Below are 239,246 nucleotides of genomic sequence, written 5' to 3'. Positions count from 1 at the left end.
ACATTGTAGAGACAAAAGTTTGAAACTAACAATAAGTCCTTTTATTTTCATAAGCACTTCCCTGACATAGTGGTCAGTGTTTAATTGGCTTGAGGAGGCTGAAGAGGCTTTAGACCTCTAGTTCAAATTCAGGTCGTTCACTTTATGTTTTATAAATGCATTTAAAAAGAGATCACCTAGATACTGCCTTCTTCCCCCCCCCCCCTTTTTTTTTCAACTGGTCCAGACAATTTTAAGTGATAGGATCATATGGTATTGAGAAAGCTAAAAGCAAGAAATTGCGCTAAACAAAAAAAAGGGTAAAAGTATTTCTAATTGCACAGATTTATTATCTTTAGTCAAGATCTATTACAAATGAAATTACATGACTGATCCAAACTAATTTAACTACGCTTAATAGGGTTTGTTGCTGAACATAAAATTTATATATGTGTCAGACGCGAATAGCCCAATTTTCAGTAAAAGAAATTACAAAAAGTCATTTCTCTATAGAAGAAGTTACGAAGGCTATATAAAATACAACCACAGACCTATATATACTACAATAAATATAGGTTTTTGATTGCTAGTTACGATTTATTTAGGTAGGTGCTGTTTTACTATTACATACCAAGTATTAGAGTTTAGAAAAACCCAGGTTTATTTCTTGAGCAACGCTATTAGCTAACACCATAGTCTACACCACATATCATCTCTCCCTTAGTATATTTAGATCTATAATCTAATTCTAGTCTAGATCTATAGGGCCTATATAAAAATCGAATAGATCTAGTAATAGTATAGATTCTATCTTGAGACTAGATTGCCGCGTCTAGCCTATGCTATGCCTATAGTCAGTTTTTATAAGAAAAAAGTCTAGATATTAATAAAGACTAAAGTTTTTTAATTATTAGATTATTAGAATTAATTAGATATAGACATAAGACATAGATCTAAAAATACTGTATTACGTTTACTATACTCTATACTTAATCTACTAAACTAGAGATCTATCTATAGATCTATCTATAATATAGTCAATCTAGATCTATAGGGCCTACAATATTCATTAGGCCTATAATACTTCTACTTATAATGACTTATTTAATAAGTTAGTACTTAGACTTAGATCGATTTTAGTTTATTAATAGATTTACTTTTCAATGCCTAGACCTAAAAATAAAATTGCGAATGATGTCTATAATGACTGATTATTATTTTTTTATAATAATAGGCCTATTAAATCTAGGTCTAGACTCTACTTAAATCTAGTCTAAAATATTGACTGTCTAAGACTCTAGATGATTGGGAAGTTCACATAGAAATGTTTTTAATAATTCGGCATGTAGGCTGAAAGTATATAAAGTTCTTTTTATTTTGTAAAAATAAAAAAGAGGCTCCTGTACTCAGTGATAGATTGCCTAACTTTCAACTAATAATAAATTAACAATTAACGTTGAATTACAAGAAAAAGAATCAATTTTCCCGACATTGAAAAAAGGTGCCGGTACCCCGTACCGGTGCGTACCGTCACAAAAATATATGTATATCTCAATCTTCTTTCATTTAATTTTTTTTTTGCGGGGTTATTGCTACTTAATACATTGATACCGGGTCGATTTAAATAGGGCCTAAGTATACAAGCAGGATTTCGAGCATTGGATAAATTTATTTTTTAAGTACAAAGTTTTATGGAAGAGGCAATATATTAGTTGTTTGAAGATTGTAACTTCTTAAATTCAGGCTAAAAATATCGAAGCCTACATTTTTACTCTCATTTCTAAATAGTCAGAAGAGATGGACTGACTCATAGTGTAGCTTGTGTACATCTGCAAAAACACAAACTCGGTTAGACTTTCAAAACTATTAAAAGAAAAACTTAGTGATTATTTTTACTGTATAATTCTATTATTATTCCTTTTTAGAATTAGGATATAAACAAAAATTTGCCATATGACTTTATCTAACAGAAAAAGAAATTAAACTTACATCTATTTATGCGGTTATTTATAGTTACCTAGTAATATAAAATATATTGAACTAACACGTACATTCATCATAATGCAGCCATTCGATTTTTCGTTTATAAACATAGCATTATTTAAGACCAATATTTTACAAAGGCTGCTTGGAGAAATCAGGTAAACCCATTAGGAGAAAAACAACCCCTTTACTCAAGAAAAATTCAAGAAACTAGAACAGACACAAAATAAACAGTGACATTCATAACAAAATAATATTCAAATTGATTAGAGTAACACCTTTTTAAGTAATCATTTAAAGATTAAAATCACTACAATTTTTTTCAACAATTACTTTGTGTATTAAATTGTGTATCGGAAAATGCCGGGTACATGAAATAAGCCAGTCATAAAAAAACAACACAGATCTTGGGTAAAATACTCATAAAATAAATAAATAAAAAAAAAGCGACTTCCGGCCCAATACTTTTTAATCAAAGAAACGAAACGGACTAGTCCAACAAACCCTATTATATAAGCTTTTTATTTTTTTTTGGTAAATGTTTTTCTTCTTCCTTATGAAGACTCAACATTAAGCCTAGATTAGATCTGGATCTGGATCTAATTCCAGAAGACCAGAAACACGGCAGATGGAAACAACTGATAAGGCGATTAGCCAGTGGCATAGCTAGCAATGTGCGGGTGGTGTGGGCCGCACGGGGCATCAAACTAAGGATAAACTTTCTCAGTAAAAGAAAAACACATTGTACAAATATGAAAGAACTCATGTATTTGAAATGTTAACTCCAAATTTAATTATTTGCTACTCTGTTTATCTCCTATGTTCTTTCTTCATTTAAATGTAAGCTGTAGACTAGGTTGTATCAAGTTTACTAGATCTTAATATCTTAAGGCGACACACATTTCCTTGCCCATTTTCTTCTTGGATACATGGTACATGTTGTTACTTTATTGCTCAGTACTCTGCTTTCATCTTGATTTAGAGCTTAAACCTCTAGACTCTAGATCTAGACTAAGTGCCGTTGTTTATTTTCATTTCAAAGTGATTCTTGTTAATTTCTTGTAAAGTTTAATGTACATTGAGCAATAACAGTGATATCAATATTTTTGATGCTAATTATCTTTTTTTTATGTCTTTTTTTTTTCATCACCAACTAGTTAATTGTAATACTGTAATGTTAGCAATATGGTCGTTGCTCAAGACTGAAAAATTCTGTTGGCGCGCGTAGTGCTAGCTCAGACGGAGTGATTGTTACCTCTGGTTGAAATGGTAGACGGCAGGGATCAAACGGTACAAAGGGGAAAAAATCTGATAATGCTACCTGAAAAGAATCTTGGATATCATTTCTTTTCTCTCAAAGCAGAGTCTGATACTCAATGGGCATCGCAAACAAGTTGAAGAAGAACTGCAAAGACAAAATCTAGGTAATTTCTAGGAGTTTGTGAAATTACTTTCCAAGTAAGATCCACTCCTAAGACAACATGTAATCCGAATAAAGCTGTTTCCACACCGAATAAGTAAATGTCCCAACAAATGCTAAATGAACTTATTGTATGTGTGAGCTTGAGCTCCTAGAGCTATATTTTTATATATTTTATTTTTATAGGCTAGTGCCAAACTTGTTATTTGTACTTCCGCTTTTTGTGTATAAAAAGTGATGCGCTGTTTTAAAAGGAGTTCAGTGTACAGTTGACCATTGGTCAGTATAGTATGTCTGTGTGACAGCTGAAGATCTTTGTGGTTTGTCGTCTAATTATATTTTTATTCCTGTACCTGGGACGGCCTGCTATTGTTACTGCTTTTAGCTGCTGAATATTACTGCTTTTAGCTGCTGCAATTACTCTGCTGAAATATTGTTGTTATAACTGCTGTTGTAGATCTATTCTAATTCTAGGGAATCTAGATCTAGTGTTATTTTGTTTCTGCTATTGATAGTTTTGTTATTGTTTCTGTAGTGTTCTAGATCTAATTCTAGGGAAGCTAGTGTTATTTTGTTTCTTTATTATCGCCTTAGTAAACTTAGTTATATTTATAGTCTGTTTCTCAGTTCTGTTCTTAGTGAATAATAAGGTACTGAGCCTAAGGATAAGATATTCTTGTTTTAGTGTTAGTGTTATGAGTGTAGTAGTAGGATATTGTAGATCTAGATTAGTTATTTATTGTAGTGTGTTTGTGAAGATCTAGGTCTAGTATAGTAGTTGTCTTGTAGTGATTTAGTTCTCTTTAGTTAGATAGTTGGTTTGGTTAGTTTGTTAGTGTTTGTAGTGGTGTAGATTTAGAGGGTTTTAGTTAGTTGCTGAGTTCAGTTGTAGTGTTAGTGTATATATTATATTTTATTATTGATTTATTTTTGTATGTAAATAAAGTTTCTTTTTGTTTTATTTATCGTAAACTAAAGTTTGTTATCTTGTTTTCATTTAGTTAGGTTTGTATAGTTAGTTGTCTGGTTACTTAGGTGACTCTAGCCCCTTGGTCACCATACCGAGGTGCACAGATTGAGCCCACCCAGTAGCGCAAACATCTGCCTACTGTTGGTAAATTTTAATGTTGAGCAGCAGAGAATAGGTCCTCTCCCACTCGTGCTTGCCTGACCTGCGCACAATTTTGGTGTCAGAATTGGGATCTGTGCTTGAGTGACCAGACTTGTATTTTTTATTGGGATAGATTAGGTTTTTGTACGAGTTTAGGCAGTGATAGGAAGTAGTGATAGTGTATAGTTCAGTTTTTCTTTGGGTGTTTGTTAGAGAGTGTAGTGTAACTGAGTTGATTTTCTGCGTGCGTCCAGCGTGTCTGAAGGTCATGGCCATTGTGTGTGTTTCATGTACAGTGTGTGTGTGTGTATAGACTGCATCAGTGGTATGCTAGACGTGTTGGTTTCATTCACTGTTTACTGTAGTCTAATTTTGTCGAATAAGGCCATGTTATTGGTATTCTAGTCGTTATCATTTCATAACAATTTATTCGACAAAATTATGTATCTGGATTAGTGTTGGATTCCAATTAATTTACAATGGATAAATTACTCAGACCGAAAGAGTTGGACATTGATCCTAATGCTCCTCCGGCCTCAGAAAAATGGACTCACTGGTATGACACATTTCAGAATTTTCTTTCATCCATCAAGGATATAAACGAAGACTTTAAACTAAAGTTGTTGAAGAATCACGTATCTGCTACGGTTTATATGCTCATCAGTGATGTATCGTCCTATTCGATGGCCATAGACACACTCAAGACTACTTATATTAAGGTAAAGAATGACATTTTTGCTAGACATTTGGTTGCTACATGTAAACAGCAGCCGGGCCAAACGGTAGAGTCCTTTATGCTAAAGTTGCGAAGCCTGGCCCGGGACTGTGACTTTAAAGAAGTAACTGCTGAACAGCACAGAGACATTTGTATTAGAGACGCCTTCATAACTGGTCTGGCATCCAACACTATTAGACAGCGGTTACTGGAAAAGACATCTCTTACTCTACAAAGCGCTTTTGACGAAGCTAGAGTGTTAGAAACAGCCACAATGCATGCTCAGGCTTACAATTCAACGAACGAAATCTCCTGTAGGGCAATGAAAACACCAACTAGCTCCCATCTAGAAACATACATTTCTAACGAAGACCAGAAACTAAATGCCATAGTCTTGTTACTCCCGGATGACACAGAGAGTCATGGAGCAGTTTCAATTCATTTCGACTCATAGCTGACACACACCCGTTTCTAGACGCTTCGGATGTTGCAATAGCTGCCACCCTCAACCAGGATGGCCGCCCCGTGGCGTTCTTTTCAAGAACACTCTCTAAACGTGAAAGGCGGCACTCAGCTATAGAAAAAGAAGCTTATGCCATTGTAGAATCTTTAAGGAAATGGCACCACTACTTAGTAGGAAATCGCTTTACCCTTGTCACGGATCAACGCTCTGTGGCCTTCATGTATGACAAACAGAGCAAAGGGAAAATAAAGAATGAGAAAATTCAAAGATGGAGACTGGAACTGAGCTGTTTCCACTACGATGTCTTGTATAGACCAGGCAAACACAATGTAGCGGCTGATACGTTTTCTAGAAACGGGTGTGTGTCAGCTATGAGTCGAAATGAATTGAAACTGCTCCATTACTCTCTGTGTCATCCGGGAGTAACAAGACTATGGCATTTAGTGCGAGCGAAAAACTTACCTTTCTCTTGTGAAGATGTTAGGCTGGTTGTCAACCAGTGCAGAATCTGTGCCGAAGTGAAACCCAGATATTTCAGTAATTCTAATGGAACTCTAATTAAGGCGATGCAGCCTTTCCAGAGACTAAGTATGGACTTCAAAGGACCGCTCCCTTCTACATCTCGGAACACATACCTGCTAACCATAGTTGACGAATTTTCAAGATTCCCGTTTGCATACGCCTGTTCTGATATGTCAGCTTCAACAGTAATCAGATGTCTAGAGAATTTGTTTGGACTATTCGGAATGCCTGACTATGTACACTCTGATAGAGGTACCTCATTCATGTCAAGAGAGGTGCAGGAATTTTTACACGAGAGAGGGGTGGCCACAAGCAGGACGACCCCTTATAATCCCAGAGGGAACTCTCAAGTAGAAAGGCTAAACGGGTCATTATGGAAAGCTATAACTCTGGCCTTAAAAAGGACTCCCGGTTTCCAAATGGGAGCAGGCGTTAAACCAAGCCCTGCACTCTCTTCGTTCTCTGCTGTGTACCGCTACAAACGAGACACCTCACGAGAGAATATTCAAGTTCTATCGCAGGTCCACCTTCGGCAAATCACTCCCGACATGGTTAGCTCAACCAGGAAAAGTGTTGTTAAAAAAGGGAGTCCGTGCATCAAAATATGACGATGGTACAATAGCTGTGGACTTAATTACATGCAACCCACAGTATGCCATTGTAAGACTTCCTGATGGAAGAGAAGAAACAGTGTCATTGCGACATTTGGCCCCAGCTCCAAGAGAGGGACAATCAGAGGTGTATCAAAATATGGAACATGAAGACTTTGAGCCGGAGACAAACCCTATAACACAGATGAAGGTGCCTACTGACCATGTGACTATAGAACCAATGGCTGCTCCTAACACACATGTACAACAAGGGGAAAATGGACATCAAGAAGAAGTAAATACAGGGGCTGAGTCTTCAGTTAGAGAGCCGCCGATGTCACCAACTCCAAGCGACGGCAGTATTGGTCCTGGTAGATATAAACTAAGACCAAGAACGAGAAGACCTAATTATAAGGTCTAACATTTATTTAATTATTTTTCCATATCACAAATTGTAACTTAGTCTCTGTAGGCTTAATATGACACACTTAGAACTGATCATTTATAGTGTAAAGCTTTTCTAGTTAGACTTTTGTATTGTATTACTTATTACATTATTATTCAAGACAACTGCTCTTAATATTTGTATGCATAATATGACACTTAGGGACTGATAATGTATAGTGTATAACGTGTTTGTTTATAGTTATACAATGCTTTTCAATAGAGTAACTCTGTAAGTATTCTGTAGGGATACTAAGGCCTCTTATATCGCTGTCCTTCACTATTATTTACATGTTTATGTTCCTATAACTTTTAGGCGGGGTGATTGTAGTGTAACTGAGTTGATTTTCTGCGTGCGTCCAGCGTGTCTGAAAGTCATAGCCATTGTGTGTGTTTCATGTACAGTGTCTGTGTGTGTATAGACTGCATCAGTGGTATGCTAGACGTGTTGGTTTCATTCACTGTTTACTGTAGTCTAATTTTGTCGAATAAAGCCATGTTATTGGTATTCTAGTCGTTATCATTTCATTACAGAGAGGTTATTAGGCTTTAGTTTTGTTGAGTAGTTACGTAGATGAACAGCGAGGCAGCAGCAGCAGCAAGAATGCAGTCTTCTCAGACAGTGATTGTGGTACCAAGGACAGAGATGAGTATCCGGCGCTTCCATGGTGATGGTCCTGCCAGGGAAGTTGAAGAGTTCCTTCAAAATGTGGAGAGTATGGAAGTCTCAACACATGGTACATCCAGAGGAAAAATGTGACTTCCTCTTTGCACATCTAGGTGAGGCAGTGAAGGCCGAACTTAGGTGTCACCCTCAGACGACAAGGGCATGTCCAGATGCCCTAGTACAAATCCTACGCTCCACTTATGGAGAAAGGCGGAGCATCAACTGCCTCATTGGGGAGCTGTTCCGAATAAGCCAGCACCAGTATGAGTCTGTCCGCACTTACTCACACCGTCTCATTCAGGCATTTGAAGCACTCACAGACAGACAGAGAGCTCTATCTGAAACTCCCTTCAGCGAGTCTATCCTGAGGGACCAGTTTGTAGAAAAACTCAGTGACAGGACCCTAAGGAAAGACCTGCGAGAGAGACTACTTGACAGGCCAGAAACTGAATTCCTGGCGTTAAGAGACATGGCCATCAGGTGGGCCCAGGACGAGGATGTCGCACCGCAAGTCAACGTCACATGCAGTGAGATAAAGATTGAAGGCCAGCTAGCTGCGCTCTCCAAGCAAGTGGAGGAGCTTGCAGCCCAGATTGTGCTCCTACAACTTTCGGGACCACAGAACTCTAACTGTCCCCACTGCAACCACCATCAACCTGATCACATTAGCGGCAATGTGAGACAGATTACCTCACAACAGCGCGTGGAGACAAATCGCACTCTTTACCATAAGAGGCTAGCTACGAAGAACAGGAAATGCTACACATGTGGCAAACCTGGCCATCTTGCAAGAAATTGCAGGCTGCAGAACAGGTTCCAAGGTCAGCGAAAGAAGCCAGGGAACCGGGCTCACCAGCAACACCCTTCTAGAAGCAACTGCTTGAATTGTGGAAGCCGGGACCATTTCACCCGAGCTTGCCTGATGTCACTGCAGCAGTGAATCACGTTTAGGTTGCCTCAGTGGAACAACCACAGGCAGTACAACTACAACCTGCCCCCAAGCCAACAGAATTGTCGGTTGAGGTGCCACAGAATCCTAGGCGATCCAACACTGCTCCTGATTCAATTGTTCGCAGAAGCCAACCCGCAGCGGCAGAAATGATGTCGATTCATACAGAAGTTGCCTCACCTGACACTTCCAGTAATCATGCAGAAGGTGGTAGGGAAACAAATCCTTTCCTACAGTTTCATCCGGTCCAACCAGAATCCACCTTGCTTTCCCATGAGGTTCCTGAGTTGCAGAAGAAAAGGAACGACCTTCTGAACATTGGGTGCAGAGTTCTTGTGGAACACAGAGTCAGAGGCCAGGGAAGAATGTTCATGCAGTATGAACCCTCGTGTTTTGTAATTACTGCAGTACCCAAGTATGCTTCTGGCTGGTACATGGTAGAAGCAGAAGATGGGAGTACATACAGATATGTACGAGAGGAGGAAATGAAGTTTGTTTCCTCCCCTTACTAGCATAATTCTTGCATTTGTATTTGTAATTATTTTTGCTATTTGATATGTTGGTTGCATTCCAATGTATCAAGATGTATTAGTTTATAATAACTCTATGAGTACATGTTATCTACATGTGTATTTAAAAGCTTTTTTTTAAAGCTTAGTAGTTGCTGTACCTATTTGAGAATGTACAGAATCAAGAGTATTTTCTTGTGTTTTTAGCTGATGAAGTGTATATTTTTTTTTTTGCTTTTGTCCTTGTAAAGCAATGTAATCTAATCCATGTCATGGAGATGAATATTTGTGTGTGAAATAGATTTTAGTGTGTATTTTCTTTGATGGTATAATATGTCAGCAGTATGTATGTAATGCATTTTAAGTAGTTTGTTAGTATTTTGTTTTGCGAGGACGCAAAAATTTAAGGCGGGATGAATGTGAGCTTGCGCTCCAGAGCTATATTTTTATATATTTTATTTTTATAGGCTAGTGCCAAACTTGTTATTTGTACTTCCGCTTTTTGTGTATAAAAAGTGATGCCACGCTGTTTTAAAAGGAGTTCAGTGTACAGTTGACCAGTGGTCAGTATAGTATGTCTGTGTGACAGCTGAAGATCTTTGTGGTCTGTCGTCTAATTATATTTTTATTCCTGTACCTGGGACGGCCTGCTATTGTTACTGCTTTTAGCTGCTGAATATTACTGCTTTTAGGTGCTGCAATTACTCTGCTGAAATATTGTTGTTATAACTGCTGTTGTAGATCTATTCTAATTCTAGGGAATCTAGATCTAGTGTTATTTTGTTTCTGCTATTGATAGTTTTGTTATTGTTTCTGTAGTGTTCTAGATCTAATTCTAGGGAAGCTAGTGTTATTTTGTTTCTTTATTATCGCCTTAGTAAACTTAGTTATATTTATAGTCTGTTTCTCAGTTCTGTTCTTAGTGAATAATAAGGTACTGAGCCTAAGGATAAGATATTCTTGTTTTAGTGTTAGTGTTATGAGTGTAGTAGTAGGATATTGTAGATCTAGATTAGTTATTTATTGTAGTGTGTTTGTGTAGATCTAGGTCTAGTATAGTAGTTGTCTTGTAGTGATTTAGTTCTCTTTAGTTAGATAGTTGGTTTGGTTAGTTTGTTAGTGTTTGTAGTGGTGTAGATTTAGAGGGTTTTAGTTAGTTGCTGAGTTCAGTTGTAGTGTTAGTGTATATATTATATTTTATTATTGATTTATTTTTGTATGTAAATAAAGTTTCTTTTTGTTTTATTTATCGTAAACTAAAGTTTGTTATCTTGTTTTCATTTAGTTAAGTTCGTATAGTTAGTTGTCTGGTTACTTAGGTGACTCTAGCCCCTTGGTCACCATACCGAGGTGCACAGATTGAGCCCACCCAGTAGCGCAAACATCTGCCTACTGTTGGTAAATTTTAATGTTGAGCAGCAGAGAATAGGTCCTCTCCCACTCGTGCCTGCCTGACCTGCTCACATATGTAATATTGGGTGATTACGATTCAGATATTTCTAAATAGTTTCCAAAATGTTAAGGCTGCGTTGTCTTGGATAATGAATGTGTACTAATTCTTTCATTGACATGATCTTAATTCCTTGTCTGCTATAAGCATTCTCTGAGTTTGGCAGTAATTTGGGTGGCTGAATCTGAAATCATTTCAGTATCATTTTTACGTACACTGGACTGTTTACACACCTTTTTATCAACTTCAGCACACTCCAGGACGCCCTCATCAAAATAACTGAAACTAGCCTTAAGCGCTAAGTTAAAACCCACTGGAGAAGCCGTCGAGGTAGTTATAGTTTAATTTTCAAAAATTATAGAAACTCTAGAGACATTGACTATTACAGATGAAAAATCCTCTACTAGATCTGAAGCAGGCGGTTTGTTAGTAACTATGTAGCTTACATTTATTTTCTAGCATTGGGGCTTTGGTCGCTGTATGAACTAAAAAATGGACGCGTAAGTCTATCTTCAAAAACAAGAGATTGTCAATTCGAGACTGCGCACTTAAAGGGAAAACATTAAACACATTCTTAACTTATAGTCGGGTCGACATCGATGAAGCCAGTGTTACCTTGCCGAAAGCATGTGCACAGATTTGGAGATTAGCAGACCTCAAAGACGTATTGGCCATAGGAAAAAGAATGACTGACGAAAAAGGTGAAGACTCTGTAGTAACACACAAGAAAGATCTACGGATGGAAAAGTATTCTTCCTTGGACTGGATAATTCAAGAAATCACCCGGTATGAGCAATATAGCATGATGTAAGTAGGCATGAAATCATGAATGTTTGTCGCCATCCCAACTATTGAATCCTCAGATCGATTTAATTACGGTCAACGCTGAAAAATTTGCGACTCCGTAAATTGGCGATTGATGTTAAAAAAAAATAGATTTCGATAAAATTATGGATATAAGGGCCTATTTTTGCGAGCAAGAAAGCACGTAAGATTTATTTGTAGTATCTTTTTTGTTAAATTGATTTTTTTTAGTGAAGTAACAATACTTTAACATTGAATACACATTAGTTCGGGGGGAAAAAAAGAATTTTATGTTTTAATTCGTTTTATTTATTTTTTTTGGGGGGGGGGCATCATCACGAGCTGCCGCACTGGACATCATATACCCTAGCTACGCCACTGAGATTAGCAATAGACTACTTTAGCTGTCATATATTTTGTTCCAGGTGAGTGACTCTGAACTTCCATAAGGTATAGTCCTATAGCTATCCGATTTTATCGGGACGTATAGATCTAGTTGCATAAATAAAGGTATAGGCTTATAAATATAGACCTCATTGGAGAAAATGCAGACCAGATACAAGATTTTACCTCAAAATGGGATGCTGCAGCCAGCAGAGCAGTTGGCTTGGAAATCAGTGCCAAAAGAAAGAAATAAAAAAGAGCCTTTACTTATATAGTTTGTGGTGGAGATAGTATGAAATTTAACGAAACATTGCATACAGTTGAATGGTCAAACATTAAAAGAACCTAACTCTTTTAAATAATTAGAGTCAAACATCACAATTAAGAGATGGAGGATCAAAAAATTTTGAAAAATCCGTTTAAGCTTGACATCTATTCCCATGACCAAACTGTGGAAAATCTGGAAGAGTAAAATCAACTTCCCAGTAGAATTAAAATTGTATTTTTCGCTAGTATTATATAGTCCATACAATTAACTAATATTATATATGGTTGTGAAAGTTGGATATTGAATTATAGGCTAAAAGAATCCAAGATTTCTGGTGTATAAATGCTGGGCATCAAATACCAGGTAAATAAGACAAATGACTTTGTCCTACTTGAGTTCGTCCTACTTTTACAAGTCCACTCTCATCTGGCTGTCAAAAATTCCAGAGGAAATTCAATCTATATCTATATAATCTAGATCAGTGTTTCTCAAACTGTGTACCGCGGCACACTAGTGTGCCGCCGAAGATTTGCTGGTGTGCCGCGAGAGTTTTCAGAACGCCACCTGTGCAGCGTTACACAGGTCTGTCTACTATTAAATTGTTATTTTACGTTGCGATGACATCATCACTTGCAACGACCAGTAATAGTAGTTGGTCGCTCCATAGTGACGCAAAGGGGTTTTAGCTATTCAGGTTATGGAATTGTCCACCATACATATATTATTATAATGACTAAAATGTAGGCCGCCTTATCGGATGCACAGCAGTTCTTGAATTGGTAACGATAACAATAAGCGATGTGTTTCATGTAAATTTTTTAGGTGTATGCTAATAATAACAAATTATCAATAGCATTATTCATTGTTATCCATGGAGAAATACGTTAGCAAGAATGAAACTGTGAAAGCGTTAAATGAAAAGCAAGGAGCCGAACGAAGGTACACAGAAGATTACATCGGATATGGTTTCATATCTTCGGGACCTGAAGATGCTCCATTGTCATTCTGTCTGATCTGCAATGCAACTCTGTCGAATGAGGCGCTTGTTCCAAGCAAATTGAAGAGACACTTGGAAACAAAACATCCAGCTGTAAAAACGCAACCGAAGGAATACTTTGAAAACATCAGGGCTAAACAAAATAAACAAGCTAAAAACTTACGAACTACCTAAAGCTGCCAGAAAAGGGACTGATTGCAAGTATAAGGTTGCTCAGTTATTAGCAAAACCCAAAAAAGCACACACAGAGGCTGAATCAGTCATTGCACCAGCTTTAGCAATAGTTGTTGAAACTATCCTTGGACCCGATGCCGCCGAAAAAGTTAAAAAAGTTCCTTTGTCAAATGATACTATCTCGCGCACAATTGAAGACTTATCATCAGATTTACTAGATCAAATCTGCGAACACTTCGACGTGACTGACGATGAAGTGTCTCTGCTGTGGTCTCTTCAAGTTGATGAATCCACTAACGTTAGCGGTAAAGCCCAGCTGCTAGCTTTTATTCGGTTCATAAAGGATGAAAAATGTGTCAACGAATTCTTATTTTGCAAAGATTACGACCAAAGACGAAGATGTTTTCAAAGTGGTGAACGAAAACATTTTGCTATTCAAACTACAGTGGAAAAACTGTGTCAGCGTTTGCACCGATGGCTGTCCTTCCATGCAGGGAAATAGAAAGGGATTCGTCACTCTTGTGCGTCAAGAAAATCCAAATGTATTAGTTGTTCAATGCATAATCCACAGAGAAGCTCTTGCCTTCAAATCTTTGCCGAAAGATTTGATGTCTGTTCTGAATCAAGTGATTGAAGTTGTAAACTTCATCAAATCTCGACCACTTGCATCACGACTTTTCTCAGAGCTTTGTGAATTCAGACTACAAATGTCTCTTGTATCAGGGGAAAAGTGTTAAAGCGTGTCGTCCAACTCAGGTCTGAGCTGAAAAAAAAAAGACTTTGGATTTTCTATTAATGACGAGATCTGGTGGGTTAATGTGATATCTCTCTCTGATTTATTTAACAAATTAAATTCATTGAATTTAAGTCTTCAAGGACCATCGAAAACCATCATCACTGCATCCTCAAAACTGAAAGTCATTTGGTGAAAAAAATTATCTTTGTGGCAAAGTAAGATGAGTCTTCGCTTCTCCTACTTACAATGAATTTGCTTCAAGTAATGAAATCACCCTCACATTTTGCACACTTTGACACACTTGCAGTCAGTATTGCAGCATTACTTTCCAACAGTTGGAAGTAATGAGTATGGATGGGTCAGCTATCCATTGGAAACAATAAAGCTACAAATCTTACAACTGAAGAAGAAGAGCAGCTCATTGATTTAAAAAACGATGCAGTTCTTAAGTCATGTTTTGCCGAGAAAAGCCTGGATGTGTTTTGGATTTCAATCAACATATGTTATATCCTGCAATCAGTTTAAAAAGCAATCAAAATAATTCTTCCATTTGAATCTTCATGGTTTTGTGAGTTTGGATTTTCAGCACTGACTGAAATCAAGTCTAAGAAAAGAGAAAGACTTCTTACAATAGACGATGAAATGCGAGTTTGTTAGTCGACTTTGGAGCCTCGATTAGATCGCATTTGCTCTCAAAAACATTTCACATTAAATGTGATACTTAAAAACAGGTCAAAATCTTGTTTTCTTTTTATTATAAAACAACTATTGCCCTTCGTGGTGTGCCTCGAAATTTTTATAGTTTTTTTAGTGTGCCAGCAGACAAAAAAAGTTTGAGAAACACTGATCTAGATAATCTAGATTTAGTTCACGCATACTGCAATGGGTAAATCCGCTAGCATCGTGATTATCTCTAGATCTATTTCTGAACTAATTTAACTTTTCAAAGTAAAATATTTAGATCTAAATTAATTATTAATATGCCTATAATTATTATAATATAGATCTATGCCTATTCTGCAAACCAGATTTAAACTTACTATCAAGTCAATTTAAATTTAAAGCCCTGTCCTAATTAAACTTTTGATATGTAATGAATTACAACTCTGCTCTGGGATTTTTTTTTCGGAAATTTCCAAACCAGATTCTAAATAGATTATTACTTTCATTTTCATTAATAATAAATCATTAAAATTTAAAACAGCACCTTAGGTTACAATTTACGTATTTTAATATTATAAAAGCTGGATTTTCTTTGAAAATAGAGACTTTACTTGATTCTGCCGAATAACGACTATGTTATTCCAGATGTCCAGGCCAGGAACAAATTTGAAATTGATCTAGATTCAGATTAGAATTAATATTAAATTCATATAATATAGATCATCTAGTAGATCTAGAATCTAGCATCTGTAGTACTAGAGTCTAGTAGTAGTACTACTCTACTTAGTTAGTACTAGCCTAGTCACTGACTGAGTACTAGAATCTAGATCTAGTAGTAAGTACTAGATTTAATCTACATCCACTGATCTAGATCTATTAAATTAATTAATCTATTATTATATAGATCTATATAGTATAATTATAATATTAAATATAGATATGACGTCTGTGCTATCTATGACTAGATGTAGATCTATACTATTCTATACTAGATCTATATACTTTATTATAAAGTTTATATAATATAGATTATAATATAATAATAAGTGTCAAATGTGTTGTAGTGTTTCATGTCAGTATGATACAAGTTACAACCTAGACTCTAGTTCTATATAAATAATATAATGGTCAAGAAGCACAAACTGATTTCGAAACCTAGTCTTATACCTACCTAGTCGAGACAAGAAGTAAGCGATAAGGTGAAATCTTAATTACTTGAATTTGATTTTAAAATAATCTAGAAGTAGATTTATTAGATCTATATATTAATTTAAAATTTAATTTATATTTTTATGAATATATATAAAATCTAGATCTATATTTTAACATTTTATTTTAATATACAGGGTTGCTGCGGGGATTGTATGCCACTTGCATGCAAACTTTTTTCTAAATAAAAAAAAAATTACCTTTTATTTTGGAGTTTCTTACATTTGCTTCTCTAGATCTAGACTTAGATGCAGTATGTATGTATATAAAAGTTGAATTCTAAATCAAGTAATTCACTTTCTGAATTTTGATTGATGTCACGTTGGTGTTAATTCTTTAAAAAGTTTTCTTCCATTTATATCTGAATGGTTTTCCATAGAGTCAGTTACTTTTGACTGTGCAATTTTAAAAAACCTTTGTATATTCTTTCAACATATTAAATCTATCATTTAATACATTTATTATTGTTTCAAGAATGGCATAGAAAAATAAAACATGAGAATGATATTAGGACAACAAACCCATTACATTACAAATGTTGATGATCTACCTCAACTTTCCTCACGCTGTTGGATGCACTCCATAGATTGGTGCGACATTCATTAATGTGGGGAGTGATGACTTGATCATTAGGGAAGGGGTGAAGCCATTCAAATTATTTTGCAAGTGTAAAATTTAAAGTTTGTTTTTTCATTATAATTATTAATCAAAGTTTGAATATTAACCCAGCAAAATGACTAATATTATTATCAATGTTTAAAAAGTTCAAATATCGGTTCTAAACTTTTAGCAGTAGATATTTCAAAACAGTTTATCTATTTTTGCATAATTAGAATGGTAAAAATTCTCTGAAGTGTTAAACGTCATTAAATGTAAAGTTCCACTTTCAGACCTTGCAATCTATAGGGTAGATGTTTTAAGGTCATCTGTTTCTGCGGCCCACGGTTAATGAGGATGTCATGTGGCCAGCACAATTACCAACCTCAACAATGCCAGGTACCCATTAGAGCTAGGTGGACTTAGAGGTGCCCTAAGATCCCAAAATTAAAAATCCCAGCCTTAAAGATAATTATGTTGATGAATTTTTGTGACAAAAACTATACATTTTGAGGCAAGGCTTCTTACTTAACATGAAGATGATCTTAAGACAAATGTGTACTATAAGTATCTTGAACATCCCTTGCATAATAGTATTGGCCAATGCTGCCTCCTTCTATATAAGACTTAATTTGAGCGTCTTTTTATATACTAGGATGATTAATGCATTCATATTGCAAGAAAATACTTCATTATCAGAACACCCCACCCAATTATACATTAAATTTGAAATGGGCTCTTCTTACTCTAGAAAAAAAATGTGTTGTAGACTTCAAAGAAAGCTAAGGCGGAGCTAAAGGTGCTTCCTTGCTGGATGGATAGGAAATCTGATGACTCTCTAATACTCCAGAAAGAACTTTCCCGGTTATACAAAACACTTTAAGTTTATCTACAAAATGCTATTTCTGACAAAAAAAACAACTAAATGTCTAGCAGGAGTAAAACTTTGAGAAACACCTCTTAGATACAGCCAATCCCACCCTTAATTAAATTTGATTTAATATGCAATATTCTTACTATTAGAAATTGTAGATCTAGACTGAAGGAGAATAAGTTTCTGAAGCTAAGAAATGTTTGTAAAATGTTTTACATATTTCGGATGTTCCTTCAGAGTTGAAGATAGTTTACTTCCTAGTCCAAACCTCCCGCAGGACGACGGGGGATGGGAGCGGGCAGGGTTTGAACCCTCGACCGTCAATAAATCCGAACGACAGTCCAGTGCGCAAACCGCACGACCAGGCAGCCATCCTGCTGAAAAACGCTTGGCCCTCCCCCAGCCTAATGAATAACACAGCATAATGTTGGTTTCTGTCTAAAATTCTAACAAAGGAAACATGTTCAGGTGATGTCTGTTTCTAATTTTAATAAACTTCCAATACAAAATAAGCAAAACTATTGAAAAAAAAATGTCATAATGAATTGGATTTTAAAATAAAAGGGACAGTCATTTTACATTTGTGTACTGATTGATGAAAGTAGCTAATCAGCTTACTGTATGGTTCAAGCTAATGATAATTGTTTGCAGAAAGTTGATGAAGTGGAGGTGACACTTAGCTAACTTGATCTAAGAAAAGACTTCTTCCAGAGGCCAGGATCAAGAAATAGGCCATTTCTCACTCTGTTGGAAGGACCTTCAAGTATATGATCATTTTATCACCACACAGCTCCTTTAGTTATTGCACAGTTGCCCCTGCCATAGAGACGTGTCTTACGTTTTCTTACAATATAACACCACTAATCATTAAAAGGCTAACACTGCATGAGATGCCAGTGAGAAACAGCTTTGCTGATTGAACATGGGCTAGAGAGCCCTTCTTTTTCCTTTGAACATTCAGCTCACTGGAGTTTGTGGTTCCTTTTGTTTGTTTGCATGATGAGGACTACGTAGACCAGATTTTGCCATCTATTTGTACATCACTATGTTTACATCTAGAAATTCATACAATATTTATGCTGACTGTATTCAGGCAGTGAACAAGCTGGAACTCATTCATTGTATATGTGATCGCAGTGTAAAGTAAAGTACTAATGCCGCAAAACAATTAAAATTAAGTATACTTATACATGGACCTTTTTTGGCCGCCCCCGAAAGGGAAATAGACACTTTTAATTTTGTGTGGTCTGTCTGTCAGTTCGTCTGTCCGTCCCATTTAGATCTTGTAAACTTGTAAACATATTGAAAATCCGACATCATAATATTTTAGACCATTTCAATTGAAACCTGCCTTTTTACCTGCCTGGGTGGACCACTTCGTGGGCCGATTTTGAGTTTGTGTTTCCACACAAACTGTCTTTGTAACCTTGTTTTATATGCTCTTGGTATAAACTACGAGAAGGTGAATAAGACAGTTTGTGTTATTTATGAGGTGTTGTTTGAAACCTAGATTGTCTTGGGTCAATAGTACTTTTCTTTAGTTCTCATCATATAGCTGATGGCATAAACTGCTTGACGCCATTGAAAATAATTGGTCAGTCATATAGCTCTGGTCTTTAAGTGGATCTCTCATTAAGTGAGGACTATCTGTATATGTGTGGGATTGTACATATTTTATTTTGAGATCAATTTATTTTGATATGAATGAAAATATTAAGAGACTGTAGATGCAACTGACTGCTCAGCCCTGTTTGCATTTTTACTATGAATTTTTTAAAATACATTAAGACTGATATTGGTTGTAATGCATAAAAATAAGTGTCTAAATGTATATTATGTTATTAAACATTAAATTATAGAATGAAAGCCAATCATTTTCCTTTTTTTTTTAAATAGCCTAGAGTTCCAAGCATTTGCTTCCAGACAGTTTAGATTTAGATCTAAATAAAATGGAGAGACTTCTCTTCATAAGCAGATTTCAACAAGAAATTGAAATAAAGAAGTTAAAAGAACTTGCAGATAAATATTTTGAAGGCAATGAAGTACTAATGAATTGGAGAGACCCCTACAATAAATCAAGAATTGTGCTAAAGTTTCAGGAACCTTTAGGTATATAATATGCTTTACCTATAAAAAAAAAAAAGATTTTGTTATACCTGGGTTAAGTTGGGTAAAATAGTTTCTTTTGTGCACTACCTTATCTTTTTTTCAACTACATTAGTAAAAGCTCATGTTTCTTTTGTTTTGCTATTAAGAAATATTGCAACTCATCCAGTAATGTTCAAATAAAAGGCTTTGTAATTAAGTAATAGTTAAGTATTCAATAATAACTCCATAATCGTCTCTGTTTCTTGTTTGAAATTATTTTTTTTTAATTTAAGAGATTATGTTTTGATAGTACTTTTAAATCTATTTTTCTTAAACAGACCTAGAAGCATCAATAAAAATCCATTATGAAGCTTTGAGAAATGAAAGTTTAGTTTTCTGTGTTGAGAAACCAACCCCATACCTTTTTATCCAGTCATATAGTGCCAGCATTTTTGGTCTGATTGACAAGCTCACACTTTTATTCATGAAAAGGTTGAGAACAACTATAGTTCGCAAAATTCCATTAGAAGACAGCTGCTTTAAATTTGAATTCAAAGATGGCTGGGGTAAGTATAATAAGTTATAAATAATTAAACAAATTTTTTATATCATATTTTATTTTTCATAATCTAATTCTATTTTTTGTGTACTTCTGAAGATGTTCATGCTTTTCTATTCTTTTTAAAGCTTCCAAATGACATAAATTTGTAAAAATAATTGACTTTTGACATAAAAAGAGGTTCAACAAGATATGATAAAATTAATTAGCATGAAATTTAGGGTATTGTATTGAAATCTCAGATGATTTGTAGAGGTTATTGAGCAAAACCTTATATCATCTTCTAGTTACTATATAAAGATAATCCTTTTTTTTCCTCTTGATATTGTAATTTTAAGTAAAAAAGATATTTTTAAAATCTATTTATTCACCATGCATTTTTTAAAGCTTTTTAATGTGGAAGACAGGTTAAGTACGCTTGAGCTTGGCTTGGCTACGTATTAAAGGGACTCCAAGTTTGACACATGGCTCAAACAGAGTTGTGTTTTTCTAACCACCCAAAGGCTGCATGGAAAACCTTCTCCAGATACCTCTCCCCCACACACTGGTCCACAAATGAGCAAATGAGATTAGACCATAGCGCTGTGAGCAAGCTATAAGTATGAAAGTTATGCTATGTAAAAGATAATCAGATAAAAAAGATATTTTAAATATTCCTAAGTTAACTATGTTATACATTATTTGAATGTATTTTTTCTCTTTTTTTCTATTTTTTCAACCATAAATTTAGATGTAGTACTGAAAGCATGTGAAAAACAATGGAAAGTAAATGAAACAGAAATATCAGTCTGCCCTTTTTTTGAAAGTTTTCAAGAGCCTTATGATCATCAGTGGCACAGGCTTGAATTGGAAATGATCAATTTAAGTGAACCCTTGATGAAAAGATCAACTTCCAGTGATACTAAATTGGAGGAAGGAGCAAGCATTGAAAAAGATGTTACCTTACAAAATACAAATGTATTCATTTTCTTTACAAATTGTTTGATATCTGAAATCCTTGTTAGATTGAATATCAAAGGGGCTTTAGATCATAACTGTCAACTTATTAATATCAATGAAAAAGGAGCAGAAATTTTTGGTCCAAAAACTGCAGTTAGAAACATTTGTAAAGTCATTGAAGATGAGGATAAACAGGTAATGTGGTTCTAAAATGTCAACCATGATAACATTTTTATGATACATTAATGTCCTTTTTTAACAAAGCTTATATCAACTCACTCTGTCTGGTAAAAATTTTGTGCACATTATTTCTCCCAAGCCCATACTCGGATCAAGTTGAAACTTAAATTAGTCCACCAAATAATAATACAATCACATAGAGGGAGGTTGTTGATAGTTTGTAGCCCATAGCTTCTGATATTCTTGCTGTATCTGCCATTATACTTGGATTGCTTACCAAACAGATCTCATGGGTGGGCCCTTTGAAGGCACCTTTAAGCTTCTGTGAAGATACAAAATCTCTCTCTTAAATCGTTTGTTTTTGGTGAAAGTATGTAATAAATTTTTGCTATTTTCAAACATTTTGTTTAATTATATTGTTATAATCTTCTAATGTTTATTCAGCAATGTATTTGACGGTCAGATTGGTGTTTGAAATTAGACAGCAATGTTATTTATAATTTAGATTTGTTAAATTTATATTTCAAGTGTATTTATTTAATTACGGGTTTATGGATTGTTTATATAGTATCATCTTAATTAGCACTTGTTATATTTTTTGTTTACTTGCTTTTTTTTTTTTTTGCAGATTAATTTAAAAGATGAGGAAAACAAATTTTTGAGCCAAACAACAGTCCAAGATGAGATTGAAAAGCAAAACCATCAAATAAAATTTTGTGAATCTAGCATGCTTGTGGAAAAGGGGTCTCAGTGTACAGTAAGAATATTTTTTTTTTTTAAATTTGATTTAATTAATTCTGCATTCCTTCAATGGGCATCGGCTGACCTACTGTTTGTGATATGAAAAATCGGGAGAAAAAAAATTAGTGAAAGTTGAGTGACTATCCCCAAGTTGAGGAAGTTTTTCATTTATTGTTTATTTTATCCCATTTAAAGTATCTTGTTACTGTACTTATAAATATAATTTATAAAAAGGTATATTATGGCTAAATTCATTGAAGTACACCTAACCTATGGTAATCCATTGTTTTTTATCATTGTACACCACTCCGATCTGTTAACCATCAGACAATTAAAGGTCAACTGTATTAATGTAGCAAAAATACATAAAACACTAAACTATAATTTATCAAGTTTACAAAGACAGTATAGCTTATAGTTCTTTGCATTTCCTCTGACACCTCCATTTAAGTACATTTCCTGCACCCAGTAATCATGAAGCTCTGTGCCCCATATTAACAAAATGTTGAAAAGTAGCAAAAAGAATTTAAAGTACATTTCATAAATTTAAATATTCTAATGTTTATAAATGATTAGGTTGTAATTTATTATGATCGGAAGTGGATCTTAAAAAAAAAAATGACACCTTTTTACAAAAACATGTCCAGATTTTTACTGCATGTTTAAAATATATTTTTATTTTCAATTATGTAGATCTAGCAATGACCTAGTTCCACATTGCTTGTTGTATAATGTGGTTAGGCTTAATCACTTTGTGGGATTATGTTGATAAGAATTCGGAATACTTCTTATCAAGCTTTGAAAATTATGGATGGGTGCAACCAATAACTAGCCGCACCCTGTGATACCATTCCTAGAAATGCTCTGAGCTTTCCACATTGCAAAGTCTGTTGACATTGTTTATATAAGTATCTGGAATGATTCCCCTTGACTAAGAGAGTGAATGTTGGATTGTTATTTGTTATATATGTGTTAACGAAGTATGTAAATAAATTCACTCATGAATCTGATGTGAGAGTGTTGGCGTTGTTTATGGTTATTTCTAGTTAACAAGTGGTAGCAGAGCGTGTAAGTAAAAGTATTTACTTTATTGATCCTATTTGGAGTATTAAAGCTACTAGGAATAAGATCTCATCATTTGTTAAAGAAAAGCCATACAAATTGTGTAAACAAGCGTTACTCGCATGGAATGAAATAACTGACCTAAAAGAAAAGAGCGATAGCCATAGCCCTTTCACTACCACAAAACAGTGAATCAGGGATAAGAGAGAAAGTGTTCGAACAATTAGACCTATCAGAGCTCAAATGTCGGGAAGGCTTCGAGAAATTGTTGAAGTTTCTTGACAAGAATTTGGCCATAGACGACCTGGCAGATGGTATTCTCAAATTTGACGAGTTAGAAAATTTTTTAAAGGGAAAACCAGTCCATACAGGATTTCATTGCAGAATTTGACACAAAATATAGAAGAAAAGATAAAGGTGTTACCTGAGATTATGACCTTCAAGTTACTCAGAAAGGCAAGAATAACAAGAAACAAAAAGATGCTTGTTTTGACAGGAATGAAATATGGAAATCAGGAGACGTTGTATGAAGAAGCCAAGTTAAAATTGTACATTTTTAAGGGAGGATTTGTTAAGAGCACAAGCTGATGGCTACTATAACCATTACTCACTTGCAAAGAGTTTTTAGCCATAATTGCGCAGAATAAGAGAGTTTCCAGATCAACATTTTTTACAGCCTCGAGTTTCATTAGCATGTGATCCGTAATAGCGTGGACTCCTTCACACAATCCATTCTGATATGGACTGAAAGCTGCTATTTCTACACGTTGGGTTATAACGATGACAAATGGTTCACCAAAAGCACATTTTGTTGTAAGAGGATTTGAAGAGCAAGACTTAATACCAAAAGATAGTCCAGCTGTAGCCAAAGGTTCTATGAGAATTTTTGTTGGCAATTGTGGCTAGTAAACAGTGGCAGATTAAAACAACAGACATCAAGTCTGCGTTTTTACAAGAAAAGCCCCTGGGCAGAGATGTACATATTATACCTCCAAAAGAGAGTAACACTCCAAGGAAAGTTATCTGGAAACGGAAGTATGGGCCATATGGATTCAAGGATGGTGCAAGACAGTTCTATTTAAGTGTCAAAGAAGAGCTTATTGAACTTGATTGCAAACAGTCAAACTTTGATCCAGCACTATTCACATTATTTGTTGCCACATCGACGATTTTCTTCATGCTGGCAAGACATTTTTGAGAAGGCAATGTGTGATTTGTGGCAGGGAAAATAGAAGAGCGGAAATTTTATTATATCGAATTCAACATCAGACAATTACAGATGGAATCATCCTGGACCACATGAGTACATAGAAAAACTTGATCGCCCAAAATTAGACCCCTGCAAAATGTTTGCAAAAGGACTTGCAGTTGAATGATGCAGATCAGTCATTGTTCTTCTTTTTCTTCTTCTTCTTCTAGCCAGCTTTATTGCTGCTGAGCTGTGAGCTCTTTTGCAGACTGTGCCAAGGAAAAAAAGTGTGCTTTTTTCTTCAGTTGTTCAGCACTGCCGTACAGGGTGTTGGTTATGTTGGGCTGTAGTGGAAGTAGGGTCTGCCTAAGGTGGATTAGGGAGGGGCATTCAAAGAGGATATGGTTTATTGGGTAGGTGGTGTTTTAGGGCTAGTTCGTCAATAAGTTGGATCAGAGTCCTTTGCTTTTTTTTGGTTGTTTTTCCTATTTCTCTGTGTTAGTAATTTATTTGGATGATCGTCCCCCAACCTTCTGTATCTCTCAATAGCTTCTAATGCTGCTCTGTTGCGCCTTAACATAAGAGGTTCAATATTGGAGTCTATTTCACAGGCTGCTGTGGGAGTAGTTCTCATACCTCCACTAATTAGCCGCAAGGCTTGGTTTTGGATTGTATCTAATGATGATTGATAGGTTTTGTTGGCAGCTACTTGTATGGAGAAACAGTTATCAATTACAGATCTGACATATCCAGTGTATAACTGTCTTAAGGTTTTCTTTTCAGCTCCTCAGGATGTTCCTGCTAGGTGTTTTATTATGTTTAATCTTTGTGATGCCTTTTCTTTTAAATCTGCCATAAAGTGTTTTAGAGACAGTCTTTGGTCTAGTTTTACACCAAGATATGTTGGATTTTCTTTTTTATTTATTGGCTGAGAGTCTATTTTAGGATGTAGTTTCTTTTTGCTGTTTTGTTGCTGTGGCTAAAGATTGAATAAACTGACTTTTCTTTGTTTATTTCCATTTTCCATAATTTTGAATATGTGGGGATAGTTGTGAAGGCTCAATTTAGTTTGGATCTAGTCAGCACTGGATATTTCTCTGTAGTCCAAATTAAAAGTTCGTCTGCATAAAGTGCCTTATTGACCGAAATGAGGTCCGGGAGGTCATTCATGAAGATTAGAAAGAGAGTGCAGCTAAGGGCTGAACCTTGTGGTAGTCCTTCTTCCAAACTTTTTTTTTACTAGAGATGGCACCTTCGAATCGGGTTTGGATGGTTCTGTTTTTTAAGAATGCCCTGATCCAGCTGTACATTTTTCCATGGATGCCCATTTTTTTCATCTTCAAAAATAGACCTTTTCTCCACACTCTATCATAGGCTTGCTGCAAATCTATAAATACTGCTGTAGTGTGCTTGTTTTCATGAAACCCTTCTACTGTGTCCTGGATAAAACGAAAGAGGTGGTCTTCTGTTCTACTTGCTTTCCTGAAGCCAGCTTGTGCATTGTGGAGTGAGCAAGTACTTTCTAGCCACCAATAAAGTCGGTTATTGATCATTTTTTTCAGCCATTTACCCAATGTTGGATGTTAGAGATATTGGTCTATAACTTTTTGGGTCTCCAGGTGGTTTATTTTTCTTTAAAATGGGTATTATGTTTGCGGTTCTCCATTCCTGTGGTATATCTCCAGTTTTCCATGTATGGTTGATAAAGTTAGGTGTACAGTTTTTGGGCCTGTGGTCCTAGTCCCCGAATCATTTCGTTTGTTATTTTATCGGTTCCAGGGGATTTTCTTGACTTGAGGCTTTTTAGGGCAGTATTGAGCTCATGTAGAGTGAAGGGAGTGTCAAAGATCTGACAGTTGACTGTTGGAGCTTTTTCTTCTTTCTTTAAGATATTACTGAAAGCCTGGTCCAGTTGTTTTCTTGGCTTTGACTTGTTAATGCTGGCAAAATATTTATTGAAGGTTTCATCCTTTTTAAGGTTTTCTGTTATTATGTCGTCAGTGCCTTGTATAGGTTGGGGGTTTGTTATTTGTTTCTTTCCTGCTAGCCGGTGCAGAAGGGTCCAGGCCTTTCGACCATCCTTGTTTAGATCTAGTTGTTCGCATGTTGTGGTCCACTTTTTCTTTTTTTCTGTTTTAATTTTGTATCTTATAAGCCCTGTCAATTTATTGTACGTTGTCTTGTTCTCTCTAGTAGGGTTTTTTTCTATAGTCTTCCTGGCCATGTTTCTTTCTTTTACTAATTTATCTAATTCAGGTGTCCAAAAAGGTTTGTATTTCTTAACTTGGCCTCGAGGGATGTGTTGTTTTTTTTTTTGCTGCTTGTAAGATGTTGGAGACTATAGTTGTGTAGGTTGAATTGACGTCTGTCTCAATTATGCTTGATAGTCTTGTGTCTGTTTCTTGTGAAAAAGCTGCCCAGTTAGCTTTTTTATAGTTCCATCTAGTTGTTTTGCTGGATTGGTATCTACCTGGCGTTCCAATACTGAGGAGTATAGGCCTGTGGTCACTACCTATGTCTTCAAGTACTGTTATTTTAGAAGAGTCGGTAATGTCTGTAGAGATAAAAGATAGGTCAGGTCTGCTAGTTGTGTTGTGTGCTCTGTGGAGGAAAGTTGGAGGTGAAGTTTTGTTTTGCAGAAGTTGTAGGTTAGAGGCATTTGTTACATCCTCTATTTCTTTGCCACGCTTGTTGTAGTGTGGGTAGCCTAGGGAAGGTGTGTGTGCATTGAAGTCGCCAGCTATTATTGTCTTTGTGTAGTGTGGTAGTTGTATGTCTATTTCTGCTGTTTATGATGGTGGGCAATAGTAGTTTTTGATGGTGTACTTTGTTCCTCCTCTCCAAAGAAGTATTTCCTGCGTGTCGATGTCTGTATTGTTCTGTATTTGTTTTACTGTGGCTTGTGTGTCGTTTCTTATGAGGGTCATAATTCTCTGGCATTTGGTGCAAAGGCATCTGTACTGTGTGTAGCCTGTGATGTTTATTTTTTTCTTGGGCAGTAGTGTTTCTTGCAATAGCGCTATGTGTATATCATGCTTCTTGAGTATGTGTTGGAGTTCTGTTGTCTTGTTTTGTAGGCCTAAGATGTTGAGTTGCAAAAGGTTTAGGTGTTTGCTGCTAGTCTGTTTTTTTATTTCCAGTAGCTGACTTATCAGTCATTGTTCAGAAAACTCATTGGCCTGTTAAATTGGATCGTTCAAGGCTCCAGACTTGATATGGTTTTTGATTTAGTTGATCTAAGCACAAAGTTAAATAAAACTTTGGTTACAGACCTAATCTGCAAGCAATAAAAGTCATTGGAGAGCTAAAAGATTTAGGACCCATACAACTATATAGAGGTCCAAATGGAAAACTCGAAGAAGACTGGGAGCTGCTTCTGTTCTGCGATGTGGCCTTGGATAATCTGAGTGGTAGTACAGGAAGTACAAGCGCCAATATTGTATGGATTAAAGACAGCGACGGGCATTGTTTTTCAATTTTTTGGAAAGCCTCAAAGATCAAAAGGGTAGTGAGATCTACACAAGCTACTGAGGCATTAGGGTTGCAAGAAGGCCTAGAGTCTGCCATATTTTACAGAACTGTAATCGAAGAAATCTATCGTATTAAGAAAGTCTTTGTCTATCACAGTTTTCATTGACAACAGAAGTGTCATTGAAGCACTACAGACCACTGAGCTAGTTGAAGGCAAAAAGTGTCATTGAAGCACTACAGACCACTGAACTAGTTGAAGGCAACAAGTGTCATTGAAGCACTACAGACCACTGAGCTAGTTGAAGGCAAAAAATGTCATTGAAGCACTACAGACCACTGAGCTAGTTGAAGGCAAAAAGTGTCATTGAAGCACTACAGACCACTGAGCTAGTTGAGGGCAGAAAGTGTCATTGAAGCACTACAGACCACTGAGCTAGTTGAAGGCAGAAAGTGTCATTGAAGCACTACAGACCACTGAGCTAGTTGAAGGCTAAAAGTGTCATTGAAGCACTACAGACCACTGAGCTAGTTGAAGGCAAAAAGTGTCATTGAAGCACTACAGACCACTACTCTAGTTGAAGACAAAAGACTGCGTATTGACATCGCTTCGATCAATGAGATGCACAGGACAGGTGTCCTGGAAGAGAACAACTAGCTAATGTGATGACCAAACGGGCACATCGGGACTACTACTTCTGACCATACTGCAAGAAGGAAGACTCGCTGAGTTTGTCTAAATAGCACTATTATTTTTTTTCTATTCATCATATCTTTATTTCTGTGCAAAATCCGATCCGAGATAGGGTGTAGGAGAAATAACGTGTACAAGCTTTTGGCCAGACAGACAGAGTGAGTTGATATAAACTTTGTGATAAAAATAGCATCTGTGAATTTCATCGTCATTTTCCCCCTCACCTTCTACCAACTATTAATTTGGACCTGGCCAATTTTAGATCACTTCTGGTCATCAATTTTACATACACCATCTTAGCACCTATTGTTTCTAAGTTTATAATAATATCTAAATCTGATCACAATTTTTTTGTTTATTTGTCAGTTTAGCACACTTGTATATTTCTTATACTTCAAGGTATGATAACATTTTCCTATTGCTCTGTGTAAGTCACTCGTTTGTGTACAGCTTTATACATCTGACATAACTCTTTCTTGTTTAAATCTAATAATGGGCTGTCTATGTTAAAGTATTCTTTGACATGAATAATTATCTTTTTCTAGTCCTGTGATATCAAACTGTCACAGATAAAACTGTGAACTTATTGTTATTGAACTTATTTAGGTGAATTTAGATGAACATAGAGCATGAACTTTAATTTTGAATGACTGGAAGTACGGGCATATGAGAGAGTGAGAGTTTAGTCAGTTAGTTAATCAAGTAGTCATGTAACAGAACGGCAATCAAATTTAAGAAGTAAGCTAACAAAGTAACCATGTAGGAAGAGAGACAATAGTCAGTCATGTACCGAGTGAATATATATATTGTCAGTTATGTTCATACAGATTGGATTTATCTTGTATCATTCTTCTTTTAACTGTATATTTTATGTAAATATGGCACATTTTACATTGAAGAATTCAAATATCCTGTGATTGTTGTTGTCTAGTCTCTGGACTTCAATACTGGCCACAAATGCTATGCCTACAATTATCCTACAAATGAATCAATGTGTCAATATTAAAATAACAGTATTCTGAAGTCTTGGAATTTTTCTTTTACCTTTACCTATCCCTTAGTCTGTTGGACCGTTGGGGCACCATGCAAGATTCGTCGACCATCTTTCTCCATTCCTATCTGTCTTATGCCTTAGAACCTCTTTCAATGGCAGGCCCGTCCATTCTCTTATGTTGTCCTCCCATCGCTTTCTCTGTCTGCCTCTTCTTCTTTTTCCTGGTACTTTTACTTAACTGTATTTTTTTTATCTCTTCACACACATTGCAATGCATAGATATTTCTGATATTCTAATAATATTACATGTAAAAAGATACTACCTATTTAAAACTTAAAACAAGGGAAGGCATGTTAATTTTTGTAATGCTACTGCCTATGCTCCCTTATGTTTAAATTGTTGATGGAAAATTAGGTAAGTAACTTGCAGTATGCATTTCATCCACACTTTGCAAGTCCTCTCACATAATTGAGGCAAAATGAAATAGCTTAACTGTGTAAACAATTTTTCTTTCACTCTTAACTGGAGTCTGAACTTGTTGATTTATTAAATTGAGACTCTCACATTTGAATCTGTATGGATAAGTTGTAGTGTGACATTGCAATTAATTTTAAGGGTCTCTAATTTGTTTTTCTCACTTATGTTCAATATTTGCTTCTAGACATGTTTCTCAACTTACCGATTAAATTGAAATGGCATATATCAAACAAATTAAGCTGATTATTTGAAGTTTGGAATTGAGGTTGAAATAACTTAATATAGAAAAATTTTCTTCTTCATTTAGCTTCTGTACTTAAGTAGTCAACACATTTTAACTTTATTATGTCTATATTTTTTAGCCACATCAAGTTATTTGCAAAAATTTTTGTTTTTTTTTCAGGAAAGATTTGCAGACTATGTGAACAATTTAGTCATCACAAAAATGTTTGATTGTGGAGAAATAGATCACGAACTCATTAATTACAGAGATTCCTTTAATAAAGAGCATTCCTTTTGTCAAATTGTATTTCTGGAAGGAAAATTAATCTTTATGTGTTTAAATTATCATTCAAGTGATGTAGACATTTTGGATTACCAAATAAAAGAGATATTGAAAAATCCTTTAGTTAAGGACACTACAAATCAACCTGATGAAAAAGTCATCCGTCATAAATCAACAGAAAAAATGGTTGATGAGATTTTGATATTAGAATATTCAATTAATACATACCAGTATGAATATTGCACAATGTTTATGCAAGAATTGAAAAAAGGAAAAGATGTGACAGATATAAAATTACTACCTAATAAGTTAATAGTCAGTTTTAAACCCTTCACCTCCGATTATTCCATAACAAGCTTTCAAAAGTACCTTGATAGTATTCAGCATCAAGAGAAAATATTAGAATATCAAGGCTTATCACAATTTGCCAAATTGAATCAAGGTAGAGAAATCATTTCTGAAATATCCAAATCAACCCAATGTTGCATACTTGTTTCTGATAAATTAAATCTGTTAAGAGAAGCAGAGGTAATAGAAACAGAAGACTATGATTACAAAGCTATTCTTTTGTTTACTGCCCATTGTGGAAGCTTAAAAATACATCTACTGCAAGGTCATATTGAGGATATCAAGACACAAATGTCAGTAGGAATACTTCCTGCTCAAAATGGTTTGTTTTTTTATTTACTGGCAATAGTCTTTATTTATTATTTATTAGTAGATATATTAATTGTCTATCTTTATAAGTAGATATATTTATCTTCTTATTAAAGAAAAGGAGACTACTTTTAAACAGGTTGTAATATTGTTTAGAAAAATTCAATTTAATTTTTTAAAATGTCTAAGATATTTAAAAATTAGTTTGAGTAAATAATTTAGAAACACTTGACTCTTTTAGATGAATACTTTTGCAAGAAAATAATAATAATTTTATGTTTCAAGATCATAAGTTCTGAAAGGTTAGGTTTCAAGATGGTGTATTCATTAATCTAAGAGGAAATTCAATTGTCCTCCTATTTATTCTGCCCTTTTAGTGCTTCAATGTGCCCAGTTTCTTTCCTGTCACTGTGCCTTCTTTACTGCATAGTCTTCCTTATTGATTTTTTTAAAAAAATCTCCTTTGTTGAAAGATTAGCCTGTGATCAGTGACTGGTTATTAATGAGGAAAAAGGGATCTTAGCACACTCTTGCATGAGGGCTATCTTCCAGAGACCCACATAATCCATTTAGGGTCAACTGTCAAGCTACCATCTTCAGTCATATCATGATGCTGGGGATGATAGTAGAGTCAATAAGACAGTGGCTTTTTCTGGATATTCTGACACTAGTGTATCAGCAGTCTAACACCAGATAATCCATTTAGGGCAAATCATCAAGCTATGTCAAGCTACCATCATCAGTCATATCATGATGCTGGTGATAACAGTAGAGTCAATGACAGTTTCTTTTCCTACATGTTTGGACAGTATCAGCAGTCTAATACTGTTGTAGTCTTAACAAGCACAATTTAGATATCTTAAGTAGCTTACAGAGAAGAAATAAAAAAAAAATTAGATGTTTGTCTCTGGGCAAATGAAATCTACAAAGACAGGAAAATGGAGGAGGCCACTCAGAAATCTGCCACCTAATTATCATTTTTTGGTAGTCATGTTCACTAAGGAGTGCAGTTATGACTAAGGCTGCCTGGTCATCTGATATGTGCTCTGGTCTCAGGTTCAAAACTTGCATTCCACTATCATAGGACTAGGATCTAATTATCTTCAAATCTGAAGGAATATCCAAAACATGACAGTAGAATGAAATCCACATTGTAAAACAACCAATCTTTGTCATACCATAGATTGAAAATGTCCTTTTTCAATAGTCTACAAATGATGTCAGAATTTTGCTGATGTGACAAAAGCTAAAACAAAATAAAACTATTCAATCATTTTCTCTTAACCGACACCACATTTGACAGTTTATATTACTATATTTAAAATATCTAGGCTATTTCATTTTATTGTTTGTATTTCTTATAGTAAGACATTTTTCTATATCTATATTTTTATTTTTGGCAGGCATTTTGCCATTAACATTTGAGTAAAAATGTATAGTTTAAACTATAAAAATATTGGTTGTCTTAGTGAAGATATTTATGTTCTGGTTAACTTTAATTTGAGACTGACACATTTTGGAGAAAATTACAAAGAATGTGTAAAACTTATTTTTTTCTTAGGAAAGAATATTTTACTTTTTTTTGTAAATTTGTGTGTTCTATATTCACGGTTACACACATATTTAGAAATACGTTTCCTTTTGGACTCAAGTCTCAATCCTCTTTTAATACTATTTGATCATTCCATGATTTATGCAATTTTGTTGTTAAGTCAAAATTTTTGTTGTTGTTGAAAAAGTTATAATTACATGCTTAGGCCTAAAATATAAAAATTAAATACTTAGGCCTATTTCTAACTTCATAATTTGTTTAACATTGGCCTGTTTAAAGTGTCGTTTTTAACATTGGCCTCTTTAAAGTGTCATGTCTCTTCATCTCTTTACTCTCATTTTTATTTATTTATTGTATTGTATTTTTTTCTTGTGAAAAGCGAGTATATTTTGTATTACTGATCCTTTTTTTTTTTCTTCAGGTGAGATAAGTCTCAAAAGATCTATTTCACAGCATTACAATCTTTTATTGCCTGCTTGGTCTTTGAGAGAGGAGGATCCTGATTTTCTGGATAAGCTAAGAAGCAGTTTTCAAAAAAGTGTTAATATTATTTTTAAGCAAGCTGTACACTTGGGATATTCTAACATTGCACTATCACTGGAAAACATACATGATGATCGTTGCTCATTTCCTCTTGATTTAGTAGCCAAAACAATATATGAACAATTGTTTGAAGCACTTTACAGCGACATGGGAGCTACAAGCACTGGACAGGAGTTAGATGTTTACATTTGTGACTCTGACCATGAGTCTGTGTTTAATGCATTTAAATATTACATAAAAAATTTTAGTTACCAGTTTGGACTACCCGATCAAGAAAAATGGGATCAAATAAGCCTTAAAAGTAAGTAATAGTTTATTAGCAGGAAACCCCACTGTTTTTTCTTTTTTTTTAACATACCTGGATTATGAATGCTCTTTTGGGTGGCACTTTAGGGACAATCATGCTTATAAATCAAACATGGAACATAGGGCCTCAGTAAAAGCACGCCACTCCCCACGGTCTCTTGCTAGTTTTTTTAATAGCTTCCCAGCTCTTTCATGTCCTCTCAGCTTCATCAAGTATACTGCATTGCCACGTTAAATTTTGGTCTTCCTCTACGTCTTGTTCCCTAGGGGTTCCTCTCTAAGGCCTGTCTAGCTCAGTTATTGGTATTTTTTCTAAGGGTGTGACCAATCCATTTTCACTTCCTACTTCCTAAGATCTGCACCTCTATATTTTTCTGTTCATTCATCTCCCACAGTTTGATGTTTTCTATTTTGTCAAACAAATAATATAAGTATATAATCCCAACCAATGCTATTTGAATGTAAGATGAATAAGTAAATTTTTTTAGAACACTTTTTCAGTAGCTTACAGATGATTAATCTACTATACTTGTTGGATTCTTTTACATTTTCTGGATGTTCCTTCAGATTCTGAAGATAATTGCATCCTAGCCCAATCCTCATCAGGATTATGGGGGCCGGATGTCAGCAGGCAAAGTTCAAACCCATTATTAGTAAAGATTTCACAGTAATGATTTATACTATGCCTTTTAAAATATTTTTCTATAACAGATACTTCAAAGTATGTTGAATATTCATCCAATATGGTGCAAATTACATCAACCACCCCATCTTGGGTACCGGTATGTTGTAATAATTACTCATTATTATTATTGAAATTTAGACGTTTTAAAAATATTTTCAAACAGAAAGTTTGAGTTAACTTTAAGATGGCTGTTAAAACACTACAGAATGGAATATTTATAAAGCATAAGGTCTATAGATTAAAATCCACTGGCTTATTTGTAGAGTGGGAAAAAAATCATGAAATGTGGTAATCAATATGAAATAAAACTTAAAAATAAGAAAAAAAATTAGACCACTTATTACATCAAAAAATATGTCCATTAAATTTTTTTTTTTAAAGTATTCGCTCCTAACAAAAACATCATAAGTATAAGTAAACTAAGCACAACTTAGTGTTCTATGGAAAATTGATAAGATAAGCGGGAAAAAAAGGTACATTGATGTAAAAGTTTTAAATATATATATATATATATATATTAGAAGCTTACACTCTGACATTTCATTCACCTATTGCTAATTCATAGGGTATGGTGGACAAAAATGTTAGAAAAAATGTTTAAAACTGTAACGACAAGTGCTATATTTGTACATATTTTACTTAAGGTTTCTTCCAATATTGTTGCAAATTTTCATAGAATTTATTTTTAGTTTTGATTTTGCTTCATCACAATCAGTTATATTTAAAGTAATGCAGAAAAAATGTAACTTTTTTTTTCTTTTTTAAAAGCTATGTATGACTGCTAAGATTGCAGATAACTTCACACATTACTCAGAATGTGAATGCCATCTTATGCAACTAACAAGATAAACATTAGGAAATACTTTTTTTAAAAAGACAATACCTCCCTTTAAACAACTTATAGAGCAATGAGTTTTCTCTTAATAACTACTGAATGTTAGAAAAAACAACATTCTTTACACTGCTTCATTGTATAAATCTACTAGACTTTATACTATTCCAATGATAGGCATTTAGAAGAGGATGAAGGTAATATTCCTGAACATTAATTTATTAAGCTCGAATGAATGTGGAAATACCCGAAGATGTATAGTCCGTTCAAGATAAATATTTTCTAGTTCTCTAGCCAAATGCTTTCTTTTTTTTTTTTCCTTTGAAAAATTATAACTGTCAAACTAGAGTTTTCCCAGTGTGGCCAACAAGCTTTTCCCAACAATAGATCAACTGTCAAATTTCTATGAAAATGGTTAGAGCCGCTTTCGAGATCTGTGTCCAACCAGGTTTTTGAGCCTATCCATAATTTTCCATGAAGGTTCGAGTTATATATATAGGGATTGCAAAAAAGAAGGAGGCCATAGATAAGTTAAATATTGCATCTCTCTATTGATTTAGAGTGGCAAATTTGCATAATGAGTAACTAGAGAAGATGACTGGCAAATGAATCTAAATTTCTTTTACATTTATTCTCCGTACTGCAGCAAATGATGGGGGAGGTATGTTCAAGCAAACTACCAAGCAAGCCTCTTTGACAATGCAGACCACAGAGAAACTTTTCTGCTTTTGCTTATGATATTTATATTTTGATACTTTTCTTGTCCAACACTGCCAGCATGAGTCTGTCTATCATTTACTTTATTGTATGTAGCATGAAATCGGAATTCAGTAACTGATTTTTTTGCTTTGATTTTGTTTATTTTAGGTGAGATTTTTTATGCTAAACCGTCACTTGCCCCAGCGTAGCCAAGGGGGTTTTGAGTTTAAAACCCCTACCAGGGTATTTTGCAGTTAATTCCCCCTCTTCTATAAAACGAAAAAAACTGCAAATGACAATCCCCGAATTTCAAGAGCAAAGCTAAGGAAGATTTTGATTTTAAAATCCCTCCGAAATTTAAGATAAAAAAACCCTCTTCAATATAAAACAAAGCAAATTACACACTCAAAATTCTATGAGAGTAGCTAAAGGGGTTTTGAGTTTAAACCCCCTTTCAACGGGTTTGAAGCTAAAAAATACCTCTTCAATATAAAAAAGCAAATAAAAATAATGCACTCAAAATGCTATGAGCATAGCCAAAGGGGTTTTAAGTTTAAACTCCTCTTCAGCTGCGGGTTTGAAGCTAAAAAATACCTCTTCGATATAAAAAAATGTAAATTACACACCAAAATTCTTTGAGTCTTTTTATAGCCAAGCCAAAGTTTAAACCCTCCTCCTCCAGATGGCTTTTTTTAAAAGTTTAAAACCCCTCCAGATGGTTTTGAGTTTAAAATCCCCCTACAGAGAGTTTTGAGGTTGAAAACTCCCTCTTCAATATTATTCTTAAGCAAACTACACTCACCAAATTCTGTGAGCGTAGCTAAATTGGGTTTTGAATTTGTTAAAAAAAACTCCAGATATTTTTTAGTTTAAATAGAGATTGGGTCTCAATCAAGGAAATCCTATGCCGTACTGGGATTTGACTCCTTAGTAAGGTTGTGACAGAGCATCGCATGAGATTTGTGGGGCATGTTCTCAGACAAAATGAATTACACATACCCAGAGTTGAAAAAAAAAACAGGTCTTGGTAGTTTGTTTTCAAATGTAACAACTGATATTTTGATAGGTTTATCTAATACAACCTAAAAGTGAGTGTATCTTTTATGATGCACTTTGTGGACTAAAAACCCGTCCATATTGTTTTATTTATTCTTCTCAAATTAAATGCGGGTATTAACACACACACAAATCATAAAGCTTAAATATTAAGAAAAATGATTTCCAAGCTTCTCAATTCTTTTATTTTTATTGCAGGTCTTTCAAAATAATTTATTTTGCTATCCTATATTACCAACTCTGGAACTATTCACTAGCCCAATAGTAAGTCAATCTGATGTTTCTCACGACCATTTAAAGAGAGAGATTCAAAACTTTGAAGATAGCAATCCTGATGGCATACCAGAGAATGGGTACTTTCCAGTAAGATACTTGCCTTATAAAGATGTTATTATTTATTGCTGTCCTGACTGGGGTCCCAATGCAGATGAGGTACATAATTTTGATTTCACTTATGATTTATTAAGTAAAAAAGTTTGATTATTTTTTTTAGGACTTTAAGATTTTACAAAATTGTTAATAAATGTATATTTTTATACAAAAATATATAGTTTAATAAGTTTAATATTTTTTAAATAAGTAGTAGTCACAAACAAAGTAGTGAAGGTGGTTCTTGTGTGTGTGTCAGACAAAAAGAATTGTGTTTCTGAATGACTAATTTATTTAGTGCTATTTTGTTTTAAAAATGGGTTATGCATTTTAAATTTTAAAATTGTGATAAAGATTTGACAAGTGATTATTGTTTTCTATTTGGTACAATCTGCATAAAAGATAAGATCATATGAAAGACAAACTGGCCTTGTTTTATAAATGGTTTATATCAGGGGAGGAAAACCTAAGGCAGCAGAAGTGGCGCATTGCACAATTAAAAGTGGCGCATTTCACCCAAAAAAAAAAATCAAGAAAAAGCATGCCTATTCGCAAAAAAATAATAATAATCCATTTTTATAGAACATTTCTATGGAACTTAATTTACTAGATATTATGACGCCGAATTGACTGAAATGTTTATAAAACTAATCAGACCAAAAAACAAAGAACATGTTGGTTTAATGTAATTGTTAGCTTTGGATTTTTTGTGTGAATATTTATGCTCTTTCTTTTAGTTAGCCTTGGACATTTTTTGTTACCTATTTAAGCTTTTCCTTATTGGAAAAACAATCATGACAATTTCAACATTTTTAAAGACCTTATTGTCCTTAAATTCTAAGTAAAAACCAGATGGTCAGACATATTTGAGGAAGCAAAGTCATGTCTAGGAAATCATCCATTAAATAAAGTTAACTAGAGTAAAATAAGCCGTTAATGACTGGTAGAATTACTGGAACTGTAATATTGCTTATGCATACCTAGATACTGATGTGAGCAAGAATTTTCATTCATAAAAAGGATCAAAAACAAACTGAGGTCACAAAAACCAACTCTTCACATTACAGATTTGGTGAAAGCAAAGCATTAAAAAAATCTGCTAATATATATACATTGCCTGTATGTTTATTTATTTTTTTAAAATTTAAAACTGCTATAAGTGTTCACAAATTATAATTAGTCTATAGGTCATATGGAGGCGTGGTGGCTGAGTGGTAAAGCGCTTGGCATCGAACGGGGTCTCAGGTTCAAATCCTGGTGAAGACTGGGATTTTTAATTTCGGGATCTTTGGGCACCTCTAAAGTTCTAAATGGGTACCTGACATTAGTTGGGAAAAGTAAAGGTGGTTGGTCATTGTTTTGGCCACTTGACACCTTCATTAATGGTAGGCCACAGAAACAGATGACCTTTACATCATCTAGCTGCCCTATAGACCACAATGTCTGACAGGGAAACTTTACTTTTTTTCTTATAGGGCATACTGAAGTAATAAATAAATAATTATAAAATAAAAATGTTAAAGACAGACTTAATAAGTTAAGTTGTTAATTCTTCTTAAATCCCCTACTTTACTATACAATAGTGTATAACGAACCAAATATGTACAAATAACCATACTTTAAAAGTCTGAAACTTGTAAAAATTTAACTGGCACATCTTAAGTAGAAGTGAAGAAAATTGGTGCATGGAACCAAAAGGTTGGCTACCCCTGGTTTATATGATTGTCCATACAATAGGCATATACAATTTTTTCAAACAAAATATTATGTTTTGGGAAATTCAAAAGTAACTGTTGAATCTATGTCATTTACCCCTTTTCTTGCATTTACAGGCTATTTATAGGTCACTGAAAATATGCTTGTATGTAGCTACCAACAAATCAGCTGTTTACATTGTGCCTCCTGGCATGGAAAGAACATCAAAGTATCCTGCTAAATACCTGGCACAAGCAATGTTCAAAGCATTAGACAAGCTTTACAACAAAATTTCTAAACGCCTAAAAATAGTTTTTGTGGTTGATAAGAAGGAGTATGAAAAGGTCAGAAGTCATTATTAATATATTATTCATCTTAAAATAAACAGAAAAACATTATGTAGTGAAAACTAATTACTATTTTTACTAAAATAGTTTTGTTTACTATATTTGCTCAATCTAAAGATAGCTCATTCAAAAGCATATTTTCCCCCATCAAATATTTAACAAATAAATTACTCTATAGAAATTTTAGTGATGAACCACTAAGTAAGCAATAATTGTGACTGTAAGTGAAAGGAGAATCTGTTCAATTAGGGGGTAACTAGGGGTGCACCGGATAGTCGCGCCAGCTTCGGCAGAATATTCTGCAATTTTTCACTAAAACTACAACCTAGTACCTATATTTCTATTAATATTGGGTTGGTGCTTCCGTGCTAAGTCTTTTCCAGATACGTCAAACAATAATGAAACAATGCAGGTGAAACGTCAACAATATAAGGGTAGTCGACACTGATAAACGATGTCGAACAAGAAGTTTAATACTTAATGTAGGGAACAGTTGAATGTCGTCAAACTAAATCTCTATGTCATTAAAAACCTGCCAATATTCATAAAGTGGACATGATTCAATAATGTCAGTTCTAAAATACATTTAACGTATAAATGTTTCTTATAAAAGAATATGTTTTTAAAAATATGATTATGCACCATCTTTTAGTACAAAGACAAGGCGTGTTCATCTAAATAGAAATAAAACTTAACATTTTAAATTCACATTGCAGCAGGGGCGTAACTAGGGATTTGTGGGCCCGGGGGGATTGACCTCTTTGGGGGCCCCTTGCATTTTGACATTCGACATATGACATGCGATAATGTACGCAAAAATATATAAGCCCCAAATCAAATTGGTTCAGTATATCAGTAAACTTAACAAAAAGTAATCATCAAGACTCTTATAATGAATAATACCGTTGTTTATTAGTTAAATAATGCACGAGTCACAAATCTCAATTGATATCGCTTCACGTCGTGCATTCTGTGCAGCAAAGACATCTATAACATCAACTACATTGATACTTTGAGCACACGTAATTACCATTTGAAGCCTTTTTACCTAAATATGTCTATTGGTGATTGTATTACTGGTTTGTTGATGAGAAGTGTTCGTGCTTCAATGACATCATTGAAAAAGCGATTTGCCATTTATTTCATCATACAAACAGGAAAAATAGCACAGTTTGTCATAAGCGTGTCTTCATCTAACAGGTGTCTTGGTTCAAGAAGAAACCCAAAGGTATTCATTTTCTTTCCAGCCTTTGGAATCTGCCCTTCATCTCCATATGAAATCTGTCCAGCACTTCTGTCGCAACACGTTTGAATTGCAGTTCTATTGACAGTCCTACATTAGAACTCAACTTCCCATCAAGTCTTTTCTTTCTTCTGATTGTTTTGATTACAGTGAATCCATAGTATTCACTACCTTCTTTTGCTTTTTCGATGGATTGGGTTTATTGTCAGTTTCTCATCATGAAAGGGTAGGCCTACTAATTTCTTTAGCAGCTTCCCGTATATGCAGTCCAGAATTTTGTAGTTTCTTCTGAACTATATTAATTGGGCGCAGGAGCTTTGACCAGAATTCCAGATAGGCAAAACATTCTTAATTTTCCACTGCATGAAGAAGATTCTGTGCTAATATTATAATGGTATTACGTCATTGTTGGTTGTTTATGTTTTGTGCGAAAGCAAAAGGATTCAGAGCATACAAAAGTGGGAAAGATCCATATCTCGTTATGCTCGAGTATAGAAATACTCCGATAAGTGGACTGCCGTATTCACCATTACAACTGCTGGCGAGTAGAAGACTCAGGGAATCATTCCAACTGATCCCAAACTATTGAAACCATCGGTAGCTGAAAATGCAGAGACATTACTCAACGAACGACAGATGAAAAGCAAAGTGAAATACAATGCAAAAGCAAGACTACCTAAAGATTATTCTGTCGGAGAGTTCGTCTATGTCAAACATGGCAGAAAGCAGTTGTCATAAAAAAACATTCAGCACCCAGATCTTACATCATAAAGACAAACGGAAAAACATACAGAAGAAATCAACGCTTTTTACATAAGAGTTTCGATGAAGACATCTCTGGGTACTATGATACCGATGAAGACAATGAACTGCAAACTGTTGCAACAAACGAAACAGACAGTTATAGACCAACGTCTAGAGAACTTGTTGTGCCAGTCAAGACAACCAGAAGTGGACGAATTGTTAAAGTTCCTAGTAGACAGGGCCGGCCTTAGGCCACTGCAGCCTATGCGGTCGCAGTGGGCCCCGCGCTTTCATAGGACCCGCGCTAATTCTAAGTGTACATTATTAAATTAAACCATTATAACGTATATAAAATAACAGGGTTTTCGCGACCTCCTGATTTTCCAGGGCCTCCAGGAAATCTCATGAAAAGGCAAAATATAAGATAAAGTCCTGAACTTTTTTTGAATTTATTCAAATCTCCTGAAGAATAGACGAAATAGACATTTAGGGGTGCCAATAAATAAAAAGTGGCATGGCATTGCGAGCTTTCATTTCATAAAAATTTATTGCAAAGACGAAAGTAGGCCTATTTTCTAATTAAAAAGAATATAATATTGACATTATGTTCATTCCTACCCAGACTTAGGCCCCGCGCGATCAGTTTCGCATTAGGCCCCGCAAATGTTAGGGCCGGCCCTGCTAGTAGATATCACTCTTAAGAACTTTAAAAGGAAGGATGTGCTAATATTATATGATATTACGACATTGTTTTTTGTTTATGTTTTGTGCGAAAGCAAAAGGATTAGATGGAAATAAAAAGAGAGTTTCCATTGGATTGGGGAAAGATAAATAGAGGGGTAATAACTCGAGGGCGAAGTTTAATTCTGAAATTATAGACTCCACACCCGAAAAATGGACTATTCTAGCATTATTAAGAATAACTTTTAGATCTTTTATACTAGATTATGTAAATTTTGCTTCAAAGTTAATTAGTGTAGCCATAAAATACTCGCCATTTAGATCTATTATTAGTAAAGGTAACAAGATACCTGGAATTCGCTGCATATCATGCAGTTTTATTCGTGGCAACAAAGTTTAAAATGTAAAACAAACTTTAAAAAAAAACTTTGATCTCTGTGGGAAAAAAATATTTTAAAAATGTCAACAAAGTCAACGTACTGATAGACCTAGATCTAGGTTTAGTCTTTGTGACAAATCTAATCCATAAATGTTGAGAAATAAAAGACACCCGTTGACACTATTTTTCAATCAAATATATTAATTTATGTACTTACAAATAAATTTCGGACACCCATTTGGGGGCCCCCTCCAGGTGGGGGCCCGGGGGGATTTTAAAATTATCCCCCCCTTAGTTACGCCACTGCATTGCAGTGATGGCTGGCACATTTTAAAATTTTGTCTTGACCTTTGAATCTGCTAGTTAACGTTTAATATTCCTTAACTATGTCATGCTGACAAGACATATTGTTATAAACCTGGTGGTGGCACAGAGGGGGGTAGTGGTGTGAGTTTTGTCAGCCAATGCAAATCGCCCCAGGCCAGCGCTAGACGAGCGTTCAACCGTGACGAGTAACGACGGTCAGCCGAGACGAGTGTCAACATGATGGTTCGGGAAGGATCGACATCGTGAACAGAGCTCAGAAGTGTCACGAGAGTTGCAGTAATCTGACAACCTAGAAACGTCGAGCGGCGTTCTGTCCGGTTCGAGGAGGCCAGTAGGGACCCTATATAAGAGCGGAGGTGCCGCAGTCAAGACGGTTCAGAAAAGGCTTTCACGACAGAAGGTTCACTACAGCACAGTTCAACGGTGTGGTTCTGTACGGAGCATTACGACGGTTCAGTGCGGAGTACTGTCAAGTACAGTCAAGACGACTGGCGTCTTGATCTTGGTCTGCGATTGAGTCCGACACAACGAACCTAGTGTGTAAAGTCAGTCCTGAACTGTTGAACCCAGTGTAAGCCCGGAACGAGACGGAGGGGCCAGTGCAAGAGTTGATACGGCGGAATGGTGTTATCGGAGAGATATTTGTACAGTGTACGTGTTGCAAATTGTACAGTATTGGCTGTTATTTATTCACCTATTAAAGTGTTACGTTGCTTTGGAGCCCTGAGTTGTCAAGTTCTTTAAGTTGGTGGTGTATGGTGCAGTTTGCAGAGAGCCTGGATAGTGAGATTCGTAACAATATGTCTAGAGGTGCGGGTATATCAGAGGTAGAGATGAACAACCCCCACCTTCTTTTGTTTGTTTCGTCCATAACATTGAGTTCATAGATAGACAGGGGACCACATTATGCCAGATGTCAACATGTTGACACTGTCTAGAGATCACACCTTATGAGGGAACTGAGTTTGTTTACATTGAGAAGAATTTTATTAGAGGGTGGGGGCTTCAAGCCACACCTCTACGCAGGTAACAAGGGTAGAGATGAACAACTCCCACCCCCTTTTATTTGTTTAACCCATCACATTGAGTTCTTTGATAGACAGGTGACCACCAAGCACTAGCCTATCCAGATATTGGACTGAGGGGGTATTTTTTCCAAACCCTAACTCTAACGCCCAGTAAATCTTAACCCTAAGCATAAACGTGCGTACAGCATATATACAAGCTTGGAGGTCTGGGGGAGCGCTCTAAGCTTCCCCAGTGTTATTCGGGCTAAGCCCCGATGCAAAAAGCGTTTTTTTTTTTTGCATTCTTCAATGCAGTAACGCATTCTCCTAACATCTACAGCTCATGATGTATAAGTGGGGTTCGGGGCAAAGCCCCGACGCCAAAAGTGTTTTCTTGCATTCTCCTGACATCTACAGCTTATCATTCATCAGTTAGGTTCGGGGCAAAGCCCCGACGCAAAAAGCGTTTTTTGCATTCTTCATTGCAGTAACGCATTCTTCTGACATCTACAGCTTATCATTCATCAGTGAGGTTCAGGGCGAAGCCCCGACGCCGAAAGCGTTTTCTTGCATTCATCACTGAAGAAGCGCATTCTCCTGACCTAAAGCTCATTATTCATCGTATTATAAAGGACCTTTTGAATAATGTTGAAAAATATTCTAATATGAATTTATAAGCCCTTAATACATTGCAAATAAAACCGATTTGTTCCTTTAAAAGATAAGATGCCCCACATATTTCGATTAAGGATTTAAGGATCGCCCCCCAAAAAAAATTTATTCGAAAAAAAAAATTCAATAAAATTCAATCATACATTGTGAGTTATAGTCCCAAATTTATTTAACTTGAAAAAAAAAATCAGATTGAGTAAAAGTTGGAAAAAGGCGACTAGGAAAATATCTGGGTTTAGAACTCATCTCAATCGTGACTCTTTTACTGAAAATTTTGTTTGAATTATAACTTTTCCAAAGCAAAGACTTTCTTAAAATAATTATGATAAATTCATGTGACATTACATAAACTGTCTGGAAAGAGGAGGGGTGGTAGAGTGAAAATGATTAATCCTCGCTCCTTTTTATAATTTCTGCTAATGATTGCATTTGGCATTAAAGAATAGGGGTGGGGCGACTCGATAAAAGAATTTAACTTATAGCAAATATGAATTATATTAGTGACAGATTTTTTAAATTTTGTAATTTCTAACTAAAATACAAAAAGAAAAAAGTATTGGTTTGTCCGATGGGGGGAAGGTGATTGCATGTATTGCCCCTTCCACCTGGTACAACCTTTTTTCATTTTATATTTATATTTGAGATTAGAGTCAGGTGCGACATAATATACAATGGGTTCACATATCAATACGTAGTTTATATTATATAGATATTCTACTAATTTTGTTATCATACTATGATTTCTCCATAAAAATAGGACCGCCCCCCCCCCCACCCATTCAGAGGGCTAGTGTGGGAAGGGCAGCAGAAGCAATCATCCCCCTATCTCACCGTATCGGCTAAGATAGCAGAAGTATAGCAACATTATAAAAATTATATTGTAATTCAACTAATTTTGTTCACAAACTATGATTTCTAATTAAAAGTAGGACGCCCCCCCCCCCCACTAAAGGGTTTAGGTTGGATGGGCAGTAGGTATATTCGCCCCCCCCCCACCCCACCCAATCGGCTAACAGAGGAGCGACATAATGACATAATATAAAGATTGGTTAAAATATCAATAACAAGTTTTAATCATATAGATATTTAATTGATTCTGTTAGAAAGCTGTGATTTCTATAATAAATTGGACCGCCCTCCACTCAAAAGTTTATGGGGGTGGTGGGATTGATGTCATCGCCCCCTCCCGACCCACCATATTGGCCAACATACTAAGGGGGGGGGGCGAAATAATCTAAAAATAGGTTGAAATATAAATAATTAGTATATATTATTTTTTTTTTAATTCGTATACAAATTGTGTGAATTCTATACTTAAATTCGTCCGCCCCCCCCCGGGGGTGATCGGCCAAGTGGGGGGGGGGGCGATCGCCACTATCACCCCCCCCCCCCCAGGATCCGCCAGTGCCACCAAGTCAAATACGATGGACATAGGTACTCTCTAGAGGTCAGGCAAGAGAACTGAATTTGTTTACTTTGTAGTTGATCTTAATTAGGGGCTGGATTTCAAGCCATATCTCTACAGGGGTAACCGGACAATCTTCTTCTTCTTCTTCATCGTTCTCATTGTTATGTTGGAGTGATTCATATGACTAGACCAATACATGAGATGAACTGCGCAGTGGTTTCCAAATCAGGGAGCTCTCCATATAGTTTTCTTTCTATTGGGGTGTTTTGGGGCCAATGTCTTATACGGGCCACTTGGTAAAGAGAGCAGTTTTGGAGGACGTGGTCGGCATTCTCTGGTGATACTCCACATGGGCAGATTTCACTGGTTCCAATTTTGAGCTTCCGGTACATGTGTTGTCGCATTCTGTTGTGTCCGGTCCTGAGTCGAAAGATTATACGTTGGTCTTGTCGGCATAGCTTATAGTAAGCGTCATCTTTCTTGTGATTTTGATGAGATCTCGTCCATTTCTCATTTATTTTATTTACAATTTATTTCTTCATTTCTTCTGGATAGAGTGCAGAGTTTATTTGAGTGTTAGTTTTCCCACTCTTGGCGAGTGTGTCAGCCTTCTCATTTCCTTCTAGTTGTATATGAGCTGGTATCCATTGAATAACAGTTTTTTTGCTGTTGTTGTTGAGCTTTGTAAGTGCTGTTCTGAGGTTTTTAATATAAGAGGAATCAGAGTTTTGCAAGCTTTGGAGGGTTGTTTTTGCATCGGTTAGCAAGACAATCTGACTGTGAGGGGAACTTGGATGATTTGCTAGCATGGTAGCATCTAGTGCTAGTGCTTCCCTATCTGCTCTGTGACTGTCAGAGAGCTCTCCAGTTGCAATGGATTTTTCTAGTTTTCCTCCATCTGGCCATTCGATAAGTATTCCAGCTTCTCCATTTGTGGTGGCTTTATGGGATGAGCCATCTGTATAAACTCTGATCCACTGATTGCTAGGGTAATTGGTATGTAGAAAACAGTTCACTATTTCCTTGAGCTCTGTTGGTCTGTAATCAGATGAGGACAATGAGTTTGCTTATTTGGAGAAAAATCTCAATCACATGGCTAAACCAAAGACCACACCTCTTCAGGAATGTCTAGTTTGCTTACTTAGATAGAAATCTCTTTTCCTAACGTGTTAACTTGAATATTACTCCCGCCTTGAGTGTGTGGAAACATAAACTCAAAATCTCTGATGTGGGCCCCTCAGGCAGGTAAAAAGGCAGGTTTCAAAATTTTCAGAAAGAATATCAGAAACTATGAACTATAAACTATCCTAAACTACAAACCTAAAGAAGAGACATGCTTTTGTATTGTTAGTTCGAATAGTGACTTGACACCTCAAGATATGGAGATTTATCAATGGTATTATTACTTTATTAATATTCATATATATTCAATGATCTGATTAGCTGAAAAAAGATATATAGTTAAATCCTAGGTGTTACTTTCAAAGACCGAATCACGAATGAAGAGATTTGAAGCAGTATTAATACAGCAATTGGACCCAACAATAACCATTTGTAAAAAAAAACGTAAACTCACACTCTTTGGCCACATCACAAGGTCTGCAGGGCTCGCAAAGACCTTTCTTAAGGGAACAGTACCAGGAAGAAGTACTAGAATAGGAAGACAGAGAAAGTGATAAGAAGACTGTGAATGAAACTCTATCAAAGGCAAAGGACATGGAGAAAGATGGTAGATAGTGGTGCCCCATTGGTCCAACAGACTAAGGGATAGGTGACGGTGAAGCTTGATGTGAACCTGGCCTAACTGATGTTATTGAATGATTATCTAATAAATCTAATTGTTTTTTTAAAGGGGGAATCTGTAGATCAAAGTCTAAGCAAAGAAAACTTTTCCCTTAAAAAAAACAACTGTTCCTTTTTTTTTTTTTAGTTTAGAGTCTGGATTGTGATTAACACATTTGCTGTTCACGTGTATTATATAAAACACTACTTATTAATTTTTGTTTCAAATTATATTCCACTTGTATGCATGCTAAAAAGATTTTTTCTCTTTGAAAATAAAAGTAAACATTTTGGGATACGCAGTTTGTAGGACCAAGATTACTTAACTTAGTAATACACTTTTGAAGAAAAAAAAATTTTGACAAAAAATCTAAAACTGTTTGCATAAATTTATTAAAAATATAGCAAATAGTCATCTCCTTTCTAAATAGTCTTCATTGTTTGTTACTTTTAATAGTGAATAGTTGTAAAAATTGAGTATTTTTATGAAACAACTACTTCCATAGTTGATTTTAAAAATAAAATTTTGTATTTTCACTTTTCACTTTCATAAAAGTAGCCATTGCATCAGAACTTCGAATGGTCTAAAATATCATGATGTTGAATTTATTTTCAATATCTTTTCTAGTTTACGAGATCTGAACTGGATGGACGGACGAACAGACAGACCACACAAACTAATATCATCTATTTCCCTTTCGGGCCGCAAAAAATGTTAAGGACTGAGCTTTACTTGTTCGAGTGGCATTAGTTACTCTATATTAAAAAAAAAAAAAAGTTTATCCATCATTATGTCCTAAAGAAATTTTTTTCTCTTGCTTCATTCTGCCCTATGATGTCATTAGTTATAGAGAAAATGTAAGTAAAACTATACTTCACGTTCACATGCGGCAGACAGCTCTTCCTCCTTGGACTTGGTTATAAAAAAAACATATTCTGGAATTAATCAGTCAACATTAAGCCTTGTTGCTAATAGAAACTCTGTATACCATTATCTCTAATATTACCTTTGTGACTTAAATACATCAATTTTACTTTTTATTGCAAGATAAACAGTATAAACATGTTTGAAAGTATTATAAATGTTTTATGTAAATTGCTCGTCTCAACATTTTAATTTTTACCTTTACCTTTACCTATCCCTTAGTCTGTTGGACCGTTGGGGCACCAGGCAAGATTTGTCGACCGTCTTTCTCCATTCCTCCCTTTTTTTTGCCTTGTTCAGAACCTCTCTCAATGGCAGGCCTGTCCATTCTTTAATGTTGTCCTCCCATCGCTTTTTCTGTCTGCCTCTTCTTCTTTTTCCTGGCACTGTTCCCTGAAGAAAGGTCTTTGCGAGCCCCGTAGATCTCGTAATGTGGCCAAAGGTTTTAAGCTTTCGTTTTTTCACAATAGTAAGCAGGTCGTCATGAGCTCCGATCGCTACAGTAACCCTGTCTCTGATTTCTTGGTTTGTGATGCGGTCTTTGAATGTGATGCCTAGGATCCTTCTGTAGCATCTCAATTCCATTGCTAGGATCCTCCTCTCAAGCTCTGCATTCAACGTCCACGACTCACAAGCATATAAAAATGTGGCCATGACCAGAGAGCGCATCAGTCTAATTTTGGTGCCGAGGGCTAAGCCCTTATCTTTCGATATTATTTTAAGTTTTGAAAGGGCTGCTGTGGACTGTGCTATTCGGGCCAATAATTCGGGTTTTGTTCCCTCATCTGAGACAATAGCTCCGAGGTATTTGAAGCTGTTAACACTAGTTAGCTTTTCACCTCCAGTACTGATGCCTCTTTTAAAGCCCTGATGGCTATTGGTCATAATTTGAGTTTTTTCGGCATTTATTTGCATGCCATATGCTGCGGAAGTCTTGTCAATGCGCATCACCAGGTCAGCTAGTTCTTCTTCTGTCCCTGCTAGGCCGTCAATGTCATCTGCGAAGCGCGAGTTAGTAATTCTTCTTCCTCCAATGCTAACAGTACCTTCATAGCCCTCGAGGGCATCTTCCATTATCCTTTCAAGGAAGATATTGAAGAGTGTTTGTGACAGTAGGCAGCCTTGTCTTACTCCAACTGTGGTTTTGAACCAGTCCCCAATATTATTGTTGAAGTACACCGCACTGGTGGCCTCCTTGTAGAGGTTCTGGATAACTTTGATTATGTTTTTTTTTTTAATGTTGTACTTTTCCATTGTCGCCCAGAGTGCTCCGTGCCATACTCGATCGAAAGCTTTCTTGAAATCAATAAAGACATGGAAAAGATTCTCTTGGTGTTGGAGATATTTCTCACAGAGTATTCTGAGGTTTAGGATTTGCTCTGTTGTGCTGCGACCTTGTCTAAAACCTGCTTGTTCTTCTGATATGATGTTGTCTGCTATCGGTTTTAGCCGGTTTAATATGATTTTTAACAGAACTTTGCTGGGATGACTTATGAGGCTGATGTTGCGATAGTTTTGACAGAGTTGTAAGTTGCCTTTCTTTGGAAGGGTTATTATGAGTGATTGGGTCCAGGGTTTGGGCCAATCTCCTGATTGCCAGATCTTGTTGCAAATCATATAGAGTGCGTTTATCATAGTTTCTCCTCCCGCCTGAAGAAGTTCGCCAGGAATGTTGTCAACTCCGGCCGATTTTCCCTTTTTCAGGGCTTTTACTGCTGCTGCTACTTCCGAGCGAAGAATCGGATAGTCGTCAATGTTGGAAACTGTCGGGACATTTAGTATCTCTGGATCTCCTGAGATTTCAAAGTTATACAACTCTGAACAGTATTCCGTCCATCTTTTCAACACATCTTTGTCCTCGGTTAAGCATTTGTTGTTTTTGTCTTGTATTGTGTTGGTTCTTCCATGCTTTGAAGTAGTGAGGTCCTTTACTAATTGGTACGCTTTTTTGCTGTTGTTTCTATTAAGTCCCTGTTCAATTTCTTGACACTTATTCTCTATCGACTTTTTCTTCGCTTCTTTCATTCCCTTTCTAATCCGTTTGTTGACGCTTTTGTATTCTTGGACATATTTTGGGTCGGACAGCTTTTTCCCTTTAAGCTCCCGTCGCTTGTCACAGAGTTGGAGTATATCCTCTGTTACCCAGGGTTTTTTTGGGCGGAGCTTCCCTAATATTTCCAGGGCTGTATCTGTGACTGCTGTGTTTAGCATATTGACTTGCGTATCGATATCCTGGTCATTGGAGTCCAAGATGTTGAGGGCTGCAAAGCGTCCGCCTACTTGTGCCTCGAATATGGCAGCTACTTGGGGGTCTTTCAGCTTGTCCAGGTCAAATTTTATCCTGGTAGGTCCTTGTTTTGTTACCTTTTTTAGGTGTACTTTAAGGGTCGTCATAACAAGGTCATGGTCGCTTCCAATGTCAGCTCCAGGAAAACTTCTTGTTTTAGCTGTATGGATGCTTGTCTTAAAACGCTGTTGCACCATGATATAGTCGATCTGGTTGTGGTGCTCTCCGTTCGGACTGTGCCATGTGGTTATACGCGATTTTTTGTGGCATCCTAGTGTGTTAGCCAGTAAGAGATTGTTGTATTTCGCAAATTCTAACAGTCTTCGACCTCGTTCATTGGTTGAGAGGTTACTGTATTTTCCACAAGTGCCTTTCCAGGTTTGATAGGAGTCACTTCCTACTTTGGCATTCCAGTCTCCTTGTACAACAAGGATGTCCTTTTTCGGGACCTTATTGACCACTTCTACTGCCTCATCGTCATATGTTGATGTAGGAGCGTAGGCTTGAATGATGGTGATATTGAAGGGTGATGCCTTTAAACGTATGGAGATGAGTCGGCTGGATATAGGGTAACAATTCACAACGCAGTTGTTGTAGTTCCTGTGTACAAGAAATCCTACTCCTTGTTCGTGAACATCTGGTAGTCCACTGTAGTACAGTTTATGGCCATCTTCTGTTGTTGTTTCACCTATGTTTTTCCATCGCATTTCAGAGAGTCCTATGATGTTGAAACGGAGTCGGTTAAGTTCATGTGTGAGCTCTTCAACTTTTCCTTCGTCTCTTAGTGATCTCACATTCCATGTTCCTATGGTGATTTTATTTCTGGTATTTATTTTAGTTTTGCATGGACCAGTAGTATACTTCTCACCCCCGCCCTGGTCTGTAACGGTAGGCGCGGCCCTTGGTAACCCGGGCGACGGCCGAGCCGGTATGGGTTTATTAACGGTCATCATCTCATTTGGTGTAACAAGGGCTATTTACTTGCATGGCGGCGCCCATCCCTCTCCATGCTGACCACAGCCGAATGCCTCCAATTAGGTGGATCGCCTTGGTCCTGAACACGTGGCCGTTGTAGTCCATCCTGGGACTCTTTTATATTTTTATATTTTCCTGTACATTTCATATATCTTTTTAATACCTTCATTTATCTTGTATTTCTTATGTAGAAAATTATTGTAAGTTTACATTTAAATTATTGGTAACTTATTAATCAGAGGCACGGTGGCTGAGCGGTAAAGCCCCTGGTTCAAATCCTGTTGAAGAGTGGGATTTTTAATTTCAGGATGTTTGGGCGCCTCTGAGTCCACCCAACTCTAATCGGTATATGACATTACTTGGGGAAAAGTAAAGGCAGTTGGTCATTGTGCTGGCCACATGACACCCTTGTTAACTTTGGGCCACAGAAACAGATGACCTTTACATCATCTGCCCCATAGATCGCAAAGTCGGAAATGGGTACTTTACTTTACTTGTTAATCACTTGAGCTGACTAAAAAGCCCATTCAGAATTGCCATGGATTTGGCAGTTTCTATTGATCTTTTAACATCAAATAAATAATAGCTGTTTTTGCAAAGTTTATATCAACTCACTCTTGTCTTCTGTCTTTTACAAATTTTGTACACATTCTTTTTCCACTTTCCTATCTCAGAGCAAGTTAAAAATGTGCACAATCGTTCATTGTCTTTAGGAACAAATGAATCAATGAAAAATTGACCAATTATCTGATCAATTAGTCAATAGTGGAGATAAGTGTTATTAGAATATAGTTCTTTGCCTAAGAATTCAAAACTAACTATAGATAACTCAAAAACCTTCTATTTTCTGAAGAACAAGCATAGCTCAGTGGCCAGTGATTGGGCCTTTGTCAAAGAGGCTTGAGCCCTCAAATTATATTTGCTTTTGAATAGCCAGCATGGAAACCATCTCGCAGATAACCCCTACTCCTCCCACCAACTGGTCCATTCAACTGATTGGACCATAGTCAGTGAGCAAGCTGTAAGCATGAAATTGCGCTAATTAAAACAATTAGTAAAAATAATTTCAATCTTAATTAATTAATTGGGGAAATGACCAGGGGATGAAATGACCAGAAGATGAAGTGACCGGGGATGAAATGACCGAGAACCAAGTAGCCTAGACTACTGACTTTTATGTTAGTTAAAAGGTATGAAGTCTGTAATAAAAAAAAGAAATTGAAAAACTAATAAACATGATTTAACAAATCTTGTATTTTTCTTACTGCTTGAGAAAGAAAAAGATGAAAGATCAAAAGCAGCCTAAAAGATAAATTGTATGGAATTCCTTCACTATTTCCAGCTACAATAGGATCAGAGTAATACCAAATTTATTTTTGGTGCATTTTAAGTGTTTTGTTCAAATGGGAAGGTAACATAGTAGAAAATTAGAGATATAAATGGGAATGTGTTTTGTTCAAATGGGAAGGTAACATAGTAGAAAATTAGAGATATAAATGGGAATGATAAACGATACATTTTAGTTATAATTAGAGTTTGAATGAAAATTAAAGTGGCTCAGTAGGGTAAAGTTAATAAAGGTGAGGCATTAAAGGGCTGAATAATAATTAAATCTTGAGTTCCTCAAATACCTGCCCGAATACCTCTGATTCAATTTTGTTAACAAGCTTTCATTACTTGTGACACCAACATAGTACATTCTGAATATTTTGAAGAAATTAAAAACTAAAATGTCTTTATTATATTATTTCATGATCAGGCATTTAATGATGAATTGAAAAAACGTACACCTTCAACTGCTAAAAGTTACACCCAACGCTTGAGTAGTAGTGTCCAATCAAGTAAGCTTAATTTTATTTTTTAGCCTTTCATCATTTAATTTATAATATTTAAGTAGTTAATAAATATATTACAATTTCGCAAGTCTCATGTTTTCATATGGAAATAGTTCAGAGTAATTGAATAGTTATAGTGTGATTTTTTTATAAGATAGTTGGCATTAACAATTGTAAATTTAAAAGAGTATAAAAAGGTCAAACTAATTTTGATTTATTTATAATATATACAATAAATTAAGCATTTTTTTCTTCTTTCAGTATGGAAATATTTTGGTCAAGACAAAAAAACAGGTAATTTAACAATAATTAATTTTAATAATACATTAAAATACATCAGCATTTTTTAGCAGTTCTCCATAGAGAAAGTCATTATTGTTTTGTGATTATCTGTTTTTAAAACTCTCAAGAAGCCAAAAGTACTTTTGAAAATCTAATTTCATCATTGCTTTTATCATGCTCAAAATAATTATACCTTTTTTTTTAGTATGCACATTTTCATATAAACCAGGGGTGGGCAACCTTTTACTATGGAGAGACACATTAAATTTTTTTGAATGGTGGAGGGGGGGGGGCATATATACATAATATATACTTACAACATAGTAAAAAGCTAACTAACTGCGTATACTGACTTTAAATTCACATTTGTACTGTATTATACGTTTACATTTAATTTTTTTACACTCCCCATTGAGGAATTACAACAATAGTTAGTAATTTCTGAAACTAACTTTACAAATATATTTTGTAGTTGTCATTTTACATCACAACATTGCACCACAAATGTAGGCTACAGTTATATGTAATGGAAAGTATTTAAAACTTGTGCATAAAGTTTAATAACTGTGGAACTAGCAGCTTGCTAGTTGTTATTCTTGTGACTGCTGTCAAATTACAGTCAGTCAGCATCGACCTGTTCTTACGCTTATTTATTTTCAAACAAAACAAAATGCATGTTCACGGTGAATGTGTACCCAAATGTTGTGAAATTTTAGCAGCAAATTTTTTAAAGTGTGGAAATACAGCTTCGGCACCCATAAAACTCCCCCCAAAAGAAATTACTGGAGCTTCACTTTCAGGTCATAATTTGCTTTGAGGTATGTCCTCTCGAGGTGAATAAGCTTCTGTACTAAATGATGAGCTGAGAGCATTGAAAACTGAAAGCTCTTGATGTCTTAAATTAAAAATTTGCTTTCAAATTCCACAATCAAGGAATCAAAATAAATATTGTATTTTTTTTTTTACCATTTCACCTTTCAGCAAAGGATAATGATAAAAGCTGTTTTCACTTGCCAGGAGAAATGGGATAGCCTTGTTTGAAAAGATTTAACATACTTTTCATATGCAAACAATGCATTGCAACTTGAAAAACATGAATTCTGTCTTCCACTTTCATTAGAAATATTAGTTACAAAGTCAGAGTCAATGTTCTTCAGTTTGAATATAGCAATTTCTTCCTTGAGATGCCACATTCTTCTCTATACCTTACCCATAGTAACTAATCCATCGGATACTATTTTGCTTAAGATCCCTGAGATATTGGATCAATAATGTTTGATATTCAATGCATTTCCAGTTTAGAGTTTATGGTTGGAATATCTTACTTTATTGATAAAAAAAAACAACTTGTCAATATTAGGCTCCATCCGTAGTTACACTTGCCATCTTGTTCCAAGCCAACCCAACACTTTGAAATTCTGGCCTTAGTTTGTGTCTTTGAATGTTTTGAAATATTACCCAATAAGATTATGTTTCTTTAGCCTCTTTATTATAGGCCTAATTGATAAGAATCAGAAGTTTCAACAATATATATATGCATATTTAAAATTACTTTATTTTTCGTATATTTGCATTTTTTATATGTATAAGCTGTGGGCACATCTGATTTCTGTAGATGTCCACGGGCCACATAAAACACTCTGGTGGGCTGCATGCATATATATATATATATATATATATATATATATATATATATATATATATATATATATATATATATATCTATCTTTCTCTCGCCATGTGTGTATTTTTTACACATGTCAAATCTGGTGTCATTAAAATAGTTGCATGTTTTTTCTGTAGCTTTGATTTGATTTTACCCCTTCGTATTGCCTTTCGTTTACTAACCATGGTCGCTACTTCACACATATTTCGTGAAGTCAACAGGTCTTTTAATTTAGTCGAAATTCCTGCATCGGGTAACTGTTTATTTCTATCAGTCGCATATTTCTGGAAAAATGTCATCAACGAAACTGTTGCTCTCGAACTTCGCAAGGTGGCTGTAAAGTTTGTTTGCGAACATTGGGATAACTGTGTCCGTTGTTCTTACGGAAGCACAGACATACACTCTGAATAACTGTGTCCGTTGTTCTTTCGGAAGCACAGACGTACACTCTGTTCGACAATACGCTGCCTACATGAATGCTTTCAGTGTTTATCGTGGCAAGAGGTCGTTTTGTGATTTTCAAGATCCTTAGGAGGCAGCGCAAGTGGAATAAATTAAGTTTTCTCTTTTGCTTTGCATAAGTGGTCCACGCTCACTGCCGTACAGTAGCATGCTTAAAACGCATGCCTTTTTGACCTCATTTTTGGTTGCTCTATTCAGCTTCTGTTTTTTTTGGTCTTAGTCTAGCAAAGGTCGATGAAGCCTTCGCTATGCATTTTTTTTTTGTCTCCTCTCTAGGTCATCTTAAATTGTGGATACAAGGTAGCAGAATGAATTTAAGACATCCAGCTTGCTATCATCAATGAGGATGTAGGGTGTTACTGTAGCATGTGGTCCCATAACATTTTTTTCCTTCGTGCTAATGGTTCGGCCATACTCTTTACATGCCTGAGAGAAGTGCATTGAAGCAAAGACTGAACTTGTTGTTCAATAGAGTTCGTAGTAGTGTTCGACCCATCTGTGCATTGTTTGCTCTTTGATAGTTTTCCCAGCGGTTGATTTAAGAGGAGCTGACTTTTATTGGGGGGGGGGGGGGTTGAGAGCCTTTTTGATTCAATAAGTGTAAAAGTTGTTTATGGTGCTTCAAAAGGATACATTTTTGTTATGATGTAACAGTCAGTTTGTGTTTTGCTTGGTATTATCTTGCTTTCAACATTTACATAAACCAGGATTGGCCAGTCTTTTGCTTTATTTAATACGCCAATTTGTTTAAATTTCTTATTCAGATGCCCAGAGAAACGTATACTCCCTTTTAGTCCTTAATTTTATTTTATTATTTCTAAATGAACTACCGGTACTCATAATATTTAAATACTGTTAGCAGTTGTTTTTTTTTAATTTGAAAATATCTTATATTGGCAAGATAACATCATTAGACTTGACTTGACTTTCTTTCCCCAAATCTGTAATATCAGGAGTTAGATTCGTGTGTGAATGCCACAGCCTGTTCTTCAAACTGGAATTGATTGTTACGACTTATTTTCATGAATAGAAATGCTTTCTTGCATCTGAGATGAACTCCTATTGAAAAATCATTGCTGGCAGGACAATCCTCCCGTAGTGCTCTGGCATGAAAATGGGCCGTTCAGGCGTAATGCCTCGTAGCTACCATACAAGTCGAGTGACTGCTCAGACACGCCCCCCCCCCTTTAGCTCTCGGAGCTGGGGACACTCGTACAAGATATGCGACACTGTTTCGACGCTCTCTCCACGGTGCCGGCATCGGGAGTCATAGTTCGGGCGGAACCGGGCAAAGTATGCCCCAACAGAACAATGTTCCGTCCTACACTGTGCAATGATTGCTTGTTCTGACCTCCTTAACCGCCACCATGGATCTTCGCAATCTGGGTGACGCATATGCTGCCAGACACTACGTGCTCTGTCGGATTCCTCCCAGGACTTTAACCACTTCTCATGAATGAGTGCTCGGATTTCTGCCGTTGCTTGTAAAAAAATGCTTGGTGCTTCGAGGTGTGTGGCTGCCAAAGCTCCCTCTCGTGCAAGGGTGTCTGCCGTTTTATTGTCCCTCACGCCGCAATGTGAGGGCGCCCACTGCATAAAAACGACAGCTCTAATGGCTCGGTGGATGTTATCTGCGGCGCCGACTGCCTCTTCTTTTACGGCCGACCCTCCTCCGCCGCCAACCATAGCTAGGAGACTAAGAGCGAGAGTCGGTAACTAGCACTACAGTAGTGGCACTAATTACATGTTGGGTCATTTGGGCTCTAATAGCCTCGAATGCCAGAGTTATCCCTGTTAATTCAGCGTCCATGGAGCATGCAGCGAAGCCGCATAGACCAGAGAGCCGATCTGGTTCTGTCCGGCGGAGGATATTCCAGCTACCATCGCCTCAGCGTGGCGCCTCCGTGGAAACGTCCGCCCGGGAAAGTGGATAGGCTAATAATGGTAGCTAACACTCAGTGGGCTACATGACACGTGGTAGGGATGTAAAAAAAAGGCTAGCTAAACCAGTCCGAAACCCCCAACAGCCCATTTCCCAAAGGGGCCAATACGTGTGGTGATGGTGATGGTCCCCCCCCCCAGGGGTACGATGGGACAGCATAGGCATAATAATAGCCCCCACGTGGGGCTTGAGCTTCCGGCCACACATGAAAGGAGGAATTCATGCAGGGGTTCGGAAGAACGTGCAACATGCCAATACGGGTGTGAATAAATGATCACTTAGTCGACGGGGGCTCACTGACAGAGAGATCGGTGAAGATCCAATTTCTCATCCTGGCCACGAGATAAAAGCCTTTCTCGGGTCACATGGTTCATAAAAGGAGCGTGCTTGCCTCGAACCATTTGGACATCTGAATCAGGTTCTGTCCGGTCTGGGTAGACTATAAGGGTTCCATACCCAGATCTACCGGGGTCCCTCAATACCGACCCAGAAAATGGCATCTGATGGATAGGACTTTAATGTAGCTAATGCCAAATTTTGGAGTATGGCAGGTGTTAATCGCCCTATGAGGGACAGGTTAATTTGTGGGGCTGGCAATCTCCTCCACGGAGGGCAAGTACTTATCTTTCTAATGGGAATTCTATCAGTGGAGAGCCCAGCTGTTTTAGTCAAATTGGCCGTAATATGTAGGAACGAACGCATTTTGATACGGTTTCTCTCTCTCCACTGGTTTATTAATAATGTGGTAAGTAGCTTAGAGTCGCCCCGTTTATAGCGCTCATAAGCCGTAAGTACCGCCCTCTCCCTCCTTATGTTTAATGGGGCCACGTTAGTTAAAATTTCAGCAGCGTTTGTTGAGAACACGCGCTTCTGCCTGACACAGGATAAGTCCGCGGGACAAATCTCTTAGCCGCACCCAACATTGCTGCTGTTATTTCGCCGTAGATAGTGTCAACGTCTTTCTCCTCCACCGCTAAGTTCATTAGGACAGTGTCGACTGCTGCCTCGTATGCTGGCCAGTTCGCTTTGGTATAGATCCACTTCCGTGGGACTTTTGATCGCTCCCTATATCGTCCAGGACCTGAAATTGAGTATTGGATTCTAAATTTGCAGTTATAAGAGTAAGGTCAGGTCTGGATTGGCTGCCATTACCAGTATGGAATAATGTTGGGGGAGTATGTTTATTTTGTAAGCAAAAGAGATTTGTGCTATTGGGCAGATCATGACGAGTCAGTTACGTCATAGCCCCACTATGGAATTACCATTTATCGCGGCTTATTCCTCCACTAGCGCACCAGGGAACGGGCTAGTTAGAGCCTAGCTCATGGACGCCAACCAGACCGCCCGAGCCAGTCTGTCCAGTCTTTCCCCAAAAAGAGACTCGCGAATCAGCCAGGACCCAGAAGATCCCAGCCAACCCTCGAGTTGGTGTCCAGCGCTATCCGCTTTTCGGAGAACCCATAAGTCTCTTACTCACCGTTGCCCCGGGGCCCACGGGAGGGGGGCTGGACATAACCTCTTTGATTGCACTTTTACACTTGCTGACTGCTCATTCATCAGCGGCAAGCAATCAGTACCCTTGGCCACCCCTCTGAAGAGCGGGGTGTTCAACACCCCGGCGACCACGATGAGGTGGTACTGGAACGCTAGGCTTGTTTGCATCTGTATGTTGATCGGAAGTTGCAGGCATAACTTGAAACAAATTTTCTTAGTTCTACTAAATGTTTACATGATCGCAAAATTTAAGCATGCATTGTGGCATTGGAATATTTTGTTCAGTACGTGAAAATGGATTTATAAATGCAAGCATGTAGCTTTCTTATTCAGCTAAGTCATTAAATTATTATTAAAGGCCTCTTGTAATACTTTGATTTTTTAAATAGGTTCTTTAAATTTGGAAATTGACTCAAATCTTTTTTAATTTTAAAAGTTTTATTGTCACTTTTAATCCACTGATATCATTTACTAAGCTAAGAAACAATTTGTCCTTGTCCCACAGTTTTAAATTTAGGTTTCTGAGATGGCTTGTAACATCATCTAAAATAAATCAAATATAATTTTTTTATCACATAAACTGCTCTTTCCTCCTAAAGCTCATCTTTCTTTCTAGACAAATTATGTTTAACATTTTTCAGTTGCCAAAGTTTTCTTAGCACTTGTTATCTAGTCAACTCATGCACCTCGCATTGAGATCACTATATTACATATCTAACAGTTGACTATATTATTTTTATTCTCTACTGTTTAATCCTCTTACGCTAATTTTATTCACACTGGTATCATAACATGCTTCAAATCCCACATTTTTTGTAACTGATTGTGTATAATGCAATGGTATTTCAGAAGACAAAGACTGCTTTATTGATCCTTATTGAATATTTGTTGTGATTACAATTATAAACAACATTCAACAAAAGAGAACAGATGCAACACAGTTTATTGAGTGACTTTGCCTAGACGTCCAGATCTTATTAACATTCCCAAATAAACTTTCTAGCAAGGTTACAGTTCCTGTAACTCAGTCATTGACATGTTTGATTAAAACAGATACTTTAGAGTTAACTAAAAAATAATTGCTGATTTTCTAGACGGGATATCGCTTTCTGAAATATGTTTGACCTTCTGGTTTTTTCATGGACTGACTCGAGGCCAATAAATTCTCCAAATATGTTAACATTATCATCAATTACAAAATGTTAGTACAATCGTCCAAGACTAATGTAAAGAAAGAGCATTCATGGACTGAGATAAAATCTAGTGAGTTAAATTCCTGATGTATTTTTTTTTCTGAAAATCGCTTATTAATATTTTTTAAAGAACTGGCATGCATTTCTTAATTTTTTCTTGGGAACATAGTGCACCACTTATAATTGTGTGATGCACCACTTTTGGCCACCCCTGGCAAATATACAATTTAACTATGGTCATCATAAGGTTAAAAATGTTCATAGATGCATGGCCATTTAGAGTCTTCTGAAAGTGTGCTCACTTGTTTTAAGATCAATTATGCATGATATGAAAATGTAACATATATACCATTTCAGTATAAGTTTAAAATTAGTATTTTATCTTATTCAATAGTCAGCATAAATTCTTTATTTTCTTCTACAATATGGGGTATGATAATTTTGATCGCAGTTTGTTTCATTTGAGGTCACTGCAATTTAGGCTTGAATACTGGTGTAACACAAAATGTGAGTGTGACTAACTGGCAGGAGGAGCCACAGGTTTATGTGTGTGACAAACACTTATTATTCATTTTGTTTGTAATATGTTTCAGCTCTAAAATGTTTTGTACAATTCTGAATTTTTCTTTCTTTCTAGAATTAAAAGGCCAAATGCCATTGATTGAAAAAACTCCAGTAGTTTTTGTGTCTGTATGTGCCTCAAAGATATCAAATGGGTATTACAAATTTCAAGCCAAGCTTAATGAACTGTTGTCTAGAAATGAATTTGAAATTGAACTTATTGGTGATGAGATCAATTCTTTTGAGGTAATATTTTTTGGACTAGCCTTCTGGTCAAATTTACTAGATCTAGTCCCTTGCACAACCATCTTTTGTCTACCTTATCCTTTGTGAATCCCTATATTTTCTAAAAGGTGTAGCTTTTGATTTTAGGCCACTCAATTACGGTATTTGTTTTCCTTATTGCCACCTGGCAATGTTTGAGAAACACTGCCTTAATGTGTTTTATTTCAAGTTATTAATTTCCTTGTACTTAGGAATTATTATTTAATAGTAGGCCTAATTTAAGGAAAAAATTTTGAGTTGCTTCATTTTGATCTAGTGGTGCGTTGGATACATTTTTAGGCACATCCAAATTCGTACATGTTTAAGGGGGGTGGGGGCGGCATTTTAAAAATTTGCATGCAGGCGGAAACAACCCTCGCGGCTGCCCTGCGACCAGTGCTCGGTGCTGATTTTGTCTTCATTTGTTTGACTTTACCTGGGTCAAGGTGAGATGTGTCACCCAAATCACCCCTAACCTTAACCCAATTTCTCAAACTATATCTTTTAAGAGTATCTTATTTAAACAGACGGATTGGCTTTCAAAGCCACCATCAATGCTGGTCTTGGTGCCTTCCTGGTCTTCTCTAAAAATAAACACTTTGAGATAAGCGCACCCTGTGGCAATTACTGCTCAAACTTCCAAGCCGAAATTGAGGCAATTACCATAGCACTACTGACAGTGGAAAACAAATTATATGAAGGACATCAGATATTGTTGTCGTTACAGACTCCCAATCTACTCTGCAAGCACTTAACCGCAGCACCTCAAACAGCCCAAGAGAGTTGACAACACTCATTGTGATAATCCATCAGATGATATCAAAATTAAATATCAATATCACACTACAGTGGATCCCTGGACACATTGGCATCATGGGAAATGAAAAGGCAGATAAGCTATCAAAGGCAGGTTCATCTATGGAACAACCAGATAGACCTGTTAACTACCTCACCATAAGGTCAATGTTAGTCAACAATCACAAAGAGGAGTGGCTCAACCAATGGACATCAGGAAACACAGGCAGAGCCATGTACAAAGAAATGACTACGCCTAACAAACTGGACAGTATTAACTTCCTCCCCCGCAAAGAACAATCTACAATTTTCCAACTAAGAACAGGACACACACCACTATTAAATTACCACCTGAACAAAATAAACTCCACACAACTCCCCCTTTGCAGACACTGCGCCCACCCCTTTGAAACCGTAAACCATATCCTCTTTGAATGCCCCTCCCTAATCCACCTTAGGCAGACCCTACTTCCACTACAGCCCAACATAACCAACACCCTGTACGACAGTGCTGAACAACTGAAGAAAACAGCACACTTTTTTTCCTTGGCACAGTCTGCAAAAGAGCTCACAGCTCAGCAGCAATAAAGCTGGCTAGAAGAAGAAGAGTATCTTAGCTTGATTGGATATAAAACTCATGTCAATACTTTTTAAAAAATGTCTTTTGAAAAGAAATCGAAGAATGTCATCCAGTGCGCTTAGCAGGTTTCACATATAATTAATCATTATCATTCAATCATTAACATTCAGAAATCTGACTTATTATATATTCATGAAATTAGCAAAAACTTTATTTTAAAAATTCTCTGGACAGTGTTAGAATTCATACTATACATACAATATTATAGTTGAGTGAAAAAAAAAATTGTTATAAAAGCTACGTGCTTATTAAATTATCATCAAATTGTATCTCGCGCCAAAACGTCCCCTGCATGAAAACGGCTTGCGCCAAAACGTCTTGTACCAAAACGGCCACGCCATAATGGCTGCGCCAAAACGTCACGTACCGAAATCTTGCACTTGTTTCGGAGCACCTCATGTTTTTTCTTTCATCTCTGGTTTCTTTTTTGTAACCAACATCCCCCCTACCATCTTGGCTCCCAGCGCCCCCCATTTTCATGAAATCGCCCCCGTTGAAGACCCTGCTATTGTGTGTTATTTAAAACATTATGTTTAAAATTAAACATTATTACAGAAACAAAAATATTGTTCACATTGAATACTCATTCAACTGTAGACTCCTCTGTACTATTTTTAGCAGCTCCCGAAAGGGGAAAAGATGCTATTAATTTTATGTCCGTCCCATTTAGATAAACTAGAAAAGATAGTGAAAATCTGACATCATAATATTTTAGACCATTCAAAGTTCTGATGCAACGGCTACTTTATTCTGAAAGCAAAAAATCTAATTTTTTAAATCACTTATACAAGCAGTTTTTTCATAAAAATACACCACTTTTACAACTACTCACTATTTAATAGTAACAAACACGGGAAGCTCTTTAATAGGGGAGATCACTATTTACTATATTTCGAAGTAAAGATAGCTATTTACCATTTTTCTAACACATTTATACAAATAGTTTTAGATTTTTTGTCAAAGACTATACTTTAACATAAAAAACTTTAATTAGAGAATAAGAGGGAAATTCCGTCAGTGTTAATGTTGTTGCCACTTGTACAGTTTGGCTGTGATGTATTTGAAATTAAACTTTAACTGTTACTTTGGAGCCTTGAGTTATCACGTTCTTTATTTTATTTTTTTTTACAAAGAAAATATGTAAATGTATATAAGGAGATAGATGTGCTATTTCTTTAGCATAAAATACTGTAAAGAGACTAAAACAGAAGATTGGACATAAAAATTACAAAAAAACATATGTAAATAGTCATAAACAAGGAACTCCAATGGTATTATCACATTAAGGCTCAGAAAAAGACCCAAAAACTACATAAGGAGATCTTCATTCTTGTCGACCTTGAGGATTTGGCACTGAGTGCAGTGCTTCCTGCTCTGTACTACCAATGTTGTTAACTTATTGACAATTCATTCCAGTATTATACCAAAGTTTATTGATTCTATAATTATGTTTTGTAAGAAAATGCTATTACATCTTGTTCCTAGCTTCATGTTGTTACACAATCCTTATATTTATATTTAATGCAACTAAGATATTGCCACTTTACATTACATATGTCAAATTAATCAGTTTCAGTTGGATTTCCTCTCGTAAAAAAAAAAAAGAGTATTATCAGTATGACTCTAATAGACCCCTGTGTCTAAAAGTCAGTCAAAGAGAAGTTGTCACGGCAGAGACTCCCTGAATTCTGACTCTACCAGACATGATTGCCACCGTGACGATGAGGAAGTGGTGTTCCAGGTCTCAAGGCAGGCAATCAAAAATTGTCAAAGGAGGGGAAAAAATTACTATGATATCAACCTTGTTCTTTTTTTAGGAACCCTTGCTGCAGTCTACTCTGCAAACATGCCGGGAGTCCTGGAATATATGTCCTTGAAATATTTTTTTTTCTTCATGAGAAGGTGTTTTACATATATTCAATCTATATTATTATCAGTATCCAATAATATACATTATTTTATAGAAATAAAATTGATTTAAAAGAGAAGGAAAAAAAAGAGGCCCACAAAAGAGGCAAAGAAAAGAGGCCCAAGGATTCCTCTGATGATAAAGCTAAAATTGAATAGCGCAAACGCTGAGATGTCCTAAAAAAAAAGAAAGAACTTGATAACTCAGGGCTCTAAAGTAACAGTTAAAGTTTAATTTCAAATACACCACAGCCAAACTGTACAATTGGCAACAACATTAACACTGACTGTACAAAAACCTTGCATCTGTTCCGGATTGACTTCACAGACCGTGCTGGTTCTGACTTCGCCCCATACTGGTCACATTGCGAGGTAACGTGAAGGGACTTGACTCTGTGTCACACTTGCCCTTATATAGGGTTCCTACAGGGTTTCTAGAACCGGATGGAATGTTGCTTGACCACTTTTGGTTGATAACATTCGCCGTGACATGCGTGCGTAATATTTACAACACAGGTCTTTGCTGAACTGGCGTGTACTGTCACTCGTCACGGTTGACCACTCATCTAGCGCTGGCCTGGGACGATTTGCGTTGTCTAAAGCACACACAGCACTACCCCAATCTGTGTCACAACCAGGTTTATAACAATATTATTGGGCATACTATAGGTATAGAACACTTAACTAAAGGAAAATTTTTTTTAAGCTATCGGTTAGGCTAGGTTCACATGTAACTTCACATTCACTTTCACCTATCCTTTTGGTCTGCTGGACCGCTGATGCACCACACAAGATCTGTCAACCTTCTTTCTCCATTCTTCTCTGTCATTTGTCTTTGATAGAATTTTATTCTTATGTTCTTTCTGAAACTATTGAAATCTGCCCTTTTACCTGCCTGGGTGGACCACTTCGGGGGCCGATTATGAGTTTGTGTTTCCACACAAACTGTCTTTGTAACCTTGTTAACATTTACTTTTTCAAAGTTCTCCTTTCAAAATTAATAAGTTAATTCTTTAATGTTGTATTCATTATTCCTAATTGCATTAATAATATTATTCTTAATATTTTCTGCCATCCATTATCATTTTCAAATTGTTAAATTTTTACAGCAACTGATTAGTTATGAGTATCTTCATCCTGTTATTTGGAGCACAGAAAAACATGACAAACCTCAAGTAGTAAAACTTCATGTACACGCACTTTACATGAATTGGGTAATGGAATTTGAGAAACAAATTAAAAGCCATTCAAGAAAAACTAGCCATGTTGGCTCATCAGTTGACTTGAGTTCCAGACCTGATCAGAAAAAAAAACTAAATCAGGAAACAAACAAAGATAAAAAGTCTAAAAGCCAATCATTTAAAGATAAAAAGTCAAAACCTAAAGAGGACTATCCTTCATTAGCACCAAAAGAAGCTTGCAAGAACAACCAAAAGAAAGAAGAGCAAACTAAAAAGAAAAGCACTAAAAAAACTAAAAATCCACAAACGAAAGCTAAATTTACATGGAAGTATGAAAATGAAAAAATGCATAGCTTTGAGGATTTTGAGAAGCCAATTGTTGACAAACTGGAAAAGTACTTTGCAATGGATACAACACCCCAGAAGGTCTTAGAAGGTCAAATTTTCCATCAATATAAAAGTGTTGACTTTTTGAAAATGAAGCTCATTGAAAAAAAAGAGGATGCTCCCACAACAATAATAAGATGTGAAATTCTTAAAGGCAAGTAATTTTTTTAATCCATTTAGTACTTCATCATCACTTTCAAATTCATATTAACTCAAAAAAACAAATGTTTCTAAATTTACAGTAAACATTACAAACAATTTTAATTGTTTTACATTGTGATCGTAATGTATATGACTTTAGAATGGTTTGTTATAAATAGTGGAATGTATGTTCAGACTCGGATATAGAAATGTATTGACAAGCCAAGTAAATTTTTCTTTGCTTATTCTGTTTTACTATATTGTTTTAGTTCTATAAATTTGAGATGTTCCATCATAGAAATTATTATTTCCTATCCCAAATCTCCTGCTAGACATGATTTGAAATGGAAACCATCGTGATGGCAGTTTAAAGCATAAACAATAGAAGGTTCTGTGTTAAAAAGTGACTGTGATTATATATGTTTCTTAAGTTCTGTAAATAAACACCTTTCCTCATTAAGTAGCCTGTTTGAGATTTACTTTATGTGTTTGTAGTTTTGGCAATTAACTGCTTTTATATATATATATATATATATATATATATATATATATATATATATATATATATATATATATATATATATATATATGTACTTTTCCAGAGGCTGCAATGGGCCACAAAAATCCAAATATAGATAGGCATCTGGAATAATTTATATTTTTTACTGTAGCTAGAGAAATATATAAAATTAAATCTTAAATAATTATCAAAGTGACGATGTAAACAAATTTCTGCTATTTTGTAAACATGGCCTAATACCTTTTTTTTTTCAGAAAATAACAATATTCTTTTTCCTAATGATTGGCAAGTTACAAAAAATGAAGAATATATTTTGCACCAAGTTGATGATAAATTACCTGAGCTAAAAGAACCTTTGGAAGATCTCAAAAATGCTTTGATGCATAATTTTGAAATTATTAGTGTGAGTTGTTTAAAATTGTTTTCTAGGCTTGACTTGTTAATAAATACAATTACTTTAAGCATTGTCAAAATCAAGTTAATCGTAGCAGCTATTTTTTTTTTTTTTTTTGCTTTTTTATTTCAAGATGCAGTTAACTCTTAACATCATTATCATAAAACATCATTAATTTAAATAAAATATAGTAAAAGTGAAAAGGAGTTGAAGAATTATTAAGCACATATAACGGGACCTAAAGAAAACAAAATAAAAAAAAGAAAGATTATGAGAGAGATGTCAAACAAAACATGGCTATTTGTAAGATAGCTACAAGTACAGGTACTTTAGATACAAGTATTCAAGGAGCCTTAGATGCCTTTTATTGAGCACTCAGATCTCAGAACCATACAAAATTGCTGTGAGAAACATTGCTTATTAGACATAGATATTTGTCATTAGGAGACAACAGAAACACTGCTTGACTTTGAATTGCTCTAGACAATAATAAGTCAGAAGATGCTTTGCTGCCCAGATACTCGTAAGTGGTCTACAGTGACCATTCACGGTGTTATGTGAAGTTAAGTAAGTTAATTGTGGAGCTGAGTAAGTTCAATGGGATGCTTCAGTTTTTTCTGGGGTTAATATTTAGTCCAAACGAGGCAACAGCCTAAGCAAATTTATTGACATTAATGATTAAATGAAGTGGTGTGGGCAAGAAAGCCGCAATCATCTATAGAGATACACTGCAATAATAATCTGTGATTTTAGAATGGGGAGAGAAGGCTCAGTAAATTCTTAGAAATTACCAGTAAAGATAAATTAAGGTAGTGTCAACTGTGGACGTTTGATGCATTCACTAAAGATAATTTTCTTAAAGTAAGACAAAAATAAAACACTTTTGCGCTAACAGTTAGAAATATGAAGAAACAGAAATATAAAGAAAGAGCTCTTTGCAGTAAGAGGTAGGATTAAGAATGTTGCTATAATGGCCCCTTAGTTCGAAGTCTTCTCCTATGGGAGGTTTAGGCTTTGATAAAATAATCTTCAATTCTGAAGGAATTTTAACTGCAACCTGGTTTGGTAATTGCACCAAATTATTAGACCAATCAACATCGGCATTGTTTAGATTTAGATGAATTACAGAAATGGGAGTCAAATTGGAGCATGTCTTTCCACCCAGAAAAATGTCAGTTGTTAAGAGTAACAAAAAAAAAACTAAAACAAATTAGGCTACATGCACTTATCTTAATTATGGAAAACCAGTAACACAGACTAAAAACGCAAAATAACTAGGTGTTATAATAAATAAAAAACTGTCATGGAATCCCCATATTGACGAAACTATCAAAAAATCAAACAAAGCATTAGGGTTTCTTAAAAGAAATTTCTATAAATCAAAAAGAACATAAAACTAAAATGTTATTTGACCTTGGTTAGGCCAATAATAGAATATGCATCCTCTGTTTGGGACCCCTCAACTCATGAAAACATTAAGAAACTGGAACAGACACAAAATAGAGCAGTGAGATTCATAACAAGCGAATATTCGCATTTGTCTAGAGTATCACTAAAATCACCAAATTTAGAAAGCCATCAGGATATAAAACACTGAACCATAATCTTCAAATACAAAATTTAATAAAATACTCAGAAAGACACAAAGAAAAAGGCCCATTCCTCGTTCCATATGCTAGGACAAATTTGTTCAAATGCTCCTTCTTCTCTAGCTCTATTAGAGCATGGAATTAGTTGCCTGAGCTATCCAGGAAAACCAGTGACTTGGCAGAATTTAGGTCATTGGTTAATATACATGACTAGATGCATGACGCGTAGGACTTTATCATCTCCCTTTTTGAAGTAACGTCTGTATTATATAAGATAAATTTACTTTTAGATTGAAAATTGTAAAATTTTAATAAAAATCCTATCTCATCATTGCCTTTATCATACATGAAAGTGTGATTATAAACATATAAACCTATATTTTTATGTATAAATATACCTTCGTTTTATTTACTTCAATATAGATTGAGCAAGTGCAGAACCTTACTCTTTTTAGAAGATTCAAGACAAAATGTAACTTATTATCAGCAGCTGAAACTAAATTTTTATGGTACAGAGTGCAAGAAGAAAATGTTTCAAAGGTGTGTCAAGTTGGATTTCATAAAAGCTTTTCTTTTCCAATAGGTAGGGTTTTTTTCTATTTCTATTCAATTTTTTTTTTATATCTGCATATCTTCATTTTCTTGCAATGAATTTTTTCCCTAATAACCATATTTTTTTGCTTAATATTTGTCATCTTTATAAATAGCAATAAAAGGTCTCTGATGCCCTTTTTTAAAAATCCTTTTTTTTTTTTGTTACTTCCACTTCTCTAGTAAAAATAGTTGTTAATGCTTGTCCTTTCTGCTTTTACGTTTGGTTAAGCTATAGTTAACAGAAATTTTCTGCAAAAGGTAGGTCACCTTCACCTGTACCTATCCCTTAGTCTGTTGGGGAACCACAAGAACTGTCAACAATCTTTCTTCATTCCTCTCTGTCCTTTGCCTTGGATAGAATAGCATTCACCGACAGTCCTGTCCATTCTTTGATGCTGTCTTCCCATCGCTTTCTTTGTCTTCCTCTTCTTCTTCTTGGCACTGTTCCCTGAAGGAAGGTCTTTGCTAGCCTTGAGGACCTTGTGATGTGGCTATAGAGTCCGAGTTTATATCTTTTGACAGTGGTTAGCAGGTCATTGTAGAGTCCAATAGCTGTATTAATCCTGTGTCTTATCTCTTTATTTGTCTTTGTAAGTGACACTTAGGATCTTTCTGTAGCTAGCATCTTAGTTCCATTGATAGGATCCTCTTCTCGAGGTCAGTGTCCAAGATTCACAAGCATATAAGAATGTGGCTGTGACCAGGAAGCGCAACTGTCTGATTTTAGTGTCGAGGAATATGCCTTTTTGGATCCAGATTATTTTGAGTTTCGCAAGTGCTGATGTAAACTGTGCAATTATGGCCTGTAGTTCAAATTTGGTTCCTTCATCTGAAATAACAGCCCAAAGATAAAGCTACTGCCACTTGTCAGCTTTTCGCCACCAATGCTGATTCTCTTTTTAAAGTCCTGTTGGCTATTAGTCAATTTGTGTTTTTGTTTTGCATTGTTTTGCATACCATATGCTGCGAAAGTTTTGTCTATGTGAATCACCAAGTCAGCTAATTCTTTTCTGTCCCTGCCAGACCATCTATGTCCTCCAATAATTAGTAATTTTTCTTCCTCTGACAACCTTTATAGCCCTTGAGTGCATCTTCCATAAACCTGCTAAGGAATATATTGATAAGAGTTAGTGAGAGTTTTAAACCAGTCTTCAATGTTGTTGAAGTACATTGAAATAGTGGTCTGCTTAGAGATGTTTTGGGTAACTTTTATTATGTTTTTAGATTTATATTGTATTTTTCCATTGCTGCCCCAAGTGCCTTATGCCATATTCTGTTGAAAGCTTTATTGAAATCAATGAAGACATGGAAAAGGTTCAGTTGGTATTGGTGGTATTTCTCGCAAAGTATCCTTAGGTTTCTGCATTGACATTGGCAGGAATTCATATATTTTGGAACAACATTAGCCAGCAACCTAGATTTAGACACTGAGCTGACAAAAAGAATAGGAAGGGCTTCTGCAGCAAAGGCAAAACTCTCCAAGCGCGTGTGTGAAAATACCAAATCGACTACGGCAACAAAAATTCTGGTCTACAATACCTGCGTTCTGAGCACACTTTTTTTTATGGCAATGAGAGCTGGGCAACTTACATGCGTCAAGAACACAGATTAAATAGCTTCTACCTATGCTGCCTACGACTCATAATGGAGGGATCGTGTCACCAACCAGAAAGTTTTGAAACTGCCCAATATGCACAGCATCTATGCTCTCCTTCAACAGAGAAGACTACGCTGGCTTGGTCATATCACTCACATGCCAGATGGAAAAATTCCTAAAGACATCCTATACGCTGAGCTTGCAGAGGGAGTCAGATCCAAGGGCCGCCCTAAGACTAACCTACAGAGATGTCTGCAAGCGAGACATGAGAGCTACGGGCATCGACCAAAGTATGTGGGAGGAGATAGTTCAAGACCGGAGAGCATGGAGACAGACTGTACGTGCTGGTATGAATTTCGCCGAATGCAAAAGAAATGAAGCTGCGTCAGCCAAGAGAAAGAAAAAGAAAGCTGCCCTGTCAGCTAGCCCTAGCACAGATGCATATGCATGCACAAACTGTGGCAAAGTCTGCTGCTCCAGAATTGGCTTGATCAGTCACTCCAGATTCTGCCCCATCTCAAGACGTAACCAAAGCCAGTGACTCATCTGGGCCCATCCATTGTCTTCCAAGACAGAAACAGCCATATATCCTTAGGTTTAGGATGTGTTCTGTTGTGCTGCAACCTTGTTTAAAACCAGCTTGTTCTTCTAATATAATGTCGTCAGCTATTGGTTTTAGCCGGCTTAGTATAATTTTTAACAGGTCTTTGCTGGCCTGGCTTATGAGTCTGATAGTCCAGTAGTTTTGGCAGAGTTTTAAATTGCCTTTCTTTGGAAGAGTGATTGAGTCCAAGATTTGGGCCATTTTCCTTATAGCCAGATCTTGCTGCTAATCTTTAAAAGTGCACTCATAGTTTCTCCTCCAGCCTTTAGAAGTTCACCACTAAATACACTTTTTAGGAGTGGATCTTTTGCTATCTGAGCACTTCTATGCCTTGCAACAGGAGACTTGCTCAACCATGGTGTCATTGTCAAGTAGCACATTTCCTCAATAAGACACCAGGAATTTTACCACCTTGTAAATTAAAAGTTATTGATTAACATTAGCAAAAAATATTTTAAAATAGTACAATGAACAAAAAAAATGCATATGTTGAAAAGTTGTTTTGTATTTTCAACAGATTTTTCAGATGTTGGAGATGGGATTGCCTTTACCTCTGATGTTAAAAGCTACTTTCAAACTGATGATTCACAGTGTGAAGCCAATACTTACTTCATATATTCTGAAGTTCTCATAGGTAATGAGTACATCATAAATTCTGAAGTTGTCACTGGTAATGAGTCACAGGAAACTGGAAAAAAATTGATACGATCACCACCAGTTGATAAAAAAACTCATCAGTTATTTCATTGTATTAACAAGGATAAAATATATATGGTTTTTAGTGATGCACAGGCCTATCCATTGTTTTTAATAAAACTGAGAAACAAAAATAGAAAAGAGACTAATTTCTGAAAATACATTATTATTTCATGTCCTCTTTGCCTTGTCATCATTTTTCAGGTTTTTTTTTTAAAGATGTTTAAGTTAATAAAATGGTTTCTTGGAATGTTTTTATTGAAAACTGATTTCACTAGAAGACTTTCAAAACCATATGTTTGCTTTTAAATTTCTTATAACTTACTTTATGCAAGTGGCACTAATTAATTAGGGAGTATTGATGATCTTGATATGTGTTCACAATGCATAAGTAGTACACATTTTCAGTTGAAGTTGCTTTGAAGTTTGCTGACCCCATCTTATGTAAGGCCACTCAATATTCAGTGTTTACATTCAATTGATGCTATGTGCTTCTTTATATGATATGTTTTAAAATTTGACTTACTTAATAACATTTTTACATTTTGTGTTACTTTTAAAAACTCATTCAAAGTATCTATATAACAAAGAGTAATGTTTAAAAGTGACATGGCTAATTTTTTAATGTTTCTAAATAGGTTGCTAAAAATGTATATATGTAGTAAACTAAGTTGTTATATTTTACAGTAGTCCTAAACTATGAAATAAGTATATTTAATCCAGTTCTACAGGCTACTAAATCTTGCATCAAGTTTTTTAACTAAAATATTTTTCTTACTAAGGGGTCATCATCTTATTATCAATTATTATTTGAATATCACTGCAAGATTAAACAGTGTTATAATATAGTATGGTCGAATGGCATATATATTTATATATATTTGAATGAATTTGTAAAAAAAAAAATGCCCACTGTAATCCCATTTTCATTTTTTTAATTACTTTCTTTTATTAGTTATCCTAATGGAGGCAGTGTGCCTGCGTAGCTTTTAAAATAAAATATGTATAACCACGTTAAACTAACAGAATCTGAAAAATTTTCTATTTTAATTTGCCTGAATTTTGTTTACAATTTCATGATCCTGTTATATGTTCGCAAAATCATCTACTGTTCATTTGTCTTATTATTGTATACCTGTATTTTGATACACTCTTAATATTTTCTCAGATGTTGAATCTTTGATCTTTTATTGAGCCTTTGTTATGGGCTAAAATGATACAAAATTTTTTCATGTTTTTTAAGCAGCAAAGAAATTTTAATGAAATGGTTTAATGGGCATCTCTTTTATATTAGTGAACTTGCTCTTATAATATAATATTAAAATCTGATAATATTGATTAGCTACATTGGATAAGATAAAAAAAAAAAATTTCTTTACATGCTAGTTGAGTGAAATTTTTTAAAAGTCATCTTTTTCAATCTGAACTTACTTCAGGTTCTTTTTTTTTTTTAATTTAATGTTAGAGAAATTATTCCTAGCTGATTCAGTAGCCTGAATTATGTGTGAAAACCAAAGACTTAGCAGAGTTTGAGTTTCTAATTAACATGCAAAACAAGGAAACCATTGCGAAAGGATATAATAACTTTTAAGGAACCTCAGTAACTTATATAAATCAGATTGTCTGTGGTGAAGGATCTGTTCTGGGGTGAACTATTTGTCAGCAACTAATTGTCAATGAACCTTTATTCTGTGAATATCTTGTCAGGACATCATTTGTTTTCACATGTATTCTGGAAAACTCAGTTATTGTGACATTCATCTCATTCATTACACTAATTTGCATTGTTCATTATATGCTAATTAGATCTACTCTGTTATAAAGGTTGTTGTTTTTTTTTTCAAATATTTATAATGTAAAAATTTGATTTTAATTATATGGGACTTGGATTATATACATTTCACACGAATGAATTTATCTTGCAATACAAAGTTGGATTGGTCACTTGGAGAAATAAACATTTTGTAAAGAAAAAAATGTTATATGGAATTCATATTATGAAAAGATGATCTGATAGAACCTTCTAACACCAAAAAGACCTCCACAGTAATTAATGTTGTTAGCGGCCAATTTAACATTTCTTCTAAATGTAAAAAAAAATGTTTCAAAGAATTGCTTAATCTTCAGGGTTAGGCATAGGTCCCATGTTGATACTCCTATTTATATAAACAAAATGAATAATAATATACTTTTGATCATAAGGACCTAAATCAGTTGGTCTTTACATTGCGCATGTAGGCCTACGTCACAGTTTAATAAAAGTATGGTCTGTTGGCTAATTGCCGGTGAGACCAACGAATGGGCCAATTTGAAAGTTCCGTTAAAGTGATTGTCCCTCGCCTTAACTTTAATTAAATATTTTAACATGCTTTACTGTGCAATGCTAGCCGCATTTTCTGTAAAAATCGTTTAGCCTGTACTCATATAGTTGATGACCTTCAAGCCTTTATACAGTTATTAAGAAACAACATAGGGTTTTTTTTTTATAGACGTCGCTATAGTACGAACCTACTCGGGGAAAACTAACGGGGCCCTAAACTTATGAGTTCGTATCGTATACAGTAGTCTAAAGTCCCACTGGTAACGAAATTGTCTCAGATGGCGTGCTTAATTACATATTTACATGTGCATTAGTGTCTTTAATTCGTCAACATGGATCGAAAAGACGAAAAAAAAAAATAGGATAATAAAAATTGCTGGAATGGAATAAAATTAGGCCTTCTGATAGGGCCTATGTTTTCTAGCCTGTAGGTAAAAATTATTCAAGAACCTTCTTGAACCTCATGAAGCAACATTGTCATGCCAAGAAATTTAAAAAAAAACAACTGATTAACACATTTGCGAAGATACAGTTTTACTCTCGAATTCCTGAATATAGGTCTACATGTGCACAACCTATCTCCGATGGCTTTGAACAAATAAGTGACTACGTTCGACCCCGAATTAGTAGTGTCTGGCAACAATGCAGTTGACTAAAAGACTATAACTAGAATTGTAAAGCATAACGTACGTACACTTGATGGTAGCCTTTACGTGTGTTATGCGCTATGGAGTGTCGTTGGCTCCCTCCCGCCGTCCTGTGGGATGTTAGGGCTATTTTGAAGTAAGAACCAAAACATTTAAAACAAAACAAAGCAAAAATCTGAAAAGGAAGTGACGTGAAATATTATTGCAACAGATAAATGTCTCCACATTCCAGGGATAACAAGGACTCTTTATCAACAAACTACTCGCTTTCCGTTGTGTTTGTGAACGTCTTTATCACCAGTCTTCAACATAACATCTGTAAACGTATGTGTGTGTGAGTTGGTCACTAAGACGTAGAAACATGGAATGGGTTGCCTGAGCTAGCCAGGAAAACCAGTGACTTGGCAGAGTTTAAGTCATTGGTTAATATGCATGACTAAATGCATGACGCGTAGGACGTAATCATCTTTTTTGAAGTAACGTCTGTATTATATAAGATAAGAAGATAAACGTGTATTGCTATCAATGTGGCGAATGCTGGGCTCGTGCGTCCTGGAGCTACGCTTGACACGTAACTAGCATAAATAGTATAGATTGACTTCATTTTGAATCCAACTTTAGCAGACAAATATGACTTTTATTCAATAATAACTATATAATGCAACTTCTTGTTAGTTACACAAAGATGAACCAAAGTACTGACATATGATTACATCCGCATCACAGCGGTATCAAATATACTAAGTCCTCTAGAATACTAATAACGTCCGCATAACAGCGGGTAACAAAATAACTTCAATAATATGTATCCAGCTCTAAGTACAAAAATCAACAACCAAAAATATGTGTACAGTCTCTACTGACTTCAAGTGACTACTGACTAAAAGTGAATTTAGTCATTCTTACTTTCTCTTTCTATGTTCGAGGTTTCTCTTGCTTTTCACCTTCTTAACCCAAGGTGAACGAATAACAGTTAATGTCAAGCGAGACTGTGACAAAATCTTGCAAGTGTTCTTGTGCCATAATGCTTTTCGTCTTATTCTTTACCTGCAGAAACCTTATTTCACAAGTTAAGCCTACTAACAAATACATAACAGCATTAGATATAGCTCAAAAGCCTAGCTGATGATTTCAAAATACCCTGCCACTTAACAAACGGTACCCTCAATTCATTAATACCCATTGGGACAGTTACTGCAAGCCAGAAATCTTTACTATCATCTCCATAAACCATCTCCACAATAGCCATCGTCCTTATATTCCTAGTGTCGTATTTCTATTTATCAATTCGTTACGCAAATTATTAATGCCTACTCGGGTAAGTCAAAGTCAAATAACATTATAGTTTCGCGGACACTACTCTACAGTTTCGTGATCGCATTTAGAGATTCTAAATTATTAAAAGTGGCATGATCTTCAGGAGTAAATAGAGTGGTGAATGTTCCATCGTGAAATTTATCGATATTCAACAAGGTTCCTGAAATGTTTGCGCCAAACTAGCGAGGAAATCTGTAATTTTTACCGCATCTCTTGGCGAAGAATTTCAGATTTTTTTTTCATTGCCTTTTCCTTTCGATTTATTATTTATATTTGGTTACATCTTTGATCAAATAATAATTGTGATTTGTGATGTGAATGAATTCGTAGCAGAGAGAATCATTGGATATTGAGACAAAACAACCAACCCAATTATATATGTGAGCAGGTCAGGCAGGCGCAAGTGGATAGAGAGAGGACCTATTCTCTGCTGCTCAACATTAAAATTTACCAACAGTAGGCAGATGTTTGCGCTACTGGGTGGGCTCATCTGTGACACCTCAGTCTACGACCAAGGGGCTAGAGCCACCTAAGTAACCAGACATACTAAACTAAACTAAATGGAAACAAGATAACAAACTTTAGTTTAGTATAAATAAACAAAATGAAACTTTATTTACATGGAATCAAATAATAATAAAATATAATATATACACTACCCACTATAAACTACCCTCTAAATCTACACCACTACAAACACTACCAAACTAACTATCTGACACAAACTGATCAAAACAACTATCTAACTAAATCACCAAAACTACTACACTAGACCTAGATCTACAATAAACACACTACAATAAACTAGCCTAGATCTACAATATCCTACTATTTCACTCATAACACTAACACTAAAACAAGAATATCTTATCCTTAGGCTCAGTACCTTACTATTCACTAAGAACAGAACTGAGAAACAGACTATAAATATAACTATAGTTTACTAAGGCGATAATAAAGAAAAATAACACTAGATCCTAGATTCCCTAGAATTAGAATAGATCTAACAACAGCAGTTATAAACAACAGCTAGATCTATAAGCAGTAATATTCAGCAGCTAAAAGGCAGCAGTTAAAAGCAGTAACACAGCAGTAACAATAGCCTGCAATACATAAATGCAAAACTATATTAGATCTATATTCTATTAGGACTGATGGACGCCGCCATCTTCCGTACAGCATGTTGCCAACTATTATGACAAATAGTCCAAGTAGAAAATAAAATAACTACCTTACACATAGTATAGATCTAGTAAAAAATAAAATATTTCTACACTTACAGGCCGTCCCAGGTACAGAAATAAAAATATAATTAGACGACAGACCACAACGATATTCAGCTGTCACACAGACAGATATGGTACTGACCACTGGTCAACTGTACACTGAACTGTTTTAAAACAGTGTGGCATCACTTTTTATACACAAAAAGCGGAAGTACAAATAAGTTTGGCACTAGCCTATAAAAATAAAATATATAAAAATATAGCTCTGGGAGCGCAAGCTCACATTCATCCCGCCTTAAATTTTTGCGTCCTCGCAAAACAAAATACTAACAAACTACTTAAAATGCATTACATACATACTGCTGACATATTATACCATCAAAGAAAATACACACTAAAATCGATTTCACACAAAAATATACATCTCCATGACATGACTTAAATTATATTTCTTTACAAGGACAAAAGCAAAAAAAAATATACACTTCATCAGCTAAAAACACAAGAAAATACTCTTGATTCTGTACATTCTGAAATAGGTTTAGCAACTACTAAGCTTTTGAAAAAAAGCTTTCAAATACACATGTAGATAACATGTACTCATAGAGTTATTACAAACTAATACATCTTGATACATTGGAATGCAACCAACATATTAAATAAAAATTACAAATATACAAATGAAGAATTGTGCTAGTATGGTGAGGAAACAAACTTCATTTCCTCCTCTCGTACATATCTGTATGTACTCCCATCTTCTGCTTCTACCATGTACCAGCCAGAAGCATACTTGGGTACTGCAGTAATTACAAAACACGAGGGTTCATACTGCATGAACATTCTTCCCTGGCCTCTGACTCTGTGTTCCACAAGAACTCTGCACCCAATGTTCAGAAGGTCGTTCCTTTTCTTCTGCAACTCAGGAACCTCATGGGAAAGCAAGGTGGATTCTGGTTGGACCGGATGAAACTGTAGGAAAGGATTTGTTTCCCTACCACCTTCTGCATGATTACTGGAAGTGTCAGGTGAGGCAACTTCTGTATGAATCGACATCATTTCTGCCGCTGCGGGTTGGCTTCTGCGAACAATTGAATCAGGAGCAGTGTTGGATCGCCTAGGATTCTGTGGCACCTCAACCGACAATTCTGTTGGCTTGGGGGCAGGTTGTAGTTGTACTGCCTGTGGTTGTTCCACTGAGGCAACCTAAACGTGATTCACTGCTGCAGTGACATCAGGCAAGCTCGGGTGAAATGGTCCCGGCTTCCACAATTCAAGCAGTTGCTTCTAGAAGGGTGTTGCTGGTGAGCCCGGTTCCCTGGCTTCTTTCGCTGACCTTGGAACCTGTTCTGCAGCCTGCAATTTCTTGCAAGATGGCCAGGTTTGCCACATGTGTAGCATTTCCTGTTCTTCGTAGCTAGCCTCTTATGGTAAAGAGTGCGATTTGTCTCCACGCGCTGTTGTGAGGTAACCTGTCTCACATTGCCGCTAATGTGATCAGGTTGATGGTGGTTGCAGTGGGGACAGTTAGAGTTCTGTGGTCCCGAAAGTTGTAGGAGCACAATCTGGGCTGCAAGCTCCTCCACTTGCTTGGAGAGCGCAGCTAGCTGGCCTTCAATCTTTATCTCACTGCATGTGACGTTGACTTGCGGTGCGACATTCTCGTCCTGGGCCCACCTGATGGCCATGTCTCTTAACGCCAAGAATTCAGTTTCTGGCCTGTCAAGTAGTCTCTCTCGCAGGTCTCTCCTTAGGGTCCTGTCACTGAGGTTTTCTACAAACTGGTCCCTCAGGATAGACTCGCTGAAGGGAGTTTCAGATAGAGCTCTCTGCCTGTCTGTGAGTGCTTCAAATGCCTGAAGGAGACGGTGTGAGTAAGTGCGGACAGACTCATACTGGTGCTGGCTTATTCGGAACAGCTGCCCAATCAGACAGTTGACGCTCCGCCTTTCTCCATAGGTGGAGCGTAGAACTTGTACAAGGGCATCTGGGCATGCCCTTGTCGTCTGAGGGTGACACCTAAGTTCGGCCTTCACTGCCTCACCTAGATGTGCAAAGAGGAAGTCACATTTTTCCTCTGGATGCACCATGTGTTGAGACTTCCAAGCTCTCTCAACATTTTGAAGGAACTCTTCAATTTCCCTGGCAGGACCATCACCATGGAAGCGCCGGATACTCATCTCTGTCCTAGGCACCAAGATCATTGTCTGAGACGGCTGCATTCTTGCTGCTGCTGCTGCCTCGCTGTTCATCTACGTAACTACTCAACAAAACTAAAGCCTAATAACCTCTCAATAACAATACCAAAAAAACAACTAAACTAACACTATCTATACCGCCTATCAATGCCTAAACTCCTACGCAAACCTAATCTATCTACCAATAAAAAATACAAGTCTGGTCACTCAAGCACAGATCCCACTTCTGACACCAAAAATGTGAGCAGATCAGGCAGGCGCAAGTGGATAGAGAAAGGACCTATTCTCTGCTGCTCAACATTAAAATTTACCAACAGTAGGCAGATGTTTGCGCTACTGGGTGGGCTCATCTGTGACACCTCAGTCTACGACCAAGGGGCTAGAGTCACCTAAGTAACCAGACATACTAAACTAAACTAAATGGAAACAAGATAACAAACTTTAGTTTAGTATAAATAAACAAAATGAAACTTTATTTACATGGAATCAAATAATAATAAAATATAATATATACACTAACCACTATAAACTACCCTCTAAATCTACACCACTACAAACACTACCAAACTAACTATCTGACACAAACTGATCAAAACAACTATCTAACTTAATCACCAAAACTACTACACTAGTCACTAGACCTAGATCTACAATAAACACACTACAATAAACTAGCCTAGATCTACAATATCCTACTATTTCACTCATAACACTAACACTAAAACAAGAATATCTTATCCTTAGGCTCAGTACCTTACTATTCACTAAGAACAGAACTGAGAAACAGACTATAAATATAACTAAGTTTACTAAGGCGATAATAAAGAAAAATAACACTAGATCCTAGATTCCCTAGAATTAGAATAGATCTAACAACAGCAGTTATAAACAACAGCTAGATCTATAAGCAGTAATATTCAGCAGCTAAAAGGCAGCAGTTAAAAGCAGTAACACAGCAGTAACAATAGCCTGCAATACATAAATGCAAAACTATATTAGATCTATATTCTATTAGGACTGATGGACGCCGCCATCTTCCGTACAGCATGTTGCCAACTATTATGACAAATAGTCCAAGTAGAAAATAAAATAACTACCTTACACATAGTATAGATCTAGTAAAAAATATAAAATATTTCTACACTTACAGGCCGTCCCAGGTACAGAAATAAAAATATAATTAGACGACAGACCACAACGATATTCAGCTGTCACACAGACAGATATGGTGCTGACCACTGGTCAACTGTACACTGAACTGTTTTAAAACAGCGTGGCATCACTTTTTATACACAAAAAGCGGAAGTACAAATAAGTTTGGCACTAGCCTATAAAAATAAAATATATAAAAATATAGCTCTGGGAGCGCAAGCTCACATATAATTCACTTTAGACTTGCAATTGCAATCCATCTGTGAATCAATTTTGGTAACAGTGGATCTAATTCTAAAAACTGTTGTAAACATAACTAAATCAAAACATCAAGGCTACTTTCTAACTTTTAAGTACAGAGTCCCATTTCAGATTCACAAGAGTATGTTCACTGACAGTGACATTTAAAGTGACCTTTGTCCAATCCGCCCTTGCATGGGTTTTACCTTCACGTTTAGGGCCACTTGTTACGAGCAGTTGAGACTCTTTAATAATGCACCAACACAGATCTACAAGTGGTAGATTATGAGAAATTTAATCCTGATTCAACGAACAATAATATCAATAAAATCCACGTTCACAGTAGGCCTACTCCTTTTGCGCACCATTCCATATTCTCACTACATAATGCTTCGCACGTAATAACCTACTTGCTGAAATACACGAAGGCGTAGGTCTGTTCAAGGGAAACTCCGATAGTTTTTCAAATTTTAGTTATTGACTTATTTAAATTCTGCGTAAAAAGTTGTAATAGTAAACATTATATCATTTTTTTATTTAAATGCTCAGAAAATTTTATATTAATAAATTAGACAGAAAATTCTTCACGCCCCCCCCCCCCCAAAAAAAACGGGGTTCTGCGAGATTTTGTTTTAAGTTATTTCATGCGTCACTTCCCTAAACAATACTGAAAGAGAAACTAGATTTAACCAATCGTATCGCTTCATTCTTACAGTAGCTGTTAGGCTGTTAGGCTTAGTGACGGCCTAGTCCATAGCTATGATACAGTTATATATATAAACATGTATAGATAGATCCAAAAGCATTAGGATAACCAACTCGAGAAAAAAAAAGTAACATTTTCATCTAAGCCTCTCCCTATCCCAAGAAGTAAATAGATCGTGTGTCTGAATGATTCGAACAAGCTGGTCAGTGTAAGGCTAGTCGAGACTACGTGTAGTCAGTCATGACAAGAAAACCAAGCGATAGTGTTTGTTGTGTGTTGAGTGGTCTGGCGAGAAAATACACACTGCCGTGATTAGTCAAGCATGTAAATCTACTTTTAATACGCATTTTTTCTTTGCTTACAAGATCCTAGATCTAACTGCAAAGACAAAGATATATTTCTTTTACGAGAATGTAGACTTTGCTGTATGGTCTCCTGTTATACAATGTCAATAGATTAAAACACCTTTGTGACGTCACATAGAAACCCGGTGAAAGTCTGACTGTTTTGGATGCGCAGGAAAATTACGTCGGAAAAACATCAATTACTAAGTTATTATTGCAAATTTTAAAAAAAAGAAGAATATATTCATTATCTGTAAATCAAAACACATATTATATCAAAAATTGTCAAAACCATCGGAGTTTCCCTTTAAATATAAAGATTTCTAATTTTCTAGCCATATACTTAATCTGTGGCATTTTACGTCTCGAGAGACGATCTTTTCCCTTTGCAACTTCTTGTGTGACTAAAGAGGCCAATCCTTGATCCCCCATCATCAATATCATCATCATCATCATTGGCCTCCTTCAGTCGTAGAACGACTATGATTCATCTCGAACACTTTTTCATATGGCTGTGAAGCCCTATTTTGGAGAGTCACTCCCGTCCACATATATTGCAGGTCAAGGTGGCGTTCGCTTTGGTGGTAGAAGAGCTGGCCATTTTCCGTGTGGCACGTTTTTCTTCAAGAGCTGAGGCCCATGTTTTCTCGCTGTCCATAGCTTTCTTGGTCACAGTCTCTCTTCAACTAGTGCGGTCTAAGGCTATGTCTTCCCAATGGTCGATATCAATGTTCACTGATTTTAAATCCCGTTTTATCACATCCAAGTTGCCCGTACACAATGATTTTCGGGATACGATTGTCCTTCATCCGAACATGTCCAAGCCAGCGCAGGCGGCGTTGCCTGAGAAATGTAAAGATGCTGGGAAAGCCCGTTCTTGTGAGGATCTCGGTATTACACACTCTTTCTATCCATGTTTTTTAGGATCCTTCGAGTCAGCGCAAGTGGAATGAGTTTTTTTTTTCTCTCTTGCTTTGTGTAGGTAGTCCACGGCTCACTGCCGTACAGTAGCGTGCTAAGAACGCATGCATTGTAGATCTCCATTTTGGTCGCTGTGGTGAGCTTCTGGTTTTCCAAAACTCTTGTTCAGAGTCTAGCGAAGGTTTATGCGGCTTTCCCTATGCCTTTTTTTTATCCCCTCTTCTAGAGACAGGTCATCTTGAATTGAAGATCCAAGATAGCAGAATTCGTTTACGGCATCTAGCTTGTTATCGTCAATGACGATGGATGGTGGTGCTGTAGCAAGTGGTCCCAAAACATTCGTTTTCTTTGTGCTGATTGTTAGGCCATACTCTTTGCATGTCTTAGAGAAGCGGGACATTAATGCCTGAAGTTCCTCTTAAAAGTGTGCCACTACCGCTGCGTCGTCCGCAAAGAGCCTATCTCTTACGAGGGTGGTTCTGATTTTTGTTTTGGCCCTCAGTCTAGCAATATTTATAAGTTTGCCATCAAATCTGGAATGAAGATAGAAGCCTTCGGTGGATTTGTCGAACGCAATGTGGATTAGCACTGAAAAGAGTATTCCAAAGAGGGTTGGGGCCAGGTCACATCCTTGTTTGACTCCGCTGTTTATACTAAAACTTTCGGAGCAGTCGCCGTTGAACTACACAGTACCCATCATATTTTGGTGGAAAGAGACAATAATATTTAGCAGCTTGTGTGGATAGCCTGTTATCTGTACGATTTTAAAGAGGCTTTCTCTGCTGACTAGATCAAATGCCTTTGTCAGGTCAATGAATGCGATGTACAAAGGCATTCTTTTTTCTCTGCACTTTTCCTGAAGTTGACGGACGGAGAAAATCATGTCAATTGTGGATCTCCCTGAACGAAAGCCGTAGGGCCTACTGTGATTCTGGATAGACTCGATCAGCAAGTTTTTGTAGCTTGGGAAGTATCACTCGAGCAAAGACTTTGCCTACGATGCTTAGGAGAGAGATTCCCCTGTAGTTGTTGCAGTCGCTTCTGTCCCCTTTGCAATAAACCTACCTTTAACTATATCACTTAAGGCTTTAAGCTCCAGTACTTTCATTACCTTAGTTCACTCTAGATCAACTTCTAAAATTGAACTAAGTTATGACATTGCTGAATTTTTTTTAAATTATACCTTTAATTCATAAGTCGAATTAGTTTAAAATTGATTATCTAACTATATCTTACATGACGTTTCTTCTTAACAGAAGACCTGATTGAGAGGCTTAGAAGATATTTAGATCTTTCATTAAAAATAAAACTATTTTTCTTTAATAAAAAAATAGGGGGGTCATCAATTTTTCTTTAAAAATGTACTTGTTATCGGCCAATAGGCCTACCTAACAAAATGTGTCCATCACCACGACACTCCCCAAGACGGCCAGACTGTAATCGAGTAATAGATAAGTTAGTAATTATGATGGTGATGAATATGGGACCACCTTGCAAAGACCTGTTCAAAGAGTTTTCCATCCTCCTAGAGGAATATATAGATATTTATTTTCCTTTGGAGAAATTTGCGCGAATGACTACTGATGGCGCCAGAAGAATGGTTGGATGCCACGGCGTACTGGCAGCAAGAGTTAATATAAAAGTGGTTTGAGTTCTGGGACAAGTCCCAAAAAGCCCGTGGAGTCTGGGATCGCATGAGGCGCCCTGACCGCACTTCCCCGAAGCTGTCGAGGCCTGAGCAAGCTATTATAGCACTGTGCAGGACAGGCCACTGTCCAGTTGGCTCATATTTCTTACGGCTATGGCTAAATTTCGATTCACGGTGCCCCCGCTGCGGGGAAGAAGAGGAAACCGTGCCTCATATTCTGTTTGACTGCCCCAGACTTGCTGATCTCCGCCTCGACAGGTCTGGGAAACCAAAAATTCTCGACCTGTCCATGCCAGGGCTTTTGCAAGAGAGGATTTAAGCTTCTCAAGCCCTCATTCAAATGGAGTTTGATGATGATGAATATAAAAGTTGTCGAGTCAAATGGGACAGAACATCTGCGGTTTCACTGCATTATACCTACACCAACAAAATCTCTGTGGCAAGATATTGAATCTGGACCATGTAATGACTCAGTAATGAGCAGTACTTAAATTGTTTTCTGATTTGAAACATGAAATGTAAACTTTTAAGACAGAGAAACAATATTAGAATGTATCTAAAAAAAAAAAATAACTTTTCAGTTTCTGAAAGAAACATCTAAAATAATATGACATCGGATTTTTAACTTTTATAGTTTATGAGATCTAAACGGCAATTCGGTGGACGCTAAAAATAAGCATGCAATTAGGAAATTCCCGGTAAGATTCCTTGAAAAGAATAATTTTCTTTACCAGTCCTGGTTTTCTGGGGTTTCATGCAATGTTAAATCTATATCTACATCAACGACAACGTAGCGAAGAGCCTTTTTTTTTCTTTGTTTTTTTTTAACTTTATACATTTTACCCAAACTTCTAGATCTAGATTTATATATAAGAGACTAGACTTCTAGGCATAGGACTAGGAATACTAGGATCTGTATATATTTAATTTTAATATCAGACATTGGCCTATCATCTAATGTTAGAGTCTAGATCTAGTCATCTATCATCTAGAGATAGAGTCTAGTTATAAATCTTTGAAAACTATTTTAAACATTTATTCTAGATCTAGATCTATTTTAGAAATATAGACAGAGATTCTCGTTTATGTTTGATTTAGAATAAATGTGGTTTCAGAGCCGGTAGATATACATCTGACTAATCTGACATGATATTTGTATTGTTCTGCGACAATTACAAGAAAAATGCAAAGAGCAAAACTTAAACCTATACGCTGCCTTTGTGGACCTCACCAAGATTTTCGACGCGGTTAGTCGCGATGTTTTGTGGAGGATTTTGGCCAGGCTGGTATGCCCATCTACGTTCCTATCCATTCTCAAGCAGTTTCATGTGGGACAAAGAAGCCAGATCAGACACAATGGTGCCCTTTCTGATCACTTCCCAATTGCAAATGACGTGAAGCTGGGCTATGTACTTGCTCCTACTCTATTCGCTTTCTTCTTTGGCGTAATGCTGGGTCAAATGAGGAAGTGATTGCGCGATGGTATCTATATCTGGTTTCGTTCTGACGGCAGTGTGTTCAATCTTCGACGTCTACTATCCCATACAAAAACAAAGGACATGGTCATAACGGAGCTTCTCTATGCCGATGATTGCACCCTGCACCCTTGGGATAACAGAAGTCATGTTCCAGAAGTCGCCCAATAAAACATACTCAGCCCCAATGATCACCGTAAACAGACAGCCCCTTAATGTGGTAGACCACTTCACATATCTAGATAGCATAGTGTCAAATGACGCCTCACTTTCAAGGGAATTCGCTAACCGTCTGGACAGGGCCAGTAGCGCTTTTGGACGCCTTCAGGCGAGAGTTTTGCGGAACAGATCACTCCGCCTGCCTACAAAATTCAGTGTCTACCAGGCAGTGGTTCTCTCAACCCTTCTATATGGCTCTGAGACATGGACACCATACAGGAAACATCTAATACTTCTTGAGCGCTTCCACCAAAGATGCTTGCGCTCCATCATGGACATACGGTGACAAGACCGCACTACAAACAGCGATGTCCTTGCGAATGCTGGTATGGACAGTATAGAGGGACTTCTTTTGGTCCGACAGTTGCGCTGGTGGGGCACGTATCCCGTATGGGAGACGAACGTATGCCAAAGGCAGTCTTTTTGGTGAGTTAAAAGGGGGTCAATGTAACAGAGGCGCCCCATAGAAACGCTTCATAGACCAGCTTAGGCGTCAACTTTCCTTGGCTGACATAGAGGAGAGCACCTGGTTGCATGCGGTCTCAGAACAAGACAGCTGGAGGTCACTCACGAAGGCCGCGGGATACACATTAGAGACCAAAAGAAAATCCGCTGCCGTGGACAAATGCAGACGGCGAAAAGAAAATCTAAATCGACCGCCTGCGGACAAAGGTTATGCTTGCCCTGGATGTGGCAAAATATGTAGGTCACAACTGGGACTGCGCAGCCATGGGAAATACTGCATTCCTCACTAATCTTCGGACTCGAAGACTAGCCTTATTATTATTATATTCTATTCCTATTTGTAAATTATGATATTATAATATAGATTAGATTAGATTTATTATGGTTCCATGTTTTATGTATTACTATCTATTATACTTAACTTATAGCTACTTTAGTAAGACTTTACATTTTTTTTCTTCTATCCTGAAGTGTCTTTAAGTTTAGTGTTTTTACTTATGTTGTTATTCTAATGAAATTTGAATATTCATTTGTTATATAGAGATCTAAATTTCGCTGCTCTATTTTCATTTTTGTATTTATTCTTTTTTCTTTATGTTTTCTTGAGGTGAGCATAGTTGAGGGATGCCAAATAGAGGATGCATATTCTAATATTTTCCAAACTAATGTAAAATAGCATTTTAGTTTTATGTTCTTGTTTGATTTTTTAAAATTTGTTATAATAAACCCTCATATATATGCCTTATATGCTTTGCTTTTTTTAGTAATTTTATTTAGATCTATATTGGGATTCCTCAATAACTTAAATTTTTATTTATTATTACCCTTAAATATTTTGAGTTTTTAGTCTGTGTAACTGGTTTACTCCTATATAACATCCTATCTTATTCCTATATTTGCAGAACTATTTATGGTAAAATATGACTAAGCCAAAAAACCTGTTATTGATAAATGGTTTCCCTGAAGGGATCAAAGTTTTACAGTTGGTTAAATTTTTGCAGACTTCTTTTAGTGACAAAAATGTTTGTAAAGTTTGGATGGATCCATACAAAGAACCAAGAGCTGTGGCAATGTTTGAGTCATCTCTTGGTTAGTTTTCATTGTTTAATTCTCATTTATGTGAAGTCATCAGTAGCCTACTTGTTTTAATATATTGGGGTCTAAGACTATAGATCAATATAGTGTGAAGATAGTCAACAGTCTGACTCATGAGAAAAAGATGGGGGGGGGGGGGGTATAAATAGGAAATAGGACTTCACATAAATAGGAAGGTTTTTTTTCAAGTAATTCTTTCTTTTTTTTTGGCACTATTATGGTATTTATGACAGTAAATGACTTAGGTTAGTTACTTAATGAAATTGATTTCATTTTAAGTAAATAGTGTCACAGTGGCATCATTAGTACTCAACATTCACCACCTATAATATTATGATTAAGATCTTTTTATTATATTTATTTAAACAGATGGAGAAAAGATTCATCTTTTGAATGGAAACCTTCTATGGGACAATCATCCTATCACTTTTGATGTCATTGACCCAACAGAGCATGTATTTGTAAGAACATATGGTACAATGAACAATAAAGCTGAAATTGAGCTAAAATCACTTTTTACTGCATCATATAATTGTGTTGGCATAAAAAGGTTGGATGAAGATTGCTATTGCATATCATTTCAAAAAGATTGGGGTATGTTCACAAATGTTTAGATATTTTATATAGTATATGTAAATGTGGTATTATTAAGTTGTAGGCTACTAAAATATTGTGATAAGTATTCGTTATGCTATTTTTTTTTTTTACTATTCGAGAAGTATATATATAATGAATTATGAATTTTTCTTTTATTTTAGATGCAGTACAAGAGCTTTGTGAACTACCATGGATATATCATGATCAAGCTCTCTCATTATTTCCTTTCTTTGATTGCTTCAATGAATCATTAGAAGTTCAGTATGACAATCTTCTAATGAAAAGTGAAAAAGGATGCAAGCCTACTATTTATAACAGTAAACAAGATTCGGTTTCTAGAAATACAAGTCCGAAAATCCAAAGTGTTGAAAGCGAGCAGAGCAAAGAAAGGTTAGAGCAGAGCAAAGAAAAGTCAACATTAACTAGAACTCCCTCAGGCTATAGCAATGTTACAAATGATAAGTTACAGGAAATCATGCCAAGTGAAAGCTGTTTTGAAAAATTTACTATTGTTTTTGCTCATCCTTTTTTGCCAAAGTTACTTTTTCTATTAAATATTCAGAAAGGGATGGAAGAACATAACTGTTTTAGTACTCATGACTGTACTGACAGCTTGGACTTTGAAATTCAAGTGGATAAAATATTCTTTAAAAAGCTGAATGGGTTATTTAACAAAGAGTTTCAAAAGGTAAGTTTGTTCCTAAAGGTTATTTTTTGTTTTCCTAATAAAACCATTAAATTAATATAAATATCCAAGAATAAGATATCAGAAAAATATTTTTGAAGCAATACCTAAAATATTTTACTAATAAAATAAAAGAAAAAAATCCAAAACCAGACTTTTCTTATTTCCTCTTTATAAATCTAGTAATCATCACAATTCTTATATAATACAGACGTTACTTCAAAAAAGAAGATGATTATGTCCTATGTGTCATGCATTCAGTCATGCATATTAACCAATTACTTAAATTCTGCCAAGTCACTGGTTTTCCTGGCTAGCTCAGGCAACCCATTCCATGCTCCAATAGCACTAGGGAAGAAGGAGTATTTGTACAAATTTGTCCTAGCATATGGGATGAGGAATGTGCCTTTATCTTTGTGTCTTTCAGAGTATTTTATTAAATTTTGTTTTTGTATTTGAAGATTATGGTTCAGTGTTTTATGTATAATTGCTACCTACTTTACTTTTGAGTCTTCTATTCTGAAGGCTTTCTAAATTTAGTGATTTTACTAAAGGTGTTACTCTATTCAAATGTGAATATTCGATTGTTATGAATCTCACTGCTCTATTTTGTGTCTGTTCCAGTTTCTTAATGTTTTCTTAAGTTGAGGGGTCCCAAACAGAGGATGCATATTCTATTATTGGGCTAACCAATGTTAAATAATATTTTAATGTTCTTATTTGATTTATAGAATGCTTTGTTTGATTTTTTGATAGTTTCATCAATATGGGGATTCCATGACAGTTTTTCATTTATTATAACACCTAGGTATTTTGTGTTTTTAGTCTGTGTTACTGATTTACCATGAATAAGATAAATGGAATTAATTTGTTTTAGTTTTTTTGTTACTCTTAATAACTGATATTTTTCTGGGTGGAAAGACATGCTCCAATTTGATTCCCATTTCTGTAATTCATCTAATTCTCTTTGTAAAATATCTGTGTCTTTTGTTGTTTTTATTGTTCTATATATTGCTATAACCCTAGTGGTGGACTGAAAGGGTTAATGTTTGTGCGGCCTACTGACACACATGATTCAGGCCAATCACACAGGTCAAGGGCTGTTGAACAAGGGACATTACTGCTAATGCACGAAATATAACCAATGTTATGGTCATGTGACCAGAAAGCCTTTACAGACGAGAGACAGTGTTAGAAAGGACAGTTTGAGTCTAGGACAGCAAGCTGTAAGGACTGTGTGCTACGAAGTGAGTCCTCGAAAATGTATCTGTATGAGCTAGAGAGACTGGTAGTAATTAGTTAGGCAGGTCTGTTGTGTAGCAAAGCATTTGAAGTTACTGTAGCCAATTGTGTTTATTGGCTGTTGTTTATGTATTTCTTATTAAACTGCCACCTTTTTTATTGAAGCTCTTGTTGTCAAGTTGATGTTTTAGATGTGTTGTGTTGTTGGGCAGTGTTTGCAGAAGGCCTGATTGAGAAGAACGTAACAATATTATGCAATCATCTGCAAATAATCTGACTTTTGTTCCTGAACTAATGCAATTTGGTAAATCATTTATGTAAATTAAAAATAGTAGTGGACCTAAGACTGTTCCTTGAGGTACGCCTGAGTTTACTGTTATTGGTGTTGATTTAGACTAGAGCCATTTATTATTACAGTTTGTTCTCTCCCTAATAGAAAATCCTTAATCCACTGATGCAATGGACCATCAATGCCAAAATATTTTAATGTTTTAAGAAAACTATGGTGGTGAACTTTGTCAAAAGCCTTGGAAAAGACTAGTAAGATAGCATCTATTTGTTCACTGTTATCTAAACCTTTTGAAAAATCATCAGTTAGTCCTATTAGTTGTGTTTCACATGATCTATATTTCCTAAAGCCATGTTGGTATGGAGTAAGGACATTATGTTTGTCTAAGTGGTTTATGATGTTGCTACATCATGTTGCTAAATATTTATTTAAACTGCATTTCTGTTCCATTTTGTAAAAGTTATTTGAACCATAAATGATGTTTAAAAAATAAATAATATACAAAGATACCACATAACCAAACATATGAATTTATATGTTCAGTTTAATGAAAAAAGAGGGAAAAGATGTTGCCTAAAATTGGTTTAACACTTGAAAAAGCAGCAAAATGATTTCACCAGCTGTCAAAGCAAAAAAAATCCATTGGACACTTTTTGTGCTGTACCACAGAAATGGTTAGGTCTTTTTCCAACAGCCATTTTATTAAGGAATTATTGCCAGATGCTGCAAATACCTATGACCAGAAGAGGAAATGAAATTATGCTGTATTCATTAATCAAAGAAAAATGTTTGTCAGGTATATTGACAAGATAATCAAAAATTTTAGTAGTCTTTTTCTAGCTCATGAAGAATTACTTAGTTCTGAGCCAACCAAAGAAACAATTACTGGGTACTGGACAGTTAGTTTTTTGAAAGAGCTGGTAAAATGTAAAGTGTAAAATGTGATGGAGCCTGTGCATTGATTAAAAAAAACAACATAGGTCTGTTAAAGTTAGTAAATAATGTACTCAAGCAGCATCCCGATCATAAACTACTTCACAATTATGCCATCTGTCAGAAACATTTATGTAAAGCTCTGCTGAATATCAAGCATTTAATTCTCTGAATTAGTGTGATCAAACTAATCATGAGGACCATTTCAGCTCAAGGCACTGTTTGAAGATTTGGAAATTGATTTACTGTTCTATTCTGGACTAAACATTTTTTGGAATTGCTTGGAGTTGATTTACTTTATAAATAACAATGTGAATGTGAAAGAGAAAATCAAATCTCACCTTTTTTGTTGATGTTACCGAACATCTGAATTAATTGAATAAACTTCAGAGTAATAGATTGTTTGCACATCAAAGTCTGTTAAAATGTTTGGACAAACCTCACACTTTTAAAAACCTGTTTGCCATTTCTCTGTGATAAAAAGAAAGATTTCCAAGTAAAATGGCTAAACATTAAGACACTTAATAAGATGTCTTTGTTGTGGATTTTGCAAAAAGGTCTCGATACAGCTGTCAATATCTGAAGATTCATAAGTCAATTAAGTCTCGTAAGACTTTCAATTACAGCTCCTTGATCTACAAGAAGATTATGATCTGATAAAAATTGGGTTAGCTCTTTTATGATTTTTTTGCAAGCCTTGAAGATAAACAAAAAAAAAAAGTTTTTATAGTTTGGGGTGAAAATATTTTGGTTTAAATTTTTAAAAAATGTTAGGCTATCCTGTGTTTTAAAAGGGTGATGTTATTGGTGGTTGGTTGACTACTGTCTGTTAAGAACAAATATGGCTCATCTCATACAGCACCTTCTCTTTTTTACATGCTATTTTAATTTGGTATGTCATTGTAGGCCATGAGCTTTTCTATTTAATTCCTCAGAATTTTTTGGAATAACTTGTGTCATGATTTAGTTTGTTTTCATGGTTATCAAATAGAATCTGGTACCCTCACTTCATCCACACCAAATAGGATTGTAATTGACATTGATTATCAAAGTTAACTTTTGAAAAATAAATCAAGAAAATTGATAGACATGTTTAAGCTCTGTACTGTTAATTTTGAAACGTTATAGAAAGATCTTGTTTGTTTATGTTTTTTTGTTGTTGTTGTTTTTTACAACTTATTATTAATTACTTTTTTTATTTCATTTTTCAGTTAAGAGACTCACCCTGTAGAAATGATTTTTTGGCCCTTGACAAAGTTCAACCAGATTTAAAGAAGATTATCTCAACTTTAAAAGCTTTTGTGACTCTCACATTGAATGATGATCTACTTCATATGGATGTCTGCACAAATAATAACATTAAGGTGTGTTCTTTGTTTTAAACAATATTTTCTTTGTTGTGTTTAATATCTTAGTCTCATTCAATTACACATTTTTTCAGTGACTTTCTTTTTTTCACAGGATAGCTTTGAGAATTTTGTCAGATCAATAGTCCAAATCCAAAAGTTCTCTTTGCCATCAAATCAAGACTTATTGAAAAACAAGAAGTTGGAAAGTTTTGTTGAGCATTTCAATGAAACAAATACTTACATGCATATTTTTCAATCAAAACTAATAGTTCAGATTGTGTTTTTGCCTCATTTTAGTGAACATGTACAAATTTCATTAGATGCAATAGACAATAAAATTAAAGACATTTTCTTCATTATCCAACCCACTGCTTGTGACAGCACTTCACAGAAAGAATGCTATGGTGCTACATCTGGAATAAAAGTCTTTCATGAAAGTACTCTGCCATTGCCCCCAAAAAATAGAAATGTTAATAAAGTGTATACCTTCAAATATTCATTTATGGCAAAGATTTTATTAGCACTAAATGTAGGTAAGGCTGTACAAGAAAAGTATCCATGCTTGACTTTAGAAGTATGTGACCGGGAAATAAACTTCTCTGGACCTAAACATGATGTGGAAGAATGTTTAGATATTCTTCGCCATCAAGAAGAAATGGTAAATATTAATTCTAAAAATATTAATATATTTTGTATAGATTATATATTTTATTAAAATGATTATGTTAAATACATGTTATAAATCTTTTTTTTTTTTTTTTTTATATATCTTTTCAGATTACCTTACAGCAATCAAGACCTAATTTCTTTGAAGATAATAATTCACAGCAAAAAGTATTAACATTAATACAAAGTTCAGAACATTCAATATCTTTTGATAAGACAGAATTATATGCATTGGTAGAACCTGATCAAGAAGTATGTAATTTTATCATCATATTATCATAATCATATAATGCAATATTATTTTATTTATTTTTTATAATGACCATTTCATATTTGTTTATTTAAAATACATTGGGAGGGACATTGTGCTTAGATTGTTATTAATTTTGTTGTAGCTAAGCAGAATTTGGTATTTTGTGAACAGAATGAATGAGTCTTGATTGAACAAGGCAATTTCCTTGGGATGGAATAGTTATCCAAATGTGATCCAGTATGATGTTGAAAGAACATCTAAAGTTGAAAGGCATTGATGTACAATAAAAACATCAGTTACCTTCATTGCACCAGAAAATCAGAATGAGGTTATAAATGTTTTAGCCCACCATGTAAAGGATATATCAGACGCATAAAGGCTGCAAATTATATTTATATCTTTGACATATCTGAAGTTATAAGATATATGTTAAAATCAGCAATGGTTGTTCAAGTGAAAGAAGTGTTTGTAGGATTAGGAGAAAAAAGGTGATGAAGGCAGTTCTAATATGTTAAAATGTATCAAACTCAGTGATATGAGAATACAACTAGAATGTCTCTAATCTAGGAAGAGGTACAGGCAATGTAAAAAAGAAACTACAGAAATACTAATTCACTCAATCTTTTTGGTCAGCATACTTTTTTCAGAAAATTCTTTTGTGTAACTTTTTTAGTACCCTTGAAAGAATGTTTTCTTTCTTGGCCGCTTCTACCCATCAATGGGGTATTTTAATTTTGCATAGCAGACCGTTTACATAGAGGTTATTAAAAGCTACTGGAGTGCTCATCATGATGTTTCTAGACTCATGAAGGAATAATTTGATGAATGTGTGAGATATTAAAGCTCTGTGCCATTGCTCTGAAAATATAGACACTAGCTAATGGCGTGCTCATCATGATGTTTTTAGACTCATGAAGGAATAATTTGATGAATGTGTGAGATATATTAAAGCTCTGTGCCATTGCTCTGAAAATATAGACACTAGAGGCACTTCTCAAGGACAAATGCCAGTCGCCTGTGACTTACCTTTTTTGCTCTATATTCCAACTAAACACTTGACTACTATTGACAATGTGCTGGCCTAGCTAGAGGGACTGAAACATTTTCGCCACAAAAAATGAGCTCAAATGCTATTGAGAAAAGAACAAGATGCTGAAATTAGCTTTTATTCTGAGCTTCAGACTAAGTGATCACTGAGGTAGCAGATATTTTGTAGCTATTCAACCAAATTGTTTTATTTCAGCTAATGATGAAGAATTTTTTCAATGTCCATTTCTAAATGAGTATCTGTATATGATGATTTACCACAAGATGAGATTGTAACAGAAATGTAAGACTGAGAAGATATCTACAGGCATAAAGAAGCTAGTAGCTTGGCAATGCTTATTTTTTTACACTTCATATACCCGTCATTTGTAAAAAAAAAACTACCAACCTTTTTACTAAGCCTTTATCTTTTACTATCATTATTTGAAATCCTAATAGAACAGATGCAACTTTCAGATCTGGGAGTTTTGTCTATTGAAAAAGATGAATTGATAAATTTGCAAGTTTGAAATTGAGAAAAGAAAATATTTTAAAGTTTATTAACATATTTGGATGGCTGCCTGGTTGTGTAGTATGCATGCAGGACTGTCATTCAGTAGTCTTTATGGTCTCAGGTTCTTCTCTCTTAAAGGAACAACTAAAACATGTAAAACATTTTTTTTACAAAGATGTATTTACTTTTTGTACTATTTAATGTGTTTAACAAAAGGTTGCATTTTTTTTTCATTCAGCATTTTTTCATTAGCATTTTTATTTAGCTTTGCAGTCTGATAGTCTAATAATGAAACCCTTTTTATTTGAATTTAAGATTCCAATTTTAATGAACTTTCATAATAACTAATGAAAAAACAACATTTTTAATAGAATTGACACTCATTTTTAGTTGTGTAGCAGTTAGTGAATTAGATAATTATCTCACTGTATCTTTTGACAAAAAGAACCACTTAACAATATTTTTATTTTGAGACATTTTGGAGTGGAAATTGATAGGGGAAGGAGAACACCATGAGGCAACTGCACCAAGTGGGCACTGATTCTAATGAGGACACTGCTATTAGTTATGATGACATGAACTTCATAGCAAGCTAAAAAGTGCAACATGCTGATACATTAAAAATGCATTGTAAATAAAAATGAAAAACAACAAAAAAAAAGCTTAGTAAAGTATATTTTAGGAAATTAATTTCCATCTTGAACTGAAACATATTGCTATATATTTTTTTTTTAAGTTGAAATTTTTTTTAGGAGGTACCAAAGATTATTTAGTTTAAACAATTATGTCTTGTTATTTCTTATTGTATAGTCACTAATGCACCTATTTCTTTTGTATTTTTTTAAAAAGCATAATTATAATGCATAAGAACAATTTATAAATAATTTTATGGTTACTGCAGATATGATAAATTCTACTAAGAAACATAAATATTTTATACCACTACTAGTAAAAAAAAAAATTCACTATTTGTATATATAGAATTTAACTACCAAATTATGTTTAAATAAAGTTAAATTAAAGCTTTTTTCATATGGTAATAATTTCACATATTTAAAAAATTTATTTCAGACAAAAATACCTTTCAGGGAATATTTAACCTCACTTCTAATATCCACTGATAATTTTCTATTGCCAAACAATGATTTTGAAAATTATAATGAATGGAAGAAATTTAAAACAGATTTTAGAACTCAATATCCTTATTGTCAAATAATTGTCACAGATGATTCACAAGTATTTCTTTTCTTCGTTCAAAATACTGATAATGAACAAAGGATTCAATTGTTAAAAGACAATGTTGGTAAAACTATATCTTCAATGTTGGAAAACTTTACATCAAACATTGCAGCTTCTGAGCATTCAGAAAATACAAATGAATGTGCTTTGAAAAGAACAAGAGATTTTGACCTTTCTGCACATGAAAAGCATATTATTTGTCATGATGTCAACAAAACTGAAGATCAGAAAGAAAAATCTGTTGCAATGATAACAACTAAAAATGCTGAAGCTGCTACAAATGTAACAAGTCAGTGCGTTACAAAATTTCATTGGATGTATGAAGATGAAACTCCTGCTGAATTAAATGTCAGAAAAAAATTTCAACAAATTGAACAAAACATTAGCAAGTTGATTGAGGCAGCTTATATTCAAGACAATGGAGAATCTAATTTAGATATTAATTCTGGGCCTTATGGGCATGTTGACTTTTCCAAAATGACTATCGTTTTTAATGAACAGACCAGAAGGCTTATCAGAACAGAAAAATTTAGTGGTAGGTACTGAATATTTATTAAAAATTAAATTTTAGTTTTAACCATATTTTATATGTCACATTTATATATTTGAAGACCAGGTTAGAATTACATTCAACAATCCATAGCCACATTTATAACTGAAATGGAAGCACCTATTGTAATTTAATTATGTATAGGTACTGAATATTTATTAAAAATTAAATTTTAGTTTAACCATATTTTATATGTCACATTTATATATTTGAAGACCAGGGGTAGAATTATATTTGAAGATCCATAGCCACATTTATAGCTGAAATGGAAGCACCTATTGTAATTTAATTATGTATAGGTACTTAATATTTATTAAAAATTAAATTTTAGTTTTAACCATATTTATATGTCACATTTATATATTTGAAGACCAGGGGTAGAATTATATTTGAAGATCCATAGCCACATTTAAAGCTGATATGGAAGCACCTATTGTAATTAAATTATGTTTAGGTCTCTCATTTTCATTAAGGTAGAATCCTCGATCTAGATCAGCATTTCTCAAACTTTGGGGGAGTCATGACATGCTGACAATGGGGGATGCAAAGGCTTTTTTTTTTCAAGTTCTAAAAATTAGTTGTATTTGCATGGCAGATATAAATTTATAATTGAGAGTTAAATAAAAACAACATTATTACCAAAGGTAAAAAAATATGAATATCACATGGAGTGATTTCATTCCATCTTCTTCTAAATAGGACCTTTTAAACTGCTTTCATGAATAGCTTCTGCAATCAGACTGATTCAAAATGTTCTTTTGAAGAAGACATTATAGTACCTCTTTGCCAATGGGATTCTAGAATATACCTGTCTTTCTTATGTCCTAATAGTCAAATTTCTCCCATGGTTTTGTTAATGTCTTTTACATTTATAAACAATATGGCCAGCTACAAAATATCTAGCTAAACATGAGGATGATCTCCCATACTTCATTACCTCAGCCATCTTTATTTAACTATATTTGGTGTGCCCTCTACTTAATGGGAGAAATACAGAATTGTAGATGACAACAGGATAAATTTCTAAAGCTCTGAAAGCATGAAAACCCTAAGTGCCTTGGCCTTGACCCAAATGTCACTTGGGGGAGCTTTCAATGTTCTCCCAGACCTCCTAGCTGGATTTGATGACATTGTTAATATTTAAAGTTTAACAAACAGTGCTTTAGATTTTTCAATATTATCTAGTTCATGGTAGTGTTAGCAAATGGTTGCAACAGAACAAATTTTAAAGCTAATTTGATCAATACTACGACATTATCCATCCATCCCACTGGTGCTACAGCCCATGGAGGGCCCTAGCCTGCTTTATAGCACATCTCTCCATTCACTATGGAGGGATCTTCATATAGCTGTTATATTTCTTGGTGCGAATGGGATCCTCCATCTGGTTTTCTCATGTATGGCACCATAAATTTTTCTTTCCCAAGGGTTTAGCAGATTTTCTGTGTTTTTTTCGCTTGCATATGTGACTACCGGTCTGATGATGGTTTTGTAAATGGTTTTCTTTGTCTTCTTAGATATAAATTTGCTTCTAAGTATGTGTTGTGTTTTATAGAAAGCTCTGTTGCCTGTCGCCAGTTGTTCCTTTACTTCTGACATTAGGTCATTGTTGGAATGTATCATGCTTCCTAAATATTTAAACCTTTCTGTTTTCAAACTTGTGGTTTATTAATTTTAATATACTGTTCTTCTGCCTGATTTTCTATTGTCATTATAAAATAATTGTTTTTGTTGTCATTTATTTCAAGTCCTGCTGTCAAGATGCTTCTTCCAGTTTTGTGAAAGCTCTAGCAATGTCAAAGTTGTCTTTAACCAATAAGAGAATGTCATCTGCATATGTGAGATATTGTAGAGGTTGACTGTATATTGTTTCTGTTGGTTTGGGACCTGTTTTCTATTCTGAGGTAGTTAGTAATTGCTCCCCTTGTGTTTATTTGTATACTCATTACTTTTTCTAGAGTCAGATTGAAAAGCATGCATGAAAGTGAGTTGTACTACTTAAAAGTCTCAGGTGATCCCAGTTTATTCATCTATAAAAGCAATATTTTTAAAGTTTTTACCCCCACCCTTTTTTTTCTTTTAGATTTACCTGATCAAGTTGTCTTACCAGATACATGGCAAAACGTGAACCTGGATGTATGGAAACTGTTTGAACTAGGTCCCAATGAAAAAGAATTCTCAGCTCTACTGGATATTTTAGAAACTGAGTTAAATTCTGAGACAAACAAAGTTGAAATTTTAAAAGTAAGTTCTTTAATTCTTTATTAAATTTATATAAAAACAAGATGTTCTGCATTTTATTCAACATTTACCTCATAAAGAGAAAACAAATGTGTTAAAACTTTTAAATTATAGAACTAGCAATAAGCCTGTGGGTAATAAGAATTTTATTCAGTAGGTCTACACAGAGGGAACAATTGATAAAAATTCCAATACATTCAATAATTTTTTTTTTAATTTCAAATATAATATAAGAATAATATGACTAAATAAAAGACACAAAATAAAAGTTGTTGTTTTCTAAAATGTATTACTTGTTTTTAAACTCCATTTGTTTGTTGTTTTTTGAATATACATGGCCAATTATATTATATATTAATATTATTGAAGAAAGAACTAATGGCCTTAAAAAATTATAATGCTATGTGGCACTTCCCTATGTTTTTTTAACACTCGGTTGGTAAATCAGATAGTTTAATGATTAATAGTATATTATTTAATTATTTTTGCCTAATGTCATTAATTATCACAAAGCACAAAGTAATTTCAAAACTATTTCATGTAGATGATCTTCTATATTTTAGATAAGACCACATGAAAGCCTAATAATTTAATTTTAAACTATTTGCATTAAAAAGAAAGAACATTTTTAAAGTGAAAAAAAACTCTTGCATCAAATAGTAATAAATTATGGAGCTCAAAATATTTGATTGATGATAATTTACTAATTACACAAATACCGGTAATTGTTTTATTGAAAAATCTTAGTTTTTTTGGTCATTTTTATCAATATAACTATATAAGAGTTGTGTTTTCCTATCCGCTTATCGAAGGAGAAGAGCTCCACATTTACAACCATAACTCAATAATTTTTATTTGATTCATGTTTTCATAGGTATAATAAGTAAGTGTTTAAAGTTTCAACTTAATCCGAGGATGGGTGTGGCAAAACAAAACGTGTAAAATTAACAAAGGGAACATAACCCCACATATTTAATCACATATATGTGTATACTGAAGGATTAATTTCCCTTGTTATAAATATAATAATATTTTTTATTTATTTTATTTCTAAATAATTAATTGACTAATTGATTACTTTTTTAAAAATGATTCATGTATAATATTGTCTTCACCAATGAATAATTGTGAAAATGTTCAACTTGAATCCAAGAATATTTCTGGGATAAAATTTTGTTTATAATTTTTACCTGACTAAGTAGATATAAGCTTTGTAATAAAAAGATGAATACCTTTTCTTTGAATGTAGAAAAAAAGTTTTTGAAACTTGATAAAGATTTACCAAATAGTTTCTCCCAAGCTAGAAACTTTGATGACATGCACATTACATCTTTATGTTTTGTCTCTATTTATAGGTTGAGCGTTTACAAAATATAAATCTCTTCAAGCACTTTAAAATGAAAAGCTCTCTAATGCAAAACCCTGAAAATCCAACTTTTTTATGGCAAAGACTAGCATCAGATACTCAGGAGCTGGTTTGTCAACATGGCTTTCATCCAATATTTTGTGCTATACATGATGGTGAGACCCTGGTTATTTATTTATGTAAAAAAAAATAAAGATAATATTTTATGAAAGTTATATATAAAATCAATATTTCTATTTGATGTTTTGAAAGAGAAAAAAATATCTTTAGAATAGTTTTTCCATTCATTGCAAATTTTTTTATTTTTATCATTTTTTACTTATTAGACATTAAAGTTTTTCTATTCTCAATGCTAACACCTTTTTTTAGCTGAAGATCTTGGATCAGGCAATTTATTTTTTGAGAAAGCTTTGAGATGCTTGCATACAAGAGATTTCGTTGATAATACAACAGTGTGTCTCCTCTATTCAAAAGTGCTGGTTGGAAAAAGTGGACAAGGCAAAAGAAGTATGAGATTACCTCCGTTTGATAAAGAAGCAAATGTAATGTATGATTCTGTGAAGCTTGATGATGCTTACATGGTATTTAGTGATGTTCAAGCCTACCCGTCTTATTTTGTGATGATAAAGATGATTAGAAGGATTAAGAAACATAGTTACTGAAATAATGCTATTTTGTTGTTGATTCATATGAACCTGTTTTTTACAGTAGTAATATTTATTTTATTGTTTATTCATATGAACCTGTTACTTTGTGTAATAATACTATTTTGTTGTTGATTCATATGAACATATTGTTTTTCCTTAATTATGACAAAAAATCATATAATTAATCCTTATCTAACACATTAAAATGTTACTTTGTGTAATAATACTATTTTGTTGTTGATTCATATGAACATATTGTTTTTCCTTAATTATGACAAAAAATCATATAATTAATCCTTATCTAACACATTAAAATATATGTAACTACATTTGAAATGTTTTTTATGATTTTTGTTTTGGTTGTGTATACAATTTTATTTAATAAAAATAAAGATCTTTAATTTTTTAATGGTTAAAACAAATATTACATTAACCCATTAATGTCAGTCGGGACCATTGTAGAACATTCCTAAAATCCCCTTTTCAATATGCTTACTTTAAACTTTTTAAAGAAAAGATTTCTTCTTTGTCTCCTTGCAAGCAATACTAAAAATCATTGTGTAGATTACTGATTCTATTTTTAGCTTTTTAGTAAAATTGGGAAGATTCTTTATTGCTTAAATAATTTTTCAAAGGAACGGGCCCGTAGCCTCAGTGTATATATCAGATGATGGTCATCTGTTTCTGTGGCCCAGTTAACAAGGGTATCATGTGGACAGCACAACGACCAACCGCCTTTACTTTTTCTCAACTAATGTCAGGTACCCAGTGGCTCAACCCAATGTTCTAAATTGCACTCTATTTATCTTTTATAACTACAAATGAAACCGTGGATTCGACTTGCTAAATATTCCATTGGACCATTTAAAATTTAATTTGTACCAGTGGCCATTTTTATAGTGTTTCATATTAAATCTCATTTTAAGGCCTGATTTTCCACCATTTTTCATCCTGTGTATTCTTGTAAGTATTTAAGAATATAGTTGTAAAATAGGGATACTAAGAAACCCCTCATGGGCTCAGCCTCAGGCCTTGCTGGGATGAGGGAACCCAGGCAAAGCTCAAGCGGCCATGTGTCACAACAATGAATGTGATTAAATGACCATCTAGTTTGGTGATGGGTAAGATTTTTTAGTCGTGGGCCAAAAACTTAAAAGGAAAAATTTAGGCGGGCCAAAATATTGTTTTATTTAAAAAATACAGAAATATTCTATTACAGCTTATCGAAATTTAACTAATACCAAACATGAAGATGCAATATCAGTTTTCATAATTTGGTTCAAATCAGGACTTTGTTATCCTTAAGAATTAATGGAGATGTCCTTCCATTAATCTGTTTCTGACACTGCTTAGTTTAAGTATCATTACTGAAAAATCTGCTTCGAACTATAAAGATTCAAATGCCGAACACATTTTCTGAGCATGAGAAAACTGGTTTCGCCAGCAAATCACCACTTGCTGTTTAATATGTCTTATTAAGTACTATTCTTTGATGACCTAAACAAAAGATTTGAAGACATTCTTCATTTGGATATTCCTAACTGGGTTTTGAGCCCTTTTAGTGTTTGAACAAATTCAATTCACAGATGAATCCTTACTAATTCAGGTGCAGCTTTTAGAAATATCCACAAACAAAGAATGTAAACCAATGTGTGAACAATGATACCACCAATTCTGGTTATAAAAACAGATTCTTATTCTATAGTCTGCATTATTGGTCATTGTAAAGAAATCATTCACTGATTTCCTGTCTTTTTATTTGGTACAACATGGATTTGTTGACTAATCACAAATCAAAGAAACTGACTAAAAATGTGTTTTTGTTAAAATTTGTGGTTACAACTTGCAAACATTGTGGTGCACATAAATACACTCATAAAATCTCATGTTTCTCATCTAATTTTTTTCAATTTTATTTTAAACACAATCTATAATCTCAATAAACTGTATTGCAAATAGATGTTTTTTCTTTACATTTCTAACTTGTATACTATATATGTAGCTTTTTTTGTAGCAAGTTTTGACTATTTAAAGTGGTCCCTGGGTAAAAAAAAAAAGGTTTGAGAATCTCTGGTGTAAAGAATGGTATACTCTAGTCTTAATACATACAAACAATTAAAACTTTTAAGATCGGAAACATTTTGTATGAAGGTCCAAAAAAAAAAGGTCCTTAAAATTATTTTATCTTATGAAATTCAGACAATACTTCAAAAAAGAAGATGATCACGTTCAACATGTTTTCCTAGATCAATCTAGTCATGCATGTTAATAAATGACTTCTGCCAAGTCATTGGATTTCCTGGCTGACTCAGGCAACCCATTCCAAGCTCTAATATCGGTAGGAAAGAAGGAACATTTGTACAAATTTGTCCTAGCATATGTAACAAAGAATGTGTCTTTATCTTTGTGTCTTTCTGACTTTTTATTAGGTTTTGTATTTGAAGGTTATGGTTTAGTGTTTAGGATATTTCTAAATTTAGGGATTTTACTTAAGATGTTAATCCATTGTGAATATTTTCTTGTAATTTTTTTTAGTCTGTGTTACTGGTTTACCATTATTTAGATAAGTGGAATTTATTTGTTTTAGCTTTTTTGTTACTCTTGACAACTGACATTTTTCTGGGTGGAAAGACATGCTCCAATTTGATGCCCATTTTCCTAATTCATCTAATTCTCTTAGTAAGATTTGTGCATCTTGTGCTGGTTTTGTTGAAAGGTCCCTTTAGAAGCTTTTCCACTATCTTCTGATTAAAACCATATACTTTTAAATAGCAGAAATATAATACGTTTTTTTGTTTAAACTTCTTAAAGAACCGGTGTTTGTATGTTCAAAACTGTTCAGAAACAACCAGTTACTTAGAGCTCCTCCATATATGTTATTTTCTTTTTAGCATTCCTGGGTACAATGTTAATGGGGATTAAGCTTTCCTGCTGATCAACTCAGATCAAGCCAGATACATTTTCTCATACATGGAGTTTTATGCATATATATTTGCACTTATGATAACTATTGCAAATTTTTCATTTCATTTTTGAAAATTGGTAATCAACATAAAGTATATATTCAGCCGTTGATTTTCAGTTGTCCTCCTTTGTAAAGGTTGGTCCTTCTTTGCGAGTGCAATGTTTGGTAACACTATTCAAAAGTCACTAACAGTGTTTGTATATATGAATAGCTATGCTCTGGTGACAGTTACATGTGCAGCATAGTGTGAATGTGAAATGGTGCAAATGCTGTTGAAAAAGTAAAAAATGGATTGAGAATATTATTGACATTCTTATTAATTATGTTTTTTTTTAAATTTGATTTGACTATAATTTGACTAATAAAATCAACTAGTTTGACAGCACTATCTTCTTTTTTTTTTACCTTTCTTAGAATTGTGGCTTCGGGAAATCACAAGAGCGGTAGGGCGAAACCGTAATTAAATATTTAAGTTTTCATAATCTACATAATCGGAAAGAGGCTAAATGTAGACGAGATCAGAAAAATGAAACACAGGATCGCAGCCTAGCGGAAGAAGCCTATCTGAAAGTAAAGAGAAGCTGTCGGCGAGATAAACGGGACTGGATTGAGCAGAAGGGACAAGAGGCACAAGCAGCTGCAAGCAGAAATGACACAAAAACCCTCCATCGTATTGTCTGAGATCTCACTGGAGCAAAGAGTGGACATGGGGCACCGATAAAAGACAAGCAAGGCAAAACTTTGTTAACGAAAGAAGAACAGGATGCAAGATGGGTAGAGCACTAAAAGAGACCCTTAACCAACTGTCGCCAGACCTAACTTACATATTCAAGGACCCCTCTCCAGACAATGATCTCAAGGTCAAGACAGACCCAATAACTGCTGAGGAGGTTACCACGGCCATTGCAGTGTTAAAGAATAACAAAGCACCAGGGCTAGACATGATAGCAGAAATGCTAAAATATGGGGGACAGTGCATTGTTAACAGAATGACTGATCTCTTAAATCTCTGTTGGCGAACTTCAAAAGTCCCAGAGGACTGGCAAAAGGGAGTGATTGTAAAGCTTCCAAAAAAGGGCAACTTGGCAGACTGCAACAACTGGAGGGGCATTACTCTCCTCTTTGTCTCGGGCAAAGTTTTCAGCACTGTTTTGTTGAGACGGCTTCAACAGTCTGTAGATGAAAGGCTCAGAGAAGAACAAGCAGGATTCCGAAGAGGCAGATCATGTACAGAGCAGATTTTCGTTTTACGAAATATCATAGAACAAAGTCTTGAGTACCAACAACGGCTAACGATCAGTTTCGTGGACTTCAAAAAAGCGTTTGATAGTGTCCACCGAGAATCAGTATAGAAAATAGTTAGAGAATACGGTATCCCAGAAAAATTCGTCCAGATCCTACGACACCTTTACAGTCAGTCTAGTTTCTGCATTAAAACAGAAGACGGAACAACAGAGTTTTTTTTACAATCGAGACAGGTGTGAGACAGGGGTGCATCTTATCTCCCTTCCTTTTCCTCCTAGCCATCGACTTCATAATGAGGAGAGCAATGAACCAGGCTGCCTTTGGTATTTCATGGCATGAACAACTCCGATTGACGGACTTGGACTTTGCTGATGATGTTGCACTAAATAAATGCATTCAAGAAATGACGGAGAGCCTAGACAGAGAGGCACCCAAAATTGGCCTCCGCATAAACTTGGATAAGACTAAAACTATGTGAGTGGGATATAAGGCAAAGGGTGTCCCTGTCAGACTTGGCAAGACAAAGCTTGAAGAGCTGGACAAGTTCACGTACCTTGGCAGCATCATAACAAATGATGGAGATGCTTACCATGATGTAGCGTGCCGAATAGGAAAGGCAGGGAGCATTTTCCAAAGGCTGCAGCCTATTTGGACTAGCCAAGCCATTGGACTCGAGACAAAAATACACCTTCTCAACACAATCGTCATTCCAACTGCTACATATGCATGTGAGACGTGGAAGTCTTCTGTCAAAATTGAGAAAAGACTAAATGTGGCTCAACAGAGATGGCTGAGAAGGATTTTGGGAGTCAGTTACACAGATCGGGTCTCAAACAAGGAAATCCTATGCCGAACTGGGAGTCAAACACTTAGTGAGGTTGTGACTGAGCGTCGCATGAGGTTTGCGGGACATGTTCTACGTCAAAATGAATTACGCACACTAAGAGTTGCGATAACATGGAAGCCAAAACGAGGAAAGCGCAAACAGGGACGTCCTCATATTACTTGGCGACATACCTTCATGGATGACCTCAGAACAATGGACACCAGGTGGGAGGAGGCTTCAGACATTGCCAGTGACAGATCTTTATGGAGACAGCTTGCCGCCCAATGCGCCGAACGGCGCGGGAGGACCTAAGTCTAAGTCTAAGTCGGTAAATTTGATTACTTTTTACTTTGTATCTTCAAAATGCAGAAGAATTAGAGAAACACATAATGTGTGCTTACTGAACAGTCCTACAGATGAAAGGATTGAGAAAAAAAAAGATTAATGAGGAGTACAGTATATTATATAGAGTAGAGTCACTATTGCGGAACAGTTTGCAGCTACTTTTAGTTTTCAATTTTTTGCTCCGTAATGGTTAGACCTATGGAAAAACTAAAAGTATCTAGGCATTGCCCATCCATTTTCCGATAAAAATAGACGCTTTGTTTAGTTTTTCAACAGATATTTAAATTTTACATTCAATTCGACTGAGATATGGGTAGTCACAATTATGGAACAGGATTTTTTAAGAAGTCACAATTGCGGAACAGGGTAAAAATGTCGGAACAAAGCCTATATAAAGCATATATTTTATTAGTCTAATACTTGAACTCCTTATCCTTTACATTAATTTTATTTTCATTAAAGCTAAAGACACACATTGTCACTTTTTGATTCTTTACCTCTTCTGTAATTGTAATTGACGTCATACTACTCTGATTTTCCTTACAAGTTTTTTTTTCCACTATTCTTTAATTCTTTTTTGTTATATTAATATTAGGCTATATAATATGGTATTATGATTTTTTCTTTTTGCGGGACGTCTGGTAATCATAAATTATATATATATATATATATATATGTAATATTATTCTCTAAATGTTATTAAATTTATGTATACTAATACAAACTCATATTTAAATTCCGATATCTAAATCACATGTAAATATTAAGCTAAATGACAGTGAATGCGCAGGTCAAATAAATAACATCTATAGTGTTCCACAATTGTGACTATCTTTAAAAAGGTAAACACAGGATAAACACCTCCTAATTTTTAAAAAATTGAATTCCTGGTAGATAGCTATGAAATTAAGTTTTTTCTCATCCATTTATAAACCGAAAAATATGTGTATCATGCAGGTGATGTGTCATTATCATTTTTAAAAAGCCTTAAGCCATGGCCTAAGCGGTTCTCCTGGTACGTGAAAAATAATGGACGATTCCACACCTGTCAACTTTAACCTGGAATCAAAATTAATTTTCTGCTGTGAAAGGAAAACCCTTATATTGGAAATGTAGAGAAATGGACCATGCGCAGTACCGTTACAGTAGTTTAGCAGAACATTTCAAAATAAAGTAGATTTTAACTAATTTCGACGAGCTGTTCCGCAAACATGCCTGCTCCGCAATAGTGACTTTACTATATAGGTATATTTAATTTTTTTTTATTTATTTGTTTTTATTTGACTAATAAATCAACAAGTTTGACAGCACTATCGTTTTTACGTTTCTTGGAATTGTGGTTTCGGAAACTCACAAGAAACGGTAGGGGGAAACCGTAAACATAGAAAACTTAGTCGACGTTTTACTGGTGATCAATACAAAAACGAAACATTTTAATCTTCACACTGAGCAACGACCATCGGAGATAAAGTAAACTCAGTTGTAAAGATGTTCTAGAATAGTATAGACTATAACTATAGACTATAGTAAGTAGATCTACGTTATATTATACTAATTAGTATACTATATCAATATCTAGATTAGATTCAATGTAGATCTAGATATATATAGATCTAAAAAATCTATCATAAAATTCATATTATCTAGGTGTAGTAGACTACTACTAGTAGTAGCCAAGTACTAGCTAGGTCTAGTCTAGTCAGAAAAGAATAATAAAGTATTCAAGATCTGTCTGTGAGTCTGTGTATATGTATTTAATGTATGTACAGTAAATATGTAGATGTATTATTGTATATAAATTATAATTTTCATATTTTGTCTATACTCTATAGACTCTACTATACTAATTTATAGGATGACTCTTCTTAGATCTAGATTTATTTTTCTAGATCAGAAACTATTTTTATTTTATACTTGTTATCTTGTTACAAATCGTACAAAGTGCGTTTATCATGGTTTCTCCTCCCGCCTGTAGAAGTTCACCATGAATGTTGTCAACTCCGGTCGATTTTTCCCTTTTCAGGGCTTTTACGGCTGATGCTACTTCCGAGCAAAGAATTGGATAGTCATCTATGTTGGATACTGCCGGGACATTTAGTATCTCTGTTTCTCCTGAGATTTCAAAGTTATACAACTCTGAACAGTATTGTGTCCATCTTTTTAACACATCTTTTTCCTCAGCTAAGCTTCTATTGTTTAATTGTCTTTCATTGCGAATGGCTATTATGATATATTGTCTTATTGATCATCATTTGATGATTGTATCATGTAGATCTAGAGGTCTAGTCACAATTTAATAGTGCTGTGGTAGTATGAGATTAGAACTAGTCTTGCAATCTAAATTGTTTTTTTACGTTTCAGATTTTTCAATAGTGTTGACGATAATCTACATGCTAGCCTTTACCTCCAGCAGGACACCGGGCATGGCAGCAGGCAGGGTATGAACCTGGACCATCAGGACAACTGAACAACAGTCCAGCACGCATGCTGCATGATCAGGCTGTGATTATAAAGTCTTTAGAAACATGGCTACCTTTATTTTAAAAAATAATAATAATTCACTTATTGTATAATGGAGAACCTTACAATAAAGTTTAAAATCTCATAAAAGAAATATTTATAGGTCTATACAGTTTTTATTTAGATCTAGGCCTTCACTGACCAGTTTTTTAAAATCTATCGGACACACAGTCTAATAACTTTTTAGGCAGGGATAGGTGTGGATGAAAATTTTATGTGTTTTCGATTTTGTTTTTAAAACCTAATTTTCTTTATATCTATATAACTGTATCAATGACTATTATAACATCACTTGGGCCTTGTTGCAACTAAGAATGAAGCAATATGATTGGATAGATCAAGATGTGGTTTAGCCTAAGTATTGTTGTGGAGATGAATAATGTAGGCATTCCCTAAAAACAAAATCTCCTTGTTTTTTTTTAAAGATATGAAGAATTTACTGTATAATTTATTAAATATAAATGCTTCTAAGCATCTTAATAAAAAATAGTAAAATGTTTACTTTTACAATTTTTTAATCAGAATTTAATTATGTCAATAACTCAAATTTGAAAACCTTCAGAATTTTCCTTTAAAAGTCGACCCAGGGCCAGTGACAAGTCAAGCTAGTCTAAATTCTAGAGTCAGCGTTGTTTAAATTTGTATCCATCATCACATGTAATTTCTACATCACAGTGAGACAGTGACAGCTTGTCACTGCAAGACAACAGGCTGGCAAGATAAAAAAGGATCAAGTCTAATCTATATTACATTACAGAATACATTTGACATCATTTGTGAATTAAAATAAAATTTAGAAATAATGTCAAAGCTTATATTAGTATATGGGCTGACGGAAGACACATCAGAAGAGCAATTATTAAAACATCTTAATGGTCTTACAATAAACGCTGTCAAAGCTACTAGAATTTGGCTGGATCCTTTTGTTAAGCAAAGTCCAAGAGCAGTCGCTTTATTTGAAAAAGAAATTGGTAAGAATAAATTTTATGTATTATGAAATATTTAAATCTCAATATTTAAACTGTATATATATATATATATATATATATATATATATATATATATATATATATATCCTAATAGTAGCAGTGGCGTAGCTAGGGTGGGGTAGGAGGGGGAGAATTTGAAGAATACCCCGGTGCCCAAAAATGATTGTCTGAAATTAGTTTTTAAATTAATTAAATATTACTTCACTGTCATGAAATCTTGCTTTTCACGTTGTTATATAAGTTAGTGACCCTGTTGCATGTATTCCACACAGATTATTAACTCTTACTCTCAATTTTAAGGATTAGCGCTGACTAGTGCCGTGTTACTCTCAGAAAGTAACTTGTATGGTAGTTTATTTCATTATCCTTATCATTTAAGAAGAAACCTGATAGAGCACTGAAAACAAAGGAGACCATGAACGTGCCGAAGAAAAGTATCACTATTAAGATGATTCATACAAAGACACAGCAGTTGAAAAAGTGAAAATGTCTCTTGATGTGCTGAAGAGACTCCAGGGGAATACTTTTTACCACAGTCAGAGAAAAAATCTGCAGTAAGGGATGATGAGTCATGTGTTGGTCTTCTGAAATCACTTTTTCCAGAAGTGGAAGAAGCTGAAATTAAGTACAAAGACTTCGAATATATCCAGCCTGGAATTTACCTGAGGAAAAGCGAGCAAAGATTGTGTTAAAGGGTAGCTTATTTTTCCGAAACAAAGATGAACGGTATGTGTTTCCAGTAGAGTTTACCCAAAATAAATCATGAAGGTTGACATAATGGTTCACTAGAATGCTTCCAACAGGAAAAATCTGCAACAGGCTCTTCTTCTCTCCACACTTGGGATGTCTATTTTGTTTTCCATGTGTACTGTTTTCTGAGGTATCAGAAAAGACATCTAGTGCATTGAGCAAACCAGGAGTTTGTTTCACGAAATGGAAGAAACCTGAAAGAACATGAAGAAGGAGTTCACAACCAACAATCTCTTTTGAAGAGGAAGTTAGAAGAAGAAAGCTAAAGGCAGAACCAGATGAACTGTCACATATGTTTCATGCGCAAATTTTGAAAAATCAGAAGTATTGGAGAGATATTATGCTGCTATTAAGTACTTTGCAAAAACAATCTCAAGCTCCACGTGGTCACAACGAAAAACTAAATTCACACAATACTGGGAACTTCCTAGCATCTTTTAAATTTCTTGCAGAATTTGATAAAGTTTTGAAACACCACCTACATAGAATCGAATATGGGAAGATACATTATTTGTCACCAGAAATTCAAAATGAGTTTATTAACTTGATGGGCAAGTTTGTTACTTTTCTCTTATGCTTGATTCCATCCCAGATGTTTCTCATCAAGAACAGGTATCTCTAATAGTTCGTTACTTGGATGTTGATAATTTCGAAATAAAAGAGTCATTCATTGGTTACTTTGAAATTTTGAAACCTGATGGACAACATTATGAAGTATTTGTTCTGAAAACTCTAAAAGAAATTGAACTGGACTTTGATCTGTGCAGAGGTCAAACCTATGATAACGCAGCCACAATGAGTGGCCGTCTGTCTGGCCTGTGGAAACTTCTAGACATAAATCCAAAGGCAACATTTCTGAACTGTGATAATCATTCTCTGAGCCTGGCAGCTCTTCATTCTGCTGCGATTAATCCAGCTATTGTCACCTTTTTTTTTTGGAACTGTACATGAATTGTTCAACTTTTTTTCCAATTCACCCCAGAGATGGGCCAAACTGAAAGAAGCTGGAGCCGGGAGCTTAAAAAAGGAGATTAATACAAGATGGTCCACAAGAGAAGAAGCTACGTCAGCAGTTTCCTTGCATCTTGACAAAATCATCAAGCTGTTGGAGAAACTTTCTGAATCAGCAACTGAAAGAATGGACACTAGAATCAGTGCATAAAATCTTCTTCATCTGGAATTCCGGTCAAATCTCCTGCGCCCAATTAATATAGTTCAGAAGAAACTACAAAAGTCTGGACTGCACAAGCTGCTGAAGAAATTAAAACCTTTTCATGATTTCTGCAAAATGATGAGAAACGGACGAAACTGATCACCCAATCTTTCGAAAAAGCAAAAGAAGATAGTGAATGCTAAGGAGTTCCTGTAATTAAAATAACCAGAAGATAGAAAAGCATTGATGGGAGCTGAGTTCTGATGTAGGACTGTCGATAGAACTGCACTTCAAACGCGTTGCAACAGAAGTGCTGGACAGACTTTATATGGAGATGATGGGCAGATTCTAAAGGCTTGAAAACCATGTGGACACCTTTGGGTTTCTTCTTGAACCAATACACCTTTTGGAGTCTATTGATGACGACACGCTGATGAAAAACTGTGTTACTTTTTCCCTGCTTGATGAACAAACACTAATTGACATATTGAGGAACCTGGCTTTATATGGTGTGCTCAAACCTTGCAACCTCCATCCGAATGCTGCTAACTCAGGCCACTTCCATTGCATCATGTGAGAGATTATTCTCAAAGCTCAAGCTCATCAAAAACTATCTCAAGAGCAGACAGTATCAATGTAGATGATGTTATAGATGCCTTTGCTGCACAGAAAGCACAACGTGAAGCGATATGAATTGAGATTTGTCACTTATGCATTATTTCACAATTATTTCACAATAAACAACGGTATTATTCATTAAAAGATTCTTAATGATTATTTCTTGCTAATTTTCTTATATACTGTACCAGTTTGAATGTAGGCTTATGTTTTTATTAAGTACATTATCTCATGTCATGATGTCAAATGTCCAAATGCAAGGGGCCCACGAAGAGGTAAGTTCCCCCAGGCCCCCTAATCCCTAGCTACGCCCCTGAATAGTAGGCTGAAATATATGATCTATTATACAAAATAGATATATGTATAAAAAGCAAATTAGATGATATGATTGATTCATCAGCAATCTATAGTAGAACATATTTAAAAAACAAGTAAATAATAAACTAACAATATAACAGGATGACAAGTGTAGGCCCCCTAAAAATAAAGATATATTGATATATTTATTAAGGACCATTAACTACAAAAAATAAATAGCTGAGTGCCTTTGATAACATGATTCTTCTTCTTCTAGCCAGCTTTATTGCTGCTGAGCTGTGAGCTCTTTCGCAGACCTTGCCAAGGAAAAAAAGTGTGCTGCTCTCTTCAGTTGTTCAGCACTGCCGTACAGGGTGTTGGTTATGTTGGGCTGTAGTGGAAGTAGGGTCTGCCTAAGGTGGTTTAGGGAGGAGCATTCAAAGAGGATATGGTTTACGGTTTCAAAGGGGTGGGCGCAGTGTCTGCAAAGGGGGAGTTGTGTGGAGGTGGTAATTTAATAGTGGTGTGTGTCCTGTTCTTAGTTGGAAAATTGTAGATTGTTCTTTGCAGGGGAGGAAGTTAATACTGTCCAGTTTGTTAGGCGTAGTCATTTCTTTGTACATGGCTCTGCCTGTGCTTCCTGATGCCAATTGGTTGATCCACTCCTCTTTGTGATTGTTGACTAACATTGACCTTAGGGTGAGGTAGTTAACAGGTCTATCTGGTTGTTCCATAGATGAACCTGCCTTTGATAGCTTTTCTGCCTTTTCATTTCCCATGATGCCAATGTGTCCAGGGATCCACTGTAGTGTGATATTGATATTTAATTTTGATATCATCTGGTGGATTATCACAATTAGTGTTGTCAACTCTCTTGGGCTGTTTGAGGTGCTGCTGTTAAGTGCTTGCAGAGTAGATTGGGAGTTTGTAAAGACAACAATATCTGATGGTGGTTGCACTCCTTCTTATAATTTGTTTTCCACTGTCTGTAGTGCTATGGTAATTGCCTCAATTTCGGCTTGGAAGTTTGAGCAGTAATCGCCACAGGGTGCGCTTATCTCAAAGTGTTTATTTTTAGGGAAGACCAGGAAGGCACCAAGACCAGCATTGATGGTGGCTTTGAAAGCTGATCCTTCTGTATATATATGGATAGCTGTTTTTTGATAGCTTTCAATTGTTTCAAGCATGCCTACTTTAAGCTCCAGTGGATTTGATTATTTTGTTAAGGTGTTATTTAGTAAATGTGTTTTGATGGTTGGTTGTTTGTAGTTTAGTCCAGGCGTAATGTTTGAAAATCTGGTAATTTTTGCTCTGTTATTGGGTAGGTGGTGTTTTAGGGCTAAATCGTCAATAAGTTGGATCAGAGTCCTTTGCTTTTTTTGGTTGTTTTTCCTATTTCTCTGTGTTAGTAATTTATTAGGATGATCGTCCTCCAACCTTCTGTATCTCTCAATAGCTTCTAATGCTGTTCTGTTGCGCCTTAACTTAAGAGGTTCAATATTGGAGTCTATTTCACAGGCTGCTGTGGGAGTAGTTCTCATACCTCCACAAATTAGCCGCAAGGCTTGGTTTTGGATTGTGTCTAATGATGATTGATAGGTTTTGTTGGCAGCTACTTGTATGGAGAGACAGTTATCCATTACAGATCTGACGTATCCAGTGTATAACTGTCTTAAGGTTTTCTTTTCAGAATATGATAAAATAAATAATACTGATGTCTAGTGACTATAGCTTACACACTTGCTTAGAGTGACAACTTTAGTAGGTGCCATTAAATATAGACTTAACAATCAATGCAGCAATTTTTTCACCTTATTACCAATAGAGTGATAGCGCTGACTATGATGTCTTGAACTAGTCATTTTTCTTATTAATCTTTTGTAATAAATCTAAATATCTTGGTCTATTCTTTCTCTGTGATAGCTGAATATCTTGGTCTTATTTTTTTCCTATATATCATTTTGATGTAGACATCTTGGTTTTGTGACTGTTTTTTTGTCAGTTACATCTTGGTCTTGCTCTTCCCTTCATCATTTAGTTCTAGAAGTCTAATTCAACATCTTGGTATAAACTTTTGTGATGTGTGAAAAACAAATGGCACAATGACAATTTTACTTGTTTATTTAACTTACTTGCTGTCTGCTTAGAGATCAATGTATGTAGAATTATAAGCATATGGTTATCTTAAAATAAAAATTAGACATTAGAAACATGTGAATGCCTAGAACTACAATGGATGAAAAATTTGAGAATATTATATGCTCCATCAATAGTCATGATATAAAAAGTAGGAATAATGCAGAGAAAAAGGCTAATAAATAATAATAAATAATACTTAAGTAAAGAATTTCACTTGCTGTGTTTTTTTCTGGCTTGCAATTGTTTTAATTAAGTGTATGTTTTATATGTTTTTTTACCAGCATTAACTCTATTTTACCTTCATCACAATTTTCAGATGAATGTGAGCTTTTTAGATGTGCACAAACTAAGGGCTCGAATTTCAAGGGAAAACCATTACTCTTTGAAACTGTGACTTCTCCTCAGAGTGTGGTTGTTAACATAAATGGAGCCATTGGATATGGATCGCGTGATAAACTCAGGTTTCTCTTTTCATCAAAAAGGTACAATGGTCAAAAAGTTTGTGAAGTAAAACAGATGAATCAAGAATGGTTTGAGATTACTTTTGAAGAAAAATGGAGTAAGTATTACTATAAAAAGACTAATAAAAATTTATTTAGAGACAGAAAAAAAAGTTATTGTCTCCTAGATTGTATATATAATGACTTCTAAGTTTTCAGAAGTTCAGTATGTCATTGCCTAATACTCTCTCCTAAATTTCTTATTCCATATATTATCGGAGCATGGAATGGGTTGCCTTAATCAGCCAGGAAAACTAATGACTTAGCAGATTTTGAGTCATTGATTAACATGCATGACTAGATTGACACATGGATATGCTTAGAATGTAATTATCTTCTGTTATGAAGTAACTTCTGTCATTTATAAAATAAGATCTCCTACATCTTGGTAGGGAATGGGTAGGGCTTGAACCTGGTACCATTGAGATGAAGTCCAGAGTGCATATCAGATGACCATATCATCCTTTCAACTATTTATCTTCAGGAACACACCCACTATTGGGTCCAAGCTCAATATATTTTGTTATATATGTTAGCATATTATTTAACTTGTTTTTCTTGTAAAACCTTATTTGACCATGAAGATGTAAAACTGAAACAAATACAACAGGATTTCAAACTTCTGCATGAAGTAGTAAATTAATGTATTTAATGTATTAGCAGTTGCATTCTTACTATTACTCAAAATATAAAACTATAAAGCTTTTTGCAGCATATAAAACTAGTAGGTCTTAATGTGTTGTTTAACTTGTAAGTCGTAAGACATTATTATATTTCACTTGTGTGAAACATATTGGTTAAATATACATTTTTACTGTCTTGGTTTTGTGTCTTAGTTATATTTCAATTGACCCTTAGTCAACTCATCAGTAGTCAGCTCATCATTTCTATCATCTTTTTTAGTTAGGCTATCTTTGGTTTTATCCATTTTAACTAGTACAAGTAAAAACTCTGTTACTTGTTTGTTCTATTGCAGAGGCAGTTTCCATAATAAGTTTCAACACTTGGGAAGCTAACAATGTGATGTTGAAAGTTTGTCCATATTTTACTTGTTTTCAAGAGCAGTGCCAAGATCAGTTGACAAGATTAATGTCAAAGAGCAAAAAGTATAACATTCCTGAAAAAACATATGTCAGAAAAAAGTCCACCTATTTTTTCAGAAGTAGATTATTTACATTTCTAATGGGATTATTAGACTTAAAGTCTAGCATACAAACTCACTACATGGAATTAAATATTACTATTGATACTGATGAAATGGAGGCTGAAATAGAGGGTCCTGAGTATGAAACCAAATTAGTTCATCAGACCATTTCCTGTGAGGAAAAAAAAGTTAGTTTTTTAAATTTTTATTTACCAGTAAAAGAATCATGTTTTAGATGTAGCCTTTATCTTTTACTTATGGTATATATTTAAAAAAAAATACATTTCAGTTTTCCTTTACTGATCTTGAAGTACAGTTTCTAACAGATCCAGAAATTCAAGAAACTCTACAAAATCTTATCAAAAATAAAAAATGGAAGATTGTGTTAAACAAAACAACACCAGGATTTGTTGTTGATCAAACTGGAAAGCAGGTTTCAGCATAAATTAATTAATATATATTTATTAATCAATAATGATTATTTTATGAATAAAAGTTGAAGTAAAAGAATTTATTTGCTTGTAGTATTATTTATTTTAGTTGCAACTTAAATCTTCCCTAAGAAATGGACAATTTTGTTTCACTTCTTTATTTCATTGCATCTCTTATTAGTGTTAAGTTTTTTTCTAACATACCTAGTGAAGAATTTCAAGACACCTCAGATTGCTACCCATATTGCAGAGTTATGATTGTAGTGTTGTAGAATTAGTTTCTTCATCATACCAAAATCAAGATTTGGATTTGGTGGTTAACATGATCAAGAAACTGGGCAAATTAATAAACATTTCAAAGGATAATTTATTTAAAAAAATAATCAAATTACTTCAAATTTAAAAGAATAATCTTAATGTTTCTTCATTGTCTAATTTCAGGTTACATTAATGGATTTTCTCTCATCCCTGGTCATTGTCAAAGAATGTTCTTCTATTCCTAGTAAAGATTTTCAAGACACCTCAGATTGGGTTTCATTTCTACAAAATTTTTATAAACGCTACCCATATTGCAGAGTTATGATTCACAATGGTGTTGTAGAATTAGTTTCTTTATCTTACCAAGATCAAGATTTGGATTTGATGGTTACAAATGTCAATGCAAAATTAGGCAAATTAATGAGCACGTCATTAACACAAACCATAGAAGACAAAAGTCAAAGACAAAGAGAAAATATTGAAAAATCAACCATATGCTTTCAGAACAGGATTTTTCCTTGGCTTTCAAATATCTTAAATATTAAGAAAGGAATATCTCAACTAGTTGATAGCCTTCAGGTGGACATCAATGAAGAAGAAAGTGAGATTATTTTTCAGGGACCGAAAGATGAACTCAAACATGTGAAATCTTTAGTTATTTCTGAAAGTAATAAGGTAAACTTTTTTTTTTATCATCCATGTAGATATTATGCGTCAAAGTTCACCTTATAATTAGTTTATCGTTTACTTAGTCATACAAATATATACGGTATATTCATAATCTTCCATTAATTTCTTATTCACTCTGACAACAGTGCTCCCAATATCCCTAATTGTCTTGGCTGTCATGGTCCCTATGAATGTCTGAAAAATCTCCAATGTTCCAGTATCAGATGACAATGATAAACCTTGTTCAATTCCACCTTTCTCCCAGTCCTTTCTTCCCTGCCTGTTTCCTTGATATTGTCTGTAGCAGTTGTCATATTGTCTTTCATATGTACATATCTGTTATGACTAGTCTGTGTCTCCCTTGTTCTGTTAAAAGCAAATATTTCTTCAATATCACTGTCCTAGATAATTTCTTCTTGGAATGTGTCACTTTATAAGCTCTTAACAGTCTGAACTGTCTTTGTTGGATTTCGGTTTCCTTTCTAACAGAAATATTTTTAATTCCTTATGACACTCATAAATTACTTTGTCTTTTCTACATCAGCAATTTCTATCTGATCATTGTTACAAGCAAATGAGGCTTAACCATACCCCAAGCAGATTTATCTATAGTAGATTATGAGAACTTTAATCTTGGTTCAACAAATAATAATATATCAATAATAACCTCATTAACATTACACCATTTTCTTATCCTCCTCTTATCTTACTATGTCAACATGCATTCCCATCATTCCACATTCACACTCTGCTGTGCACAGTAGGATGACTGGAAAGTTGTCACTATATATCTTTATCATGAGATTCTTTGTGGATATGCCACAACTTTCTTTCTGTTCTGGGTGGAATTTTGACAAGATAATTCACCTTTTCATTCAAACATAAAATATGTAAAAAAAAAAAAAAAAATTATATTTGCATTTAATGCACATAAAGGATTTTTGCAAATAAGCTTTTCAAATCTAATTGACATTTTTGTATTAGAGTGATATATAATTGTTTATTGTTTTTTTTTCTCTTTATATATGAAATATGTCTATACCTGGGATACTTATATATACATACAAAAAAGTAATTGAAGTTCACCTTTCAGACCTTGTGGTCCATAGTGCAAGATTATATATTTCTATACCACATATTTTCTTTTTTAAAATCTCATCAAATTTTCATATAAAGAAATTGCTGTAGAGTATATATGCATAATTATAAAGAAGTACACCCACAATGCGAAATTCGACCACACTGTATTAAACATATCACTATGTGTGAATTACCAGAATGTATAATTGTTACTCATACCATTATTATTTTTATAATTGTTTTTCTGTTATTTTTTAAATTTCTTGTTCATTCATTGCAGATCTCTTTCACTGACCTTGAACTAGAGTTTCTAACAATTCCAGAAATTCAAGAATGTTTTAAGAAGTTAGTTGAAGAAAAAAAATGGCAGCTTGAGTTTGATAAATCACAACCAGGATTTGTTGTTACTGCAAAATCTGGTAGCAAACAGGTTGTTTTTTTTTTTCCTTTATTTCAATCAATAATTGCCAATCTGCATTTTTTACCAATGGCTTTTACATAAACATTTCAGATGATAATTTATTAAAAAAAATAATCATATTACTTCAAATTTAAAAGAATAATCTTAATGTTTCTTCATTGTCTAATTTCAGGTTACATTAATGGATTTTCTCTCATCCCTGGTCATTGTCAAAGAATGTTCTTCTATTCCTAGTAAAGATTTTCAAGACACCTCAGATTGGGTTTCATTTCTACAAAATTTTTATAAACGCTACCCATATTGCAGAGTTATGATTCACAATGGTGTTGTAGAATTAGTTTCTTTATCTTACCAAGATCAAGATTTGGATTTGATGGTTACAAATGTCAATGCAAAATTAGGCAAATTAATGAGCACATCATTAACACAAACCATAGAAGACAAAAGTCAAAGACAAAGAGAAAATATTGAAAAATCAACCATATGCTTTCAGAACAGGATTTTTCCTTGGCTTTCAAATATCTTAAATATTAAGAAAGGAATATCTCAACTAGTTGATAGCCTTCAGGTGGACATCAATGAAGAAGAAAGTGAGATTATTTTTCAGGGACCGAAAGATGAACTCAAACATGTGAAATCTTTAGTTATTTCTGAAAGTAATAAGGTAAACTTTTTTTTTACCATCCATGTTAATAATATGTGTTAAAAATTCGCTTTGTGATAAGTTTATTTTCATTAATGTTTTGCAAGATAAGCAATTTAAAAAAAAAAGTAAATTAGCATTATGTTGATATATAATTTGTCTTAAGCTGAGGTGGATAATTGTCAGAACATAAATCTCGGGGTTAGAGGCGCATTATCTGACTGGTAAAGTAGTTGGCTTCTGAACCAGGGGTCCTGGGTATCGAATCCTGGTGAAGACTCGGATTTTTAATTTTGGGGTTTTTAGGGTGCAAGAAAGGCTCGTTGACCGTGTCCTATTGCTTAGACTGTGGCTTTTCATGTTACATATGGGAAAATTGTTAGTGGTTTGCATCTATATTGTTATTAGTTATAGCAGTAATGCTTAGGTGGACATGGTATTCAAACTGAATTTTCATTAGTTTGGACCAATAAAATTATTTTATTTTGTAAGAGTGGTGATGGCCCTCCCACAGAATCCAACAATACATTATAGGTATTATAAGGAGTGTCCCCCCTTGGGCTTGGTCTCTGGTCTCATATGGGAGGGGGAATCCATAGCGGTGGCTCAAGGAGCCCATGAAAACAGATTTGATTAAACTATCATTTTATTGATGGTTGGCTCCTGATGGAGTGGTCAATGATGAGCCAATCCCTCATCCTGGACATGGGATTTAAGCATTCCCTGGGTCAAAGTATCATAAAAGCAAGAAATCTTGACTCTTAAGAACACAATTGTAGTCCATTTGTTTGGACCAATAAAAATTATTTTAATGTCAAAGTTTTACTTTTCGATCTTAGTAGAACATTAAATAATTGTGCATCCTTTGTTTACGAAGTGACTAGTGACTATGGATCAATCATCTCCTAGAAATGAGATGAATGCCAGGGCAGTAGCTATGGTCTGAATGTCATTAACATAACAGTTCTTCCCTCTCCATGAAGCTGATGTATCCAAAGGAACAGTAAGTGCCGATACAGTTTGGGATCAGTGGCATTGGCTCTGCCAGGGTGTGGAACTGTGTGTTGCAAACAACCTAAGGGTCACTGGCTCGTGATTTTTTTCCTTAGGGTTGACTCTCAAAGCCTTTCTTATGGTTGGAAGTAATTGCAAAGCAGCAGAGATTTGAATCCAGAGTTTTCCTTCTCGTAGATGGATAGCCAGCTGAGGCTAATGAGCCTCTCCTGCCTGAAGTTTATTAGGCACCAGTTACTCACCTTTGTCCCTTCTCCCAATATCTCAGCCACACATGAAGGCCAGGAGTTAGACTGATTGTCAGAGGCTTTTTGAGACACTTGTTGAAATCATCTGATCGGTAGTGGAGTACTTATAACCATTACCTCTTCCAGCAATCCTTATGGAACCACATTGTCATGTAATATGATAATTAGCAAAGAAAAGTCTCCTTCCAGACCTTACTGTCTACAGGGCAGGCAATGTAATAATGTTCATTTGTTTCTATGACTATATATTTATCTCCTATAAAATCTCCTCAGATTTTCAGATGAAAAAGGGCTAGATTAATTGCATAATCCTCCATAGAGAAAGAAGCAATGGCTATCATTGAGTCAATCAAGAAATGGAGACATTTTCTATTAGGATCGCATTTCAAACTCATTCATGCTTATCGTCACCATGGTAAGATTAAAAATGACAAAATTCAGAGGTGGAGAATAGAACTATCAATGTACAGTTTTGATGTGTGTTACCGGCCGGGGCTGACAACATGGCCCCCGATGCTCTTTCTTGTGGATTCTTTGCAAGTACAACCACCCCTACGTCTTTGAAAGAACTTCACAACACTCTTTGTCATCCTGGCATAGTGCGATTGCTCCATTCCGTCCGGTCAAAGAATCTCCCGTATGCAGTTGAAGAAATAAGAACTGTAACAAGCAATTGCCCCATCTGTGCAGAGATGAAACCTCATTTTTATCAACCATCTGCCAGCAGCTTAGTAAAAGCCACATCACCATTCGAGAGACTTAGTGTTGACTTTAAGGGACCACTCCCTTCTACCACTAAAAATAAATATTTATTGACAATTATTGATGAGTACTCAAGGTTTCCTTTTGCATATGCATGTCCTGACATGTCTACTCAAACAGTAATTAGATGCTTCACAAACCTATTTAGCATTTTTGGCACGCCCTCGTATATACATTCAGACTGGGGATCAGCCTTCATGTCTGAAGAGCTACGATCTTTCCTCAGAGGTAAAGGCATAGTAACAAACAGAACCACAGCATATAATGGCAAAGGGAACGGGCAAGTAGAAAAACTGAACTCGACTCTCTGGAAGTCAATTCTTCTTGTCGTCAGGTCAAGAGGGCTACCTATTACACAATGGGAGCTAGCCCTAAACAACGCTCTCCATTCAATTAGATCTCTACTATGCTCTGCTACAAACATGACACCTCACGAAAGACTATTTTCCTATAAAAGAAGGTCTGCCTGTGGTGTATCTCTACCAACCTGGCTATCTGTTCCAGGTCCTGTCCTGATGAGAAGACATGCAAGGCAAAGCAAATATGATCCGCTGGTAGATGAAGTAGAGCTTATTGAAGCTAATCAGAACTATGCCCACATACGTCTTCCAAATGGATAGGAAGAAACTGTATCACTACACCATTTGGCTCCGAGAGGCGACTCATCTTCAGAGACCATAGTACATGATTTCATTCCGAGAGACTTTTAGACATCTTCTGAGGTCATTCAACATCAACTGGCTCCTGGTAACACTGAGATTTCTCCGGGTGTCTTCCAACACTCAGTGGCTTCTAGGGGTGACATAGAGACATCTGCAGAGAACATGGTTCCACCTGCTTTAAGAGCAGAGGAAATCATTATTGAAAATGGACAAAATTCACCTGCCGGAGATATACCCTTACAGCACTCGTATAATCTCAAAAGTAGAGCGAAAAGAAACAAAACGGGGGGGGTGAATGTTGTGTATTTAAGTTTCTTGTTGTGTGTTGTGAACTGATCTGTTCTAGTGTGTCAAAATGTCATTGTGTCCATGTCAGCTTGTGTGTGTGTGTGTACTGTGTTATTGTGAACTGTTTTGTCATTCTTGTTCAATAAAGCCTAGCATCAAGACATGTCTTCCTGTAGTATTTTATTAGGCCACTACAACCTGCAAATCTTTCATCACACACTTTGAGAAACACTGACCTAGACTCACACAAAGTAACAAGTGAAAAGTCCAAACCCTTAGACATTTTAGATGAAGGGTTTAATACAGGAAAAGCAACAGTTGAGTCTCTGTCAATAAATATGTTATCCCTAAGAAATCCTATCACCAACTGATTTTCTGTCTCCAAGTAGTCTCTAACCCAACTAAGTCATATTATCACTAGTCGCGTTCAAAATCCGTCAATTATGGTGCATCTCTAAACAAACTAATAATACTAAGAGTCTAACACATATCACTATAAATAGTTTCTTTTAAAGTACTATTTATGTTGAAACTATTATTGATCGTATTATTATGTTTATTTATAACCTTTGTTTTTTCTTGCTTTTTTTTTAAATTAAAATGTGTTGCTTTTTGCAGATCGCTACCACTGGTCTTGAACTACAGTTTATGATGATCCCAGAAATTCAAGAATATTTTAAGAAGCTGGTTGAAGATAATAAATGGCAGCTTGAGTTTGATAGTACTCAAGCAGCATTTTTTGTGACTGATAAATCTGGTGACAAACAGGTTGTTATTTTTTTCAAGTGATGTTTGCTAGCATGCAGATTTTTTTTCTTGTAATTTTAAGGCTAGAAATTTTTTTTAATTACATTGTAATTTACTATAAAAGTAAATATAATACATATTGGGAACCACACCCTTTCAGTGGTGCAGGAATATATATCTATTTGGGTTCAACAATTGTCAGTAACCTAGACTTAGACATCGAGCTGACAAAAAGGATAGGAAAAGCTACCACAGCTTTGGCAAAACTCTCCAAGCGCATCTGGGAAAATGATAAATTGACCACAGTGACCAAAATCCTAGTCTACAACGCCTGTGTTGTGAGCACTCTCTTTTATGGCAGTGAAAGCTTGTCAACATACATGTACCAAGAGCACAGATTGAATAGTTTCCAATTGCGCTGCCTGAGACGCATAATGGGCATCTCTTGGAGGGACCATGTCTCCAATCAGGAAGTTTTGAGATTGGCCAACAATATGAACAGCATGTATGCTCTTCTGACACAAAGAAGATTACGCTGGCTCGGACATGTCACCCGCATGCCAGATGGTAGAATCCCAAAAGATATCTCATATGCTGAGCTTGTGGAAGGAGTCAGACCCAAGGGCCACCCAAGACTAACATATAGAGATGTCTGCAAGCGAGACATGAGAGCCACAGGCATCAGCGAAAGTATGTGGGAAAACATAGCCAAAGACCGGAGTGCATGGAGACAGACTGTGCATGCTGGGACAACCCTTGCTGAGAACAAAAGAATTGAAGCGGCATTAATCAAGAGGGAAAAAAAGAAAGCTGCCCTGTCCGCTAGCCCTGAATAAGAGGCATACACATGTATGAATTGTGGCAAAGTCTGCCATTCTAGAATTGGCTTGATTAGCCACACCAGATTCTGCCCCATCTCAAGATTAAGCCAAAACCAGTGACTCATTTGGGTGCATCCATTGCCTTTCGAGACAAAAGAAGCCATATAAATAAAAGTAAATCAAACTACTGACAAGTTAAAATAAATGTTTCTTAATTGTCTATTTTCAGGTTACATTAACGGATTTTCTCTCATCTCTTGTCATTGTCAAAGACTGTTGTTCCATTCCTAGTGATGATTTTCAAGACAGCTCTGAATGGATTACATTTCTAGGGATGATTCATGAAAAGTATCCCTTTCGCAGAGTTATGATTCACAGTGACATTGTAAAATTGATTTCTTTATCTTACCATGATTGTGATTTGGATGTCATGGTTGAAATGATCAATGACAAACTGGATAAGTTAATGAGAATGTCAATAACACAAACTATAGAAGAAAACTATCAAGAAAATACAGAGATTATTGAACGATCAACTATATTCTTTCAGAACAAGATATTTCTTTGGCTTTTGAATATCTTAAACTTTAAACATGCTGTATCAGAAGTAGTTACAAACCTTCAGATGGACATTAATGAGGAGGAATGTGAGATAATGATTGCAGGAACAAGAGAAGACATCAAATGTATTAAATCAATAGCTTTATCTGAAAAGAATAAGGTAAAATAGTTAAATGTATCTTCACAATTTGTTTTACTTATCAAAGAAGTTACAACTTTATTATTATTATTATTATTCTAGATCAGAGGTGGCCAACCTATGGCACATGCATCAAAAGTGGCATATCGCACCATTTCAAGTGGCGCATTTTTCCCCACTATAAAAAATCAAGAAAAGCATGCCTGATAGCAAAAACTAATAACAACCAATTTCTAGAAAGAAAAAACTTCAACAGTAATTTAGTTGACTAGCTATTGCAATGCCCAAATCAACCGACATGTTTATAATTTTAATTTTTATATTATTGTTAGCATTAGCACTATAATGAAAAAAAACAAATAGTCAGACATATTGTAGGAAGCATAGTCATGTCTAGGAAATCATCAATTTAATTTTAGCAGACCTAACTAAAAACTGTCAATGACTGGTAGAATTACCGGAACTGTAATCTTGCTACAAAGAATTTCAGATTGTCCTATTCTAAGACATCACAGCTTAATACACCAAGAGGCTCTGAGTGTAAAAATTTTGAATTTCCAGCATGTTATAGATTACAGTTGAATACAGTTAGGAAAATGAGGAAAAAACAGAAGAGAATTCTGATTAAATTGTGATTTGTTTTTTGTTAAGTGCATTACAGGAAAAGGTCTCCAAAGATTTTGGAAACTGAAAAATATTGCATTTGATTTCCTAGAACAGAAAGATGTGCAGCCCAAAGAAATAGGTCATATGTGTAATGAAAAGTGGATGAATTAGGCATTTTTAGTTGATGATACTAGACATCTCAATGGCCTAAATCTAAAACTGCATGGCAAGATCAAAGACATATTGCTTTCTAGCTTTGTAAATGATATCAGTGATTCAAAATGAAGTTAAAACTGTTAAACTTAAATTTACAAGATTACAAATTTACAAGATTCAAAGATTCATTTGCCTCTGTAAAAAAAAAATGTTTTTTTTTTCTGTTTTACATGTTTCGGATGTTTGGATTTAAAGATAATCAACTTCTCACTGGATGACAGAGGATAGCGGCGAGCAGGGTATAACTCTGCCTGGTCGTGCAGTTTGTGCACTGGAGTGTCATTCGGATTTATCGATGGTCCCTGGTTCAAACCCTGCCCGCTCCCCCCTCGTCCTGCTGGAGGTTCGGACTAGGAAGTTAACTATCTTCAACTCTGAAGGAACATCCAAAACATTAAAACAAACAAACAAACAACCCGGGACTGTCGAGATAATCATTTCAGCACCCTAATCACTCGACAGCATTGCTCTTAACTTAATAACAAACTGGTTACAAACTAATAGCCTATAATTGATAAAGAGATAAATTCCACATTACAGCATGTCATCTCTACCGGATATGTACAATATGTCAGACGAGCGATTTTAGATAATCTTTTAGCATTGATATATCATGCTTGTACTTCGATGTCTCAGCACGGCTATCAACAGAGCTATTGGCATTTTCATTTAAACAGAACTAGAATAACGATTTAGAGCTACATAAACTAATATTATTAAACTTCTGATTTAGCACTCTTAAGATCTATATATACTAGATCTAGATCTATAATATAAATTTGGAATAATTTAGATGTAATTTAGATTATATTTATGAAAAAACAACAACCTAGATAATCTATCAATAGACTGAATGCAACATTAAATTTAAAAATAGTAGATTAGTTTCAGTATATTATAGCATTGCAATATTGATCTAGACGTTTGGAAATCAAAATCTACACTTTAAGTCTTGAAATTGAAATTTTATATCTTGATCTAGTCTATATCAGTCTAAACTAGACCTAGAAATTCTAGATGTAGACTACAATGATTTTAATTAGAATATAAATCTAGATCTAGTTTAAAAAATCTAGATTAGATCTAAATCTATTATAGCTATCATGCCTTTTTAAAATACGAGTCACATAACGAGGTTTAATAAACATTACTATACTGAGTTGTTTTAGCATATTATTTGAAGAATTAATTCCATATGACGTCAAAGGAAAAAAATTCTTCATTCACACTGCCTAGTTAGACTAAAAATGTCTTCATCAATACAAGCCAGTTATCAAGGGTTCATAGACATTGATGCACCGAGTGAATTCTTTTAACATTTTATTTGAAGAATTCATTCCATATGACGTCAAAGGAAAAAAATTCTTCATTCACACTGCCTAGTTAGACTAAAAATGTCTCCATCAATACGAGCCACTTATCCAGGGTTCATAAACATTGGTGCACAGAGTTTTTTTAGCATTACATTTAAAGAATTCATTCATATGACATCAAAGGAAAAAAATTCCATTACGTCACAATGGGCTAGTAACAAAACAATTGTTTTTATTAACATGAGAGATTTAACTAGGGTTCATGGTCTCTAGTGCACTGAGTTCTTTTAGAATTCATTTAAAGATATTTATATTTATAGGCCTATATATTTTGTCTGTCAGTCTATCTGTCATGTTAATATCGAAAATAAAAACAACTACCAAGCTATTGAAAATTTGATTAACCTTTAATTTTCCTTCCGAAACATTGCAATAGTTTTAAGTATCTATAATAGATTCTTCTGGATGTTTTTATATATAGTGAGAGAAAAAGAGAATTCTAGATAAATCTAATACCGTTAATTAAATTTTTATAATGGTCTTGTATAAAAATTAGATGTACCATAGCCTTTGGGAGAGATTTTTATACCACATTTTGATGTTAGGATTTTTTTTTCTTAAAAATCGGAACATTATATTAACGATAATTAGATTTTAAAATGTTTAGCTAGAAAATTAAATGTAATGTACGACAGAAGTGCGATGTTACATAAATAAAGTTAGAATGTTTTTCATAAAAATCCAGAACAACCGATATTCGTAAATGAGAAGATTATTTGAAAAGAACAATATTGAACTTAAAGAGGTCAATTCAATAAAAATACACTGAAGAATTCTATAAATGATTTTGAAGAAGAAGACTGCATGCACGCATTTATAAATCAAATTTCCAATTACTGAGCAAAATATCCTAAAGATTCCTTTTACATTAACTGTATTAATCTTAAAGAAAAAATTAGTTCTTAAAAGGAAATTCAATGAAAATTCCTTAATACCAAATGCATATATGAAATTATTAATTTTTTGTGATCATTGCCATTTTAACATTTTCCAGAATTAAGAAAATTCACCCTTAGTTATGCCTTTCAGATAATGATGAGTGTATTAATATGTACAAATTACAATACTTTAAAGGACTGAAAATTGTAACATTTTTAGTTACAGAAGTGAAAATAAAAATGGCACATGGAAACAAAAGGGTGGCCACCCCTGGTCCAGATCTATTAAAAATTAATTACTTGATTGATTCAAAATAATTGATACAATTTCACTCAATATGAGCTTTGTTTTTTAAAAAGTATTTTAAAAATATTTTATTGTTTATCATGGACATATATAGAAATATTATATTTTAAAATAATGTTTATTTTTTTTTACACATATAAATCAATTCTATTATTTTTAAACAGATTTTTTTCTCTAAAAGCGAGGAGCAATTTCTTGATAATGAAGGAGTCATGAAAAAAATTGAATCAGAAGCACAGAATGAAAATTGGCATATTGTTTTAGATAAAGACACAATAATGGTTAAAACAGATCATTTAGACCAGGTATCAATTGTATTATTATTCAATACCGATGCTTTATTATAAATACTTTAATGTAAAATACAAACTTAGCTTATATAGACAACTTATAAAAAAAATATCAACACGTTAAAAGAGTCAAAAAAATAATAAAACAGGATGTAAGTTAATAAAGTAGATCATCTTCAATAGTATAATTTGAAATCAGAAGTAAGACTTCTTCACTATCCAAATTTTTTTTTTGTTATCTACTTGTAAAATGATGCCTTAAAATCTCATCTGCTAATGTTTTTGGTTTTATCTCTGGTAAGGACTGGTATTTTTAATTAATGATTCTAGAATCTAACTGAATCCACCCAAGTACTTGTCTTAAAATTACAGATTTTTTAATGCGTTAATCATGTTGATTGTGTAGAAATTTAAACAATAAGTCATTAATGATTAAGGCTATCCTTAGCATTATGGAATATCCAGATCTAATTGTTACTCAGTAGTGGCATGTGATGGGATTTAGCACTGGGGATCAGCTAGGGGTTTCTGGGTCAGTGGCAGATTAAGATAATAACACATGTTGTGTTCTGGTAATTCATTCTATTGTTAGTTTACTCAGAATCTAAGTAGGAAAATTCATGTATATCTTTGAAGTTTTCAATATTTAATTGTATTACGTGTAATAAAAATTTCTGTACAATATAATTAAAAGAATAATCTGCAAATAGTGCATAAAGTAAAATGACAATTTTAATAATTAATTTTTCAACATAGATTTTTCAACACCATCTGTAGTAGTACTTGACAAAGTATCCAATGTTAAACTTAGGTCTTTTACTGTTCAATGAATGCCTGTAGATATACAATGCATACTGACAAAGTCAGCTACTTCAAGTTTCAAAGCTATTATTTATGCTTCTCACAAATATAATCAGCTGTGCATTGTCAGAAATTCACCCCCTCAAAGAATAATCTTCAGTTCAATTTGAACTTTAAAAAAACAAACACATTGTTTTAAATTATATCTATCAATGGTTAACTTTAGTTCACAGATAAACTGTCATTGTTGAGAACATTATGCATTACTTGGACAAATGACAGGAAAGTGTTTATTTTTAGTATGAATATAAGATGTAAAAAATAGTTTATGCAATATAAGATTGGTATGACTACATCATTATTAATTATTATAACAAATGAGTACATTACTAGTTATCCTTTTTGAAAAATATTTATCAAAAGTAGCATGGTATTCTAAAAAGTAAACAATTTATGATATATCAAATATATGGACTTGATCTTGATCTAACAAGAAATTAAGTTATGTAATGAAAATTTATTTAGATCTACTTTAGCCTACTTTTTACTTATAATATTGGACCTAGGAGGTGTCTTATCTAATTAAATATTCATGCTTTTTTTTTTTGGTTAAACTATAGTATAGATATAACTAAATATATAGCTCCTCCTTCTGGTGGAAGATGAGCACATTTCTTATTTCCTATTAACACAAAGATGACTGTAAAGACGTAATCTGCCTCTGATAACTTCTGTCTGAAAGAACAAAATTTAAAAAACTATCTAAAAAAATATACTGATTTCATAAATAAGCAAGGCTTAAGATGTTAGCGAATGTTTGCTGACACAAGTTTCAAATTATTTTAATTTGTATTGTTTCACAACCTATTCAAAATGTAATGAATACTTATTTATGTGTTTCTTCTCAGATGTCCTTACCTATGTTTGCATCAACAAGACTTATCAAAAGAAATGAATTACCATTTCCAACTGAGGACTACCATGAAAGTTTACAATGGTTATCTTTCAGGGACAATTTCAATGCTACTGAAACAACTTACCACATTACTGGGAGCAGTGACTCTTTCACAATTCTTTCCTTAGCAACAGAAAATCCGCAGTCACTAGATGTGAAACTTGGTGGCATCTACAGCCACTTGGACAATTTACTAAATAGTGCTGCAAAAAACACTGGTGTTCCTTCAAAAGGTTCTGCAGACAAGATAGAGCAAAAATCAATCGCTTGTAATCATCAATTTTTTGTTTGGATTCTTAGCGTTCTTGGATTAAATGCAGCTGTTAGAAAGTATGACTCCAGCCTTTCTTTGGAAATTAACTTACCCAACAGTGAGTTGCATGTCAAGGGTGTAGTTGATGGTGTTCAGAAACTGGTGTCATTAATACTGGCTCTTGAAGAAAGGGTAATCCTTTATTATTCAATATTTACATTTAAAAACAATGATGCAACACATTAATTCTAGTTTTCATTTTTACCAATGCGTTAAACAGAAAATAATGCTTGATGATATTATTATTGTTTGATAAATTTTGTTTTAGGCTATAAAAAAAAAATAGTCTATTACTTCCTCTTTAAAATACACAAAACATGTTTTTTTCATGATATCTTTTTGCTAATAACTCACTGTACATATTTCTTACAATACTTTGTAGATTGCTTTCACCGAAGATGAGGACATTTTTCTTGCCAAGGAAGAAACAAAACAGTTCATATTGTCTCTCATAAGCAGCTCTGGCATATATATTGACTTATTAAAAAATGAAGATAAAATTACTTTGAAGGACAGAAACGAAGCTTTGGTAAAAAGAAAAAAGTTTAGATTAGTTTTATAAGTATGATTACATTTTAAAATGATGTTTATTACTGGCACATAACTTTTTTTTTTCTAACAAGATTCTAAGCTTTCACAATAAATACTTGACTTACTTATTCCTCTGTACCCCAGGGAGCACAGGGTCACCATCACCAAACTCATTTCTGAGCAGCTTTCTCCCATGGGATTCCAGTAGTCTAAGCTTCATCAATGACTGACTTCTTCCGGGTTTGCCTGCCCAACCTTAACTTTCTAGATTTCAGTAAAATGCCTGCCTTCTAGCACTGGTAGTTGATTTTCAAAAGGTCTGTCCTATACATTTCCATTTTTGCTTTCTAATGTCTTGGGCTATGGGTTACTGCTTGGTTCTCTCCCACAAGTTGATAGTTGATTATAATAAATAAAATAAAACTTATCCGATGAATATAATGTGAGAACAATGTGAGGTTTTCTTTCATTTTCAGATTGATTTTGAGAATTTTGTTTCTACTTTGATAACCCAGAAAAAATGTCGACCACTCCCAACAGATTTTCTAGAGAATCAGAATTGGAAGAAGTTTTGTGAATCTTTGTTGTCTGCTACACCTCCTGGTTATATTATCTTGAAAGGAAGAAATGTTCTTCTGTATACTTTTGACACGGAGAGATGTTCAGCTTCACAAATGGTCTTAAAAGTTAATGAATTCATTGAAAGTATTGGGAAAATGAAATCGATGAATTTAGACACCACACAGTATGAAAGCAACGTGAAGACTAAAAATGATTGTACTGATAATTTAGTAAAGAAAACTACCTCTATTAGTTCTTTAAGAGCTAAATTTGTATCCACAAATAACACATCCATCAAAGTAAATAGCCCAGAAAAAAACATGGAAACTTCTGAAAATGTTGTGAAATTATCTACAAAAACTTTGCCTTTCGAACAGTTGTATGCTGTCAAAGATAAATCTGAATTCTACACAGTAACTGTTCATCATTCCACTTTTCATGAACGTTCAATGCAGTCCACTGAAAGGAAGTCTTACAAAATAATAAGAGATGATAAGGGAAGCTCTCAAGTTTTAAACAGATCAACCAGTAGTGATAAAAATCAACCAGTATGTGATATGTTTCCACTTATTCCTCAAGAGTATGAATATTGTGAAAGTTTTCTACAAGAGAAATTTGTTGAGTTGGAGAGCAAATATGCTGCAGATGTTAAGTTGAGCTTTCAAGCTATTGATATCAAGTGTGCCAGCCAAACAGATTATGCTAAGATATTTGAAGAATTGAAAAACATTTTGAGTGAGATTTATTTTGAAGATAGACTACTAGCATATCCAGGACTAAGTCTGTTTGCTCAATCAGAAGATGGGAAGCAGTTGATGCACACTATTGCTTCTACTTACAAGTGTTTGCTAGAGTTTCCAGATTTTAATTTGCAAGACTCAAACAATAGTATTCAAAATCTAGAATATAAAGTAATTGTCCTCAGCACAGCTATTTGTGAAGGTTACAAGCTGCATTATGTCTTAGGTCATGAAATGAATGTTCAGGTAGACATGAAAGTGGAGTTTAGAATCAATGATACTGGTAAGTTTATTTTTTATTAGGGTTAGCTTTTAATAGTATCAGCGATCCGTGTGTCAAGAAAAAAACATGTTTCAAATCTTAATAAAAGTGACATTAATTTAGATGTATGGAGCTCAATATTTTTACTTATTTTCTATTACATGAATTTATTTTGAGTTGTATCTTTTTTTCCTTAGTTCAAGATTGTAAAGTAGAGCCACAAAAATCAAGTAACAACATCATAATCAAGCTGCCTTCTGTGAATGAAAAGAAACAAAATGTTAAGGAAAGTTTTACCAAAGTACTAAGACTGGTTATTGATCAGTTGATTTATGTTAAATGCAAGAGTGTGGCATTTTCCACTGCTTACATGCATGACATAAATTTTATCTACATAGAATATCTTTTTGAAATCTTGCCTCAAGAACTGACAGAAGCATTTCAAACTTCAAATCACAGCTGCAATGTTTACATTGTAGAGCCCTCAAGCCAGGATGTATTCAATGCCTTTTTGTATGCACTGAAAGATCATAAAATAACTCAAGACGAACCTGATTCAACTAGCTGGGATGAAATCAGTTTTACAGGTGCAATTTTACTAGAAGTATAGAGCTTTATATTGTAACAAGCTTAGGATTTAATTCTACCTCCAACAACCATATAAATATTAGGTCTTTATTTTATAGTTTGATAAACATAATATCAGTAATTCACTTTAAACCTTATCAAGATTAGCATAATGTTATTTAATGCCTGGCCAAGATTTAAATTTTACGTAAAGAATTTTTGGTAGAAATAATTTAAATTGCAAGAAGTGAAGAAGAAACAAATAAGAGAAACAGGGATTATTATACAATCTAATAAATCTTTTAATTGATATGTATTGATTGGTATGACGTTTCATTCTAGTTTCAAAATACCAAAAATGAAATTATACTTGTGTTTTTATTATTATAACAAATTTAAATATTAGTGCATATGAATGAATCTGTTTCTTTTAACCAGTTTAGTATACAAAGTAAATGATCAACTTTTCAGATGCTAGCAATTGTTTGGACTACAGACTTTTAAAAATAAAAGTCTCAACAAAATCTGATAATTCTAAAACACATGTAAGGATTTTTTTTTTCAATAAATAATTATTTGATTATGTTTGCTACAATTCTTAAGTTATAGTTTATCAAAATATGTTTTAAAAAATTATTTTGCATAAGTTATGTTTAAATGTCATATTTCTGTTATCTATTTCTCTCTAAGAGTGGAAGAACTTTGGTATGCTATCCAATTGGTCCAAACCTTGATGTATCTGTCATACATGATTCCTTTTGTTCCCAAATTTTACTGGAACAAGAAGTTCATAAGTTTAAACACGTTTATCCTGAAGGATTGCAAATGGGAGATTGCCTTCATATGAAAAGCTTGGAAGATGATATTGAGATACTCCTTTACTGTTGTCCTGAGTGGGGCTATGATAGTGTCATGGTAAGCTGTTTCCTTCATTAGAAGCTTGATTAGTTGTGAGTTATGTTTACAATACTACTTAAAGTTGCTGTTTCCAAACCACCCATAGAGATATTTCAAACTTAAAAGAAAGTTATTATAGATTGGTGACAATCTATTGTAATTTAGAAATTTTTTTAATAGAAATTAAAAAAGATTGGCTGAACTGTAACATTTAATAAGTGATTGTTTTCTAAGCTAAATGTAGAATAAAAAGCATCGATTTTTTAGACAGGCTACAAAGTTTTTGGATTTACTTTTTTTATTTATCTCTTGTGTAAAATTTAGTTGAATCACTGAATCTTTCATATAAGTAAATAGATTTGTGTATGTTTTGATTGTATTTCGAGTATAAAGATTTGAGTATGTTTTTTTGTTTTTTACTTCTAGGCCATATCTGATTCCTTGCAATCAGTTCTACTGAACTCTGCTGAATTTGAATATGTACACATTATCCCACCAGGACTGCATGTCAATCCTAAATATCCCAAGTCATTTTTGGCTTGGGAAGTATTTCACATTCTAGACAAACTACTTACCTCAGAAAAAGTTTTATTGAAGCAGAAAATGATTTTTTTTATCATTGAAGACATTGACTATAAACAGGCAAGTATAAATTTAGACTATATATTTACACATACACTGGTTATTTTTTAATTATAAATTGCTTTCTTGCCAAATAGGATTCAGGTAGCCACCTAAGACAAATTACATTGATGTTGATGCCTTCTTCTCATTGATATTTTCATCTACTTTTTGAAGATTCAGTGCACTTTCATCAGTTTCTTTCATTGTTTATGCTAAATAGATATATATTGTGATTAATTTTACTAATTTTGCTCTCTGTGGCATTTTTACGTCTCAAGAGACAATCTTTTCCCTTTACAACTTCTCATGTGACTAAAGAGGCCAATCCTTAATACGCAGCTGTGGTTACAGGTTGGGCATTGATACACAACTTCAGTTACAGGTTGGGCATCTGTAATCATCAGATGCTGTAGCTCTTTCACCCTTCTTTCTACTTCTGGTGTGTACGCCATCTGCACTTGTATTAATACTTCCTTTATACTTGCTCTCCTTCTAGATCTATCCAATGTCTCATTTTGCCAACTGTTGTGGTCTGTTTTGAAGAGCTTCATGTCCCTTTTGCAGCTTCAGTATACCCATTAGAGTGAATGACCTGTTGCTCTCCTAACTTCTATTAGATCACCATACATATTGTCTTGTGGATATTGACCTTGTGGCATTCTGTGAAGATGTTCAAGTCAGCCAAGGCATCTTCAGCTGATAACACCCTGCTCTTCGCAGCACTTCAGCTCATTGGTTATTTTATCTTGCCGCATAATTTTAAAGATCTGCCTTAAGCATTAGAGGTGTTAGTATTCAGCATTTTCCTGTCAAAAGTAGGTTGACCATGTTTCACTACTGTATAGCAGCATGTTCATCGCACAGGTCCGGATACTAGGGCTTTGGTATTCATAGTCATCATGGTATTGTCCCACACTCTTTACTGCAGCTTTGACATGGTGTCTGTCCATTGTCTTGGCTATCCTGTTGTTGATGTCTTTATCCAGTAGCACATCGTTGGAAATGATGGAGCCAAGATAAAAGAAATGGTCAACAATTTCCAGTGGTTAGCCATTAATGGTCATCTGAGTTTCCGTGACTTGAATCTGCACTCAATTTGTTTATGTTGCAGGTGTAGCACAGACTTTTACTTTTGTTTTTATTAAATCAACAGGCCTTTGAATTACAACTAAGAAAGAGATATTCTAAAAGTGAAAAGTCATTAAATAAAGTGATCCAGAATAAAAAAGGTATGTTGTCCTAGTCTCTAAATTTAATATAAAGATGCAAATGTTTATTTAGTTTGGTCTATGAAGCTATGTCCTTCCTCCTATTATGAATACTTGAGATTCATCCCATAGTTGGCACAGTTAAGAAAATATTCTTTATTACAATGATGAGAAATAGTGGAAGTGATTATTTGAATGTGATATTTTTAGAGAGTATTTTAGAGAACATTAGAGAAAACTTAGAGATGACATTTGATGCTGGCACCCATTTATATTTTTAATTACGTGACTAGAATTATATTATTTATTAGCTTACTTTTTTTGTTCTAGTCTTATTCAGTTTTATATTGCTAGAGTTGTTTCAGGTCAAATTGTCATCATTACATTAATGGATTATTATTAATCATTCCAATAAGTAAAGTTCAAGTTGGTGAAAAAACATATGTATCTTAAGTAAAAAAAAATAATTTTTTTTAGAGTTCTAAAACACTGAATTAGAATCCAACTGTATTTGTAACCTGTGTTCGAATTTTAATTAATTATTGGGCCAACACAGCCACAAAAGTCAGGTAGATCTGGCAGACTATAAACTGATTTAAATTTCATATCATAGAGAATGCCTTTAGAATGAATGATTTTCACTTACATCTTATATTTACTTTTTCATCTCATTTTTAGTTTCTGAAGACAAAGAAAGTGATTTTTCGCTTTGCTCTGTCAAGAACAAAATTCCAAGTCTTCTTGTATCTTTTTGGGGCACCTCGGCAGAAAGTATTAAAGAAGCTGAATCTAGTTTTATTAATCATTTGGATAATTTGATGAAGGAAAGTTTGAAAACATACACTTTTGACACAATGTCTACTGTTGACATTGAGGTATAACTTGAAAGTTTTTTTTTTTTGTTTTTTTTAAATGATAATCTTTTAAGAAAGAAAAGAAATTTGTACAAATCAAATAAGAACATAAAACTAAAATGTTATTTAGCCTTGGTTAGGCCAATAATAGAATATGCATCCTCTGTTTGGGACCCCTCAAATCAAGAATAATTAAGAAACTAGAAAAGACACAAAATAGAGCAGCGAGATTCATAACAAACGAATATTCACATTTGATTAGCGTAACACTTTTAGTAAAATCGCTAAATTTAGAAAACCTTCAGGCTAGAAGACTTAAATAAAGTAAAGTAGCAATTATACAGAAAACATTAAACAAAAAAATAAAACCTAATAAAATACTCAGACACAAAGAAAAAGGAATATTCTTTGCTCCATATTTTAGGACAAATTTGTACAAATGCACCTTCTCTCCTAATACTATTAGAGCATAGAATGGGTTGCCTGAGTCAGCCAGGAAAACCAATGACTTGGCAGAATTTAAGTCATTGATTAAGATGCATGACTAGATTGACCTAAGAACTTGCATAGGGCATAATCAATCATCTTTTTTTTTTTTGAACTAATGTCTATATTTCATAAGATAAGATAATTTACCATACTGTATTTGTTAAAACAAATCATAGAGAATAATTTTGGCTTATCAAATCAAGATGTTCTGATGACAAGTAAAAATGATTTTTTACTGCCTGAAGCAGAATCACAATTAATAAATCCTCAAAAAGCTTTGAAATAAGGTTTGGTTAATACTTGCATTCCAAGTGGGCCTAACCTGTACCATCCAACTACATATATCACAAAAGGATGTTCAAGGAGACCTCTTGCCATTTAGTAGGTCCCTATGCTTGTCTCGATCCTGATTTCTTGACAAGGTGGACATGTAAATGTCTGGGCTTTTCACAAGTCTCCTTCATTTGAAATCTTATTCTCATGACATGCTTGGGAAAAAGAGTTACATTTCTCTACATGCTAGAACTAAATGGTTCTTGTCTCCCTGGCATACTTAGAGTGATTAATGTGATAGATTTAGTTATAATTTTAAGACTTTTTGGCAGCCATTACAAGGTATCCATGGCTTTAGCTATCTTGCTGTTTATGTCATTATTTAGTGTCATGTTGTGAAATAAGTTGTATATTTTTAATTAGGCTTTGCTTAAAGTAACTCACACAGCTCTAACTGACCCTTCTTTTTAAGATAATTAGATGGTTATACTAAATCCCCTGTCTACCTTGACAATGTGAATTTTTATAAAAGAAGCCTTTTAATGTGACCTTCACTTTAAAAAGAGATGCAGTCAGGACATAAGCATTCAATTCATATAAAAAAAAAAAATTTTTTTTCAAAGTTGCACTTGCAGCTATAAGACTGAATTGTGATTGAGTAAAAAATATAGAACTTTGTGATTCCTAAAATTTTGTGATGAATTTTAATTTGCATTGAAACAGTGTTTCATAAAAACTCCATTTTAGGCTACATGTGATATGTTATAGCTAGTTTATCTTTGATTGTAAATTTAATGATAGTGATTATGGATGCAGTCTTTTGTCATTTTTTACGAAGGTATTATAAAAATTTTAAAAGATTTTCAAGGATCTGAAAAAAGTATAGGATTAAAATGGCAGTGTGAGAATCTTTTAATATTTTGTCGTTATTTCTATACCATTGAACCCTCCCCAGTCACATGCACATTTCTGAAAGAAAATAATTATGTCCCTTTAAGTCAAAAACAAGAAGCAGTTTACTAAATGTCTAAGAAGAAAAACTTTCAATGCTCTCCCATCTCAATATACAAACAATAGTGTCTTGTATGCATTTTGTGTGAAATAAAACACTCAATATAAATAATTTTACATATTTTCAAAGCATTCAGTAACTCCTTATTTGGGTTACCATGACACATTGATTCACAAATGGGGGAAACTTTTGAAAAGTTTGTTCCCATCACTGTATATGATTTTATAAACTGTTCTATGAATTGTCATTATTTGTTTGAACTATTTATGTCTATTTTGTTTATTTTATTGCCATTTGTAGCTATTTTTATCTGATTCAACTTATCATTTACATTTTCAGAAAATTGTCAATAGTGCTCAAGATGTACCAGTTTCTCTTTTATTGGAAAAGACTTTCAGGGAAATGAAACCAAAAAAGGGAAATAAACAGTACAATAAAGGGACTGGGGAAAAAGAATTAGTGAGCTCATCACTTCACATTCAAGGCTTAAGTTATGAATTTGTTGAAGATTATACTAAAGAAATTCAAGAAATTATTTCCAGTAATAAGCCGGATCTTAAAAGCTAAGCATGTCTTTCATTTATAAATTATACACTAGGGAATATAACAGCTAGCATATTTTGAATATTAATACATTTTTATTTCAATGGACCATCCTTAATAATCAGTTGTTTTATTGTGCTTTTACTATGTAATAAATTACTTTTATAACAGTGAATTTTTTTTTTTCATTATATTTTTAATAAAAAATTAATTAGTATTTATTTACTTTTATCTTACTGTTTCCTTTTTTTAAAACTAATAATTTTTAGGCTTTATATTCTACATATGTTTATAAATGTAGAATACAGACATGACATGGAATAATTTTTTGTTTTAAAACACTCATATTCCTTAAGTCAAGCTATAGTCCTAAAAGTCATTATCTAATCATGATAGACTGATTTTATGTAGGATGCAATCAATAATTCAAAAATATATTGTAATGAAATAATGAATTTGATTTACTTAAAGAAGTGTTAATTTGATTTTATAAAAACTAAATTTTTGTATCATTTTAAATGTGGGGAAATTTTGATGAATTTGTCAAATTAAATCATCATCAAACTCCATTTGAGTAAGGGCTTGAGAGGCTCAAATCCTCTCTTGCAAAAGCCCTGGACAGAAACCTTGCTATCTTGCGTAGTGCATGCATACAGGTCGAGAATTTTTAGTTACCCAGACCTGTCGAGACGGAGATCAGCAAGTCTGGGGCAGTCAAACAGAATATGAGGCACGGTTTCCTCTTCTTCCTGGCAGTGGGAATTAAATAGATTTGTTGGCATTGTAAATAGAGGTCTAACATTCAGTAAAATGTAGGACTACCAGTGTAAACATATATTTGGAAAATTAAAAAGTTCATAACAGTAAATTAATGGACATTTTTTAACAATATCAACAATGGCCTGAAATAACTTGTTTGTTTCAAAAATTAAAATGTCACACTATGTGTGATTGTGTTTAAAAAAAGCCTTTAATGATGTTATTAAAATTTTAAAAAAGGTATTCGGTATTTACTTAATCAAGATTGAAAAATAATGATTTTTTTTTCATTAATGTAGGTCTTATCATTTAATATGTTTTCATTGTTCAATATAGTTTTTGTTACTCCTTTTAAAAATTGAAATAGATTAAAACTCATTTTTAGGTTCAGTAAAAGAATCTTTTTTTGTTTTATTTTTCTATCTTCCAATGTTAATTTTCCAATAGTAACAGGCATATACTTTTAGGACCCTTGAAATTTCGTTACTTTACCATCCACATCTTTCCCTGTATGTGTGAATTTTTGAAGTGCCAATTCCTTATATAGACCACCCTTCACCTGGACTAGCAACTACTGTAAACTTCTAGGAAAAGAATCATGAGTCCCCATCTGGACCAGTTTCATTGTTATTGGCTTTGAACTATTTTTATTAGTTCATATCTCACACATCCGACAGAGATGATGCTATTAGCTTCCTTAGCCTGACCTTGATCCTTGACTCACTTCTGCCAGAGATTCAACATCAGACCATGATTGTTCCATATACAGGTTATTACAGTAAATATATATATTTCAACTTGATTAAAAATTAAATGTCCACCTACTATTACATAAAAAATGTGTACACTTTTGTTATGTGAAATCAAAGTTATTTTATACAGTTAATTCTGATTGGTCAAATCACTTTGGGATGTGACTACTTTTATCCAAATGATTGGCTGGTTTGTTGTGCATTCAATCTATATTATATACAGAAATGCAGTGTCATTAAGACTTATATTATGTGTATTTGAAACCATTAAGGTGAATATATAAATTAAAACTACTGTGACTTCTGTGGTCCTGTTCAACAGTTTGGGTCCAAATAAGCAAATGTTATTTTACTTATCAAATATTATTTGTTTTGATTCAAACTCTTAATAAGAAACAGGTTTAAGTAACTGATGTTCCATTTAAAGTGGATTGAATTGTAAAAATGTATAAACTTCTTAATGCATTTCTTTTTAGAAGTATTTTAAATTATACAAAGTCAAGCCGTGCCAGTCAATTGAATTTTCATTTAACATATTTAGCAATAACTAAAATTCATTATTTTGTTGTTGAATGCTGTTGCAAATAAATGTAATAGTTCTGAAAGTCAGTTTTTTTACTGTTATTTGCATATAAATTTAAAAAAAATTCTAGAAATTTGTTGAAAGATGTTTGCTTTTAAATTAATCTGTTATAGTTGCTTTTTTAGGTTCACATTTTTAAGTAATTAAAATTCTGATAGAAAAAAATGTCTATGATGCTCAAGAAGAAAAGCACCAAAAGTACATTAGAAATGGCTTAAGCTCCAGCCATGTGTAGAGCAAAACGGTAGATTGAAACAACACAATGACATTCAGCACCCTGATACATTTTTTGCCCTTTAATTTTCAAGTTGTTTTAGGATATTTACAGAAATAGTTAAAAACTATCAACTAGTCATTGATGTCTGGTATAAGGCAATAGTTACAGCTATGACCTACAAAATGACATTCAGCACCCTGATACATTTTTTGCCCTTTAATTTTCAAGTTGTTTTAGGATATTTACAGAAATAGTTAAAAACTATCAACTAGTCATTGATGTCTGGTATAAGGCAATAGTTACAGCTATGACCTATTCTTGTTCTGTCAGGTAGAGTGCCCCCGTTATAACTATCAACTAGTCTTGTTCTGCCTTTCAAACAAATCAATAGCAACCTTTTTTTTCATAGCACAGAACAATTTCACTTTAGATTTGTTTTATCATAGATGCGCATGTTGAGTATTTAAAAAACAAAGTGTTGGACATTTCTAGCAGAAATATACTCACTCTTGCTTTTGAATATGGAATTTTCAGACCAAAATGACCTGCATGCAACTTGTCAAGAATTTTATTTCTTATGCTAATACCGTTCTCATCAAACAATATTTCATTCTTTTGATTTTACAAGGTTATGTTGTGTTTTAACTTTCGACAGTCTTCTCGGACAAATGCACATCCGTTTAACATTGGATTCAAATTAGTGTTCCGAGTTTTTTTATCGTTTCCTGTGATCGCTTCCAGGTTTATTACGAATTCTTATAAAATATGTGAATGTCTGCTTTTGTTCACTACTGATGTAAGTACGTGGTAACATTATTATGTGAGAACCGAGTGTTTATGTTACTGGTAGTTGATAACTATTTTAATAATCAACGAAATTATTTGTGTAAAGGCTTCATCTCATTGTATTGTCACGGTTCATCCGAATGTATAGTGGTGAAACTGTTTAGCTTCAAAAACAGGTGCAAACATTTCCTTTTTTGTATGTGCATATCCGCACTCGGAAGACTTTGAAGAAAAGCGTGTCACACTGAAAATGGCCAGCTCCTCTACCACCAAAGCGAAAGCCACCTTGACCTGCAATATATGTGCACGGGAGTGTCTCCAAAATAGGGCTCCACAGCTATATGAAAAAGTGTTCGAGATGAACCATAATCGTTCTACGACTGAAGGAGGCCATTATATCCGCACTGTTTCATTTTATTGACACATCAGTAACTGATTTTCATTTTTGCATTAAACATGCTCTTAATCCTTTAGAAGTATATTAGAGTAGGCTACTAGAGACTACAGTGGTGTGATCTGAAAGTCGGTTACAGAAAGAGCAAGGAAATATTAATTTCTGATACACACTTTCTCGTGCATATCTACCAAATACTGATAAGCAGAAATGGGAATTTACAGATGACTCAGTGCATATTATCTTTTTAAGTGATTCGAAATGCGGCGAAATTTAAGACTATATAAACAAAGAACTTTCAATGCTTCGGGAAGTAATTATGACTGATGGTTAGACACAAAAAGCGAGACTACAATTGAAGTCAGGCCAAATTGGGATTCAAGAGACCAGTTATCAGCTTCGGATGAATTTCTATACAAAGGTCTGAGAATAGTCATGCCGCCAAAGTAGGCTACATGCTATATCTGATACACAAGTCTCACTTAGGAATAGTGAAGTGTAAGCAGAGAGCCAGAGAAGTTATTTATTGGCCAGGCATGAATGCAGACATTGAAGTGACAGGGATTGAAGCAGGTGTGCTGAACATCAGAATCAAAACGTGTCACAACCGGTAATACCTACCAGGGGGCCTACAGCATGGTAGGATTTGACCTGTTTAACTTTGTGGGGAAAAAAGTATGTTAATTAGACCTCATCCCTCTAAGACGGAACTGCAATCAGAAAGCAACTTAATCTAAGTGGAAACACTCTAAGCTTAGATCGTAGAATGTCCAAAGTGGAAATCAGGTCAACAGAAAAACAGAAACCACATCAGAAAGTCTTCCGAGAAAGCAAATAGATTTGACAATAATTATGACTTTCCAGGTGACATGTCAGAACCACGAGATCTAGAGAGTCCAAGATAACTGTTCTATTGTCACAGATAAATAAATAGCATACTGTAAACATTAATTAATAATAACAGAGACTTTGTGTTTCTACAAATAGACAGAAGACTATCTTTTTATTTTCGTCACATCCTTTACTTTCGCACAAAACATTCACAACAAACAATGACGTAATAGAAACACTGCTGGCACAACAAGTTCTCTAGACGTTGGTCTATAACTGTCTGTTTCGTTTGTTCTAACAGTTTGCTGTTCATTGTCTTCGTCAATATCATAGTACCCAGAGATGTCTTCTTCGAAACTCTTGTTTAAAAAACGTTGATTTCGTCTGTGGGTTTTTCCATCGTGTGTCTTTATGATGTAAGATCTGGGTGATGAATGTTTTTTAACGACAACTGCTTTCTGACATGTTTGTCCTAGACGAACTCTCACTTTCTCTCTGACAGAGTAATCTTTAGGTAGTCTTGCTTTTGCTTCGTATTTCACTTTGCTTCTCATCTGTCGTTCTTTTAGTAATGTCTCTGCATTTTCAGCTACCAATGGTTTCAATAGTTTGGAATCAGTTGGAATATGTCCCTGAGTCTTCTACTCATCAGCAGTTGTGATGGTGAATACGGCAGTCCACATATCGGAGTATTTCTATACTCGAGCATAGCGAGATATGGATCTTTCCCACTTGTGTATGCTTTGTTGAATATCTGCTTTACAATACCAACATACACATCACTTTGACCTTTTGATTGAGGGTACCTGGGGCTTGATTTGGCTATCTTGAAACTCCAATCAGAAGCAAACTCTCTATATTGATAGCTGTTGAATGGCATATTGTCGCTCACTATTTCTTCTAGTATGCCATGTCTAGCAAAAATACCTTTCATTGCCCTGATAACACATTCTGCTGTTTTGTTCTCCAGTCGTTTTATTTCAGGATATTTGGAGAAATAGTCCACAACTAGCAAGTAGTCATTGTTCCGCCATTCAAACAAATCTGTCGCAACCTTTTTTCATGGTCTGTCTGGTACAGCATGAGGTAGCAATTTTTCCTTCACATTATTTCTTTTGAACGTTGCACATGTTGAGCATTTCATTATTGTCAAAAAATATCTTTGGACAATCCTGGCCAAAACACACTCTGTCTTGCCTTCTATCTGGTTTTCTCAGGACAAAAATGACCTGTGTGCAACTTGTTGAGAATTTCATTTCTCATACTTGAAAGAATTATAATTCTGTTCTCATAAAACAATATTCCATTCTCTTCATGAATACTGTCTTTTAATGACCAAAACACTTTTACTGCTTCATGCACTTAATTTTTTTAACTTTGGCCATCCTTTTCTGACATGATTGCTCAATGGCTTCAGTTTAACATCAGATTCAGTTTTGCGACGAATTTCTTTTATCTTCTGATCACTTTCGGGAAACTTTTCTGTTGCGCTATTAGTTTTCATAAGCATATCATCATCTGGTCTCGATTGCTCTTGACCACGTAATAGTTTATCATCTTCATGCAATAGAGAACCTGACGTAGATGTTGTTAGTTGATTTCTCTGCATCAACTCTTGTGGAACTTTCATTCTGTTACTAGGCATCATTTTCTTTTGCTTCAATTAGTAAAACAAAAAGATGTCTTCATACCTAAAACTGGGTTTATTTCATTCTTGTTCACATACAGATCATCTTTGACTCCCACATCGTCGACTTTAAATGTGAACGATGCAACTCCCTTCAGTTCTTATTCTTCATCCCGTAATGCTCGTAGGGAAGTATTTGAGTGCTTTAACTGACTATCAGTTTCTAAAGTGTTCCACGTTGACTCTGATATGACATTAGCTTGTGATCCTGTGTCAATCTTCATTTTGACTATTTTCCCCATAATATTGACATCAACCATCCTAACTTTCACAGTGTTGTCAGTACCCATTGCCTCAAACCACAACTCATTTACTTGGCTTGTTTGACTTTCATCTTCCAGTAAATCAACAGCCTTGAAGCGTTTCGAAAGACGTAGGCCCAGTAACGAACAGACACTACAGCGACAAGAGATGCCGGTAGAATGGACAGTGCCCACGTTGTTCTGCCTTTTTACGCGGACACAAGGCGCCATCTAGGGGGAAGGGTCACGTGGATATCAGGGTGGCCGGTGTGGCCTGAAAAAAGTATCCACTCCACTACATTTATTAGCAGCATCTACATGTAGTCCTTTCATATCTTTCATTTGGTTCTGGGTATGCTGGTCAGCACGAATTATGCTTGCTGTTTTCTCTAAAGTTAATTCTACATCTCTCAGAAATCTCTCTCTCTCTCTCACTCGATCCCACTGTATGCCACATACCAATCGATCTCTAATAAGTTCATCTCGAAGGTTGTCGAACTTGCATTCTTTTGCCAAATTCTTCAAATCAGTATAATACTGTCCAAACGTTTCGCTGTCTTGCTGATTTCTTGTGAAGAATTCAAATCTGTCATACATAGTGTTGTACTTAGGCAAAAATGATTCTCAAACCTTTCAATTAGTTTGTCTACAGTCTCATCTTCACATACTTGAAAAGTATTGTAGATGTCTCGAGTGGGTTCACCGATCAGATGTAACAATAAAGCTTTCTTTTCTGGCTCGGGCTTCGTATTCTTTTCAGTGGCGACCATAAACAGTTCAAAACTTTGTCTCCATTTTTTCCATCTTTCAGATAGATTACCGTCTAGTGACAACGGTTTAGGAAGATCGAATAATTCCATTATTAGTATAGATTATAATAGATTCAAGATTCTGTGTCTACATCTAAAACAAAATGAACTAACGACACCACTTGATACAAATAAATGTACTTTTAGTAATTTAGAAACCACTACCTGTTACCAGCGCTTTAAACCAATTAGACACCAGATCTGACACCTAATCTGACACCAGATCTGACTTAAGATCTGACACCATAATATGTTCTGTTGTCACAGATAAATAAATAACATACTGTAGACATTAATTAATAATAACAATACTAATAACAGAGACTTTGTGTTTCTACACATAGAAGACTATCTTTTTTATTTTCGTCACATCCTTTACTTTCGCACAAAACATTCACAACAAACAATGACGTAATATAAACATATTATCACATATGGGAGTTCCTAATGTCTTCCCTCTTAAACACAAGTTTGTTATTTGTATAAACACAACTATTCTTCACAGTAATTTAAAAAAAAAATGTGCTTGTTAATTTGTTTAACACAATTGTTTCACTAATATATAACGTTTAATGTTTGTGTGTTATCTATATATATATAGCCTATTCTTTGCAAAGTTGGTAATGCCACATATTTAGACTAAGGCTTTGAGGATCGGCGCAAAAAAAAAAAAAAAAAAATTATTCGAAAAAAAAAAAAACAGCCATGTTAAATTGAGGCCTTTCTCAAATGAACCCCAGGGCGAAGCCCGACGCCAAAAGCGTTTTCTTGCATTCTTCACTGCAGAAACGCATTCTCCAGATACCCCACGTATTTAGATTAAGACTGAGTATCGCCGCCGAAAAAAAAATATTCGAAAAAAAATTTTTTTTTTAAAAAAGCTCATTTGTAAGTGATACGTTTTGTTCAATAGGCATGTTTGTAACTTTGTTTTGTTACTGAATTATAATTCAAAGCTCTAAACAAAAAATTTCGGAAGTCGGAGGAGAAAAATTAAGTGGGACAATTAGATTCTACCAGGGGTGGACTGGGTATCAAAATCGGTTCCACGACAATTCGTTCACTGACATTTCGTTCACCGACAAATTGTTCACGACTTTTCGTTCACGCGACTATTCGTTCACCAGACATTTCGTTCACCCGACAATTCGTTCAGGCGACATATCGCTCACGGACTATTCGCTCACAGACAACTTGTTCACCGACAACTTGTTCATCGACAGTTGGTTCACGACAAATCGTTCACGCGACAAATCGTTCACGCGACTATTCGTTCACGGCACGAACAAATTGTTCACAGACAAATCGTTCACTGGATAGTAACATATTGTTAATATTATATATTTTCGTTGCGTGTTTAATTTATTTACATTAAAACTTTTTTGTAGCTATTATTTCCAAATGCAAAAAACTTCTAGAGATCAGGTCAAATCCGAGTTTTTTTAATTTGATGTTGTTGTTGTTGTTAATATTTTGTTAATAAGGACAGTATCTGATAAAAATTATGCTTAAAATTTTAAAAAAATAAAAAAAGAGATCAGTAAGGTAACATTTTTACTTTCACCTTTAATATACCTTTACACCCCCCTCTTTTTTTTTTTTGGTCATCTACGGGAATCTACCCATTCATCTGGATACTCTAGTTAACACCTAGTTGAGTGCTAGACAGACTGGCTCCTCTGAAAGTAATAAAACTTTATTGGACATTGCCTATACCCATGTTCAATCTGTTAACATTGAAAATATCTACTAGACACTAGTATAGTACTTTCCATCAAGTTTAAAAGAAGTTTTATTTTATTTTTATTTTAGTTAACTTGTTTCTATATGTGACCACCCATTGGTAGACAAATTTGATTGCTTGGACTTCAATAACAAATTTATTGAAACAATTTTATTTTGTTGTATTGCGATAAATTATAATTTTTTGATAGGGAACCAAAATATTTCCAGTGTTGTACATGTAATTAGTTGTTTTTTTTTTCTTAGATGTCTTAATTGATAAGTATTAACCTTAGATCTGTATCTAGTATGTGACGTTCAGAGTTGAACAGTGAAACCATATATAGTACCAAATCTAGTACCATTGTTAAAAAGCTAAATTATCTCTCGTAAAAACACTAAAAGGATTGTGGAAAAAATACTAGTGTGTCTGAGCTAGCCAGGAAAACCAGTGACTTGGCAGAATGCATGACGCGTAGGACGTAATCATCTTCTTTTTTGAAGAAACGTCTGTATTATATAAGATAAGATTTGTTTTTGTTAATAAGATATCAATAAAATGGGTATGTTAATTAAACATGGACCGCTATTAAGAAGATAAGCAAATATGGGTAGGTCGAACAAGACCACATGATGGACATGAGTGTAAAAGAAGGCCTACATGTTGAAAGTAAAAATGTTACCTATAGTAAAGTGAGGTCCCATTTAAATGTTTCAGCTTGCTGTAAGATCTCTTTTTTCTTTTCAGTTTAATTTTTTATCACATACTGTCCTCGTTAACAAAATATTAACAACAAACAAACAAAAATTTACAAAGAATTTCGGATCAGGCCCGATCTCTAGCAATTTTTTGTTTTTGGAAATATCCAGTGAACGATTTGTCTGTGAACAATTTGTCTGTGAACGAATTGTTAGTGAACGATTTGTCGCGTGAACAATTTGTCGTGAACCAACTGTCGATGAACAAGTTGTCGGTGAACAAGTTGTCTGTGAGCGAATAGTCCGTGAGCGATATGTCGCGTGAACGAATTGTCGGGTGAACGAAATGTCTGGTGAACGAATAGTCGCGTGAACGAAAAGTCGTGAACGATTTGTCGGTGAACGAAATGTCAGTGAACGAATTGTCGTGTCCCCATCAAAATCGGCCCGGGCATTACCATATAAACCGGCCACAAATGGCTTGTCATATAAACGGCGTACCCAGCATTTTTTTTCCGGGTGGGGATTTTTTTTCCTCCTCCCCTCCGCATATGACTGTGTGTATACGTAATTAATCTTCATTATATATAATTATTTCGGTCGTTTTTTAATTAATATGTTGGGAACATAATAGAGTCGAAAATCATGTCCGCTTAATATGGCTTTAACAAACTGAATGACTACGCAACACATCTCTAGCATTTCGTGAACACATTCTTATGGACATGTAAACATAAGAACGACAACCGATACAGTATATAATTTTCATAACAAATAGGCTCTTTCTTTGTTAAATGGAAATTTAAGACAGTAGACACCCCGCCCTTGACAGCTAGGGAGTCTACAGCGCTCCCCCAATCGGTTCGCCCCTGAACCAAACATTATTTCCGGTATTTAAAGCTTATAAAATGCATTTTCTGAGGTATCTATAATACATTGCATTATCCTGCTACTCTTCTGCTACCTCTTTTGGCTACGCGCTCTTGGAATTTGGTGACTGTCGTTTAAATTGCTTTATTTTTTGTTTTAATGAAGAGGAGGGGGGATTTAACCTCGAAATCCCCTGGAGGGAGATGTTAGTCAACAGTTTACCCCCCCCCCCTTTTGGCTGCACTGGGAAAGTAAGTAAAATAAAGTTTCCCTTTCAGACCATGATTCGAGGTCCATGAGTGATCGATGGGTTTATTCAATTACCCCCCCCCCCGGTCTATGCCAATGTGTCATATATGTAAGTCTATATATATATTTGAAAACTTATAAAAAATAACTTTAAACTCAATATATTTTGCGACTTCATTTTTAATGGACAGAATTTAAATTGTTAATTTGAATTTCGTTTAAAATATATATCAGTCCAGCGTAAATACCGCACGACCAGGCAGCCATCCTGGTCAATGAGGCACGTACTACGCCGGACCATGCAGTTTCTTGCCAGAAGCGCCAGAGCACTAGATCTACATTTAGTATACGAGAGGATCAGGTAGTCAATTATGGGCAAAATTTTTGAAGGCCGAACCAAAAAATTAAAAGTACAATTTTGGCGGGCCCCATTTTATTTTTTTTTAAATTAAGAAAATACAGAATTTCAGTCATCTGTTTCTTTGATCCACAGTTAACGAGGCGGGTGTCATTTGGTCAACACAACGACCAACCGCCAAATAGAGTTTGGTGGACTCAGGGGCGTCCTAAAAACTTTTGTACAAATTTAGTTTAGACTATTTAGACTACTCATGAAACTCTAATAAATTGAATAAGACAACTTTCATAGAAACTAAATTTCAAAATACTACTTTAATGGTTCATCAGATATTCAAAACTTGAATTCTTAAATTATGAATGATATTTGCTATTATATTTATTATTTCAAAACATGTCGAGGGCCGTATAGAATCTAGACTAGAGTTAGTCCATTATTAATTAGATCTATAAGATTGTTCTTTTCCCAATCGGAGTTCATCGCAGGACTTGAGATCGGAAATTTAAGTTTTATTTTTAGTCTCTCATCTGGTAAATTAAAAAGTAAAATTCCAAGAAATAAAGTTCTGTTAAACTGGGCGTAATCTTTCCAGATCAATAACATCACGATCTCGATTCTTAGTTAGAATATATATAGATCTAGATCTAGACTCTATCTTAAACATTTTTTTTAGATCTAGATTAATTCATATTCAAAGAAATGATACTTTTGATAGATCTAGATCTTGTCATAATCACATATTATAAAATATAATATAGATAGATCTAGAATATTCTAGAAATCTAGAGTAACTTACATCTATCGAACACCTTCGTTTTAAGGTACTTATCGAACACCCCATTGTATTTTTTAAAATTCTCCTTTATTTCGATGATTATAAAGAAACTAGTCCATTCTTATTGTGCATCGTCCATTTCTTTATAGTTAAGTTATAATTAGTTTCATTTTCACCCGAGGATCATTTTTTTACTTATATTCAAAGTGCATTGGTAATATTGGTATAAAAATTTCACATTTTTTGAACTCTTGGGAAGAGTGGAGTGAGTCTCGGGTTAAGGGTATTTTTTAATGCTAATGATGCTTCAGCTCAAAAAAACTATATAATACGCTTCTAATTAGGCTGAGAAATATTTACAACTATTTTTTAGAAAGTGTCCTTTGTTACCTAAACATGAAAATTGAGGTTTAAAAAGGGGGTGTTCGATAATAGCAGTTTTTATATAAGCAATCTCAGCTTCGTAAGATATCGAACGCCATTTTAATGTTAAAAATAAACATCAAAGGGATATAACCCAAAGAACACAAAATATTTAAATTATATATTTTTTAATTGTTATTTTTAAAAATAATGTAATGCAAAGTACATATATAAATTAACCATGTGTAACAATTTGTATCAGCTATTTGTGGTTTACCGTAAATGTGCTATATTTTTCTAAGTAAATAGATTTACATCGATATGCACTAATTGTACCCATTTTAAAAGCTTGATTTTATGACACATATAGTTTGATGCTATTATCATGGTTGTGTTACCATAGGTGCGAGGAATGTAAAATATAACACAGGAACAATGAATTTAGAATATATCCAGTTGTGTTTTTTTTTTCAGATGCCCCATTCTATTAACTTCTGAATTATGTGTTATAAACCAATACCTAGCGCATGTGCTTGATGTGAAGAGATATTAATAAAACGAAAGGGCTAAGGGGGAGGTTTAGAATATAGATATGGTATTTTGAAATAGAAATGTCTTTGGTAGGTAAAAAAAAAAGGGGTGGGGGAGAAAGAAACAGTCAAGACACTGTATCAAGAGATCATCAATAATTGATCGACCATTAAAATGTGACGTCAGCCTCAAATACATAGTTAGTTGTGCTTCTCGATCTAGACGTGTGGCGCAGGGTCTAAAAAAATTATATATAAAGTACCATATACCATAAAGTATGATAAAGCTCATAATGCGCTACAAAGACACTCCTTTGAAACATCACAAATACTCAAAATAATAACAATAACACATTTAACCACTCTCTTATTCTGCCTACACCCCCTTACCCGCGCTTTCTTCTTATGCAATTCCACTCTCCACATTCACACTTTTTCAGTGCAAAGTAACAACGTAAATTTCAAGACTCAATCCAAACGCAGCCACCAGACTAACACACAACAAAAAAAAAAATGGTCAGTGACAGCCCAACACACAGGTGTAAACCAGGCCACCAACGCAGCCCCAAAACATTGTTCAAGTTGTAGTAAGAACAATGTTGAGGGGAAAGGGGGAGGAGCCATCATTCGAGTACCAAAGGTCAAGCCGCTAATTAGGTCACAAACACTAGGCGTGATAGATATATAGATATGTTGTTTGTGTGTGTGTGTGACAAATACTAAGCGTGCTCTAAAATACGGTGTTTTTTTTTTTGGTCAACCGGGTTGTTTAGGGAGGGCGGATCTATCTACATCTATAGGTAACACAGCTCGCAAGCTACCATAGCTTTTCAGCACCCCCCGCCCTTTCCCCGCCCAGATCGAAAAATATCTAGCACTGACTTTTGGGCTGTTACATACACTGAGCGTGCTAGATCGGCGGCTAGTTACGTAGGGCCGCGTACCGTATGTTTTGTTTTTAGGTCAACCAAGTAAACTGTTGTGTCCTGCAATGACTTGGAGAGGATTATCTATTGGTTACCAAAGCTTATTAGGCTCTCCCTCAAATAGATAATATCTGGATTTAATTTATTAATGGCCTTATGTCTCAAAATAGCTTAGACCTAAATAAGTACTACGATAATGCGTTACTGGGCTTAGCACCGTCAGTTTCTAAGCAGAGCTGATCAGTGATAGATTATAGATTCCTTTGATGTGGACCATGTGAAAATGACTAAAATCTGTCTGTCTTGACATGGCGTAAAAAGAAAATGATATAAATTTTAAAAAAATATAGATTATAACACTTTTGAAACACCATACTTTTCACAAAATTTTAAGATTATAACACTTTCAAAACACCATACTTCTCATGTGCTCGATAAGTTCTTAATATGTTCGATAAGATAAGATAAAGGTAAAAAAGTGTTCGATAATTTAAACTTTTGAAATCATCGACCTGACTCACTTTAACATCAAATATAAGTTTAACTTTGAGTAGTAATAGAATAAAACATGTCTACTTTTTAAGAAAAATGGATGAGGAGTTCATAGATATAATCAGTTTTTTTTCTAGGTCTAATTTTTACGGAGATACACAAATTCAAACATAAAAAATGTCGGCAAATGAGCTTAACTTGTTCGATGTAGATCAAATATTAAATTAATATTATTATTAGACTCTAATTAGACTATTAGAGTCTACATTTGATTTTTTATTTAAATAATTTAATTAATCATTTATTAATTTAAATTTAATGTTAAACTACTTAACGACTTAACTAGATTAGCCTGATTAGGCTCATTAGCCATCTATTGATCTATAGACAATAGATCTAGATCTACTTACTTAGTTAACTTAGCATGTCATTATTATTCATTATATGATTAGTATTAGATCTAGATCTAGTAATCATAAGTAGATAGTAGGGGCCTACTTTGAAATAACTCTATTCTAAGTATTACTAGATTTAATAACTTTAATAATAAATGAAAATCTGTCATGGAATTCACATACTGACGAAACTATAAAAAAATCAAACAAAGCATAAGGATTTATTAAAATAAATTTCTATAAATCAAATAAGAACATAAAACTAAAATTTTATTTAACCTTGGTTAGGCCAATAATAGAATATGCATCCTCTGTTTGGGACCCCTCAACTCAAGAAAATATTAAGAAACTGGAACAGACATAAAATAGAGCAGTGCGATTCATAACTTACAAATATTCACATTTGACAAGAGTAACACCTTTAGTTAGTAAAATTACTAAATTTAAAAAGCATTCAGGAGAGAAGACTCTAAATTTAGAAAGCATTTAGGAGAGAAGACTCAAAAGTAAAGTAGCAATTATACATTCTTCTTCTTCTAGCCAGCTTTATTGCTGCTGAGCTGTGAGCTCTTTTGCAGACTGTGCCAAGGAAAAAAAGTGTGCTGTTTTCTTCAGCTGTTCAGCACTGCCGTACAGGGTGTTGGTTATGTTGGGCTGTAGTGGAAGTAGGGTCTGCTTAAGGTGGATTAGGGAGGGGCATTCAAAGAGGATATGGTTTATGGTTTCAAAGGGGTGGGCGCAATGTCTGCAAAGGGGTAGTTGTGTGGAGTTTATTTTGTTCAGGTGGTAATTTAATAGTGGTGTGTGTCCTGTTCTTAGTTGGAAGATTGTAGATTGTTCTTTGCGGGGGAGGAAGTTAATACTGTCCAGTTTGTCATTTCTCTGTACATGGCTCTGCCTGTGTTTCCTGATGCCCATTGGTTGAGCCACTCCTCTTTGTGATTGTTGACTAACATTGACCTTAGGGTGAGGTAGTTAACAGGTCTATCTGGTTGTTCCATAGATGAACCTGCCTTTGATAGCGTATCTGCCTTTTCATTTCCCATGATGCCAATGTGTCCAGGGATCCACTGTAGTGTGATATTGATATTTAATTTTGATATCATCTGATGGATTATCACAATTAGTGTTGTCAACTCTCTTGGGCTGTCTGAGGTGCTGCTGTTAAGTGCTTGCAGAGTAGATTGGGAGTTTGTAAAGACAACAATATCTGATGGTGGTTGCACTCCGTCATTGTGACAAGTCAAAAACTCGCTGTCAGAGTCACTCTAAATTATCACAGCATTAATTATTATTTTTCATTATTTATTTATTTTATTTTAATTATTTGTCCATCCTACCCCTAAATCATTCACCCGCCACACCTTTTCCGCTCCAGGCTAGACTTAGTTGACCACCTTGGAGTTAGCTAAGGCGCGTCCTTTCATTTATCTGCCCTTGATCGGGGAAAGGTAAACACACAATCTCTTTTGTCTTGCCCGCCGGATGTCTGAAGGACGGTCGCGGTTGACACCACCTTGGTTTGAATGCAAGCTAATCCTTCTCCCCCCCCCCTTCTCTCACGTCTCTCTTTGATCTAAGAGATTACCCTGGTCAACATACCGCGTGGTATTCCAAGGTGCGGCTCCCACCTCGAGTCAAATCCACCCACGTGTAAGATAAATCTTAGCCTAGGGCATTTCCTGTGTCCGCCCGCACTTTCCAGGCTTATATAAAGTAAACCAACTCAAATCAGACTCTCTTTCATTCTCATTCGAGCTGAGCTATCGAGTCTGGACTGCTTCATTTTTTCGTACTCCTAGAGGAATACCTGGTGGTAAGCCGAACTTAATCACAAGTTCCATCTTAATTACTCTGTGTATATTTCCATTGGATTTTATCATGTGTAGTTTATCATTTCATTTATATTTAATTAGTGCATTGTGTATTTCTCACTGGCGTAAGTAGAGAACATAAACATTTCTCACTGGCGTAAGTAGAGAACATAAACATGTCCTACGTATGTATTTATGAATTGCATTAATCTATTAATGCTACGTTGCTCAATTGATCGTTGATGCAACCATGTATATATTTGTACATCTTGTTTTATTTCCTTTATCTCGGTTGACCGCCTTGATAATTTTACTAGCGCACTAATACTGCGTCTAGAAAAGAGATACGAGTTATCTCCCCTGTAGTGAATTGTCTCAACCTGTAGTCATTTTACTCTAAGGAGAGTTGCGCCGCTTGAAGGGACACCCTCTCCTTTCAAGCACGCTTCATTGTTCTCGACCCACGGTCATATGTAAACAAACCATCTGGGTCGCTGACCACCGCCCATCCCCCCCCCCCTTCTTTCTCTATCCACCTGTGGTGTTTATTTGAGATTAGTATTTCCCCTTCTATGTACATTCTTGTATTATTATTTCCCCTTTTATGTACATTTCTATAATGCTACTATCTGCCATCTATTTTCCAAATCCCATTCGTCATCACATCCCCCTTGTGCTCTAAAGCAATTTTACCAATCTGACGAATGCACCTCAGTCGAGGGCATCGATAAGATGTATGAGAGACATGTCCTAACTTGTCTTTATTTATCCGCAGCCTCCCTCAGGTGTCTGCCTATTGCCTAGTTATTGGATCAACGATCTATTTACTTGCTATTTGCTGTTCAGTGTCTACTCGACGCCACTCAACTACTGCCTATGTGCTTAGTGCTATTCAGCACTGCACTTGCCTACTGAGATCTACTCAACTCTACCACTTGGCGCTATCGGCATTGCCCGCCTATTCGACAGCCCACCTGTCAAGCTATTAGGTGCGACGTCCCTATGGATTCAGATCTGTGTGAGACGTCATAGCTACGCCAACCCTCTGCAACTCACTGGACATATCCTGTCAACTACGCTGCCCACGGCAGATCCGCTCTGCCCGCAGTAACCTTGTGCCCACGGTAGCTGGCCACCCGCCCTACTGTGCCCACTACAGATATTAGATTTTGGGGATTGAGACTCCACAAGAACTATATCACCGGCGTCCCTCTATCCGCTAGAGCGCCATCTCCAGCTGCAGAACCTCAAGCCAGGACACAGCCAGCTGCGACATCAACAGGAATACCAGCTAAGTCAGAGGACAAAGTGACATACTCTCTTAATAGGTGCCAGAGTGATGATTAAACATATTTTTCACTAGAGATAGATGCAAACCCTCCCCCTTTTTATTCTTATATGTATATTTATGTAAATAAATATTCTTTTATTTTAACTTTTGTATCTATCTTTCATTGCTTGTCTCGTTGCGTGCCTGCTCCCGATTCATATGCTGATAAGTGGGGGTGTGATAGCTTTAAAAATAATCATCCCCTAGACATAAAACATGCCAAACACACGTCACATTTCCCCACCTGTCACAGTCATATAATTTGTTTTCCACTGTATGTAGTGCTATGGCAATTATACATAAACACTGAACCATAATCTTTAAATACAAAAACAAAATCTAATATAAAATACTCAGAAAGACTCAAAGATAAAAGCACATTCCTCGTTCCATATTATATGCTAGGACAAATTTGAACAAATGCTCCTTCTTCCCTAGTGCTATTATGCATGGAATGGGTTGCCTGAGCTAGCCAGGAAAACCAGTGACTTGGCAGAATTTAAGTCATTGGTTAATATGCATGACTAATTGCATGACGCAAAGCACGTAATCATCTTCTTTTTTTTTTAAGTAATGTCTTTATTATATTAGATAAGACTAGTATTACTAGATCTAGTCTAGTAACTAGAGTCTATTCTGATATATAACAGTAGGCCCTACACATGTGCCACAATGATGTGCTTGGAACCAAACTAGTTCCAGACCGTATATACATATAAAAACAAACTTATTGTAATATTGGGTCATTATGAGACAAATATTTCTCAATTGTTTCAACAGTACACCTGACATCTCAAAACTTGATCAATTTTTCCAAATGTTAAGGCTAAGTTGTCAAGAATATAAAGTAATGTTCCCCTTACAGACCTTGGTATCTATGTAAAGATACCAAAAGTAAAAATCTCAGTCTTCAACAGGATTCAAATCCAGGATCCCTGGTTCAAAAGCCGAGCACTTTACCATTCAGCCACTGCGCCTCCATCATGGATAATGATGGTGTACACATTTTTTTGTCTTTCATTAACATCATCTCAATTCATTGTCTGCTCAAACAATTCTCTGAGTTTGGCAGGATTTTAGGCTTCTGATGCTGAAATCAATTCAGTATCATTTTTTGGTACGCTGGACCATTTACACACTTTTTTTCAACTTCAGTTCTCATCAAAATAACAGGAACTAGCCTTACATGGTTGGTTGAAACCCACTGGAGTGCCAGAGGAGAAGCCATCAAGATGGTTATGGATTAATTTTAGCAAATTTTAGAAAGTCTATAGACATTGACTAGCAAAAATGAAAACTCTTCTACTAGATCTGAAGCAGGCGGATTGTTAATTGCTATGCAGTCTTCATTTTCTTACCTACCTTGGGTTTTTTACCCCTGTATTAACTGAAATAAAGGATTCGAGGATTGTCATTTCAAGACTGCACACTTAAACAGAAAACATTAAAAATATTATTAATTAGTATTTGGGATGACATTGCTGAAGCCAATATTACGTTTGCAGAAAGCATGTGCTCAGATATGGTGATTAGTGCAGAACCTCAAAGGCCACAAGAAAAGGATGCTAGGCAAAAAAGGTGAAGATTCTGTATTAACACACAAGAGAGAGTTACGTCTGGAATTTATTCTTCCTTGGACAGATAGTTCAAGAAATAAACACATGATTATGTGATGATTTGGTGGGTAAATATGAATTTTTGTCGCCATCCCAACTATTGATCGAAATCAATCTTGATAGTGATATTCACTGGAGCAAGAGAGGTATCAACAGTTTGTTGCAGTTTCTTCAGAAGCATTTGAACTTCTCAAACAAAGACCTGAGATCTTGAGTTTTATTTTTTAAATAAAATTATTTCTGACAATTACAGTGGTTATATGCGAGCAAAGTTTTTTCAGACTTAAGTTAATCAGTAATTAATTGCAATCAACGATGAAAATTTTCCAAGTTACTATTGATGGGGGGAAAAAAAGGATTTCAATAAATTATTGATAGTTTTGCAAGCAAGAAAACACATAAAATCTATTTGTTGTATTTTTTTAAAATTTTGATTTGTTTTTGTTTTTTAAATTAGCAATACTTTAGCAACGCATTATGTCGGAAGGAAAAAAAAAAGTCTTTTCGCTTATTCATTTTGTTTTTTTTTGGGGGGGAGGGGGGGCATCTTGAGGAGCTGCCACACTGGGCATCATATACCCTAGCTATGCCAATGGATCTAGATATTTAATCTATATTATTTTAGATCAGGACGCTCCGTGGCTGAGCAGTAAAGCACTTGGCTTCTGTACTGGGGGTCCGGGTTCGAATCCTGGTGAAGTGTGGGATTTTTATTTCAGGATTTTGGGTGCCTCTGAGTCCACCCAACTCTAATGGGTACCTGACATTAGTTGGGGAAAAGTAAAGGCGGTTGGTCGTTGTGCTGGCCACATGACATCCTCGTAAACCATAGGCCATAGAAACAGATGACCTTTACATCATCTGCCCTATAGACCACAAGGTCTGAAAGGGGAACTTCACTTTTTTTTTTTTTTATTCTAGATCATGTATAGAGTAGGTCTAGATTCAAATCTTCAATTTGATGTTATCAAAATGAAATTCAAATTCAAATCTAGAACTTTTGTCTTTTATAATAGATATGATACTTACTTACCTGTACAGGCTACAGTTTTTTTGAAAGTTGATTATATAGTCATAGTGTAACAGTATTATTATTAAGTATTATTATATGGTGTCTTAATGCTAGATTCTTGTTTGAGTCTTTATTAATATTACTTAGACAATATAGATCTGTCTGTCTGTGGCAGTTTACATCTCGAGAGTCAATCTTCTCCCTTGGTAACTCTAGATGGCTGTCTGGTCGTGTGGTTTGCACACTGGACTGTTGTTTGGATGATCTTGATGGTCCTAGGTTCATACCCTGCAAGCTGCCATTTCTTATCGTCCTGCAGGAGGTTTGGGCAAGGATGAAATTACTTTCAAATCTGAAGGAACATCTGTAACACATAAAACATTTTAAATGAAACATTTAACTTCTCATGAGACTAAAAGGTCAAACAATACACATCTGCCATCACAGGTTGGACATTTGAAATCACCAGATGCTGTTACATTTTCACCTTTCTTTCTATATACTTCTGTTGTGTTTGCCATCTATCTGGATCTTATATCCAGTGCCTCATTTTCACAACTTTTGTTATCATATACATCATATACCTAAAAAGTCAACTTGCAGCTCTCCTGCATTATATTTGACCACTATACAGAATGTCTTATGAGAGTCAACCTTGTGGTTTCTGTGGGGGTGTCCAAGTCAGACAAGGTGTCTGCTGCTGATAACACAGCGGATGTCCTGGCACCCTGCTCTTCGTAGCACTTCCTCATTGATTATTTTATCTTACCACCTTATTTAAAAAATTCACCTTAGGCATCAGAGGTGGAAGATACTCATTTTTTCCTGCCAAGATTACAGGTGGACCATGTTTCATTAATGTATAGCAGAGAGGTCAACACACAGGTCCTGTAGACAAGGGCTTAGTATTGGTAGTCAGCAAGGTATTGTCTTATACTCTTTTCTGCTATATTGTTACTAATGTCTTTATCTATTAGTACATCTAGATCTAAATCAAGTCCCAGATAATAGATCTAATTAATCTAGATTTTTATCTAGATTGAAAATTGAAGCATAGAATATACTCTAGATTTGAATATAAAAGTAACTATATAGAAATCTAGAATCTATATTATAGATATTGTCTACATGTAATAATAATAATAGTATTATAATATAGATCTAATAATTTATTAATAATTAATTTCATAATTTAGTATATTATTTAGATAAAATATTTAAAATTTAATATAATATGACTTTAAAACTATATCAGTAGGTCAGTCTTGTACAAGTCTTGATTAGCTCTAGAAAAAAATAAAATGTATTTTTATAATCAAGTCCAGTTTTATATTGCCAATTTCTATTAATTAAGTTATTTATTGGCCTAAAATTTGTATTAATTTATATTTATCATAACTCCTGGCTGACCCTCTTACTTTATCAATGTGTTTTATATTATTACTTTTTATTAGTCATAGACTATAAAGATCTATAAGTAGTTGTATGTCTTAAATTTCAATGATAACCATTAAGTATTGGATTATAGCAGTTTCTCAACGTTATGTTTGTGATGCCAACCCCCTATAAAAAACTATGTCTCTCTCCGACTGCCCCTCTCTTCCAATCTTTACAAGGTTCAAGACAGAGCATTCAACTAGCATTTACAGTACATTTACATTATACTGTAAAAATAGTCATAAATTGAGGGATGTGAAAGGCCAATATTGAAGTCAGAGAAAAGTAATGTGTTTGTTCTTCGATCATCTTTGCGTTAAGCAAGAGATAATCTATTAGGGGTCTGTTTTAGTCATACACAGATGAATGTCAACAGCACCCCACAAGTTGAGAAACATCATAGTATAGATTACTTCAATTGTTAGGCTTTTTAAAACATAATTATAACATTAGGCCCAATTAACTTGAACTAATTTATCTTTATTCTAGAATTCTACCTGATAACACAGTCCCAGAGATCTATTTATTGACTATTCAAGAGACTTGAGATTTGAAGTTGAGTGTCTGAGTAAACGAAACTCTCAGTTTATTGTAAAAAAAAAATAATTTAAAAAAATCAATTTTCACATTATAGATGTCTGATTTAATAAAGGTAGTGTTTCAACATAATACTTCAAGGAAGCAAGATCTGAATATTCTGTTTGAAAAATATTTATATCAAAGGATTAAGTATGTATGGTTGGATCCATTTGATAAACCTGTTGCTGTTGCATTGCTGGAAAAACCAGTTGGTAAGTACACTATAATACCATTAGTAAACTAAAAAGTAAAGTAGCAATACTACATAAAACAGTGAACCTTAATTTACAAATTTGAAAACAAAACCTGATAAAATACCCAGAAAGACAAATGTTAGGACTAATTTCTTATTTCATATGCTTGGATGAATTCATACATCTTTTCCTTCTTTCCTAGTGCTATTAGAGCATTGAAAGGGTTGCCTCAATCAGCAAGAAAACCATTTTAGCAGAGTTTTAGTCACAGATCAACATATGCATGACTAGATTGTCAAATAGACAAACATAGGATGTCATGGGCGTAGCCAGGATTTTTTTTCGGGGTGTGTGTGTGTGTGTGAATCCCCCTCCCCCGGAAAAAAATTATACTTATATGTGTGTGTGTGTACGTAATTAATCTTTATTACATTCTGACCCTTTCGGAAGACGTTTATTGTGCCCTAGAATAGGTTCTTCCTGGAATTAGTGGAAATCTTGTAGATTCCCCGTCCTTGCTTGCAAGGGGGTCTGGGGGAGCTCGCAGTGCACTATTTCTGGTATTGAAAGCCAACAAAATGCATATTCTGAGGTATCTACAGTGCATTATCTTGCTATTAAAAAGTTTTATTTCAAAAACCTAATGTGCTATTCTTACTGACTTAGACCCTCTCGCGCCGTTCAGCGCATTTTCCGGCAAGCTGTTTCCGCAACTCTTATGCGTAATTCATTTTGTTGGAGAACATGTCCCGCAAAACCTCAGGCGACACTCTGTCACAACCTTACTACGGGTTTGACTCCCAGTTCGGCATATGATTTCTTTGATTTAGACCCGATCTCTATAACTGACTCCTAAAATCTGTCTTAGCCCTTAGCCATCTTTGTTGAGCCACATTTAGTGTTTTTCAATTTCGGCAGAAGACTATTCACACTTTATTAATGGAGCCCAGCCACTGGTAGAAATTTGTAACCTCTCTTGACTACGCTCTTGGAATTACACGCCTGTATTTCGATTTAGATTTTATATAGAAAAAGAAAGTTTTATCGTCAAAATCATCTGTTGAGGGGTTTTAAAATAAAAAATCTCTGGATTTTTTTTTTTTTTTTTAAATTTAAAACCTCATTTAGCTACGGTCATAGAATTTGGTGACTGTAGTTTGCTTTAAAGTAATATTGAAGAGAGAGGTTTTCAACTCAAAACGCTCTGTAGGGGAATTTTAAACTCAAAACCATCTGAAAGGGTTTTAAATTTTTAAAAAAGCCATCTGGAGGAGGGGGATTTAAACTCAAAACCCCTCATTAGCTTAGCTACGCTCAAAGAATTTTAGTGTGTAATTTGCTTCTTTTATATTGAAGAGGTATTTTTTAGCATCAAAACCCTCTGAAGGAGGATTTAAACTCAAACCCCCCTTTGGCTACGCTCATAGCATTTTGAGTGCGTAATTTGCTATTTTAAAAAAAAAAAATTTTTAATATTGAAGAGGTATTTTTCAGCTTCAAACCCCTCTGGCAGGGGGTTTTAAACTTAAAACCCCTTTGGCTACACTCATAGATTTTATAGTGTGTAATTTGCTTTTTTTTATATATTGAAGAGGTACTTTTTAGCTTCAAACCCCAACTGGAAGGGGTGGGGGTTAAACTCAAAACCCCTTTGGCTACGCTCATAGAATTTTGAGTGTGTAATTTGCTTTTTTTATATTGAGAGGGGGTTTATCGTAATTTTTGGAGGCGGTTTTAAAGTCAAAATCTTCCTTAGCTGTTTTCTTGGAATTTAGGGATTGTCATTTGAATTTTTTGTAGTTTTGTTGATAGAAGAGGGGGATTTAACTGCAAAACCCCTGATAGGGGGTTTTAAACTCAAAACACCTGTAGGGGGTTTTAAACTTAAAACCCCTTAACTCAAAACCCCCTGGTAGAGGGATTTTTATCTCAAAACCCCCTGATAAGGTTTTTTTGACTCAAAACCCTCTTGTAAATGGTTTTTAACTCAAAACCCATTCAGCTGTGCTGTGGTAAGTGATGATTTAATATTAAAATTTCACCTAAAACAAACAAAATGAAAGCAAAAAATCAGTCACTGAATTCCGTTTCCCCCCCCCCCCCCCTGGGTGGGGATTTCATTTCCACCCCACCCACCCCCACCCCCCCGTCCCCCAGCTACGCCCATGTAGGATGTAGTCCTCTTTTGAAGTAATGTCTGTAATTCAAAGAACTAACTAAGTTAACCTATATATGAAGTGTTGATGATGATTTTATAAATGTTTCAAATAATACTGTGTTTCCACTAAGTGAAATATCACACACAGCATATGTTCCGAACTTTACGACACCTAAAACAAAGAAGCTGAGTACTGCTGTATAAATTTCAAGGAGTTTAATCAGTCTGTCTAATATCATCAATAAGTCCAAAAATAATAAACTACACTAACTCAGTAAATATGCTCGCAGGTTGACATCTAATAAGTAACTAGAAGATATGAACTTTTTAACTGTAGCTAACTAGATTTTTTTAATGTTAATACCATTTCTAATTTTTGCATTTATTGTCTATGTGGTATCCCTAAATAATTTTCTTAAATTCTGAAATACAAAATAAACTAGAATTTTTGCACCATAATCTATTTATTAACTTGAAATTTATATGCAATCAAGACCTCTAACAAAAAGGACCTAAAGTGGAGAAGGGGATTATATTTTATATTTAAAAAAAAAACAAGCAGGGTTGGCAATATTGTTTTTCTTGCACCAGGTTCTTATATCATGAGAGATATAGCCACAAAGAGGAGGTGAGTTTTCTTCTTCTCTTAGATGAGTTGCATTATCAAGGTTGATGGATCCCATTAAAGTAAAGTTCCCCTTTTAGACCATATGATCTATTGGGCAGATGATGTAAAGGTCATCTGTTTCTGTGGCCCATGCTTAACGAGGGTGACATGTGGCTAGCACAACAACCAACCGCCTTTACTTTCCCCAACTAATGTCAGATACCCATTAGAGTTGGATAAATATCCACAGAAATATCCAAATATCCAGAAATTAAAAATCACAGTCTTCACCAGGATTTGAACCCAGGACCCCAGTTCTGAAGCCAAGCGCTTTACCGCTCAGCCACCATGCCTCCGATGTATCCCATTAACATGAAGCAAACTGGTTTTGATGTGTTATTTTACCACTTTTTACTCCTGTCTATCCGAAAGAACAGGCTCCTACAGATTTACCCTTGATTTAGAAATGCAATTCTAAGGAGTATTTCTTGGAAAGTGAGAGTTTTCCCATGTCCACCATTGACATTGATACTAACACCTTTTATGTTAGTGTAGAGCAGCTGAGAAGAACAGCAGGCTACTTTTCTCTGCACTGAGCAGTAAGCTGGTTTGCAGTCTGTGCCATGGAAGTGTGGGCTATGCTGGGTTGTTGGGGTAATAAGGCATGTCTGCGGTGAATTAGGCTGGGCATTCTAAGAGGAAGGGTAAAGGATTATAAGAAAGCAACTTTGACTAAACAATATAAAGTCCTTCTGTTGTTAATCTTTAGTAAAGTACAATATTGTTGTGTTTGGTCTGATTTTTTTATGAACTTAGAATTAGCTGGGTTTTTGTCCTCACATTTAACATAACACACTTTTGAAATGAATAAATCACACAAGAAATAATCCAGGATAGGGAATCCCAAACAATTTAATTGATAAATCCAACAAGAATATTTATACATTTCATTTACAACTGTTGACTCAAAATGAAAAATATTTGTTAAGCCAAACTAGTGTTATTAATAAAATAAACATTGGGATGAATGAACCTTATACTTTGGCTGAGTCTTCTAATATACTACAGGAAGTGACATAGCAAGCAAGCTGGGTAGCAATCCTAGAAAATACTAGTGAATGATGTCATTCTAGCTCCAGTGGCAAGATAAGGACACTCAGCTTGTGACAAATATAGATCTAATTAAAATATTCATAGATTGCACAAATTTTTAAATAACCATATCATTATCAGCTTGGCTTCCGAACTGGGGTCCAGAGTTTGAATCCTGGTGGAGACTTGGATTTTTCTGAGTAAACCCATCAGTAATTGGTACCTGACATTAGTTGGGGAAAGTAAAAGTGGTTGGTCATTGTGCTGGCCACATGACACTCTAGTTAATCATGGGCCACAGAAACTGATGACCTTTACATCATCTGCCCTATAGAATGCAAGGTCTGAAAGGGGAACTTAACTTTTTGATATCACACTCTCAAGATAAGATTTTTATTAATTTACAAAAAGACACCAATAAAATTTTATCAGTAAATATACAAACTAACCTATATCCTCTAATATGAAACAGAGTGGTACTGAGTTTTAATGTTTTTGCTTGTCTGAATAGATTATACATTGTTTGCTAATTTGTAAAATGTTAGCGAAAAGGAGATTAGCATTAAAAAAATATTTTTCTTCATTAAAATTTTCATAGAATCTTCCATTGCCTGTTTAAATTCTAAGAAACCATTTTATTTCTTAAAGACAGAGAAATACATTTCAAATTGTTTTGCTTTTTTCAGATGCCAGTTTATTAGAAAAACAAAAGCCGATTATGGATAATCATAATGTTAACTTATCTGTTTGCAAACCAACATGGAGTGTTATTGTCAGACTGTATAAAGAGTACAGCCAAAAAGATTTTTCTAAACACATTTTGTGCAAGATTAAAATTAAAGGAAATTTAATAGAAAAGGTGTCTCCAACATGTTTTGAAATTGCATTTTTGAATGGCTGGGGTAAGTAGTTATTCAGAAATGTAAATTAACTTGCTTCATGTTTCTTTTAGGCCATTTACTTATTAGAATTTTTTTTTCTTAATTATTGATTTATTTCTATAGGCATTTAGATGGTTAGAATAAAATCATTGAACAGGGTAAAAAATTTTAATAATCATACCCAATCACAATGAGATTTCTTTTTCAGATTGTTTTCTTTTCTAGTTTCCAATACTGAAATTCCCTCATCCATTTTTTTTACATATACTTATATAATATACTTATATTATACTTTTCCCATTAAATTTATTTATCAATATTAATTTTTAGGTTTACATATTTAGTCATAGACTTTTCAGAATTGCACTGATTTTCAAACTTTGAAAGAATTGTTCACATTTTGAAATTAAATTTGTTTTTTGTTGTTAGGTGATGTGCAAGCTGTTTGCCAACATAAAGGGTCATCCAATCGTGAAATTAAATCTATTGATCCTTATTTTGAGTGCTTCAAAGTAGCTCATAGAACTGTTGCAGAGCCTAATGCTTTTTATACATCTGCAAGCTCAAATGGTGCTTTACCAAAACACCCACAGCCTTTATTAGTTTATCCAGCATCAAATCAACATGATATAACAAAGGTGTCTGTATCAACTCACCCTCTTATATCAGTTCTTCTTGATGCTCTAAAATTTCCTGAGAACAGAACATTACAGCAACAAGGTATTAAAGCTCAAGTTGATCTATATCAGTTCACTATTACTTTAGAGGGATCCATTTGTTCTGTTCTAAAAATCAAGCACATGCTGGAGCAGGAATCAAATAAGGTAAATTTTTTTTTGACTTACTTGTTTATAAATATCTTATAGAACATGCAGTTTGGCTAGGGGAAAAAGTTAATTGTTTTTAGTATTTAAAAGAAGAAATATATTCTTGTGAAAATGAAGTACTTGGCATTTAGTCAGTGGTCTAACATTGAGTCTTGTTTACTAAAAAAAAATGTTTGAATATTATTGTCTTGCTGTGTCAAGAAAGGGGGAAAAAAAAGCTTGTTTTTATCACATATTCAGTGTCTCTAAAATTGATTATTATTGATAGAATTAGGTCAGAAATGTCATAATGTGCCCTTAAAGGGAAACTCCGATGGTTTTGACAATTTTTGATATAATATGTGTTTTGATTTACAGATAATGAATATATTATTATTTTGTTTTTATTTGCAATAATAACTTAGTAATTGATATTTTTCTAACGTAATTTCCTGCACATCCAAAATGGTCAGACTTTCACCAGGTTTCTATGTGACGTCACACATACCTATTAATTTAATCTATTGACTTACTGTATAATGGAAAACCATACAGTTACGTTTACATTCTCGTAAAAGAAATATATCTTCGTCTAAGCAGTTAGATCTAGATCTTGTAATCAAAGAAAAAAATGCGTGTTAAAGGAGATTTACATGCTTGACTAACCACGGCAGTGTGTATCTTCTCTTCTGACCACTCAACACAAAACAAACACTATCGCTTGGTTGTCTTGTCATGACTGACTACACGTATTCTAGACTAGCCTTACACTGACCAGTTTGTTCAAATCAGATCTATTTACTTCTTGGGACAGGGAGGGGCTTAGATGAAAATGTTACTTTTTTTCTCGAGTTGGTTGTCCTAATGCTTTTAAATCTATCTATCTATATATAACTGTACCATAGCGCTTGACTAGGCCGTCACTAATCTACTGTAAGAATGAAATGATACGATTGGTCAAATATAGTTTGCCTTTCAGTATTTTTTAGGGAAGTGATGTATGCCTAACCTAAAAACAAAATTTCAAAGAACCCCGTTTTTTTTTAGATGTCAAGAATTTACTGACTAATTTATTAAATATAAATGTTTCTTAGCATTTAAATAAAAAATGGTAAAATGTTTACTATTACAACTTTTTACACAGAATTTGAAAAACCATCGGAGTTTCCCTTTAAGAAATATCCAGTATACATTAATATTGTGAAAATTATATAATAATGAAAGCGAGCAGACTGTTAATTTGTTTGGAGTTTCTGTTGTTTTGTTTAATTCATATTAGAACTTATTGTTAAGAAATCTATTTGATGAGTTTTCAATATATGATTTAAATATTTTTATTATTTGTGTTGGGTTCATTAAATAAATTATTTGGAATTTCTCTTTTTCTATTAGTTACTTTTCTGTATTCATATTGGAGGTGGGTTTTTTTTTTAATAAGAAGGAAGAACCTGCTAAACCTACTAAAATCTATCATCACAGGTTAACTACACTGAACTCATGATCAAGTTTCTGGAGGAAAAAACTATCCAACAACAGATAAAGCACATCATTACAGAACATCATTTTTGTCTTATTTTAGATTTAGATACATCAGAAGTTTATATAAAAGACTCACAAGATAATAAGGTACCTTGTACAACAAATTCTATATCAACCAAAACAAAAAAAAGTTAAAACAAGCAAATAATAAATCAACCAAAACGATAAAAGAAAGTACCTGGTAATCAATGTTTATAATTCAAATTTGTTTGAGCAATGGAAGTAAAACACAATTTTAAAATATATATACATATATATTTATGACCACAGAACTTGAAAGACATTTTTTAACTTACAATTTTTTTTAAATATTAAAATTACATTTGTATTCAAAAAGCTCATTTTTTATGAAGATCTGAGTATATTTTCTTTCTTAACAGATACTATTAAGAGATGTTCAGTCTCAGTTTCTTATCGAAATACATTGTGCATCTCTTCCTAGAGACTACAACAGAAACATGTTTGACATGTTCAAAAAGGATTTCGAAGCGAATAATAAATACTTTAAAGTGCTTTTAGACTATAAAAGGACAGTAGTTCTTTTGGGTGTAACAGAAAATAATAAAGACGATACACATGTTGCAATAGTCAACGAGTTCATTAGTACTAATTTTAAATTTGGTGTAGGTAGTTCTAATGGACATGATTTACAGAAAACATATGAGCATACTGCTTCCTTGACCAGTGAATGTGAATGCTCATCAGGAAAATTCAAAGCTGTAATAAATTACCCGGGTTTAATTCCATTTTTGAACTCTGAAGAGGGTAATGCAATATTAAAGAAATTATTATCAAAGCACAACATTCCTCTGGACACTGGCACTCATGTTCAAACCCTTGACAAAGTCCCTGATTATAGAGCTCTCTTCATTTGCAAAGTAAGGATTGGATCTTACCAGCTTCACTTGGTGCATGGGGAAACTCAAGATGCTAACATCAGCAAGAAAATCATTTTTACACCTGTACAAGAAGGTACAATTAACTTAATCTTTTTTTTTAACAAATCATATATCAACTCTGATTGTCTGGTACAATATGTGTACATGTTATTTCTCACACCCATTCTTGTACAAAGTTGAAACTTTACGTAATTCTTTGTTGTGCCTAACAAAACATAAATCAATCAAAAAATTAAACAGTTATTCAATTGATTATTGGTAATTAATTTGTTTGTTTGGAATGATAAAAGAGAAATAAATGCTACTTATTGAGGGGTGTGGATTATTTCCCTTAAAATATATAAGTTTTGTAAACAAAAATTTCTACCACTTCCCATTCTTGGATTAAGTTGAAATTGTGCATAAATATTTAATATCCTTTACAAAATATATCATTTAAAAAATTAATTAGTGGTAATTTATTACTTGTGTTTTATATAGAACAAAGGAAATAAATCTTACAGTATTAAAAGCTGTGGCTGTAAAGGTGCAATTCTTTTCCTTGTATAAACTTTGGTGTTTTGTTTTTTATTTTTTTATTTTTTTTTTATTTTGTTTGCTTCAATTTTTCAAATTATGGTCATTTAAAGCCCAGGACAAAGGTAGCATAGCTTACACATTATTGACGAATGACATTACATTACCTTTATAATTAAACAAACTATACATTATTACATTTTAAAAAGGAAACAAAGACTTTTCTAATCAAGTGTCCTTGATAATAGAACACTACAACTGTTGAGAGAATGGATATCTATAGAATGGGTGATATGGACCTTACTTTTTCTAAAACATGGACACAGTATTCTTTTCTGTTACAAAAAAAGTTATGTTATACTATGTTGGAAACATATAGACATATAAAATTGTAAAGTATTATAGTCATTTATTTTTGTGCATTGTTATTTAGGGTATTCTCTTAAACAATTCTTTTTAATTTTTTGTTATTCTAGTTAGAAGTTTAAAGATCTTAGAAAACATCTATTAGATCTCTTTTTATCTGTAATTTCTCCAATTGTTTTAATGGCATACATCGTTCTTCAAAGCATTGAATATAATTTTTTTTAATCAACAGGTTTTGAATGTGAAGTAAAAGATAATGGATTAGCAACAGAAGTTTTAATAACTTTGCCCCCATACAGGGCCCTTAGTGAACAAGACTTCAGAGAAGATTTAAACAGATTAAGAAAAAGTTTTTACAAAGCAGTAGATTATATTTTTGAAATCATTAAAGACTCCTCATTAAAAGATGTTGCCTTTTCCACTTCTGCTATTCATGGAACTGAATTTCCATTTCCATTGGATGTAATTTCCAAGTGTATTTTAGAAGCAACCCAAAAAGACACAGAACTGCCTTATGGACTTTGTAATATTTATATCTTTGAATCACAAGCTAGTAGTGTATTTGAAGCATTCCAGTATTATCTTAAAAGGTCAGGTGTATATATTGAAGGCCCAGATGTTGAGACATGGTGTCGAATATCTTTTCGAGGTATGTAAAAATATTTGATTTGTATCGATGGGTAAGTTATAAATTGTCATTTCACTCTATTAATTGAATTATCAAAATGTGACCAATAGGTCTTTAGTATTGCTTTTATATTAACTACACAGTTATTGAGATGCAGTTCTTAACATTTTAGCCTTATTGAAACTTTGATAAATAAAACATGATTTAACAAAAGTTAGAATTTAAATCATTTTTTGGAATACCATAGATTATTAGTTTTGATAATTTGTTTTACATAATGAGTAAAAGAAGAAAAGAAAATTTAAAAAGTTCAATTATATGTCTTTGCTTATAGAAGTTGAAACGGCTCAACTTATAAATTTGACAAATTAAACATAACACTTTTTTTTTAAACCAATAAAAGGATTCTTTTTGAATGTTAGAAAAAAAAAATCCTTTTTTTATACTTAGGTAGCCATCAGTACAGTCCTGTAAAAGCTAAGGTAGAAGTACGATCCAATAATCCAATCAAGGCAAGTGATGATAAAAAATTTTAAATGTTGGCCTACTCATTCTCATTGGCCTTTCTTAAATGGATAAATTGCTTAGGGCATTAAATCTAAATTATTTATATTAATTATTGTTTCATACCTTAGAATTATTTAAAAGGACATTGTTTAGGACATTGGAGCATATATAGAAACATATATATATATTATACAAATGTTACAGTAGACTCAGGAATGACTCATAGAAATAACTCACCATAAATATTTGGATTTTATTATTCTAAATTTTGTGTATATAGTTTCAACATGGAAATGTGAAGTAAAATATGTTAAACCAAACAACTGTCTATTTTTTTATTTTTTTTAATTTTTTTCAGAAAAGAAGTGTCTTGTACTGCTATCCTGTAGACCCAAGTCTAAGTGCATCCTCCTCACCAGTCATGAATGAATTGATGTGTTTCAAGTCTAAGCTTATAAAATCAATCATTCATTTTAAACAAACAAATGAAATAGGCCTGCTGGTTGGCCATTGCTGTAAAGTGAAGTGTTTTATAAACAAAGCACCAGCAGTTTTGTTTAGTATGCCTCCTTGGGGACCTGAATGTCATAAGGTAAACATTTTTTTTTATTTAACATTAAACATTTCAACAATTCTAATGTTGTTATTTAATTTGAAATTTATTTTATTTTATTTTATTTGAAAAGAAAGATTGACATTCAAAATATTATATAATTAGTTTGACTTACTCTATTGTTTTGAAGGCCATTCAAGATTCTTTCAAAGCCTGCCTAACTGAAGCCATGAAGTACAATACTATCCACATTGTTCCACCAGGAATATGCACTTATCCTAAAAAATATCTAGCTCAGACTATCTGTAAAGTGCTACATCAATTACTTTTGGAAAGAAGTAATTTGAAAGATAAACATGTAGTTTTAGTTGTGGATAATGCAGAGTATAGAAAAGTAAGTGTTTTAAATGTACATTTTTTTAAATTAATTTTGTTGTTGTTGTCCTCTTTTAATTGAACTTTTTTCATAGCATTTTTCTATCAAACTTATACTTCAGGGGTGTTGCTATGAATTTTCCATCATTTGGGGGCCCGGGTGGGCTTTACCTCTATGGGGGGCCTCAGCTACGACACTGTTATACTTGTTTGGTTTTTATCCAAAAAGTTCTCAGATTTGTGAAGAATAATATTTATATTTATTAATTTTTTATATATTTTGCTTTTTTCAAATCTTAAATAGTGGCTGCCTCATTTTTATTGTATGTTACCGGCAAAGCAGGCATTCTATAGGATGCCTGGCATTTTCAGTCAAAATATAAAATGATTATCCCTTCCAACTTTTCCAAGGCATAATATAGAATGACTTCATGAACATTAAAGCAAAGTAGAGATCCCCTTTCAGAACTTGTGATCTATAAGTCAGATGATGTTAAGGTCATCTGTTTCTTTGGCCAACAGTTAATGAGCAGGGTGTCATGTAGCCAGCACAATGACCAACCACCTTTACTTTCCCCAGGAGTCAGGGGCACCCTAAAAATCAAAAAATTCGAAATCCCAGTCTTCACCAAGATTTGAACAAAGGACCCCCAGGTTCAGAAGCCTATACTAAGTGATTATTCAATTTTAAAATATTATTTTTTTTTTAATTTAAATCAGCAAATCATTTTTTTAAATCCTAATCCACATTAATAACTTTAATTTTATTTAGTCAGTGAGAAATTTAAAGATGCAAAAAGATGAGAAATACTGTCTACAGGCAGGAGCAATAGAGAATCAAAGTAATTCATAATACTCTAGAAGGCTGCTCATTATTTGAGATTTTTTGCTAGTTTCTTCTAAATAGAAATACAAAAAATTAATTTAATAATTTTCCAAACAGTTAAACTATTTTATACAATGAAGGATAGTACAGAAAATCTGCTGATAAACAAAAAAGAAAAATGTCTCATCTACCATATGTTGGGGGGTGGGGTTGATAAAAATTATTTTAAAAGCAAAAACTTTTCCAAAGCTGTACATTGCTAACTTAAATTTAGAGACTCAGTTTCAGCCCAAATTTTCAGCATTTTGAAAGGTGTCACTTGTTTGACTCACAATACTTGACAATAACAATCCTTTGTTTCTTTTATCCATATTTATAACCCATTCTACAAAAAATGTTTATTTACTATAGGATGTGGAGAAGAGATTGACACTAACTTCAGTGAGATGGCTTAAGGAACTGGGGAAAATACAAATTTACATTGTACTCTTTCATTTTTAAAACTGTATGCTTATTGTTTTAGGCCTTTCAGATTGAGCTGCCCAAGTACTTCACTTCTGCTGCCAAAAAAGGAAGTTCATGGGTTAACATTCACAGTAAGCTTTATCTTTTGAAAGCTTAAAATTAGAGAAATATTGGTTGGTAAATGCGTTATTGACTTCTCATTACACATCAACATATGTGTACTTTGAATAGGGTGATTAAAAAAGAATGTACCAAAACCTTTTCAAATATTTCACACACACACACACACAATTGATACCTAATTAGACACAAGTGTTGTATATAGTTTCAAGTTTTATTTCATACTTTACAAGTGCTCAATGAGACCACCACTGGTGGTACAGACAACATCAGTTTTTTTCATTGAAACTATTTACATTACTTAATGAAAGCCTTTTTAGTATTTTTTTTTGTTTCAATTCTTACCATCTTTGTAGCTACTGAATTTTTTGGTCTTTTTGTTTTCTAGTGGGATTTTTTATCAGAACATATTTTTAAGATGCTTGTTAGAAAGTTTTATTATATTTACACTATTAAATGTTATTTTGTTTAACCCATTTTTTAAAATACTTTTTTAGACTTCCAAACAACTGATGAGTCTAATGATGCTATTACAGTTGAAGGACCTTCTCAAAAAATTGTTAAATCTTTTGAAGCTGACTTAAGAGATCAATTGAATCATATCATGAAAAAGAACTGTTTTGAAAGATTTTTAAATAGCAATCTAACAACCCAATTCAAGGTAGCACTGTCAATTACAATTAATAAAGGAAACAAATAGTGCTGAATGAATTTACTCATTGCTATTAATACTTTTATTATTTGTACAGGCTATGTTCAGTGGAGCTCAAAACCTAAATGTACAACTAGATATACAAGAGTTTTATGGAGAAAAAAAGGAATATCCACGTGCGGGAAACTCATCACCAACACATGCGACTGATCAAAGCCTGCAAACTAGTTTACTCACAGGCTCAAAACTACAGATTAAAGCACTGAAAAGTCAATGGATTGAAGACTTTAATGTTTTTTTAGCTGAGATTGCTTCAAACATTCCCATTTTATATGACCATCTTTATGATTTTCATGGTACTGGTAGTGATGATGACATGTATGACTGATATTTCTACTGATAACATTTATTACTAATGTATTAAACCATAGTAAATCATATCATAATAGAAATGCTAGAATTTAAAATGTTTACATATCAATGAGGGTTGTAGTGACTCACTCAAATTAGCTCTTATAAATATATATACTTGAAAAATCAATCAAGAGGATGTGACAGATTAGAGACATAAACCAAAGATGGTTCTACTCACTACAGAAACAGTTATGCTTACTATAAGCAATCCTGACACAACTAATGCATAAGGTAAAAATAGTCATTTAATGAATGTGAAATATGCCCCTGTGGCATCTCACCTATCACATCCTTCAAACCTTCATCAAGGCCTGAACGAGATACTAGCTTTAGGATACCTCTGAATCAACTGTTTAGAGAACAGTCTTAGCTTCAAGCCACTGTGCAATTGATCTCAGATAAAGGCTTTGTTATCTAAACAGTCCAATAGTGATCATGAAAATGAAGAAGATCACATTTCTTTGAAATAAAATCCCACCTCTTTTTGTGTTTTTTTTTAATACTGGTATTTTAAGTATCTTATCTATTCAATTTTTTTTCCATTGTGACAGCATTTGTAAGTTCTTAGAGCTGTTTCTTTTTAAAACCTGAAATAAAAGTAAGATAATTTTTTTTTTAAAGCTAATTAAATATTTTTAAACATAGAATTACTTATACCTATATCAAGAAATATAAAACTATAACACCATTGTAGACTCAGCTAGAGCAAAACAAATATTTGATTTATAACAATTAACCTTCAATATTTACCCATATTGATTTTTTTTTTTTTCTGTATTGGTTCTTTTTTTTTTTTTTAATTCTTGGAAATGCCCATCTTGCTGAATAGGTTAGTCATGGGTGTTTATTCAAAGTATGAGCAACAGTTCATAATTACAAGTTGATTTTGTTCTTTCTAGTTGAATTTCTTATTCAGTAATGGATGTTGTGAGCGACGTCATGCAAACACATCAAGAAAGTTAAACTAAGAGAGTATGTATTCAAGCTCTATCAATAACCATTTGATTTGATACATTCTTAAAATTATGATTTATTAAAATTTTCTTTATAATAAATTTTTTTTAAAATCTTAAGAACGTAGTGGAAATTTTGCATGAATAAAAAAAAATATCCAACTAATTAAAAGTGCCCTTTTTGGTCACTTAATACCTTTGGCATTTACTCTTGATGTTAAAATGAATTTGCTCTGAATCTAATTAGGCATACTGTACAAGAAAGCCTTTTAACTCAGATACATCTAACAACTTTGGAAGGTTTCTTCGGTTATAGTTGCTTTTTATAAAATTTAAATGCAATGCAATCCACAACACAATACAGAAAAAATCAGCTGATATAATCAAACTCACTGAAACTGTGCGCTATTCGCAATACCATAATAAGCATAATATATGAAACCTTAAGAGCTTTTTCATTCAGTGTTGTCGCGTCACTAATAATGTTCTGCTGATTAGCACACACTTTCTCTTTACATTAGAAGAAATCTACATGTTCGTGCTTGGTCTGCTTCTTTGAATGGCGTGATATAGCAGAGAAATTGAAAGAACAACATTTATTGGTTTGTAAAATAAGTACATTTGAAATTCATTGTTAAACATTACAGTTCTGAGATAAATCATTGTTGTTTTTGTATACAATTTTCATCTTTCTATGGACCCTCTAAAGTAATCTTGCAGACCCACAGATCACATTGTGAGAACTACTGCCCTAGAGTGAATGAAAAAAAAATGTTTTGATTTATAGAGTAGAAAATACATGTTCTATCTATGTAATCAACACATTTTTTTCAAAAATGCTTCTTGCATATTTTTTTTTGGCGCCTTTGAAAAAATGTTTCCTTACTTGGCAAATTCTTCTTGCCATGGAATTTTTTAAAACTTAACATAAAATGTCATTATTCAAGTTATAAACAAATGAGTGGAGCACTTAGCTTACTGCACTTAAAATGTGAATAATGATGAATGTATCACAGTTAATGAAGCTCTTTGCAAACTTTGTATCTTTCTTAGAATATGTTGAGTGCAGCATTATGACTGTTTCTAGCTGTGACATTTTTTTTTTCTTTGTTTTTTGACATATGGTGGAGGAAGGAGGTGCTGTGACTGAGCGGTAAAGAGCTTAGCTTCTGAACTTGGGGTCCCGGATTCAAATCCTGGTGAAGACTGGGAATTTTAATTTCAGCATCTTTTGGGCGCATCTAGTCCACCCAACTTTAATGAGTACCTGACATTAATTTGAAGAGGTCAGACCAAAGGTTTACACATTGACATATAGGGGCCTAACAGTAGAAGGATGTAATGTAAAATGGTTTCAATATTTTGTATTAATAATTGTAATAAAGAAAATATATGGATACTAGTTCTGTTTCATATTTTAATAATGGTCCATTTTAAAAACTATTTTACAAAATGGCAGAAGCTGTGCACATCGCGTTTGTGTAACAATCAATAGGTTTACCAGACGCCAGGCAAAAGGACCACATATATTCCGTCTGGCAGGCATTGACCAAAAGTGTAATTATGTCCATTTTCACTCTTTAGCTTAAAGCCACAACCTCACACATAATTGATTTGTTTTCGTGTTGGCCTTTTACCTAAACTAAAGGAACAGGGTAATGATGTGCACATCATTTACAGGACAGAAAGATGACACGTTTATTTACAGCCTGTTTTATGAACAATGATGTTAGCTTGTTACTTAGGTCTTCTCAAAATCTGTAAATTAAAATTTTCTTTCTGTAAATATATAATGGCAGAACCGGATTTATACTTAAAAAGGCCTTTCATTGTTTGATTTTATGACTTTGTATGACTAGATATCATGTATCAGTACTAAAAATAATTTTCAGATATTTAGAGGTTTTAACTTATATTCAATTAGGTATTTAATATTTTAGGTTTTTAGCACATCGGCACAATTTATCGTGCCCATAATCCTTCAAGGGTTACTTCCCTTTTATAGCTCAAGCGCTAAATGTCATACAACTAAGTTATTAAACATAAGGTCCATTCATAATTCAAATTGTAAAATGACCAGTAGGCCCTACAATCCATATCTAATATACATGTTAATCTTCAATATTATTTTCTTTATAGTCTTGTATTTGATAGACATGGCCCATAAACCTTCAAAGGTTACTTCCCTTTTATAGCTCAAGCGCTAAATGTCATACAACTAAGTTATCAAACATAAGGTCCATTCATAATTCAAATTGTAAAATGACCAGTAGGCCCTACATTCCATATCTAATATACATGTTAATCTTCAATATTATTTTCTTTATAGTCTTGTATTTGATAGACATGGCGTTTACTAGAATCCTATTTCCACAATCTTGTTGATACTTTTCCCTGTGTAAATACCCCATCTCTAAGAAATGTATACACCTTTCAATATGAAGCCCATCATCTGATGAAGCACACTTTACAATACAAATGAGCTGATAAAAAAGGGAGTGGTCTATGATACACTAAATTACCCTCCATTTTTAATCCTCCAAGATCGAGGCTCTTAAGTTGCCATAATTTTGATAAAATCATCGCAGATGTTTAAAGACAAGATATGACACCTGATCCTCTATTCCCAAATTGTGTAGATGGTTTGCTAGTCAAGGAGAAGATTTTGTTAGGAGTAAGAGTTGTCGAAGAAAATTGCCACTGTGAGAACCAAATGTTTCCTCTGAAAGGTAAATCACGTTCTGAAGTAATGACTTCCACAACTCGTCAAAGAATGATTTTCTTGTACTGTTATTTATTATTTATCTTTATTTTGACTTCGAATTGCACCAATCCCAAAATACATCGCTGAAATCTATGTATAACAAGAATTTGCAAAGAATTAGCAAATGGAACAAGACCAGTTGATGGCGAATAAACTAAAATTCACAGCAATATTTTTCATCATTTGTCCGTTTGGATTAGAACAAGCTTTCTAGGCAATATATATATATATATATATATATATGTCTTGGTTTGCAAAAAAAAACAAAAAAACTTCTTTGATTTTTGAAATAAGCCAGTGGAGTGCTGACAGACATTTTTTTTTTACACTGTATAAAATCTCATCTTTGCTTAAATCATTCCATAGCCTAACATTCTGTTTGTTTTTTACTCTCTGGTTAATACAACTTAGGCTATTGTTTGTTGCTTCATTCGTTGAAGTAGACTCTTATACCATCATGTATTCTATCTTACAAATAGATTGCAATTTTTATTGTATTGACAAAATAAGGTACTGCAGGTGTCAGCGTAAGAAGCATGGGATCGTATTGTATTTACAAATACAAAATAGAGAAGCGAGATTTGTAATAAATGAATATTCAAATTTAAATAGACTAACACCATTAGTAAAAAAAAAAAACACTAAATTTAGAGACACTTAAGGGCAGTGGGGGGAAAAAAGTAAAGTAGCCATAATACATAAAAAAATGAACCATTATTTACAAATACAAAAAAAAAAAAAAACTAATAAAATACTCAGAAAGACACAAAGATAGAGGCACATTTCTTAAATCATATGCTAGAGCAGCTAGGACAAATTTGTACCAGTGCTCCTTCTTCCCTAGTGCCATTAGAGTATGGAATGAGTTGCCTATCAGCCAGGAGGACCAATGACTTAGCAGAGTTTAAGTGGCGCCTTCGACATTGGGGTCACGGAGGTCACGGTTTAAGTCACTGATTAACATGCATGACTAGAAGATATTAACATTCTAAATACTGTATCTCATATATACGCGTTTTTCTATTATAAAATAATAATTAAGTGTTTAAAATTAATAAAATTACTGGCATTAGATTTCACAAATGATTGTTAATATATATTAAAGAAGAGGTGAGAATGACAGGTAATTCGCACATTTAAAAAAAAAGGGGGGGGGCGATCTGTCTGGGGGGCCTAAGCTTTAGGCTATCTTAGTTTGACTATATATGTTAATTCCACAGCATCTAATGACAAGACAAAAATATTCGACACAGCAGTCCTCTGAAAAACGGGCTTGTAAAGCATCCAGACAATGCTGATGCAGTCTCAATTGCCATGGGCAGGCCATGTTTGCAAAATGTGGAAGACTCGCTTCCTTAAAAGCTCCTATAGGCCTATAACCAGTTCAGGGGCGTCTTTGAAAGCCTTCAATATTGACCCTCCAACTTGAGAAACGGAATACATGATAGAGTATCGTGGCGCCGCCCTTCGAAAACTAGCGCGAAAATTGCAGAAGACAAGAGAACAGAGCTAGCAAAAGAAAAGGGACAGAGAAATAAGAAAAAAAAAAAGTACAATTTATTTCCCTTATTCGACATCAAACAAAATAATTAATTTTATCAATAATTAATTGAATAATTATTTTTTTTTAAACAATTGATCCATGTTTTATTAGGTACAATAAATAATTGTTTAAAGATTATAGTATCAAATTGATCGGAGAATGCGTGAGGGAGAAAGAGCGTCAACGCTTATTTAAGGGGACTAAACCCAACAAATTTAGTCATATCTGTGAATACTGAATGATTAGTTTCCCTTATTGACATGAAACAAAATAATTAATTACCAGTAATTAATTGACGAACTGGTTACTTTTTAGCGGCCCCCGAAAGGGCAAAAGCCGCTATTAGTTTTGTGTGGTCCGTCCGTCCCATTTTTCGATCGCTTAAACTAGAAAAGATATTGAAAATCCGACAACATGATATTTTAGATCTTTTAAAGTTCGGATGCAACCGCTACTATTTTATTTTCTGAACGCGAAAAAATTAATTTTTAAAATCAACTATGCAATCAGTTTTTTTTTTTCATAAAAATACACAATTTTTACAACTATTCCCTATTAGTTGTAACAAATACGGGAGACTATATATAATAAGGAAGACAGCGTATCATATTTAAACATATTTATGCAAACGATTTTAAGTTTTTGTCAAAAATTATTTTTCAAAAATTTTTGTTCGGGCCCACTCCGCCTACGTGGACATAATAAAGTAATTTCTGTCATAGGCCTACTAACTACCTAAATTTACAAAAACAAAATGTTTACTTTTTTTAAATTAAAAAAAAGTTTATTTTGCATATAAGTGGAATATAATTGAAATCATTAATGATAAAAGTAATGTTTTATATTATACACCAAACCAAAGGGGAACAGCATTTTTCTTTTTTTTAAGTAAGTAAAGTAAGGTCCGCATTTAACTACTTAATTGTTCATAAGTATCTGTTCAATGAATCTATATGAATATAAACAATGTAGGCTAATAATAATAATATCATTAATAAATCTCCATATACTGTGTGTTAGTCGAACTAACACTTTCGAAACAAATAGGTCTCTTCTTTTTGTATCGACGGAGATAGGGTGATAGTGGTTGATAGTTTGTAGCTCATAGTTTCTGATATTCTTTCTGAAAATATTGAAATCTGCCTTTTTTACCCTCCTGAGCCGATTTCGAGTTTTCACACAAAGTGTCTTTGTAACCTTTATTATTATTTGATTCATATAGGTAATCTTATTTATGCCTACGAATAATTGTGCAAAGTTTCAACTTGATCCGAAAAAGGGGGTGGGAGAAATAACGTACGCACACTTTTTATCGGACAGAAAGACACAGTGACTTGATAGATCTATAAGCTTTGTACAAAATCAAGACAAGCTTAGACGGGAATAACCTGGCTAGTGTGCAGCCGAATATTCCGGGCTCACCATCTGAAATTGTCTAGTAGTGTTGTGTGTCGCACTTGGAACTTTAAGGCCAGCAAAAGCGAACAAAAGCTCCCTTTCACCAGCCTGAATTGGACAGCGAGTTCCTCCTTCCCGCTGTCCTGTCCGACGGAAGGTGAGACTCTGGGTTAAACTTATAGTTAATTTTGCGTTCACTTCCGAAGTTCCGATGGACACGGGCACTCCGGACTCGCAGACTATAGACGCGGTCGAAGTCCGCACCACTGGGACCCCGTCGTATTCGTATAGGCCTAGGCTACTGTACCAGGCTAATCGTGCGGGACAATTTTAGTATAGAACTCACACAATTTGTATACGAATTTATTACTTATGTTAATAATATATACTAATGATTTATATTTCAACCTATTTTTAGATTATTTCGCCCCCCCCCCCTTTTCTAGTATTTTGGCCGATTTGGTAGGGTCGGGAGGGGGAAATGGTATCAATCCACCCCTCCCCCCACCATTAACTTTCGAGTAGGGGGGGGGCGGTCCTATTTATTTGTAGAAATCACAGCTTACTAACAGAATCAATTAAATATCTATATGATTAAAACTTGTTATTGGTATTTTAACCGGTCTTTATATTATGTCGTTCACCTGTTGGCCGATTGGAAGGGAAGAAGCGAATACCTCTACTGCCCTTCCCATCTAAACCCTTTGTGTGTGAGGGGGGGGGGCGGTCCTACTTTTATGGAGAAATCATAGTATGTGAACAAAATTAGTCGAATGTCTATATAATATAAACAGGTGGAAGTGCGATACATGCAATCACTTTCCCCCCATCGGACAAACCAATACTTTTTCTTTTTGTATTATAGTAAGAAATTACAAAATTAAAAAATTCTGTCACTAATATAATTTATATATGCTATAAAGTAAATTCTTATATCGAGTCGCCCAACCCCTATTCTTTAATGCAAAATGCAATCATTAGCAGAAATTATAAAAAAGGAGCGAGGATTAATCGTTTTCATTTTACCGCCCTTCCCCTTTCCAGACAGAGTTTGTGTAATTTCACATGAATTTGTCATAACTATTTTAAGAAAGACTTTGCTTTGGAAAAGTTATAATTCAAACGAAATTTTTTAATATAACAGTCACGGTTGAGATGAGTTCAAAAGTCAGATAATATTTTCCTAGTCGCCCTTTTCCAACCTTTACTCTATCTCATGTTTTTCTAGTTAAATAAATTTAGGACTATAACTCACAATTTACGCTTGAATTTTATTGAATATTATTAATCGAATTTTTTTTTTCGGCGGCGATCCTCAAAGCCTTAATCTAAATATATGGGGTATCTTATCTTTTCAAAGAACAAATCGGTTGTATTTGCAATGTATTAAGGGACTATAAATTCATATTAGAATATTTTTCCACATTATTCAAAAGGTCCTTTATAATAGAATGAATAATGAGCTGTAGGTCAGGAGAATGCGTTACTGCAGTGAAGAATGCCAGAAAACGCTTTTAGCGCAGAGGCTTCGCCCCGAACCCCACTGACAAATAATGAGCTGTAGATGTCAGGAGAATGCGTTTCTGCAGTGAAAAATGCAGGAAAACGCTTTTGGCGTCGGGGCTTCGCCCCTAACCCAACTAAAAAGTAATGAGCTGTAGATGTCAGGAGAATGCGTTTCAGCCGTGAAAAGTACGCACGTTTATGCATTGGGTTAGGGTTTACTGGGCGTTAAGGTTAGGGTTAGGAAAAAAATCGCCCCCCCCCCCCCACTCCAAAGTTCTGGATCCGCCAGTGATGGAGATGCTCTCGCACCTCCTTGGCCTTAGGCACTCCCGCGGGAGCCTTGTTTCGCTACCCTTTCGCTACATATGTCTCACCAGCCACATGTATAGTTCAGTGTTCAATGATATCTTATCGTGACTCTAAATTGAAGAGCGGCAAATTGTTTACTCACAAAACTTTCTCACTTTCTGTGAATCTACATCTCTGTTACTTTTAGATCTAGATCTATCTGAGATCTAAATCTCTAGTAGAGTATACTAGATCAAATCCAGGGTCTCATCTGTATCGACAGATGACAGATCTGAGAGTCATCTCTAGATTCTCTAATATAGAATAATAGATCTAGATTCCTAGACTAGTAGTAGTAGATGATGATTACAGTAACAATATGAATATGATTATTATCATGAATATGAATAGAGAATAGATACGATAGACGAATGAATAGATTCTAAGAAAAGATTTCAATAGTCAATACTGTCAATAGACTGAATAGACAATAGTAGATCAATTTCATTTTCAATATAAAACTTTAAACTGTTTGAAATTAATTTAGATCTAATTTAATTTAGTTGAAGAGAGCCAGAGTGAAATGAATGACTCCAGATCTTGGTGATCTTGGAGGTGCCAATGCAATAAATCATTGAATGGCTTAACTCCGCCTTAACTCCTCTACTTCTACTATTTCTAGAATAGATGATCATGATCTAGATGTCTAACTAAACTAAGACTAAAGCGGCTACTTTCTAATAAACTTTTTTTTTTTTTAAATAAAGTTATAGACTAATAGTCACTAATAAATCACATGCTCATCAGTAGCCTAGTAGGTTCATCATAATGCTGGGTATTATTTTACATTTTAATTTAGAGCTAATGTTTTATAAAGTTGTATCTAGTAGATCTTTACCTTTTCTATGGCTACTATTACAACTTCAACTTACAAGCAGTAAAGTTAATGACCATAATAATGACAACATAAAACTGTATGATACTGAAGTGGATGAACCAGGTGATTTCTCCTCTTATTGTACTTAGAAGTCTAAAAAATATTAGTAATTGAATGAAATCTACTGGACCCTCTTTGTGTGTCAAAGTATTTCCTGAATTTTAAGCTGCTAAAATGCATTCTCTTGGAACCTAAAGTAAAAAGAGTGTAGAGATTGTTTTTGATCATAAGAAGAAAGAGTCAATAGAATTATTGTTTATAAAGTGCTTGAGAAAATTTCAACCATTGTGACATGAAAATGATGGGAAGAGTCATGTTGGTAGAGATATATTAAAATATCTTCTGCAAGAAAATGTATATGAGTTGATCTTGTGGTAGACACCTAATTTGTGAAATTGGTATATATTACTTAAATTGGAATCTGTTGATTAAGTTATACAGACTAAAAAATCCAAATACCGAGTTGTTATAATGAAAAACTATCATGGAATCCTCATACTGATGAAATCATTAAAAAATCAAAGCATTATGGTTTATTAAAAGAAGTTTCTGCAAATAACATTTAAACTAAAATGTTATTTAACCTTAGTTATGTCAATAATACAATATGCATCCTCTGTTTGGGACCCCTCAACTCAAGAAAACATTAAGAAACTAGAATAGACATAAAATAGAGCATTGGGATTCATAATAAATGAATATTCACACTTGACTAGAGTAACCCCTTTAGTTAAATCACTAAATTTAGAAAGCCTTCAGGATAGAAGACTTAAAAGTAAAGTATGTAACCTAATAAAATACTCAGAAAGAATCAAAGATAAAGGCACATTCCTTGTTCCATATGCTAGGACAAATTTGTACAAGTGCTCCTTCTTCCCTAGCGCTATTAGAGCATGAAATAGGTTGCCTGAGTTAGCTAGAAAAACCAATGACTTGGCAGAGTTAAAGAGCAAGAATAATCTAAACTGGTATTATAAATGCATTACAGTCTGTTAATAGATTTTAATTAATTGATTTTAATTAATTCAATAGTTTCTATTTATTTTTTCAAAGCCTTGTTCAACTCCTTTATTTAGTTTCAGTTTATTTTCATCTTTAGATTACAGCCACCTTTTATATGGAAATATTTGGAAACATGTTGTTTTTGAACCCTCAAAGAATGCTGAAGATCAAAAGCAGGCCATTAAGGTAATTGATTGATCATTATAATAATGTTTAATAATTATTTTCAGTTGAATTTAGTATTCAGTATGATGGGAGTCATCTTTCATGCAAGTGACCTTATTGACAACATTCATGATTTTGGATTGTTAATTTTTTTTTTTTATATTCATATAACCATAATAGGCAAAAAAACAAAACAAATATTTCAGATTTTAGCTTTTACATATGTTTATTTAAGCATATTGAACAAATATTTTGTGTATAGATCAATTTTTTTGCGTAGTTTATTATTTACTGTCTCTACATTTATAATTTACCCTTTAAGATTTTGTCTTTTCAATACCTTTTTTTTCTCTTTTAGGTTTCCCTCAATTTGGTTTCAAAGAGCATGATCAAATTTGAATCACACAATTTCAGTGCAAGATGTCTTACTAAAGTAGTAAGTTAAAGCCTATCCATTAATTCTTAATTCAACATTAACTTGACAATTCTTTCAAATTCATTAAAGTAATATAACCACATAATAATGTTTCCTAGTTACACTTTTGTTACTGTAACAACTTTAGATTGGCATCACTTTGCACTGTACTGGTACAACTTTATACTGTTACTACTTTGTACTGATACAATTTTGTACTGATACAAATGAACTTTCTATCATTTAACTTAACTCTAAACAACTTGTGGACCCGCAACTGCTCAAGGACCTGCAACAACTCTAAGACCTCGACTAATTAGCTTTCTACCAATGTATACTTTTTAAAATTTTGTTTTCTAGAATCCTAGAAACTTCTGTTCCAAATATTTCTCTTAGCTATCACTTTCTAGAAACTGTTTGTTACTTTTTTCCTGACCTTATGATTGGTTAATTATAATAAACATGTGCTTACTCTGTGAACTTCTTTGATCTGACCCCTTTTCTAGAATAAAGTAGAATGGGGTTACAGTATTAATTTGTACAGTGTTCATAACTTGTGGGTGGTCTCCTTAGAGTCTGTGGTACTCACTTGTTTACATTGAAAGTTAACCAAACTACTTTATGCCTTTAAACTAGCATTTTACATTTAAAATTTTAAAAATTGTTTTATAAAAAAAATGTGCATATTTTTCATATCCATCAATTAAAACTTTTTTTTTCTCTTTTTTAAAACTCCTTTCATATTGCAGGCAACCTTGAGCTGCTAACTATTTGATGAATGGTCATGCCAAAATGTTTATTATTATTTTGTTTTTTTAAAGCTGAGACTGTGAGGAAAAAAAGGGGAGGGTGATTTTGATGAAATTCAGAAATTGAGCAGAAATAAATAGTGCAGTCTTTTGTTTGTCTGACCTTATAGGGCAGATATAAAGGGAGGAATGAAATTAATAGAAAAAATGTAGTCATCTAGTTCAAAATAACATCAATGTATTTAACATTGAATATGTTACATCAACAGGATCTTTGGTATAGTGATTCTGGATACACTCCTCTTGTATACACAAAGCTGGTTGCAAATAACAAAGGTTATGAGCTTCCTATCTCAGTGCCAGTGTCCTTTGGAACAAACTACAATCTTGAAATCAGAAAAACCTTTAATGAAACAGAACATCTTCATTTTGTGACACTAACTAGGTCACTTGAACATGAACATTTCTTTGTATACTCACACTCAAATTACAGGGCAAGTAAACATGATGTTGCAATGGAAATGAGAAACAGATATGAACATTTCTTTCAGTTCAACAGAAGAGCAGTTAATTTAACTATTCTCTCATCTCTGAGCAATAATAAACAGCTGTCACCTCTGCACTCAAACCAAGACATTGCTTCATCTGTTGTGACCTTTGATAAATGTGCAGGAGAAAAAGGTGTACCAAAAAGTGAAACTTGTTCTCAATTCAAACAACATTTTGATAATGAAAGTCAGGCATCAAATAGAACTCGCTGGAACACTTTTACTGTTATGACTTACAATATTTGGAACTTCAACACTTATCTAGGAGAGAGTGTGCATTATCCAACTAGAATGGAGGCCATTGGTAAGGTTAGTATAGTACTGAAACAGACTTAAGCTACATGTATTTCATTATCTCATTTATCATTTTGACTGAACATGTCAGTTATTTATCCTGATTATATTCTAGACTAAGTCTCATTACCTCATTTATCTTTCCAGTCTGAATGTTTCAGTTATCTATAAATTTCCCCTTTCAGACCTTGTGGTCTATAGGACAGATGATGTAAAGGTCATCTGTTTCTGTGGCCTACAGTTAATGAGGGTGTCCTGTGGCCAGCACAATGACCAACCACTTTTACTTTTCCTCATGTCAGGTACCCATTAGAGCTGGGTGGACTCAGGGGTACCCAAAGATCCCAAAATTAAAAATCACAGTCTTCACCAGGATCCAAACCCGGTACTTCCCAGCTTGGAAGCCAAGCACTTTACCACTCAGCCACGGTGCCTTCCTTTCAGTTATCTATACATCCTAATTATATAACTCATGTTATAAGTTTAAATTTTTTTTTAATTTCATAATGGACAGCATATCTTTAAAAGAAAATAACAAGAAGAAGATGTGCTGGCCTTGTTATATTCTCATTAACTATAAGCCTTAGAAACAGATAAGCTTTACATCATCTGTTCCATAGACCACAAGGTCTTGAAGGGGAATATTTTTTAAACTTTTGAAATAAATTTATAATTATATTTGTATGCAATATTTGTTTTATTTATTTTTTTATCCTACAAGCTTTTTTTCTTTACCCTTTTTTCAAATCTAATGACTTAAAATCATAACAATTGTATCAATTTATTTCACAGCTTTTGAAAAAAAACAATCCAGACATAGTAGCATTTCAAGAAGTACGATTTGAATCTCCGTTAGGTGGAAGTTTAGGACCTAGTCAAATGGATTATCTTATATCACAAATGCCAGGATATCAGGTTTTAAACAAACCATTGTTGTAGTTTTTTCTAACATTTCATCTCAATTCAAAAATTCTAAACAGCACTTACTATACATTTGATCTAAAAATACTATACATATGCTTAAACATTATTTCTTAAAAGTAGTTCTGTTCAGTTTCTATCTAAATGAAAACATGTTTGGAGATGAAAATGAAAGTCTAAAAGGGTGAATGTTAAGAAGAGATAAACATGAACGTCTAGAAGTTTGAATGTTCGGAAATTATCCTTACCTTAGTGTCATCCCTGAATATTACTTTTAAAGTAGAATCTGTGATAATTTTTTTGTAATTCTAAGTTATTGGTTTTAATTTCAGTTTGTTTATCAACCAGCACAGCTACATAAAAGCAGTTTTGACCAAGGGAGAACTGAAGAAGGTGTTGCAATATTCTCTAAATTCCCAATTATTCACCATGACTACTTACTTTTATTTAGGTGAAGTTTATGTTTCTTTTTTACCTTAAAACTGCAAAAAAAATTCTATTCAGTCAGAATGTGTGCTAGTTGAGGTTTTTGTTAATAATAATAGTAGTATTACAATGAATTTTTTTTTTTTTTTTTTTAATTTAGAAATCGCAGAAATACAGCTGATTTACATCAAAGAGTTTGCTTACATGTAGTTGTAGACTTACCATGTATTGGTAAGGTAAGTCACTAAATAAAATGATTAAGATGCACTGTGTCTGTTGTTTTTTTTTTGTTACAAGAAAGTTGCTATTTACAATGTCAGAAGCTCATTTTCTTATTACATATATTTTGTTTAGTTTTGTTTTTAAAATGCTTTTAAGTCAGTGTCTCAAGTATCTTGACTATTGAGCTGTTATTTATTTAATTCTTGACATCATAAATGAGTACTTGAGTCCACCCAACTGTAATGGTTAGACATACTTGACAACTGTCAGAGTAAGTGAAGTGGTTGATCATATGGCTTCACATAAAACCAAAAGGTGAACTCTCAATATTTATGTAAAAAAACAACACCTTATTATTTCATAAGGTAAATGTTTATCACAACAATAAACAATGCAATGAAAAAAATAGTACATTTAATACCTTAGTGACTTCATATTAATGGAATGTAACATCCTTTACATTTGTTATATTATAGAGCTAGATTTAGTTAAAAGCAAGTGATGGAAAGACTAGACTATTTAATTCAAAAAAAAAAATTGAACATTTTTATTTGGTTAATATTACATGATTTGTACATAAAACTATAGTTACCATTTCCTTTATTACAAAATGATCAGCCCTATACTACTGAGAAATTTCTGGATTTAATTGTATTCTATTTCAGGCACATATCTTTAATACTCATTTATCACTGAGCCATGAAGCAAGGGAAGAATCTGTTAAACAAATTATACAGTTTATGTCTGTACATGGAAAAGATCCTGTCATTCTTGTTGGTGACCTAAATGCTACACCAGAAGAGAAGGCAATCAGGTTATTTGTATTTTTTTTTCTAACTTATTTCTATTTTGATCCTCTAATAATTACTTTTGTCTTTTTAAAATTAATCATCCACATGCCTAAACCTAACCCTATCTACAATCTTTAAAGCTCTTGGAAAAAGTTTTGTTCTTGCTGCTGTGTTATGTAATGTGTAAACATTGCATATTCAATCTCACTATCATTTCCAGTGTATTTAAAATATCTGTGCATCTCTCTATCAGTGTCTCTCCAAACACTGCTCAATAATTATCAACTCAAGAACTTGACAACTTGGGCTCCAAATAAAGTTATTATTTAATAAGTCTAATAAATTATCAGCCAGTACTTTACATTTGGTTACACAAAACACTGACTGTAGGAATACTTCAGTGTAGATAACTGTTTTGCTATATAAAACTCTACTTTTCTGTCTCATCCTGGCCTCCTGTTGCTTCACTCTGGACTCCCTTTACAGCCTGTATTGCTGTGCTAAACTGTACTGAACCGAATGGTCTTGACTCGGATTCACTCTCTCTTTATATAGGGTCTATCAAAGCCTAAAAAACTTGCAAGACCATATCACTGGTGAATTTTGCATGGAGTGTTTATTCCTGCACTTTTCTGTAGATTAGTCCCTTGTCCCTTGACACAGTTGACCACTTGCAGCATGCTGACCTGTATCATGTGTGTCAGCTAGTCACACACATGTCTACCCTTACTGACAGTTATAACAAAATGTTCTAAGGTTTTTATCTACTTTTCATGCCACAAACCACCTCTATATAAGTGTTGCCTTGGATGGTTGTGGCTCGTTATCAAGGGTCGGGATGATTGGCAAGCAACTCCACACCCTAGTCCAGTTATTTGTTGACAGGAAGAGGAACATCTATCTAGCACTAGCATACTCTTCAATTAGACTCAACTCGATCAGATAGTTAATCAATTTTTTAAAATTACTGAACATATATATATATTAAATTCAAGTATGTCAAGTAAATAGTCCTTCACTGCATAACTGATAATGTTAAAATTATAATTTTTTTTATATTAGAACAAAAAAAATGTATCTTCTTCACCAGTTAAACTTAAGGGGAGGTATCCCTAGAGAAAATCGAGTTTTAGGTCTAGGATATCGATTTTTAACTAATAACATAATTAAGTAGATCAATCATTTTCCATTACATTACAATCATTTTTATTGCTTAAATCTGTGTCTAAAACATGTTTTTTTAATGTTTTTGTAAGGGTTATAAGACAAAATCTTAATAAAAGTTATACTTTAAACTCATTTTTCTCAAAATGTTAGTTTTTGCACATGTCATTATGCCTTACTAGGAATTTCTCCAAAACTACTTTATAGATTTTGATGAAATTTGAAACACTTCTTAAGGACATCATTTACTTTACTGGTACAATGTTGTTTTTTTCAATATTTTATTTACTTTTTTTCAAAATATTTTTAATTAATATTTATCCTGTTTTTTAGGTCTAAAAAAATACTAAAAATTCAAAAATTTGTAAAAAATTTAACATACTTAAATCTTTAATTCTGACATTGTACCAATTTAGAGGATCCTTTTTCCTTATCTTTTAATTCAATTTCATGTATTTCTGATCAATAGTTTTTACAAAATTCAGAGTTTTAATTTGTATACAAAAAACAATATGGCCGCCGTTACCATGGCAACCATCATTCAAAATCTTTCTTTTTTAGCATTATTTATTTTAGAATATCATTATATGTTACCATAACAAATTTCAAAGGTTTAGCTTTAGAAATAACAAAAATAAGATTTTCAGGGATACCTCCCCTTAAAGTAGATGTTTTTCGTTTGCTAAAGGCCATAAGGTAGCTCAGAAACCTCTCAGATATCACTAGCCCCACATTTTTTTTCCTAGTGTTTAATTGGCTAAAAATAAAATATTTTTATTCGAAATATTTTTATTCGATATAAATGAAAATCCTTTTATTGATTTATTCTATTAACAGGCTCCTTTTACTATATTTTTTAAGTTTAATGTAGTTTTTTTGTTGTTTTTTTTTTAATTATAATAGTATATTAAGAAAATTGACTTGACTTTATCTTCATCATTAATCAAATTTTAAAAAATTATTAAATAAATGATTCTGGACAGGTTGCTAACTGAAGTAGCTGGCTTCACAGATGTATGGACATTGCTACAGCCTTCAGTGGAAGGATATACTTTCAGTGCCATTGAAGAATTAATAAAAAGAGTGAGTGAACTAAAGCAATTTAATGAGAAATTTCTTAAAAATAGATTTAAAAAAAAATGGATCTGGCAATATTTTGTGAAAGGACTGAAAATGCTGCCATAAACGTTATCACTCGAATTCTAAAAAAATTATATCTGTGCCTTTCTAAATATTGGAAAAATAATCAATGAATTATGTGCAGAATTGAATGAGCTATTTTCTTAATTATGTAATGATTAAATAAAAATAAAAAAAAAAAGAGAGAGAACTTGATTTTTCAGCTAGTTTAAATAAAAATATTACAAAACTTGGTTTGTGTATCTAGTTAGTGATCATTTTTTTACATTTAAACTCTTTATTCTTTTTATCAGATTGATTACATTTTTTTAAAGAAATCTGACCAAGTCACAGCTGAAAATATAGAAGTACTGCAAGATAATACTAGGTAATCCTTAATTACAAGAAACAAGATCTATAGTTCACATAGTATATTGAATCTAAGAACCACTCTTTTTTTTTCTTGGGAAAAGGAGGGGGGGGGTTGTTCAAGGGCTTGAGATTCTGGTAGGGCTTACATTTTGATAGCAGTATAAATTTCTAACTGAAAATAAAAAATCTGTAATGTTGATTGATACACCACAGCGAAAAATTTTAATGCAATATATTACTTTTCACCTCTAACACTATTTCATGAATTTCTTATGGATCAATTCACATTGGAATAACTGCTTTGTGTTTTTTACTACTGTCTGATATAGGACTCACCTTCCTTTTGGGTCTGCAATATCTCTTGAATTTTGCAGTGTAAGACTTTCTCTTCACTTTTCCACTTCCCTGTCCTTTATCCATCATGCCAATAAGACAGCAGTCAATGACCAAAGTGACAAAAGAGGGGAAACAAAGCTCTCTTGTGGCTATTTAAGTAGGCATATTCACATGGGATGGGGCAAAGTAGAAAAATGTGGGTAAGAAAAGAATTGGTTTGTGCTTCCCTCCTCCTGCTTTCTTACTCCTCTAATTAGCTTTGCCTTCTATGTTGTTAGGATAAAATTGTGGTTTAGACTTTTTTTTTTGTGGATCTTGAACCCCACAGAATACAGTATTTTACACAGGACTACATTAAGAATATTTCTGTTACTAACTTGTACTATTTTAAGTTTGTTTAATAAATATCTTTTTTTTTTTTTTTAACTTTGCTGTAATTTTCTAGTTTACTTTCTTTTTATTGATTTATACAAATTAGTTTTTTTTAATAAGCAAAACATGAGACAATTAAACTTTAATGGAAGAGAAAATGTACTTGCAGTCAATGTTTTAGTGAATAAAAACATCAAAACTTATATTTATAAAAATTGATTGTATTTTCACTGCAGGTCCAGTGCAGCTTCAGACCATAGAGCAGTTCAAGCATCATTTAGAATTCATTGCAGTGATTGTTGAATCTCCCATGATCAAACATTTTTAAAGCTATTTTTTTTTTAAATTTCATTTTACATTGTTAATGTTGGTATCTTTCCTGTAATAGATGTTTCATCTTGTCTCTATGTCATCATTGTCATGCTCAAATGTTATGTATATAATAAAATATTGAATGTACATGTTTTATATCCTTTGTATTTAATTGCCACTTGAATAAAAAACATTTGTGTTTTTAAAAGCACAAGTACTGAGTACTTTAGAAAAAAATGTATTGGTGTTTTCAGCAACAGTGAGAGCTTACATTTTTTTGCACAAAAATATGTCTTCAAATCTAATTATATTATACACCAAAATAGTTTATTAGATAATAATGACTTGATAGATGAAGCTAGTTTTAATAAAAGATCAGTAGTGCTGTGACAGCTGGCATTGAAATTATAAATGAAGCATGTAGTTTGACAAAAATATTTTTCTCAGTTCTACACATCAAGCACTACTTGGTAAGCAGGTTGGGCCTGACAGACCTAACATTGGGATATCCAAATGTCATTATTACTAGCTAAAGAAACAACAGAGCTTCACATGCTGGAGAGAAATTGTAAGCTTACTTACAAAGTTGGATGCCCATACCAGAGTATAGGAGACTGTCATGTTTTATCTAAACAAAAGATAAATATAGCTTATAAAAAAAAAAAAAAGCTCTGTGATTTAAAAAAAATAGTTAGAAATCTCTCAAGGATTTCTCAAGTATAGCATGATATCCAGAAGACTGAAACTTTTCTGGCAGTTAAAAAGGATTATCACATATACATAACTAAGTGTACATAGGTAGAGGGATTCAGCCCGTTATCTTGATCAGAATGAACTTTCACTTCACATCATCAAGTTATGCTTTCCAAATCCTTTCTAAGATTTTAAATATCACTTCAAAGAGATTGTGTCAAATTCTATGTGCAGAAAAGATGGCAAACACATTGCTATTTTTCTTTATAAGTAGTTTGAATATTTATTCCATTTTAGCATCAAATACTGTAGTGACACATTAATTTTTCAGCTTTTTTTTTTCCACTTTTCAAAAATATGTAAGTTGTTTTTTATAATGGTGGTAATATAAAAAAAGTTTTCAGATTAACCCAGCCACCTGACACATGACAGAGTAGGCTTAGAAAAAAAATAATTGTTTTTCTCACTAAAAACTTCACCATCCTTGCACAAAGTGCTGCTTAAGAGGTCACCTCTATAATTCAACAATAGATTGTAATAACTAGCTCTTGAGCTGGTTTATGGTGTGCATTTGCGCACTTTACACTCGATATAAACAGAATGTTTGTTCCATGGATGAACAAAGAGGGACAGTTGTGTGTTGAAAGCAGAAATGAAAGACATCTATGTGTACTGTTAGATGGTTTTGTCTCTATTTGCCTTTTTCGTTTAGTTGATAATTGATAAACTTGTGTAATAGTTCATTCTTTTCATTGAATGCTTGTCTTAGAATTATTACACTTTTGTTATAGTTAAGGGCACATCTGTAATTAAATATTCTAACAACTCAATTAAAACATACAAAATATTTATCTTAAAACTTTATTGGGAAAAAAAAATAAAATCAAATAGTCTTTAAAAAACAATGTAAATAACTTTACAATTTAACATATAAAAAATGGGTGTTCAATCAAGGTTGACAATGAAGTTTTGATATTTAAATTTCACTACAAATACCAACATATACCAATGTTCATCATTTTATTTATTTAAATGCTGTGTGATTTGAATGTGTGAAAGTGCTGCACATTTTTGTTTGTAATAAAGACAACATGATGCACATGAGACATCACATGCACAATATGAAGGTTTAGTGCTACCTCATTTATGAATGTTCCCTGTGATCTAAGGAACTGAGACAAACTAAAGGTATTGCAATACAAGAGATGAACAAAAAAAAATGTACAAAAGCTTTACATAGAAGTCTTTTAGTCTTAATTGAAAAATGTCATTGAATCATTTGGCTAAAGACTTAATAAGTGTTTAAAATGGTAATTAAATAATATTTAACATATTGTTTGAATCAAAATAAGATTTTAAAAAAAGTATTTTTTAACAGAAATACTGACAAGTTGAATGAATTACATTTGATAGAAATTGGTAGAAAGAAGAAAATCAACATTACTAACAAAATTAACCCTTCCCTAAAAAACAAAAATAAAGCAACAAACAAACAAAAAACCTCTCATCTCCCTGAGATTATCTTATTTGTATGTATTTAGGTGTAGATATTTTTTTTTTTTGAAGGTACTAAATATGTTTGAAAACTATGTACCAAACAGTCATTTATTGCCTATAAAATATTTGTTCATTTTAACAACAAAATGAAAAACCATTATTATTATTTTAATCTTTCTTGTTCATAGTTCAGAATATATATCAAAAAGAAAAAAAAAAGGTAAAACTTGAGATTTTCATACAAGACTATTAGTACAAATATATGACAAGTCTTACCAATTAAAACTTGCTACTTAGAAATATGTCACTGAAACAAGTTTACTGTATACCCTTAACTTTATAGAAAGTTTATTTCAAATCAAAATCTAAACACAAAACATTTTTACTTTAATCTCAAAAAAAATTAATGACATTTTTAAAGAAAAAAAAATCCACCAATAAATACCACAATCCTTAGTGCTTTTATAGCACATAAATCATTTTTTTAAAGTTCCAGATAAACCATATTTTTAGTGTTCCTAGCTTGTCAAAGAGTTAGGAATAATCCTGGCTTGAAAGTAAAACTGATTTAATGTGTCAGATTATTTTCCATGTTTGGTGGGCTGAAAAATATATAGAGAATAAAGGTTCTTGAAATTAAATTGAAAATAAATGTAGAAAATAATATCAGGCATTATACAAAGCTTCAAACTACAACCTAGGAGAATAAAAAAAATAGCTTGATTTTAAAATCCTACTGTAAAATTATTTTACCTGTAATATATTGACATGATTGTTATTCAAATGTATATTTCCGAATTGTCTTTGCAAATACTTTTTACCAGCTTTAAAGATCAAACAACACTTAAATTTGTCAAAAGTTTGTCATTTAAATGTTTGAATTGAAGTACAAATGTGTCCTATTTAAACTTCCAAAGTGGAAATTTCAAAAATATGGATCAGTAATACATTATACAAATAATTCTAACCTTTACTTTGTCTAGTTCAGCTTTCAAAGCATGATTCTTTGATTTCTCTTTCTCTAATTCAGCTGTTAATGTTGATACCTTTAAAAAAAAACAAATATATACAACATACTAATTTTTCTCATATTTCCATGGGAATATTAATATGTAGGTTTTCAAAGAAAATTTCAACCACATTTATTTAAATATAAAAAAAAAAATTAAATTAATTAAAGAATTATAGACTTTTTAACAAAACATTGTGTTAAAAGAATAAGCTATTTCTACTAAATGTATAAACAAATTACTTGTTCAGTCAGCTCATCTTTCACAAGTGTCAGTTCATCTACTTGAAGAAGTACTTGAGCTTTATCTTTCACTATTCAAAGAAAAAAGTTAAGAAGACATTTTTCTGAGTGCAGTAATTTTCTGAAAACAAAGCTATTAAAAACAAAAAAAGCTTCATTGAAAGTTTTATCAAAGCCTAAAGAAAAAGAAAAAGTTGTTAGTGATAAAATAAATTTGTTCAAAGGGATTGATTACCTAAACATTAAGATTTGCTCAATTTATTTAATAATTCACCATGAAATGAATAGATGAAAATGAACTCACTTTCTCCTTGGCCTAAAATAACACAGAACTGCTTGTTCCTTTTTTTAACTTGCTTTAATTCCTCCTAAATCATGAAAACAAAAATAGGAACTAGATCACATCAACAGAACATTCACGAAAGTTGTATCAAAATTCTTTGTGACTCTTTTGTTTTGAAACTTTGTCCACAGAGCAGGTGAAGCAGAATTCAATTAACAACTAACTTGGTCCTTTGCCAAATTTATTTACCCCCCCCCCTTTCTCTTCAGCTAAATTTTACAAAACAACATAAAATGCAAAGTAAAAATTTCGCTGAGCCAAGGGTCTTCCATCCCATAACAATATTATCCCACAGCCAACAAACTTCAACAATCTACCATTCTATTACACTCTTATTATTCCACCACTATATTGTCATCATTAAACTGTTAAATCTTGAGCTGCTTCCCTTTTTAAAACCCTAGACATTGAGTGAAATGCAACAGCCACTCAACTTATTAGCTCACCACTATAATACATAGCCATACATTTCTAACACCAATCAAAGCTTAATTAAACAAATTAATTAAAAAGATTGTGTACTAGAATTTTTTTTTTTTTTCAATTGCCCAACTTTTATGCTTATGGCATGCTCAGAGCACAATTGTAAAATCTGTTTTGTGGTCACTGGGGGTGTCTGGGAGAAGGTTTCCATGCTGCCTTTAGGTGCTTAGCAAACACAACTTTGTTCAAGTTAGGATTCAACCTTGAGCCTCCTTAATAGGTAGTGAACAGTTTTAGCCACTCAGCCACACAAAAACTTTGTTTACATAAACAACTCATATCTCACCTCCATGCTTTCTATTTGTTTCTTCAGCTCTACCAACTGCTTATCTTTTTTCTCCAAGTCATTCTTGAGTTTAGCAACAATAACACTATCAGAAGCAAATTGCTGCAACACAAAGACATTAAAAAATGAATAATTTTATAATTATATATATCACAATATAATATGTGCCTGTATATATAATGTTTGCATTATCAATATTATGTTGTACTTAAACATCTAAGCCAAATCATTTTTTTAAAGGTATCTGATGTTCAGAATAACTAATTGAGACATTTTTTAGGCTTCATTCATGTCTAAATGTTAAATGTTGCCTTAATAGTTTTAATATAGGTAACATTTTGTGGTTATAAAAGAATCAAAAAACAAATCTTAATCAAATTCTAAGTAAAAACCAAAAATAAATAAAGTGCTTCAAAACTAATGGCTAATTTTTGACACACAGTAAGTATTTGGTTGCAGCCAATTGTATTTACTAATACAATTTATTTATCCTCTTCTAATGAGTTTTCAGTACTTTTAGCAGTAAGTTAAAAAAGTATGTTAAAACTAAGGCACATATAATGGTTAGAAATAGTGTACATAATGATCATTGCAGCAAAACTATATTTACACTTACTAATTGCAAAGGATAAAATTAAAGGTAAATGATTGTGACTAATATGTGCCTAGCAACATGATTTATACAATCTCATCATCATTCTAAGTGTACAAGGGCCAGAAATTTATTAAAACATGTTAATGTGTAGACTGGTTAAATAATTTGAGTTATATAATTATGTAGTTATGTAATTTAACCATTAAATTCCAATGAAAAGCCCTATTTCCTAAAACATGTTAATTTGTAACCAGGTTCACTATATGCAATTTAATCATTAACTTCCAACCAAAACCCTATTATTACCCCAAAAAAAATAACAATAGAAACACTTAACTTTGATTTACAAAAAAATAGGCATACAGCAAACATTGTTCTAAAGAATGCTAAAAGTCAAATATCATTTTAAGATAGAAGGCCTCAAGCTACCACTTGGTCAACAAATATCATGACATTTTATAAACAAGAGATTTTTTAAAAGCAATATTCACCATTTCCATATCTATAAATAAAGTACCTTTTTATACTGTTCTTGAATTTTTTCATGTTGTAATATTTGTTCAGCATCATCCTCAATTGAGTTAAAAAATGTAGGATCTTGTTGTGTCGGTGGCACTCTAGTTTGTACAGGAGGTGTACTTGATTTACTGTTTAGGTCTTCTGCTAAATCATTAACACAAGTTTCTAGTTTAAATATTTAAAAAAATGTTTTTCATTAACAAACACTTTATCTACTTTTAATATTATAGTGTTTCTCATTTTCATTGCTATCGAACTCTAATAAGATAATTAGACATGAAAGATGTAGTCAATAATCCTCTGCATTGTTGTACCTTCTGAGTCAGAATTGACTGGTTTTTCTGGAGGAAGTTGTTTAAATTGTTCTAATGACATAGCCTGGGGTTTTTCTCTTTGTTTCTTCTTCTTTCTTCCCTCTCGTGTATTGGGAACTTCTATTCCAGCTTCTATACGTTCCTTTTGCTTTTGTTTTTCCTATTAAATGATAAATAGAAAGTTACAGAAAGTGATTCTTAACAAACTCAAAAGAAAGAAATGAAATTACTTCATACAACTGATTTTAAAAATGACAAGACAAACAACAATTACCTGGTTTTGTTTTTCCGCATCAAGTCGACTCTGGAGAAGTGCCGCTGCAAGATCATCTTTAAATTGTTCTTCTACTAACTGGATATGTTTTTAAAATGTAAAAAGAAATAGTAAAATATATAATTCAACAGAACTACTTATTATTAGTATTTTATAAAAGATTGCTCAATAAAAACAATCTGGAAAGAGAATATAACACTATCAAAAATGATCAAAGGTCATGCTGGAAATGCCTAAAACATCCACCATAATAGCAGAAAAGAAAAGATGAACAAAATTGGTTACAACATAAAAGAAGAACCAGGTGACAACTGAAATTTGCAATACACTGAGATGGGGGAAGGATGGGAGGTTATAGTTATCCAGTACTGATTTCTATAGTGTGTGCTGATGGTAAGAAATAGAACTTTACTCAAATTAATCAGTCTATTATTTAAATTATAACATTATTAAATTTTTTCCATTGTTATATGTATGTGATTACCTCTTTATCATGCTCTCTCCATTGGTCCCAAAGTTTCCTTTCCTCTCCATCTCCAGCACCACTTTTGTGTTGACTCTGCTTTCCACCACCTTTTCCAAAGGCTAAATTTTTTAGCTAAACATATAAGGTTAAAAAAAACAACAACATCTATCAAATTGATTAAAGGCATTAAAACATGAGAAAAATTTATTTTAGATGGATACAAGTGCTACACAGAAAATTTGATAATAAAAAAATTTTTTAAGTCATCTATCATCAATCATTCAGTAATTTTCCATGTGACTCAATCCAAAACTCTTAATTTCTTAATAGGTGGAGTATATATTTATTTATCTCTACATGGTGGAAAGCGTGGTCGAGAGGCTAAGTGCGCTTGAACTTGGCTTGGCTACCTATGAAGGGGGCTCGAGGTTCGACACCTGGCTCGGGCACCTAAAGACAGCACGGAAAAATTTTTTCCTAGATGCCCACTCCCCCACTGGTCCACAAATGAGATTGGACCAAAGCACTCTGAGCGTGCTATAAGCATGAAAGTAGCGCTACATAAAAGCCATAATTTATTTATTTATTTTTACATCTAACAATCTGTTTAAACAAGAAATACGAATCTACAACAATTAAACCACTCAAATTTAAATGCTCAAAAGTGATTACACTTTCTCAATGCTATGACAAAATCCCTATAAATAGATACACAACAAACAAAATTTTAAGACTTAAAATAAAAGGTTCATGTACAGTAAGATTTAAACAAGCTATCATCAGCTATCAATGTATTACATTCAAAGAAATGTCACACTGACTCGACTGAGCAAAATAAGTTTCCACCTGAATGTGATTGTAGAGTCCTGTACTAATGAAAAGTTATAAAGATCATAGTCTTCTGAATGAGTTGCAATATAGTCAATTTGTAAAGAAATCCTAGATCTACAATAATCTAGATTATTCTAAATTTATGTTAATCATTTTTTCTTATTATGGTTTACACATTTCTCTGACATGAAGATTATGTCCTAGGCCTAGCCCAAACCACCTGCAAGACAGCAGGACAAGGCCCAGAAGATAGCACAGTCAGCTGGCAGGGTTCAATCTATTCACAATGCTTGGACAAATAGGTCTAATATCTAAATTTAGATCTAGACGCTATAAATTCTACTAAATTCTAGTATAAATCTGAACCTTAAAAATAAATCTAGAGTCTAAATCACTGCCTGGCCATGTGGGACTTGAGTTTTGGACTATCATGATCATAGTTAATAGTCAAAGTGCAGAAGTAAAGGTAAAAAGTTGTCCAATCAACTAGAATAAAAATATAGATATGTAATATATAGTCTTAATAACTCTAATACCTCCTGTACATAGATTCTAGATCTAGTCAATCTAGATCTACTAATATAGATCTAGTCTAGACTCTAAATAGACCTAGAATTCTAGATACACTCATGTAATCATAATGATATGGTCTAAGATCCTATGTCAAACTGAGAGTCGAACACTGGATGAGGTTGTGACAGAGCATAGCATGAGGTTAGCGGGACATGTTCTCTGACAAAACTACGCATACCAAGAGCCAAGAGTTGCGATGACATGGAGGCCAATATTAGGAAAGCGCAAACAGGGACGTCTTCTTATAACTAGGTGCCACACTGTCATGGAGGACATCAGAGCAGTGGACACCAGGTGGAAGAGGTTTCAGACATTGTCAGTGACAGATCTTTGTGGTGACAGCTTGCAGCCCAATGCGCTGAATGACGCAAAAGGATCTAAGTCTAAGTAAGTAGTAGTCTATGGGACTCTCTATGTAGATCTATGATCTAGATAATATAGATTAGATCTATCTTGTATCTCTAATTTGTTTAGTAACACTCTAATGAACTCTATTTGAAATAGACTGTTAGTCCTAGAGGTTTATTATTAACACATCCACCCTTGGAAGCTGACCCCTGCCCAAAGAGAGAGATATAGATTAGATTCTAATTCTTATTCAAAGTTATTCTGATCTAAGTGACTTGACACAGGTAGTATCTAAAATGTCAGTATTGTCAATGTCAGTTTCCTGAGTTTCAGTTTGTATCTTCACTTGGAAGTTGGGCTTAGACTTAGAATACTTAGATTATAATTATTTTGGTTCAAGTTCCATTTGATTTTTCTATGATATATAAAAATAAAAAAAATATAATTATTTTTATCATTTATGATAATTCATCATCATTGAATTCATTGACGAATGTCATCACATCAAATGATCAATGACATCATGATCATTGTTTGAAATATTTCATTTTTCATGATATTTATTATAATTATTATTATTATAATAATCATATTCATATCATTCATAATATTCATATTGAATCATATTCATGATATTTATTAGAATTATTATAATAATCATATCATTCATAATATTCATATTGAATCATATTCATGATATTGAATTCAGAATTGATATTGTGGACACAGTCACACTAGTCGTGACTTGACTAGTGACACTACAGTTCACTACAGTTAGAGTTACTACAATTACAGTACTGAGTAACACTAGTAACAGTGACACACCTGTTCACTTTCTTTTGTGTCCTTTTTCTTTTTAGTTTTTTTTTTATTAGAACTTGAAACAGTGCTATTTTGTTGCTGGGCTGAATTTTTAGTGGGCTTTTTATCTTCTTCATCGTCATCTTCGATTTTTAAAACCGCAAATCGTGAGGTGGATACAGCGATAGCCTGCCTGTTCGCCATTTTTACAAGAAATATAACAAAGCAAATGTGCAAAAGGAAAAATCACTCTTATCTTTGTCATTAGAATGTGTTTGTTTTCATAGTTATGTCCCTTGGTAGATTCGCATCACTGGTATCATAAGCCTATACATAAACGTAGTTATTATTAGTGATGGTTTGACTCGAGTGTCGTGTATTTAAATTCTCTTTTTGTCGTCTTCGCCTAGCTGTCATCGGGTAGGGCTTTTCTTTAGATCCAGATCTTAAATAGTCTTCATACAGCACAAGTAAAAGTAGCGCTTAGCAGTTTTTCCTTTTGGGCTGCATGTCCAATAGTTCATATGCATTGCCACCATCACTGCTCGAGCTCAACATAATGGGGACTAGTGTTTATATATATTATAGGCTATAGACCTATACTTTCCTACTATTCAACATCGTTGTCCACCGCTGATATTCTGTTTGTAAAAAATGTTTACGACCAGCCATTTTGATGAAACAACATTGAGGAATATTAATTTAATTGTTGAAATAGTAAAATTAAATATAGCTGTTGAAAGCTGCTAACAAATAATATGAGCCCATAAATTTAAGTTATATAATATATTTTTTGGCTTACAATTAGTTTCTTGATAGCGTTAAGTAAATCTCGCATGTAGGCCTATAACATTAAAAAAATCTAACTTCTATAATATATTATATGCTACGCATTACTAGATCGAGATTCTTATAGGACAGTACGCACTTGACACAGAGTCTGTATGTATAACATTAATTTATGTGTTCGATGAGCGGAAAGAAGCCTACCCGATCTACAAATAACACTCATTCCAGTAGTTATTTTATTTCTAATAATAATAATCACAATAATAACTTAACTAGCTGAAAACGAAATTTACTACAGATCTAGTTTAAAATATATAGATAATTCAGTTTTTTTTTTATTCTACATAATTTTTAGATCTAGATCGAGATTCTTTATAAAAAAAATTAGAGTTGGCTCATAATTTTTCTTCGTCACTTTTCACTATCATAACAAGATATATAGGTCTACCTAATAATAACATCACTTGTAGACCAATCACATTACTTATATTTATAGCAACATCTACTTTCACCAACTGGTGCAAATAATGGAGGTCGTTAATATTTGCGCCAGTTATAGATCTTAATTAAAAACTCCAGTGATAGATGTATAAACGAATTTAAAATATTTAATCTAGCTTTAGTGCCTATTATGAAAGTCATTAGAAAGTCAATCATAATTTCGATTGCAGATTAAGTCTAATTATAGGCCTTAGGACATTCTACTAGCACAGACTGTGACAGACAAATACATATGCTACAGATAGGCCTATTCCCAACAAAAGATTCACCCAACCATTTACAATACTTGAATAATGGCATAATAGTTCATTTAAAAAAATGGTTTTAGTGTTCGTTCGAAACAAACACTAGCAGATTCTAGGTAGCTATTTAGGTTATTTAGTATAATCTATATCTCTATATAATAATAATAAGGCTTGTCTTCGAGTTCGAAGATTAATGAGGAATGCAGTAGTTCCCGTGGCTACGCAGCCCCAGCTGCAACCTAAATATTTTGCCACTTCTATCGCAAGCATAACCATTGTCGAATTGTCCGCGGTTGTCGATTTAGTTTTTTTTTTTTTTCGCCGTCTAAAACGTCTGTCCTCGGCAGCGGATTTTCTTTTGGTCTCATGTGTATCCCACGGCATTTGTAAGTGGCCTCCAGCTGTCTCGTTCTGAAGCCGTCTGCAACTAGGTGCTCTCTTCTATGTTGGCGCCTAAGCTGGTCTTAAAAGACCACGACATGACCGACCACCTCGCGAAAACCACGGTCCAGACGGCACTCGTGCGTGATGAGCCGTGTACATACCAAAGTGTACGGTCCCTGGCCGACAAACGACTGTTGGCGCGTTGGGACGATGGCTGGGATTCTTCGGATAAGGGCCGTGAACGCCACAGGGCAATGAGTAGGCCTAGACCAGACAAAAAAGATGCGTGGTGGCAACTTAATCGTGCGGAACAGGCCGTCCTAGCTCAGTTCCAAGTCGGTCACTGTCCAATTGATGCTTACTTCTGACGGTTTCGAGACAACTACGACACACGATGTCGCCACTGCATCGAGGACGAAGAGACAATAGACCACATTCTTTATGAATGTCAAGCATTGCATGAAAGACGATCGGGACAAGGATTTGACAGAGAGAGAGAGAACTGGTAGGCCTACATGCGCGACGTTAGGGCTGTCCTTGTATGGGGACAAGGCGACCTTAAGACTCACTGCTCGCTTCCTTCACGTGCTCTAAGGGAGTAATTCTCAGCATGGTTCGCTACGTTGTCATGGCCAGGGGTGTCAATGGGGTTAAGCTCCCATTGTCTATAAAATACTCCTAATGGCATGCGTCTCAAATAGCCTCTGACAACTAAGTCCAGCACCTGGCCTGCTCGTGTGGCTTAGATATTAAGCCCGGCGAAACTGCTCTTACTAACAGGTGAAGGGGTGAAGGCGGGTACCTGGCGCCACAAAACCGGGAGCTTCGGGCAGATGGAGCTCGTCAGCCTAGTAAGGCAGTTCATCTAGGAGAGGGGTACTCTGACTTCAAACCCCCGCTGCCTTGCGGTACTAAGGCTTCAGGAGACAACCTCGAGGAGAAATCAGGAGTGAAGCCCCTTAGGCGTTGGGAGTATCAGCTGCGAAATTCCCTCCGGCAGCTTCTGCAACCGAGTTGGTGCCAAATGTAATGCGATGCGTTCCTTTGGATCACATTAGCAAGGTCGAGAGAGGGATCATGACGCATGGGCCACCCATGACCCCTTTATCCAAGGCCCAGGAATGCGCCCTGGAGAGGAAACTCTGGTGCTGCTGCAAAGCGGCTAAAACAACACGGGAGACAACAGGTTCGCTACGGTCGCTATACCAATGGGGTTTCTGATTCGATCTTTAAAGCGTTTTCTTGGGGCACTTCTGTTACGTCGACCACCTTTAAATTCAGCTCACAAAAAAAAAAAAAAAAAGACTGCTTTAAATTTAGCATACGTTCGTCCTCCATACGGGATAGCCTACGTGCCCTACCCAGCGCAACTGTCGGATCATAAGAAGTCCCTCTATAGTATACTGTCCATACCGCGTTTGCAGGTCATCAATATATATTCTGCGGTCTTGCCATCGTATGTCCATGAATATGAAACGCAATCATCTTATATTTGGTGAAAGCGTTCAAGTATATAGTCTTACTTGCTTTCTGTATAATAGGCCTACTCATGTCTCAGATCCATATAGAAGGATTGAGAGAACCACGGCTTGATATAGACATTGATTTTTGTAGGCAGGCGGAGTGATTTAATCCGTCAAACTCTCGCCTGGAGGCGTCCAAAAAACACACATTGGTCTTGGCCAGACGATTATCAACTTAACTTAAATTCTTTATGCATGCCTATCTTTATCTTATATACTACAGACGTTACTTCAAAAAAGAAGACTACACATTGAACTTAGTGCTGATGAGAACAATTTTATTTATATAACTTTGCGGCTAAGAGCTATCCATGTCTTTATAAACAAATTGACATAATTACAAAGAGATTCGAGGTTGTGTTTTTACTCAATCTCATAAGAACTTTATGGGGGGTCACTTAAAAACAACAACAATAGATGGCGCAAATAACGACATTAACTATTTATACCAGCTGGTACAAATAGATTCCCGCTTTATCAGCCAATCAATAAGCTCAGTCTCGTAAGTAGTAGTAAATTTCTTAAAATAGACATCGACCGGAGGAAAACTTTGCACTATTTCCTATACTAGGGATACTAGTGTAGTACACTACAACGCAATGTAATTTAAAGCAACGTCTAGATCTAGATTAGATTCTAGATCTAATTTCTTGTTGAATTTGAACATGACGCGAACATCAATCATCTAGATTCTATATAAACGGAATGTCTGGTCATTTGTCAAGAGGGAGGAGGAAGTATAAATTAGTAATCTTAGGAGACGGAGGCGTGGGAAAAAGTGGTAACGAAATAACTAAATAAGTTAGATTTTTAGATCTCGAGTCTAAATCTAGAATAGATTAATAGATCATACTCATAGGACTTAGATAGATCCACTGACTTAAGTTAGCTTCTTTTAACTTTAGTTAGAATTATATCTAATCTATTTAAATCTAATCTATATCAGTATACCAGAATCCTGAGTATCATTATTATTATAATTAATAATATCAATGATTATAATATAATCATATATAATGGGCCATAATTATAATTATTATTATTATAGTCTAGCTAGACTAGAGTAGAGTAGATGATAGTATCTATTATTATATATTATAAAATAATAAATTATAGATATCTAGACTAGGACTAGATCTAGATTCACTTAATTCACTAGTGACAGTAGACTTCACTAGAGTCTAGTAGATCTAGTATATAGATCTCCAAATTTTTAACCTGAGAAGTTGTTTCAAGTCCACACAATATTATCTAGATCTTTATAGCCAGTTCCTCTTTTTTTTTAACTTAATAAAATGTCTACAAATATGATGAAAAAACAACTAGATCTAAATTTAATATATATATATATAATTATATTATATATATAATATGTAATTATTGTAATTTTAAAGTAATTGGAAAAGGCAGGAATGTATTTCAATTTCAGATTATTTTTTTTCAGTTTTTAATTTATTAAAATACCTACTTAGCCTACTAGGACATATATTATTGTTATTGTATTTGCATTTTTAGTGGTCTATGTTACAGGTTTACCATGAATAAGGTTTTTTTTTTGTTATAGTCTTAATAACAGACATTTTTCTGGGTGGAAAGGCATGCTCCACTTTAATTCCCATTTCTGTAATTCATCTAATTCTCTTTGTAAAATGTCTGTATCTTGTGTTGTTTTTAATGTTCTTAAATATTATGCAATCCCCTCAAATAATCTGACTTTTGTTCCTGAACTAATACAATTTGGTTTAGTAAATCATTTTGATAAGTTAGAAATAATTGATCCTTTTTGACATTAAAAAACATCCTGTAAAACTTTTTAACATGTAAAATAACACTGGTTATGAGTTTGTACACATATAAAATAAATAAATATTAAAGAAAGCAAATTGACTTACTAGTAATTTATTAATCGAACATAATAAATCTATAGGCTATAGGTATTAAAAAAAACCAGCATAGTAAATGAGGTGCAACATGTAGTGGTGTACCCCCTCCAATCTCTTCCCATACCCTAATTGATGTTGGTACACATATATCCCTCTTTGGGAAACACTTCACTGATCTAGTTGATATAGATCTAGATATTTTCAATCTAGTCTTGATTCTTCAAGGAAAATGTACAAATCTAATCTGTTTCTGTATCTTCTATAGACATTATAGATAAATACATCTAGATCTATATATAGCTATAGATATCAGATTTGTTAGTGACTAGATCTAGTCTTGTAATATTTAATATTCATATAATATTAATAATAGTAATAAAGAGTAGAGTATGCAGTAAAGCTGCCTTATCAAACAGCCCACCCTCTTTTGTCGTCCATATCGATTTTCTCACCTTATTTTTATCAATACATCTTTATTTCCATAGTTGGCACATGAAAGCGTCCTTTTGTGACTTCGTAAACAATCACAAGAAGTGGTCTCGGTGCTAAGGCTATTGTATAGCCTCATGAATGATGCATGAGCCTAGCAAGACCTACATATTGCCTTTGAGAATTGAAAGTGGAACATACAATCTCCTTGTTAACCATTAAACCTAGATGCCAAATTATAGAGGGTTGATTAATAAACCACGTTTCATTTACCATTGTTGAAATATTCCCACATCAAACATTATTTCAAAATGTTTATTTTTGAGTATTTATGTATTTTCATGCAATATGTTTTATTTAATTTGTAAAGCAAAAATAACCAGTAAAGTCTTAGCTGCTAAAAGACAACAAAAACACGCTTGTAAGAAATTTATAAATATATGCTTATTTAACATTCTTTTGACAAATAACACATTTCTATTATAAATGTAATTTTTAAAAATAATTACACCCCTCCCCTCCAAAAAAAAATTAATTCATTTTTTAGTATGCTCTCCCCTGTCATTGCTAAATCTATTTATTTATTTCCTGAATTTTAAAACATCACTGTAACATGGATAGGGCAAATAGTCCTTTCTTTTCATATGTTAGTTCAGTTTTTGTTTTTACCAGAAATTGCCTGAAATGAAAGAAGATAATTAAATCACATTAAAGTTCAATATGATTTATTGGTTCGATATGATCATAGTTAGGGAAAAACATTTACTGAAGGAGACACTTTGGCATACCTACCCAAGCCCTCTTCGACATCAGATTTTATTTTATGTTTAGTGAAACATTACCACATATCTCTTTTTTTTTAACAAATGGAATGACGAGTTTATAGATCTTTTCATTTTCAGTTTTTTTCTAGGTCTAACCATTATGAAACTATAAAAATTAAAAAGAAAAAAAAAGCAGCAACTTGGCTTAACTTGTTTTGTAAGGCAGCATTACTCAAGTAATCTAGATCATGCATTGACTCTACTCTAGATCTAGTCTAGATAGATTTATGTCTATATATCAGTTCATATTTACTCATCATGAATCCAAAAGATTCTAGATATCTAGAATAGATCTTAGAATTCTATTAATGCATTGCAAACTACTCACACTATGCCACCCTACACACCCACATGTATAAAGTTAAAATTGTGGAATAAAAAAGTCTTTGAATGAAAAGATGAATTGAACAAGTTTAATTATTATTTGAGTCTAAAGATTAAGGACTATTTTGTGAGCTAAGAATGATGATTGATCATTGTAAACAAAACAAAAAAAAAAAAAGTAAAGTACCCTTTTCAGACCTTGCAATGTTAAGGGCAAATGTTGTAAAGGTAATCTGTGGTCAGTAGCTAACAAGAGTGTCATATAGCCAGCACAATGACCAACTACCTTTACTTTTTCCAGCTTAAATGTCAGATATAATATATATCCATTAGAGGATTCAGGGGGTGTCCTAAAAATTATGAAGTTGAAATAAAATACCAGTTTTCACCTGTATTTGAACTTGAAACCCCTACGTTTAGAAGCCAAGCCACCATGCCCTGATTGATCATTGTGCTAAGCCATTTTTATTTTAAAAAAAATAGCAAGAAACTTGAAGAACTCTGAAGGATTGATCTAGATCTATAGTGTGCAGGTTTAAAATATATCTATGTGAGTTTCCACTAAATGACTACATCTTTATGTATAGAAAATCAAAATTGATCAGATATTAGGTCCAGTTTAATTTTGTACTCTTACTTTTAAGAATTATTATTTTCAATTTAATAATCAATGACATTATGAATATTTTCTGAAATTCACAGCCCTTGTCATACAGTTTGTGTGCCACAGGTTTTTAGAGTATCATGATCCAACAATTGGTAAGGCTAAAGGTGTATATATACACATAGTGTAGACATTCTCAACCTATTATTTGTGGTCCACATTTTTCTTTCAAATTAATTGTTAATCTATGAACAAGAGATTTATAAAAATGTAGGTTTAAAAAAAATAAGTTATTTGCATTATCATTATCATTTGAGTGAGGGCCTAAGTGGCAATAAGTTTTAGTTACTAACTTTAAAAAAGAAAAAAAAATATAATCAATCTTTTCTCGAGATTATAACTATTTATCAAACACTTATTTATTTGGATCATAAACCTTGATAAACCAATTATTGACTGCCTGGTCATGTGGTATGTGCTGTTGTCATGATACTCCAGAGTTTAAAACCTGCTTACTTCCGCCCCTTACTATCCTGCAGGAGGTTGGGGGGTCAATATATGAGAATTGTCATTTGATTTTAAAAGGAATGCCTCAACCTTTTATAAAAGAATAAAAAAAACTTCTAGGAAATAATTTGAACGTTCAAAGTTTTCTCTAGGTTTTAATGTTGATCATAGTTTTAAATAACTAAGAATGCACATTGTATGAAACATATTTATATATATACATTATGTAAAAGTAGATTCTAAGATTTTATAGGCTGTTGTTTGTGTTATTTATTAGTAGTACACTGTGTTATAGAGAGCCTACTGAAAAAGTCAAAACCAATGACCCTTGAGGCCCTTAACTCCTTTTTTTCTAGAAACCAGGAGAGATTAGCTATTCACCTACCCCTCTGTCCAATGATTATCCAGCAACTAGATGATCATTAAATCACATTCCTTTTGCATGGTCATGGCAGCTTGAGCCATTTTTTAACCAGTTTTCCCCTGCTGTGGGAAGGCTGGGGGCAGAACTTCATCAAGTAGTCTTTTAAGTTCTTTCCCTTTTGAGAAGGTGACACCTGAAAGGAACAGCGTAACAAATGGGACATGGGTTAGTGAGCTTCTCCACCTTGTAATTCTGTGTGCAATCTACTCGGTTATTTTGGAAGCCCATGGAAGGTTCCTTTTCACTTACCATGTTGCCATGGGTAATATTTACATTACTGTTACCTTAAAATCCAATGAAGGAATTTCCATAACACCCCTTCCACACATACACACACACACAAACATACATGGCTGTTACCCATGGGTCAAAGTGCAGCAGAGGCATTAATCCATCTGCTTGTCCTGAACTCTATTTTGTTTGGGATTTGCATAGTCTACCCAACTCTCATAATTTTCAAACATTCATAACAAAACCATACTTAAACCTTGGTCATTAAAATGTTCTTTACTTCAACTGCCCCATATGCCTAAGTAATAGCAAATTTTTTCTAACTTGCCTGGTGTAGACCTGTGTTTTGTTTTAATACTTAGTTTTTGCAGCACCCTAAACAGATGTTACCCTTATATATGTTTTTCTTATTTTTACAGAAGATTCATTTGAACAGCAATGTCGTATAGATGATGAGCCTGCACATCTTGACATACTGGACACAGCTGGACAGGTCAGTCATATATGTTTACATATATATGTTGCATTTCCTTTTTAACTACAATTTTTTAAACTTCTTGTTTTATTTATAAGTGTAAGTGTAAAGCAGGCATGTCAAACACAGTGTTTGCGGGCCGCATGCGGCCCAAGATCACCTTGCATGCGGCCCGCTTGGCTACCGCAAGAATTATCCAAATAATGTTAAATCATTTAAGCGTTTAACAGTCAATACTAATTTTCAGGTAAAATATTTACAGCAAAAAACAACTAAAAGTAATGAACTTCGTTGAACTTTAGTATTCTTTAATGATCAGATTTTGGAGACGAATAAGTTTTCGAAAATTAATTTTAAATTGAATTAGATGTGGTATTTAGTTTTTTAGTTTCTTGCGTATTCTATTGTATCGTTTCTAATTTACATAAAACTAGTGATGTGTTATTAACAATTAATAATCATTAAAAAGTTAAAGAAAAACAGCACTAAACTTAAAATATAACTTCAAATATAATTGGAAGTTAATTCGATTAAAAATTATCAGTGGTTAAAAATTATCAGTAGTTATTATTGTCATTCTATGTTATTTCAGTAACTACTAGGCCCCAAATATATTCAGTTTATTCAATACTTTCTGTGGTCACTAGACAATTTACACTAGTTTACTGACAATTTATAATTTCCCAGAATAATGGATTTTATACTGATGAAGAATCAGTAACTACAGCAGCAACTGCTACTAAAAGAAAAATTATGGACGAAAATAGATCGTTTCAAGAAAGATGGGAGTTCAATTATTTCTACACATCGGTATCAAATAAGATTCACTGCTTAATGTGCGATTCCTGCATTACTATGCCCATGAGTACAATGTCTAACAACATTATGCTAATCACAAAAAGGCATATGATGCTTACATCGGAAAAATGAGAGATGACAGGCTACTTGAATTGAAAACTAGTTTTAAAAGGCAACAAATAGTAGTTGTTAAACTGAAAAACGAGAGTGAGTCTGTAGCGAAAGCCAGCTACATTTTGTCAAACTTAATTGAAAGCTATAGAAAATCATTTAGTGAAGGTGATTTTATGAAGAAGTGTGTCGTTAAAGCTGTGGAAGTCCAGAAAAAGGTGACAGCATTCAAAGAAATTACGTTAACTGGGAAAACAGTGGTGTATAGAATAAATGGAATGTCAGTCAGCTTGCGTGAACAATTACAGAACAAAATGGCTGATTTTGAATTCTTTTCATTGGCTCTCGATAAGTCAATTAATGTAACGGGTGTAGCACAGTTGGCTATATTCATAAAAACCTTTGACAGGAATTTTGAGATACATGAGGAAATACTTGAGCTCTGTTCTATACACAAAAACGAGGATGTTTTAATTAATGTAACGGGTGTAGCACAGTTGGCTATATTCATAAAAACCTTTGACAGGAATTTTGAGATAATTTAAATTTGATCATTTTCAGTGCATCATTCACCAAGAAGCATTATGCGCAAAGCAATTACAGTTCCAATATGTACTAAGACCAGTTCCAGTCGCTATCAATTTTATTCGTGACCGTGGCTTTAATTATCACCAATTTTCAGTTTTCTGGATGACATTGGACACGAATTTGATTGTTTTTCCACTATGAAAGCTGCAAAATACCTTACCTTTCAAGATTATCTGATCGAAATTTGTCATCAGGGATGAAAGTGTCAGTGGCAAACAAACTTCAACCTGACATTAATAAACTTGTATCCCAGAAAAGATGTCAAGCATCAGGACAACGAAAATAATGCCGAACCATAATAATTTTTTATTAATACAGAAGCACTTCAACTTCAGTTAACTAAAGGACAGGTATTCCACTAATTCTTGCGTATTCTATTGTATTGTTTCTAATTTACATAAAACTAGTAGTCTAAGTTTTCCAAGTTATTTTTGACTGCGGTGTTTAGGTCATAGTAAGTTTTTATGTGGCCCATACACCTTGATGAGTTTGACATGCCTGGTGTAAAGCAAAGAAATGTATGTATATTGTTATGACCCTATTGGCGGCGCAAAAGGGTTGACTATAGGCTCAGCTGACACACACGTGAATCACTCAGGTCAGCGGGGCCATGGACAAGGGACAGTACTACGAATACACGATTACACGCAAATATGACCAATGTTATGGTCATGTGATTGAAAGCCTGCGTGTACGAGGACACAGTGTGTAGGAAAGCGGCAGTTCAAGACCGGAGTGTGTCGTGACCGGGACTGTTAGTCGGCCATGAAGTCGGTCCTGGTTGAGTCTTCAAGTGTTGATGTACAAGTCCAGAAAGAGAGACAGTAGAGCTTTGTACGGTGATGTACAGAGTGACATTTTAGTTGTTAATGTGTTTGATGCCAATTGTCTAGTATTGGCTGTTATCTACTTATTCACTCATTATTAAAGTACCAGATTATTTGGAGCCTTGTTGTCAAGTTCTTGATGTGTTGATGTGTTGTGTTGAGCAGTGTTTACAGAAGGCCTGATTAGGAGAGAGGATCGTAACAATATATTCAGTTTTAATTCTAACACTTTCTATAATCAACATTATGACCATTGCCCACAGAATGATACATCAGGAAATATTATTATAATATATTGAGAGCTAGAACTATCTTCTTCAAACTTTTTCAATATTCTTGAAAAAATTATAGAAGACTATAAAAAAATGTCCATTCAAATCCAGGAGCGTCACATATTTACACTAAATTAATATTTCTAAAAATATTCCTAATTTGAAAAAGAACATTCTATCCCATTTTCGGTGACCAGTCATTTCATCCCTGGTCACTTCATCCCCGGTCATTTCCTCCCCAATTAAATATTTTATATATAAATATGATTATGTAGAGTGCTTTTTGACATTTTATGACTTGTTACTAATGCGTTTATAGTGTTTTCTTAATGAGATATCTTATATTATATTGTAAATCTGGGTGTGTACTTAGCTATAGCGCTTCTATTGGATGTGGGGGTTGTAATATCATAATATTTTCCGGATCGAAGGCCAAGGTTTGGTGGAAGTAGTAAAAAATCATTTGAGAGATAGAAGTGCGATTAGAATAATTATGATCATGCTGCTGATAACTTATCATCAAAGGCTAAGGTGTGGTGCAAGTATTGGAAATCTTTTGAGAGATAGAAGTGTGATTAGAATAATTATGATCATGCCGCTGATAACTTATCATCAAAGGCCAAGGTGTGGTGCAAGTAGTGGAAATCTTTTGAGAGATAGAAGTGCGATTTCAATAATTATGACCGTGCCGCTGATAACTTATCATCAAAGGCCAAGCTGTGGTGAAAGTACGACCATGTTTCACTTTATTTTATTTTTCAATCGCTCTTTTTTTTTAAATGGGCGCGTCATTTTTAGCCTTGAAATAAGGTTTTATTTTTTTCTAATAAAGGCAGAGTTCACACATCCTCGTGATATCATGTCGCCTGTATAAGTTTTGCTTTAATTCCTTTTAAACATTAACGTGTTACAATTTTGTCATTTAAATAAAAAATGAATATATTAAATATTGCTCATTTCATGATTTTTAAAATTACAATTACAGATAAAAATGATCAGATGATGAAAATATCAGGGGATAAAATGACCGGGAACCCCCATTTTCACCTTATTTTACTTAAATGGTCGAAAATCAGCTCAACTTCTTGCAAATTTATGTGAATAAAAATACACTTCCATTGAATTTTTTAACTGTTTTTTTTTAACTTCTACTGACTTTCAATATCCCATTAATATCAGAACTTTTACTTTATCTAATTTTTAAAGCAAATGTTGAAACTCAAGAATAATAGTACAGTAGTAATGTTAATTAACTACTTTGCTTTTTAATAAACATATTGGAATCCAAAACAATAACTGCCATGTGTATTACATTAAGAAATCAAAAAATAAATTAAAATTAATTTATTCACTTTGACTGGTAGGCTTGGTAGTTGGGTGCTCAGTGTAACTGATCTGAAATATTCATCTTGTTATTGTTTTTTTTTTTATAATTCCATGTAGACTGAGTTTACTGCAATGCGTGAACAATACATGAGAAATGGAGAAGGTTTCATCTTGTGTTTCTCAATAACAGACAGACGCAGCTTTGAAGAACTTATTACATATCGCAATCTTATAAATAGGGTGCGAGCTGGCGAAGAAATACCAATTATAATTGCTGGCAACAAATGTGATTTAGAACATAAAAGAAAGGTAAGTTAATAACAGAAGTTGAAAGATTTTAGACCAACCCTTGTGTTCTGAACACATTTTTATACCTCATATTAGAAATCCAAAAAAAAGCATTGTCAAGTGAGAAACAATGTGTAGTTGGTTGTACTTATAAAAACATAATAGACTTAAATGGTGTTGACTACTCAAACTTTTGACTTAGTTTTTTAGCTTCTTTAAATGTGTAATTAAAAAAAAAGGATATTGTTTACATACTCAATGAAATAAGCATTTGTGGGTGATGTTGAGAAAAAATAAACCATATTGATTATCATATATTATATAAGCACAAATCTTTATTAGAGGATAGTTGAAACATAAATCTACAGGTCATCATAAACACGTTGGGTGTTTCCATGCATTTTGCTCCTATGTTGAAGTAAAAGGACAATCAAGTCTAGCTGTGACTGGAATATCCATGGGACAAGGTAGGGTTAAGCAATGGTCCTTCCTTTGCCATCCACAGCTATCCAAAAGGAAATTACCTGCAGTAAGCTGGTTAAATGTGAACTGTGCCTAGGCATTCGCTGGGATTTTCCTATCCTGGATCTAGGTCCCTTCACACTATTTGATTCACCATCTCCAAAGATCCACATGATGGGTTTTACATCATACTTTGGAGCAGTCGAAAGACCACGATCTGGTATTTTGCAATCCAGACCTCCATCGTACCTAGGGAGTGGGAGGGTCCACTAATATTCGTCTTCTAAAGAAATGCAAGTAAAAGGCAGCGGAGTTATTTTTACTCTTGGTCATTTCCAAGACCCTGATACCCACACGATACAAAGTGAAGGGAGTTTTCCTTTGCCTATATTGGTTGTTACTTGTATTATTATAGCTGACATGTCCCATCAGGGTAAAACAAACTGGTTTTGAGGTGCCAGTGGTCCTCCTTTCATCCCTTCTCCTGTCTTTTTGTAAGAACAAGTTCCATCAGATTTATGAGAAATTCATGTGAAGGTGAGGAGCTGGATTTGACCGTTAGAGGCATTTAGAGACACAATCCTGGGAGCATTTCTTAGGACGTGATAGCTTATCCCCACTTTCACCTCTGACATTAACAGGCCTTGGAACCCATTTATGTTAATTTTTTAAACTAAAAACAAAATAAATATCTTTCATTGGGAACCCAACATATTTTTACTTACAAAATTGTGATAACATGCAAGTGGCACCTGTGTCAAAGTTGAATTTTCAAATGTTTCAGGTTAAATCAGAAGAAGCCATGGCTCTGGCCCAACAATTGGGTTGCCAGTATTACGAAACTTCTGCTTACCTCAGAAAATGTATAGATGATGTTTTCCATGGTATTGTACGAGCTATACGAGATAAGGAAAAAGAAAAGTTACAGCAAGGAGTGAATGCTAAAACAAAGCCTAGTAAAATAAAGAGACTGCTTACATCACTTCAGCCAAGTCATCTATTTAAAAAAGGGTCAACTTCCAATCTTAGCAAAGAATAATTATTTTCAGTTCTATATTTTTCTGTTTACCTGTAAGAAAAACATCATCATTGTTAACATTACTATTGAAATACATTTTGAAGAGTTATCCTTAATGTAGATATATTAGAGTCATACATTTCAACCAGTTTTAATAGCACTTTGTATCTGTTATGTTTATACACATCTTTATGTTATTGACATACAAAGATAGTTCTATGTGGTTTAAAAAATGACATAACATAAGGACTAATTCAGATGTACTATAGATACAAAAAGAAAATGACCCACATAAAATCATTTCCAAATCTCAAGATAGAAAAAAATTGTTCCATTATTATTTTTGTTCAAACTGCTAATCTAGTTTGAATAACAATCTGAATAATTTGCTAATTGAGTGTTGACAACTCTATGTTTGTGATATTTTTATAGTTATAATTATTAAATAATCAATAAATAATTGATATATATACACAGACATATTTAAAAAGACTATATCTTCTATTTCTTATATAAATTTCATGAATTTATTTAAATGAAGGGCTATAGACATTTCTCTTCTGGTAACATATTTTCAGAGTATATTTATTGTACGGTACAAATGAAATCTGTATTACTGTGTTATTTGTATCAATATGTACAAAAGAATGTTTCTTAAAATATTTATTATTGAGTATGTGACTGTGTGGAGAAACAGTTTGTCTAACTGAAGTCAGCTGTGTGGATGCTGAGTTCTGAGAGATATGAATTTATATGTTTGGGTGATTCTTTTTTGCACAATCAGCATTTTGTTCCTTAACTAAATTGTATGTGTATTGCTATCGGTTGTCTACATGAAAAAAAAAATGTATTACAATGTTTGTAAAAAAGTATAACTGTACAACATATCATGACATCTATCCTGTACCTAGATAAACATATACATTTTATATTGGGTTGTTTGTTTATTTTTGGTTAAGGGGGGGGGGGGGTTACATTATTAAATATTATTTTCATATCAGTACAGATTTCTTTTTTTTTTTTTTTTGCATCATAACAAAATAAGTATTTCCCATTTAAAAATCATATATATTTTCATGTTTTTTTTTTTATTCTTGGCTTTAAATCAATTTTTTTTTTTAATTAATCAAGAAATTGTAACATTGATCTGTATCTCATATTTTTGAATTTCATTTTTTTAAATATATTTTTAGTGTTTTTTTTTATGTAGTTAATGTATCCATCTCCCATTTCATGATCTTGTCTCGATGTGTTATGCACTTTGTTCTAGCAACCAGACTAGTCATAAGAAACATGTTTTATAATGCTATTTCTTTTCTAGAATGCAAGTTTTATGTTTTCTTCTTAGATCATTGTCTTGACATGAATATAACCAATAGTCTTCCATGAGCCAATAAACAGAAATTGTGTGATATTTTGAAGAATATAAAGAAAAAAAATTTGATTTCAAAAATCATATATTTCATTAGATAAGATTTGGACTACCACAAAGATAAAAAAAAAAAACATGTTACCTAATTCCATAAGTAATGTGGAAAGTATTTAGGTATTTGTTTTAGGTTTGGATATAGTTTAAATAAAATCTTTTACATGTGTGTGTTTAACAGACTTGATAAAACTGACATGCTGGTTATAGTATGTTAACTTTTAAAATCTTTGATATACTTTTGTAAATTTAGGTTCTTTTTTTTCTTGAAGTAGTAAAAATTAGAGAAGGAATGAACTGTAGGTATTTAACTAGTAAATATTTAACTGTCTGCTTGAGGCTTTGATTCATTTTATCAATTCTCATCATCATTCTTTTCCTGAAGTAATTTGCCAAATAAGACTTTGATTTAAACAAAAAAATTTTTTTCTAAATTATTAGATTGAAATTCATATTTAAAAAGTCTGGACTAAAAAAATGCTAGTAAAGAAAAAACATTGGCTAAAAAAATATGTGACATCAATAAATATTTCTTTTTAGCTGTTTTTTTTTACCCTCTTAAGTTTTAAGTAATAATAAATCTGTTTTAAAAACAACAACATTGTATTAGCTCTATGATTATCTTTAAACCTTACACTGTCCAATGATGTACACATTTTTTCAAAATGAATGTATTTGTTAGAACTGTCTATTATTAATTTGACTTCAAATAAATGTTGTGATGATTTTGTCTATTTAAATGTTGATTGGTATATTGCCATCAGGTTTTTTTTTTCACTGTGGCTGCTGTTGATATTTGCTGTGATTGTTATCATTGATATTTCAATCAAACAGGATGCACTGTTTAATAAATCTTCTTTAGTGCCTAAAAAAATACTGATTGGTACGGTACTTATTGAATAACTTTTCAAAGTAAGTATTTCTGCTTGTTTACTGGCTACATTAGTTGTCAGAACTAAGGTTAGGATTAGTACAACTCTTAATTTTTGTGAGCTGTGATATTGTCAAGCATTCAAAAGCTTTAAGGTAGTGTAGCAGCGAATCCTTTTTTTTTTTTTTGAGTAGAGCTATACTCTGAAAATAAATGAAAACCAATTGAAAAGGCTTGAGATGTAGTTCATTAGCAGTTCATATGCAGTATTTATATGTATATGTACATTTTTACTTTAACAAATTAAATGTCAGTCATTAAAATTTTTGATAAAGATATTTATAGAAACTAATAAAAATAAACATCTAACTTTTGAAGGATATGGCTAATAATTTGACTTTTTTTTTTTTTTTTTTGAACAATCATGTAAGATAATTTCATCATACACAATGAATGTAATCCTCAGATTTCATGATGGATCCTTGCCTGTTAATAATTCTAAGTAATTATATGTTTTATTGGCCAGCTTAATAAGATTATTGTTGTGTTTGTCACAGAAGATTACACCCCAAATAGATCTACATGTTTTCATTTACAATGAGGAAGAATGTCAAATTAATTTAGTTCATGAATTGACTTGCCTATAAAATAAATGATCAAAGCTTTGCAAATAGTTGTGTCCCTTGAATTGTCATCAAAGTGTGACTGCAAACTTTTTTATCATTTTTTTTTTCCATTATGTTATTTCCCTTTTTTTTATTGTCAGCTTGATTTGATCTCATTTATTATTTATCCCCTAACCTTTATTATTAGTGTTTCAATTCATTCCTCAAATTCTAGTCCTAGATAAACCTAGTTCAACCTTGTTATAGATATCTTCAGAGACTGACTGAGTTACATGGATTTGCTTGTGAAGTGTATACATAAATTTAATATATTTCACTTGGCATCATGCAGACTTTCAACCAGTTACGAGTTTTAGTGAGCTCTAACAATTAAAAATTGCTTTTGGTTCATTACAAAAAAAAATATTGCACAAATACAACTAAGACTTTTCTAGTATTGAGTTGTATTACACTTCTTTGTATAAATGTAGTAGATCTTGTAGTGGGAAGCGTGGTCGAGAGGGTTAGGGTGCGCTTGAACTTGGCTTGGCTACCTAGAAGGGGTTCGAGGTTCGACACCCGACTCGGGCAGAGTTGCGTTTACTGAGCGCCTAAAGGCAGCACGGAAAACCAACTCCTAGATACACCCCCCGCCCCACTTGTCCACAATGAGATTGGACCAAAAGCGCTCTGAGCATGCTATAAGCATGAAAGTAGCACTATATAAAAGCTATAATAATAATCTTTCTAAATAATTAGACCTATCTGTGATACTGTTACCTTGTAACTATTACTAAGCACCACTTAGTGTTTATAAGTTGCTTTGATAGTAGGCTGTTTATTATAGTTTGTTTGTAAAAGGGAGATGTTTGCTTAGTGTTTCCTTGCTTTATTTTATTACTGTCCCCTGTTTAATGTATCAAGACATGAAGATTTGCAATTTCCTTTACCAATAAGCCAGAGTAAGTTAATTACCATTAACTTTCATATTAACAGTTAACAAGTTTCAAATAGTTTGAATGTTAGGATGGATACAAATATTTGAAATTATTGATACGTTCAATTAAGTTTACTAAACGTCTGGGACTTCGTTATAATTGAAGCTCGCAGTCAGGTTTGACAGTGACCTACTCGAGAAAAAAAGAGCAACTCTAGTTTTGAGTTTGTTGTTCTAGTTGAGGCTGAGACTAAGAGCGAAGAGAAAATGTCTGCTGCTACTTCCTTCTTCTTACATCTCTACTTGTAGTGAACACCTAAAAAAGGTAATTATTTGAAATACTGAAATATAAGAGGATATTTTTAAAAAGTAACTTGCAAGCTCAAATATTTGTTGCTCGTTTGTTTCTATATCCATCCATCCATCCCAGTGGCGCTACAGCCTGCTTCAAAACATCCCTCCATTCATATCTCTTCTGGGCCCTTCGTCTCCACGCCCGAACCCCAAACTATTGTAGATCTGCTTCCACATCATCAATCCATTGCATTCGGGGTCTGCCTTTGGGAAGCCTACCTTTTGGTTTTTGCCTTGAATCTATAAGTGGCAATTTACCTTTTTTTCACATGATTACAAATGCACTTGTTCAACATTGCACGAGTACTCTCACTAATATTTTGACCAATAGTCTAAAAAATAAATTGAGACATAGCATGTTCAAGCAACTATAAGAAATGAAAAAGGCAGTTCGATGGAGGAAGGTCCACTTTACCGAGTTATTTTAGCACGGGTGACAAAATAAGCATTTCTCCTAATTACTTCCCTTTCTCCATCTTCTAGTTCCTCTTTGATTGTAAGCTCCTAAGCAAAAGCATATAGATCGGTGAAAGGACAACAGTGCTTAGTGATTACAGATGCCAACATGTGACCTCAGCTGTGTATCAAGGATTGGCCTCATGAGAAGTTGCAAAGGGAATAGTCTCTCGAGATGTAAAATGCCACAGAAGACATGCAATATTTTTTTGGTTGTATTCAGTGGTTTCTAAAGTTATGACATTGAGCCAAAAAACTACTTACAACTTCTAGAGTCTAGACTCTAGAGAGTCTAGGTATTGGGATCTCCATATAATATGAGAAACTGCATCTTGTCCTCACGTAATTATTTTGCTAAATGTAGACCTGTAAGTTATTGTTTGACCGTAAAGTATCGATAAATTATACCTGAACAGACACACAAAACAGTCCAAGGTGTGATTCAAACTAGATCTAATACCATGATTAGGCCTAAAATGTAAACATAGGTAGGCATACCATCGCGCATACTGAATAAAATAATTTAATAAGCGAATTCCCGCGCCTTTATTGCGCAATCTTCTTATTTGAAGGTGAAAATCCTATATGCTTCACAGAACAATGTGACCAATAACAAGAAAAGGAAATCTGAGCAATGGATGGAAGTTAAATCGAAGGCCACAGATAAATGGTCCATTTCGATTACGTTTATACTATGTTCCATTCATAATCTTGCAGAAATGGCTAACTCTATATCTTGTTTAGAATTGTTATTGCTGAAGCATTTTTTTTTTCATCAATGGTACACGACGAACACCACATCCATTTCTAGGTCTACCTGTCCTCAAAATCATTCTGTTAAGTTTAATAATGTATCGATAACTGAACGCATGCATACAATTAACTCTATTATCTTTTTTAAAAAATATAGTAGGCCTTATGCTGCTTTTTAATCGCTAGAAGTGTGGGCCCTAAAAGGATGAAGCCTACTAGTAGCACTGAACGTATAACGATGTAGACTATTACATTATTTTGGAAAATGTGTTAGCTTAAATTAGCATTACACTGTTGAGACCGTAAAAGATTTTTTTTTTAAACACGACGCTCAGGGGGCCCTGGTAACAAGAGAATATTATAAAACCTTTAGCAATTTAATACATCCTATAGCGGCATTCATGAGGCCCTTTAGGTGGTCCTACCGGCCCACCGGGCATTTGCCCTAATACCCATATAGCCAGTCCGCCCCTGTGTACTATTTATATGTTTCTAATAAGAATTTGATAAGTTCCTCCCTCTCTCTGGCGTAAGAAAGTCTGGATGCTTGAGTTTTTAATACCGTATATTCGTATCAGTATTTAGTCAAATGGCATTGTAACTTCTGAAATATAATTTATCAGTTTGTAGTCTTCCGTAACGCCATAACATGTCCAAGAGTGCCAAAGAATGGAAAATAATAAAGAGAAAGTTGAATGTCTAAGGTCACAAACATATGTTCTGGGATTTTCGTTCTTTAAAAGCTGACGAGATCATATTACGTAATACATTTAAATAGTTTCTGATTTGATCTATAGACTTAAATGCACATAGATCTAACTAGTTTTTTACTTCTATGAACAATCGATTGACTGATCCCATGGAATTTGCAAGACAATATGAACTGCTGAACAAACAAGATTTCTTGTTGGACATGAGGCCTTGCCTTGTCATGGTGATAATCATATCGCTTGCCATCAAATTGACTGATTAATAAAAATCGGACTGTTTATTGAGCTGTATGCTCAATGTGGATTGTGGACCAATGATCGTACCTATGCACTATAGTTGGCAGTGACCTAAGATCTTATCTACCTTAAAGCTTACTTAAACGTAATTATTGCTATACTTTTATAACTTTGTTCTTTCGCGTCTCTCTCTCTCTCTCTCTCTCTATATATATATATATATATATATATATAGGCCTATATATATATATATATATATATATATATTGTGATGTTGCTAGTTCAGGCTGTCTTGAAGTCAACCAATTACTCTGCAATCGTTTGGGTGTAATTGTTCGGGTGTATTACGTGTAGTTGACCAACAACACAAACAAGAACCATACAACACCTGTTTTAACAAGTGTAGAGATGTAGTCGAACGATGATGAACTATTCAACATGTATTTATTATGATAAAGGGCCACAGTAGAAGTCTCTGTCACTAAACACGTCGTTACCCTGGAATATTCTATCGCTAACTGATTTTCCGGTCTCTAACCCAACATATCCCAAACGTCACTAGTCCCGTTCAATATGCGTCTACTATGGTGCGTCGCTAAATAACTAAAATAACTAACCTATATAAATAAGGTGTCTAACAGATTCCTCCCCCCCTTGAAAAAAAAATATGTCAATATTTTTCCACTACTGTCAAGTCTTACAAGGGCATTTTCAATTTAAGGGGAAGACCACAAACATAAAATCTTGACATCTTCATCTTGACATCTTCATCTTGACAGTTCCTCATATTCACGTCAATGTTCATAACAGTTCATAACATTCCAAAATCATCTTCATTAGTACACAGTTCATCATGGAGGAAAATGTGGCATCATATGGGCACGTCACACGTCACAAATGTTCTTCACTGGCAGTAATCTGATAAAATACAATATTTCAAAAAAACAATTATAAACTTTATTTACACATTCAATAAATTTTTTTTCTTACCACCCTTTTATACGCTTTTGTCCATTTTTCTTTTATACTCACCCTTTTCCATAGAACTAACTTTCGTCAATGATATATGAAATGATTCACATAAAAAAAAATATCCATACTTACTTTTAAATGCTTAACATCAACTTTACTTATCTCCCCTTTTCATAACATATAAATGGTGTCAATATATTAATATATATTACATAATCAATATACTCATAGTTTATTTACAAACTTATTTCATTTCAATGTCATTCTAGACAATAAATCAGCTACAATATTCATAGATCCACTAATAGCTTTCACTTCAAATTTATACTCCTGTAGTGCTAAGAACCATCTATAAACACGACTGTTTTTCATGCTCTTTTGCTGTATATACTGAATAGGTTTATGATCAGTTAATAATATGAATTTCCTTCCTATTAAATAGCTCTCTAGCTTAGTAATTACCCATATTACAGCTAAGGCTTCTCTTTCAATGACACTATATTTTTTCTCTGCCTCTGACAATTTTCTACTTACATATAATATAGGATGTAAGTTATCATAGTTCTGCATTAGACAACCACCAATAGCATTACCAGATGCATCAGTTGTGACATAAAATATTTTGTCTTTATCAGGTAGTCTTAATATTAGTTCATGACTAAAAACATCTTTAATTCTGTCAATAGCTTTCACACATTCCTCATTACAAACTACTTTTTGAGGTTTTCCTTTTTTAAGTAAGTCATTTAGTGGATTCACTATTTCTGCTAAGTTTTTTATAAACTTTCTGTAATAATTTACTATTCCCAATATGCTTTTAATTTGTCTTTTTGTTGTAGGTATTTCAATATTAAGTACTTTCTTTATGTTATCTTCAATAGGGCTAATCATGTTGTTATTTATTTTATGTCCTAAGAAAATTATTTCCTCCAATCCTATTTCTACTTTTTCTGCTTGAATTGTAAGTCCACTTTCTTTTATTATTTTGAATACTTCTTTTACATCTACCAAATGTTCCTCCCAACTATTATTAAAAATACATATGTCATCTAAATAGCAAATAACATTTTCTTTGTTTCCAATTATCATGTTCATCATTCTATTAAATGTGGCAGGTGCATTTACTAATCCAAAACTCATATAATTCCATTGAAAAATACCATATGGTGTTACAAATGCTGTGTAAGGTTTTGCATTTTCTGTTAAAGGTATTTGCCAATAACCTTTAGTTAAATCCAATTTAGTAAAAAATTTTGCTCCATTTAATTTATGTAAAATATCCTCTATATTTGGCATTGGATATGGGTCAAATTCTGTGATGTTGTTAATTTTCCTATAATCAATACATAACCTTATATCTCCATTCTTCTTTTTGGCTATCACAATTGGTGAAGCATAAGGAGATGTTGATGGCTCAATTATACCTGATTCTAGTAAATTGTCTATTTCTTTCTTTACTTTGTCTTGTAAATGTAACGGTATTCTATATGGCTTAAGCTTGATAGGTTTTGTGTCTGTTACTTTAATGTCATGTTTAATAATATTTGTTTTTCCTGGTATGCTGGAAAAAATTTCTTTGTATTCCTGTATTATTTTAGTTATGTCTTTTGACTTTTCCTTAGTTAGATTATTAAGATTAATCTTTTGCCAAGTTTGATTCTCTTTTGTTTCTATTACAGGTATTTCCTTAATATCATTTTCATTGTGATTTTCATTTGTTATTATCATCAAGCATTCTTCTCTTTCTGAAAATTTATTTTCTATTTCCTCCTGAATGTTTTGTATTAACTCATCTTCTCTATCATGATACAGTTTCAAATTATTTATGTGATATGTTTTAATTTTCCCATTTATTTCAATTTGATAATTCACATCATTAATTTGTTTTATCACCTTAAATGGACCTTTCCATTGTTTACCAATTTTATTTTTCAGGTCATTTATTAATATTAATACATTGTTTCCTACTTCTAGTGTTTTCAATTGTCTTTTCTTATTTATATTCTCATGAGCACTTTGTTTGTATTTCTTATTGTTGTTATATGCTTGAGTCCATATTTCTTTCAATTCTGTTGTAATTGTTGTTTCACTGTCATTATTTAATTTATTCTCATTGTCTATTAGATTTTCTTTAAAAACATCTAATTCATCTCTGGGTTTTCTTCCATGTATTATTTCATATGGTGAAAATTGTGTTGCTTCATGGATGTTGTTTCTATGAGCAAATAGTACATAGTTAATGTAATGATCCCACTTGTTCTGATTATTCTGAATTATCTTTGTTAGTGATCTTTTTAATGATCCACCATATCGTTCACATAAACCGTTACTCTCCGGGTGGTAAACCGAAGAGTATATGTGTTGTATATTGTATTGTTTAGTCCATTTCTTAAATTGTTCTGACTTAAACTGAGATCCCTGATCACTCAATATAATTTTAGGTATACCATGTCTTGTAATTACTTTTTGAGTTATGGCATTAATGATATTTTCTGCACTTGTATTTGATAATGGGATTGCCTCTGGGTATCTACTAAACATGTCTATTACTGTTAGAATGTATTTGTTATTATTTTCAGTTTGAATTAAAGGACCTATTAAATCAATAGATACTTTCTGAAATGGTGCTGTAGGTTCATCCATTTCTTGAATAGGTGCTTTATTCACTAGGCTTTTGTTAGATCTCTTTTGACATATGTCACATGAGTTTATGTATTTGTTGATTGTTGCTTTCATTTTGGGCCAAAATACTTGTTTTGACAAATTCCTATAACATTTCTTTACTCCCCTATGTGCTGCTAAATTATTATCATGTGTCATGATTAAAACATCTTTCCAATATTTCTGTGGTAAGACAAGTTGTTTTATTTTCTTGTTATCATTACTTGTTTGTCTAAATAATATTTTATTCTCTATACAAAATTTCTCCATTGGATTATTATTGTTTTTATCTAATATTCTTGAATAAATTTTCCCAATAATATTGTCATTCATTTGTTCTAATGCAAATGTGGGTATTGTTTCTTTTTCACTTTGAGATATTTGTGTTTCAAGACTATTTTGTGTTTCATTTTCTATCTCTCTTTTCTTAATATCTGTATTTTCTATTTGTATTACATTACTGGTTTCTTTTTCTTTATCATTACTTATTACATTTATTGTATTTTTCTGTTTCTCATCTTGTTTATCCATTGATCTTGTTATTACCATACTTGTTATATTTTGTGTTTCTATGTTTTCATGATTTTGTCTTATGTTTTTGTATTTATTTTGCCAGTCTTCTAATTCTTTTCTTGAACATTCTTTAACTCCTTTTATGTTTCCTACTAACATATCATATCTCATTTCTGGTATTGCAATGCCATCACAATAACCAGTGAAAAATGGAGTTTCAATGTACACCCTTATAGCTTTAAATTCCCTTACAGTGCCATCTGCTAATTCTACTTTCTTAGTAAACCCTTTATACCAATGAGGTTTGACAAATTTAGTTTTTACTGCCAAAGTGTTGCAACCTGAATCCCTGATTAATTCCACCGAAATTCTATCTACAAACCCTGGGTACACTGCAAAATTGTTCCTATTTCCTTCCATGAAATATATCCTATCTGTACCTTTATTTTTGTATTCCCTACTGTAACTCCTATTTCTATAATTTCCCCTGTCATTCCTATCTCTACTCCTATATCTACTGTTATTTTGTTCATTGTATCTATTTCTACTTCCAGACCTACTATTCCCTCTTCTACAGTTAGCTGCTATATGACCTTTTCCTTGACATTTAAAACAGATTATTTCACTATATTTTCTATTTCCACTATTTGATCTGTTTCTATTTCTACTTCTATCAACATTTTCTTTGGTGTATCCTATTAAATCTACTTTGCTCTTATCCCTATCAGAAAATGGTTTATTTGGATAGGCATTTTTATATACTCTCATTATCTCTGTTATTTCATCTATAGTTTTGGGGTTTCTTTCTCTAATAAAAGATTGTAATTGAGGATCACATTTATTTACAAAGTTGTCCACTAAAATAAAATTTTTTAATCCCTCATAAGAGTTATTCACTTTTTCTAATTTTACCCACTTATTGAAAAAATCCTTTTCCATATTAATGGTAGTTTGGGGTTCTATTTCTAATGATGGTATATTGTCAAAGTATTTCTTTCTAAAAGTTGTAGCATTATGACCATAGGCATTCAATAACTCTCTTTTTAAAACCTGATAGCTATCATCAATATGATGGTCATGATTTTGGCATATTGTTAGAGCTTGACCATGAACAAAGTCTATCAGTATTTCAGACCATTCTTCTTCAGGCATATTAAATGTAGACATTTTTGCCTCATATCTTTTCAGGAAATCACCAATGTCATCCTTCTGTTCATCAAAACTTTGTATTTTTCTCTTTAGCCATGTTTGTGAATTAGGGTTGTCTCTTTGAGTGGTATAATTATTTGAGTTATTAGTGTTATTTCCTTGTTCAGTTTGGGCTCTGGCTTGTGCTGCATCCAATCTCATCTTCTCCATTTTAGCTTCATGTTCTCGGTCCTCTTTTTGCTTCTCATATTCTTCCTTTCTGATCCTATCTTGTCTCTCTACCTCTTGTCTTTGACGTTCTTCTTGTCTTTCTATCTCTTGTCTTTGACGTTCTTCTTGTCTTTCTATCTCTTGTCTTTGACGTTCTGTTTCCTCCTTCACAACTTGCTGTACATAAGCTGCTAAGTCCTTTCCTTTTAACTCCATGGCCTTTCCATCCTGCATAGCTGTTTCCTTAACCTCCTTAAGGTCCACATATGATGATGTAGCCATTGTGTTTTATATTTTATATATATTTTTACTTGGCCTATATTAGTTATGGCTATACTTTAAACTTATTTTATATTTAAGTTTTTCCACACTTTTATACAAATTTTAAATGATATGTCTCTATCTATAGATTTAGTAAATGTATAAATCTAGTCTGAGTTATTATGGTTATATTCAAATCTGTATATTAGGTCCAGTATTACACACAAATTTAAATCTAGTATATTATAGTATGTATAATAATACTATTTAGATCTATAGTTATCAAGAGCACTATGACTTTTAGATCTAGTATGAATAACTATGATCAATTTTAAAACCTGGTATGACTGAAGTCACAGTGAAGTGTTTAGAGTAAATTCAAAGACTGTCTAGAGTCTAGATCTAGAGTAGATTATGGTTCTATTTCACCATGCGAAACAAATATGTGTATACAGTGTCAAATATATCTTCAACAAGATATATATATCTAGAATGTACTACCTTCATTCATCTTCAACTTAATAATATTTCAAAGTAGAGTCTAGATAATTAAATTGTACCAAAGAGATGTACAACAATTTGCAGATCTAAATTTAGCCAGACGATAGTGTTTGACTACATAGCCAGTTTCGGCATTATTCTCATGGCAAAATCATAATTGATTTTAACCGCTCAAACTAAAATTATTTTAGTCTGATTCACAATGAAAGAATCCTACCCGCACTTTCTATCATTAAGTGAAAAAAAATACAGATCTAATTAAATTAATAAAAATAAATAATTTAAAATAATATAAACAAATGAAATAATTAAATGAGACTATCGCTATGGGTTGGGATGTGACAATATGGCACACAATGATAACGTCACGAAGTAACCAGGCAACAACGGATATGACGTTTACACAAACAAAACAAATTACAATCCTAAACGTATAATATAGCTTTTCATCTAAATTACGTCTTCTACCCCGACGGGTTTTAAGGCGCACCACCTGATTTTACTCAGGCTAACGTACCAAATTTAGACAAAATCTATTTCTAAGGGCAATCTAAACATATACTAATAAGAAAAATGGCACTTAGCTTTTGATAAGAAAGATCCCTTTGTTCGGACTCCCGAATATGCTAGATCACAACAAATTCCACTGCCTCTCTTCCAGTTCTGACTCTGTTCTCCGGTGCTACCAGTATCCCACGTAATGCCACAGATGTCCTGATATGCCACAGCAAAATGTTCCAGTTTCTTTGACGACTGTTGATGACCGTATGTGTAGTTCCGACGACTTTGTATACACAGTTACTGACGAATAAGTTAACGGTTCTTCTAGCGATGACTTGACTTGTGTAGATGATTACTGACAAATAACAGTCTCTTGACGGCAACTTGATCTGGACGACTGACGAATAACGAATTTCTTGACGATGACTTGATCTGGGCTGACGAATAACGGCTTTCTTGACGATGGCTTGATCTGGGCTGACGAATAACGGTTCTCTAAAATAGTTCACTGCTTCTGCTGCTACTCTGGTAGTACGACGAAGTTTGCTGTTGTACTCTGCTTCATTAGACCAAACTGTCCAATGCAGACTAGGTGAAACCAAGGTCACCTCCGACGACGTTCCGTTACACGATTAACGGTTTTCAACGAAATTAAGTGGATGTAGCTGTTTCCACAACTTCACTGCTAACAAGTCTAGGTATGGTCTAGACCGACGAATACTAGATATATCAATGTTCAGTAATGATAAAGATTACTTCACTAACCTTCCAAAGGTTAAACACAGTGACCGTTATAAACGTGGCAAGCAACCGGTTCAATGAGCAAACTGCTCCACAAGAATCTCTCCAAGGGTAAGACGACAGAGCGATTTCGATTTAGTTAGCTACCAAACTTGTAGTACTCACAATACTTCTGACAGCGGGCAAACTGTCCTTCTCGAAACTGACGAGGTAAAACTTGATACTCGATGTGGCTCCTATGACGAAGAAAAAATATGTCCAACAGGTTCACTAACGATCTCTCACCCGTTATGAATGAACGGTTTCTCTGGTTGTAGGTCGATTCAGCATATGAAGATCAGGCGTTGCGATGATTACGGTCCTGACGAAGGTCACCCTGAGTTAACGGCTCGTTGAACGTGCGATCAAACAGGCGACGACTGCATGTAGATCTAGAACAAAGTCACTCTGCGATACTGCTGTGTTCAGCCGTACTCCGATGAAATCTTATATCTTCGAGTGCACGACCCTCACCTGAGTAAACGTTCTGCTTCGAGGTCCGGTACGATGTTCGGACTTCGGGCGTCGGGGGTCGCCACTGTGATGTTGCTAGTTCAGGCTGTCTTGAAGTCAACCAATTACTCTGCAATCGTTTGGGTGTAATTGTTCGGGTGTATTACGTGTAGTTGACCAACAACACAAACAAGAACCATACAACACCTGTTTTAACAAGTGTAGAGATGTAGTCGAACGATGATGAACTATTCAACATGTATTTATTATGATAAAGGGCCACAGTAGAAGTCTCTGTCACTAAACACGTCGTTACCCTGGAATATTCTATCGCTAACTGATTTTCCGGTCTCTAACCCAACATATCCCAAACGTCACTAGTCCCGTTCAATATGCGTCTACTATGGTGCGTCGCTAAATAACTAAAATAACTAACCTATATAAATAAGGTGTCTAACAATATATATATATTATTAATCAATTAAAAAGAAAATAATGTAAATGATTTGGCAATTAACGTTGTCTTAATTAGGCCCTACTGTTTTCACAAATGGTTTTTCCTTCTACAAAAAGACTGAAATAGTTTAATCTTGGATTTAAACTAAACGTTTACAATAATTTTCAACCACTGATGCATTTAATTAAAGCCTTACTTATAGGCTAAAGTACATAGATTATAATTTGGATAGAATTATCATGCTACAAACTGTCACTATTGCATGCTAATATATTCCAGGCTTGATCAGGTCAAATTCAATTTTCTTATGTCAGCTTTATCTGTAGGAATGTGTACTACTATATGAATGATAAAAAAAAAAAAAAAAAAAACTAGGTCCAACATAGATATAGGCTACAGTGATATGCTGAGTTATTTTTACTGAAGCAAAGAATAGTTCATTTTTATCAGCTACGTTTTTGAAAATATCTAGGTAAGGTTGTTTTTTTTTTTCAGTCTTGGAGAAAAAGGATCTCTTTGAAGTGCGAAGTTGGTGACAGATACAAGAATGACATGCAGGGCCGGATTTATGCTTGATATGGCCCCAATTCAACCTATTTGAGATATGGGAACCCTTTTTAATCAACGTAAGACATTTTTTTTCTTAGCGATTTCTGCAGAATGATTGAAAATATACTGAAACCTTTTTTTTTTTTTTTTTTTTTTTGGGGGGGGGGGGGTCCCCAAGCAAGTGGAGCTCCTAAGCTACAGCCTGTGTTTCCTATAGTTAAATCTAGCAGTGGTGACAAGCTACCAGCCTTCGCGTGGTAGTTTTATTGAAACGTCTTTGAGAGGACAAAGACAAGATAACAGATAACATGTTGATTGACCCCGGAGGTTGACCGTAAAGGTCTGAGATAGGCCTAACTGCACTAAGTGGGATTCATTCGCCACCGTGGAATTAACGGTATAGTCTCTGAAGAATGAAAGCCCTATTCCTGAGGTGCTCTGCCAAGACCAGTCGTCATAGTAAGCCTGAACATTAATCTGTGGCGTGGAAACCTGTGGTCAATGGTGATCAATAGCTCGTTGCACGTCAGTGTTTAGGGTTTAGGCCTACTGTGACGATTGGTCTCGGCTCGGCTTTCGGTCCCGCTCGAGTAGTCTAACAGTTGAAAATTGACGCTGCATAGCTGGTATGATACGTCTAATTTTTTTTTCAAGTCAGTTGCATTGCTTTTATCGGACAGAGTGGGAGACGATGAATAATACATATGGTCATTCAGACTCATTCTTAGTTTAGAGTCATTTTGAAATTTGCAAGAAAATCAAACACGCCTACATTTTGCTTCCATCCGCCTATAATTTGAGGACTATTTAACAAACTTATCTCCGTCCATAATGCAAAGTTTAGGCCTACTAATGTCTACTATTCAGATCTAGGCCTACTAATGTCTACTATTCAGATCTAGGCCTACTTTCCTTGTGATGCAATATTTTTTTTCCGATGCAAATATTGCATGGCTCAGAGTTAAGTGTTAATATAAGATGAAGGACAACATTCACATGTGGGTCAGCGTGGTACATTGATAAAATGAAGGTGACTGTCAGGTGACTGTTGCACAATGACAAAGTAGATCAGTGACATGTTATTGGAATAAAACTTTAATGCAACAATAGTCTAAATGTAGTCTGAAGAAATCATGTTCAGACCTACATAAACTTGACATTAACATAATAATCAATAAGTTTGTTTCCTTGGTGCTGCTATTGGATAGCTGACTATGTTAATCTCTTGTTCATTCTGAATAAAACTAAAAGTTGTCTCCATTTTAAGAACACACAAACTTAATATGCTGATTACTTTCATGATTTATATTTACATATCCCCTTTTAGGGTCTGTAATGGTGTGTGTGTGTGTGTGTGGAAGGGACGATGTAATAATTACTTTGTTTTTCTATCGCGTGTAATGAAATAATTTGAAGTCATTGCATGACCGAGATGTTTCATGTGAATATTTTTATACTGTGAGAGAGAGAGGGGGTTGGAGGAGAAAGAGGGAGACAGAGAGAGAAGGAAGAGAGAAAGGGAGAGAGAGACAGTTTTACTATTACGCCTATAATCGGCCTATAGGGCCTATTATAAAGTAGGAAAAATAAATTAGACATTGGTGTAAAATAAATTCTTCCCGTCTGTGGCCCCAGCAATATGTTGATTCTCATCCCTAGGGTCTTTACGATAGGCCAATGACGAATAGAGGCGATATGTTATCTCAATAGTCAGTGACCTAAATTTGGAGAAGAGAGAGAGAGAGAGAGAGAATCATGTTAAACAACTGTAGTTGTTTTATTTCGTAGCCTATAGGCCTTCAAGTCTATCTATAGCTTTATGATAGTAGGTAGTAGGGTCTTGAATGGTTCTACGTGCTGTTGGATAAATTATCACGAGTAGTCACATTAGATCCGCAAGAAGATCCGGGGGTAAAACCTCACATTTATTTTTGAAGGCCCTTCATTACCTAGATTCTATATTTAAATGTAGATCTAGCCTACATTATTTTTATCTTCTTTGTTTCGGGTGACGTTTTTTTTTTCTTATCTGCACATTTCTTATTCCATGTGCTAGGATAAATTCGCACAAGTGCTCCTTCTTCTAGAGCCATTTGAGCGTGGAACGGGTTGCCTGAATCAGCCAGGATCATCCAAAGCCAATGACTTAGCCGAGTTTTAAGTAAGCCAATGTAATTAACATGCACGATTAGATTGACACATGAATACGCGTAGGACGTAATTATATCATCTGTAATTATAAGATAAGATAACATTATCAGCTGGGTCTGTAAAAGTGTGAGAGCCAAAGCAAAAACCCATAGCAAAAAAAAAAACATTAATTAAAACACATAGAAAGATATGACTCCTCACAGACCTATTTAACCGAAGGACACAGTCACAGTCAACTTGAAGCAGATTGTGGGAATTAAAGGCTATTAAGTTGATTTATTACATTTAATTTTTAGGCCTTGATCCAAAATTATATTCTATACAATTACAGTAAATTAATGTAATTATGTATGCTACGTGTAGGGGACTACTTAATGAAATAGGCCTATAACGGCAAAACCAACAAGTAGGCCTATCTACGTTATTATTTTTTTTTATAAAGAGATTGATGTTCGATCTAGAATAATCTAGATCAATGTCTACCACACTGTTTCCTTAACGGAACACTTCGTACATTCTGAATATTTAACGGAACACTTTACTACTAGTTTATTATTTCAGTAGTTCGTGGAACAGATGGAACACCTATTCAGACCTCGCGGAACACTAGGGTTCCGCGGAACACAGTTTGGGAAACACTGTTCCAGATATCTAATAATATTAATGTCATCGATACCAAAGATTAATAAAATGAGTGCAGTGCTTCACATGACAACGCAAACCCATTTGCGACCGGTATATTTTTCCACATCTGATGCAGACAAAAGCCGTTCTCCGCAGAAGGTCTATTTTAGTTTTCTGCGCCTGTCTTCTACAAGGGCACTTCTTCAGGCCCAGCGGCCTTCGTGAAAGCTCTCTAACAAGATATAAACTGGAATAGATTTAGACTAGTATATAATATTAGATCTATATTTATTCTATATGCATGGGCCCCGCCGCAAAACACCATTTCTGGTATTGAAAGACAACAAAATGCAGATTCTGAGGTATCTACAATGCATTTTCCTGCTATTAAAAAAGTTTTATTTCAAAAACCTAATAAGCTATTCTTACTGACTTAGACCCTCTCGCGCCGTTTGGCGCATTTGCCGTCAAGCTGTTTCCACAAAAATCTGTCATTGGTAATGTCCGAAGCCTCTTCCCACCTGCTCTGAGGACCTCCATGAATGTGTAGCGCCAAATTGTACTAGGATGTCATCGCAACTCTTATTATGCGTAATTCATTTTGTCGGAGAAAATGTCACGCAAACCTCATGCGACGCTCTGTCACAATCTTACTAAGGGGTCGACTCACAGTTCGGCATAGGATCTCCTTGATTTAGACCCGATCTCTATAACTGACTCCTGAAACCTGTCTTATAGCCATCTTTGTTGAGCCACATTTAGTGTTTTCAATTTCGGCAGATGACTTTTCACTGCACTTTATTAATGGAGCCCCGCCACTGGTAGAAATGTGTAACCTCTCTTGAATACGCTCTTGGAATTAGGTGACTGTAGTTTGCTTTAGATCGAAAATGGAAGTTTTACCTCAAAATCATCTGTTGGGAGTTTTAAACTAAAAATCTCTGGAGTTGGTTTTTTTTGTAAATCAAAACCCCATTTAGCTACGGTCATAGAATTTGGTAACTGTAGTTTGCTTTAGAATAATATTGACGATAGAGGTTTTTCACCTCAAAACGCTCTGTAGGGGGATTTTAAACTCAATACCACCTGGAGGGGTTTTAAACTTAAAAAAACCCCTATCTGTATGAGAGGGGTTTAAATTCAAAACCCCCAGTTGGCTTGGCTACGCACAAATAATTTTAGTGTGTAATTTCCTTTTTTTATATTGAAGAGGTATTTTTTAGCATCAAACCCCCTCAGAACGGGGGCTTAAACTCAAAACATCTTTTGGCAACGCTCATAGCATTTTGAGTGCGTAATTTGCTTTTTTTTTTTTTTTTACATTGAAGATGTATTTTTTAGCTTCAAATCCTGCTGGTGGGGGGTTTAAACTCAAAACCCCTTTGGCTAAGCTCATAGATTTTAGAGTGTGTAATTTGCTTTTTTTATATTGAAGAGGTATTTTTTAGTTTCAAACTCCACTGGAAGGGGGGGGGGTTAAACTCAAAACCCCTTTGACTACACTCATAGAATTTTGAGTTTATAATTTGCTTTGTTTTTAATATTAAAGAGGTATTTTTTTACCTTCAAACTCCGCTGAAAAAGTGGGGGGGGGGGGTTAAATTACCCAAAACTGAGTTAAAACCTATTTAGCTACGTTCAGAACATTCTGATCGAGTGCGTAATTTGCTTTTTTTTTATATTGAAGAGGTATTTTTTTAGCCTACTGAAGATGGGGGGGGGGGGGAACTCAAAACCCTTTTGGCTACGCTCATAGAATGTTGAGTGTGTACTTGCTTTTTTTATATTGAAGAGGGGATTTATCGTAAATTTTGGAAAAGGGGTGGGGGGGGGGGTTAAAATCAAAATCTTCCTTAACTGTGCTCTTGGAATTTGGGGATTGTCGTTTGCATTTTTTAAATTTTGTTTTATAGAAGAGGGGGGATTTAACTGCAAAAACCCCTAGTTGGGGGTTTTAAACTCAAACCCCCCCTGGTAGGCTTGGCTGTGCTGGGGCAAGTGATGGTTTATTAGTATTAAAATCTCACCTAAAATAAACAAAATCAAAGCAAAAAATCAGTCGATAAATTCAAACAGAGGGACAAAATATCAAAATCAAAGACCACGAATTTGAAAACGTCCAAACTTTCAAATATCTAGGAAGTACTATTAATTTAAAAAAA

The 239,246-nt window shown here is 34.0% G+C and overlaps 8 protein-coding genes and 3 long non-coding RNA genes across 38 annotated transcripts; 7 read left to right on the top strand and 4 right to left on the bottom strand.

Annotated features, from left to right (window-relative positions):
• The first annotated feature begins 15,333 nt into the window (after positions 1 to 15,333).
• Positions 15,334 to 73,749, top strand: LOC106067000 (uncharacterized). Of its 8 annotated transcripts, none has more exons than XM_056008149.1 (19): positions 15,334 to 15,663; positions 15,893 to 16,015; positions 16,928 to 17,033; positions 19,405 to 19,617; positions 19,935 to 20,162; positions 20,886 to 21,289; positions 21,903 to 22,031; positions 30,304 to 31,075; positions 33,036 to 33,458; positions 34,175 to 34,245; positions 36,934 to 37,167; positions 38,937 to 39,143; positions 53,336 to 53,417; positions 53,673 to 53,705; positions 61,088 to 61,257; positions 65,728 to 66,340; positions 67,102 to 67,250; positions 69,254 to 69,413; positions 72,143 to 73,749. In XM_056008149.1, the coding sequence occupies exons 4-19, from the start codon at positions 19,458 to 19,460 to the stop codon at positions 72,475 to 72,477; spliced, it is 4,170 nt and encodes a 1,389-aa protein (XP_055864124.1). In that variant the 5' UTR covers positions 15,334 to 15,663; positions 15,893 to 16,015; positions 16,928 to 17,033; positions 19,405 to 19,457; the 3' UTR covers positions 72,478 to 73,749. The 8 variants fall into 8 exon arrangements, with proteins under 8 accessions (XP_055864124.1, XP_055864109.1, XP_055864131.1 ...); XM_056008134.1 differs by having other exon boundaries at positions 15,893 to 16,027; XM_056008156.1 differs by lacking the exon at positions 15,893 to 16,015.
• A 3,223-nt stretch (positions 73,750 to 76,972) lies between these two features.
• On the bottom strand, positions 76,973 to 81,774 carry LOC129922353 (uncharacterized). 2 transcript variants are annotated; one of them, XR_008774361.1, is made up of 2 exons: positions 77,886 to 81,774; positions 76,973 to 77,708 (listed from the first exon to the last, which is right to left on the bottom strand). XR_008774361.1 is itself a non-coding variant. In XM_056008120.1 (2 exons), the coding sequence occupies exon 2, from the start codon at positions 80,078 to 80,080 to the stop codon at positions 79,046 to 79,048; it is 1,035 nt and encodes a 344-aa protein (XP_055864095.1). In that variant the 5' UTR covers positions 80,081 to 80,995; positions 81,175 to 81,774; the 3' UTR covers positions 76,975 to 79,045. The 2 variants fall into 2 exon arrangements, 1 of the variants encoding a protein (XP_055864095.1); XM_056008120.1 differs by having other exon boundaries at positions 76,975 to 80,995; positions 81,175 to 81,774.
• A 3,975-nt stretch (positions 81,775 to 85,749) lies between these two features.
• LOC106053095 (uncharacterized) lies at positions 85,750 to 105,235 on the top strand. 4 transcript variants are annotated; one of them, XM_056008082.1, is made up of 11 exons: positions 85,750 to 85,827; positions 88,099 to 88,285; positions 88,661 to 88,885; positions 89,050 to 89,576; positions 93,249 to 93,401; positions 93,499 to 94,044; positions 94,164 to 94,304; positions 96,917 to 97,619; positions 99,718 to 99,878; positions 101,231 to 101,396; positions 101,611 to 105,235. In XM_056008082.1, the coding sequence occupies exons 2-11, from the start codon at positions 88,117 to 88,119 to the stop codon at positions 101,901 to 101,903; spliced, it is 3,084 nt and encodes a 1,027-aa protein (XP_055864057.1). In that variant the 5' UTR covers positions 85,750 to 85,827; positions 88,099 to 88,116; the 3' UTR covers positions 101,904 to 105,235. The 4 variants fall into 4 exon arrangements, with proteins under 4 accessions (XP_055864057.1, XP_055864077.1, XP_055864065.1 ...); XM_056008090.1 differs by having other exon boundaries at positions 85,821 to 85,952; XM_056008094.1 differs by lacking the exon at positions 85,750 to 85,827 and adding an exon at positions 85,868 to 85,996.
• LOC106073743 (uncharacterized) lies at positions 89,983 to 142,600 on the top strand. 6 transcript variants are annotated; one of them, XM_056008062.1, is made up of 22 exons: positions 89,983 to 90,001; positions 109,631 to 109,707; positions 110,465 to 110,760; positions 116,052 to 116,294; positions 117,212 to 117,567; positions 117,669 to 117,812; positions 118,252 to 118,743; positions 120,098 to 120,247; positions 120,411 to 120,902; positions 124,474 to 124,623; positions 125,653 to 126,144; positions 129,668 to 129,808; positions 131,503 to 131,994; positions 132,245 to 132,391; positions 132,870 to 133,977; positions 134,154 to 134,543; positions 134,995 to 135,068; positions 135,214 to 135,438; positions 135,847 to 136,062; positions 137,198 to 137,273; positions 137,931 to 138,127; positions 140,220 to 142,600. In XM_056008062.1, exons 3-22 carry the CDS (start codon positions 110,592 to 110,594, stop codon positions 140,445 to 140,447), a joined length of 5,982 nt encoding a protein of 1,993 aa, XP_055864037.1. In that variant the 5' UTR covers positions 89,983 to 90,001; positions 109,631 to 109,707; positions 110,465 to 110,591; the 3' UTR covers positions 140,448 to 142,600. The 6 variants fall into 6 exon arrangements, with proteins under 6 accessions (XP_055864037.1, XP_055864022.1, XP_055864030.1 ...); XM_056008047.1 differs by lacking the exon at positions 89,983 to 90,001 and adding an exon at positions 108,630 to 108,795; XM_056008055.1 differs by lacking the exon at positions 89,983 to 90,001 and adding an exon at positions 108,630 to 108,795 and having other exon boundaries at positions 110,352 to 110,760.
• On the bottom strand, positions 91,631 to 96,131 carry LOC129922352 (uncharacterized). The gene is made up of 3 exons (XR_008774360.1): positions 95,741 to 96,131; positions 92,379 to 92,508; positions 91,631 to 91,837 (listed from the first exon to the last, which is right to left on the bottom strand). It is a non-coding gene; the product is annotated as an uncharacterized LOC129922352 (long non-coding RNA).
• Positions 142,601 to 151,787: 9,187 nt separating the features above from the next.
• Positions 151,788 to 178,603, top strand: LOC106053092 (uncharacterized). Of its 6 annotated transcripts, none has more exons than XM_056007911.1 (14): positions 151,929 to 152,001; positions 161,430 to 161,557; positions 162,561 to 162,862; positions 167,388 to 167,603; positions 168,012 to 168,406; positions 169,868 to 170,014; positions 170,308 to 170,899; positions 171,941 to 172,357; positions 172,787 to 172,848; positions 173,202 to 173,435; positions 173,587 to 173,790; positions 175,121 to 175,193; positions 175,680 to 175,843; positions 175,932 to 178,603. In XM_056007911.1, the coding sequence occupies exons 3-14, from the start codon at positions 162,706 to 162,708 to the stop codon at positions 176,220 to 176,222; spliced, it is 2,952 nt and encodes a 983-aa protein (XP_055863886.1). In that variant the 5' UTR covers positions 151,929 to 152,001; positions 161,430 to 161,557; positions 162,561 to 162,705; the 3' UTR covers positions 176,223 to 178,603. The 6 variants fall into 6 exon arrangements, with proteins under 6 accessions (XP_055863929.1, XP_055863901.1, XP_055863886.1 ...); XM_056007917.1 differs by lacking the exon at positions 151,929 to 152,001 and adding an exon at positions 152,047 to 152,202; XM_056007954.1 differs by lacking the exons at positions 151,929 to 152,001; positions 161,430 to 161,557 and adding an exon at positions 151,788 to 151,805.
• A 940-nt stretch (positions 178,604 to 179,543) lies between these two features.
• Positions 179,544 to 194,992, top strand: LOC106053097 (uncharacterized). Of its 6 annotated transcripts, none has more exons than XM_056007977.1 (12): positions 184,836 to 184,938; positions 185,560 to 185,700; positions 186,737 to 186,825; positions 187,163 to 187,240; positions 188,238 to 188,825; positions 189,603 to 189,725; positions 190,064 to 190,182; positions 190,318 to 190,393; positions 191,045 to 191,193; positions 193,318 to 193,417; positions 193,768 to 193,841; positions 194,770 to 194,992. In XM_056007977.1, exons 2-12 carry the CDS (start codon positions 185,565 to 185,567, stop codon positions 194,834 to 194,836), a joined length of 1,599 nt encoding a protein of 532 aa, XP_055863952.1. In that variant the 5' UTR covers positions 184,836 to 184,938; positions 185,560 to 185,564; the 3' UTR covers positions 194,837 to 194,992. The 6 variants fall into 6 exon arrangements, with proteins under 6 accessions (XP_055863962.1, XP_055863952.1, XP_055863946.1 ...); XM_056007971.1 differs by having other exon boundaries at positions 184,842 to 185,071; XM_013208566.2 differs by having other exon boundaries at positions 184,842 to 185,193.
• Positions 194,993 to 196,382: 1,390 nt separating this feature from the next.
• LOC106053098 (G kinase-anchoring protein 1-like) lies at positions 196,383 to 204,359 on the bottom strand. Of its 2 annotated transcripts, none has more exons than XM_056008001.1 (10): positions 204,145 to 204,359; positions 201,586 to 201,699; positions 201,102 to 201,179; positions 200,828 to 200,987; positions 200,512 to 200,657; positions 199,400 to 199,501; positions 198,592 to 198,655; positions 198,288 to 198,358; positions 198,004 to 198,081; positions 196,383 to 197,637 (listed from the first exon to the last, which is right to left on the bottom strand). In XM_056008001.1, the coding sequence occupies exons 1-10, from the start codon at positions 204,322 to 204,324 to the stop codon at positions 197,617 to 197,619; spliced, it is 1,014 nt and encodes a 337-aa protein (XP_055863976.1). In that variant the 5' UTR covers positions 204,325 to 204,359; the 3' UTR covers positions 196,383 to 197,616. The 2 variants fall into 2 exon arrangements, with proteins under 2 accessions (XP_055863976.1, XP_013064024.2); XM_013208570.2 differs by having other exon boundaries at positions 200,512 to 200,654; positions 204,145 to 204,358.
• A 3,711-nt stretch (positions 204,360 to 208,070) lies between these two features.
• LOC106053100 (GTP-binding protein Rit2-like) lies at positions 208,071 to 221,915 on the top strand. Its single transcript, XM_013208571.2, has 5 exons — positions 208,071 to 208,343; positions 211,725 to 211,781; positions 213,208 to 213,281; positions 217,303 to 217,494; positions 218,720 to 221,915. The coding sequence occupies exons 1-5, from the start codon at positions 208,268 to 208,270 to the stop codon at positions 218,972 to 218,974; spliced, it is 654 nt and encodes a 217-aa protein (XP_013064025.1). The 5' UTR covers positions 208,071 to 208,267; the 3' UTR covers positions 218,975 to 221,915.
• A 3,028-nt stretch (positions 221,916 to 224,943) lies between these two features.
• Positions 224,944 to 236,707, top strand: LOC129922347 (uncharacterized). Its single transcript, XR_008774350.1, has 3 exons — positions 224,944 to 225,447; positions 234,256 to 234,386; positions 236,366 to 236,707. It is a non-coding gene; the product is annotated as an uncharacterized LOC129922347 (long non-coding RNA).
• Positions 225,730 to 233,765, bottom strand: LOC129922345 (uncharacterized). Its single transcript, XR_008774349.1, has 2 exons — positions 231,570 to 233,765; positions 225,730 to 226,220 (listed from the first exon to the last, which is right to left on the bottom strand). It is a non-coding gene; the product is annotated as an uncharacterized LOC129922345 (long non-coding RNA).
• Positions 236,708 to 239,246: the final 2,539 nt, after the last annotated feature.

Source organism: Biomphalaria glabrata, chromosome 1, assembly GCF_947242115.1.
Source record: "Biomphalaria glabrata chromosome 1, xgBioGlab47.1, whole genome shotgun sequence".
NCBI lineage: Eukaryota > Metazoa > Mollusca > Gastropoda > Planorbidae > Biomphalaria > Biomphalaria glabrata.
Note: the sequence above shows the minus strand (reverse complement) of the source record. Positions and strands in the feature narration are given on the sequence as shown.

Coding starts and splice junctions, on each gene's coding strand:
- LOC106073743 (XM_056008062.1), top strand. CDS start 110,592: ATGTCAAAGCTTATATTAGTATATGGGCTGACGGAAGACACATCAGAA. Junction 131,995..132,244: donor TACTGGCTCTTGAAGAAAGG/GTAATCCTTTAT, acceptor AATACTTTGTAG/ATTGCTTTCACCGAAGATGA. Junction 135,069..135,213: donor CTGATAATTCTAAAACACAT/GTAAGGATTTTT, acceptor TTTCTCTCTAAG/AGTGGAAGAACTTTGGTATG.
- LOC106053095 (XM_056008082.1), top strand. CDS start 88,117: ATGACTAAGCCAAAAAACCTGTTATTGATAAATGGTTTCCCTGAAGGG. Junction 88,286..88,660: donor AATGTTTGAGTCATCTCTTG/GTTAGTTTTCAT, acceptor TTATTTAAACAG/ATGGAGAAAAGATTCATCTT. Junction 88,886..89,049: donor ATCATTTCAAAAAGATTGGG/GTATGTTCACAA, acceptor CTTTTATTTTAG/ATGCAGTACAAGAGCTTTGT.
- LOC129922353 (XM_056008120.1), bottom strand. CDS start 80,080: ATGAACAGCGAGGCAGCAGCAGCAGCAAGAATGCAGCCGTCTCAGACA.
- LOC106053097 (XM_056007955.1), top strand. CDS start 185,529: ATGCTGGGTATTATTTTACATTTTAATTTAGAGCTAATGTTTTATAAA. Junction 190,394..191,044: donor ACTTACCATGTATTGGTAAG/GTAAGTCACTAA, acceptor ATTCTATTTCAG/GCACATATCTTTAATACTCA. Junction 193,418..193,767: donor TTGAAGAATTAATAAAAAGA/GTGAGTGAACTA, acceptor TCTTTTTATCAG/ATTGATTACATTTTTTTAAA.
- LOC106053092 (XM_056007954.1), top strand. CDS start 162,706: ATGTCTGATTTAATAAAGGTAGTGTTTCAACATAATACTTCAAGGAAG. Junction 168,407..169,867: donor TGGAGCAGGAATCAAATAAG/GTAAATTTTTTT, acceptor CTATCATCACAG/GTTAACTACACTGAACTCAT. Junction 175,194..175,679: donor TTCATGGGTTAACATTCACA/GTAAGCTTTATC, acceptor ATACTTTTTTAG/ACTTCCAAACAACTGATGAG.
- LOC106053100 (XM_013208571.2), top strand. CDS start 208,268: ATGTCTGGTCATTTGTCAAGAGGGAGGAGGAAGTATAAATTAGTAATC. Junction 208,344..211,724: donor CGGAGGCGTGGGAAAAAGTG/GTAACGAAATAA, acceptor TGAAATTCACAG/CCCTTGTCATACAGTTTGTG. Junction 217,495..218,719: donor ATTTAGAACATAAAAGAAAG/GTAAGTTAATAA, acceptor CAAATGTTTCAG/GTTAAATCAGAAGAAGCCAT.
- LOC106053098 (XM_056008001.1), bottom strand. CDS start 204,324: ATGGCGAACAGGCAGGCTATCGCTGTATCCACCTCACGATTTGCGGTT. Junction 198,359..198,591: donor TATTTTAGGCCAAGGAGAAA/GTGAGTTCATTT, acceptor TTCTTTGAATAG/TGAAAGATAAAGCTCAAGTA. Junction 198,082..198,287: donor AAGATGAGCTGACTGAACAA/GTAATTTGTTTA, acceptor TTTTTTTTAAAG/GTATCAACATTAACAGCTGA.
- LOC106067000 (XM_056008172.1), top strand. CDS start 19,458: ATGGAGAGACTTCTCTTCATAAGCAGATTTCAACAAGAAATTGAAATA. Junction 22,032..30,303: donor AAAAGGGGTCTCAGTGTACA/GTAAGAATATTT, acceptor TTTTTTTTTCAG/GAAAGATTTGCAGACTATGT. Junction 69,414..72,142: donor AAGCTTTTCTTTTCCAATAG/GTAGGGTTTTTT, acceptor TATTTTCAACAG/ATTTTTCAGATGTTGGAGAT.